Below are 288358 nucleotides of genomic sequence, written 5' to 3' on the forward strand. Positions count from 1 at the left end.
AATATCATATAATACTTCCCTCTTAACCGAGTCATATGCCTTTTTGAAATCTACAGATATATATATATATATATATATATATTTAGACCTCGAAATATATGAAGCATTATTTATATGTTCCAAGTGAATTTTACACGAAATTATGTTTGCGGTAGAAATGTAAGTATACGAAAATTGAATAGGTGTTGATTGTTAAGATACAGCACACTTTACAATTGTAAGTTGTCTATGGTCGTCCTGCGACGTGCTAGCTTTAGTAAACCAGTTATGTGAGATTGGGAAAATCCATTAAGAGAAAGGGAGAGAAGTACGTGAGCAAACACGACCTCACGACTTGTATACTGGGAAGAAACGAAATATGTTAAAGAATGAGCTAAGTGTAAAGCACTAGACATGGGAAGAGTTGTTATTTTCTCGTAACAGTTCCAACTGTTCCAGTTCCTTGAAAATACTAGATTCCAAATAACAGTTCCGTAATAACAGTACCATATATAACCACTCAGGTGCACTGTGGTATCTCGGAACATGCACGTATGACTAGTATGTCCAATGTAACAGTTGTATTTAGGATGCTAAATGGCCACATACTTGCCTGTATATCATGTGATGCAGTATGTCATAATGAGCTGAGATGTGAATTCGTGAAAAAGAAATGTTTTCTAATGCCAAACTGAATTCGTTGATCAAGTTTGTTCGAAGCAAGAAATTTAATGTAACTTTAAATTATTGTAAATTGGCCAAGAATGGAAGTGGATCCCAATAAAATCAATGATAAATAAAATCTAACCTGTTTTTTCCTCTTCTGCTCAGCTCAAGTTCAGAATGGTGTTCAATTTCTCCAAAAAATAGTAAATCAAATGCTATAATCATTTCGTCTGTGCTAAAATTCATAATATCGTCATGAAGAATAATAATCTCATTGTAATGAAATAGGAAAATTTACAAGTTTTGTATTTTGTAAATAAAAATATCTTCAACAATAGTCATGTTTGAACAGAATTTAGTTTAATTTCAAGAATTGGTAATGGAACTGAAAATGGAAAATATTTGTTATTTCGTTTAAAAATGCATAGCTAAAATTTTGATTGTATTTGGTACATTTCACTATTTTAATATTTTAAATTTTGATATTCATTGACTACACTCTGATATGTATCCTTTTCACTATTTTATTGCAATGTCTTGTTTTCATAAGATATCTTTAATCAATGACTGAAGATGCCACTCCACACCTGTGGAGTAACGGTCAGCACATCTGGCCGCGAAACCATGTGGCCCGGGTTCGAATCCCGGTCGGGGCAAGTTACCTGGTTGAGGTTTCTTCCGGGGTTTTCCCTCAACCCAATACGAGCAAATGCTGGGTAACTTTCGGTGCTGGACCCCGGACTCATTTCAGTGGCATTATCACCTTCATATCATTCAGATGCTAAATAACCTAGATGTTGATGCAGCGTCTTAAAATAACCCAATAAAATAGAATAAAAAAAAATGAAGATGCCTGCCATATTGCATGGCGAAAACGTTAACAGTTTTAATAAATAAAATGTAAATTTATAACTGAATAATTTACATTAAATTAAGTCATATGATGGAATAACTTTTTTTTTATTCACACAGTAAGGAAGCCGTTCAAATGTTCTATCTGTGGCATCTCTTTCTCACAGAAGTGAAATACGTGGTATGTGAAAAAGTGAAATCCCAGAACACATGAAGACATTCATATGTGCGATATTTGGAATGTCTGTGTTACAATGGGCAAATAACCTATTGAGGGAAATGCACTCTTACATTCAGGAAGCAAGTTATTCAAATTCGAAGTTTGTGGAAAGTGCCTCAGAGAATTGAGATTTGTACGTAATAAGTTGCTACACGTAATGACGCAAGAGAGAACACATTCAAATGCGATTTACTACTGTACGTTAGATGGCAGTAGTTGTGGCTTGTATTGCTGAATTGGCAGATTCTTATGCAATACCACGAAAGGTTAGATAAGCATTACAATTTTACATAGATATTGTCTTATAATATATGGTTTCTAGGAATTTTATCAACAAGTATAAATATTTCAAATAAGGGTTTGTGAATTTTATTATTCTTCTGTGGTTTTCTAATGTTAACTTTGTATGCAAAGAATTACCAATGCTTATATTAGGTATTTTACGTCAATTCGCTTGTGATAGTTGAAAATTGGTGAGTGTAGCCCTATTCATAATCGAACATTTCAAGATGTTAAAGGGATAGTGGAGTATCGCCATCTTGATATTCAGAATGTTATATCCAAACACTACTGCCATAAGCAACGTTTGAAAACCTGCAGAGAAGATACGCAGGTGATGATATGGTTTCTTGTTATAATAAATGTTGACAGTAGTATTTGGAATCTTGAAAAACGTATGAATTTTATGTTACTGTTGTTGTATTCTGCTTCATTTTTTTTATCTGCACATGAGAATAAAGAAACATAATATGCTTTTTTGAAAAGATTTTATTGTTTCTTAATGATCCATTAATGAAAAGACATATTTTCCATTTCATTTTTTTGCATCCATTCCTTCCTAAATTGTAATTTTGAATACAGATGTGTTGGTTCATATTAACGGAATGTGTTGTATTATTGCCATAATTGAGATTTTATTTCTGAAACCCTTCTCCTATTCAATTTTTTTTCTATATAGCCTGTCTAATTTTTTTTTTATTTACATGATGTTTTCTTTTAAAGATAGAAAATTCATATGAGTATTAATTAGAAATTGAATAAAATAATAATACACACAAGAAAAATACCGCGTTAAATTTATTTTACATACTATTATTTTTTTTATTAAATTCGAGGACCGATTGAGCAATATTAGTGTTCTGAACTATCCTTTAATGCCATAAGAATGAAGAAATTAGCTAGAAACTAAATGGAGATAGGAGAATGAAATATCAGATATGATATAATATTAACAAACAAAAGAATTTACTTAGTTTTGTATGTCAAACTGAAACAATAATATATTAGAAATAAACTAAAAAGTCCACACCTGTGGAGTAACGGTTAGTGCGTCTAGCCGCAAAACCAAGTGGCCCAGGTTCGATTTCCGGGTGGGGCAAGTTACCTGGTTGAAGTTTTATCCGGAGTTTTCCCTCAACCCGATATGAGCAAATGCTGGGTAACTTTCCGTGTTCGACCCCTGACTCATTTCACCGGCATTATCACCTTCATCTCATTCAGACGCTAAATAACCTAAGCTGTTGATAAAGCGCCGTAAAATAACCTAAAATAAATAAAAATAACTAAATAAATAATGGAGATAATACGGATAAAGAAATCCTAAGTTAGAGAATACAAATGTAATATGCGCTAATTTATACTGTACATATATAAATCCTCTCAAAAAAACTGAAAGTTACAATTTATAAAACAGTTCGGTTGTTCTGTATGGTTGCGAAACTTGGACTATCACTTTGAGAGAGGAACAGAGGCTAAGGGTGTTCGGGAATAAGGTACTTGGGGAAATATATGGGGCTAAGAGGGATGAAGTTACAGGAGAATGGAGAAAGTTACACAACACAGAAGTGCACGCATTGTATTCTTCACCTGACATAGTTAGGAACATTAAATCCAGGCATTTGAGATGGGCAGGGCATGTAGCACGTATGGACGAATCCAGAAATGCATATAGTGTGTTAGTTGGAAGACCGGAGGGAAAAAGACATTAGGAGAGGCCGAGACGTATATGAGAGGATAATAATAAGATGGATTTGAGAAAAGTGGGATATGATTGTAGAGATTGGACTATCTTGCTTAGGAGAGGAACAGACGACAGGGTTATGTGAGGGCGGCAATGAACCTCCGGGTTCCTTAAAAGTCATATATTTAATTAATCAATTGAAGTCACTATGAATAATGTTCGGAAATGTAGGCACTGAAAACCTTTAAATGTTATTTTAACTCTGTCTGAATAATGTTGAGAACTACTCTTTAATCAACTATACGAAGACAGATCTGAATCTCACAAGTGATGTATGTATGTATTTATTTACACTGCAAGTGGGCAAGCACCTGGTGGCAGTGGTATATACAATATTAACAATACACAATAAAATGATAACCAATACACAATAAAATTTACAATACACAATACAATTTTACAACACATATACAATTTTACACACAATACAATAATAATACACAATACAATTTAACACAATAATAATAAAACATAAAATAAAATACCTAATTTTACAATACAACCTACATAATTATCTATAGGTCCTACATAAGTTTCAATAGTCTTTCACTTTACTCTCATCTCATTCCCTGTAGTGGCACTATGACGCATTTCACTGAGACTTTAGCACACATTTCACTGACGCTCTGTAACTCATTTCACTGACACTATAGGACACATTTCACTGACACTATAAATTATCACTGATCGGAACTGTTCACTGCACTGTAAAACCATAACTTCACTGACTCACCTCGCTTCACTGATACAACAGTTCAAATAAGTCAAATAATTACATCCTTATGCATACTTATAAACAGAACTACATTTAAACTAAACATTTCTAGTCTAAGGCCCTCTTACACGCTAGTTTTAAATAATTTATAATTCAAACCAAGGAAGTAAACTCGTCAGCCTAGATAAATACATGTCACTTTAAAAAGGCACACGACACCACTTATGAGGCAACTCAGCCACGAGATAATGGGACAGGATAGTCAGTTCCTTTCCCCCTCCATTGCATTCATCGCTGACTTCATACTACAGTAATCTCACTTCAGATGTATACAAACACGGAAATCTTTAAATCGTAATTTTAACTCTGTCTCTTTTGCATTAAGGGGACACTCAACTGTATTTTGGAACATTTTTCCTATTTGACCAATCTTTTTCAAATTTGGAGAAAAAGTTTAATATACACATGGAAAGTTAACATGCAAAATCTCAGCTCATTAGATCCAATACTTTTCAAAATAAAAAATATTTCAATTTTTAATCAGTCATTAATTGAAATATCACTTTTAATTATCATTTTTTATTTTTTGGCTTTGTGCATTTGACTGTGACTTCTCAATGAATAGGGGAAGAATTCTGCGTATTGATTTAGTTCTGTCAGGTAAATTAGTGTAGAAATTTAATATTTAATTTCTATGACACTTTTTCTCCAATTTTTAAGTTGAGTGGCCCCTTAAGATCGTTATCCTCCATTGCTAATAATAACTCCCTTCAAAGGGCCTACTTTCGTGCTATAATAATACGAAATAATAATCTGAATTAACACGATTGTAGATAACGATACAATCGTGTTAATTCAGATTCATACATTGTCAAATTCTATAGAATTCATAAATACCGACTCTAAACCGTGAGTATAATCCATCTCTGAAATGCTGGCATCCACTCAGAAACCTATTTTCGTCTTCCTCGAGGGTGATCCTACTTTCTGTGGTATATTGGGGTTAATATGAAGTTTGTTCTCGAGCTGTGAGGTTGCCTCCCGAGCTGTGTTACTACCCGACAGGCAGTAAACTTCCCAGTATTAATTATCTTAATATAATTTTGTAATTTTCAGTTATTGATCTTTTATTATTTATTTAATTTCGTTAATGCTACATGAATTAAACAAAGTAAATTTTATAATTTGAACTTATGTGTCAGGTTTAGGGAACTATGTTTTGTGTCATAAATTAACAAAGCTTCCAACCCACCTCACTTCCTCCTGACCGTCGCCTCTAGGAAAAGAGGAATACCCCAACCCCTAACCATCCCTTCCTGCCCGTTTACTACCTGTTCTATACATGCTTTCCCCAATGAATTTTTGTGTTAGAATTTGGAATGCTCTTACTTAGTGCGAGCATTTAAAGAAAAGCGTCATGTATTAGTGTTCAATACACTGCCTTAGTGTGACTAAATGAAAAATATAGAATCTATTTTCTTAACTTCTAATAAATTGATGAACCGTTAATTGTTGTAAGAGCCACCAGCGTTAGCTCAGTCGGATAAGGCGCTTGCCTGCCAATCCGAAGTTGCGCTCGGGCGCGGGTTCGATTCCCGCTTGGGCTGATTGCCTGGTTGGGTTTTTTCCGAGGTTTTTCCCAACCATAAGGCAAATGTCAGGTAATCTATGGCGAATCCTCACCAAATATTATATCACTATCACCTATTTCATCGACGCTAAATAACCTCGTAGTTGTTACAGCGTCGTTAAATAAGTAAAAAAATTGTAAGTTACATGAATATAATTAGGTTCTATGTACTGATGATGGGTAACTAACCCCAGGCCACAGTTATCCGACTGTGTAGTATCTGGACGAAGGGCCCCTTGCGCAGAGAGACGTGTGAAGTTCTCAACTGTTAGACAGCCTTAAATAGTGGAGTGAATGGAAAAGCAAACTATCGCCCAGGGAAGAATTGAAGCCCATGCCTGAAGAAACAAGGGCAACATCCTCAACAGTGAAATGAGTAGAAAAGGGAACGCAGCCCTATTAAGATCAATAACCCTGAGAATCGGAAGTAATGAATCCAGGGGAAATATTAGTAAAACTTCTCATGAAGGCAAAAACCTGCTGGAACAAAAACTTGAAGAGGGATATCGAATTAGGTATGGCGAGAAAATGGAAAATTGGGTTGTGGAGTGCAAAATTATTTATGCTTAATGGAGATTTGCTCGAGAATTAAATGAAATGAAAGTGTAATTTGTATAGCAATCGTTCCATAAATTAAAAAAAAAATTAAATTCTAAAGAACTAAGAAGTTACAGGTGTACCAGTGAAAATTAGAGCAGCTGCAGGAATGCCAGTATTGATTGAGAATTAATAAAAATAAAATTCATGTTTTTTATTTATTTAATTGGGTTATTTTACGACGCTGTATTAACATCTAGGTTATTTAGCGTCTGAATGAAATGAAGGTGATAATGCCGGTGAAATGAGTCCGGGGTCCAGCACCGAAAGTTACCCAGCATTTGCTCATATTCGGTTGAGGGAAAACACCGAAAAACCCTCAACCAGGTAACTTGCCCCACCGGGATTGGAACCCAGGTCACTTGGTTTCGCGATCAGACGCGCTAACCGTCATTCTACAGGTGTGGACAACATTATTTCTTTTTTGGTCCTTCAGTGGGGCGAGGTCACAATTTTTTTTTCTACATCTTTCTCTTACCATTTCTCTATTTCATAGCATTCCCTTATCGACAGCTGGCAACGCACGGAGGGGGTTGACTTACTCAAAACCTGGGTACGCAGCGAACTAGCTAGTATGGGTCTTGGCAATAAATCGTAAAAAGTCGCAGTGCTAGGTCATAAAGCCCCCTCCCGAAAATTTGATTCCATTCCAAGTTGAATCTTTCTTCATCCTGCTTTTAACAAATTATTATTTTATTGATTTAAACCTAAATAGTTGTCCATTTTAATTATGACACCAATACGGGTAGCCTATCCTACACCATCGCAATTATTATTCTAAAGATATCATTTGCTTCTATATACTACATAATTTTTTTTTTTTATAAAAATGAATTTCGTAATACGCATAGTTACAAAATTATAGCAGTTTATAATCACAGAATATTTCTGTGAACACACTGTATAATTTGCTGATGTGAAAATGACCTCTAATTTTATGCTGACCAAGAATTTAAATCTTCTATAGCTTTTTTTTTTTTTTTTTTTTGATAGATAGATAGATAGAAAGTAAGTAGTAATAAAATATCCTAAAATTATAGAATTTTCTATATTTTACCGTCTTGCCTCATATCTCTTACCTTATTGAATTATGGTAATAACTAATATTTTACTAGTACAATAATGTAAAATATAAATAAAATAAATATAAATATAAAATTGTATATCAAAATGTGTATCAGTAGCACGTACGGGTACTTGATCGTAATAACATTTCACTGTGAATTGATACACATTTTGACCATACAATGAACGTAGAAATAATGAGTTCTACGGATACCCGCTGGAAAGAATTATCTCAAATACTAAAAAGAGCACATTTGTCTGTGTTTGTCGAATGCGCATCATCATGCTTACGAGTGCCAATAATATTTTTTTGTGTGTACAAGGAATTTTGGAGTAAGACTGAAAGGAAGGTATCCGTGTTCTGAAATATATCCTTTCAATGTATCTTTCAGAAATACAAATTAAATAAAGGTTGATATAAATGGATTCAGTTTGGGTTAACTATCAAATTCAGATGGAGGTTACTTATGTCCCTGGCACTAGATAAAATTGTTAAAATAGTTTGCCAATGCCTAGGATTTATGGTATGGAGTAATGGAAATTGGATGTGATCACTGGGAGAACTGTATGCCCACTCAACCCGCTCCAAATACGTACTTTACTTATACACCAAATTCGTCGTGTGTGAATGAAGAGAATGGCCACATTCTCCTGAATGTGACGGTGTGAAGGCAGTGTCACCAATACTGCTCACATAATATTACACACCTAATCTAACCTAACATAACCTCTCACATAATACTACACACCTAACCTGTCGCATATTACACACTTTATCTAACCTAACCTAACCTGTCAAATAATACTACATGCCTATAGTAACAGTCCTCACGTTAAGTATCATTTCGTTTACAAATGTTGCCCTCCTTTATTTACGTCGTGTCAAGTGCCATCTGGTGGAAGATGTGGAACGTGATGGCGGGCGACTTTTGTCTTCATTCGTCATAATTACGTTTAGTTCGTTAAGGATGTGTTTTGAGCATTAATCAATGTATTAGTTCCATAGTGGAGTAAAAATTGCAATGTGTTGTGGCTGTGATAAAAGTGTTGAAATTGGTCATGTTAAAACATAATTTCTGCAGTGCTTGGGAAAAGTGACATAAGTCAGTTTCCACAAAATTTTTTTGATAATTTATTGACAATTTACACTCGTTCATGTCGATTTGATTTTTTTCTGTATGAATTATTGTAATGGCAGAAATATTTATGTCTCTTTTTCCAAGCGAGCAGATGTTCCGTAAGTTGTCAATAAATTATCAAAAAGGTTTGCGGAAACTGACTTGTGTCACTTTTCCCAGGCACTGCAGATTTATTAACCCTTATTATTTTCACATTTTAATACATCTTTCAGAAGGAATACAAATTAAATCGAGATTATTATAAATGGACTCAGTTTTGGTTAACAAACTAATAAATTGGTTTGCAACATTGCGTTTACCAAACATATTCCTATTCAAAATGTTAGAAGATTTTCCATAGCGTAATCATTTTGAATATTCTTATCTTCCTGTTACGGTCTTTCTTTCTGGTATGTGATGCAGCATGACGGCCATTTAGCCACCTATATTAAGATAACTTACTTACTTATGGCTTTTAAGGAACCAGGAGGTTCATCGCTGCTCTCACATAAGCCTGCCATTGGTCCCTATCACGAGCAAGATTAATCCATTCTCTACCATCATATTCCACCTCCCTCAAATCCATTATTATTCCCCCATCTATATCTCAGCCTCACCATAGGTCTTATTCCCTCCCACCTCCCAGCTAACACACTATATGCATCCCTGGATTCGTCTGTACGTGCTATATGCCCTGCCCATCTCAAACGTCTGGATTTAATGTTCCTAATTATATCAGCTGAAGAATACAATGCGTGCAGCTCTGCGTTGTGTAACTTTCTCCATTCTCCTGTAACTTCATCCCTCTTAGCCCTAAATATTTTCCTAAGCACCTTATTCTGAAATACCTTTAACCTCTGCTCCTCTCTCAAAGTGAGAGTTCAAGTTTCACAACCATACAGAACAACCAGTAATATAGGCCTAACTGTTTTATAAATTCTAATTTTAAGATTTTTTGACAGCAGAGTAGATGACAAAACCTTCTCAACCGAATAGTAACAGGCATTTCCCATATTTATTCTGCATATAATTTCCTGCCGAGTGTCATTTATATTTGTTACCGTTGCTGTAAGATATTTGAATTTTTCCACCTCTTCGAAGGTTAAATCTCGAATTTTTTGCATTTCCATTTCGTACAATATTCTGGTCACCAGACATAATCATATACTTTGTCTTTTCGGGATTTTCTTCCAAACCTATCACTTTACTTGCTTCAAGGAAAATTTCCGTTTATCCCTAATCGTTTGTGGATTTTCTCCTGTCATATTCACGACATCCGCATAGACAAGAAGCTGATGTAACCCATTCAATTCCAAACCCTCTCTGTTATGAACTTTCCTAATGGCCGTTGTGAGTCACATATGAAAGAAAATTGAGTAATAAGAGTAAGGATTAACATTAGTGGTAAAGTCGTTGAGAATAATGGTGCACTCTGTGTATAGTTTATAATTGTTTAATTGTGTAGCAGTAATCGATTTAGCATTTGTGAACTGAAGTTTTTCGTTTCTCCATTAATTCCGCCTGTACCTCTCTGCAAATTTGATTATGAAATCGTGTATTAGATTTTAATAGTTTGCTTTCGTAATGTACGAAGTGAAGTTTAGAGGGGAGAAATCTTGAATAATTGGAAACTGTTTCCAGTTATTATTGTGGAGTTACATTGGTCCGTAAAACTTGCAGGTAAATATTTTTGTTTATTATTTTGAAAGTATTTGTGTTTACCATTGCCTACACCTCACAGAACGCAGTTATTAAATAAAAACAAATTGCTTCCGTTTGATTCACTTCTAGAAATCTAGATAATTATTTATATGAAGGCGTTCGAATTTAGGTACTATTTAGATATAATAAATAATGTTAAAATGTTCAATTGTATGACTTATTAATATAATATTGACATTTGTTAATACATGTTAAGTATAAATAAAATGTGAACGTTTTTGCCTTTTACGGCATCATCAAATACAACTTGCTTCTGTGATATCTCAATTACATCTTAGTGGAATTTTTGTTTTCTCTTAAATTAAACCCTCAAATTGGTGTTGTAATAATAAGTCATAATATGTATGCTGTAATAATGACTCGCGAGTTTTATCTATTTTACTTGTTAACTTATACAATAATAATATCACTACAGATTAATATGAAAGTACATTGAAAATTCTTCTTCAAAAACTGAATTATAATAACAGCGTCAACTTCACGCAGTACTTCCGCATGATGCTGGTACACCAGTGGCAGTTCAAATTCACGCCCATGGACCTAACACCTTGGGCTGAGCAAATGTTCGTGTTGATCGCACCCCATCTGCTCCAATCTGATGTGAATAACCCACTCACACAGAGCGTGGACTGGTGTGTCATGCCGTATAACCACCTCGACCCTGCGATCTTCAAGACGAGAGCGAAGAGCTCCAAGAAGAAGGCAGACCCAGCCAAGATCAAGCCATCCTGAGCAACTCTGCGGGTGTACGAGTCATAACAGAGCGGCGATTCGTTTATGTTTATTTTATTAGATTTGAATGATCTACGTAGGAAAGTTCCTTAGATATTAATGTTAATTTATTTTAATGATTATTAAATTACGCGTAAATTCAGTAAAATAAAATTATGTCCCTGTACATGACACTAGAATGATAATGATAATGAATGCAGAAATAATGGAATGCAAAAAATATCTCACCTACAATCATTTTCTATATGCTATTTATTAATACTGATGTATGAGTGTGTCACCTATCTACTTCTTTGAAGACAAAATTGAACTGTCTATAATTTATTTTATTACAGTATTTTCTTAAACAGCGTCAACTTAATAATGGAAACGTATACATGTAATTTTATTAATATTTATATTAACATTTGAATTTCAATCCAAATAACCAAAATATTATTAAAATAAATATATATATTTTGCAGATGTTCAAGAATGACTTAATAGCACACGAATTTCATCAAACACAAAATATGCTTAAAAGCAACTAAAAGAAGAAGCAAATTTAATTTTATATTACGTATATAAATTAGATCAACAAAACTTTACATAATTTGAGCTATATATTACAAATACAATATCATATATTTAAACACAACGTTTGAAAAACGTATTTGAATTTAAAATTGTGACAATTTAAAATACACATGTGGCTGAAACCATTGTACCGTCAGTTTTATGTATTTCAATACTAAGTAGAATATAATTAGTTAGCCTATACATTGTAGACATATTTATAACCTAAAAAGAGTAACGTAAAACACTTTTTTCCAACAAGTAAAATACATAAAACTCGGGAGTTATTATTACTGTACATATTACTACTTATTAGGTGAAAAGGTGAAAACGTTTATACATTATTTATTTTTAACATGTATTAACAAATGTTAATATTAAATTGATAATCATAAGATTGAACATTTTAACATTATTTATTGTATTTAATGACTGACTTAGCAGAAAATAAAAACGCAAATTGTAAATTACTATTTTCTTAGATACTTTTACTGTGCACAGAGTTGTAATTCTGAGCATTTCACATTCATTGAGAAAATGTACATTTCTGTCTCAACCTTAGGAAGCGATGGATGTCATTAAATCAGAACCAGGGATCGATCCATTGAAAGAAGAAATAAATGGTGATGGAGATACAAACAGATGTCAGGTTATGTTCTGGCCATGCTATAAGATGGAACGAGAGGACGAACCATTTGCTGAAGAAAGAAATATTGACATTGTTGCAGAAAGATACAAGTTCGTGTCTCTGACTTCTGAAAGGATAGTACCAAAGGCTGATCCACTTACAGAAAAAACAAGTAATGGCGTAGATTCAAGCAAGTGTCAGTCCTCTATAAAGATGGAACTAGAGGATGGTCGATTTGGAGAAGGAATAACTGGTGACACAAATATAAAAAGACGTCAACTTATGTCTCATCCCAATCATGAAATGAGTCAGAAGACAGATACAGAGCAAGACCCATTGACAGTAGGAAGAAATAATAACACATACGTGGAAGACATGAATCTGTTTACACAGGTAAATTTACAAACTTTATTAATATTTATGTTTTTATATGCGAATAATGGCTGTCCGGTACCTCAGGTTTTGAAGGAACTATCTACAGACTGGAAGGTTCTGAGTGGTGTAGGGATTCCTCTTGTTAGTAAAATACACAGAATGTCTCCAATCAAATGGAATACCGAGTTTTTCCCGGGAGCAAAAGACACTTGCGGTATGTTGCCACCACTGCAACTTATTTGTGTCAAGGTCAAGAAAACGTGGAGTTCTACCTCCATTCAGGCTAACTGCGTTCATGGCTTATGCAGGCATACCAATACCTGTAAATTAAAAAATTCGCGGTTTTTTGTGACAAAGAACTCGATGCGTCCAAAATTCTTTATGTTTTCATTACGTCATAATTTTCCTCTTTTATACCTATAATAAGCTCGTCTATTCTTATTTTATATGAATGAATTCATTGATTGAAAGTTCAGAGAAATGAATCTTTACTCCTACAAATATACGAATATTAATTTTCACAGAAATATAATATAAATTTTACATTTTACATAATATCCATTAATGGTAATCCTGTTACATTTCTGTTTTCTAAGTACTTGTGTTAAGAAAATGCGTTCTATTCAAACATCTATTATATTTATCTTACCTAGTCCCTATGTTTCAAGTTAAACAATTTTATTACACCTTTTACCTTACATAGCTAGTCATTATTATTATCATTATTTTTATTATGAATTTGTTTATAATTTAGTTTTTTCCTCCCAGTTCTCCTTTGTCGAGATATCAAAATGTTCCTTATTTCTAAAAATTTCTTTAATTTATCTATCTATTGAAGTGTTGTATCAGTGAAGTGTGAAGTGTGCTGTGTAAGTGAAGTATGTTTCTGTCAGTGAAGCTTTTGAAGTGTTAGTGAAATCAGGATAGAATCAGTGAAATGTGTCGTAGTTCCAGTGCAGTGAGTGAATTGTCAGCGAAATGAGTGTACTGTGGAAAGGTACTTGTGCAGATATGAACATATCATACTCGTGGGTTTTAGTTCGAACTTAGGGTTAAGATACAAATTAGATTTACTTTAAATGTTATTTTAAGTGATCGTGCTTAATTTAATTTAGGATGCTCCCTCTTATTATTATTATTATTATTATTATTATTATTATTATTATTATTATTATTATTATTATTATAATTATTATTATTATTACTATTATCATCATCATTATAATTGTTATTAATTATTACTATTATTAGTATTATTATTAATTGTGTTTTTATTGTCATTATTGAGTGTAATTAGTTACCACAGCCACCGGGTATATACTCATTTGCAGTGTGAATAAATACATACATAATTTTCTATAAGCTACTGGCCTAGAGTCAAAGAGGAGGTTCCCTGATCGAAACCCAAGTACGCAACAAACCTTAGTACAGTCAGCCAGTGTGAATTTGGGAAGTGTCTTGTTTGAGGGTTATCATAATATTTCGTAAAATGTCGCAGTGCTGAGTCATAGTATTCCCCTCCAGAAAATTCCATTCCAGTTGCATATTTTCAAACTTAGTTTTAGAATTGATTCTTCAATGTATATTTTCCTTATCCTATCCTATTCATTTTCTGGGCAAGATAGTAGATTATGCATAGCTTCCTCTTTGCGTCTGCGCAGCAAACGCACATATTTTTTAATCCTCACTCCGCTAGATCGATCACTTACTGCCTGAAGTTAATTTGTATGTATTCTTCTTTTCGCCATGTGACTTTTATTGTTCTATAATCACTTGAATACAGTAATCTTTTTAAATTACAGATGACTTTTGCCTCCTGTCTCTAACTTTACCTATTAAAACAGCATTTGATAGCATAATATTAAATTTTCTTTGTCTTTTCAAATTAAACTGCCATTTTACATACCACCTTTTACCAGTCCATTCTTCTGACGTCATATTTTTCTGCAAGTTGCATTTCGCAGGGAACTGGCATATTGACTGAAATTGCTTGTTATACGACTTGGAATCATAACATGACTAACAAGAATAAATTCTTATTTTATATTGTTTATTCTGGAAGAAAACGCATTGCATTTAATTTTGTTTCAGATAAAGAAAGAGCGTTTGGAATCTATCTATGATATCGTATCAGAGGTTAAAATTGAGGAAAATCCAGTGCCAAATACAGACCCTGTAATGAAGCGTGAATCTGAGGTGAGTGGAGTGTGGTTTTTATGATATTGCGTTTGTAATTCATGTTTTAGAACAATGTAGTATATTAACATTGTGGATACTTTTCACTCACAATTTATTGAAAGATCATACCACGTCATTATGAAGTTTTCTTACTTTGAATAGTTCAATTGACATTGATTACTGAATTTTATCACTTTGTTATAGTAAAGAGCCTTTATATTCATATAGAGAGATTGGGGCTCGTAATGCAATACACCGAGAACTATGAACTATGTAATATGTGTGTGGAGACAGCTAACAGTGCGTATGTCTTCACACTACAGCGAGAAATATGTTGCCACACACGAATTTTATTACGCCATATTGAAGGCAGTTTGATCACAGACATTGTATATAATACTATACAAGGTCTTTGGATTTGATATGCATTGATAGAAATAAAGTTACATAAATTTGAACAACTGACTTTCTGTTAATTGTTCATTTTCATTCATGTAATATAAATTTTATAGGTTCAGTTAGGTTAGGTTACATATGGGAGTTGGAAATACAGGTAGTGGGGTAGCCATGTAATTTATTAAAGTTACACTCAATGTCATATTATGAATAAAAATACAATATTGATCAAATAACAGCAGTGATACTAGAAAATAACTGCAGTATTGAGCTGTAGGGACACCATTAAATTAATGAAAGTTGTAACAATACAAACGAATAAGAAAAATTAAATATTACAGTGGAGAAATTGTTTCGGGGATGGAATTTGAACCCCTGTCTAGAATATTCAGTATCCATCCTAACAGATGGCTTATCTGTTAAGCACAAATTTTATTAATAATGTAAACAATAACAATCACAGTTTTTAAATGGTGACTGTAAGAGAGTAATACATTTTAAACAGCTGCTTTCTAACATCAAGAACAAGCTGTTAGCACATCTCCTTACAAGAATTTCCACAAGTCTGTTCCTGAAACGAAATACCTTGATAAAATTCTAAGGTAAAATATATTGTGGCAAAACACAACAGGTGGAGTAACGGTTAGCGCGTCTGGCTGCGAAACCAGGTTGCCCGGGTTCGATTCCATGTCGGGGCAAGTTACCTGGTTGAGGTCTTTTCCGGGGTTTTCCCTCAACCCAATATGAGCAAATGCTGGGTAATTTTCGGTGCTGGACCCCGTACTCATTTCACCAGCATTATCACCATCTCATTCAGACGCTAAATAACCTAGATGTTGATAAAGCGTCGTTAAATAACCTACTAAAAAAGAATAAAAAAAAAATATATATATATATCGATATTTTTGCTTTAATACCTTCGAGTGAAAACCTGTTACTAGTCATTAAATAATCATTCAAAATTTGATGTCGATTTAATAAAGTCAAAATTATGTGTTAATGAATGTTACATGTCATGAATTTTTTGTTTGATTGATATCTCATATTTTGGAAGGATATTAAATATCAAGTTTCTGATATCCTGTTTCTTAATTTATTATTTTTATACGTCTTGATTACACAATTTTAACACTATATCACTTCGGAATGTATATATTATATTTATTTCACGTGTTAAAATTGTTGTTATCGTTGACTAGTTTCAACCTGTTGTAGGTTATCTTCGGAACTGGTTATTACTGGTTTTCGCGCCTTCTTATTGTGCTTCCTGTGGGGGTGTGTTTGTGTAGTGTAATGTGGAGTCGAATAGTGTGTGTGTCTTCTGAAATTGAGTCGTGTGTTGAGAATATCATGAGGGTGTATTTTTGTGTGTCTGTATATTTCGTATTGTTCTAGTGTGTTTCTTGGTTTTTGGTTGGATGTGTAGAATTTCCGTGTCTGTATTTATGTTGCTGTGGGTGTGGTTTGCGTTTCTGATGCGTTCTGCATATGTGGAAGCTGTGATGTGACCTTTCTAACGTGTTTGAAATGATCTGCCTGTCTGTCTTATGTAGAAATTGTTGCAGGTGATGCATTTGAGTTTGTATACTCCTGTGTGGTTGCATTTCTTTGTGTGTTGAGGTGCTTTTGTAGAGTGTTATTTGTTCTGTATGCGATGTTGTCATTCAATTTCTTGAATGAAGTTGCAATTTTGTGTGTGTTTTTGTTTTCGTGTGTTAGTGTGACGTATTTCTTGTGTTCTTGTGTTTGTGTTGTATTCTTCTGTTTTTTGTGGTTTTGTTTTGTGTTACGTATTATGTTGTCTATTAAGTTAGGGTTGTATCCGTTTTCTTGTGCTATGTATTTGATTGTGTTTAGCTCTTCGTTGTAATCCTGTTGGTTCATTGGTATGTTGAGTAGTCTGTGTACCATTGTTCGGAATGCAGCTTGTTTGTGTTGTGTTGGGTGATGGAATGTGTTGTGTATGTGTGTTGTTGTTGTGGTAATTTTAACACGTGAAAGTAAATACGAAAGTAGATAAGAAAAGAAATTTACATTCACTTCTCTTTCTCTTCGAAATCTTGAACTCTTCTATTCCTTCGTACCTGTCGTCTCGCTTCACTTACCTTTCTTCCCACCACAATCTGAACACACGCTCTCGCCATGAAACAATACTAACAATACCATCCCATCGCACCTCCTCATACTCATCCTCTTTCACAATAGCCCTGCCAAGACTCTGGAATTCGTTACCTGCTAGCATCAGGGACTGTCGAAATAAAATTCAATTCAAACGCAAACTTACTAGGCACTTGGTCAGTAATTGAGACTCGTTCAGACATGGTTTCTTGTAAATAGTTCTTTTAATCTACCACAAAATATCTCAATATCCGGTAATTTCATCACTATAGAATTTTGTTATTGTAAGTTTAATTTGTAATTTTGTAAATACAAAAATATTCTTTGTTCTTAACTTCTATGATAAAATGTCTAGCTTTCATTAATCAGGTATTCTTGTCGTACTTTAATTTTATTATTGTAATTGTAATTGTAATTGTAAATTTAATATTAATTGTAATCTTATTGTTCATGTTATAGTTGTAATCCCCTGGTAGAGGGGCAGAGAAGGCCTGACGGCCTTATCTCTACCAGGTTAAATAAATAAATAAATCTAAATCTAATCTAAATACAGTATATATTCGGAAGTATTATTTTTAAAACATCTTTCAGCAGGAGTCGCATTTCTCGCACATTGTGAAAGAGGAACTGAATCTGTCGGAAGTGGCTGAGGAAGAAGAAGCCACGAATAGAAGGTGAGTGTGGTTTGCATGTGTTCAATTTCCTTGGAAACACTGGTGAAGGACACTAATACGTGAAACTGAGGATTATTTTGTCCTTCAGATGAAGATATGATATGTTTATGTATGAGTGGGCTACATTTTGTGATTAATATTTCGTGACTTACATTTTAAGTTGTAGTTATAAAGTGTACAGAAGAGAAGAAGAGAAACCATTTAGGCCAGTGTCTGACCCTTGCACATTTCACCATTGTATTGTATTGTATTGTATTGTATTGTAAATTTTATTGGTAACAACAATGTAATTTATTCGTCACAACAATAATTTCTTTCTACAATTCACCTTAAACGCTCTCGTCAACAATTGGATTTTCACTCAACACAGTATTCGTTATAGCACTCCACCGACGACAATGACAATTTACTTGGACTATTACGAACAACAATGAACTGTTAATCTTAACTAATATTTACAAAGTACTATTTACAAATCAGAACTGTTAGTTCTCAGTTCTTCTAGCTCAGTCACTCGAGTATCTCACAGTATCTCGAACCACAGATCTTCAGAGACAGTTCACTGTACTCGAACTCAGGTCCCTCCAACTGCGGTCCACTGCACTCGAACTCAGGCCTTCGGATGCTGATACAGTTGCGGACGCACACTCGAGTCGAACTCCGGTACACAAGGCTTGCTTGCTCTGGCTTACTCACTGACTGAATAACTGAAAAACTGCTCGAGTTCGCTGGCGTTTCTACTTTCATAGCGAAATCATAGTTGCGAGAAATTTCTACAGGTGTGCAGAGAATTATCTGGATATCTCCACTTCGACGCACTTCTCGAAGAGTCGGGAGGGTCCGACCCCCCCCTTTTCCGTACGCAGCAGTTGCGCGCGCACTCTCCCTCGTCGGGTAGGGCCTTTCCCCTCTCGCCGCGCGCCGTCACCCAGTGCTCCGTGAAGCCCGCGCGATCTGCTTTCTTGCGGGACGCTGGTCGTGAGTTCGAATCTCACGTCGCTGTCACAGTATTTATTAACATTCCATGGTATTCATACATTGCTTACAGCTAGAATATGGAACAAGTCAAAAAACTTAATACTATTATAAAATCTTAATTTATAGTTACAGTCTGGATGAAATATATACAGACGAGATTTATAATATAGTCTACTAGCACAACACAAAGTTTTAGTATCAATTTCGTGAAGCTTTGTTGAATGTCATGAATTCACCTACAGAATAGAAGGCGTGAAAAATTAGGTACTTCTTTAATTTGGCCCCAAATAATCTTTTGTTTTGAGTTTCATTTTTTATATCGATAGGGAGGCTGTTGAAAATTTTTGCTGCCGTATAACGCACTCCTCTTTGGTAGCATGATAGACTTTCCGATGGAGTATGAAAGTCATTTTTTTGACTTATTTATTTATTAATTTAATTTGATTTATTTGATTGATTGATGATTTGATTGATTTGATTGATTGATTGATTGATTTGTTTGATTTACTTATTTATTTACTTACTTACTTATTTACTTACTTACTTATTTACTTACTTAGTTACTTATTTACTTACTTAGTTACTTATTTACTTAGTTACTTATTTACTTATTTACTTATTTACTTATTTACTCATTTACTCATTTACTCATTTATTCATTTATTCATTTATTCATTCATTCATTTTAGAAAATAAAATTACAATTACATTGTATTAACATTGTGCCAGATTTTCTTTTCATAGTGAATTAACAACTCTTAAATATCTATTCCCATAGGATCTATTTTTTTATCGTCCATTATATTCCTACACTTTCAAGCTCTACCTCAGTGGTATTCAATCTTTTTTGCTAGCGTACCCCCAGACAGCTTTCCAATGTTATAAGAATTAACAAGGGACTATGTATGTATGTATGTATGTATGTATGTATGTATGTATGTATGTATGTATTCACACTGCAAATGGGTATATATCAGGTGGCAGTGGTAAGTAATTACACTCAATAATGACAATTAATAATAAACACAACTAACAAAAAACAATAATTAATAATAATAACAATAAAAATAATAATAATAATAACATCAACGAGTATCCTAAATTAAATGAAGCACGATCACTTAAAAAAAAATTAAAATAAATTTAATTTGTATCTTAACTCTAAGTTGATACCTGCACAAGTACCTTTCGGCACTACACTTATTTCGCTATTAACTCCCTCACTGTACTTATTCTATTATTGATGTATTAGAAATAAAATATTATTATAGAATCTTCACCTATAATCACTGGGCTGCATATCCCATGAAACAACCCCACATATTCTGGATGTACGCATACCATAGATTGAATACCACTGTTCTACCTAAGCATTATGCTTCTCAATTCCAGGGACTTACTCAGCGTGTTATATCTAAGTATTTACACATAGGCTTTCTATATATCCACAGAGCAATGTATGTAAGAAGAGCCAGAATAGAGGACACTTCCATATCTTGACAGATGTAGACCTACTATGGATCAAATTTTCACATTAATGTACATAATTGGAGTGTGATTGCTACGGCTCGGAAGTTAATGACCTAAAAATCACAGAAAAATGACCAATAAAATACCTTACATTTCTGAAAATATGACACTAAAATTTAAAAAATGACCAAGATTATATTAATAATAATGGTATTATTATTATTTATTCAATGTCTTCGAATTCACGTCAGTGCATATTTAAATATTGGGAGACCTGAAATTCCCAGACATACCTCTTATTCAGCATTCCAGTAAAGAATCATCAACATTCGTAGGGTCTCCAGTTTGAAGAATCGCCCCTTAATTTACTTCGGCATTTTTACGTATTCATTTGTGACATACATTCTGCTCACTGCGAGCACTGCGGCTGCAGTATTTGTTCTGTTGCGTTAAATTGCTAGAAGCACGTAACACACGTGATCATAAGTTAAGGATAGTGCAACCATAAGGCAAATTCCTGTATGACGCAATCGAATTGAGTAAGTATTGTGCAGTAGGATCTCGAAATAGACTACGATACATCGTAAAGAAAGTCCGTTCAACAAGCAGAAATTGGGGGAAAAATGCAACAAAAGTAGAACATTTTCTAAAAATGACCAATAGATAATAAAAGACCGAAAAAAGCAAAAAAAAAATAAAATAAAATAAAAGTAGGCTATAATATGGGTTCGTGTTGAAATGAAACGAGTTAACATTGCATCCTGCATTGTCTGTTATGTCAAAATAAAAGATGATATTTAATCAACTTTCAAGTCCTAGTGATTACGATAATGTATTATCCAGTCAATATAACCTTTATTCAGGAATGCGGTCTTTGTTGATTCCAGCGATGCAGTTAACCATAACAACGAAGCAAATAAAAATCAGTTACAAATTAATCATCTCCAAAAAGAAGATTATGCTAATGTCCGACAAAGCAACGAAAACTCTGTGTTACAAATTCGTAAGCGACAGGGAAGTGATAAACTTTTCAAATGTGAAGTGTGTGGTAAGGGTTTTACAAAGTCGGGAAACCTTAATACCCATGCTCGACAACATACAGGAGATATGCCCTTCAAATGCGATGTTTGTGGGAAACCTTACTCTCACAAGGGGCACTTAGAAATACATGTACGTTCGCACACAGGGGAAAAACCGCACAGATGCGTTATTTGTGCGAAAAGTTTCACACAAATAGGAAATTTAAAAAGACATGCAGAACAACATAGTAATAGTGGTGACAAGCTGTTCAAATGCATCGTTTGTGGAAAATGTTTCTCGCAATTGAGATATCTTATAAAACACGAACGCCTTCACTCCCAACTCAAACATTTCAAATGTAATGTTTGTGGAAAAGATTTCACAGAATTGAAGAATTTGAAAAGGCACGGACGTGTTCACACCGGAGAAAAACCTTTCAAGTGTACTACATGTGACAAATTATTCCCGCATTTGGCAAATCTGAAAGCACACGAACGCCTTCACACTGGAGAGAGACCTTTCAACTGCAACATGTGTGGAAAAACTTTCCCGCACTTCGGAAGTTTGAAATCGCATTCACGTCTACATAGTGGCGAGACTCCTTTTAAGTGCGGCGTGTGTGGCAGAGGTTTCTCGCATCCGGGAAATTTGAAGTCTCACGCTCGATTACATACTGGCGAGAAGCCGTTCAAATGCGACTTTTGTGAAAAATGTTTTTCTTATTCAGGAAGTTTGAAGACCCATGTACGGTTACATACTGGGGAGAAGCCATTCAAGTGCAACTCGTGTGGAAAATGTTTCACGCATTCGAATAGTCTTAAAGTACATGAACGACGACATAAATGAAGCGTATCGCGAGTCAAGAATGTGGACTATTTAGAGCTCTCTAGAACTTGTAAACAAGTGGAGGTGAACTTAATTTACCTCTGTATACTGCGTTTGAGTTCATGTTAGCAATTATAAGTTATTCGTCAACATTATGCATTCAGTTTCATTTAAAATAAAATTATTGTACATTCTTCTTTATTGTGATGTACTATTTTCTTTCAGCATTATTTAACCTCATGAATAATTACAAAGGAAGGACTCTCGGTCAATACATGTGCTGTCTTACTATTATTATTATTATTATTATTATTATTATTATTATTATTATTACTACTATTATTATCTCTGTTCCAGAAGGTTTTTTTCTTTCTACATACAGATAATTTTGTTTTGTATAATTTTGCTCTGTAAACTTTTTATTCAATTGAGAATGGTACCAGAAAGAGAATGATGTGAACACATCCCTTGAAATTATGTCTAAATTGTTTTTAAAAATTATTTTGTTTATAATTTTGACATGCAACTTGAAACATTATACTTCATGAAATTTTTAAGATAGAGCCACAGTTTTTTCACTGTTTTATAGCTAAAACTATTCTTCAGTGCCTGACATAGAGCTATTTTTTATTTTTATTTGCATTAATTAAATATTACCATATATATATAACTTACAATAATATTTTATTTTGCATAAATCATGTAAAAAAATCCATAGATAATTATTAATTATATTAATGTTATTTTACTCATTATCAGGCACTGGAGGACATTTCAAGCTTCAAAATGACACCAATATCTTCTTGGTATCACCATATTTGACTGAGATATCATGTTTTAAAGAATTAAATATTCTAAAATTACTATTTACAGGAAATGAGCCACAAAATTTCAGAGTCTAGAAGACTCCATCATCATATGTGACCCCTTAAGCAGCTTCATGTTGGTCCAGTTTCAGCTTCTTTGTGCCTCTCAAATACCTCCGCCTTGTTTTAACTTCAGGTGTTAAATGCTTTTTTTTTTTTTTTTTTTTTTGGTATTTTTGTCCAAATTTCCATTGTTGCAACAAATCCTGCGATGGTGTTTGTCCCAGGGTTTATGCCCATCCTCCTCAGAATTGTAATTTCTACTTTTGGACTCTTATTAAAATGACGTACAACATCACTGACACACAAATTTACAGTTTTATGACTAACAGTAAAAGATTATAAATTACTTCTTTATGTAAAAAAGTTTTTTCAATCTAATGATCATGCCCAGATATCTATGCATCTATTTCGGGACTAGAAAGAAGTTTATTTTACAAGCAATGCTGGACGAGGAGATTGACTGCTACGAAGATCACTCCAAAAGTAGCCTAAGTGACCGTGGCAGATGACGCAGCATTTTGGAAAATGGGACTTATCTGAAAAACCATAAGGCAAAAATCGAAAATTCTTATATCAAATTAAAGGGGAGAAAATTCTCTATTAAAATAGTTATATTTTGAAAATTCTAATTTTTCATCATTTTTTTGCGTTTTGTATTATTAGCTGTTACACATTGAAATTTGTCTAGGTGAGTTGATTTAAATATGTGTTGGTATTATAATTTATTCATATATACCAATGTGAAAATCTGCAACAGTAATAATGACTGCTATTTAGTAGGCCAAATAATTGAATATATAATATGTTTACGGGTGTTTTCACAATCATCTGTCCTGATGACAAACGGCTAAAAATGCAATTTTTCTGCTTTACATTGTATAAGAATCGTTTTTTTTTTCCTATCACGTTACGATCTCACTCCATCGTTTCAGCGGACGACCCAAAGATCTTGTTCCTTAAGGGCGGTAATTTAGTGCTTCGCGTGGTATCCTTCTTCTAGGCATCCTGAGTATATGCAATTTCCATTTCTGTCTATAAGTTTGAATTTTCTCTAAAATGGGGTCAATATTTAATTCTTTCAAAATATCCTAATTTTTCTTCTTGCCTAGTGTAGATTAGCCACCAGTTCTTCTTAAAAAATTTCTTTTCATTAGCAGTGATTCGCTGTTCAAATTTACGTATGGTCCAAGCTTCACTTCCTTACATGAGAACAGGTCTCGCCAATGATTTATAGACTTTAATTCTAGTATATTTTTATACAAAACAAGGTTTGAAAATGTTATTAATGTTATTCATTGCATAGTTAAAGTAATTCAGTTTTATAGAAATATCATTCTCTTGTTCATAGATCAAATGATAACCCAAATATTTAAAACATGAGACCTGTTCTCCAGATTTATTTTAAAGGCAAATTTTGCTGCGACGATTTTTTTCGATTAATCCCGTTACTTGAGTTTTATTAATTGAAATTTCCATTCCGTATTGCTAAAAAATGAGTTGTAATTGGAAAGCAGGCCATCTTCAGAATCTACTAATAATATTACATTTGTAAACAGTAATACAACTAACTTTAAATTTCTATTGATGTTCAAATTACCATGTTTTGTTCTTTTCCAGTTTCTAATCATATGATCCATGTTTATATAGTAAATAGTATTGGGGACAGGCTACAGCCTTGTCGAACACCTTGATTAACTTAATTGATTTCCACTCAGTTTGGTTGTTTCCAGTACATACTGAAATTTAATTTTCACAATATAAATTATAGGTTGCATTTATTAATTGGTTTGGAACATTATTTTTTTCAGAATTTCAAATAACTTTTTTCTATTAACTTTATCAAAAGCCTTTTTAAAATCGATAAAAGCCTAATATGTATCTTTATTAAACACTTTTTGTATTCCTATTATCATTTTAAAGTAAAGAATCCATCAGCTCATGATCTACCTTTCCGGAATCCACCTTGTTCTTCCAGTAATTTGGTTTCATAAAATGTATATAATTTTTTTTTTTAAGTTTTGTGTAAATTTTATATCCTGAATTTAGAACTCTAATACTGCTGTAATTTTCACAGTCATTCCTATCTCCTTTTTCCTTGATTTTCCATCCAGCTTTTACTGTACTGAGACTTGAAAGCAACTGCATAATAATTGTATTGTTATTTATTCTTGTTCATTAAAAATAACCTTTTGCACATTCAAATCTGTTACATAAACATCAAAGACATGTAATATTTAATAGAATTAATACATGATTGAATTCCGAAGTGATCTTACATCTGTCATTGTGATTGAATTTTCAGTTAGTTTTATTCCTGTGTATATTTGTAATCGTAATTACAGAATGGTATTACTACAATTGTTAACGGATAGATAAACAAGGTAGCACTTTTATCAGATGAATTGTGTAGAAAGTGCGTTGAAAGTGTGTCTTTACCTTAAAAGATATTTGAAACATTATAATTGCATGAGTCTAATGCTTGGCTACTTATAAATCTAGGTAAGTCACTATACCTGTAATCATTGTTCAATATTTACAAACATTTTCATGCACTAGAAAGAAATGCATGTTAAACTTATAGATATAAAACCTCCTAAAAACCTTTTCTTCACAATTGAGTCATGTGCAGAAGTAGATTGTCAATGATCAATGATGAGTTTTATTGATTAATATAGCTTTGAATTCCAAAAACCACTAAATTTCAAGTAAATTGCTTGTTAAAATTCAGTGTCAGGTTCAAGATCCCCTCTATCCACCATTAATGTCTTTCACAATCCTTCAGTTTGTGTTGAAGTGCTTATAGGAGATTTTTAATCTATAGCATTCGTATATCTGGACTTTTTCTGTAGTTAGATTATACAGGTAGAGTTACAGCAATGTAGAATCAGCTAAAAATGATGCTGTTTTATATTAAAACATTGAAACTGAAGCAGCTGGTTTATGACATGTGGTTTACAGTGAATATTTTTACATATTGCACATATGATGAACTTATTGCAATTTACAAATGATAAAGATATTCAGAAACCTACTCAATTGCAACATATTGCAACAGCTGTCACTGTGGTGAACTTACAACTTTTTTCCCCTACTTGCAACAATCCTAGAGTACAGCATAACGATTTTCTCTTGTAAATTTATTTGTATTATAGTTATTATAAATTATAATGCATTCAGCTTATTCATGAAATGGTGTATAAGGTTCTTTCTGCAGTGTCAATCTACGAGTCTCCTCTTAACCTGGTAGGAGATTCATACATATGACATGAGGAGGTGCATGCAGTCGAAATCACTGCACTGCCAGTACTGAAAATATATTAAACTGAACTTACTAATTTTTGCTTGAGCGTTTTGTCTCGTGATATATATATATATATATATATATATATATATATATATATATATATATTATTTTAAACAATGCAAGATTTTTTAAACGTTTTATTACATTTGCGCATTACATTTTCTTCTGTTTCAAAAGTTAATTCCTGTATTTATTTTTTCTTTACTGCAAAAATCTAAATTCCAGCTACACAATGGTTGAATTAAAAAAAATATAAGATCTACTCAAAAAAATATATATATATACAGGGTGTTTAAAAATACGGGGCATAATTTCAGGTATGTATTTCTCATATGTAGACAATCAAAATAGTTCATTACAACATGTGTCCGGAAATGTTTTATTTCAGAGTTATGGCCTTCACAACATTGAAATTCACCGGAATGTTTTTCTTTCCGCAGGTCGTTGCCGTCAAAAGAGACATTAAGAGGGCACTCTGACAGCTCATTCCGAGGCGAAGGTTACATTCAGTGTTGTGTAATTGTTAGACAGTGTGACATGTAATCAAATCAAGAGCTGGCAGAGATACAATTCATGTACGGTAAGGCGGATGGCAATGCTGCGCTGGCTCGTCGTTTGTACCAGGAGAGGTACCCACAGCGACAATGTCCAGATCGGAAGACATTTGTACGTCTCCATTACCGTCTGTGCGAGTATGGAAAATTTAACTCTCCTGGTTTGGGAAGGGGACGACCAAGATCTACAACTCCAGAAGTACAGGGGCAGATTCTGGAGGCTGTGAACATGACTCCTTCTATCAGCACACGAAGGGTAGCTTTGCAAGTCAATGTTCCTCATACGACTGTCTGGAGACTGTTGAAAGAGTATCAATTGTATCCTTATCATTTGCAACTTGTACAGGCCCTGTCACCAGCAGATTACCATGCACAAGTTAGGTTCTGTCAGTGGTTCTTGCAGCAGTGTGGTGTAAATCCGAACTTTCCTGCCTTAGTATTATTTACAGATGAAGCACAGTTCATACGAGGTGGCATAACAAATTTCCACAATCAGCATGTATGGGCGTATGAAAACCCACTTGCAACTGTTCCATCTCATCACCAGGTGCGGTTCTCCCTCAACATGTGGGCCGGTATCATTGGTGATCGATTAGTTGGACCCCATGTACTTGTAAACAGACTTACACAAACTTCCTGGAAAACACCATACCTCATGCTTTAGAAGACGCTCCACTGATCAATCGTCAACACATTCACTTCTTGCATGATGGCGCTCCTGCACACTTCAGTCGTACGGCTCGCCGGTACTTGGATCGAAGGTTTCCTGATCGATGGATAGGTAGAGGTGGCCCAATTGCTTGGCCTCCACGCTCACCTGATCTGAACCCTCTCGATTTCTATTTGTGGGGCCATTGAAAATCATTGGTTTATTCGTCTCCGGTGCCTGATTTGGAATCCCTTCGGAATCGAATTGTGGCATGTTCTGAGGACATACGCAATACTCCTGGAGTTTGGGATCATGTTCGCAGGTCAATGAGACATCGATGTGAGGTCTGTATTCAAGCAGGAGGTGGACATTTTGAACATCTTCTGCAATGACAACGAGCGGCGGAAAGAAAAACGTTCCGGTGATTTTCAATGTTGTGAAGCCCATAACTCGGAAATGAAGCATTTCCGGACACATGTTGTAATGAACTATTTTGATTGTCTACATGTGGGAAATACATACCTGAAATTATGCCCCGTATTTTTGAAACACCCTGTATATATAAAGCAAATTTTAACATAACTTACTTAGCAATCCTGATTAAAATAATAATTCGGTAAGGGCAGAGGGTTGTATTTTTTTTTTTAACTTTTTTCCTATTTGGTGTAAAATATTATTTTTTTGTATGTAGAGAGCTCATAGCTGTAGCAACTCAACCAAAAATAAATATTTTGAAAAAAAAATTATTTGGGGGCCCAGATTGGAAAAAAATATACCCAATGCAGGATTCTACTAAAACCGATATATCTAAACCATTTTTAAAGGTAGATTCATCCAGTTTTTGCAATGTACTTGCAAAAGCATGTTCTACAAACTGTCTGTAACAGAATTTTGATATTTGTTCCTACGTTTGTAAAATAAACAATTAAAATTTAATAACACTTTTCTGATTTCCTTTCCTGCAAACAAGCGGACGTTGTTTTAAAATGAAATCAACTAATAAAATTCTGTTACAGAGAAAAGTTTCCTAATAGTCTAAAGAGTGTGTGTTCTAAATTTCATGCATATATCTTTAATAGTTCAGAAGTTATATCCATTTTTGTCTGACAATGTAGCAAAAAAATGAAGTTACCGTAAACGATAAAAGGGACCGTATGATTTAAAAATCCATAGCGCAGGAAGTTTAAAAATGGCGTCTCAACATCCGATAAGGGCACAAATACACACGTAATGTTAAGCAATGCATTCCACACATATCAAAGAGTATTTTAAAGAAAAAAAATTTTGTTTGTTTTTTTTTTTTTTTTTTTTATTCAATTTACCGGAAACAACAATAAAAAGGGCGAGTGATTTAAAAATGCATGACGCAGAAAGTTTAAAAATGGCGTCTCAACATCTGATAAAGGCATAAATACCCACAAAATATTATGCTATGCTTTCCACACATATCACAGAGTATTTTAAAGAATTTTTTTCTAATTTGCTCATTTTTCACCAAAAAATAGCATCCTCTTCCCTTAATCTCTGACTTGATTACGAGGAAATCTGAAATAGGGGATTCTTAAACATTGTACGGAACAGGCAGAGCTGTTCAAATAAACGGTAAAATCTCCCAAAAATTAAACAATAAAAAAATGACAGCAGCTAAAAATGTCAAAAGGCAATATAGATGGTAATTTCCGTCAGAAAACCCGTCAAAGCCATCCTTTCCCCGTCCGCTACGTTACATTCCGTCAGTTTTGACGGCATTTCCGTCCAGTTGGCGACAATGTATACTAGACAGTAACATCCAGTGTCGCCAACTGGACGGAAATGCCTTCAAAACTGAGGAATTTCAACGTAGCGGACCGGAAAAGAATGGCTTTGACGGGTGACGGATTTTCTGGCGGAAATTACGATTTGCATCACCTTTTGACTTTTTTAGCTGGTGTCATTTTAATTGTTTAATTTTTAGGGGATTTTACTATTTCTTTGAACAGCCCTGCCGGTGCCGTACCATGTTATTTTTATTTTAATCAAGATTAATAAGTAAGCTGTGTTAAAATTTGCTTTTTATTTGTATATAGGTGTAGTGAATGGGTCTTATTATTTTTATTTAATTTTGACGGATTCTGACGGGTTTCTAGGTGTTAAAGTGACGGGGATATAAATTAAGTGTTGGCCACACTGGTGATATCACGGCATACTTGATATAGCGAATATGGATTATTGAAGTTGCAATATTAGGCCTCTTACTTTGTGTTAATATTGGACGTGGAAAATTGTTAAGTGACATTTAACAAGACGTATATAATTACATTAGTTTCCTCCACAAAGGGCAATTATTTATTGCTACATTGTATTCTATATAGGCCATGATATCTTCAAAAACTGACTTTATATCATACTGCGACCGTCGGGCCTAAACTTGGGTATAAATAAAGAATGATGTCACATTCCGAGGTAGCTATACTACGCTGGTTTATTGTGAATGGAACCAATGTGTGGTTTAGTGTTATTTTTTAGTATTCATTTGTCTACAGTTCTTGCGAAAATTTAGTATTTGAACAACACTTATTTTCGTTAAGTTATTACCATGCCTACGAAGTGTTGTGTTCCTCGATGTAGGTCAAACTATAACACTACGACCGACGGTTACGTAACTGTGTATTCTTTTCCAAGAGACCCGGACAGAAGAGAACAATGGCTGCGTGCCATTCACAGGGACAATTTTCAGCCTGGCGCTACTTCCGCCGTGTGCATCAAACACTTTTCGGAAGAACATATTGTGCGAGAAGATAGGGCAGTTCGAAGCGACGGTAGCGTCCTTATACTGCGAAGGGAAATACCTAAACTCACAGATGATGCAGTCCCTTCAAAATTCCCGAATCAGCCATCGTATATGTCCTCAATATATAAACAAAAATGCGAAGGACTACAAGAAAGACGAAAAGAAGAAGAGACGGAAGATGAAGACGCGTTTAGGAAGTGGGTGACAGATGATGTGATTTCAGATTTTAACATGTTCAAAAGTAGAATCCAAAATATGAAAATTGATGGGTTTACGGTAATAATAAATGACATGGAAGTTGTATTTTTAAAAATTGACTGTACTTCTGAAGTGCCAAAAATTATTGTGAGTTTAAAAATAAATAACGAACTCAGAATTATTAACATTAGTCACAACGATATTCCCATTTCTAGTTCTAAATTGGACTGGCTGCTTGGCAGTGATAAGGTAATGGATAAGTGGTCTAAATTCGATACTCTTCTGAATCATTTGAAGTCCTACAACATTCGGAGTATGTCACCAAACGAAAAACTTGAACTAGCTTCGAACCTGTTGGGCAGCTGTTGCAATGAAATTGACGAAAGTTTTGGAATATATAGTAAGGTTAAGTTTTTGAAGGAGCAAGTGTCACTGTTAAGAACAAAAGCGCCGAAATATTCAACTGACACTTTAGACTGGGCATCATTGAATTATTTTTCAAATCCATCAGCCTACAGACGATTATGGAGTTCCAAGGTGCTCACTATTCCTCATCCTGAATATCTAAGACAACTATCCCACTCCCTGAGTCCAGAAAGCATACATTGCGATTATTTGAAACATCTGTCAGAAAAAGCTAAGACATTAGAAGACCACGAGAAAGTTGTTAACTTAATATTGGAGGAAACTGATGTAAAATCTGCAGATAAACTACAACCTGCTAGTACAGTGCAAGCATTTGTTATTACGTCACTTCTGTCGAACAATAAAGACATAGTACGTCTTTTTCCCGGAAGTAATTTGACTTCAGAAAAGCTTTACGAGTTCACGTTATCAATTCTAGACTTTCTGAATCAGTGCGGATTTCGAATTATCACTCTGATTTTGCACAACTATGGAGTCAACAGGAATATGGTAGAGAAATTATGTAATGGACAATTAACTTCCACTTTCAAAAATCCCTTCAATATAAATGAAGATATTTTCATTCTCTTTGACAAGTTTCATTTACTCAAATCTATTCGAAATAACAGGTTGAATGGAAAGGACAATTATAAATCACTTCTGATACCTGCGGGAAGAATGTCTATATTTTCATCAGAAAGAATAGCGGTAGAGGCAGCAACCATGTCGTCAACAGCAGTAGTAGCGTCAGCAGCGGCACCTCTACCAGTATCACCACCAATGGTAATAACAACAGAAGGAGCAGCAACACCAACCATGTCAGAAACAGCAGTGAGAGGAACACCATCCACAACAGGAATAGGTAGGTCCAAGAAAGCAAGGCTTGTTGGTTTGGGGAACTTCATCAAAATGATCAAAATATTGTCGGACTATTGTATCTGTGCCCTCGTAAGATATGCGAACTGAACCCTAATTCCTTCTCAGCTTCGGTAATTCATTTCTCTCCCTGCATTTCTATCCATGTCTCTTTCTCTCCCCCACTACTCACAATTTTGAGCCTTCTTGCAGGACAGTTTATTTGCACGTGCAGTCCAGTGTTGTCAATTCAGCATAACACTGTAGCAAGGAGTAACGAAAGAAATATTATTAAGCACGTACGTAATAGCATTTTGTGATGAAGAGAAACAAACAGGTCAATAGTTTCCCATAAATCAGGGAACTAAAAGAGTAGCTGCTATCACAGGTGAGGCTTATTTTATTTCAAATAATTACGTATTAAAATTGCTTACTTAACTAATACTAATAATACAACTTGTTTATTTAATTTATATAGGCAGGTCAGAGCACCTAATAAAGAAAATCAGAAGAGAGGAAGTCTGTGCAGGAGATGAAAAGCTAGAATCATCAGGGAAGAACAGACGAAGGGAACCTTTAATTCTTGTAGATGATATGAACCGATGTATTTTAAGGAGAAAGATACAAGAATTTTATATCGTGTAGAATAAAGTTCCGACATTAAAGAAATTACTGAAGCTTGCGAGAGAAGCAATAATTTCCAAGGTTGGAGAGAAACGCTAGAGAAAGTGATTCGAGACGTGTGATTTAGGTTTAAAAATTTAGAAATACAAGATGTATTTTGATTGAAAGAAATGATATTGTAGCATGGAGGACCAGTTATTTATGACACCGTTTGACGGAAGTATGGCGACGTCCCTATTAGGCAAGGTTCATTTCCTGCTGTTTGACGTGGTGGGAGAAAAGCGGGTGGAATGGAGTGTGTACAGGCGTTAACTTTTCCAAGAACGACGACAGCGCTGAAGGGGCACAGATCCGATGGTCCGACAATAAATATAAAACTTTCTCAATCATTATCAAGTAATGTAGGCCTATTATATCCAGCTTCAATAGCCAGGCAAAATGGTGCATATGCACGAAGACTGACAAAAAAAAAATCTAACAGCAATTGGCTATAACTTTTTTGAACACTTACTGTATAATAAAATGAAACAAGATATAATTGCCAGTGTTTCAGAAGCAACGAAAAAACTGTAGATTTGAACGTAAAATAGGTAACCGTGTTTTTAAATGATATTCCATGAATAAATTTCCTGCATCTGGTTCTTTGGAGAACGACGCGTTAGTCACCTGCGTATATCAGTCTGTTGAACTGTTTGCCTGCTGATCTGAATTTGCTCTGGAGCTTGGTTTCGAGTCCCTCTTGGGCTGATTACTGGGTTGTTTTTTTCCAACCCTAAGGCGAATATCAATCTACTGCGAATCCTTGGCCTTATCTCGCCAAATAACATCTCGCTATCACCAATTTCATCGACGCTAAATAACTTCGTAGTTCATACAGCGTCGTTAAGGGTGCTATTCATAGACATTTCTCTAATCCACGATACGAGCGTGCTAAACTAGCCCCGGCTATCGAGTGATTACTTGTACAGGATTCATATCATATCATACCGCTAACACTGGTTTATGAATACGAAAAACGTTAGTTCGCTAAAAATGTCTATGAATATGGCCCTAAGTAACTTAATAATAAAAAAAAAGAATGACGCATTTTTTTGTTTTCTTAACTCTTGTTTTTCTGTACTAACAGTAGCAATAATATTGTAATATATAGCTAATCGGCGATGTATGCAATGGAGGGGGAAAGAAACTGGCTACCTTACCCCATTATTTCATGGCCTAGTTGTCTCATAAGTGATGCAATGCTAGTATCATTTTTGAGGTTTAAACCTGTTTTCGGACAGCTGACTAAACAACAACCACCTCCATTAAATTGAAGAGAAATGCCTTGCTCTCATGGCTTTCGCATTTGACGCTACGATTCACTCAAATCAAGATACAACTTTTGTAGTAAAGAACATCCAGAAACTTCCTGCGTGAATTTCATTGCTACTTTGCGTTGTATTACACGTCGTCTCATAGTAGGGAAATTTATTTAATTCTTTGCACACAAATACAAATTGGATTCTTGAAGATGTATTTACATAATATAGAAGTTTGTATGCTGTGGTAAGTAAACTCTGTTACCTTATAGTTGTACTGCTAGTATAACATATCTTTGTGATTACCACAGTCTAATATATACAGTCACGAAGCTCAATATGTAGTAAATATGCATCCATAGTTAGTTGCTAACGATTAGGATCGCTAATATCGCCTCATTACAGACAATGCGAAATAGTACTTGCACAGTCTTTTGTTCCTAGCACCCTCACAACTCAAGCTTCTTGACTGTATATAGACTGTGGTGATTACTGTCTTTGAGACAATGTCAGTCTTCAATTCTTCATCTTTGTTAGTAACGTAAATACTGTAAAATTTCCCTAGAATCTAATGATCATAACATCTTCTCAGGTACATATTCGTTTGTGTTTGGTGTGTGTACGTGCTCACCCACTCCGGGAATGTTGAATATTTAACAAATAGGCCTAAGCTAATAAATTTGTTAAAATAGCTCACGTATTGTGTGTAGGTTAACCCTGAACTGCATACCCTTTTTGACAGCTTTGGTTCTGTACTTTGAGTTACTAGTCACCCCACATTTTTTGGGCCTGTTGTGTACAATGGCTGTCTTATATTCTTTAGGGATAAGTTATGCAAGGATTGTTGGATCATGAAAAAATAAATTTGAATTTGGAAAGACAAATTAACTACATAAAATTACAACATTGCAGAATTTCTGAACTTAATAACTATAGTGGAAATGTCAATACTTGAAAATTGCTGATAACTGATCAACTATAAAATTATGATGTAACTTTTTTGATATTTAAAATATAGTGATTGGTCCACACCTGTGGAGTAACGGTCAGCGCGTCTGGGCGCGAAACCAGGTGGCCCGGGTTCGGTTCCCAGTTGGGGCGTGTTATCTAGTTGAGGTTTTTTCCGGGATTTTCCCTCAACCCAATACGAGCAAATGCTGGGTAACTTTCGGTGCTGGACCCCGGACTCATTTCACCGGCATTATCACCTTCATCTCATTCAGACGCTAAATAACCTAAGCTGTTGATAAAGCGTCGTAAAATAACCTACTAAAATAAAAAAATATAGTGATTGCTGGGAACACAATTATTTCTCACAAACGATTTTTAAAATTTATAACAAATAGTTGGGATAAATACTAATATATTACAGTTAGCTTACAAATTGGAGACGCCATTTTTAGAAGAGACATGTTTCTAATAATATTCCATAATTTGAAAGTAATCTTATAGTATTATTTTGAGGCTTGCAGGATAAGAACACCGTCATTTTGCATATCTACCACAGATATCTCCCCTGTGTTCTGAGCATGCCAGTTTGTTGCACATGTCGCCTGGGTGGCGCAGTTGGTATAGCGCTAGGCTAATATGCCCAAGGTTGCTGGTTCGATCCCGGCGCAGGTCTATGGCATAAAAGTGTGCTTAGATGCGACAGTCTCATGTCAGTAAATTTACTGGCATGTTAACTCTGCAGGACAAAATTCTGGCACACCAGCGACGCTGATTTAACCTTGGCAGTAGCGAGCGTCGTTAAATAAGATATAATTTTAAACTTTTTGTTGCACTTGGCAAAGATATTTTTATTGTCGATTTATTAATTTGTCCTACAGAATAATATCTGTGATATTGACAATTAACCCTTCTCCGGGCAACCAGGGTCCGTCGGACCCTGGCACTACTATTTTTGTGAACAAAATTAAAACTATAATTTCTACCTACTTGAAATTTCATGACTTTGTTAATTTCTGTGTTTTTTATAGTTAGGGAGAAGGAAAATATTGTAGTATTTTTCACAAATGTTCTAGAACACTTTTACTTCTTTACAGTCTTAACCGGGCATGCAGGGTCTATTGGTTTTTCTCACTTCGCAACGAGGTTTCACTATTTGAAACCATTCAGTGATGATCTGACGGCAATGGAAGGTTGGCAAAATTATTTCCGAAGCTCAACAACAATGACATTTAAAAAAATGGACCAAATATCCATTATAATAAATATAAATAAGTCTTTGTGAAGTTATGCTAGCCATAATACGGTGTAGTTTATAATAGAAAGAGTGACAATCTTTCACCTTTACTTTATTTTTATATGGGAGTAATTGTTATGGAAAAGCCGAAGAAAGTCAAAGAAACAAAGATACGGTCGTTAGATGTTACAGTATATTTGAATGCATCTTAGTTATGCTGTTATACTGAAGAGTTGTAATTAGGTCAAATATTCTGACAGACTCAGCGTTAAGTACTTGTGTGAAGAATCCATTCAGGATTTGCTTAGAGAACCTGACCTAAGAAAAGACATTCTAGCTACGAGCCAGGCGATAACGCCGATAATAGCAAATCTGATCATCAGAGTGAAAGATCAGAAGTTAGTAATCATCATTTAGAGCCACCATATGACCCTGAAACCCTCATGGTGAGGATCTATCTATCAATGAGAAAAGCAGTTATCACCAATGTGATCCACAAGAGGTTAGTGTCGACCGTCTAGAACTAGGATATGGCGGGAAGCATTTGTTCAAACTGCTAATTTCTTTGGTAAAGATGGCACCACGTGGAACTCTCAGCCTAGGGCTCACAATATTATCAAAAGGTCAATAAATAAAGTCACTCTTTCACCTGGGAAATCTATTGATGCCTTCAGTCTTTATACTGATTCAGTTATAAGTGACATAGATAAATAATCAAAAGGCTAAGCGGCTGTATTTAGAAAGAAATGTTGCACACCCATGGAAGTGTTGTAACGACACTGAATTGCGACCATTTTTCGGTCTACTAGTAACTGCAGGACACCTCAAGGCAAATTACACTAATTATGACATTCCATGGAGCAGCTTGTATGGTATTCCAGTATGGAGACCATGGGTCTCAAGAGATTCAAATCTTTGCTAGCGTTTACTTGCTTTGATGACAAAACAGGATCCATTTGCCGTGGGAAGGATAAGTTTGCCCTGGTTATAGATGTCTGGGAAAATGTGAATTCGAATTTTAAAAAAATATTAGGCCTATATTCCTTGTACTGATCTAACGGTTGATGAGCAACTTATTCCATTCCGTGGTAGATGTCCTTTCAAGGAATACATGCCATCAAAACCTGACAAATATGGCATGAAAGTATGGTGGGCTTGTGACTCCAAAACCTTCTATCCCCTAAATTGTCTGCCATACACCGGAAAAGAAAACTGTGTAAGGGTACACTCTGGAGCAGGTCGAAGGGTTGTAGAAACACTGTCTTATCAAAGAACAAACAGAAATGTAACTTGCGATAACTACTTTACTGACAAAGAACTCGTCATTAATAAGTACTTACACGCATCAGTTAATATGTGTATCTATTTCAGTCAGGCACTTCTACTGCGTCCATGTCCATATTTATTTTATATTTATTTATTTATTAATATATTAATTAATTTCTTAATTTAATAATTTATTAATTTATATACTTCTTAATTAATTAATTAAATTATTTATTTACTTCTTTATGTATTTATTTATTTACTAATTAATTACTTAATTTATTTAATTCTTTATTTATTTATTTATTCATTCATTTATGTATATATTTATTTCATTATTTATTTACATATATATATATATATATATATATATATATATATATATATATATATATTTCTTCATGTATTTAATTAACTGATTAATTTTTTAACTATTTATTTACTGACTTATTTATTTCCTTCTTTATTAAGTTATTCATTTATTTATTTATGAATGAATTATGTAATTAATTTATTTACATATTTATTTATTTATTCACTTAATAATTTATTAAATAATTTATTTACTAATTTATTTAGTTATCTACCTATTTATTAAGTTATTAATTAATTAATTAAATTTATGTATTTAATACTTATTTATTTACTTATTTATTCATATTTATTAATTCTTTATTTTAATTATTGATTTCGTAATTAATCAATAAATTTATTTATTTATGTATTTATTCATGTTACTTTATTTACTTCCTTATTTATTTAATTCTTAATATATCAATTAATTAATTAAATTATCTATTTATTAATTTATTAATGTATTTATTAGTTTATTACTTTATTAATTTCTTAATGAATTAAATTATTTGTTTATTTATATATTTAAATATACATATATTTAATTAATTACTTATTTATTTATTTACTTCATTATTTATTTATTTACCAACTTATTTATTTATTCATTTATGTATATATTTATTTTCAGTTTCGTGCGGGTTCAATCCCCAGCGCCGGAGCAAATTTTTCTCCTCATATATTAATTGTCAATATCACAGATATTATTCTGTAGAACAAATTAATAAATCGACAATATTCTCATAGCTGCAGTGCACGAAACTACGGAATCCCGGCCAAACAAGTCACTCAGCTGAGTGCGCTCCTAGTATAATGGCAGTTGACACTGGACATATGCGTCAACATGTATGCTTAACTTGGAGTCAGGCCACAAAGGGAAACAACGAAGGAGAGAGGTTCGGTCTCGTGCTGCGGATTGAATTCGGCGTAGCTCAGTGGTTAGAGCGCTTGGTACGTAGAACCAAGGACCCGGGTTCGATCCCCGGCGCCGGAGCGAATTTTTCTCCTCAAATATTAAAAGATATTTTTGTTTTCTTGTCTTTAGCGCGAGGACATAAAGCAAATCTAGCTTGTTGCATTCGTTTCAGTCATTCGCGCCAGCCCGGTATAAATTCTGGGGTTAAGAGTGTTATTAATTTATTTTCCAGAAGTGATTGACATGATCAAGACAGAACCTGAAATCGACGCACTCTCTGTACAAACAAGTGACAACAGAGATACAGAAGAGAAGCAGCCTTTATCTGAGGTAGCGTATTTTGAGAGTATAATTACTATTTAGATACGACAACAGAAGAACTAGACTAAAGAACGCACGGTGTTTTTTTTTTAACATTTGCATATTGAGAATAGTATACAATACTAAGCACGTTGTTTTACTTTCTGGCACCCAGTACCTTCCACAGAATAACCTAGAATATTCCACGTATTGTACGCAATAATGAATGAATATATCACCGTCATAATGGCGCTTGCTGATGAGACGTATGCTGGTAATTGAAGAACCTACTGTACGTAACATTGCACGAGAGGTCCAAGTGCAAATTTTTGGAAAGTGAGTGCTTGGGGGGATGAACCGTACAAGCAAAAAGGCAATTTAGTGGCATTGGAGACAGAGTTTATTGTCGAAGGAGGTTCTATTTCGACATAATCAACTATCGTGTTTTACACTTAAATTGTGATCCATTCGCTCGAGATGTAAGATGTGGACAACATGGCGACGATACATCTATTCATTATTGTTTGCAACAGGTTAATAGTTCTAGGTTATTTTATGGAAAGTATTTAGTGCCAGAAAGTAAAACCAAGTGCTTAATACTCCGTCCTAATCTCAGTACACAATTGTTAAAGAAAAATGGAGCCTTCTTTGGTCTATTTTTTTGTTGAAATGCCACATTTATAACAATAGGCTATAGCATGTGACGGAAAACATAACCTAGGATAGCTCTGGACGCAAGAGTCCGTACAGGACACTACGGCCGACAGTTGTTCTCATGTCCACATGCCTTAAAAGAGGTGCACGATCATGCAACCGGTATGGGGGTACCATTTGGTTATCATGTTTTTCCCATCTTCATACCTAACTTCACAACAGTATTTCAAATTTGTAACAATAGTACATTATGTAGTCAATGGCAGGTCTTTCACTGCAGACCCAGCATTCTCTAATCTTTCCTATATTCTGCCTTCCTCTTAGTCTCCGCATTTGATACATATATCTCAACATCGTCTATCATATGACATCTTCTTCTGTCCCGAACTTTTCTCTCGTTCATCATTCCTTCCAGCCATCCTTCAGTAGGCAATTTCTTCTTAATCAGTGACTCAACCAATTCCTTTTTCTCTTCCTGAACAATTGCAGCTTCATTTTTTCTTCACCCACTCTTTCCAACACAGCTTCATTTCTTATTCTGTCTGTCCATTTCACACGCTTCATTCTTCTCCATATCTACATTTCAAATGCTTCTAGCCGCTTCTTCGTCGTAATGTACATATTTCTGCCCCAGACAATGCCACACTCCACACAAAGCACTTCACTAGTCTCTTCCTTAGTTCTTTTTCTAGAGGTCCGCAGAAGATGCTCCTTGTTATATTAAAAGCTTCTTTTGCCATTGCTATCCTCATTCTAACATAGTGGTAACAGCTCATGTTACTGCTTATAGTACACTCCAAGTATTTTAAGCTGTCCACTTGCTCTACTGCCTCATTTAGAATTCGCAGGTTTACCTCTTTCATGTCTTTGGATAACGATAGTCTTTGTATTGTTTGCATTTATCTTCATCCCATACTGCTCACAGCTGTCATTTAGCTCCAGCAGATGTCCCTTAGTAGCATCTCCTCTTCTGCTAACAACGACATTTCGTCAGCAAATCTAATGCACTTTTTTCTTCTTCCTCCTACTATCCAAGTTCTGAAAATATATCTTCACTATGTCCTCCAATTAGATGTTGAACTGGGTAAATGACATGGTATCCTTGTTGTAGGTACTTTTTTCCCCTACATCACTTCCTTCTGACATTTCTATAGTTATTATTATTATATCATTATTATTAAGAAATTATCATGATTATCATTATTATTATTATTAAATTATTATTATTATTATTACATTATTATAATTGTCATTATTAAATTATTATTATTGTCATTATTCTTTTCATTAAAAAAATATTATTATTATTATTATTAATTACTGAATTATTGTTATCATTAATAAATTATTATTCTTATTATTAATTATTTTTATTATTTTCATTATTGTTATCATTAATAAATTATTATTATTATTATTATTATTAGTTTTTTATTATCATTATATTATTATTATTATTATTATTATTATCATTATTGTCATTGTTATCATTAATAAATTAATATTATTATTATGATCATGATTAAATTATTATTATTGTTATCATTAATAAATTATGATTATTATTAATTACTAAATTATTGTTATCATTAATAAATTATTCTTATTACTATTAATTATTTTTATTATTTTCATTATTGTTATCATTAATAAATTATTATTATTATTAGTTTTATTATTAATATCATTATTAAATTATTATTATTATTATCATTATTGTCATTGTTATCATTAATAAATTAATATTATTATTATGATCATGATTATTATTATTATTAATTATTATTAATTATTAAGTTATTATTATCATTATTGTTATCATTAATAAATTATGATGGTTATTATTATTATTAATTATTGTTATTAATTATTATAATTTATTATCATTATTAAATTATTGTTATTGTCATTATTGTTATCATTAATAAATTATTATTATTATTATTATTATTATTATTATTATTATTGTTATTGAATTGCATAATAATATGAATATGCATCTGTTGTATGGAACTCCATTACTTCCACTGACTCGGCGAAATTGGAGAATATTCAAAGAAAATTTATTTCCTTGTGTTCTTATAGATTTTTACCAAATTCCGATTATAACTATGAGATTGATTGCAAATTGTTTACCAGACGTCAGGATCTTGATTATTTATTTTTTTGTAAAGTCATTAAGGGTGATATTGATTGTGAATCTTTCATAAGCAATATCAGTCTTCATATTCCTGCTAAGGGTTTAAGATTTCATAAAATGTTTTATAATAGGAATTCTAAATCTCTGTCTCCGGTCTGCAGATGTATTAAATATGCTGATTTGCATGGATTGAACTTAAATCCATTTAATGTGTAGTATATCTTTTGAGTTTTTATGTCAGTTTTATTAATTTATGCCATTGTCAAGATATTTATTATACTATTCTTGCCAATTCATATCTTTACAATATTACGTATACTACTAGGTTCAAAAAGTTCCCGGAATTTTACTACCATTTTTCGTATTAATATATAACAAGGGATATTATACATTTGTTTTGTTGGTAAAATTCATGATGTCATTTCCTTAAAGTTTGCTGATAATGGCAATTATTGGTTTTGAGTTGTAGGCAATTGTTTATCATAGTGTTTTGTTTGTTCGTCGCATTTTGTAATTATGTCCACAGAGCAAAGTACAAACATCAAGTTCTGTGTTTTGCTGGGGACATGATCAGTATGGCTGATGAAGATGGTGATTTCTTAAACAAAATGAAACTGGTGCTACTTGTACGACCCAGTCCCTAAACGACAGTCATCTGAGTGGAAATCGAAAACATCTCCTCGGAAGCAAAAATTTCCTAGGGACACTTCCAAAGGCAAAGTTATTTTAAATGTTATGTTTTATTTAACGACGCTCGCAACTGCAGAGGTTATATCAGCATCGCCGGATGTGCCGGAATTTTGTCCCGCAGGAGTTCTTTCACATGCCAGTAAATCTACTGACATGAGCCTGTCGCATTTAAGCACACTTAAAGCAAAGTTATGTTGGAAGTTTTCTTCGACTCTCAGGGTCTCATGCACCATGAGTTCATTCCAGAAGGTCGTACTGTAACGAAAGAATTGTACGTAGAAACCCTCCGTCGCCTCTGGGACGCAGTGAGAAGGAAACGTCCAGAAAAGTGGGTAGAAAACAACTGGTTCCTTATGCATGACAATGCACCTGCTCATCGCGCAATTATTGTAAAGAATTTTCTTGCCAGGCACAACATAACTGCTTTGGATCACCCACCATACTCTCCTGATCTCTCACCACCTGATTACTTTCTGTTTCCCCGTCTGAAAAGTCATCTGAAAGGACGGAGATTCAATGCTGAAGAGGTTATCGCAAACGCGACGAGAGCACTAAGACGGGTTTCACAAAATGGCTTCCAGGCCTGCTTCCAGGAACTCTACACGCGTTGGCAAAAGTGTGTTGTTGCGGAAGGCAACTATTTTGAAGGGAATGCTGTAGAATAGTGTTTAAGGTACGTTGTTTCTATGGTGCTAGCAAATTCCGGGAACTTTTTGAAGCTAGTATGTATTATTCCAGTCTTCATTTATTTGATTTCATTAATACATTTGTAATTCACTCTATTCAATTGCCATTATTTTTAATTATCTCACTGAACTAATTTGAATGATTATTATTTGTGCTATTTATTTTGTTGCATTTGGTCAATTCATTAATGTAGACTATTATATTGATTGTATTTCATCTCACCGCCATTTCTATCATTCATTCCCATCATCATTTGTTGTTTTGTTTGTATCTTGTGCTAAACTGTAATTGGCCTTGTGCTGTTGTTTCGCACATTAATATTATAAATAAATTATTATTATTATTAATTATTATTATCAATTATTAAATTATTACTATTGTCATTATTATCATTAATAAATTATTATTATTATTATTATTATTATTAGCATATTATTATTATTATTAAATTATTATTATTGTCATTATTGTTATCATTAATAAATTATTATTACTATTATGATTATTATTATTAATTATTATCATCATTAAATTATTATTATTGTCATTATTATCATTGTTAAATTATTATTATTATTATTATTATTATCAATTATTAAATTATTATTGTCATTATCATTAATAAATAATAATAATAATAATTATTATTATAATTATTATTATTATTATTATTATTATTATTATTATTATTATTATTATTATTCTCTGTGTTTTGCAGTATGGAAATTCATTAGATTTGCACCTAAGTGAAATAAATGAAGAATCCTTGGATCACAGCTATGAATTGAAATCAGAGATAACAGTTGAGGAAGGACCAGCGCCAGTTGACTTTCCCGTCGTGAAGAGTGAAGCTGAGGTGAGTGCAGTCTATGAAGTGTGTTGGTCGGTAGTTCTCTCTCTGTTACTTTCTGGCTGATGTAGCTGCTACAGGCAGGTGGCCAGAAGAAGTGACAGTTGCTATCATGCTTTATTCCTTCGTGAATATTTCAACCCTATTTGTCTTGTAGATGATGGACATTCACTAAATCTTATCAGTATCCATTTGCATGTTTCTGATAAATATTATCACTGTTGCGTTTAATTTAATCAAATCCTGCTTAATAATTATTCTGTAAAGCTTCCCTGATTTGCATTGTAAGCAGTTGCAAAAGGTTGGAGTGCTACCACAGTCTAAAGTATATACAGTCACGAAGCTAGAGTTGTTGAGTTCACTAGGAACAATAGACTGTGCAGGTTCTGTTTCGCATTGTCTGTGATGAGGCGATAGTAGCGGTCCTAGTGGTTAGCAACTATCTACAGATGCATATTTACTATGTATTGAGCTTCGTGACTGTATATACTAGACTGTGGTGCTACTATTTAGAGGTCTGAAATGTTCATAGACTCCTTGCAGCGTGCTGGGTTACGCGAGGAAAAGTGGAGTCGTGTGTATTTGATGCTGTTAAGAAAATTAAAACAGAAGACAGTAGTATAATTTGAAGTCACTTTGTTTACAATATGAAAGTAATTGAAATTCATAAATCAATGATGTATTTGAAGTAGTACCTAATTTGCCAACAGAAGTGTTTTTTTTTTTAATTTTACACACCTGCGTCACGTTTTTCACATTATTAGTGTAATCTTTATGCAATGTTATAACAACGCAACTTTTATAAGACATTTTCCCCAACGAATTTCTCCTGTCCTGCCCGGAACGAACGTTTCATTTATATTTTGGCGAAGTTTTGGTATGAAGTTCCGAAAAGCGAAGTTTCATTTCGAGATATTGATTCTCTTTACAGACGACTACTGAGGATAGGATGGCAGTTGTCCAGAAACATGTCTAGTCAAAACATGATTTTTAACAATAAGTGTTTTAATACTGTTGTAATTATTTTATATACGTATTTTAAATTTTTAAACTCAGAAGAACAGTGCACCTGTGTTTTTGTGGGAATAAATGGGACCGCTACCACGTTTTAAACTAAAAACAAAGGAAACAATCTCTGACAAGCTTCTGCGGAATTTGGTGACTGCGGAAGGTATTGATTTATCTCAAACTCTGCACACTGTGCGCTCTTCTCTTTACAATTATTAAATTTTAAAATTATTGTGACATTATTAAAGATTTAGGTAAACGAAATTCATGTTGAATCTTTCGTACACTACTTTTAACACTTGAATATAAATAATTGATTAAATGGCGATCTTACTCGTGTTAATTGTGTAAGCATGTGCGGCTTACAGCTGTTTCGGTGCTTCTTCACACCATCCTCAGAGCCTACTAGATCTCGGCGTCATCTCGAACTTCGCCGCCTGTTGTGTGGGTGCTTTCGATTATTGAAAAGTGTTGAAATGTGGTGTCAAATAGTGTGTGTGTTCTGAAATTGATCTGTGTATTGAGAATTTGATCAGGGTGTGTTTTAGTGTGTCTGTGTATTTCATATTATTCTAGTGTGTTGAGGTTTTGGTTTTTGGGTTGTACACAACACAAACATGCTGCATTGAGGACAATTATACACAGATTACTCAACATAACCATTAGCCAACAACACTACAATGAAGAAGTGAACACAATCAAATACATAGCACAAGAAAACGGTTACAATCCAAACATAACAGACAACATCATAAGGAAGACAAAACAAAAACTCAACAAACACACAAAACACAACACAAACACAAGAACACAAGAAATAAATCACACTAACATACGAAAACAAAAACACGCACAAGATCGCATCCTCAGTCAGAAAACATAAATACAACATAGCATATAGAACAGAAAACACACTACAAAGACATCTCAACACACAAACAACACAAACAAATAAATACAACCACACAGGCGTATACAAACTCACATGTAATAGTTGTGACAGTTTCTACATTGGACAGACAGGCAGATCATTCCAAACACGCTACAAAGAACACATTAAAGCAATAACCAGAGGACACAATACATCTACATATGCCGAACACATAACTAATGCTAACCACACATACAATAACATAAATACAGACATGGAAATCCTACACATACAACCTAAAAACCAAAAACTGAACACACTAGAACAATATGAAATATACAGACACACTAAAACACACCCTGATCAAATTCTCAATACACAGATCAAATTCAGAACACACACACTATTTGACACCACATTTCAACACTTTTAAACAATCGAACGCACCTTCACAACAGGCAGCGAAGTTCGAGATGACGCCGAGATCTAGTAGGCTCTGAGGATGGTGTGAAGAAGCACCGAAACAGCTGTAAGCCGCACAATCTTACACAATTAACACAAGTAAGATCGCCATTTAATCAATTATTTATAAACGAAATTGTTTCCTAAATGTGTTAAAGAATTTTGAAGTAACACCACGGGCCCCAATAAAAAGGGCAATCATGTCTAAGTGTTTAAGATAACATTTTTCTTTAAAGTACTCAATAGTTTGTTCATAAATGTCTTTCTTTTCTTGGTAAACTTCTTCGTGCTGGTCAGGGTAGCTCTTACAAAACGCCTTAATGTTTTGATTTATATTTTAAAAATTGATTTCTGTATAATATTTTCCACCAACACTGTTTGTATTGTTTACTGGCTTAAGTAGAATTAAAAATGAAATCAGCAGCATATAACTCAGATTTCCATAACCTTCTTTTACAGAAAGAATTTTGTGATTTGGATCAAGTGAAAGAGGAGACCACACTGAAAGTAACAGCAAAAGATAATGAAGTCTCAACTGAGAGGTAAGTGACGTGGTTTAGGATCTATATGTATATTTTATTGTTATCAAAAGTATGTACAATTTGTGCATCATTCGTTAATGTTGGTCCTGTTACATTTTGTTTTCCAGGAACACACTCTTAACTACATTTTACTATTAATAACTATTACTATAAACTTCGTACTACATGTTATTTCTTAAAAAAAAACTCTTTCCCTTTGATTAATATTTCTTACATACATACCTTTATACCTTAGTTTTTCCCTCCCATTTTTTCTTTATTATTTACAAAAATTTTCCTAGGTCGCTTAATTTTCTTCCGATTGCAATTTCCTATATGCTGTTTCTACATTTAGTTTTAGTAGTGGTTCCTGAGTGAAAAATTCTCTTGTTCCTTCATTTTTTTTTAGCAAGATAATAGAATGTGTAAGGCATCTTCTTTTTGATTACATAGAGGACATATATCTTTTGCTACGTCTCCTCTTCTAGTTCTTAACTTCCAAATTTCCAATCTCCACCACACTTGTCCCATACTTTCTTCCTTGTCGTTAACTTTTGTATATTCTTCCTGTCCCCATATGACTTCCATTTCTTTGTAATTTATTAATGATTGTAAAACATTTAACTTTCTAAATATTTCCTGCCTCACTATCTCGTTACTTCTCTCCGCTACAATTTTGCGTATCAAATTTATATCAATTTCATCAATTTCTTTCCATAACAAATTTAGTCCTAAACTGCTTACATCATTTTCTAATTCTTTTATCCAATTAGATTTATGATGAAAGAGTGATGGAACGGAGAAAAATTCTCTCCGGCGCCGGGATTTGAACCCGCGTTTTCAGCTCTACTTGCTGATGCTTTATCCACTAAGCCACGCCGGATACAACCCCGACGCCGTTTAGAATCGTCTCAGATTAAGCTCCATCTCTTGGGTTCCCTCTAGTGGCCGCCCTCTGCACTACGTCATAGATGTCTATAAACGCAGGACCGAAGTCCATACATGTGTTGAGGTGCACTCGAATGAGTGACTGGTTGGCCGGGATCCGACGGTATAGGCGCCGTCTTAAATCACAATGTGATTTATTACGCATATCATATATATGTTGATGTACCGAAGTACATATGATATTTCCATGCAGATATTCTGCGTCATCATATGATGAAAGAGTGATGGAACGGAGATTTGCGTAATAAATCACTTTGTGATTTAATACGGCGCCTATACCGTCGGATCCCGGCCAACCAGTCACTCATTCGAGTGCACCTCAACACATGAATGGACTTCAGTCCTGCGTTCATAGACATCTATGACGTAGTGCAGAGGGCGGCCACTAGAGGGAACCCAAGAGATGGAGCTTAATCTGAGACGATTCTAAACGGCGTCGGGGTTGTATCCGGCGTGGCTTAGTGGATAAAGCTTGAGCACGTAGAGCTGAAAACCCGGGTTCAAATCCCGGCGCCGGAGAGAATTTTTCTCCGTTCCATCACTCTTTCATCATATGATGACGCAGAATATCTGCATGGAAATATCATATGTACTTCGGTACATCAATATTTATACAATTAGATTTAGTTTTTATCGTTTGTAGGAATGTTGTTGTTGTTTTCTAATGCCAGGCGTTTGACAATAAAGTCATTTGACCTCTTGCACTCCAATATTTTTCAAAGATATTATCATGACCAGCCACTGAAGCACAGATTTTGAGGTGTTCCGAATCCATTTCTTGGTTTGAGTTGCACAATGGGCAGTTAGGGGACTGATATATTCCAATTCTATGCAGGTGTTTGGCTGAACAATCATGGCCTGTTTCCAATTTAAATGCAGCTACAGACGATTTTCGTGGTAAATCGGGAATTAACTGTGGATTATGATGCAGAGAGTTGTTTGTAGGAATGTTAAACATCTTTTCAAGACATAATTTTTCTTCTTTCTCCACAATATAACCCAAAAATTTAATTTTCCTAACTAATATTGTTCCCGTAATACCCTCCATCCCCATTTCTTATCTGGCTTCTATATTTGACTGCTTCAGTGCTAGAGTTGCCTAAACCACAGTTACACTCAAAAAGTTATTGGAGTTTAAACTTAGGTATCGTTTATTAAAATAATATGCCCTCAATTGGAAATTATTTCTCATTGACCATCATCTAATATTTATCTAGTACATGTACTTCGGCACACATATAAATGATAAACAGCAGTCATTTTATGCACAAATTAGAGGCAAAAAATTTGTGGGTTAGGTAACTCTGGCACTGAGCCACTCATTTAAGACATTCCATGGGTTCCCAAAATATTTCTTAAAACATTTAAATCTTATTTTATCTATATTTACTTGTGATAAGTAATTTCCCCATATCTCAACATTATATATCATCTTTGCTTCAATCATGGCTCTTTAAATATTATTTAATCTTTTGCTATCTATGTCGGGCCATTTATTTAAACATTTGTCTATTGCTGTTAGTGCTACTTTTCCTTTATTTATGGTATTTTCATTTTGTTCTTCCCCAGCTCCCTTAGTATCTAATATTACACCTAAAGTCACAATCTCAATATGAATATTATTTAACTACCACTTTTCTTTTTTTCTCCGCATTCCATTTATTGTATATTAGTGCTTTCGTTTTCTTCTCGTTAATTTTTAAGTCCCAATTGGAACTAAACTTCGTAATTTCGTCTATAGCCTTCTGTAAACCTGCTATGGTAAATAACCCTATCACGCAATCATCAGCAAAAAGTGATTCCGGAATCGACACTTTTAAGATGGATGGGCAATGACAGTTAGCTTCACTAATATTGTCTAATATATAGTTAATATACAGTAGTGGCAAAAAAAAGAAACCAGACCGACCCTTGCAGCTGATTTCAGAGCCTTGTTCACTCCAGAGCACGATAGACACTTTTGTTTGTTCCGTATTCAAATTTATTCCCAATACTTTTCGATTGCAGCGATATTTTACTACTTAATTAACTTATTATTCCCAGAACATGAATTTTACGAGCAATCGAAAAGTATTGGGAATAAATTTGAATAAGGAACAAAAAAATGTTTCCTTCCCAGGCAGGATTCGAACCACGAAAGTCTTAATTACCAGTCTATCGTGCTCTGGAGTGAACAGAGCTCTGAAATCAGCTACAAGGGTCGGTCCGGTTTTTTTTGCCAGAGCAGCTGGCTACAGACTGGAAGGTCTGGGGTTCGATCCCAGGTGGTTACAGGATTTTTTCTCGTTGCCAAACTTTCAGAACGGCTCCGAGGTTCACTCAATATCCTATAAAATTGAGTACCGGGTCTTTCCCGGGGGTAAAAGGCGATCAGAGCATGGTGCCGACCACACCACCTCATTCTAGTGCCGAGGTCATGGAAAGCATGGGGCTCTACCTCCATGCCCCCCAAGTGCCTTCATGGCATGTTACGGGGATACCTTTACCTTTTTTACCTTTTACTACATATTAAATAGATAAGGGCTCTGGTTACAACCTTGTCTTACCCCTCTAACTTGATTATCCGTTTTGAGACATTTCCATCTGTTAATTTTATTCTGAAACCAATTTCATTATACAATGCTTTCGTATTCTCTACAAATGTTTTGATCACCTCCATCTTTTCTAATTTCAATCAAAGCAAGCCTCTCTCTATTGATAGAATCGAAGGCTTTTTCTAGATCAATAAAACACCAGTACATAAATCTCTTTTCACACATATGTATTTATCGTTCATGGTCCTAATGATAAAAGTATTGTCACGTGTTCTTTTTTTTTTCTTGGGAATTACTTCGAAATTGTGATATTATTGTATAGGTACTTGGCTAAGCAGTTTCTTATTCTATTCCATAATAGATCGGAATAAATTTTTCCTAGACATGGCATTAGTGAAATTCCTCTATAGTTACTGTGGACTGTGAGGAAATACAGTTTTGTTGGCTTCACTGCTTTATTTAAAATAATGACGAAGGAAAGAGTTTTATAACTAGTTTCAACATGTTCAAATGTACGCGTCAGTATACTTCGGGGACTTAATTGGCATCAGTTATCTGCAATTCTCTATATCTCTGGATGAATATCCGTCTCTTATTTTTAAACTGCGATGAAAATCCGAATCCTTGTGCGATACCTAAATGGATGTCAAGGCGTGGCTTGCAAAGAAACTGCAGTTTATGGTTTTTTATTTGGAAATGCAGCAAAGAATCGATGATTTTTTATTGGGTTATTTTACGGCGCTGTATCAACATCTCAGGTTTATTAGCGTCTGAATCAAATGAAGGTGATAATGCCGGTGAAATGAGTCCGGGGTCCAGCATTTGCACGTATTGGGTTGAGGGAAAACCCCGGAAAAAAACGTAAATCAGGTAACTTGCCCCGACTGGGTTTCGAACCTTGGCCACCTGGTTTCGCGGCGAGACGCGCTGACCTTGTCGACCCTTGTAGCTGATTTCAGAGCCTTGTTCACTCCAGAGCAAAATAGACTGGTAACTAGGACTTTCGTGATTCGAATTCTGCCTGCGAAAGACACTTTTTTTTGTTCCTTATTCAAATTTATTCCCAGTACTTTTCGATTGCGCGGATATTTTACTACTACTAATTAACTTATTATTCCCAGAACATGCAGCAATCCCACACCTCACCTTTATGTGAATTTCCAATCTGGCATTCGCCATTTTGTGATTTTAAGGGAAAAACCAACGAGTTAGAAAGAGAAAGATATAGAGTGATCATTGCGCCGCCATGTTTGAAGAAAATTGAACGACCGTCGGTAATGAACTTATGCGCCCAAAACAAAGTGGGCGTGGTGATAACTGACATTAGAATCGTCAGCTGTCTTAATTTCGTTTGCATAAATCAGTTAAACTGAAGTGGAAAAATCTAGTATTTCGTCAAATACGTGCTAGGAACTTAATCTAAACTTATGTACGCTAAATTTAAAACACTTGAGCTATTCTAGAAGGAATGCTTAAAAGAATAACGTAAGCAAAATTGTCATGTAGTATGACAAGAAATCCTAGCAAATATACTGAAGAAAATGTTAATATTCCTAGGTTCTTTTAAATGCGACCTGCAAGATTGCCTATAAAATGAACGAGTATGATTCGGACGATTTTATTAAATTGTTTTCCCAGTCTCTACACGTTGCAAAACTATTTACTATGCCATAAGATATAGAAAGAAAGTGGGCCCTAACTGTAGTAAACAACCTTTACCTCCAAGCTTGTAACGTGGGTGAAACATGACAAAACACGCTTTCAGTTTTTTTTTGTTACAGTAAAATATAATTATTATCGAAATGTGAACGTGAGGCCAACAGCCGGTTGGTCTGTCTGAGCCTTTCAAGGGCTGTGGCACCACAGATAATTATTAGTGTATAATTCAGCACAATAATGGGGTAAATAGTTACGAAATATGTTCATACTTACCCCATTATTGCACGTGGGTGCTCAGTTATGTTCTTTCATGTCCTTCCAGTCAAAATACTAACAACAATACGACCTACCCGAGAGTTTTGCGTTATTGTGGATGCGAGTGTCGAAATACAATTTTAATATTTGATTGCTATTACTAGGTTTCAAACGGAATTGTAGCGGTTTTATCCGTATTTAGTTTAACTTTATTATTAGTGAACCATTTATTTGATTAATCGTTTGTCTTCGAAATAGGCCTACTTCTTATAAGCTACAGCTCATCGTCTTCTTGTATAAGCAGTAAGGACAGAAGGAGCAGAAATAAAGGATGCCGGTGTCGAAATACAGTATTAATATTGTATTGCTATTTGTTTTTCATTGGGTCTGAAACGGAATTGTATTGGTTTTATCCGTATTTAGTTTAAGCACATTACCAGTGAACCATTTATTTTGTTTATGCCGGCCGTTGTTACACATTTATGCATGAAAAAAAAATGCTGCTAATTAACAAAACTATGGACTTAACTTCATAAAATTTACATGAAATATGATATATCAGTTGTCTTTTTTCCTTTTGACATTGCAGTTATATGCAGCACACACAACAGGCATGTTTTTTCTTCGTTTTTTTGTACTTCTTACCTCCGTTATACACATTGTAAGCAGACGAATTTTTACAAAGGTGGGCGCTTAGCTCAGATCTGCCGTGTTTCGCGGTGGCACCGCAAAGAGCGCTGTACAGGACAACATGGCCACTCTATAGTCTTCTCTTTCTAACTCGTTGGGAAAAACCCCAGTCACATTGAGTTTGAACTTGGGACCTCCCAAATGCCAATTTCAAATGCTACGCATGATCCAACTTGCTCGGTTGAGATTAGTAATTGTTTTATGTCCTTTACCCATTTACAGAAAATATAATCGCGCTCAAAATACTGCTATTATTTAGTATTTTATAGGGAACGGTTTATTAGGTGTCAACATGACATGTCCTTTCCACCTTGCATAATAGATAAATCTGTGTTCGTGTTTTTGTGAGTGTGTGTATTATTAGATATAGTGTTGGTATTGATTTATTATGTGTTATTCGTTATTGTTCGTACTAAAAGTAGATTTTTTCGCAGCATTTCAGTCATCCAAAACTACGCAGCACCAATTTACGTTTTGAATAATGCACAAGACAGCAACGTGCATGCCGGCGACAAAATCCCTAAGTGTCACATTTGTGGAAAGCAAGTGACAAATGTCAAACTTCACTTACGCGTACACACTGGCGAGAAGCCATACCGTTGTGGTGATTGTGGAAAGTGTTTTTCTCTAATGGGAAATCTCAAAAAACATACATTGATACATACTGGCGAGAAGCCATTCAGTTGTGATGTGTGTGGAAAAAGTTTTTCGCAAGCAATACAAGTCAAACTGCATAAGACAGTACACACAGGCGAGAAGAGATTCACATGTGATATTTGTGGAAAGAAATTTTCTCATTCTTTTAGTCTCAAAGGGCACGTACGCTTGCACACACGCGAGAAGTCTTTCAAATGCGACGTTTGTGGGCAACAATTCTTGTTTTCCCATCACTTGAAACGACATAAACGCTCACACACTGGTGAGAAGGTATTCCAGTGCGGTATCTGTGGAAAAGTGTACGTCCGTTCGATTGATCTAAGAAGGCATTCAGTGCAACACGACGCAGAAATGAAATGACTCAACATGTAAGTTCTTCGGAAAATTCTTCCTAGGCTGCGACTTCTAAATTGCAAAGTTCTGCATGTTTTTTCGCTGAACGTTGTGGACTCCTTAAGAATGCTTGACGAACAATTGCAATATTTCGTGGAGATCGCACTGATCTTGGTCGCCCTGGTGGTTTCTCTTTTAGTGCTGAACTCGTATTTCGAAATTATGTAATCCACAATTGAATGGGATCTTATGGCTAGCAACCAGAGCTGTCTTTAGTTACAAGCCGGAGCATGGGTAGGTTTGGCAACACTGAGTGGCGGAGGGCGGAGGCGAAATAAAGGCATGACGTTTGGCGTTTTAGTGCTTTAATTTCGTTGTCACATGTACATTTTCGACATTAGTTGATACAAAACTAAGTGCATATGATTAAGATTCAGTGTATTCATGTACGTAATTTATTCCGGAATCCGAAATGGTATTTTATTTGAGTTTCAGAATACCACGTAAGTACTTACATACAGCCACTTACGAGTATAACTTTAGAAAAAATTAAAAGCATACGTGTATTTTATTGATGGTACAAGGGAAAATAAATAAATACTTAAAGAAATGTTACTTGTGCCAAAAATAAAACAAATAACGACGTACTTTCGGAATACCCTATTCCAATCAATTAACCATTATATGGCAAGTAAATTGACAATGTTTTGCCGCTTTATGTTGTTTCACCTCTGACGCGAAAAGTCTAGGATATCATATACATTTTAATTCCATGTCATTATCTGTCGTTCTTTTGTATAAGTATTTCATATGCCCAGGAAGCCAATTTTAGTTTGAACCTCGCCAGTCACCATAACAATACTGTTATCCTAAATTATTTGTTACAAATTTTCTAAAATATAATTTTAAATAGGCCAAGCCCAAGTATAAAGATATATGAAAAAATCAAGAAACATACCTTCAACATAATACGTAACAAAACACATCACTGTCTATTAAGTATGTGCCAATTAGCGTAAACTCAGTGAACTTTAAATCCTGTAAATACGAAGTGAAAAGAAACATGTTTATAAGTATAACTAATTTATTACAAAAGAAATAATATTAATAAACAAACCTTGAAAACCAACAAAGTGAGTGTATGCATCTACAAATATAGAGGGTTCTGACGTATAGCAGGCATTCCGAATCTTCAACAAAACTGAAACATTTATGGGATTACAAAACAGCTGTTTACAATGAACTTGGAAATCAACGGCGTAACTTTATTGATATAGCAGGCGAGACGCAACAATTTAGCTACAATTCAGATACTCCACAAACCACAAGTAAGACTATAAAATGTAGTTTATAGAATATTTAATATTTAGAAGAATTGTCAATCATTTTGTCATTAATAATAACCGTAAAAATTGCCAAAAACTGCAGTCATATATTCATTTATTGTCTTGTTTTTATCACCAACACGCACTTAGTTTATAACACATCAACAATTAATGTTTGGTATGACCGCGAACATAATTCCATCGACACACACTTACATTGTAACATTAATTTACACTGAAAATCGACATTGGCACAAACACGTGTTCTGGATAGTAGGCCTCCGGGTGACAGTTAATTACAGTGTTGCCGACGTATGGCTCTGGCTTGTAATTGAAGAAGGCTCTGGTAGGAACACGTCCTTGACGTGGAATCTGAAGGTGTGTTCGGAAAGCAAGCTGTGTTATTACAACAGACTCTGCAGTCTTAAAATAATATTCCACAATGTATGCACGATGTTGTGCAGTCCACTGCTCCATGCATACTAAGCTGTGCGGAAAGCACAATTACTGGATTTGTTTGTCTGAACGCTAAAGATAGCACAAATATTGCTTCAGTCATGTGCGCACGATAACAATAAATTAATATGCATGCACGAAACAATTGAATTGCGAAACTGAACAAAAGGCTAAAATGGCATACCATAAGGAATTCATTTATATTACTGTTTGATATTTGACTGCAGTATTTTATATTTTATATACCGTTGAAAATGGGGAGATGATTCTGCCCCACTTTGTGTATTTACAAATTTAAGTGGAGAAAGACAATCTATTGATATAAATAGCAGATACATAAAAATATAAAGATATACACCAACAGAGGTTGAAACAACAAAGTCAAAATAAAGTAAATGTAAATCTTAAAACAAAAGTTAATATGATTGAAATGATAATCTTAATATTAAGGGACAGAATGCCTAATATAAGCTATAGCAATTTCAGAAAATTACTACAAGTGTATTTGAATTGTTTAAGACTCATAAAAATATGTCTACTTTTTCTAAGCTATGCAATATATAATATGTGCGAAGAACTCTATAAATAAGATAATAATAGTATGAATTTGTATTTACTTTTATGATAAAAAAATATTATGCTATTTGTAAGAAGCATTGTATGGGACATAACAAAAAAATATCATGTATATTAATATCATCTATTTTATTATTTATTAATTTATATAAAAACAGTAAAGCATTGCAATCTCTTCTATATGATAAGGTTGAAACGTAAAAAAAATGAATAATAAAATTACATCTTGCATATTGTGGATAATAATTAGAACTTTTAAAGTACGAGTATAGATATTTTAGAAATTTATTTTGAACCTTTCAAGAAAATTTATATGTTTAATTGTCACTGAATTCCAAATTATAAACAGTATTCTAATTTTCACCGAATTAATGCATAGAAAAGTTTTTGTAAGATAAGTATATATTCAGATATTTAGAGTTACTTTTTATATGCATTACAAACAATACTTGTAATGTGCTTGGCGAAGTTCATGTCCTTTGCCAATAATACACCTAAATCTTTAATTTCTGAAAATGATTGAATTTAATACCCTTGATACAATTGTGTTACGAAAAATCTTTTGAACTTCTGTAGAATGTAATTACATTACATTTATTTATATTACATTGCAATTTATTAAGTTTGTTCCAGGTATTTAATTTATTTAAATCCCTTTGCAATTCAATACAATTATCTAAACTATGAATCAATTTACATTTTTTAAATCATTGCAAATAAAAGAATATTTGATGAATAAATGAAAAATTAAAGGCCCTAGTTTCGAACCCTAAGGAACACCAGAATTTGCTCTTGTACTTTTGAATATTTAAATTTACAAAAGAACAATCTGTGATTTGTTAGTAAAATATGAAGTGATTAATTTTAGCAAGGGTGGGAAAAATTATAATCACATAATGTTTTACTTAATATGTGCATGATCTATTTTATCAAAAGCTTTCTGAAAATCAGTACATATCACGTTAACCTATGTTCTTTTATTCAGATTAGAAAGTATATAAGTTTACTACAGAAGACTTTACTAATTAACTAGGGTAAGTAAACAGATAGTAAACAAAATTGTTATGGAGCATATTTGCATTAAGTTTTAGCTTCTTTATGTAAGTTGCCTTCAAATTGCTTTTACTAAGTTATTATAAAAATAGCTAGAAAATACACTTCTCACGTGACAATATTCTTATAAATCAATCTGCCTTGACCTTGCAATTTAAGTTGACTATTACACTTATACTATCCCATACTACTTTTAACCAATAACACGGTACGAAAGGACGTGTTTCAACCAATCATGGCTGTTTATCTTACAATTTTATCACTTCCCTAGCATTTCATTTTTATCACTTTCCTAGCATTTGTTTCTTTGTTTGCCAACGGTTCAAACTGCAAATTCTTTACAGTACATCGATCTTCATTTGTTTATCACATAGATAATTTACTCGAAATGGCGGCTCCGTTAAATCGTTTTGCTGAAGCTAAAATTAGTGAAATAGAATTTTATTAAGTCAATATTTTAGTGTATTAGAGTACTTTATTTCTTCTAAGCTTTATATACTTTCTTCTAATCGTGTAATAGAAAATGAAAACCCACAAGAGTTTTGATTTTCTCTAGATAAATCAAAACCTCTAGTGAGATTTCTGTTGATAAAGGATATAAAAGTAATAATTTTTATCAATATAATGAGATGCATAAAGTCACGGATAGTGTCAGAAAAAACCTTCACAATAAAAAATAAATTGGCTAGAAATAATTTGTACAAATTAAGTGGACATCTCTGTCTGTTGCAGTGATAGCAAAAAATTATTTTCCCGTTATAAGACATCCTTCTATTTGATGATTTTTCCCAGGCATCTCTAGTTCAACTCATGTTAAGGCGATGCGCTACTGAAATTTGTAAAATGTACAGTATCTTTAGCTAGAGAATTGAAATTTTTACTTAATATAGATATCAATATCATAATAATTTATTGTAAATTTCAGTATTTTCACATAAACGAAATTAACTTGGTTTGTTTTCTTGAATTTTCTTAGTGAAAATTCTATTTCTAACAAAATTATATATATATTTTTTAAATCTAACTTTTTTTAAGGTAACACTGCATATTATGCAATGGAGCTTTAGCAATGCCCTACTCTAATTTGTTCATTTGTAAAAAATATATATGGGTGCCTGGGTAGCTTAGTTGGTAGAGCAGCTGGCTACGGACTGCAAGGTCCAGGTTCGATCCCAGGTCGTTGCCAAACTTTCAGAACGGCCCCGAGGTTCACTCAACCTCCTATAAAATTGAGTGTTTGGTCTTTCCCAGGGGTAAAAGGCATTCAGAGAGCGTGGTGCCGACCACACCACCTCATTCTAGTGCCGAGGTCATGGAAAGCATGGGGCTCTTGGAGCAACAGTAACAAATATAAATGGTACTTGGGAGGAAATTAAACACAGAATAAACATGGGAAATGCCTGTTATTATTCGGTTGAGAAGCTTTTATCATAGATTCTACTGTTAAAAAATTTGAAAGTTAGAATTTATAAAACAGTTATATTACCGGTTGTTCTGTATGGTTGTGAAACTTGGACTCTCACTTTCAGAGAGGAACATAGGTTAAGGGTGTTTGAGAATAAGGTTCTTAGGAAAATATTTGGGGCTAAAAGGGATGAAGTAACAGGAGAATGGAGAAAGTTACACAACACAGAACTGCACGCATTGTATTCTTCGCCTGACATAATTAGGAACATTAAATCCAGACGTTTGAGATGGGCAGGGCATGTAGCACGTATTGGCGAATCCAGAAATGCATATAGATTATTAGTTGGGAGCTGGAGGAAAAAGATCTTTAGGGAGGCCGAGACGTAGATGGGAAGATAATATTAAAATGAAATTGAGGGAGGTGGAATGTGATAGAGAATGGATTAATCTTGTTCAGGATAGGGACGAATGGTGGGCTTATGTGAGGGCGGCAATGAACCTCCGGGTTCCTTAAAAGCCAATAAGTAAGAGATATAAATAGAAACTCAACAATAATCAATGTTCTACTGATATCCCCAAAGTTCTTAACACGCGCTATACCAATAGAAATTAGAAGGGGTATAATTGAAGAAGAAAAAAAATAAATTTGAAATGTTATGCTGTGTTATCACGGCATACTTGAACACAAAAATTTTTTTTGTGCTTGTAAACGAAGTTTCAGGTTTAAGTATATTACTTTCTTTAGTACTGGGCGTCGTTAATGGTAAAGGCTAACAGCTGACATCAGGTATATTTTCTTCCACAAAGAACAACATAATTATTGCTACGTTGTATTCCATATAAGCCATGATCTCACCGTCGCCATCTTTTTCGATCTGTAGCCTAGACGTATAAGGAAAGAATAACTTCACGTTCCTATCAGTTAAGCTGCACTACTTGAGTTTGAATAGAAACAATGTGTGGTATAGTGTTAATTTATAGTGTTAATTTGTGTATAGTTTTTAAGAAAATTTGGTATATGGACTATAGTTGTTTTGGTAATTTGCTAGGAGACATCGTTGCATATAGACCACTTTTACACTAAACATAACTATAGTGTATACAACGTATACTAAAACACTCACCTAACCTAACCTTTTCCTTAATCTGTGACAGGTTAGGTTAGGTTAGTGTTTTAGTATACGTTGTATACACTGGTTATGTTTAGTGTAAAAGTGGTCTATATGCAACGACGTCTCCTAACAAATTAACGTTGTTTTCATTAAGTTATTACCGTGCATAGAAATTGATTTGTGTCTTGGTATAAATCGAACTATCACATTGCGACCGTTGGATATATAACGATGTTTTCTTTTCCAGAAGACCCCGACAGATGGCGATAATGGTGGGTGACGTGGCTTACCGGTGGGTGACAGATGACGTGAGTTCAGATTTTAACCTGTTCAGAGGTAGGATACAAAATACAATGTCAACATTTGCATCAGGAAGAAAAACACTATAGGGAGCAAAGATGATGTCAACGTCCATAGGAGCGCCATCAGTGTCACCACTATCACTATCACCAGGAACAGCAGGAACGAATGTAGCAACAGTAGCACCGAATACATTAGCAACAGCAAACGCCACCACAACAACAATGGGTAAGTCCATGAAAGAAAGCCTAACTGTTTAGTAAAAGTTCTGTTTCGAAATGAAATAAGCCAAATAAAACTTGCCCCATCATTATCAAATAAAATAAACCTAATATCCAACTTAAATGGAAAGACAAAATGTTGCCCTTGCACCAAGATTGTTTGATGAAAAATGTAGCAGCTCTCAACATATAAAAAAATACACATATAAAAGGAACAGTTCCTTTTATCGAAATTATTGGTGTGTGGCGGTTTTGTATAAATATGAAAAATTCCCTAAAGGAAGAATATTTGAGAAAGAGTCTTGCAAAGCCTGCTAGAACTGCGTAGTGCGAAAGTTTAACATTTTTGGAAAATGTTCTTTCTGGATTAGAGGAGTGGAGCAATTTTGACAATAGCATGTTACATTGGCTACGCAATGCGAAAGTGATCGATTAACAAAGAACTCTTAGGTCTACAAGAGAATACGATACGGAACTCCATGTTTTTTGGTAGATTGATAGTTTTCGTAAGCCCGATGTTGGCTTAGGTTTGTCGTCGCCATCTTTGTTTCGTCAGTGGGGTGTAATATGGCTGCATCGCATTTTTCAATAATCCCGAGCTCTTTACCATACAACAATAACATAAGAATTCTTGCAAAACTTTTGTTAAGTGAAATGGGTTTTAAATATGTTCTTTCAGGAAAATTTAATACGTACGATGTAGAAACACGTTTCGAATGATAGAGAGAGATGAATGGGGGAATTTACAATGTCTCTTGTTACAAAAATACTACAATCTGAAAAGAAAGTAGGCATAGTTTTTTTCTATTAATTTGAAGTCATCAATGTGTGTCGATTTTAAAATACAAAACTTTCGTTTCACAAGGAATGGTTAAAAAATCTGCTTTCGAATATGGTTTTCAACATGTTATTTTTTATTGTGATGATAGTAAGTTGTAGTAAAATAGGGTATTATCAGTCACGAAGCTCAATACGTAGTAAATATGTAGCCATAGATAGTTGCTAACTACTAGGATCGCTACTATCGCCTCATTACAGACGATGCGAAATAGTACCTCCACAGTCTATTGTTACTAGTATCATCATAAACTCAAGCTTCGTGACTGTAGGCCTATATACTAGACTTTGGTATAATGATATCTTTGATATACATTGCAGGTATCCCTGTAATGCTACGCTTTCGATCCCGACAAAAAAATGGCGCCTCTCTTACCAAATGGTAAATGTTATGTTTTGTTTAACGACGCTCGCAACTAGAGAGGTTATATCTGCGTCGCCGGATGTGCCAGAATTTTGTTCCGCGGGAGTTCTTTTACATGCCATTAAATCTACTGACATGAGCCAGTCGCATTTAAGCACACTTAAATGTCATCGACCTGGCCTGACCTGCTTTCATGTTGGCTGGATTGTACTCATGAAAGAACGCCATTTGTCAATTATACACTAATAACATCAGAATGCGTAATATCGATTTTACATATTGATACACATATACACATATCGATATGCATGATCGTATCCATTCTCGCTTTATTGTCAATAAAAAATCTTCACGTTGACGTCCTCCGCTTCCCGTTCACGTTCTGGTTCTCGTTCCCTGTTTACTGTAAACCAGTCTTTAATATTACTGTGGCATCATCAATTTTCAATTCTCCATCTTGGTTAGATGAATTCTGTATTATTTAATAAGGTAGTAAATCTGCCAAACTAGCTCACATACTGCATGTAAATTTCAGATTCTTATTAATTTCTTTTCTAGTCGTGATGGACATGGTCAAGACTGAACGTGAGGTTGATCCACTCACTATACAAAAAGATGATACAGAAGAGGACAAGTCTTTGCTTGAGGTAGCTTACATTGAGAGTATAATTACTATGAGGGTGCTTCAAAAAGTAAGGTAGCAAGAGCTCTAATGGACAAACTTTGTTTCACAGACAGATATACTGAAACACAGTAGTAGGCACTCGTACGCATTACTTTTAAACATAATCACCATGATTGGCCAAACATTTGTTACAACATTAGACCAAGGCATCGACATAGAAGGAAACTGTCAAGTCCTGGAAGCCATATTATGATGGCTTGTTTAATGCCAGTATCGGTGTTCAATTATCTACCACCAGATGCTTCTGCAACTGTCAGAAGAGGTGGTAATCACTGGGATACCAGATCGGGACTGTAAGGGGGATGGTCCATTATCTTCCACTCGAAGCGCCATTTCCATGGCATGACATGCGCACCACATATCTTTACAAGTTGATGAATTTCCGCTGGTGAGGTGCACTTCATACGCAAAAGCCGGATCACGCTATACACTTGCATGTTCGACCATGTTTCTGTGTGCGCAGCCATCTTACAACTGATATTGCGAGAGTCTGTCGCAACATATGCGCCATCTAATGGCTGCATGATGAAGCTGTGATCTGCTGCTGAAACCCTGGAGGAAAATTCGATGAAGATGGGGAATATGTCACTTGTGAGGCTCTTCTTACGTTTCTTTTTGAATCACCCTTGTGTTTAAGTAATCCAACAAAAGAACTAGAAAAAAGGAGGCACAGTTTCATCTTTAACAATTCCATAAAAGCACGTGGTTTTACTTTTCGCCTCCATACATTCCACAGAATAACCTACAGGTATTCTACTATTATAGGTAGGCTAGTAATGAATGGATGTAACGCCACCATATTCACATTTTCTGATGAGACGTAATCTGTCATTGAAGTAGGCCTACTGCAGAAGGGCGCCCGCAAGGGGTAGCCAGTGGTAGGAATTACTGCCATTGAGAGTTTTATTTTTTACGCATTTTTTTATTTTTATTTACGTGTTCCATACATGTTTTCTCAAATCTTCGGTAAACAATTCAACAAAAGCGAGTGCTGTGAAATATAAATGCGTGCTCAGGGTAATTTAGATTTCAGAACTGGGTATTTTTCATGTTCAATTTTCTCACGCCTCGTCCATCCATTTCCTCTAATTTTCTAACCATCTTGCTACCACTGAAATTTTATCCTGAGGACGCCCTTGCTACTGCACGTAAGCTTGCTCAAGAGGTCCAGTACAAATTTCTAGAGAGCAAAAAAGCATTTTTAATGCAAGTGGTGACACAGATTATTGTCGAATGGGGCTGTATTTCAACGAAATTAACTGTCCTGTTTTACATTCAAATTGTAATCTGTTTGCCCGTTATGTCAGATGTTGACAATGTTTGTTTGTTTATTTATTTATTGTATTTTAATTTATTTTAATTTAATTTAATTTATGTAAATTTATTTAATTTATTTTATCTTATTTAACTTATTTAATTAATTTAATTTAATTTATTTTAATTTATTTTAATTTAATTTATTTTATTTTAACGAATTTATTTTATTTTAATTTATTTATTTTATTTTAATTTATGTATTTTATTTTAATATATTTATTTATTTTATTTTAATTAATTAATTTATTTTAATTGTTTGTTTGTTTATTTATTTAACACCAAGAGAAGCAAGCTTCCAATTATGGTTGGCTTACATTAATACAATTTATGTACAAAATACATAATATTAAAAAAACAAAACAACACAAACGAAAGAAAAACTGATGGATAATAAATGCTGGAATGTAATATTGGAGTTAATATTAGTGCCAAATGTAAATAGAATACAATGTTGCTGCGTTATATCCATTCAATTTAGTAGGAAACGCATTTCTAATTCCGTACCTGTTTTGTTTGCTACTTACTAGACATACGAGTATGTTATTAAGATATCTCCGTGTTTCATGTACACAGGATCCCCCTGTTAAAATTCTAAGCGAAATAAAATGCCTAAATGGACCACATACTCGTATAAATAGCTACAAATTTGTTTGTGCCTGAAAAGCGTCTTTTTAGTATTTTGGGTATATTTAAAATAAAGATACAGACAGTAAAAATTTTAAAATGCCCAAAGAACTAAAATTTCAAAGAGAAGTTACATTCCTTAATTTTCTAAAATGGCCACAAATTGAAGACTTGAAGAATCCAGACAAGCTGGGACTTTCAGGAACAAGAAACTTCTACATTACGACTGATGATCAAATTACCGGTACCTTTGGATTGTGGCATGTATTACAATATTCGCAATCGCCAAGAATCACATTGTGATAAAGTCGCTATTATCTATATAACGATTTTTCCGTAGGTGTCTCAGTCCCAACTCATTCCTCACCACTGACACCACAGAAACAACGGTAGCAACTTCTTGAGTAGCATCTTGTACTATAAATGTACGAGTATACATTTACATAATACTTTACCAGATTTTTCGTAGAATTATTTTAGTGTTAACTTTGAAAACAATATCTACATGTGTCTTCTTTGACGTCAGGATTAATGACAGTGGACAGACTTCAAATTGATCATTGATTTCTCGTATACACTTACATTATTTATTTATTTATTTATTTAATCCACTCAACAATGTAATTACAGAGTAATGAAAAGTGAAAATAACAGTAGTAATACATATAATAATGGTAGTTTAAACTTAAATTTAAACAGTTACAATCCAATACTACTCAACAAAAGGTATCAAGCAAATATTACATGTAAATCTAGGTAAACAGAAACAAAAGTATTTTACAGAATAAAGAAAACTTAGATTATATTAAAGTAACAGAGCAAGTGATGAAATGCAAATAACTAGTCACAGATTAATAACAATAATACAATAACTGATGAGGGACTAGACCTACGTTAAGTCAGAATTAGGAGTCAGTTAAGTAATGATAATTGATATGAAATAATTTAAGAAAGAAGACCAGAAATACAATACGCAAACCAGTTAAGACCTATTTATTAGCAAAATACTTATGGACTGTTTTGAATGCTACCGGTTTTTATTTCTCTCAAGAGTGTGGCTCTATCCTGAAAGATGTCAATATTGCTCAGTTTATTATAGAAGGAACAGATTCTAAGAAGTGCAGAGTACTTGTAATAACATGTCCTAGCATAGTTTATATTAAATGTTTTACTGGTCCTTCAGTTCTCTCTTGGTACATGTATTGCTATCCTGGACAGTGGATGACTATTTACAGAACTTGTTAATAAATTATGGAGGGATTTTATATCAATATTATTTCTTCTGTGGTGCAAACTTTCAAAATTAAAGAGAGACAAAAGAGATGAGTACAAAATACTATTTTCATTATTCCAGGAGGGATAGTAACCAAATGATTTAAGTAACAAAAATCTATGTATTTATTATATTGTATAATAATTATTACATTCTGTGTTTTGTAGTTTGGAAATTCAGTAGACCTGCAACTCACCAAAGCAAACAGAGAAACCATGGAGCAGAGCTGTGATCTGAAATCGGAGATGATATTTGAGGAAAAGTCAGAGCCAATTGAATGCGCTATCGTGAAGAATGAACCTGAAGTGAGTACAGTTTATAAAGTTAACTTCATGCCTTTTATTCCTGCATCCGTACAGTCTTTCGAGGATTAAGTGGGTTTTAAAATGAAGTCGGCAGCATATAACCTATCATGCATTGACTGCTCATCTGCTGTTACCCTATATCTCTGTTCTGCATAACTTTCTTTTACAGATAGAGTCATGTGAGTGGGGTCACGTAGATGAGGAGGTCAAACACCAAGTGACGGCAGACGACGATGACGTCTCAACTGAGAGGTGAGTGCAGTGTGTGAGAGAGACTTTACTACGTTCTAGGTTTCATTGCCTTAATTTTGTTTATTTGATAATAATGAAGGAAAGAATTTTGTAACCTGTTTCAACATGTTGAAATGTACGATTCATACACCGGCGTGGCTCAGTTGGTTAAAGTGCTTGCCTGCCGGTCTGAAGTTGCGCTCGGGCGCGGGTTCGATCCCCACTTGGGCTGATTACCTGGTTGGGTTTTTTCTGAGGTTTTCTCCGACTGTAAGGTGAATATCAGGTAATCTATGGCGAATCCTTGGTCTCATCTTGACAGATACCATCTCGCTATCATCGACGCTAAATAACTCCGTAGTCGATACAGCGTCGTTAAATAACCAACTTAAAGAAAAAAAAATTCACTGGAGGGACTTAATTGGCATTACTTAATTGCATATCTTGCCAGAATGTCTGTAGGTCTGAATGTCGATAAGTGTGTTTGTATTTCTCTGTTAGTATGTCTGGTCTGTCTGTCGTCCTGTATATGTCTACAAATATCGGAAAAATAAAGATTGTAAGAAAATTATGTATTACCTAACTAAAGTACAGAAAAGTATCAGTTTACAGTAGGTTCCTACAAATTTTGATATAAAGAAAAATGAAACATGACTTTTTCGGTAGAAAAGTCACTTAAATCTTACTAACATATAATCACTACTTCCAATTTGCTCTTTTAAAATCTAGAGAGAAGTAAATTCAGATCTTCCCATAGACAACAAATTCTGGATGGATCAAAAGATAAAACGTAGGGAATTTTTTTGACTAACTAAATCAAAAATAAATTGACTAAATTTGCATTCTTTCCCCTAAAATTTTTACCTCTATGGCTTTGTTTTTTCCATATTATTAAATTATGTTTTATTTCAAATCAACGATGAGATGCCTGTGAGCCAAGAAATCGAACTCCCTGATTTCAGGCTTTTGTTTTTTTTATTGTTGCATTGTCATAATGCAATAATATGAATATAATTAACATTATATAATTTGTAATATATTAAATAAAATATTGATCTTAAATACAAAATAAAATAACATAAATGATTTATTAATAACAATGGACAATTATTCTGATTGGTTTAAATTCAGAAAATGAAAGTTTTGTGAACGATCGGTAGAATGGATAAAAATTGTCTGCAGTATTGGGACTCAAACCCGGGGTTTCCAGCTTTACATGCTGGTGCTTTATCCACTAAGTCAAGTTCCAATGCCTGGATTGAGTGTCTCGCCTACCCTCTTGTACCATGTCATAGTATGTGTGACATTAGATATACTGTCCAACCACAAGTACAGAGGTGCACTCATTACGAGTGACTAAGTGGCCGGGGTCCGATGGAACATGGCGCCGTCTTGAATCACAAAATGATTACTTACGCTTTATCATATTACTATGAAGTACCGAAGTACATATGGAGTTTCAGTGCAGTAGTTCTGCATTTAGTCCACACCTGTTGAGTAATGGTCAGCACGTCTGGCCGTGAAACCAGGTGGCCCGGGTTCGAATCCCGGTTGGGGAAAGTTACCTGGGGCCTGTTTCTCAAAACTCGTGGACTAGTATTACTACTTTGTAAAGTAGTAATATTAGTTTATTTTACAAGTCTGTGTTTCTAGAAACTACAAGGTTAAAGTACTAGTTACCAGTTTACAGACTAGTAATAGTCGATTTCGCCAATTCATAAGTGATTCTGTTTCTCAAAATGCTGAACTAATTGATTATACTAGTATTCAACGGAAATATTCCTACAAGACTCTACAGACTGGGACCTGTTTCTCAAAATTCACGGACTAGTAATACTAGTCTGTACATTAGTAATATTAGTTTATTTTACATGTCTGTGTTTCTAGAAACTACAAGGGTAAAGTAGTAGTTACCAGTTCACAGACTAGTAATATTGGTCGATTTCACCAGTTTCTAAGAGATTCTGTTTCTCAAAACGCTAATCTAGTTGATTATACTAGTATTCAACAGGAATATTCCTACAAGACTCTAGAGACTGGTAATTTCTATATTATCAGTTACCAGTGGTAATCTTTCTCAGATAATCAAAACAAAATATTGTAGTTATTTTTTAATATATGTGGTTTAGTGATTCCGATTGAAGTAGTGAAGAAGTTGTTGTGAGAAGAGCTAAAACTATATCGAGAAGGATCAATTATTATTCCTTTACGGGAGCATTGTTTAAATATAATGAATGGTTTAAATAAAGTGCTGAAAAGTTTGAAGAGTTGTTAAATATAGTGGAACCTGCCATAACAAGAAAAACAAATAGAAGTCATGCATTACCAGCAAAGCTTCAAATACAAATTGCTCTACAAATCGGGATGTTGATTATTTTCCAATGCCATCTGGTTTTTCTGCCCTAGACCAGCAACACATGCAGATTTTTTTTCCTAATAATCTAATACCAATCCATCAACTGCAGTAATTTTTGCTGGCTTTCCTCCTCCACTGCCAGTTCTTCTGACATTGTCAACTTTAGCCTACAAATTAAATACAAAACTACACTAATTTATGAATAGATCAAACGTAAAACTGAAAAAAAAAAAATAGCGAATTTTTCAAGTCATAAGTGGCATCCATGTCGCCAGTAGACTCACTTGCTACATAATGTGTTCATATTATGATACTGAGAACTTGAATTGGTACTCGTCAAAGTTGCTTTCTTAATGTTGGGCCAGTAAGTGTCCCTAACGTATGCATAATCTTTGTTCTGAGGTATCAGTTCCATACCCTCACATATTACAAATTTTTTGTCCATTCGTTTATTTTATCATTTTTGTTATTATGCTTGAAAACGCACCGAATTATATATCCTTTGAGTCATTAATCATATTGAGTATAGTTAATTTGCTTTCAATTGATGGAATTTCAAGAGAAGAGAGAAGTAAGAACCAAAACACAAACAACTTAGCCTCCTAACCTCAAATAACAATACCTACCAATGGGTATAAACAAATGAACTCAATCAGCTGACTAGTGAAACGGATCATGTGACTAGTGAAAAATTGTCACAAGTTACTAGACTGGTGAAATAGTTTGAGAAACAGAATCTACTAGAGCTGGTGAAATATACTCTGGTAACTAGTAACTGGTGAACTACTAAACTAGTATTTTTGAGAAACATGCCCCTGGTTGAGGTTTTTTCCGGGTTTTTCCCTCAACGCAATACGAGCAAATGTTGAGTAAATTTCGGTGCTGGATCCCGGACTCATTTCACTGGCATTATCACTTTCATTTCATTCAGACACTGAGATGTTGATACAGCGTCGTAAAATAACCCAATAAAATAAATTCTGCATTTCCATAGGTGAAGAATCGGTACTGTGACACGGTAACACGAGGATAGGTCAACAAATGGGAACACAGTAAGTAGATCTTAAAATGAGAGGGATTCAATCCAGAATCCGGTGTGGCTTAGTGCATTAAGTGCCAGCACATAAAGCTGGAAACCCGGGATGGAATCGCGGTGTCGGAGTAAAATTTTTCTCTGTTCTACCGATCCTTCACATCATAGTGATGTTAAACAGTACTTTAAACCAATCTGACTTCAAAATACTGTTGAAAACATGGACCATGATTCAAGCCACTGATTAAATTGCAAGCGGTTTAAATTAAACGCAGTTTAAACTACTATTGAGATTATTTCCCTTAAACAAGGGTTTTGTTTGTATAATACATCAAAACATTTCCCATATATAGCTAGACACTGGTTATTCATTCATCGCTCATGCATGGTTTATTAGAATAACCGTAAATGGCATGTATATGGTGGAAGTAGAAAGGGCATTAGCCATGAATTGCAAGTTTTCAGTAGAACAAAAGCAAAGTTTGAAATGAGAACCAATAGCATTACGATGGGATGGAAATCTCATGCTCTACATTATTATGAAAGAAGATAGACCTATGGAATTTTATAGGCTACCATTTGGAGAAGTACATTTTTGTATTGAAATTGAGGTTATAAGTAGGAACCAGATTTTTATGTAACAACAAGATGTGAAATAGTTATGTAAGAAAAATTAGCTGAATATATACCGAAATATGTAAAATCATGCAAATATGTAATATCAATATCTGCAGGTATAGGTTAGGTAAGACTCTCTAGTTGTGATTTCATAGAACACCCGACTTTTTTACCGCACACTTGTCACGTTACTATTCTTCTATGTGTAGTGAAAGCTTCGTCCATCACAGTCCATGATTTTATTTTTGTCGTTAGGGTTCAAGATACAGAGGCCATTTTGTTAGTTAAAAGCAGTAGATAAACTCACTTGCCCTTTATACTGTAAGTACCAAAACTAGGGAACCGAGTCAAATCAATGACACATCAGAACTGTTTCACTTTACTAGATTAAGAGAAAATAAGAGGAGATGTGGGACACATGCATTTTAGCTGCTCCCTGTAAGAAACGAAGTACCTACTAAAACCTCAAACTATAGGCATTTACAAACTTTTGTTTGAAAAGTGACATTCCTGTCCCATTCAGAAGGGCAGGAATATTCCAGCCGAGAACCATACTTTCTAATTGCTCGGAAAATCCCATTTCCGTACAGATCTACTAAATTTAAAGTAAAGAGGTCAAGCAATAACCTGAAAAGCTATTTATTTAAATCTTTCAACATCTTTCTGGTTTTTTCCTTTACTCTAACCTCTTTTCAAAATTCGGCTACTTTATTGCGGCTCATGTCAGACTTGGCACAGGTTTTCCCTGGAAGGATCAGGAAGAGGGTGGGTAATGTTGCAAATTGCATGGGAACGGCTTGGTAAGACGTGTGTAGAACAATTACAGTTGGAGACAAATCATGTCGTCGTCATTCCACTCCACTGCATGAAGGCAACGCTACTTTCTGATCGATATATCCTTTCTTGGATAGGTAACAAGGCTTTTTAAATCTGTGTATTTGAAATTGTAAACTTCCCCAGCAGAACTTTTTTTTTTTTCTTTTAGAGAAGTAAAAATTAATAAAACCTCAAAATATGTAGATTTATGTAATAGCAAACCATAATATGTAATGTGGGGTAAATATGTAAAAATATGTAGTATCAAATTGTAATATATTAATGGTAATTACAAGATTTGCAAAGATTTGTTATTTACATACGGTTAGATTGAAAGGAATATAATACGTAATTACATAAAAATCCGGTCCCTAGTTATATGTCAAAGCCCTTTTCGCAGATTATCTTGAATATAGGTTTGTTTTTATGTCTATGACTTTGTGTATTATTAGATACTGTATATTGTTAATGTTGATTGTGTTTTATTCTTTCTTGTTCGTACTATAAATACATTTTGTTCACAGTATTGCAGTTATCCATAACAATGGAATGCCAAGTTACTTTTTCAATATTGCACAAGATGACGACGCACATGGTGGCAGAAAGATATTCAAATGTGACGTTTGTGGAAAGCAAGTGACAAATCTGACACTTCACGCACGCGTACATACTGGCGAGAAGCCATACCGTTGTGATACGTGTGGGAAATATTTCTCGCTGCTGGGAAATCTCAGAAAACATTTATTGGTACATACTGGCGAGAAACCATTCAGTTGTGACTTGTGTGGGAAGAGTTTTTCACAATCGGTGCAAGTGAAACAGCATGCTACCGTACACACAGGCGAGAAAGCGTTCACTTGTGTTGTGTGCGGGAAGAATTTTGCGCAATCGGGATATCTGAGAAAGCATATACGCTTACATACTGGTCAGAAGCCGTTCAAATGCGACATTTGTGGGAAGGTTTTCTCGTTTTCCGAACATTTGACAAGACATAAACGCTCACACACGGGTGAGAAGCAATTTCAGTGCGACATTTGTGGGAATGTCTACGCCCATTTGATTGATCTGAAAAGGCATGTAGTGCGTCACGACGGAGAAATGCAATGAGAATTAAGATCTAAGCTCTTTTTAATTTTTATGGAAAAGCATGCACTTCTATACAGCAGACAGCAAGCATTCAGTTGTGATGGGTATGGAAAATCTGTTTATGCTCGACCATGCCGAAATGTAGTAATTATACACCTGGTAGTCGACCTGGTTGGCGAGTTTGTATAGCGCTGGCCTTCTTTGCCCAAGGTTCCGGGTTCGATCCCGGACCAGGTCGATGGCATTTAAGTGTTCTTAAATGCGACAGGCTCATGTCAGTACATTTACTGGCATGTAAAAGAACTCCTGCGGGACAAAATTCCGGCACACCAGCGACGCTGATATAACCTCTGCAGTTGCGAGCGTCGTTAAATAAAACATAACATTTTTTTTTAACATTTACACCTGGTAGCAGTACTTTAATGCATGTCATTAAAGTACACCTATTCATTAAAGTTAGGTTTTCGATTATTCTCGGATATACAATCGAAAGATAACGAGGGAAACGTCACGGAGGCTGGAAATCCAATGCAGTTGCAGAAGATTATGTTCTGTTACTACAATAATTGGCGTTAATTGTAAATAATAATACAAATAAATTCAATTTTTCATCTCGGTTTTTCAATTCTAAATCAATTTCCAGGTTATACCAAAATTAGTTCATGTTATTCTCTACATCAAGGTCAATGACATTATTGTTCCTCGGAAAAAATCAATACTTTCGCGTCTGCGCACATCTCACACGAGCTATGCACAAGGTCACTTCCGATCTTGAGTCAGATACAAATAAAATGACACTTCTGAATAATTTCAAGTTAGAAATATGGACGAGCATAAAAAGTCGTATGAAACTTGCCTATAATGGTAATTAAGACGCTCGTATGAAAATTATGAAACTCGCTTGCGCTCGTTTCATAAACAAACATACTTGCGTCTTAATTAATATCATTATAGGATCGTTGCATAATGTACGATTAAGAAATATATCGGCTGTCCACATGAAGTCTTTACAATTTCTGATGTAAATAAATTATTGATACACGATATCTGGACGAGGGCTTGTGAATATTAACCAGACAGTGGAAGAGATTGTGGACAGTTAAGGAGATGGCACTGTGTATCCTGGTGATCGAGACACGACAGAAACATAGATTCAACATCACGTCTGGACCCAATATGGAATAGAACCGCAATCACGCCAACAATCCAGGAGTGGCACCGAAAATTTATAGAGACTGGGATTATGCTGCGTCAAAAGGGCACTGGGTGCATTTGTCATTGAAGAAATCCTTCCTTGGCGTCAGTTTTAGCCAGCATGTCGACAGCAAATGCTGTGCGGCGTGGACGATTATCTAGCTGAATTTATACGCATACAGCCCAAGATTCTTGTAATGGACTTTGTGAATAGTCGACTGTGGGAATTTCAATTTCCTGGTAGCACTGAAAGTGCACTTACTACAGCTTACTGATCGTGTCTCGATAAACCAGGATACACATTGTGCCATCTCCTGAGGTATCAACATCTCCTTCACTGTCAGATTTCACCAAAATTCACATCTGCAGCTAAAAAACGCATTTCAACAATCCAACAAAATTCCCATAAAAACTTAGTTTCTGATTAACGTGCAAAAAACGGCATTCAGATATCAATAATTTGTTATTTATACCTGAAATTGTAATGGTTTCATGTGGACACCCTGAATATCATAAACCATACAACGCTGTTTAACGAAAAATCATTCAGTTATGATCTATGTTGAAAGAATTCGGAAATGAAAAGTCTCAGAATGTATGCCCGCTTACACACTTTTTGCTCTTTTCAGGAATTTGAGAGGTAGTGTAATCACTAAACCTGGAATTTTAGAGCATTAAAATGTATGTATATATACCTAAAATAAGTTTATAAAAATATATAAGAGCCATTTACAATTCTACAGCCCACTGCTATGGAATAACAGTTCATTGGTACCTATCCTGGGTATGATTAATCCACTCCATAGCATCATATCCCACCTCCCTCAAATCCATTTTAATATTATCCTCCCATGTATGTCTCGGCCTGCCCAAAGATCATTTTCTCTCATGGCTTCCAACTAACACTTTGTATGGATTCCTGGATTCAGCCATATGTATGGTGACCAGACGTCCTCTTTTGTTTCTTGTTTAGTGTAATCTCTCTTGATTTTGACATAAAAATTCTTCAAATTTGAGGGTCAGAATTAATTAGTCTTCGCATACAGTAACCCTACAAAGTCGGAATCCATGGTCCAATGTAGTGACTATTGTAACAGGAGACAGTGAAGTCTATTTTTCCTCAAATCTTAGGAATACTTTCAAGAAACCTTCAGGTACATCTCGACATAGGTTTAGAGATTGTAATGGGTCAGGTCATGAACTGTGAGAATATACTGAGCATCCACCATATAATTAATTGATATGCGCTTTATAGTTTGGAAAAACCGAAAAAAAAAAAACTAACCAAAATATCCGCAGAAGCATGACCTGTACTTCTAAAATAATCATATTTAAAACTAGTCGTACCCGTGCGATCCGCTGCACCTGTTAGAAATAAATATAAAGTAATTACATAATTAAAATAGAGCATTTGATCCAGGGAACATTCGTGTTTGATATAAGGATTAATCGTTTATTATGTTACTTAATTTAAATTGTATTTGCATAATTAAAATGCGATCATTTTGATCCAGAGACCACTCATTTGGTCATAAAAATTATTTTAGGAAATACAGGAAACGAATGTACAGAATAGCCTATCAAGTTTCCTGTGCATAAGAAGCTATTTTAATCTTACCTGTCCTCGATTCACTCAGAAGTTACTGTAATAACATTATAGCATTATGTCCATGTAGAGAAACTACACTTTCCAATGGTGAATTAATAATTAATTATACAAATCGGTTAATTTAGCTTAAGATATTACTTCATACAAAGACAGACACATTATCTGTAGGCTATCTTTCATAGCTTTCGATTGTTGCTGTCCAAGGCTCCTTATAGACGAAGTCATTTGTTTTTTAATTCATTACACGGCCTTAGATGGCAATTATTTTAATTTTAAAACTCATTTATCTCATTAAATATCAGTCGTATCAAAATTTTTCAAGGAATAAAACTTATCGGAAATTATTTTTAAAGAAACTTTTGTTATGTAACATTTTTCACAAAAATCAATAGTAAGCGAGATATTTCGATTTATTTAATTCAGGCCCTCTTATAACCCCCCCTTTCAAATAATGTATTTTGAATTCCATACAGGTTTCAGGGTGGTTAATTATATATGTTAGGACCAATTATTTTTGGAAAATCGAAAATTACCAGAAAAATTTCGGCTACAGATTTATTATTAGTAGTATTATTTATTATTATTGTACCTACAAAGCTTAACACAACACAATGTTTGAGATATTTCTTTATTATTTGGTTATTTTACGACGGTTTTTCTATTGGTATGGTTATATAGCGTCTAAATGAGATGGCAATAATGGAGCGAAATGAGTCCAGGGTCCAACAGCGAAAGTTATCCAGCATTTATTCTTAATGTGTTGAAGGAAAGCCCCGGAAAAAATCTCAACCAGGATTCGAACGCGAGTTACCTCATTTCACAGTCAGGAATCCTAACCAACGACATTCTCCTGCTGATCGCTATTTAGAGGACATAGGGGTATTCCTGAAAGAACTTCATTAATATGTAAAGATCTACTCAGTGTTCGATTTTATTTAGTAGGTTATTTTACGACGCTTTATCAACATCTAATGTTATTTAGCGTCTGAATGTGATGAAAGTGATAATGCCGGTGAAATGAGTCTGGGGTCTAGCACCGAAAGTTATCCAGCATTTGCTCATAGTGGGTTGAGGGAAAACCCCGGAAAAAATCTCAACGAGGCCAGCTGGTTTCGCGGCCAGAAGTGCTCACCGTTACACCACAGGTGTGGACTGTCTATTAATTCATGCCAGATTGTTTCTAGATTTTGTAAGAATTGAAGTTTATATAAGAAGGGGATTAAATTCAATAAATTTCAACACCAAAGTTTATTAGAACAAATGTATGATTTGTATTGTGTTATTTCATAAAGAAAAGAACATATATATTTGACACTAATCTAGGGTGACCATACGTCCTCCTTTTTAGGCGTTTGTCTGGGGTCCGGGCGGATTTTTAAAAAATCAAGAAATGCCCTCCTTTCCGTAATTTTTATGCATGATATTTTTAAGTTATCCGATTTGACGCCTTTTTCATGTAATTTGCCTGTAGATGGCAGCAGCATCGACGGAATATACTCTTTCTCTTTAATAATTGTAGTTCCCCTGACTTTCATTTGTACTTTATCTAACAGTAAAATTATTATTAAGTTTTATTATAATTATTTTGTAATAAAATAGATATTAACGTACTTTTAAGTGTGCTATAAGCCTAAATCTGTACTGTAAATATTTTGTAATAATATAGATATTGACGTAAATTAAATTATAATACAGATCTAAACCTAAATCTAAGTAGCCGCTGGCGTAGTTCAGTCGGCTAGTGCTCCGAAACGGCACTGCGCTCGGGCGCGTGTTCGATCCCCGCTTGGGTTGACTACTTGGTTCGGTTTTTTCCGATGTTGTCTTCATCCGTAAGGCAAATGTCAGGTTTCTATGGAAAATCTTCGGCCTCATCTCGCCAAATATCATCTCGCTATCACCAATCCCATCGACGCTAATTACCTGGTAGTTCATACAACGTCGTTATATAAACAAGTAAAAATAATAAATAAATAAATAAATAAATCAAACTACAAAACATTTTGTTCTCTTTTTTTCGGACAGTGTCCTCCTTTTTGAAGTTTTGTGGCCTCATTTTTATCGATATGAATCTGGTCACCCTGCACAAATCTCCATAATTTCAGATACTTTTATGAGACAACAAATACAGTTATGAAGTACAGTACGTATATTGCTTATTGCAGTGCTGCAATATCTAAAAACTGTACCCTCCCGTTATTGTTTGTGACTTTCAGGATCAGTAACAGTTTAAGTTCGGATTGTACCGTCATTTTAGTAGCCTATGTCTTACTGTATAGGCCTATAAATGAACATGATTTTCGGCAATAGGCTGTGAACATAAATAGAGAGTTTTCGCAAGGAGGAGGATCAGAGAGGGGTTGGGGTTAATTTATTTAGGCTTTTAGTATACCATGCATATGTTTTTATATAGAAAGTGAGATTCCTCAAGGCCTAGGATCAGGGACAGTTTGAGTTCGTCGTCTTCAGGCTTTTCGTAAGCCTTGCATATAGGCTAATTCTTTTGTTAGATAAGTTCACATATCATTATTTATCTCGGGCCCAAATTCTGAGTGTTTTCGCTGTTTTGTATAGTATAATGGATATATATAAATAAACTAAAAAAAAAAAAGCAGACTTGAAGTCGTCATATTTTAAACAATGTGTTATCACGGCATACTTGAACACGCTAAACTTGCTGATAATATAATTGTAATATTAGACGTACTTATTTCGTATTGGAAGACGTGGATAACGGTTGAGGGTATATACTGACATCAGGCATATTTTCTTCCACAAAGAGAAACGTACTTATTGTTATAAGGTATTCCACATAAGCCATACTGACTTCTTCAAAAAGTGACTTTGTTTCAAAGCGTGCCCTTCGCCATCTTTTCGAGTCTGTAGCCTATAAAAAAAAAGAATGGCGTCACGTTCCGAGGAGTTACGTTGCTCTACTGTAGTTTGAATGGAACCAGTGTGCGGTTTAATGCTGGGCCTACAGTTAATTGCTGTAATTAAGAAAATCTGGTATATGAACAATAGTTATCATTAAGTAATCATCATGCCTAGAAAGTGTTGTGTTCCTTTCTGTAAGTCAAACTGTCACATTGCTACCGAAGGTTATATAACGATGTTTTCTTTCCCAAAAGATCCCGATAGAAAGCAACAATGGTTAAATTCCATTCCTAGGGACAATTTTCAACCCAGTACTACCGCCGCCGTATGCATTAAACACTTTTCCGAACAAGCTATTGTGCGGGAAGATAGAGCAATTCGAAGTGATGGTAGCGTCCTTGTTGTGCCTAGGAAAATACCTAAACTCACAGATGATGCAGTTCCTTCAAAATTCCCAAATCAACCATCATCTATAACTTCAGAATGTAATTTGAAAAGTAAAGAACCAGAAAAAACAGAAAAGCAACAAGAGGCGATAGCATCACCAACAACTGTAGAAACAGCAACCATTACAGAAACACCGACTACAATAGCAACAGCAGGAGAAATTGCAGCAACACCAGAAACAACCACAGCAACAATAGGTAGGTCCATGAAATCAAGTGTTGGTGTTTTGGAATTTTTTTTTCTTTCGATTTATTGTGATCCGTAGATTTTATATCAGCAAATAAGCTTCAAGATGTGTAACAGGATAAGAGTTACACACTTTCTTGGTGAGATGAAGTGAGGCTGAGGATTCGCCTTAGATTACTTGACATTTGTCTTATAGTTGGGAAAAACCTCGGTAAAAATCCAACCAGGTAATCACCATGTTGGAACCTAATCCAAGCCTCAGCACAGCCCCAGATCAGCTGGCAAGCGAGTCTGCGGAGAATATAACCCGAGCAATACAAAATTATGCAATATATAGCAAGCGGATTAATTCAATTTATAAGCATATCAATTAGCTATAGCTATAGAAATAGACAATACATATCAAGTAGACCAATTCAAGTTACAAGCATAAACAATTTAGGATAAACTCGAGAACACGGACTGCACCCTTTCCCTCTTACTTCAAAATTCCAACCTTGTGCACACAAAATAAATTATTGGCACTGAAGAGTGCCTTTTCGTAAATATAATGATGCGCATTCGACAAACGCAGACAAATCTGCTCTTTTTAGTATTTTAAGACTTAATTTGGTAGGTGCAGTCCGTGTTCTAAAATTTTCCCACAATTTATTAGTTAAACTGTACAAAGATATGTAATACATAGCAAGCTGATTGATTCAATTTACACCATTTAGTTTTCATCAGCCAAGCTACACAAAAATCTACAATACGTAGTAAATAGATTCATTAAATTTACAAGCATATTTTAGTTAACCTATACAAAATTGTAAATTTCATATCAAAATTAGGTTAATTTAATTTACAAGCATAAATAATTCATCAGTTGAACTGTAAAATATAGAATACAGTACATAGTAAACAGGTTAATTCTAATTTCAAGGATATTTTAGTTGAGCTACACAAAATTGTGCCATTCATATCAAGTAGATTAGGCTAATTGAATTTACAAGGCATAAACAATTCATCAGTTGTGAAGAAGGTATGAGTAGGCCTATGTAGACATTTGATTAATTCTGTTCTGAATTTCCTCTCGTGGTCCTTCAAAGCTTTAAGATAATTAGGCAGAGCATTGAAGACTGGAATACAAGATAATTGAACTCCTTTTTTATATAAGTTATATAATATAAAACAGCTTACACTGACGGAGGATAAATGGATGTCTGATTTGTGTCTTCTATTACAAATTATGAAGATTTTTATTTGTACTAAATGTATCTTGGTTTTTAATATAAAACTTCATTAGGGAAAGAAACTGCTCATAATGTGAAGTCAAGATTTCTCAATTTTGGAAAAATCTTTTTTCATCATGTCCTTCTATGCCATTATCCTAATAGTTATACGTGAGGTGAATGTCTCTGATTATTGGCTCCCTTCATCAATGATATCAACATAGCGTTAAGAGTTTAGTAGGAGACAGGAATGCGAAAACTTCCTTATGTCTTTGTGACTTCATAATATGTCTTCAATTCTTCATCTTTCTTAGTAGGTTAAATACTATACCCACGCGCACAAAGTAATACAGAGATGTGGAATTAGATATTATTTAGTAAGGTAGTAAATCTGCCTAAATAGCTTACATGATGCGTGTAAATTAAAATTTATTTTAATTTCTTTTCAGTAGTGATGGATGTAATCAAGAAAGAACCTGGGGTCGACGCTATCTCTATACAAACAAGTGATAACAGAAATGTAGAAGAGAAGAAACCTATGCTTGAGGTAGCGTATATTAAGAGTATATTACTATTTAGATTATTTCGTTTATATGACGTCATTCCATTTTCGGCCAATGAAGTGTAATGAAATTTTGAATTCCAACCAATCACAGTCATACATCGCGATAATTTCTGCAGCTCGATTTATCATCAATTTATCGCATGGTCGTTCTTTTGTTTAGTCAGTGTCGCCAACTGTTTCCACGCATATCGATGAGCATGAATCCATTGTATACTAAGTAAAATATGAAATCCAACTTCCACATTTACATCATCATCATCATTATCTAATTACATGTCCATTGCATCTAAAGAAAATTACACTCCTGCATAACAATTTTTCATTTAATTAATGCATTAATCAGGTTATTTGTAATTGTACTATAAAATGGTTAAATTATATTATGATGTTAGAAGATAATGAAAAGGTATTTCTGTTATTATAACAAGAGAAAAACGCAGTACATGTACTTAACATTTTAAAATCTGTATTTCCCTTTTCTCAATAGGCATTACTGAATAACATTCAATTTCTTTATTGCAGTAATCGTTATTCGTTTGTTTTGATTTCACATTTCTGAATAGGTTAAGTATTTATAAATACACAATTATTAACATTTTGTGAGCGAATTTTACGAATATATTATTTACATTTTTATTTTAGTCACGAAATAGTAGTAATAAATGTCACTCGAGGTTTCCCAAATAAATCTCAGACCTCTTGTGACATTATTATAGATAATTCCATGGAAGAACTGGGCCACAGGAGGCACGGTGATTTTTTTTTTTTAACAATTGAAGAGGTGGATTCTAAACTGGTTTAAGTTCAAATGACAAATTATGAGAAAATTGACAAAAACTGAAAAAATAAATTTGGCAGTCTTAGATCCGTTTAGAGAAACATATGCAGACACAAATTCAAGACTTAAGAGAGGTTTTTTTTTAGTTAGCTATTTAACGACGCTGTATCAACAATGTAGCATTGATGAGATTGATGATAGCGATATGGTATTTGGCGAGATGAGGCCGAGGATTCGCCATATATTACGTGGCATTCTCCGTACTGTTGTGGAAAACCTCGGAAAAAACCCAACCAGGTAATCAGCCCAACTGGGGATCGAACCCGCGCCCTAGCTCAACTTCAGGCCGGCAGACAAGCACCTTAACCGACTGAGCCACACTGATGCCTAGGAGAGGTTAAATATTTTTACACAGTTATATATAGGTTTGGAAAGATTAAATTAAAACGGAAATAAAGCAAATTGAAATAAAAAAAGGGTTTTGGACACTTTCGAATACATCTCTTCAATTTCATATTGCTTTTGCTATGGTGTTCAGTGAAACACTCACAATGTATTTACGTTGTTCTCCTGACAAATTAATTCCTTAAAGTAACAGATTATGGATGTTTGAAATGGCTTGCTACTAGTTTAGTGAGGAATGTTGCTCGTTAGAACATGTCAGAAAACGATGGCCTCATTTATTTCTTACTTTAGTTACAGTTTTCAGTCGCAGACTAAGTAGCGTGTATTCCTACTTATTTCGCTGTGGTAATAAAAGGAAAAATGTGACGAGTGCACTTATAGTTTCAGATTTATTGAACACTAAACAGAAAATAGTACTGTTGGAGTAGTTGGTAATCCTCGTAAGTGCCGACTAAAATTATATCTCATTTTGAAATTTGATTTACATTTCCTGCCATATAGTTTGCTAATGATTTGACATAACCTGTATTTAGAAGTAAATTCTTTTTCTATATAGAATTGGAAATTGGATTGAGCAAGTACAATATTATACAGCATTTGACCGAAATAACTCCGTTTAGATGTTGTATACAGAGAAAAAAAAATGGCCGTATCTTTAACTTTTAATTATATCGATTGTGATTTTATGATGTTTTTTTTTTTTTCTTGTAATCTCGGAACAACAAATCAAAGAACACAGAATAATTTGAATAATATTAGCTGTACTCTTTGATCAAAATAAAGCGTGATAATCGATCAGACTCAGTTATACCACAGTCTAGTATATACAGTCACGAAATTTGAGTTTATGGGGGTACCACGAACAATAGACTGTGCAGGTACTATTTCGCATTGTCTGTAATGACGGGATAGTAGCGATCCTAGTAGTTAGCAACTATCTATGGATGCATATTTACTACGTATTGAGCTTCGTGACTGTATATACTAGACTGTGGTTAAACTATCCATACATAGCGTGACACACGGGATGCAATAAGGAATCTTAGTTATTGATTAACTTTTAGCTGTATTATTATAAGACAGGTAAACGTTTTTATATTCAATTCAGTTTATTAAGCCATTAAACATACAGTGATAGACTTCGTCACAATAAAGAAGGGAGGAAAAAAAACATACATTTGAAAATACACATATAATTGAAAACAGTAAAGTTTAATTAGAATGAAAACACAAAACATTTTGGAACTCTAAAATTATTGAAAACACTTCACTCTTAATGTAATATTTGTAAATATATGTAAATAACTTTATTTATTAAAAAACAATTTCGTATGAATTTATGTTAAGGAACTCATCTACAGAGTGGAAAGGATTAATTAAAAGCCAATTATAAAATCTAGCTTTGAAACTATTGGTTGGGAACTTATTATATTGACTGGGAAGCTTATTATATAATTTCATTCCCATGACAGAAAAATTTGTACTAGTTTTATGTAATCTACAGTATGTGATATGAATTTGTTCACTACTTTAATTTCATGATAATGTATATTGGCTATTAATGAGTAATTGTCTATATTTTGTGGAGTGTAAAGGACTAGGTCGTATATATATATATATATATATATATATATGTATATATATAAATTTGTGACAGTTAATATCTGTGATCTGTGGTAAGAGTGTTTATTAGTGAGACCGTTATTTTATTTTGTAATACTATATTCTTGTATTTTGCAGTATGGAAATTCAGTAGACCTGCCCATGACTGAAATAAGCAGAGAAACTGTGGACCATTGCTCTGATCTGAAATCAGAGATGACATTTGCGGAAACTCCAGAGATGATTGAATTTCCCATAGTGAAGACTGAAGTTGAGGTGAGTGCAGTTTATGAAGTGTGTCGGTCGGTAGTTCTCTCTCTGTTAATTTTACTGACTGAATTGGCTGCTACAATCAGGTGACCGATATTATCACTGTTGCCGTGATGTTTTGTATTCCTTCATCCAACAGTCTTTCATGGATTGAATAGGTTTAAAATGAAATCTGTAGCATATAACTAGAGCCCAGATATTTAGGCATTTCTAAGAGTTGAAATAGGCAGGCAAAATAGGCAATAAAGACGTAAAAAAAGGACAGAATAATCTTTGAAAAAGGCATTATAAATTTTAAAAAGCGTAATATATTTTAGTAATAAATTTAAATTATATTAACATAACTCTCATATTTACTTCTTAGGTGACACATCTTGATTTATAACATACTTTTTTTCGTGATTAATTGTCTTTTCACAAGCCTTACATTCATAACAAAACTGTTCCATCAGTTGAAAACACATGGGCACCAAATTCAGTAACGTAACCATGAAGTTTACTTTTCAATGGTTTACTGAATTTAGGCATTCTAGCTAACCGATCTTATACCTTCTGTCACCCGACAATAACTGACTGTTCCTCACTCAAATTTCTTTCTCCTACAATAATAAACATGTGTAGGACAAAATTGTAACAGTAAGATTTGAAAATACGAAAGCAAACATTTTCAAATGCTACGTGACAATTTCTATGAGAACGAGCTTAATATTTAAAATTATAAAGCTGATTGTTGGAACTGTGAAGACATGACAATATTATATTTGTAACTGTGGATTCTCGATCATTATTCATATTACACCAATAGTAATAAAGCACGATTATTAGGAGATTAAGCACCGAAATAAATTACTTTTATGCTCGACCATGCCGAAATGTAGTAATTATACACCTGGTAGCAGCCCTTAAATGGACCTCATTAAAGTACACCTATTCATTAAATTTGAGGAGTTCCACCAATCAGAAAACACCATTGTAGCAATATGAAAGCGCAAGTATCGATTATTCTCGGATGTGCAATTGAAAGACAACTAGCGAAACGTCACGGAGGCTGGAAATCTAATACTGTCGCAGAAGGTTATGTTCTGTTACTATAATAATTAGCGTTAATTGTAAATAATATTCAAATAAATTCAATTTGTCATCTCGTTTTTCAGTGTCTAAATCAATTTCAAGGTTATATCAAGATTAATGTTTACTTTACTCTCTAGATTATATCAAGGTCAATGACATTTCTTTCTCGGAAAAAATCAATACTTTCGCGTCTGCACACATCTCACAATTTACGAGATATTGCACAAGGTCAGTTCCGCTCACCAGTCAGATAAGAATAACATGAATACTTATGAATAATTTCAAGTTAGAAATATGGTCGAGCGTAAAAGTCGTATGAAACTTCATAAACATACTCGCGTCTTAATTACTGTAATACCATTATAGGCTCGTTGCATAATGTATTATTATTGACTATTGTTAGTAAAATGGATCATTGTTTCAGATATTTAAATTACATACACTTTACATTACAATGAATTAGAAAATTTCAGATAAACAAGAAATATAGCTTTAAAATGACAAAAAAGGCATTATTAGTAAGAAACACCTTAAAAAGGGAAAATAAAATTTGGCCCTATCACTTTGATTTACTCCAAATCACATTTATGTCTATGCAAATAATGATTTACTTCCACCCAGTAAAAAAGGCATTTTGCCGAACATGGCTGTACATATAACCTAGCCTGCATTCGCTGCTCATCTATTATTGTCCCATATCTCGGTTTTGCATAATTTTATTTTACAGAAAGAATCATGTGAGTGGGGACACTTGGAGGAGGAGGCGAAGGTCGAACTCCAGGTAACTGCTGAAGACGAAGTCTCAAGTGAGAGGTAAATGAATTGTGTTAGGCTTTACTTCTTTCTTGATTTCACTCCCTGAATTTGTTTAAATATGAGGACCGCTCAGAAAGTAATGCTTAAGTAGTAATGTGAAAAATTTGAATTTGGCACGATTCCTCAAACATTCTTCTACATTCTACTGCAGTAACTGCGCCATAAGTCAACAGATGGCAGTACTGTATCTGTTTAGAAAATGGCTGACATCGACGTATGTATGAGACAGTGGCCAGGAGGTGAAACTTCCATTTGCATTCATGAAAGGCTGAAGAAGGTTTATAGAGATGCTACAGTGGATGTCAGCACTGTTAGACCAAGGGTTCGTCGTTGTACAGAAGCTGAAAGGGAAATTGTTGGCTGATGAAAAGCGAAGCGGTCAGCCAGTTGGTGACTTCACACAACATCCAGCGATATGACGAAATCTTAGATGATGACGGCTTGGTAACAACAGATGAATTGTGTCGCATGCTTTCCATCGGTAAAGGCTGTTTGTTCAAGCTGGGTACAAAAAATGTTAACCAACTAGAATGAAGAGGCAAGGAAAACAATAGGCCCCGATCTGTTGCAGCACTTCATTGTGGAGTGAGAGGAGTTCTTGGCGAAAATTGTGACTGGAGATGAGACTTGGGTTCATTTTTTTGAACCTGAGTTCGAAAGGTAGTCTTGGCGAAGAGAAAATATTCGAAACTATTCGATCTGCATGTAAATTTATAGCAGCAGTCTTGGGATGCGGAGGATGTGATTTTGGTTGACGTTTTGGAGCAGGGGCGCACAATAAATTCTGTCCAATACGTCAAAATCATCAAGAAGCTTATAACCCGTCTTCAGTGTGTTTGTACATCGAAAAACTATGGCGAATATTCTTTTGCACGACAATACAAAATCCCACTCCAGTCAATACACCACTGGCGAACATTGGTTGGAAAGTCTTGCCTCACCCACCATACAGCCCTGACCTAGCACCATCAGACTTCCATCTGTTCGGTCCACTAAATGAAGGTCATCATGGGCATCAGTTTGAAGAGGAGGAGACCCTGAAAAATTCCGTGTGCTAGTTGCTGAGGAAGAAGGACCTTGATTTTTACCTCTCAGGAATACATGCTCTTGTTTCAAGGTGGACAAAAGCTGTGGAGAAAGACGGAGATTCTATTGAAGAGTGATTAAATTAATCGTTATTGTTGTGGCTGTTATGCTGTGTAAATTGGAAGATAAAAAAATGCATTACTTTCTGACCGTCCATCTGCATGTCTGTCTGAATGTCCGCTATTTTATTACCAAGGGTAACTATATAACTATAGTTTTCACTATTGTGCTGCTCTGTGTATCGAAAGTATTACTTGGCTTTATTTATTACCGCGCTATATTTTGTTCAAAGAGTACAGCTACAGTAATGTTATTCTAATTATTCTCTATTCTTTGATTACACGGCAACCATCGTGATATAATGAGAATTTGTACGAACAGCTGTTAGAGAAGCGACTATTTTTTTCTATATACACAACACTCGAACAGGAAGTTTGGTGTGTATAATTATAATTCCCATGCATAGGTACCAACTAGTTAGATACTATAGAGAGGCTGAAGACCTCTGATAAGCGCTCCCTGCGGAGGCCAACAGTACTATGGATCGTTCCCTACAAAACATGGCGGTCTATAGTACCGCCAGCCTCCACAAGAAGTGCAAAGGTACATTGCAACGAGTTGGTATATGTATTATATTTTTAAGATACATCAATATTTAATTTAAACATTTCGCTGTAGGTTTTGTAAAAAGCTGATTTATAAATGAAAAAGTAATAATTAAGACTTTAAAATTTCCAAAAATGTCTCATTCCCTCGGATTTAAATGAAATGTACCGTAAATCATAATAATCGTTGCTGGATAATTAATCCCTCTCATTACAAGGTACCATTGCCACAGAGAATTATAAGATAAGACGGACTGAGCATAAGCGAAATATCTGTATTAATAAGTTTGTACCATCAAGAGTTTAGTATTTACTGTTTATAGGGCCTACTCCAATTTTCTTTTTATTAATGCGTAGGGCTCTTTTTGTTAACAAAGAGGAAAGTTAGCACTTGCATCACACACAATTTGTCATTATTGTTCAAAATAACGTAAGAACGGTTTTATTCAGCAAAAGCCTCTGCCTAGTTGCGAGACACGTGTGAGATCAATGTTTGTTTCAAATTATATTAGACTACACGATGTCTCCATCACGCGAAAAGAAGTGTAGCTAGCTGTGGCTCCTGTTGTTTCTGATAACAATGTTAATCGTAAGTATCTTATCGTTTCAATAAATGTGGTGAGTTATGATCATGAGTAAGTTTCTATTAGTGTCATTCTTTAATTATTATGTTGCATGCTAAGAGGTTATTTGTAGTTTTAATAATTGCAGTTTTCAAAAGATCTCTGTGTTAATTCCAATTTCAAATGAATTTTTCTCAATAACTTAATTACTGGATATTTTTTTTTTAATTTTCGCCACTACCTTTCCTATATTTTACTCCTATTAGTTACATACGTCATCTCTCTTGAAATCACCTGGTGAGCACTGAATTACATAATTTCATATTAGGTTAGATTAGCTGTAAGGTAATTAAATTTGTGACGAAGTCGAAAAATTATTTATTTTTCTTCTGTCGATTAAATTCATCCGTCTTTAGGTGCTTTGCTTTGGTTGTATCGAGTATAGCTTGTCATTTAATTGCTGGGCTATATTTAGTGAAACTAATAAAACATAGGTCTACAGCTGTTATAAAACGTAAAGTTTTGTGTGTATTTTACTTTTTACTTATTAACATAGTCTTAATATGTAACTCAATTCGCAATAATACTGACTTCATCACAGTCATTTCCTACAACATCCGAGCCACGCCCCTTTGTTTTGACTAACCGAAACATGGCGGACCAATGTTTAATTGTCTTCAACTTTCTGAGGTCTTTGACCTCTCTGTAGTATCTAACTCGTTGATAGGTATACAATGCTATATACTTTCATATTAGTAACGTTTTTATGTCTCAGTGCTGCATAATATGTCTGGTATATGAATTATACACAGTTTATTAATAACACTATAAGTGTAATGTAATATATCGAGAGTTTCAGACAACCTGTATCATCCCTTTTTCTCAAAAACTCTATGATATTGGTTGTTGATAAAGGAATTTTGATAACCAAAACCTATGTAAAGAATCGATTGGCTATAGCGTCATTTCCTGTAATAAACCGGAAGTAGCGCTACCTGTCGTCAACAACATACAGCGTTTCTCAGTAGATACCATTTTTGTTGCTTTGTGACTAAACAATAAAAGTTATAAAAAAAAGGTTTCAGTAAAAGTTGTTCTTTTTAAAAGTAGTTTCCAATGGTACCTCCAATGACCCATGTTCGCATTTGAAATTTCGAAGTTGACCACAGGTTGCTCTACTTCCGGTTTGTTACGGAAAATGGTACTACCACCAATCGATTCTTTACATAAGTTTAGGTTATCAAATTTTTTATGAACAACCAGTATCGTATAGTTTTCGAGAGAAAAGGGTGATATGTGTGGCCTGAAACACCTGGTATATCTATGGTGCGCGGTAAAAAATATCATTAGTCTTAAGTTGCAAATTTTGAGTAGAACAAAAAGAAAGTTTGTAATGAGGACCAAAAGCATTGTGATGGGTTGGAAATATGACGCTCATTACGGGACAAGATAAAACTATGTCCGTTTGTAGCATGTAAAGAAGTACTTATTTTGTCTTGATAATCCATTTTGAATCTTGCGTACACTTCTTTTAACGCTTGAATATAAGTAATTGATTAACTAGCGGACTTACTCGTGTTAATTATGTAAGTCTGTGTGGCTTACAGCTCTTTCGGTGCTTCATCACACTATCGTCAGAGTCTACTAGATCTCGGCGTCATCTCGAACTTCTCTGCCTGTTCTGATTTGAACAATATGAAATATACAGACACACTAAAACACACCCTGATCAAATTCTCAACACACAGATCAATTTCAGTACACACACACTATTTGACTCCACTTTTCAACTCCTTTCAACAATCAAACGCACCCACACAACAGGCAGAGAAGTTCGAGATGACGCCGAGATCTAGCAGGCTCTGAGGATGGAGCGTGAAGCACCGAAACAGCTGTAAGCCGGACAAATCTTACATAATTAACACGAGTAAGTCCGCTAGTTAATTAATTACTTACTTATTTTGTGTTTAGATGGAAATCATCAATTTATGACTTTTCACTTCGCATCATAGATATATCTGTGTTAGTATATGTATGTTAGTATGTGACTGTATTTTAGATATTGTGTTTATGTTGACAGTTTATTTTTTTAGTCTTAATTGATCCTACTAAAATCAGATTTTGTTCACAGCAGTAATGGAGTCTCATCTAACAGTGGCAATATTGCACCTGATGGCTACGCGCTTTGTGGCAAGAAGATATACAAATGCGAGATTTGTGGAAAGCAAGTGACAAATCTCACACTTCACGCACGCGTGCACACAGGCGAGAAGCCATACCGTTGTGATGTATGCGGAAGGTTCTTTGCATTACAGGGGAATCTCAGAAAGCATTCAATAGTTCACACGGGCGAGAAGGCATTCAGCTGTGATGTGTGTGGAAGGAACTTTGCGCAATCGATACAGCTGAAAAACCACGTTACGTTGCACACAGGCGAGAAGGCATTCAAATGTGTTGTGTGCGGGAAGAGTTTTGCTCTGGCGGGATATCTAAAAGAGCATGCTCGCTTACACACTAGTGACAAGCCGTTCAAATGCGACGTCTGTGGGAAATGTTTTACGTTTTCAAAATATCTGAGGAGACATGAAAGCTCACACACACGTAAGAAGCCATTCCGGTGCGAAATCTGTGGGAAAAACTACGCCAAATTGATTAATCTAAAAAATCACGCTGCCCTGCACGCCGGACAACAGCCATGACTTAAGATGTAAGCGTATTCGACTTTTCTGATCAAACATGTAGCGAGAAATCATGTTTGTGGAAATTATGTTTAAAAATTGATGTTACCGTTAAAACCAGAATTCCGTCATAACCAGTTTCAATTACTAAAAACTATTTTATGCTCGACGATGCCGAAATTTAATTATACACCTGGTAGCAGCCCTTCAATGCACCTCATTAAAGTACACCTATTCATTATAATTCAGTTGTTCAGCCAATCAGAAATCACCATTGTAGCATTATAAAAGCGCAAGTATCGATTATTCTCGGATATGCAATCGAAAGACAACTAGCGAAACGTCACGGAGGCTGGAAATCCAATACTGTCGTAGAAGGTTATGTTCTGTTACTGTAATAATTAGCGTTAATTGTAAATAATATTCAAATACAATTTGTCATCTCGTTTTTCAATGTCTAATTTAATTTCAATGTTATATCAAGATTAATATTTAGTTTACTCTCTAGATTATATCAAGGTCAATGACATTCGTTCCTCGGAAAAAATCAATATTTTCGCTTCTGCGCACATGTCACAATTTAGAAGATGAGTTCCGCTCCTCACTTAGGTAATCATAACATGAATACTTATGAATAATTTCAAGTTAGAAATATGGTCGAGCATAAAAAGTCGTATGAAACTTGCCTATAATGGTTATTAATACGATCGTATGAAAATTATGAAACTCGCTTGCGCTCGTTTCATAAACAAACATACTCGTATCTTAATTACTACCTTTATAGTCTCGTTGCATAATGTACTATTAAGGAAGAGTAGGTAGATAGCAAGTTTTCGTAAGATATAGAATCATTGACAGGTTAAGTTTGATTTGTTTTCGGTTTTGTTTTTTAAAAGCCTAAATAAAACCAAACATAATCTATTAGCCATTCTGTTGTTGTTGATCAATGCTAAGGATCATGGATTTCTTCGATTCTCCTGCAGGCGTCCCAATGGTATTTGATGTGCTGCTATGGTAAATCTGGATCTGTTTTCTTAATTGCTGGGCATTGTAGCAAATATTTTTCATCCATGATGGAGTTCTGATTTCTACAGACAGTGTACTATGGATGTTGTTAGATATTAATATGATGCAGACGAGAAGCGAGAGAATCATGTTCAGTGGTTAAGCGAAAGCCTCTTTTCGTGATAAATCTGGGATGTTATTACTGTCTAGCAGAATGTTCGCTTTTCTTCAGGAATTCCGAGATTTAAACAATGAAAGGAGATTGTATTATTTTTAGTTTTTCTGATGTTTGTTCATTTTTTGGCCAGGAAGTCGGACTTCTCATTACCTACTGTTCCACAGTGTGAGGGTATCCATTGAAAAACTACCTCTTTACGAAGCCCTTGTTGCATTAGAAGCAGAAAAAATTTCGTTTACTGGTCTATTTACTGGAGGCTTGATGTTAATGCTTGGAGTCCAGATTTGCAGTCACTAAGTATACCGCTTTGTTAAATTTATGTACGTGATGGAAAAGCTGTTTCAGGGCTGTATTGATTGTTACTAATTCACCATCATAATGTTGCAAGGAATATGCAAAAGCTGAGAAGTCACTCTAGATTCCTGCTTCAGCAGTACTGTGTTTATCAAGAACACATCCATCTGTATAAATATGAACCCATTCAGAAGTTGGAATATCTTGTACATATTGTTTCAATAGCTAATGATTTTAATACTGATTGGTTAATGTTTTTTTTTCCTTGGTTATTTAACGACGCTGTATCAACTACGAGATTATTTAGCGTCGATGGAATTGGTGATAGCGAGATGATATCTGGCGAGATGAGGCCGAGGATTCGCTATAGATTAACTGACATTTGCCTTATGATTGGGGAAAACCTCGGAAAAACCAACCAAGTAATCAGCCCAAGCGGGAAGCGAACGTGTGCAGCACTGGGTTATCATGACGACAACGAAATTGATTAGAATAATGAATACATTTCAGAATACTTCACTAAAAAACGAGAGATGTACCAGAAACCAAGTCTCGCAACAAATATTCAGCTAATATGTCATAATTTAAATATAAGACAGACAGGTTAGCTACAATTTTATTTATATATTAAATTTTATACCTGTATTTTATATTTTACATCGTTAATCATCACAAGTTTATCTGAAATAGTTGGTTCAACATTATATTATAGGTTGTGTTTTAATCAGTTTGTACAGATTCCACAACAAGACATGAAATGTACAAGATATTGTATAAAAAAATGCCTGACGATGCCCGAAGGGCGAAAACGTTTTCTTAACTTTCATAATACCAATGATCATTTACATATGTAAATGTCATTAATTTTTTTAAATTGTGATATGTCAATTAGACTGAACATGAAATAAAACAATATTATATTATATCATATTGTATTGACTATCTGAATATCTTTCATCATGCTTTCTAAGAAGAGATCCATCTGTATAAATATGAAGCCATTCAGATGTTGAATATCTTGTACGTATGGCTTGAATAGCTAATGATTTTAATACTGATTGGTCGATGTCACATTTTGCAGTGATGTATTGTATCAGATCATTTTCTCAGTAGATTCTAGATCTTATAGAAACTCGCTTTCTATGCATGTACATTTTGAAACTAGTTTTTACTAGATGGAATTGGTTTTGACGGATTTCGAGTTTTAACGGAAATAGATACACTTCAAATATTTTGGATTGCTACAAACAGGCGAGAAGGCATCTGGCTTTGATGTCGAAAGAATTTTTCGCATAAACACGTTTACATAAGTTTTGAGCTGCAGTGTCTGTTAATATGTTTCTCGCTTTCGAGATAAATGAAATAACATGTAATCATTGGTTCAGGGATTTTAGAGCATTAAAGTAAGCATCTCAAATAAGCTTACTATGATAATATAGGCGTTTTAAAATGCTATAACAGACTATCAGAATTATATTTTTTTTATATTATAGATATATTAATTTGTCCTACAGAATTTATCTGTAATATTGACACTTAATATTTTTAGGAGAAAAATTCGCTCCGGCACCGGGGATCGAACCCGGGTCCTTGGTACTTCATACCAAGCGCTCTGACCACTGAGCTACGCCGAATTCAATCACCACAGCACCGGACCGAACTCTCCTTCGATGTTTCCCTTTCTGGCCTGATTCCAAGTTAGGCATATACAGGGTGGACCATTTAAGTTGATACTGTACAATATCTCCAAAACTAAGCATTGTAGAAAGAAATGTCTTGAATAAAAGTTGCTTGATATTATGGGGAAAAGTAAATGCCATTTGTTGTGTTTTATTTTGAGGACGTTGTGATGGTTATTTTAGGATCAATTTAATTTTTTTAAATAGGAACCTACATTTTTTATGTTGTTTTCTCATTCTTCATAAAAAAAACTAAACTTTTGTATGAAGCACTTTGCAATTGTTCTTACACCAACGTAAATAACAACAAAATTATGAATGGCTGTGTACGAAGAGCGCAATGATTGGACCCATTCGAAACAGTCCAGCATCACAGTAGGCGAGGAGGCAATGAGACATTGTGTCCGTTCTTTTATAACCATTTGTGGACCATTTAAGTTGATACTGTCCAATATCTCCAAAACGAAGCATTGTAGAAAGAAATGTCTTGAATAAAAGTTGCTTGATAATATGGGGGAAAGTAAATGCCATTTGTCGTGATTTATTTGGAGATCGTTTGGATGGTCATTTGAGGGTCAAGGTACGTTTTTTAAATGGGAACCAATATTTTTTTATTTTGTTTTCTTATTCCTCATCACAAAATAAACAGATTTTGTAAAACCATTTTGTAGTACATGGTTCTTTCACTGGTGCAGTGGATCCACCTGGACTCGAAGGCAGCTGCAAGTACACTAACGACAGATACAAGGAAACCGTCCTACCGTGGAAAGTAAACTAAACAAAGTGCTTCATACAAAAGTTGTTCAGTTTTTTATGAGGAATGAGGAAACAACATAAAAAATGTAGGTTCCCATTTAAAAAAAATTAAATTGACCCCAAAATAACCATCACAAAGTCCTCCAAATAAAACACGACAAATGGCATTTACTACCCCCATAATATCAAGCAACTTTTATTCAAGACATTTATTTCTACAACGCTTAGTTTTGGAGATATTGTACAGTATCAACTTAAATTGTCCACTCTGTATATGTTGACGTGTATATGTATGACTGCCATTATACTAGGAGTGCACTCAATTGAGTGACTCTTTGGTCGGTGCTGTGGATTAAATTAGGCGTAGCTCAGTGGTCAGAGCGCTTGGTACGTAGTACTAAGGACCCGGGTTCGATCCCCGGCGCCCGAATGAACTTTTCTCCTAAAAATATTAAGTTATATTTTTTTGTAACAAACAAGTTTATAGCATAAAAATTCCAACCCTTTCACTTAAAATTAGCTGGAAACTGTCCACACAAAAGCTGTGCCTTTTATCAGTATTAACTCATGTTCTATATCTTAATAAATATCTCTGGTTGAGGTTCTAGCTGATAAGTACATCTCACTTGACTGTGTGTGTCAGAGGAAGTCTGATTAACAGTTTTAAAGGCATGTCGGTCCGTTAAGTACAATACCAATTAATGGGCGAGTTTTATACAGTCAATACTTAACAATATTACATACATTAACCAACATGCCTTTAAAATTGCTAAATGCCAATCAGGCAAAAATCATGAACATGTTTAACGACTGTTTTTAACTATAATATCTTATCTGTTCATTTTATGCCAATATGTTTTACTTTGACCTGAAGACATAAAGATTTAATGTATGTAATATTGTTAAGTATTGACTGTATAAAACTCACCCATTAATTGAAGTCTGATTAGGTTAATATGTTACTTCTCAGCGATGTATGGACTGGAGGGGGAAAGGAACTGACCACTCTACCCCATTATCTTCTGGATTACTTGCCTCATAAGTGAAGCCATTTTAGTATCACGTGCGTTTTAAACCTGTCATCGGATAATTTGCTGGACAACAAAAATATTTATAAAAGTGGAAGTATAGCTCTACAATTATTCGCCCATTAATGCGAGATATACAACCACTTAGAATTAGAATGATTGGCAAATATTGATTATTTAGAATTAGTTTAAATTGATAATGTTTGTAATAGTAGTCATCTTAATAAATAAAAGTAAATGCATTAACTGATATATAGTGTTCTCTAACAGTTTACTGTTAGAATAAGACCACGTGAAATAATCAGGTTAGAGATAATTTGTACAATTTAGTGTGGAGGTCTCAACTTAAGACAATTAAGGCATTGAAAAAAAAAAAATTAATATGTCTGAATCCTAATAGTTTTAACTTACGTGCATTGTAGCAATATCAGTACTGCTCGTTAATTCATATGTTCAGAAGTATGAAAACATGTGCTTATAATTTAAAATATGGTTTGCTGTTAATTTGATACCATATAAACAGTGTAGACAACACATAAGGAAGGCGTATGCATTGTTTAGTTTGTATCTATTATTATACTACTAAACAAATTTAAACTGAAATTTAAAAAATCATGTGGAAATAAGCATTTCAGGCTGTTAAACCAATAAATAAATAAGCATTGATCCAAATACTCCTCATTTCTCATGAAAAACAAGAAAAAAAGACTATGCTGCAATGGACTATAGTGAACGTTATGTTGTCAGCAAACAGCTGGATACATTAAGAAGATTGATTGAAGAAACTACCCAATGTTGAACAATTTCATTAATCCAGTGATTGATAATTAAATTATCTGTCAACAAGCCACAATATTTTCACAGTGAACTAATACTCTTTTAAGTCTTAAGATGACGCAATACTTAGGCTGTGTCTCAAAGATCAAGTCCATACTACACACTAGTGACTAGCAACTAGGTGACTTGTAAACTACACACTTAGGGAGCTTTGAACATGTATGCTTGAAACACGGCCTTCTTCATAGATTATTTTTCTAAAAACCATGACATCACGGTGCAGCGCTAAATTAAGAAGGCAGTGTCCTAGTGCAGTTTCATTACGAACTATGTGGATATATTACAATAATGTTTAAAACATTGTACAGAAGGTACCGGTACTAACAATGCCAGTGTTCAAAGTTAACGTGTTATTCTACATTGTATTAACATTATTTCATTTCCAAAGCATTTTCAGATTTAATAACCCTAATTGCTGATGAGGTATCCATGTTTGTTTAGTGAACAAGTCAGCAATCAAGCAAGCATTTTCGTTTACTAGCTACTACGGACTTGATTGCTATGGACTATGTAGCTTTGGATCATGACTTCTGACGTCACATCCGGCTATTTAGTCAGCAATCTAGTTCACTTCAGCTGAAAATGTAGCTTTGAGACACGGCCTTAATTAATAATATTTTGTTAGTTACAAATATAACCTTTAAAAGAATTGGAAAGGTATTTGCGAGTAAATTTGTTGTAACCCGGCTCTCGTTTTATGGAAAATGAATCTATTATGATATTGCTTATATTCTAAAATAATTGTCCTATGTGGATTACAACTTTCATCCTTCAAGTTTTAAGAAAATAATTCTTTTTTACAAAAGAAGTTGATACTTGACTCACTACTGCACTGATTATATGAAGAAATTATTTCACAGTAAACTAGGATAGTAAAGGTAAAAGGTATCACCGTAAAATAGGGTGAATAGGGACAAATAATTACTATTTCATATTCCTTTGTGTTAAAGATTGAATGTAATATTAATAGTGTTTATGTTTTTATTTATAACGAGTGAACAAATAAAAACTCTTATTATTATATTTAGCCTACTCTTTGACACGAAGAAATAAAGATTAGTGAAATTCATCTCTATTTACCCCATTTTACAATACTTACGCAAATTTCATGTTCGTTTACGAATAAAATAGTCCTATGATGTTTTAAATGGCAAATGAATACAAAGAAATTAATAATTACACTTTTGCAAATGAGGACAGTTTTTGCAAAACTTGCTAACTGCAAAATTTGCAAAATTGAGATTTTGGTGGATTTATTAACATAAACGATGCTAAAGTTATCTTAGTAAAATTATATAATTTCTCTTCATTATATTGTGTCAAATTGTGATGGTTGCACTAATAACCTATTTGTCTTCATTCAGTTTTTTTGTCTCTCCTGTAAAATTTACTTTTTCAGTTAGCAAGTTTTGCAAAAACGGTCCTCAAATATTTTGTCTCATATAAAAGAAATAAAATGAAACTTTTCTCAACTTCTGTGTTTCGTACTACCTGACATTGTCCAATAAGGTAAACAAAACAGAAGACTATGAATTAGCTTCAATTCAGTCACTTTTATCATTTTCATTATCATTTCCTCTCACAGTTCTTGCACAGTTGCTTTCTTCAGCTTGTATTCTCTGCAAAAATGGTAGTTTCTTCAAAAAAATATTTTGTAGTTGTGGTACTGGTATGTACTTTAACATCGTCCTCAGATCAATCATTTTCTCATTCCATACTGCATAATATAATGTCTCATGTTTTGCAATAAACTTGGTCAGGGCTAGCAAACGTGTTCCTCCATTTTTTCTGTTGTTCAATTATTTCACTACATTGTAAGTATTCATGTCACAAGTCTCTCCATATTCTATTAGCTAGAGTAGAGCTCTTTTTCGAATGTTGCTTAACGCATATTTGAAATTATCATTTTTCACCAGCTGTATTTTTCTTTTAATCCAGTCTCTACCATCATATACCACCTCCCTCAAATTCTTTTTTATATTATCTTCCCATCTACATCTCGGCCTCCTCAAATGTCTTTAATGTTGCTCAGGATAGGGACCAATGGCTAGCTTTTGTAATGGTGAAAATAGACCTCCGGGTTCCTTAAAAGCCGTAAGTAAGTATTTTTCTTTTGCTTCATTGGTATCTTTGACAATAAAGTCGAAAAGCTAGTTTTTTTTTTTCCATTTGGTTTACTTCAATTTTTTTCTGCAACTTTTTATCAATTCTTTCCACATCTCTCGAGTGTACTAGGGCTACTTTAGCATGGAAAGTAACACTTGGATCATTAATACACTGACAAGTCAAGAAAACGTTGGAATGAAAGGGATTTTGTAGGTTTTGGGTGGCAAATGATGCATTTAGCACCTCGATCACTCTAGCATTAAAAGATAATCATTTTTCGAATTCGATAGTGTTCTTAATGTAAATCTTCAAAATTTGCACTTGGATCCCTAACGTTTAGAGGTATTTCAGTTCTGCTGGTACCATCTTGTAAAGAAAGTGTTATCACGGCATACTTGATCACACTTTAAACAGTTCTTATCTATTCACATTGTGAGCAATCCCAAACTATTTAATAGTTGTGGTTTTTAATAAGGTGCAAATTTTGGCGTATTGAATTTCGTATTGGAAGTGGCTGCTCAGTTGACGTCAGGTATATTTCCCTACCACAAAGAGTAACATAATTATTGCTGTATGAAATTCCATATAAACCATGATGTCTTCTTAAAAAAGAGGCTTTCGCTCAAAGTAGGACTTCCGCCATGTTTTCGGGTCTGTAGTCAAGGCCTATAATGAAAGAATGACGTCACGTTCCGAGCAATAACGCTCTGCGGTGGAACAAGTGTTGAGGGGATTCCGCCGATTTTGGAATAGACACCGACGTACTTGAACTGCCAACACAGAAAACAAAAAATCACACTCAATCGCTTTTACCTTCATCTTGACGGGATAATAAAAGCCTAAACTAACCTAATCTAACCTAACTGCGTCGGTGTCTATTCCAAAATAGGCGGAATCCGCTCAACGCTCGTTTAACCAAATTTGGTAAGTTATATGAACAGTAGTTATTTTAATTAAGTTATTACCACAGTCTACTATATACAGTCGCGAAGCTCAATATGTAGTAAAAATGCAAACATGGGTAGTTGCCCACCACTAGGATCGCTACTATCGACTCATCATCGCAGATCTCTCTCCTAGCACACGAGAAAATATGTTACAATTTCGCTGTCGTGTTCTTTTGGAAAAATTAACACCTTGCTTCCATTATTGAAATATTAAATGCATAAAGTTAATTTATTATTTTAATGAAGTATATTAAATTCCACCATAAACTCGAAGATACCTGCAAGAAATAGGTTAATATTATTATTGTTTGTGCAAAACGAACTGAAATTTACTATAATCGCTTCACTCATTCAAGATTATAGCGATAATTAACTATTAAACCAAGAAATATTAATTTGCATTTCCCTTTACAACAATAATAATAATGTAAATATGAATTAATGGGAGTAACTTACGTGTACCGGTACTTGTAGTGTAGGCTTACGTAGTTAACAAAATGGGATGAGGTTAAGCAATAATGATCACACCAGGATTGGAAATAAAACGTGATCAATAAATTTTATTGTAACAGACTTTTTCTACGTCTCTAGTAAAGTAACAAATAAAAATAACAACAAAATTAACAGCTATAATTAAAAACATATACTTTGAAAAAAAAAAAGTAGGCCTAAGCAATAATAATCCCACCAGAATTGAAAATAAAACGTGATCAATAAATTTCATTAAAACAAACTTAATTTTTCTACGTCTCTAGTAAAATATTATTATTCCAATTATTGTATTTTAGCCATTAACATTTTCATTATAACCAATAACGAACATTTCACAAGCATCAATGTGAAATACGCAACGAGCTAGCACTCGATGGAAATACGACACAGTCCAAAGTCAACCGTGGACAGTCTATTGTTTCTAGTTGCTAACCGCTTGGAGCGCTTTACCACGAGATTTGCAAAAAATCACCTCAAGCTTCGCGACTGTATATAGTAGACTGTGTTATTACCATGTCTAGAAAGTGTTGTGTTCCTTCATGTAAGTTAAACTCTCGCATTGCGGCCGATGGTTATATAACTATGTTTTCTTTTCCAAAAGATCCCGACAGAAGGCAACATGGCAAATTCTATTCAAGGGGACAATTTTCAGTCCGGTACTACCGACGTTGTTTCCATGACAGCAAGCCTTGCTGATTTGAATTGTCCTTCCCCCTATTTCATTTATAATATTCCATAGACCTTATGTCCACAATGAATATTTAAGATGTGGAAGAAGTCAAAGTTACACAGTTTCTTAGATAGATGAAGTGAATCCGGAGATTCCCCTTAGATTACCTAATTTTTGTCTTACGGAAGGGGAAAACCTCGGTAATAATCAAACCAAGTAATCAACCAATTTGTATTCTAACCTAAGCCCATATGCAGGTCCGAATCAACACGCAAGCGAGTCTGCCGACTCAGCTACGCTGATTGCTATATAAGAATGTATTATACCAGTATATAATAAGTAGTTTAACTATACAAAAGAATATATAATACATAGCGAGCAGTGGAACTAGGTCTATACGAAAACACGGAATACACAGCAAAATTAATTCAGTTTACAAACCTAAAGTATTCATCTGCCGAGCAAAACAAAAATATGCAATAGATAGCAAGTTGATCAATTAATTTTACAAGCCTGTAAAAAGTTGAGCTATACAAAAATATATAATACATAGCTAGCAGATTATTTCTCAGCTATTGTAAATCATATTTATAAGTTGAGCTATAGGTACATTGATTGTAATATAAACTTCTAGGTTAAATTGTCCTCCTCAAAATGACCAGACGAAAAATGTCCACAAACAAAAACGTCCAGAGCAAAATGTCCAAGGGAAAAAATTCCACATACAAAATTGTTCACAACAAAATGTCCAGTATAAAAAATGTCCACAACAAAATGTCTAGTATGAAAAAGAAACCAACAACGGATAGACGCAATCGTCAGGAGATATCATGAATACAAAGACAGGAATGATATAAAACGCTACCTTTGTGCAATATCTTATCACTTAAAAATGCATGGAGAGCCAGAAGAGAAAAGTCAAGATCAAGAAATGAAATAAAAAAATCATTGTAAATTGAAGATTTCTGTGTGTTTATATATTAAAAATTATGATCTCATGTACAGGACATTTTACATTAAAAAATTCATTGTAAATAGGAGATTCGTGTGTGTTTAGACATTAAGAAATTAAGATCTCATGTATAGGACATTTTACATTAAAAATTCATTGTAAATTGGAGATTTCTGAGCGTTTATATATTAAAAATTATGATCTCATGTGTGGACGTTTTACATTTGTGGACATTTGTATAAGTGGACATTGTATTTGTGGACATTTCTGTTTGCGGACGTTTTGAAATGGACATTTTAACTTCAAACCTAATATAAGATTATAGCAAGCAAATATTCAATTTACGTCATACACAATTCATCAGTTGAGCTATATAAAATTGTACAATGATTGAATGATAGGTAGATTAATTCAATTTACAAGCAGAAATAATTCAATAGCTGTGTAGAAGGTATGAGTATGTAGAAATTTGATTAATTGTGTTCTGAACTCTTCAAAGCTTACGATAATGAGGTAGTGCATTGAGGACCGTATCTAAGGATAACTTAACACTGAGTGTGTTCCGATAAATTCGGAAGGGAAAATCTGCCATTACACTACTATATTTCTGACATCATAAAACAAAGAGTCACCTGCCTTTCCCCAGCTTATATGGAAAGCATAATAAAAGCCTAAACTAACCTAACCTGTCGCAGATTCCTACATGTAACTCATAACAAAAGCCTAAACTAACCTAACCTGTCACAGATTCTTATATGCAAGACATGGTGTTAGTGTACACTAGCGGGAATCTTTCCTAATGTGACCAAAGTTATGTTTGTATTACAGAGGAGATTGTTGAAGTTTTAGAAGATTAGTATTAGGATCAAACTTAGCTCTAGTTTAGTCCTTTCTTGCTAATAGAATTTTATTGACTATTATGTGGGGCAATTAGAGTCAAATAGCTCTACTAAATTGAGTGAAAATGGTAAGCAGATCAAGGACTTCGCGTATGACATCACGATCCAGTCAAAGTAACTTTTGGAGTAAACAATATCCACAAAATTTCAGCGTACCTTTCAGTACATCTCTGGGCTGAGCTGTATGTTATAGGCCTTTCTTATTGGAGAAATTTCTTTCTCCCCTTGTACATTCTTATAAAGAAATTGTGTAGAGATGGGAACGATATATCGGTTTTTACGAAATACCGATATTTTCGTTTCGATATAGCAATATATCGATATTGAAAATTTGATTGAATATATCGTATAATATATCGATTTTCTCATAAATTATCTTTTTTTTTTTGTGGAATTTTTATCATTATCAATAACAACAAAATTCACTCTAGACAACTGTGATAATTCCCGGGAGATGGTGCTACTGAAGGTGGACAGTTACATAATTGTGCAACTTCACTGAATATCTTCTTCTAATTGGCTGGACTGGAATTCGAATTCAAACTGTTCATATCCAGCACCAAATTCAAAATTCACCCTGTGCGGACGTGAGACAGACGGGAAGTTCATCTAGTACTGTTTTAATATTGTTATTAATGTTCTCCAAGGCAGGGGCAACTGTCACTCGGAAAGGGAACCGTCTGACCTCAAAACGGGTATCAAAACTTTTATTTCTATATTCTGAAATGGAAAGAGAAGCAAGGATTTAATACCGATGTGGCATTTGTTTACATCTATGATTTCTGTGCACAACCTAGTGCTGACATTCTGTTTTCTTATTATATCTTTTAGTACATAAAAATTCTATCCCTATAATCATCACCATTGTTGTTTGGAATGTTGGAGTGTAACAATAACTTGCAGTGGAAACTTACTATAGAATGATTGTATCTAATCAAATGTGAAGTTTGTTAAAACTGTTAACATTCTAAGTATGGTTTACTTACATTTAAAAATAATTACAATGCGTTCTGTTTACTTACATTTAAAAATGATTACGTTGTTAGGTAGAAGAGAGCATTATATTTCTGTCCTGGATTGAATCCTATATAACATTAGAATAATTGAATCGTGTTCCAATATCAAATACTCAACCATGTAGAGTTCACTTAACTCTTTCCCACTGTATCATTTAAACTCCCTTGCCTCCACCATAACTTTTATTTAGGTTAGGACCTACAGTACATCATAGTGTATTGAACATGTATTGTTTATTGTTACAATTTTACATTTATGCTTTTGACTGTTATGATGTTAGGCTAATTTCAATGGTAAAAAGGAATATTAAAATTTAAGTATTTTTATTATAATACAGTAAATGTACGCCAGAAAATGCATTTTGCTTAGGGAATAGCGGTGTATCAATAATTGTTCGATATATCGATATATTTTCTGCGATATATATAGTTTATCGAAATTAGGTTTGCAATATATTGCAATATCAATATATCGGTATTTAATTTATTTCCTCCATCACTAAAATTGGTCACTTGAAAATGTATTTCCATATACTTAGAAACTTTTATGGTGTGCTATGCAAACTGTTGTATTATCTCATCATGGAATTGCTAGTATAACATTGGTCGGAGGTTAATGTCTTTGTGATTACGTTTGTCTTGAATTCTCCATCTTTCTTAGTAAAATAAATAGTGTATATTTTCTCTAAAATCTACCCACATGGTAATCTGTGCCTATGTACACATTCGGTTTATGCTTTGTGTGTATAGCACGCCCAGAATACAGAGATCTGGTATTAGATATTATTTAGTAAGCTAGCTCACATAGGTTACTGCGTGTAAATTTAAGATCCTTATTAATTTATTTTTCAGTCGTGATGGACATGATCAAGACGGAACCTGGAGTCGATCCACTCTCTATACGAACACGTGATTGCGTAGATGTAGAAGAGAAGAAACCTTTGTTGCAGGTGGGCTACATTGAGTGTATATTGCTATTTATATAATTCCATGAAAGAACTAGATCATAGGAGGCACAGTGTTTTCTTTAATGATTGTGTACTGCTTTTGCCATTGTGTTCAATGAAATACTCTGAGAATGCACTTTGGCTGTTGTGACAAAGTAAATCCTTAAAATGACATCATTGGTGTTTGAAATGGCTTGCTACTAGTTGATGTAGTGAGGAATGTTGCTCGCTAGAACACGAGAGGAAACAATGTCGTAATTTATTTCTTGCCTCGATCATAGTTTTCAGTTGCAGACTGGCGTGTATTTGTACTTGTCTCGCTGTGGTAATGATGCGAGAGATATCGAGAATGCACTTATAGTTTCTGATTTAATCGACAGTGAACCGAAAATAGCAAATAGTGTCAATTAAAATTATATGTAATTTTAAAATGTGATTATATTTCCTGCCATATATTTTTCTACTGATTTGACATACATTTTGAAGTGAAATGTTTTTCTGAGACTATTACACTCTTACTACGTCATACTACTTTTGACCAATAAAACGGTACGAAAGGACGTATTTCAACCAATCATGGCTGCTTATTGCACAATTTTATCGCGTCCCTAGCATTTGTTTAATTTTATCGCGTCCCTAGCATTTGTTTCTTTGTTTGCCAACATTTGAAACTGCGCTGGTCTGGACGTCAAAAAAAAAATATATATATATAATTACAAACCACTCCAGTCGATGCACAGCAGTTTCAAATATGACTCTCATTGGCATTCAAGAACAAGAATTAATAAAAATCACTGATCATACCTATGCATCTTCTGAAATCCGATTTACAAATAAATGAAGAGCACCATTCGGAAATCCTGAATAAGTTGAATACACCATGTAGGCCTAAATCAACGAGCTCCACTTCTATTACGCACACGTCCAATATAAGAGCAATTGAACCACCAACCACATTCAAATTTGAAAATTGTACATTCAATAATTATTCCTTTTAAAATTATTCATTCGGAAATCCTGAATAAGTTGAATACACCATGTAGGCCTAAATCAACGAGTTCCACTTCTATTACGCACACGTCCAATATAACATCAATTGAACCACCAACCACATTCAAATTTGAAAATTGTACATTCAATAATTATTCCTTTTAAAATTATTCATGTTTATTTTTTATGTCATCGTCGTTAATTAAAACTTTTCTAACACTTGTGTATATTAGTTAGGTTATGTTACAGCTTCTGCTATATGATATTATGGATAGTCACGTATCAGAGATTGTTTAATATTAAGATTTATTGAAAATCATCTGTCAAGTGACGTTGATTACTGGGATTCGGATAATTGAAGTGGAATGTTGCATTTTAATAAAAGTGAAACTGAATCAACAAAGCCTTCTTGACTAATAACATTGCCATCGTTATAATAGATCAAGAACTTCTCGACGAGAAGACATTGCTCACTACTGCCATCTAGCATGCATCTAGCGTAATATTTGTAATGTTGAGATGGTACAATAATATATTTGAAGACAGTTGTATTTTCGCAAGTCAGTTAATATTTTATTGTATTGGAGTACTTCGTTACTTCTAATCTTTATATACTTTCTTCTAATCGTGTAATAGTCAATTAAATCCCACTCGAGTTTTGATTTTCTCTAGATAAATCAAAACGTCTAGTGAGATTACTGTTGATAAAAAAACTGGTCTCATTCTTGACCCTACTGTAAGGTTCGAAATTAATGAAGATCAACCAAAGCAGGTACTTGAAGAGAAACACGCTATTTACCTTCCATACTGTGATGATCTCAGCCATAAATATAATATTCAAGATTGGAATGTCATTTGACTTATGTTTGGTGCGCAAGGAACAATTCCCAAATTTACATTGGAGGTACTCAGAAAATTAAAGGTTGCTGATAAGTCTCTTCAGACAATTGCATCAACCATTTTAAAATCTTCATTGAACATCATCAATCACCATGTCTATTCATCTTTATAATATTAAATTTATATTATTTATTTTCAGTAAATTTTTATCGTTTTGATAGCTACCACAACTTGTTGCAGAATGTTATTTTTTTAAATTTCATTATGTATTTTTTTAACATTAATTTACATTTTCTTTTTTGTTCATTTGAATTGATTAGGATGCCGATATTTTAAATCTAAGATTTGGACGGCTATCATTTCGATGATATTCTCTCTTTAGAAATTGGAGTGAGCAATATTATACAGAATTTGGCAGAAATGACTCTCGAATTTCAAATAATAAGAGTCCAGGGGAAAAAAGGGGGATGTCCACTTTTAAATAATTCTCAGGAAATCAATTTTAAAATTACAAACTCTTATCATTCCAAATATAATACTGATAATTTAACCAGCAGTTATTCGGTAACTGAGAACTTTCTTCCCCTTTTCTAAGTGTAGAATGAATACACTTCATATGAAGTATATAAGCGAATGGAAATCTGAATTTTCCCTGAAAGTGGACATGCCACCTTTTTCCCCTGCACTCTAATAAATAACAAAGCTATGATAGAAGCTATTCAGAATTTTATTTCACAGTTTGAAAGAACATATCCTGCCACTTAATTTTGAAAATAATCCTGTCCAAGTGCCGATCTTTATACCCCGTACTTTTGTGAAGTCTCGCCTTCAAGTTGTACGTTATCCATCTCTTCAGTCGACCTGGTTGGCGAGTTGGTATAGCGCTGGCCTTCTATGCCCAAGGTTGCGGGTTCGATCCCGGGGCAGGTCGATGGCATTTAAGTGTGCTTAAATGCGACAGGCTTATGTCAGTAGATTTACTGGCATGTAAAAGAACTCCTGCGGGACAAAATTCTGGCACATCTGGCGACACTGATATAACCTCTGCAGTTGCGAGCGTCGTTAAATAAAACATAACATTTTTTTTTTCCATCTCTTCATTTCTAGTGATATTACCACAATTTCTTGACGGATGGTAGCTTTCAGTTCTTCTGTGTTCTCGACTTACGTTTGTAGACTTGTGCCTTCACGTATTTCCAGAGAAAGAAATCGCAAGTTGCGACTCACATATTTACTTCGTAGGTGACACATGTATACTTATAAAAGACTTCTTTTCGTGATTAACTGTCTTTTCACAAACCTTACATAACAAAACTGTTCCATCGGTTGAAATCACATGGGCACCAAATTGACTTACGTAAGCGTGAATTTTACTTTACAATGGTTTACTGAATTCAGGAATTCTAGCTAACCAATCTTACACCTTCTGACACCTGACAACAACTAAATGTTTCTCACTCAAATTTCTTTCTCCTACAATAATAAACACGTGTAGCACAGAGTTGTAACAATAAGATTTGAAAATATGAAAGTAAACAATTGGAAATGCTACGTGACAACGAGCTTCATCATCATCATCATCCTTCACGAATTAGGCCTCTGTAGACCTGTTTCGGCCCCATCTAGCAGTCTTCTTAAAGGTCTTCCTGGTCGACGATGTCCTCTAGGTTTATATTGCATCATAATTTTTGGGATTCTTGAATTTTCCATTCTTCTTACATGATCTAGCCAATTGAATTTGTGTCTGCTGATTTTTTCTTCTACTGACTCTACTTCTAATTGTTCTAAAATTTCTTCATTCCTTTTTCGGTCTAAAAGAGTATATCCTGCTGTCCTCCTCAAAAATTTCATTTCCGTTGCTTTGATTCTGTTCATGTCTTTTTTCTTTAATGACCAAATCTCGCTTCCGTATAAAAGGGTGGGTAGTGCTAGTGTATTATATATTTTTATTCTTGTAGATTTTTGTACTAATTTAGCTTTTAATGCATTGTTTATTATTCCAAGAATTTGTGTAAATTTGGTAATTTTCTTGTTCACATCTTTTTCATTTTGATAAGATATTTCACAACCCAGATAATTGAAATTTTGCACTTGTTCGAGGCATTCGTTATTGTGTATTATCTTACTTCTGACTGGGTCTTGTCCTAAAAATACCATTACTTTTGATTTTTGTGCTGAAATTTCCATCCCAAAATCTTTGAATATTTTATTTAATGTATACAATCCTCTTTGTAAATTATCCTCTGAATTGGAAATTATGACTTGATCATCGGCATAGAGTAAGGTATTTAATGTTAGAGCACTGGTTATTTTGATGCCTGATGTGTAGATTTGGTTCCATTTTAAAATAATTTCATTTATATAAATATTAAATAAACAACGAGGTTAATATTTGAAATTATAAAGCTGATTGTTGATACAGTGAAGACATGACAATATTATATTTGTAACTGTGGATTTTCGACCATTATTCATATTACACCAATAGTATTAAAGCATAGTCATTGTTTCAAATATTTAAATTTTATAGAAATTATATTACAATTAATTATAAAATTGCAAATAAAAAAGAAATAGCGCTTTAAAATGACAAAATGAGGCATTTATTAGTAAGAAACACCTTAAAAAGGCAAAATAGACAAAATAAAATTTGTCCTTATCACTTTGATTTACTCGAAATCACATTTGTGTAATTTGCTAATAATGATTTACTTCCACCCAGTAAAAAAGGCAATTTCGAAACATCCGGGCTCTAATAACAAAATAATGACGAAACTATGACGTAGTTCTCTAACAATTGAATCGGTCGGAGCTAAAAGGAACAAAGTCAGAATATGCAGTTTTGGGTTATGCAACAATTTTAACAACAGATATCATTCGTATCGAACGGTGGAACAAGGAACTAAGACTTTTAAATATTCTTTTGTCTTCTATAACATAAAAAAAATATATATACATTTGTGTTATTATTGGAATGTTTTTTGCTTCTCTTGAAAAGTTGTGAAAAGTGACTTAGTTCCTTTTAGCTCCGACTGATTGAATTTCATTTTATACACGATGTATATAGTGATTATTAGTCAGAAATTTACATACGTACTATTGACTTTATAATTTTAAGGAAGTTAAACGTTTTTGTGAGAGTGTTTATTAATAAGACCTTTATTATATTCTGTATTTTGCAGTATGGAAATTCAGTAGACCTGCACATGACCGAAATAAAAACCGAAACTATGGATCAGAACTGCGATCTGAAATCGGAGATGATATTTCCGGGAAAGTCAGAACCATTTGCCATGAAGTGTGAACCTGAAGTGAGTACAGTTTATAAAGTTGGTACTTCTCACAATGTGATTTACTCTGATGTGGCTGCTACAGCCAGGTGATCAGAGGTTCTCAGTGTTAACGTCATGCTTTTTGTTCCTTCATGCTGCAGTTTTTCCTCGATTAAATAGGTTTTAAAATGAAGTCGGCAGCACATAACCTACCCTGCATTCAGTGCTCATCTAATATTGACCTGTGTCTCGGTTTTGCATAATTTTCTTTTACAGAAAGAGTCATGCGAGTGGAGCCCCTTGCAGGAAGAGAAGGATGTCGGACAGCAAGTATCTTCTGAAGACGATGTCTCAGCTGAGAGGTAAGTGAAGTGTGTGAGGCTTAACTTCTTTCATCTTTTCACTGCCTTCTTTTTTTTTTTACGAGTATTGCATCTCCAAAAGGAGCTGCTTCACTTATTCTAAAAATATAATATATAATATTGAATGGGATTATTGTTAAATACAGTGAAACAGTTAAAAATCTTGGCATTTTTATGGATAGCGATCACTCAAGTAACACACACTTGCAAAAGAATATTTTCTCAACTTCACTCCTTGTTTCATATGAAAGAATTTCTACCACTTAGTCTAAAAAACAATCTTATTCAGACGCTTGTAATGCCCCATTTTGATTATTGCGATTCCTTGCTAACTAATGTAAGTTCACTCTTAGCTGAGAGACTACAACGTGTTCATAATGTGTGCATACGATTCATCTGCAATACTCGTAAATTTGACCATATAACGCCTTCCCTCCAGTTACTTTCATGGGTGCGTCTGAAGGAACGAAGAACAATACATTCACTGTCTCTTCTGTTTAGAATCGTGCATACTTTTACTCCGAATTATCTGTTACCACGCTTTCAATTTCTTACAACTCTCGAAACCGACATCAAGCACTTCTTTCTATCCCTCATCATAGAACGTCTTTATACTCATCTTCCTATACTGTAGAATTACCTCGCCTCTGGAATTCTTTACCTAATGACGTCAGGGACTGCCGGACTTTATCACAATTCAAGATTAAATTGGAAAATTTTGTATTAGTTAATGTTTTTAAGTATGCCTAGAAGTATTTATTTGTGTGTTGTGTTCTTTTTCTGTTTCAATCTAGATTAAAATTGCAAGTTTCTTGTTTATGTTAGTTAATTTATTTAGGATGCAATTAATTATGATACTTAATCACTCATTTAGTCCACACCTGTGGAGTAACGATCAGCGCGTCTGGCCGCGAAACCAGGTGGCCCGGGTTCGAATCCCGGGCGGGGCAAGTTATCTGGTTGAGAATTTTTCCGGGGTTTTCCCTCAACCCAATACGAGCAAATGCTGGGTAACTTTCGGTGTAGGGCCCCAGACTCATTTCACCAGCATTATCACCTTCATATCATTCAGACGCTAAATAACCTAGATGTTGATACAGCGTCGTAAAATAACCCAATAAATAACTCACTCATTTAAAGTTTGTGTGGCTGCAGCCTGTGTATATTTTTGTGTAGCTTTACTTTGTTTATAGTGTTTTTTTTCTCTCTCTCTTTATTTCTTGTGTAGCTTTACTTTGTATATAGTCTATTTTTTTTAGATTTATTTCTATTATTGTACTTGTATTCCTGGTGTTGTGGAAGAGAAGGCCTGATGGCCTTAACTACACCAGAATAAATAAAAAATTAAATAAATAATATATAAGTTGGCGTATTAACATGTTGAAATTTACGATTCGATACACTGTGCGGACTTATTGCATCTCTCTCTGTATGTCTCCCTGTATGTTTGTACGAATATCTGTCCTGGATGTCCATGAGTCTGTATGTTTATTTGTACTCTGTCGTTATGTATCTGTCTGTTAACCAGAATGTTTGCTTGTATATCAGTCTACAAATATTGCAAAAATAAATATTGTAAGGAAAAAATATTATACCTAACCAAACTATACAAAAATATGAGTTTACAGTGTATTCCTACCTATTTTGATATATAGAAAAACGACAGCGGACTTTTCCGTAAAAAAAAAAATTCGCTTAAAACTTACAAACATAATTATTACTTCCATTTCATTCTGTAAAATTCTAATGAGAAATAAATTCAGATTCATACCAAAGACAACAAATTCCGGATGGAGCAAAAGTTGAAACCTCGGAAATTCTATTCACTAATCCCGAGATAACATTCCAAGGCCACCTGAATCTGCTGTTATGATGTTCAGATTGATAACAAGTCATGATTGATTGGCTATACAATGATCAAGATAGGACTTTTCCAGAACATGTGTATAGTGTGATGTTAGCGAATTTAAGCTGGACTATTTCGTTTATATGATGTCATTCTATTTTCGGTCAGTGAAGTGTAATGAAATTTTGAATTCCAACCACTCATAGTCATACATTGTGATGATTTCTGCAGCTCGATTTATCACTATCAATTTATGGTATGGTCGTTCTTTTGTTTAGTCAGTGTCGCCAACTCTTTCCACGTGAATTGATGAGCATGACTCCATTGTACTAAATAAAGTGCGAAATCCTACTTCCATATGTACATATTCATCATCTAATTGCATATCCATTGTATCTAAAGAAAATGACACTATAACAATTGTTCATTTCATAAATGTATTAATCAGGTTATTTGTAAATATACTATAAAATGTTTAAATTAAATTAATATCTCAGCACTATGGAACAAGATAGAACCACAGTCTGATATATATAGTCACGAAGTTCAAAACGTAATAAATATGCATCCATAGATAGTTGCTAACCACTAGGATGGATACTATCACCTCATTACAGACATTGCGAAATACTACCTGCGCAGTCAATTGTTCCTAGCACCTTCAAAACTCAACATTCGTGACTGACTGTGATAGAACTATGACGTTCTTTTGCATGTGAGGTAGTTTCTTTTCTTTGTATCTAGATGGAAGTTACAACACCAAGTGATCAATTTGTCATTTATGCTTTTTTTCATGACGCATCATAGATATACGTGTTAGTGTTTTTTTGTTTGTGAGTGTGTATAATATTAGATATAGCATTAGTGTTAGTGATTTATTGCGTTTTAGTCGTAATTGCACCTACTAAAAGCAGATTTTGTTCACAGCCTTGCAGTTATCCGTAGTAAAGGATTATCCTACTTCAGAAATATTGCTCGCGATGGCGACACGCGTGCTGGGAAGAAGATATACAAATGTGATATTTGTGGAAAACAAGTGACACATCTCACACTTCACAGACGCGTACACTCAGGCGAGAAGCCATACCGTTGTGGTGTTTGTGGGAAATGTTTTGCGCTGCAGGGAAATCTCAGAAAGCATTCAGTTGTTCACACGAACAAAAGGCCATTCAGATGTGATGTCTGTGGAAAGAATTTTGCGCAATCCATACAACTGAAACACCACGCAACGTTACACACAGGCGATAAGGCGTTCACTTGTGGTGTGTGCGGAAAGAATTTTGCGCTATTGGCATACCTGAAACAACATGCTCGCTTACACACTGGCGACAAGCCATTCAAATGCGACGTTTGTGGGAAACGTTTCAATTCTACGCATTATGTGAAGAGACACGAACGGTCACACGAACGTACGAAGCTATTCCGGTGCCATATTTGTGGGAAAATCTATGACAAATTGATTGATCTAAAAAATCATAGAGTTCTGCACGCCATACAACAACCGTGACTTACGATGTAATCATACTCTACTTATTTGAAATAGCATTCGCTCGTAAATACGGGCGAGAGTTATGTCTGTTGTGGGCCATCTGTTTAAAAAGAGAGGAACGTCAAAAAGTTTCGAAAGCTGTATTAAGGCGGTAAGGCATTCAGCTGTGACGTGTGTCGATAGAATTTTCCGCATTTTAGGTAATGTCGAAATATAAGCAATTTTACATAAGTATTAAATTGTGGTGTCTGAGGATTATATTTCTCGCTTTCGGGGAAAATGAAAAAAAAATGTGTAATAATTGGTTCAGGGATTTTAGAGCTTTAAAAATAGTAATTTACGTGACAAGAGATTTATATGAGAGTTTATTCATGATTGGAAATTTTATCTCTACAGTTCGCCTCAGTAGATAATTTTCACGTGTGAATAAAATCTATTAAATGTCGTGTTGCATGCAATATTTTTTCACTACTAATATATAAAGTGATATTTTTGGTGAAAATAATATTTTATTGATATTAAATAGCAGTCATTCGTGTGAAAATAATTTTTAATTGAATTTTAATATTAGGTTCTTTTGTTATTGTTTGATTCAAGGCCAACTGTTTACATGGTTGGTTTAACTAAATATTATGTACATTTGGCTATGATTTAAAGAACAGTAATGAAAACCACAATGTCATTCACGTTTGATACAGGAAAAGAAATACATTTTAAATTTTCGTTCTTTGGAAGGAAAGTATCGCGTAACAAAGAACGTTTCTTACCAGATGTAGTCCTTATGGTTTTTTCTCTAGCCATCTCCGTCTCAACTTAAAACAAGTAGTGTATTGAAGAAAAATGAATGTAACTGAATTCTGACAGTTTTATGTTCATTGCAGCAATCCCAGATTGTTGGTTAATTCGTAAATTGAAAACTTTCGAAGCAGATGCACATAATTTCAGATATTATTGTTAATTTGATATCACATGAACAGTGTAGACAGCACAGACAAGGAAAAGTGTGGGTTGTTGAGATTGTGTGTTTATTGTTATACTTTTAAACAATTTGAAACTGAAATAGAAGGCTTTTATATAATCGATGAAGACTATGTGGAATTTCTGCTTTGGGATTGGACTGACGTGGATATCATATAGCAGGTTCTGTGCTTGCAGTCAGGAGAGGCCTGTTACAGGTTATTTTACGAAGCTTCATCAACTGTTTTGGTTATGTAGCCTCCCAATGAGATGAAGTTGATAATGCCAGCAAAATGAGTTCGGGGTCCAGTGCCGAAAATTACCCAGGATTTGCTCTTAATGGGTTGAGGCAAAACCACGGAAAAATCTCTACCAGAATTTGAACCTGGTCGTGCTCGTTCCACGGTAAGGAATGCTGTTACTCCACACGTGTGTCCTGAAATAATGCCATTCCTGGAATTGTAGATTTTGCTACCTCCATGAGCTGTCTGGCGAGGATGGCTGTCTGTATTTTGAAGGAACTACTTTCAAATTTAGTCCCTCTATAACATTTTGATGGACACTCACCAGGGTCTGACAGGTCTCAACGTTGCAGGCATTTATTAAAGAACTGTACCCATACTTCGAATACCAAGGTACCTAAAGACCTACATCCTTGCTTCTTGAGATTGCAGAAATCTCAGTGATACTAGCGCTGATTTCGTTGCTTTTAGGTGTGAAAATTGTTTGGATATGTTGTAAGGGATTTTTTTTTTCTTGTGGAGATTGTTTTCAAAACTTTAGAGTTTTATATGGATATATTTGAAGAAAAAGTAATTGTTAGGAAATTACATCTGATATAAGAGGTGCATAGTAATGAAAGTGCAAACATTGTGATATCTAGTGAAGGAAAGGAACATAGGCACGATACTACAGTGCGTTCGTAGCTCGACCGGACCACAAAACATTCAAATTTAAAAATTGTACTTACAATAATTGTTCCTTTTAAAATTGATGTTTATTTTTTATTTCATTATCCTTAATTAAAGTCCCGCGCCGTGACGTCGCGGTCTAAGGCATCCTGCCTCGGACTCGCGTTACAGAATGCGCGCTGTTTCGAGTCCTCATGGGGGAAGAAATTTTCTCATGAAATTTCGGCCAGTGTATGGGACCACTGCCCACCCAGCATCGTGATGCACTTGGGGAGCTACGATAGGTAGCGAAATCCGGTTGCGAATACCAGCTATAACGGCTGGGGTGATCATCGTGCTAACCACACGATACCTCCATTCTGGTTGGATGATCGTCCACCTCTGCTTCGGCATGTGGGCGTGAGGCCAGCAGCCGGGTGGTCGGTCTAGGCCCTCCCCGGGCTGTAGCGCCACGGATTATTATTATTATCCTTAATTAAAAGTTTTCTTGTTTATTTCATCGTCCCTAATTAAAACTTTTTTACCACTTGTTTATATTATTTAGGTTATGTTATAATGGTCCGGCCATGCTACGAACGCACTGTCTGTAATGTGAAGAACACAGAACTTGTATTAATTCACTGGATTGTAACGAAGCACAACAAATAATAATGAAATAAACACACAAATTCTATATTGTAACTTCGTTTCTATGTCCACTATTACCCCAGCCAATAATGACATCACTAAACCATCATCACCAGGCTCTGAAAATCCTGCACAGATTAGTATATGCAGGAGATAACAAAAACCTAACCTAACCTATCATGAATTCGTAATGTATATATCCATTCATTGATTCATAGTATTCTGTCCGAGGGTATATCTTTCACTGCAAACCCAGCAATCTCCTATCTATCCTATTTTCCTTCCTAATCTCTGCATATGACCCATATATCTTAATGTCTATCATTTAATATTTTCTTGTGCCCCGAACTCTTCTCCCGTTCACCATTCCTCCAGTGGATCCTTCAGCAGTCAGTTTCTTCTCAGCCAGTGACCCAGCGAATTCCTTTTTCTCTTCCTGATCAGTTTCAGCATCATTCTTTCTTCACCCACTCTTTCCAACACAGCTTCATTTGTTACTCTGTCTGTCCATTTCACGCGCTTCCATTCTCCTCCATATCCACATTTCAAATGTTTTTAGTAGCTTCTCTTCACTTCGTCGCAATGTCCATGTTTCTGACCCAAACTAAGCACTTGACTAGTCTTTTCCTTAGTTATTTCTCAGAGGTCCGCAGAAGATGCTCCTTTTTCTATTAAAAGCTTCCTTTCCCAATACTGTCGTCCTTTTGACTTCCTGTCAGCAGCTCATGTTAGTGCATTTAGTACAGCCCAAGTATTTGAAGCTGTGCACTTGTTCTATTGCTTCATTTATAATTCGCATATTTACCTTCTTTATTTTTCTTTTTATGATCATGGTCTTTGTCTTGTTTTAATTTATCTTCGTCCCATATTGCTCACAGCTGTCATTTGACTCCAGTGTCATCTCTCTTAGTATAATCTCCTCTTCTATTAACAACGCCATATCATCAGCAAATCTCATGGACTTTATTCTACTTCCTCCTACTATCACTCATTCCATGTTCGAAAAACTGTTCTTCACTAAATCCTCTGTGTTTCCTACTACCTAACATTGTCCACTATGGTAAACAAAACAGAAAACATTGAATTAGCTTCATTTCAGTGACTTCTATCATTATTATATCCTTTCACAGTTCTTGCACAGTTGCTTTCTTCAGCTTGTCTTCTCTGCAAAAATGGTAGTTTCTTCAAAAAAATGTTTTGTATTTGTGGTACTGGTGTGTGCTTTGACATCTTCCTCAGATCAATCATTTTCTCATACCTTACTGCATATGACGTATCTTGTTTTGGAATAAACTTGGTCAGGGCTAGCAAACGTGTTCCTCCATTTTTCTGTTGTTCAATTATTTCACTACATGGTAAGCATTCATGTCACAAGTCTCTCCATACTGTATTAGATACAGTAGAGCCCTTTTTCGAATGTTGTTTAACGGGTCTTTGAAATTATCATTTTTCTCCAGCATTACTTTTGTTTTAATCCAGGCTTTACCATCATATCCCACCTCCCTCAAATCCTTTTTTATATTATCTTCCCATCTACGTCTCGGCCTCCTCAAAGGTCTTTAATTTTGCTCAGGATAAAGACAAATGGCTGGCTTGCGTAAGGGTGGAAATAGACTTCCGGGTTCCTTAAAAGCCATAAGTACGTATTTTTCTTTTCCCTCATTGGTATCTTTGATAATAAAGTCGGAGCTAATTCCCCCCCCCCCCTCATTTGGTTTACTTCAATTTTTTTTTCCTGCAACTTTCTATCAATTCTTTCCACATCTCTCGAGTGTATTTGGGCTACTTTAGCATGGAAAGTAACACTTGGAACAATAATGCAGTGACAAATATCAAGAAATCGTTGCAACAAAAGGGATTTTGTAGGTCTTGGGGGGCAAATGACGCATTTAGCACCTAGATCACTATAGCATTGAAAGGTAATCATATTTCGAATTCGATAGTGAACTCAATGTAAATCTTTAAAATTTGCGCTTGGATCGCTAAGGTTTAGAGGTATCCAATTCTGCATGTACCATCTTGTAAAGAATGTGTTATCACGGCATATTTGATCACACTTTAAACAGTTCTTATCGATTCACAGTGTGAGCAATCCCAAACTAATTAACAGTTTTTGTTTTTAATAAGGTGCAAATTTTGGCGTATTGAATTTCGTATTGGAAGTGGCTGCTCAGTTCATGTCAGGTATATTTCCCTACCACAAAGAGTAACATAATTATTGCTGTATGAAATTCCATATAAACCATGATGTCTTCTTGAAAAAGAGGGTTTCGCTCAAAGTAGGACTTGCCACGTTTTCGGGTCAGTAGCCTAGGCCTATAATGAAAGAATGACGTCACGTTCCGAGCAATAACGCTCTGTGGTGAAACAAGTGTTGAGGGGATTCCGCCGATTTTGGAATAGACACCGACGTACTTGAACTGCCAACATAGAAAACAAATAATCATACTCAATCGCTTTTACCTTCATCTTGACGGGATAATAAAAGCCTAACCTAACCTAACCTAACCTAAGTGCGTCGGTGTCTATTCCAAAATAGACGGAATCCGCTCAACGCTCGTTTATCCAAATTTGGTAAGTTATATGAACAGTACTTATTTTAATTAAGTTATTACCATGTCTAGAAAGTGCTGCGTTCCTTCATGTAAGTTAAACTCTCGCATTGCGACCGCTGGTTATATAACTATGTTTTCTTTTCCAAAAGATCCCGACAGAAGGCAACAATGGCAAATTCTATTCAAGGGGACAATTTTCAGCCCAGTAGTACCGACGCCGTTTGCATCGAACACTTTTCAGAACGAGATATTGTGCGGGAAGATAAAGCAATTCCAAGTGACGGTAGCGTTCTTGTAGTGCCTAGGAAAATACCTAAACTCACAGATGATGCAGTTACTTCAATATTCCCAAATCAGCTATTATATATGTCCTCAGAATGTAAATTAAAAAGTAAAGGGCCTGAGAAAAGACAAAAAGATCAAGAGGCGATAGCCCCAGCAACAACTGTAGAAACAGTAGCAACAGCAAAATCGACTACAATAGCAACAAGGACAGAGACAGCCACAGCAACAAAAGGTAGGTCCATGACAGCAAGCTTTGCTGATTTGAATTCTCCTTCCCCTCCATTTCATTTATAGTTTTCCATAGATTGTATTGTATTGTATTTATTAATATTCCATGGTATTCATACACTGCTTTACAGCTAGAATATGGAACAAGTCAAAAAACTTAATACTATTATAAAGTCTTAATTTATAGTTACAGTCTAGATGAAATATATACAGACGAGATTTACAATATAGTCTACTAGTACAACACAAAGTTCTAGTATCAATTTCATGAAGTGTTATTGAATGTCATGAATTCACCTACAGAATAGAAGGCGTGAGAAATTAGGTACTTGTTTAATTAGGCCCTAAATAATCTTATGTTTTGAGTTTCATTTTTTATATCGATAGGGAGGCTATTAAAAATTTTTACTGCCATATAACGTACTCCTTTTTTGATAGCACGATAGACTTGCCGATTGAGTATGAAAGTCATTTCTTTGACGTGTATTTATGCTATGAACTGTTGAATTAGTTACAAAGTTTTCACGATTACATACGAGGAAGACTATTAATGAAAAGATATACTGACAAGCCATGGGCATTATTTGTAGTTTTTTTTAATTAGTCCTACAAGATTCACTAGATTTGGCACCTACTATTATTCTAATTACTCTTTTTGTAATAGAAATATACTGTTACTATCTGTGGAATTTCCCCAGAATATTATTCCAAAACTCATTACCGAATGGAAGTATGCAAAGTATATTGTTTTTAAGGTATTGATATTTATACTATCTTTTGCATAGATCTAATAGCAAAACAAGCTGAATTTAGTTTGGGGGTAATTTCTTTAATATGATTTTTCCAATTTAACACATTATTGATTTTTAAGCCAAGAAATTTGGTTGTCGTTGTTTCTAATAGGGATCTGTTGTTAATTATTGCGCTAGAAATTTGCGAGGTTGAATTTGCAATGAATATTTAAGATGTGGAAGAAGTCAAAGTTACACAGTTTCTTAGATAGATGAAGTGAATCCGGGGATTCGCCTTAGATTACCTAATTTTTGTCTTACAGTTGGGGAAAGCCTCGGTAATAATGTAACCAGGCAATCAACCAAGCGGTATTCTAACCCAAGCCCATATGCAGGTCCGAATCAACACGCAAACGAGTCTGCCTACTCAGCTACGCTGATTGGTCAATATAGCAATACATCATAAGTAGTTTAACTAAACAAAAGAGTACGGTATATAATACATGGCAAGCAGTGGAACTAGGCCTATACCAAAACACGCAATACACAGCAAAATTAATTCAGTTTACAAACGTAAAGTATTCATCTGTCGAACAATACAAAAATATGCAATAGATAGCAAGTTGATTAATTCATTTTACAAGCCTGTAGAAAGTTGAGCAAGCAGATTATTTCTCAATTACAAGTATAATCCATTTATAAGTTGAGCTATATAAGCTTCTAGGTTAAATTGTACTCTTCAAAATGACCAGACGAAAAATGTCCACAAACAAACATGTGCAGAGCAAAATGTCCAAGGGAAAAAGTCCAGTAAGAAATGTCCACATACAAAAATGTTCACAGCAAAATGTCCAGTATAAAAAAGAAACTAACAACGGATAGACGCAATCGTCAGGAGATATTATGAATTCAAAGACAGGAATGATGTAAAACGCTACCTTTATCTTATCACTTAAAATGCATGGACAACCAGAGGAGAAGGGTCAAGATCAAGAGATGAAATAAAAAAATCATTGTAAATTGGAGATTTCTGTGTGTTTATACATTAAAAATTATGATATGTACAGGACATTTTACATTAAAAAATTCATTGTAAATAGGAGACGTGTGTGTTTATACATTAAAAAGTAAGATCTCATGTATAGGTCATTTTACATTAAAAATTCATTGTAAATTGGAGGAGGATGCTAGGAACAATAAGTAGACTGTGCCATTACTATTTCGTATTGTCTGTAATGAGGCGATAGTAGCGATCATAGTGGCTAGCAACTATCTATGGATGCATTTTTGCTATGTATTGAGCTTCGTGACTGTATATACTAGACTGTGATATTATTTAGTAAATCTGCCCAAATAGTTGCCATAGGCACTGCGTGTAAATTTAAGATCCTTATTAATTTCTTTTGCAGTCGTGATGGACATGATCAAGATGGAACCTGGAGTCGATCCACTTTCTATACGAACAAGTGATTGCGTAGATGTAGAAGAGAAGAAGCCTTTGTTGCAGGTGGGCTACATTGAGAATATATTGCTATTTAGATAATTCCATGGAAGAACTAGATGATAGGAGGCTCAGTGTTTTTTTTAATGATTGTGTACCGCTTCTGCCATTGTGTTCAATGAAACACTCTGAGAGTGCACTTAGGCTGTTTTGACAAAGTAAATCCTTAAAATGACATCATGGGTGTTTGAAATGGCTTGCTACTAGTTGGTTTAGTGAGAGATGTTACTTGCTAGAACATGACAGGAAACAATGTCATTTAATTCTTGCGTCGGTCATAGTTTACAGTCACAGACTAAATGGCATAGGGATATTTTTCTAATGATTTGACATACATTTAGAAGTGAAATGTTTCTCTGAGATAAAAAAAATCTGGTCTCATTCTTGACCCCACTGTAAGGTTCGAAATTAATGAAGATCAACGAAAGCAGGTACATGAAGAGAAACGCGCTATTTACCTTCCATGCTGTGATGATCTCAGTCATAAATATAATATTCAAGATTGGAATGTCATAGGAGTTATGTTTGGTACGCGAGGAACAATTCCCAAATTTACATTGGAGGTACGTTTTTTTTTTTTTTTTAGTAGGTTATTTTACGACGCTTTATCAACATCTAGGTTATTTAGCGTCTGAATGAGATGAAGGTGATAATGCCGGTGAAATGAGTCTGGGGTCCAGCACCGAAAGTTACCCAGCATTTGCTCATATTGGATTGAGGGAAAACCCCGGAAAAAACCTCAACCAGGTAACTTGCCCCGACCGGGAATCGAACCCGGGCCACCTGGTTTCGCGGCTAGACGTGCTAACCGTTACTCCACAGGTGTGGACTTTTTTTCAGAAAATTAAAAATTGCTGATTAATCTCTTCAGACAATTGCATCAACCATCTTAAAATCTACATTGAACATCATCAATCACCATCTCTATTCATATTTATAATATTCAATTCATATTATTTATTTTCAATAAATTTTTATCGTTTTGATAGGTACCACATCTTGTTGCAGAATATTATTTTTTAAAATTTCATGCTGTATTTTTTAAACATTAATTTACATTTTCTATTTTGTTTATTTGAATCCAAGATTTGGACGGCTATCATTTCGATGTTATTCTCTGTCTAGAAATTGGAGTGAGCAATATTATACAGAATTTGGCAGAAATGACTCTCGAATATCAAATAGTAAGAGTCCAGGGGAAAAAAAGGGGGATGTCCACTTTTAAACAATTCTCAGGTAATCAATTTTAAAATTTGAAACTCTTATCATTTCAAATATAATACTGATAATTTAACCAGCAGTTCTTCGGTAACTGAGAACTTTCTTCCCCTTTTCTAAGTGTAGAATGAATACACTTCATATGAAGTATATAAGCGAATGGAAATCTGAATTTTGCCTGGAAGTGGACATCCCCCCTTTTTCCCCTGACCTCTAATAAATAACAAAGCAATGATGGAAGCTATTCAGAATTTTATTTCACAGTTTGAAAGAACATATCCTGCCACATAATTTTGAAAATAATCCTGTCCAAGTGCCGATCTTTATACGCCATACATTTGTGAAGTCTCTCCTTGAAGTTGTACATTATCCATCTGTTCATTTCTAGCGATATTACCGCAATTTCTTGACGGATGGTAGCTTTCAGTTCTTCTATGTTCTCGACTTACGTTTGTAGACTTGTGCCTTCACATATTTCCATAGAAAGAAATCGCAAGTTGCGACTCACATATTTACTTCGTAGGTGAACATGTTGACTTATAAAAGACTTTTTTTCGGGATTAACTGTCTTTTCACAAGCCTTACATGACAAAACTGTTCCATCAGTTGAAAACACATGGGCACCCAATTGACTTACGTAAGCGTGAATTTTGCTTTACAATGGTTTACTGAATTTAGACATTCTAGCTAACCGATCTTATACCTTCTGTCACCCGACAATAACTGACTGTTCCTCATTCAAATTTTTTTCTTCTACAATGATAAACAAGACTAGCACAAAATTGTAACAGTAAGATTTTTAAAATACGAAAGCAAACAATTGGAAATGCTACGTGACAACTTCTATGAGAACGAGCTTAATATTTAAAATTATAAAGCTGATGTTGATATCGTGAGGATATGAAAATATTATATTTGTAACTGTAGATTGTCGACCATTATTCATATTACACCAATAGTATTAAAGCACGATCATTAGCAGATTAAGCACGGAAATAAATTACTTTTATTTACTATTGTTAATAAAGTTAGTCATTGTTTCAAAAATTTAAATTATATAGAAATTACATTACAATTAATTAGAAAATTGCAAATAAAAAAGAAATAGCGCTTAAAAATGACGACGAGAGGTATTTATTACTAAGAAACACCTTAAAAATGCAAAATACGCAAAATAAAATTTAGCCCTATCACTTTGATTTACTCCAAATCACATTTATGTAATATACAAATAATGATTTACTTCCACCCAGTAAAAAAGGCAATTTCGAAACATCCGGGCTCTAATAACAAAATAATGACGAAACTATGACGTAGTTCTCTAACAATTGAATCTGTCGGAGCTAAAAGGAACAAAGTCAGAATATACATTTTTGGGTTATGCAGCAATTTTAACAACAGATATCATGCGTATCGAACGGTGGAACAAGGAACTAAGACTTTTAAATATTCTTTTGTCTTCTATAACATAAAAATATATACATTTGTGTTATTATTGGAATGTTTTTTGCTTCTCCTGAAAAGTTGTGAAAAGTGACTTAGTTCCTTTTAGCTCCGACTGATTGAATTTCATTTTTATACACGATGTATATAGTGATTATTAGTCAGAAATTTACATACGTACTATTGACTTTATAATTTTAAGGAAGTTAAACGTTTTTGTGAGAGTGTTTATTAATAAGACCGTTATTATATTCTGTATTTTGCAGTATGGAAATTCAGTAGACCTGCCCATGACCGAAATAAAAACCGAAACTATGGATCAGAACTGCGATCTGAAATCGGAGATGATATTTCCGGGAAAGTCAGAACCATTTGCCATGAAGTGTGAACCTGAAGTGAGTACAGTTTATAAAGTTGGTACTTCTCACAATGTGATTTACTCTGATGTGGCTGGTACAGCCAGGTGATCAGAGGTTGTCAGTGTTAACGTCATGCTTTTTGTTCCTTCATGCTGCAGTTTTTCCTCGATTAAATAGATTTTAAAATGAAGTCGGCAGCACATAACCTACCCTGCATTCACTGTTCATCTATATTGTCCTATATCTCGGTTTTGCATAATTTTCTTTTACAGAAAGAGTCATGTGATTGGAGCCCCTTGGAGGAAGAAGAGAAGGTCGGACAGCAAGTATCTTCTGAAGACGAAGTTTCAGCTGAGAGGTAAGTGAAGTGTGTGAGGCTTAACTTCTTTCTTGTTTTCACTGCCTTCTTTTTTTTACGAGTATGCTGTTGATGTATTGCATCTCCAAAAAGGAGACAGACTTGCAAAAGAATATTTTCTCAACTTCACTCCTTGTTTCATATGAAAGAATTTCTACCACTTAGTCTAAAAAAGAATCTTCTTCAGATGCTTGTAATGCCCCATTTTGATTATTGCGATTCCTTGCTAACTAATGTAAGTTCACTCTTAGCTGAGAGACTACAACGTGTCCATAATGTGTGCGTACGATTCATCTGCAATACTCGTAAATTTGACCATATAACGCCTTCCCTTCAGTTACTTTCATGGGTGCGTCTGAAGAAACGAAGAACAATACATTCACTGTCTCTTCTGTTTAGAATCATGCATACTTCTACTCCGAATTATTATCTGTTATCGCGCTTTCAGTTTCTTACAACTCTTCGAAACCGACATCAAGCACTTCTTTCTATCCCTCATCATAGAACGTCTTTATACTCAACTTCCTATACTGTAGAAATACCTCGCCTCTGGAATTCGTTACCTAATGACGTCAGGGACTGCCGGACTTTATCAAAATTCAAAAGTAAATTAGAAAATTTTATCTTAGTTAATGTTTTTTAGGTATTGCTAGAAGTATTGATTTGTGTTTTTTTTCTCTTTTTCTATTTTAATCTAGATTAAAATTGCAAGTTTCTTGTTTATGTCAGTTAATTAGTTGGGATAGAATTAATTATGATACTTAATCACTCTTTTAAAGTTTGTGTGACTGCAACCTGTGTATATTTTTGTGTGACTTTCTTTTGATTATAGTGTTTTTTTCTCTCTCTCTTTATTTCTTGTGTAGCTTTACTTTGTATATAGTATATTTGTTATGTTTGTTTCTTTTATTGTACTTGTATTCCTGGTGTTGTGGAAGAGGAGGCCTGGTGGCCTTAACTACACTAGAATAAATAAATAAATAAGTAAGTAAATAAATAAATAAATTGGCGTATTAACATGTTGAAATTTACGATTCGATACACTGTGCGGACTTATTGCATCTCTCTCTGTATGTCTCCCTGAATGTTTGTACGAATATCTGTCCTTCTGGATGTCCATGAGTTTGTCTGCATGTTTATTTCTACTCTGTCATTATGTATCTGTATGTCATCCAGAATGTTTGCTTGTATATCAGTCTACAAATATTGAAAAAATAAATATTGTAAGAAAATAATATATTACCTAACCAAACTAAACAAAAATATGAGTTTACAATGGAATCTTACCTATTTTGATATAAAGAAAAGCGACAGGAGACTATTTCGGTAAAAAAAAATTCACTTAAAACTTACAGACATAATTATTACTTCCATTTCATTTTGTAAAATTCTAATGAGAAAACAATTCAGATTTATACCAAAGACAACAAATTTCGGATGGAGCAAAATTTGAAACCTCGGAAATTCTATTCACTACTCCCGAGATAACATTCCAAAGCCACCTAAATCTGCTGTTATGATGATCAGATTGATAACAAGTCATGATTATTTGGCTAGACAATGAACAAGATAGGACTTTTCCATATGTGTATTGTGTGATGATAGTGAAGAATTTATATGACGTCATTCTATTTTCGGTCAGTAAAGTGTAATGATATTTTTAATTCCAACCAATCATAGTCATACATCGCGATAATTTCTGCTGCAGCTCGATTTATAACTATCAATTTATGGTATGGTCGTTCCTTTGTTTAGTCAGTGTCGCCAACTCTTTCCACGTGAATTGATGAGCATGACTCCATTGTACTAAATAAAGTGCGAAATCCTACTTCCATATGTACATATTCATCATCTAATTCCATGTCCATTGTATCTAAAGAAAATGACACTATAACATTTGTTCATTTCAATAATGTATTAATCAGGTTATTTGTAAATATACTATAAAATGTTTAAATTAAATTATTATCTCAGCACTATGGAGCAAGATAGAACCACAGTCTGGTATATATAGTCACGAAGTTCAAAACGTAATAAATATGCATCCATAGATAGTTGCTAACCACTAGGATGGCTACTATCTCCTCATTACAGACATTGCGAAATACTACCTGCGCAGTCTATTGTTCCTAGCACCTTCAAAACTCAACATTCGTGACTGACTGTGATAGAACTATGACTTTCTTTTGCATGTGAGGTAGTTTCTTTTCTTTGTATCTAGATGGAAGTTACAACACCAAGTGATCAATTTGTCATTTATGCTTTTTTTCATGACGCATCATAGATATACGTGTTAGTGTGTTTTTGTTTGTGAGTGTGTATAATATTAGATATAGCATTAGTGTTAGTGATTTATTGCGTTTTAGTCGTAATTGCACCTACTAAAAGCAGATTTTGTTCACAGCCTTGCAGTTATCCGTAGTAAAGGATTATCCTACTTCAGAAATATTACTCGCGATGGCGACATGCGTGCTGGGAAGAAGATATACAAATGTGATATTTGTGGAAAACAAGTGACACATCTCACACTTCACAGACGCGTACACTCAGGCGAGAAGCCATACCGTTGTGTTGTTTGTGGGAAATGTTTTGCGCTGCAGGGAAATCTCAGAAAGCATTCAGTTGTTCACACGAACAAAAGGCCATTCAGATGTGATAAGTGTGGAAAGAATTTTGCGCAATCCATACAACTGAAACACCACGCAACGTTACACACAGGCGATAAGGCGTTCACTTGTGGTGTGTGCGGAAAGAATTTTGCGCTATTGGCATACCTGAAACAACATGCTCGCTTACACACTGGCGACAAGCCATTCAAATGCGACGTTTGTGGGAAACGTTTCAATTCTACGCATTATGTGAAGAGACACGAACGGTCACACGAACGTACGAAGCTATTCCGGTGCCATATTTGTGGGAAAATCTATGACAAATTGATTGATCTAAAAAATCATAGAGTTCTGCACGCCATACAACAACCGTGACTTACGATGTAATCATACTCTACTTATTTGAAATAGCATTCGCTCGTAAATACGGGCGAGAGTTATGTCTGTTGTGGGCCATCTGTTTAAAAATAGAGGAACGTCAAAAAGTTTCGAAAGCTGTATTAAGGCGGTAAGGCATTCAGCTGTGACGTGTGTCGATAGAATTTTCCGCATTTTAGGTAATGTCGAAATATAAGCAATTTTACATAAGTATTAAGTTGTGGTGTCTGAGGATTATATTTCTCGCTTTCGGGGAAAATGAAAAAAAAATGTGTAATAATTGGTTCAGGGATTTTAGAGCTTTAAAAATAGTAATTTACGTGACAAGAGATTTATATGAGAGTTTATTCATGATTGGAAATTTTATCTCTTCAGTTCGCCTCATTAGATTATTTTCACGTGTGAATAAAATCTATTAAATGTCGTGTTGCATGCAATATTTTTTCACTACTAATATATAATGTGATATTTTAGGTGAAAATAATATTTTATTGAAATTAAATAGCAGTCATTTGTGTGAAAATAATTTTTAATTGAATTTTAATATTAGGTTCTTTTGTTATTGTTTGATTCAAGGCCAACTGTTTACATGGTTGGTTTAACTAAATATTATGTACATTTGGCTATGATTTAAAGAACAGTAATGAAGACGACAATGTCATTCACGTTTGATACAAAAAAAGAAATACATTTTAAATTTTCGTTCTTTGGAAGTGTCGCGGGACAAAGAACGTTTCTTACCAGATGTAGTCCTTATGGTTTTTTCTCTAGCCATCTGCGTCTCAACTTAAAACAAGTAGGGACTTGAAGAAAAATGAGTGTATCTGAATTCTGACAGTTTAATGTTCATTGCAGCAATCCCAGATTGTTGGTTAATTCGTAAATTGAAAACTTTCGAAGCAGATGCACATAATTTCAGATATTATTGTTAATTTGATATCACATTAACAGTGTAGACAGCACAGACAAGGAAAAATGTGGATTGTTGAGATTGTGTGTTTATTGTTATACTTTTAAACAATTTGAAACTGAAATCGAAGGCTTTTATATAATCGATGAAGACTATGTGGAATTTCTGCTTTGGGATTGGACTGACGTGGATATCATACAGCAGGTTCTGTGCTTGCAGTCAGGAGAGGCCTGTTATAGGTTATTTTACGAAGCTTCATCAACTGTTTTGGTTATATAGCCTCCAAATGAGATGGTGATAATGCCAGCAAAATGAGTTCGGGGTCCAGTGTCGAAAATTACCCAGCATTTGCTCTTAATGGGTTGAGGCAAAACCACGGAAAAATCTCTACCAGAATTTGAACCTGGTCGTGCTCGTTCCACGGTAAGGAATGCTGTTACTCCACACGTGTGTCCTGAAATAATGCCATTCCTGGAATTGTAGATTTTGCTACTTCCATGAGCTGTCTGGCGAGGATGGCTGTCAGAATTGTGAAGGAACTACTTTCAAATTTAGTCCCTCTATAACATTTTGATGGACACTCACCAGGGTCTGACAGGTCTCAACGTTGCAGGCATTTATTAAAGAACTGTACACATACTTCGAATACCAAGGGACCTAAACACCTACATCCTTGCTTCTTGAGATTGCAGAAATCTCAGTGATACTAGCGCTGATTTCGTTGCTTTTAGGTGTGAAAATTGTTTGGATTTGTTGTAAGGGATTTTTTTTTTTCTTGTAGAGATTGATTTGAAAACTTCCGAGTTTTATATGTATATATTTGAAGAAAAAGAAATTGTTAGGAAATTACATCTGATATAAGAGGTGCATAGTAATGAAAGTGCAAACATTGTGATATCTAGTGGAGGAAAGGAACATAGGCACGATACTACAGTGCGTTCGTAGCTCGACTGGACACACAAAACATTCAAATTTAAAAATTGTACTTTCAATAATTGTTCCTTTTAAAATTGATGTTTATTTTTTATTTCTTTATCCTTAATTAAAGTCCCGCGCCGTGACGTCGCGGTCTAAGGCATCCTGGCTCTGACTCGCGTTATGGAATGCGCGCTGGTTCGAGTCCTCATGGGGGAAGAAATTTTCTCATGAAATTTCGGCCAGTGTATGGAACCAGTGCCCACCCAGCATCGTGATGCACTTTTGGAGCTACGATAGGTAGCGAAATCCGGTTGCGAATACCAGCTATAACGGCTGGGGGGATCATCGTGCGAACCACACGATACCTCCATTCTGGTTGGATGATCGTCCACCTCTGCTTCGGCATGTGGGCGTGAGGCCAGCAGCCGGCTGGTCGGTCTAGGCCCTTCACGGGCTGTAGCGCCACGGATTATTATTATTATCCTTAATTAAAAGTTTTCTTGATTATTTCATCATCCCTAATTAAAACTTTTTTACCACTTGTTTATTTTATTTAGGTTATGTTATAATGGTCCGGCCAAGCTACGAACGCACTGTCTGTAATGTGAAGAACACAAAACTTGTATTAATTCACTGGATTGTAACGAAGCACAACAAATAATAATGAAATAAACACAGAAATGCTATATTGTAACTTCGTTTCTATGTCCACTATTACCCCAGCCAATAATGACATCACTAAACCAACATCACCAGGCCCTGAAAATCCTGCACAGATTAGTATATGCAAGAGATAACAAAAACCTAACCTAACCTATCATGAATTCGTAATGTATATATCCATTCATTGATTCATAGTATTCTGTCCGGGGGTATATCTTTCACTGCAAACCCAGCAATCCCCTATCCTATTTTCCTTCCTAATATCTGCATATGATCCATATATGTTAATGTCTATCATTTAATATTTTCTTGTGCCCCGAACTCTTCTCCCGTTCACCATTCCTCCAGTGGATCCTTCAGCAGTCAGTATCTTCTCAGTCAGTGACCCAGCGAATTCCTTTTTCTCTTCCTGATCAGTTTCAGCATCATTCTTTCTTCACCCACTCTTTCCAACACAGCTTCATTTGTTACTCTGTCTGTCATTTCACGCGCTTCCATTCTCCTCCATATCCACATTTCAAATGTTTTTAGTAGCTTCTCTTCACTTCGTCGCAATGTCCATGTTTCTGACCCAAAGTAAGCACTTGACTAGTCTTTTCCTTAGTTCTTTCTCAGAGGTCCGCAGAAGATTCTCCTTTTTCTATTAAAAGCTTCCTTTCCCATTACTATCGTCCTTTTGACTTCCTGTCAGCAGCTCATGTTAGTGCATTTAGTACAGCCCAAGTATTTGAAGTTGTGCACTTGTTCTATTGCTTCATTTATAATTCGCATATTTACCTTCTTTATTTTTCTTTTTATGATCATGGTCTTTGTCTTGTTTTAATTTATCTTCGTCCCATATTGCTCACAGCTGTCATTTGACTCCAGTATCATCTCTCTTAGTATAATCTCCTCTTCTATTAACAACGCCATATCATCAGCAAATCTCATGGACTTTATTCTACTTCCTCCTACTATCACTCATCCCATGTTCGGAAAACTATTCTTCACTAAATCCTCTGTGTTTCCTACTACCTAACATTGTCCACAATGGTAAACAAAACAGATGACATTGAATTAGCTCCATTTCAGTGACTTCTATCATTATTATATCCTTTCACAGTTCTTGCACAGTTGCTTTCTTCAGCTTGTCTCTCTGCAAAAATGGTAGTTTCTTCAAAAAAATGTTTTGTATTTGTGGTACTGGTATGTGCTTTGACATCTTCCTCAGATCTATCATTTTCTCATACCTTACTGCATATGACGTACCGTATCTTGTTTTGGAATAAACTTGGTCAGGGCTAGCAAACGTGTTCCTCCATTTTTCTGTTGTTCAATTATTTCACTACATGGTAAGCATTCATATCACAAGTCTCTCCATACTGTATTACAGTAGAGCCCTTTTTCGAATGTTGCTTAACGGATCTTTGAAATTATCATTTTTCTCCAGCATTACTTTTGTTTTAATCCAGGCTCTACCATCATATCCCACCTCCCTCAAATCCTTTTTTATATTATCTTCCCATCTAGATCTCGGCCTCCTCAAAGGTCTTTAATTTTGCTCAGGATAAGGACAAATGGCTGGCTTGCGTAAGGGTGGAAATAGACTTCCGGGTTCCTTAAAAGCCAAGAGTACGTATTTTTCTTTTCCTTCATTGGTATCTTTGATAATAAAGTCGGAAAGCTAGTTCCCCCCCCCCCTCATTTGGTTTACTTCAATTTTTTTTTCCTGCAACTTTCTATCAATTCTTTCCACATCTCTCGAGTGTATTTGGGCTACTTTAGCATGGAAAGTAACACTTGGAACATTAATGCAGTGACAAATGTCAAGAAATCGTTGCAACAAAAGGGATTTTGTAGGTCTTGGGTGGCAAATGACGCATTTAGCACCTAGATCACTCTAGCATTAAAAGGTAATCATTTTTCGAATTCGATAGTGAACTCAATGTAAATCTTTAAAATTTGCGCATGGATCGCTAAGGTTTAGAGGTATCCAATTCTGCATGTATCATCTTGTAAAGAAATTGTTATCACGGCATATTTGATCACACTTTAAACTGTTCTTATCTATTCACACTGTGTGCAATCCCAAACTAATTAACAGTTCTTGTTTTTAATAAGGTGCAAATTTAGGCGTATTGAATTTCGTATTGGAAGTGACTGCTCAGTTTACGTCAGGTATATTTCCCTACCACAAAGAGTAACATACTTATTGCTGTATGAAATTCCATATAAACCATGATGTCTTCTTCAAAAAGAGGCTTTCGCTCAAAGTAGGACATGTTTTCGGGTCTGTAGCCTAGACCTATAATGATAGAATGACGTCACGTTCCGAGCAACAATTGTTGAGGGGATTCCGCCGATTTTGGAATAGACACCGACGTACTTGAACTGCCAGCATGGAAAACAAAAAATCATACTCAATCGCTTTTACCTTCATCTTGACGGGATAATAAAAGCCTGAACTAACCTAATCTAACCTAAGTGCGTCGGTGTCTATTCCAAAATAGGCGGACTCCGCTCAACGCTCGTTTAACCAAATTTGGTAAGTTATATGAACAGTAGTTATTTTAAATAAGTTATAACCATGTCTAGAAAGTGCTGTGTTCCTTCATGTAAGTTAAACTCTCGCATTGCGACCGATGGTTATATAACTATGTTTTCTTTTCCAAAAGATCCCGACAGAAGGCAACAATGGCAAATTCTATTCAAGGGGACAATTTTCAGCCCAGTACTACCGACGCCGTTTGCATCGAACACTTTTCAGAACGAGATATTGTGCGGGAAGATAAAGCAATTCCAAGTGACGGTAGCGTTCTTGTAGTGCCTAGGAAAATACCTAAACTCACAGATGATGCAGTTACTTCAAAATTCCCAAATCAGCTATTATATATGTCCTCAGAATGTAAATTAAAAAGTAAAGGGCCTGAGAAAAGACAAAAAGAACAAGAGGCGATAGCACCAGCAACAACTGTAGAAACAGTAGCAACAGCAAAATCGACTACAATAGCAACAAGGACAGAGACTGCCACAGCAACAAAAGGTAGGTCCATGACAGCAAGCTTTGCTGATTTGAATTCTCCTTCCCCTCCATTTCATTTATAGTTTTCCATAGATTGTATTGTATTGTATTTATTAATACTCCATGGTATTCATACACTGCTTTACAGCTAGAATATGGAACAAGTCAAAAAACTTAATACTATTATAAAGTCTTAATTTATAGTCACAGTCTAGATGAAATATATGCAGAATAAATTTACAATAAAGTCTACTAGTACAACACATAGTTTTAGTATCAATTTCATAAAATGTTACTGAATGTCATGAATAGAAGGCGTGAGAAATTGGGTACTTCTTTAATTTGGCCCTAAATAATTTTATGTTTAGAGTTTCATTTTTTATATCGATAGGGAGGCTATTAAAAATTTTTACTGCCATATGACGTACTCCTTTTTGATAGCACGATAGACTTGCCGATGGAGTATGAAAGTCATTTCTTTGACGTGTATTTATGCTATGAACTGTTGAATTAGTTACAAAGTTTTCACGATTACATACGAGGAAGACTATTAATGAAAAGATATACTGACAAGCCATGGGCATTATTTGTAGTTTTTTTTAATTAGTCCTACAAGATTCACTATATTTGGTACCTACTATTATTCTAATTACTCTTTTTTGTAATAGAAATATACTGTTACTATCTGTGGAATTTCCCCAGAATATTATTCCAAAACTCATTACCGAATGGAAGTATGCAAAGTATATTGTTTTTAAGGTATTGATATTTATACTATCTTTTGCATAGATCTAATAGCAAAACAAGCTGAATTTAGTTTGGCTGTAATTTCTTTAATATGATTTTTCCAATTTAACACATTGTCGATTTTTAAGCCAAGAAATTTGGTTGTCGTTGTTTCTAATAGGGATCTGTTGTTAATTATTGCGCTAGAAGTTTGCGAGGTTGAATTTGCAATGAATATTTAAGATGAGGAAGAAGTCAAAGTTACACAATTTGTTAGATAGATGAAGTGAATCCGGGGATTCGCCTTAGATTACCTAATTTTTGTCTTACAGTAGGGGAACACCTCGGTAATAATGTAACCAGGCAATCAACCAAGCGGTATTCTAACCCAAGCCCATATGCAGGTCCGAATCAACACGCAAGCGAGTCTGCCGACTCAGCTACGCTGATAGGTCAATATAGCAATACATCATAAGTAGTTTAACTAAACAAAAGAGTACGGTATATAATACATGGCAAGCAGTGGAACTAGGCCTATACCAAAACACGCAATACACAGCAAAATTAATTCAGTTTACAAACCTAAAGTATTCATCTGTCGAACAATACAAAAATATGCAATAGATAGCAAGTTGATTAATTCATTTTACAAGCCTGTAGAAAGTTGAGCTATACGAAAATATATAATACATATCAAGCAGATTATTTCTCAATTTACAAGTATAAACCATTTATAAGTAGAGCTATATAAGCTTCTAGGTTAAATTGTCCTCTTCAAAATAACCAGACGAGAAATGTCCACAAACAGTACATTAAAAATTAAGATCTCATGTATAGGTCATTTTACATAAAAAATTCATTGTAAATTGGAGGAGGATGCTAGGAACAATAAGTAGACTGTGCCAGTACTATTTCGCATTGTCTGTAATTAGGCGATAGTAGCGATCATAGTGGTTAGCAACTATCTATGGATGCATTTTTACTACGTATTGAGCTTCGTGACTGTATATACTAGACTGTGATATTATTTAGTAAATCTCCCCAAATAGTTGACATAGGCACTGCGTGTAAATTTAAGATCCTTATTAATTTCTTTTGCAGTCGTGATGGACGTGATCAAGACGGAACCTGGAGTCGATCCACTCTCTATACGAACAAGTGATTGCGTAGATCTAGAAGAGAAGAAGCCTTTGTTGCAGGTGGGCTACATTGAGAATATATTGCTATTTAGATAATTCCATGGAAGAACTAGATGATAGTAGGCTCAGTGTTTTTTTTAATGATTGCGTACTGCTTCTGCCATTGTGTTCAATGAAACACTCTGAGAGTGCACTTAGGCTGTTTTGACAAAGTAAATCCTTAAAATGACATCATGGGTGTTTGAAATGGCTTTGCTTCTAGTTGGTTTAGTGAGGAATGTTGCTTGCTAGAACATGACAGGAAACAATGTCATTTAATTCTTGCGTCGGTCATAGTTTACAGTCGCAGACTAAATGGCGTAGGGATATTTTTCTAATGATTTGACATACATTTAGAAGTGAAATGTTTCTCCGAGATAAAAAAAATCTGGTCTCATTCTTGACCCCATTGTAAGGTTCGAAATTAATGAAGATCAACGAAAGCAGGTACATGAAGAGAAACGCGCTATTTACCTTCCATGCTGTGATGATCTTAGTCATAAATATATAATATTCAAGATTGCAATGTCATTGGACTTATGTTTGGTACGCGAGGAACAATTCTCAAATTTACATTGGAGGTACTCAGAAAATTAAAAATTGCTGATTAATCTCTTCAGACAATTGCATCAACCATCTTAAAATCTTCATTGAACATCATCAATCACCATCTCTATTCATTTTTATAATATTCAATTCATATTATTTATTTTCAATAAATTTTTATCGTTTTGATAGGTACCACATCTTGTCGCAGAATTTTATTTTTATTAAATTTCATGATGTATTTTTTAAACATTAATTTACATTTTCTTTTTTGTTTATTTGAATTGATTAGAATGCCGACATTTTAAATCCAAGATTTGGACGGCTATCATTTCGATGATATTCTCTGTCTAGAAATTGGAATGAGCAATATTATACAGAATTTGGCAGAAATGACTCTCGAATATCAAATAGTAAGAGTCCAGGGGAAAAAAAGGGGGATGTCCACTTTTAAACAATTCTCAGGTAATCAGTTTTAAAATTTGAAACTCTTATGATTTCAAATATAATACTGATAATTTAACCAGCAGTTCTTCGGTAACTGAGAACTTTCTTCCCCTTTTCTAAGTGTAGAATGAATACACTTCATATGAAGTATATAAGCGAATGGAAATCTGAATTTTGCCTGGAAGTGGACATCCCCCCTTTTTCCCCTGAACTCTAATAAATAACAAAGCAATGATGGAAGCTATTCAGAATTTTATTTCACAGTTTGAAAGAACATATCCTGCCACATAATTTTGAAAATAATCCTGTCCAAGTGCCGATCTTTATACGCCATACATTTGTGAAGTCTCTCCTTGAAGTTGTACATTATCCATCTGTTCATTTCTAGTGATATTACCACAATTTCTTGACGGATGGTAGCTTTCAGTTCTTCTATGTTCTCGACTTACGTTTGTAGACTTGTGCCTTCACGTATTTCCATAGAAAGAAATCGCAAGTTGCGACTCACATATTTACTTCGTAGGTGACACATGTTGACTTATAAAAGACTTTTTTCGGGATTAACTGTCTTTTCACAAGCCTTACATGACAAAACTGTTCCATCGATTGAAAACACATGGGCACCCAATTGACTTACGTAAGCGTGAATTTTGCTTTACAATGGTTTACTGAATTCATGAATTCTAGCTAACCAATCTTACACCTTCTGTCACCTGACAACAACTAACTGTTTCTCACTCAAATTTCTTTCTCCTACAATAATAAATACGTGTAGCACAGAGTTGTAACAATAAGATTTGAAAATATGAAAGTAAACAATTGGAAATGCTACGTGACAACGAGCTTAATATTTGAAATTATAAAGCTGATTGTTGATACAGTGAAGACATGACAATATTATATTTGTAACTGTGGATTGTCGGTCATTATTCATATTACACCAATAGTATTAAAGCGCGATCATTAGCAGATTAAGCACGGAAATAAATTACTTTTATTTTCTATTGTTAATAAAGTTAGTCATTGTTTCAAAAATTTAAATTATATAGAAATTACATTACAATTAATTAGAAAATTGCAAATAAAAAATAAATAGCGCTTAAAAATGACGAAGAGAGGTATTTATTAGTAAGAAACACCTTAAAAATGCAAAATAGGCAAAATAAAATTTAGCCCTATCACTTTGATTTACTCCAAATCACATTTATGTAATATACAAATAATGATTTACTTCCACCCAGTAAAAAAGGCAATTTCGAAACATCCGGGCTCTAATAACAAAATAATGACGAAACTATGACGTAGTTCTCTAACAATTGAATCGGTCGGAGCTAAAAGAAACAAAGTCAGATCATGCAGTTTTGGGTTATGCAACAATTTTAACAAGAGATATCATGCGTATCGAACGGCGGAACAAGGAACTAAGACTTTTAAAAATTCTTTTGTCTTCTATAACATAAAAATATATACATTTGTGTTATTATTGGAATGTTTTTTGCTCCTCCTGAAAAGTTGTGAAAAGTGACTTAGTTCCTTTTAGCTCCGACTGATTGAATTTCATTTTTATACACGATGTATATAGTGATTATTAGTCAGAAATTTACATACGTACTATTGACTTTATAACTTTAAGGAAGTTAAACGTTTTTGTGAGAGTGTTTATTAATAAGACCGTTATTATATTCTGTATTTTGCAGTATGGAAATTCAGTAGACCTGCACATGACCGAAATAAAAACCGAAACTATGGATCAGAACTGCGATCTGAAATCGGAGATGATATTTCCGGGAAAGTCAGAACCATTTGTCATGAAGTGTGAACCTGAAGTGAGTACAGTTTATAAAGTTGGTACTGTTCCCAATGTGATTTACTCTGATGTGGCTGCTACAGCCAGGTGATCAGAGGTTATCACTGCTAACGTCATGCTTTTTGTTCCTTCATGCTGCAGTTTTTCCTCGATTAAATAGGTTTTAAAATGAAGTCGGCAGCACATAACGTACCCTGCATTCACTGTTCATCTATATTGTCCTATATCTCGGTTTTGCATAATTTTCTTTTACAGAAAGAGTCATGTGATTGGAGCCCCTTGGAGGAAGAAGAGAAGGTCGGACAGCAAGTATCTTCTGAAGACGAAGTTTCAGCTGAGAGGTAAGTGAAGTGCGTGAGGCTTAACTTCTTTCTTGTTTTCACTGCCTTCTTTTTTTTACGAGTATGCTGTTGATGTATTGCATCTCCAAAAAGGAGACAGACTTGCAAAAGAATATTTTCTCAACTTCACTCCTTGTTTCATATGAAAGAATTTCTACCACTTAGTCTACAAAAGAATCTTCTTCAGATGCTTGTAATGCCCCATTTTGATTATTGCGATTCCTTGCTAACTAATATAAGTTCACTCTTAGCTGAGAGACTACAACGTGTTCATAATGTGTGCATACGATTCATCTGCAATACTCGTAAATTTGACCATATAACGCCTTCCCTCCAGTTACTTTCATGGGTGCGTCTGAAGGAACGAAGAACAATACATTCACTGTCTCTTCTGTTTAGAATCATGCATACTTCTATTCCGAATTATTATCTGTTATCGTGCTTTCAGTTTCTTACAACTCTTCGAAACCGACATCAAGCACTTCTTTCTATCCCTTATCATAGAACGTCTTTATACTCAACTTCCTACACTGTAGAAATACCTCGCCTCTGGAATTCGTTACCTAATGACGTCAGGGACTGCCGGACTTTATCAAAATTCAAAATTAAATTAGAAAATTTTATCTTAGTTAATGTTTTTTAGGTATTGCTAGAAGTATTGATTTGTGTTTTTTTTTTCTCTTTTTCTTTTTTAATCTAGATTAAAATTGCAAGTTTCTTGTTTATGTTAGGTAATTAGTTAGGATAGAATTAATTATGATACTTAATCACTCTTTTAAAGTTTGTGTGACTGCAACCTGTGTATATTTTTGTGTGAATTTATTTGATTATAGTGTTTTTTTCTCTCTCTCTCTTTATTTCTTGTGTAGCTTTACTTTGTATATAGTATATTTTTTATGTTTATTTCTTTCATTGTACTTGTATTCCTGGTGTTGTGGAACAGGAGGCCTGATGGCCTTAACTACAATAGAATAAATAAATAAATAAGTAAGTAAATAAATAAATAAATTGGCCTATTAACATGTTGAAATTTACGATTCGATACACTGTGCGGACTTATTGCATCTCTCTCTGTATGTCTCCCTGAATGTTTGTACGAATATCTGTCCTTCTGGATGTCCATGAGTTTGTCTGCATGTTTATTTCTACTCTGTCATTATGTATCTGTATGTCATCCAGAATGTTTGCTTGTATATCAGTCTACAAATATTGAAAAAATAAATATTGTAAGAAAATAATATATTACCTAACCAAACTAAACAAAAATATGAGTTTACAATGGATTCCTACCTATTTTGATATAAAGAAAAACGACAGGAGACTTTTTCGGTAAAAAAAAAATTCACTTAAAACTTACAGACATAATTATTACTTCCATTTCATTTTGTAAATTTCTAATGAGAAAACAATTCAGATTTATACCAAAGAGAACAAATTTCGGATGGAGCAAAATTTGAAACCTCGGAAATTCTATTCACTACTCCCGAGATAACATTCGAAAGCCACCTAAATCTGCTGTTATGATGATCAGATTGATAACAAGTCATGATTATTTGCCTAGACAATGAACAAGATAGGACTTTTCCATATGTGTATTGTGTGATAATAGTGAAGAATTTATATGACGTCATTCTATTTTCGGTCAGTAAAGTGTAATGAAATTTTGAATTCCAACCAATCATAGTCATACATCGCGATAATTTCTGCTGCAGCTCGATTTATAACTATCAATTTATGGTATGGTCGTTCTTTTGTTTAGTCAGTGTCGCCAACTCTTTCCACGTGAATTGATGAGCATGACTCCATTGTACTAAATAAAGTGCGAAATCCTACTTCCATATGTACATATTCATCGTCTAATTCCATGTCCATTGTATCTAAAGAAAATGACACTATAACAATTGTTCATTTCAGTAATGTATTAATCAGGTTATTTGTAAATATACTATAAAATGTTTAAATTAAATTATTATCTCAGCGCTATGGAACTAGATAGAACCACAGTCTGGTATATATAGTCACGAAGTTCAATACGTAGTAAATATGCATCCATAGATAGTTTCTAACCACTAGGATGGCTACTATCTCCTCATTACAGACATTGCGAAATACTACCTGCGCAGTCTATTGTTCCTAGCACCTTCAAAACTCAACATTCGTGACTGACTGTGATAGAACTATGACTTTCTTTTGCATGTGAGGTAGTGTCTTTTCTTTGTATCTAGATGGAAGTTACAACACCAAGTGATCAAATTGTCATTTATGCTTTTTTTCATGACGCATCATAGATATAGTGTTAGTGTGTTTTTGTTTGTGAGTGTGTATGATATTAGATATAGCATTAGAGTTAGTGATTTATTGCGTTTTAGTCGTAATTACACCTACTAAAAGTAGATTTTGTTCACAGTCTTGCAGTTATCCGTAGTAAAGGATTATCCTCCCTCAGAAATATTGCACACGATGGCGACACGCGTGCTGGCAGGAAGATATACAAATGTGATATTTGTGGAAAACAAGTGACACATCTCGCACTTCACAGACGCGTACACTCAGGCGAGAAGCCATACCGTTGTGATGTTTGTGGGAAATGTTTTGCGCTGCAGGGAAATCTCAGAAAGCATTCAGTTGTTCACACGAACAAAAGGCCTTTCAGATGTGATGTCTGTGGAAAGAATTTTGCGCAATCCATACAACTGAAACACCACGCAACGTTACACACAGGCGATAAGGCGTTCACTTGTGGTGTGTGCGGAAAGAATTTTGCGCGATTGGCATACCTGAAACAACATGCTCGCCTACACACTGGCGACAAGCCGTTCAAATGCGACGTTTGTGGCAAACGTTTCAATTCTACGCATTTTGTGAAGAGACACGAACGGTCACACGAACGTACGAAGCTATTCCGGTGCCATATTTGTGGGAAAATCTATGACAAATTGATTGATCTAAAAAATCATAGAGTTCTGCACGCCGTACAACAGCCGTGACTTACGATGTAATCATACTCAACTTATTTGAAATAGCATTCGCTCGTAAATTCGGGCGAGATGTCGTTCAGATGAAAATTGATTACCGTCAAAAAGTTTCGAAAACTATATTAAGGTGGTAAGGCATTCAGCTGTGACGTGTTTCGATAGAATTTTCCACATTTTAGGCAATCTCGATATATAAGCAGTTTTACATAAGTTTTAAGTTGTGGTATCTGTGGAATATATTTCTCGCTTTCGGGGAAAATGGAAAAAAATGTGTAATAATTGGTCCAGGGATTTTAGAGCTTTAAAATTAGTAATTTACGTGACGAGATTTATATGAGAGTTTATTCATGATTGGAAATTTTATCTCTTCAGTTCGCCTCAGTAGATAATTTTCACGTGTGAATAAAAGCTATTAAATGTCGTGTTGCATGCAATATTTTTTCACTGCTAATATATAAAGTGATATTTTGGTGAAAGTAATATTTTATTGAAATTAAATAGCAGTCATTTGTGTGAAAATAATTTTTAATTGAATTTGAATATTAGGTTCTTTTGTTATTGTTTGATTCAAGGCCAACTGTTTACATGGTTGGTTTAACTAAATATTATGTACATTTGGCTATGATTTAAAGAACAGTAATGAAGACGACAATGTCATTCACGTTTGATACAAAAAAAGAAATACATTTTAAATTTTCGTTCTTTGGAAGGAAAGTGTGGCGTAACAAAGAACGTTTCTTACCAGATGTAGTCCTTATGGTTTTTTCTCTAGCCATCTGCGTCTCAACTTAAAACAAGTAGGGACTTGAAGAAAAATGAATGTATCTGAATTCTGACAGTTTTATGTTAATTGCAGAAAGACCAGTATTGTTGCTTAATTCGTAAATTGAAAACTGTCGAAGCAAATGCTCATTACTTTAGATATTGATTGTTGTTAATTTGATATCACTTGAACAGTGTAGACAGCACAGACAAGGAAAAGTGTGGATTGTTGAGATTGTGTGTTTATTGTTATACTTTTAAACAATTTGAAACTGAAATCGAAGGCTTTTATATAATCGATGAAGACTATGTGGAATTTCTGCTTTGGGATTGGACTGACGTGGGTATCATATAGCAGGTTCTGTGCTTACAGTCAGGAGAGGCCTGTTATTGGTTATTTTACGAAGCTTCATCAACTGTTTTGGTTATGTAACCTCCCAATGAGAAGAAGGTGATAATGCCAGCAAAATGAGTTCGGGGTCCAGTGCCGAAAATTACCCAGCATTTGCTCTTAATGGGTTGAGGCAAAACCACGGAAAAATCTCTACCAGAATTTGAACCTGTTCGTGCTCGTTCCATGGTAAGGAATGCTGTTACTCCACACGTGTGTCCTGAAATAATGCCATTCCTGGAATTGTAGATTTTGCTACTTCCATGAGCTGTTTGGCGAGGATGGCTGTCAGAATTGTGAAGGAACTACTTTCAAATTTAGTCCCTCTATAACATTTTGATGGACACTCACCAGGGTCTGACAGGTCTCAACGTTGCAGGCATTTATTAAAGAACTGTACCCATATTTCGAATACCAAGGGACCTAAAGACCTACATCCTTGCTTCTTGAGATTGCAGAAATCTCAGTGATACTAGCGCTGATTTCGTTGCTTTTAGGTGTGAAAATTGTTTGGATATGTTGTAAGGGATTTTTTTTTTTCTTGTAGAGATTGATTTGAAAACTTCAGAATTTTATATGTATATATTTGAAGAAAAAGAAATTGTTACGAAATTACATCTGATATAAGAGGTGCATAGTAATGAAAGTGCAAACATTGTGATTTCTAGTGAAGGAAAGGAACATTGGCACCTAAAACACACGATACTAGAGTGCGTTCGTAGCTCGACTGGACCACAAAACATTCAAATTTAAAAATTGTACTTTCAATAATTGTTCCTTTTAAAATTATTCAGGTATATTTTTTATTTCATCATCCTTAATTAAACGGTTTCTTGTTTATTTTATCATCCCTAATTAAAACTTTTCTAACACTTGTTTATTTTATTTAGGTTATGTTATAATGGTCCGGCCAAGCTACAAACCCACTGTATGTAATGTGAAGAACACAAAACTTGTATTAATTCAATAATCACTTGATTGTAGCGAAGCACAACAATTAATAATGAAATAAACACACAAATTCTATAATGTAACTTCGTTTCTATGTCCATCATTACCCTAACCATTAATGACATCACTAAAGAAGCATCACCAGGTTCTGAAAATCCTGCACAGATTCGTAGTGTACATGCAAGAGATAACAAAAGCCTAACCTAATCTAACCTAACCTGTCATGGATTCGTATATTATATATGCATTCATTCATAGTCTTCTGTCCGAAGGTATGTCTTTCACTGCAAACCCAGCAACCTCCAATCTGTCCTATTTTCCGTCCTAGTGTCCACCTATGATTCATATATCTTAATGTGCATCTTTCAGCAGTCAGATTTTTCTCAGTCACTGACCCAGCCAATTCCGTTTTCTCTTCCGGATCAGTTTCACCATCATTCTTTCTTCACCCACTCTTTCCAACACAGCTTCATTTCTTATTCTGTCTGTCCATATCACGGGCTTTCATTCTTGTCCATATCCACATTTCAAATGCTTCTAGTTTCTTCTCTTCACTTTGTCGCAATGTCCATGTTTCTGGCCCATACAAAGCATTTCACTAGTCTTTTCTTTAGTTCTTTCTCAGTGGTCCGCAGAAGATGCTCCTTTTTCTATTAAAAGCTTCCTTTCCCATTACTATCGTCCTTTTGACTTCCTGTCAGCAGCTCATGTTACTGCATTTAGTACAACCCAAGTATTTGAAATTGTGCACTTGTTCTATTGCTTCATTTATAATTAGCAAATTTACCTTCTTTATATTTCTTTTTATGATCATAGTTTTATTTTGTTTTATTTTATCTTCATCCCATATTGCTCACAGCTGACATTTGGCTCCAGTATCATATCTCTTAGTATAATCTCCTCTTATATTAACAACGCCATATTATCAGAAAATCTCATGCAATTTATTCCCCTTCCTCTTACTATCACTCATCCCATATTCGGAAAACCGTTCTTGACTAAATCCTCCAAGTAGATGTTGAACAGTGTGGGTGATAAAGGGCATCCTAGGCGTAGTCCTCTTCCTGTTTCACCTCCTTCTCACATCTTCTCTTATGCTGATTTAGACCCGTATGTATGTATGAGCACTGTAATTTGATATAATCTCGGTGGCAGTGACATACATAAACAATATTACTAGTATAGCTGTTTTTATGTAAGAACGTCGCTGAGGAAAAGTTCTTCCAAGACTTACGCTGCTAAAGATTTCTAAAATTTCTTACAAAATAAGCTTAAACTCTGTTTCTTGAGGATTGTATCACGACCTTCTTGATTACACCTCATACTTTACAATGGCGTTAAATCCAAGTTGCATTTATATGTACTATGCCATTTATTCTGTTATGAAGATTAGACGTAGATAATATTTAGCAGTTCCATCTGGAAGTACGTACATAAATGCAATATATTTTCTTTCGCAAAGAATAGCTTATCGTTACATTATATTCCATGTCATTTCAAGTTACATGACTCCTTTGCAAAGGTTACAAACTCTTGAATGTCTGTCCATCAACAGGGTTTAATTCTCTATTCAACTTTACCCATTGAAGTAGTGCATACAAGATTGATATTTAATATTAATTCATATATGTAGGCCTACGTAGTGAAGATGTCGATCGAAACGGCATACCACGAAGACACAAAATCTTCACGCATATTAATTGAATGCGTGTTTTTAACTTTATTTTTTCATTACTTTTCCCAAATTGCATGCGTACGCTCATAGAAAATTGAACAATGTAGATGCAGCTTTACTGCAGGGACTTGATTTATTACATATATTTCCCAAGGTAAATTGACCCAACTTCCGTTTACATAATAGAAACAGCAGAAAATCATTAGACATGTCGAAAGATCTAAAGGATCGATATTGAAGAATTCATAGTTATATGGGAATGCACGATGATAAACGTAATTTACGAGGTAGGTGTACTGTAATTTTAAGCAAATAAAACATTTTCGTAATTAATACAACTTACAAAGCATGCCAGAAAGAATAATCTGCATCTACACGGTTCAATTTTCCATGCGCGTACGCATGCAATTTGGGAAGAATATTGAAAGAACCAAGTTTAAAACGCGCGTTGAATTAGGATACATGAAGATTTTGATATATGAAGATTTCGTGTGTACATGGTGCGCCGGTTTGAATGTCATCTTCACTATATATATATATATATTCACTATATATATATATATATATATATATATATATATATATATATATATATATATATATATTATATACACACCTTTAGTCTACTTTCACATTAGAAATTCACACGCATTTGAGTAGCTTAATATCAAAGACGGACATCTGTCGTCTCCATAGTTTTGATCTAGAGGCATTTTTTTTAATTCACAGTGTTCTTTGTAATATTTAACACAATTTATTTTATAAATGTAGTGTTAGAGTTTGCATATGGTTTCACTATAAATGGAAAGAGCATGAAAAATTGTATAAAAAACCACAGCTACCTAAATTTCGATTGAGGTCAGATGTCCGTCTTTGATATTAAGCTACTCATTTACTTAGAAGTAGCAGAGAGAAATACAGTATGGAAGTGTGGAACTGTTGGTTAGCAAGCTACTAAACAGCTGACAACCTGTATGTAAATTTTAGTATCACAATTCCTTTTTCAGTTGTGATGGACGTCATCAAGATGGAACCTGAATTCGACCCACTGGCTATACAAAAATTTGATAACACAGAAATAGAGAAGAAAAAGCCTTTTTCTGAGGTAGGCCTATATTGAGAGTAATGTATATGCATATTTTGCAATATTACACAATGAGTATGTAGTTTTACATGCTACACTACGAGAATTTTCGAAGAAATTATTTTACTATTGAATTAGGAATGTATCCACGCGCTTTGAGACGTGAATAGTATTAATAGAGTGGACAGAATTTATAAACAGTGACTGGTTTTTCGTGAACATTGTATATATATATATATAAAACATACTGTAGTATTTGTGTTCTGTGTGTGCAGGAAGGAAATTTGTTGCATCAGCACGTTACTGAAATAAAGACAGAATCCAAGGTACATAATATCACTGATCCCAAATCAGAGATGACATTTGGGGAAACACCTGTGCCAATTGAAATTTCTATCGTCAAGAGTGAAGTTACGGTGAGTGCAGTTTATGAAGTGTGTTGGTCGCTAGTTCTGCCTCAGTTATTTACTGACTTTTGTGATTGCTACAGGCAGGTGAACAAGGAATCCGATTGCTCCTCTCAACCATGTCTTTAATCAGTAGTATTTCGTGAACCTTTCCCATCTTACGCAATGCAGAACGTTTACTAAATTATATCCATTTTGATGTTTTCGTTTAATTGACAGTCCAGTATAGATTAGGGTCACCTTACATTATTGCCGTGGTAGCTGAGTAGAGTTACGTGTTGCATCTGGTTAAGGAAATACATTTAATTAGGTTTCTTGTAATTTTTCCATTTACATTAGTTTTATAGCCAAACTCCACATGATCGGTTTCTATTTCTTGGGATCACCTGACACTGATTGAGGACAGTATAATCATGTCCTTGCGTCCATACTCCTGCTATCATACAAGATTGTGAAAAAATTACCGTAAGGAAAATAACTGAACATAATACCACAGTCTACTATATACAGTCGCGAAGCTCAATATGTAGTAAAAATGCAAACATGGGTAGTTGTCCACCACTAGGATCGCTACTATCGCTACTATCGCCTAATCATCGCAGATCTCTCCTAGCAGACGACAATATATGTTACACTTTCGTTGTCGTGTTCTTTTGGAAAAATTAACACCTTCTTTCCATCATTGAAATATTAAATGCATAAAGTTGATTTATTATTTTAATGAAGTATATTAAATTCCACCATAAACCTGAAGATACCTGCAAGAAATAAGTAATATAATTTTTGTTTGTGCAAAACGAACTGAAATTTACTATAATAGCTTCACTCATTCAAGATTATAGCTATAATTAACTATGAAACCAATAAATATTAATTTGCATTTCCCTTTACAACAAAAATAATGGAAATATGAATTAATGGAGTAACTTACGCGTACTGGTACTTGTAGTGTACTTTTACTGTAACAGACTTTTTCTACGTCTCTAGTAAAGCAACAAATAAAAATAACAACAAAATTAACAGCTATAATTAAAAACATATCCTTTGAAAAAAATAGGCCTAAGCAATAATAATGCCACCAGAATTGAAAATAAAACGTGATCAATAAATTTCATTAAAACAAACTTAATTTTTCTACGTCTTTAGTAAAATAACACATAAAAATAATAACAAAATTAATAGCAACAATTAAAAATATATCCTCTGAAAAAAAAAGTAGACCTAACCTTTATTTCTCTGGAAATTTAGCAGCCTGTGACAGAATTTTAACCGGTATCTAATGTCCTTTCGGTTAGAATGAAACATTTCATTGTGAATTTAAGTATATAATGTATTCTAACAGTCACAAAGAACTTCAAAATTAAGAGTTTTGTTTCTGCACAGCATTCTTGTGGAAACCCAGGAACCTTTCTGAATCTTTCGGAAATCGAACAAAGGATAACTCTGGCCTCTTTCTCTTACTGTTCCTACAATTTATAGCACTACAAACGTCTCCTCCTTGTCCCATATTATTATATTTTAGCCATTAACATTTTCATTACAACCAATAACGAACATTTCACAAGCATCAATGTGAAATACGCAACGAGCTAGCACTCGATAGAAATACGACACAGTCCAAAGTCGACCATGGACAGTCTATTGTTTCTAGTTGCTAACCACTTGGAGCGCTTTATCACGGATTTGCAAAAAAACACCTCAAGCTTCGCGACTGTATATAGTAGACTGTGATAATACAGTAGTAGATGGAACACGCCACCTGGATATCCACACATGACTTAATTTGTGCGATTGTTGTTTAGGTTAACCAAATTATTTCGCTAGGAATCTCCTTTTTTTACTAAAATTGTTTCGCTTAATGGAATTCTATTTTTAAATGCCTGAAATACGTCTGTTTTCTAAAAAACTTTCTGAAACCTGCCTGTAAGTCACCTAACTTATGACCGTCTTAGGTTAGGGTTGCAGTGCCATTCCCATTTACTCTTTCATTCGTTGTCAACTGATCTGGTATCTAAAAATATATATATATTTTTTCTTAAATAGTCTATTTCTGTATGTTAAATTATACGCAACATAGTCCAAGAGACATGTATATATAGCATTTTAAAATAAACATCTACATGTTACCGTAAACAGCACATTTAACATTTGTTAATTGATTGATAATTCCAATTGTGGTTTGTTCAATATGTTGGCTGTAATGGAATTTCATGGTTCTGGCCAAAGAAGGAAGCTGTATATATGGAGAAAGCTTCTGTCGTAGGCTAGTTAAAGAATTGAAACATCCAAGAGTTATAAATAAACGTGGATAGTTTGTTTTTGTTTGAAAATTATCAAATCAGACAGTAAAACTTTGTGATTACATTATTGTTTCTTTTCATATATGTTTAACTTGTTCTATTTTCAAACGTTTGGAGAAAACGCAATAAAATAATTGAAGTTACATGTTTCAGCTATCCTGTCATACCCGTAACATGTTATTAATATTCTGTTTCTCCTAGTTAAACGTATATCCAAGTTTAAGAAACGATAATCTTGTTCTAAAAATGTTACAGATAAAAAAAATGTCCTACTCTTTGAGAACTTACCAATTAGCGGAATTACTGAATGAACTACATGAATGCGCAATGTCAATGGAAAATTTTGTCACACCAGTAACATTTAATCTTCCCTTCCCCTCCCCCTTTTCTTAGACAGAAGATATGAAACTCATGTTATAACTTCGGATCAACAACTAGGTAACTAGAGGTATATACCATAGTTTTCTCAACTGCCTAAGAAATAGATATAATTTTAAGTCTTTTAAGCCCAGTTGTATGAACATGGAATAAAGTTCTGTTAAAATTAATTCCATGGTTTTGCGAGAAATGTGTTGTACGAACTTGGACTAGTGTTTTATTCGGAGGATAACTTACGAATAAGCTATTCCATGCTTTCAGTAGCTCTTAAATTTCTATCTTACTTACTTACTTACAAATGGCTTTTATGGAACCCGAAGGTTCATTGCCGCCCTCACATAAGCCCGCCAGCGGTCCCTATCCTGTGCAAGATTAATCCAGTCTCTATCATCATACCCCACCTCCCTCAAATCCATTTTAATATTATCCTCCCATCTACGTCTCGGCCTCCCTAAAGGTCTTTTTCCCTCCGGTCTCCCAACTAACACTCTATATGCAATTCTGGATTCGCCCATACGTGCTACATGCCCTGCCCATCTCAAACGTGTGGATTTAATGTTCCTAATTATGTCAGGTGAAGAATACAATGCGTGCAGTTCTGTGTTGTGTAACTTTTTCCATTCTCCTGTAACTTCATCCCGCTTAGCCCCAAATATTTTCCTAAGCACCTTATTCTCAAATACCCTGAACCTTTGTTCCTCTCTCAGAGTGAGAGTCCAATTTTCACAACCATACAGAAGAACCGGGAATATAACTGTTTTATAAATTCTAACTTTCAGATTTTTGGACAGCAGACTGGATGATAAGAGCTTCTCAACCGAATAATAACACGCATTTCCCATATTTATTCTGCGTTCAATTTCCTCCCGAGTGTCATTTATATTTGTTACTGTTGCTCCAAGATATTTGAATTTTTCCACCTCTTCGAAGGATAAATCTCCAATTTTTATATTTCCATTTCGTACAATATTCTGGTCACTAGACATAATCATATACTTTGTCTTTTCGGGATTTACTTCCAAACCGATCGCTCTATTTGCTTCAAGTAAAATTTCCGTGTTTTCCCTAATCGTTTGTGTATTTTCTCCTAACATATTCACGTCATCCGCATAGACAAGAAGCTGATGTAACCCGTTCAATTCCAAACCCTGCCTGTTATCCTGAACTTTCCTAATGGCATATTCTAGCGCGAAGTTAAAAAGTAAAGGTGATAGTGCATCTCCCTGCTTTAGCCCGCAATGAATTGGAAAAGCATCAGATAGAAACTGACCTATACGGACTCTGCTGTATGTTTCACTGAGACACATTTTAATTAATCGAACTAGTTTCTTGGGAATACCAAATTCAATAAGAATATCATATAATACTTCCCTCTTAACCGAGTCATATGCCTTTTTGAAATCTATGAATAACTGATGTAGAGAATTAAATAAAAAATGGCAGAAGGATTAGACATGAATCTCTGATAGTGATGATGAATTACATGTAATGCATTTTTGAAATGGCGGAAAAAAAGAAAATAAGGCACATTCTTTATCTATTAAACGAGTGTAACAATGAAGAATTTCTGGCAAGATTCAGTCTAAAAATAGACACTGCTTAAAGCATGCTGGGATTGATTAATGATTATTGGAACATATAACACACAGGTAAAAATAGTTCACAATTTCATCATTATAAAGAAATTGTAATTTTTTAAATAATTAATATTAAATTTAAGCAAATCCATAGCAGAGTATTATATCAGTATTAGTTTTTGCATCATTATAACCTAGCTATAGACTCCCATGCTCATGTCTTTTATTTAAAAGCTATGGCATCAGTTTTTGGTTTCTAGCACGTTCTGATAGTCATTCACTATCACAACTAGCTTAAGTGTAATCTTCTATCTAATAATTTTGACTTCTAATTTATTTTGATTTACTCATTTCTTTATAATAAAATCTGTACACAAAATAATGATATGTTCAGAAAACAAATTTCAACAATTACTGGTATTCTGAATGTACTTTATAAACAAAACACCATCTAAAATATTGCCAACCTTTGTTTCAATTCGGTTAACTATGGAATAGATAACCTTGGAATAAACGAACGTCATACAACACAATACTCCATTTATTCTATAGTTAGGCTATTCCATGAATAACTATTCCAAGATTTATTCTGCGATCATGCAACTGGGCCTTAGTCTATATAACTCAATATTTGTTACACCTGTAACAATGGAATGACTATGTTCCATATAACTAATTATATACGGAAATGTTACTTAAGACAGGATATTTATTACAAAATGCTATAATGTCTTGTGTATGTTTGTTTGATACGTCTGCATACCATATTCTACAACAGCAATCTCTCAATTGTTTACTGGATTAGAATCAAGACTGTAGCATGCAAAGTACCATCTATTGATTGTTAATCTGTTATTGCATTTTGTACTTTATCTTTGTTTTACCTAGTCATTGTGCAAACGAGAAAGTCGATAATATTGCAAAACAGGCAACATATTTGCAACCAAGACCTCTTGAAGTGATATCTCTATCCAGTGCCTTTGCTTCAGTAAGATCTCATTTTATAAACCTATGGCTCAACAAGTGGCTCGTTTCTGAGAAGGGAAAAATTTCACAGTCCATTCAAAAGAAACCAAATGACTTGGAAATGTACAAAACCTTACCCAGACATGTTCAGACATTTTTAACAAGAGCCAGAACAGGTCACATTGTCACTCAATTGTACCTACACCGATTTCACATTTCTGATAATCCTACTTGTCTGTGGTGTAATAATCATGATGAAGATCTGGAACACATTCTTCTATACTGTCCATCCATAAACCACAAAAGAAGTAAATTAAAATCATCAGTACCAGTTGCAGAAGACACAGCCCTGCAGTATATATTGACTACACCCCAACTCTGGCTACTAGCAACAGGCATCTATAATGAACACCAATCAAAATACCCCTCATTTCTCGTTAAAAACAACAACTGAATAGACTACAGTGGACTATAGTGGACTTTATGTTGTCAGCAAACAGCTCGATACATTAAGAAGATTTATTAATTGATTTCTTTTACAGGAAGAGGCATCTGGGGCAGATCAGGTGGATGAGGAGTTCAAATGGGAAGTAACGGCAGAAGAGAATGAAGTCTTAACTGAGAGGTGAGTGAAGTGCTTTTTTTTTCTCATTCATTTCATTTCATAAATCTTAATCTACATTAGCATTGAAGGTTTAAGAAGTTGGTTGGTTGGTAGCCAATGCTTATCCATGATTACTTCCTTTCCACATAACTTTCCATAGATGCCAATTCTATATAAATGAGCTGCCAAGCAATCATGCCCGGTAAGAAAGGGGAAGGCTGCCACTGCTGAATTTCTTGGTTCTCAGGGATGACGTTTAAATTTTGGAGGAGGAACGCAGAATAAATATGGGAAATGCTTGTTATTATTCGGTTGAGAAGCTTTTGTCATCTAGTCTGCTGTCAAAATATCTTTAAGTTAGAATTTATAAATCAGTTATATTACCGGTTGTTCTCTATGGTTGTGAATCTTGGACTCTCACTTTGAGAGAGGAACAGAGCTTAAGGGTGTTTGAGAATAGGAAAATATTTGGGGCTAAGAGGGATGACGTTACACAATGCAGAAGTGCAGGCTTTTTATTCTTTACGTACTTACTTACTGGCTTCTAAGCAACCCGGAGGTTCATTGCCGCCCTCACATAATCCCGCCATTGGTCCCTATTCTGAGCAAGATTAATCCATTCCCTATCATATCCCACCTCCCTCAAATCCATTTTAATATTATCTTCCCTCTAAGTCTCGGCCTCCCTAAAGGTCTTTTTCCCCTCCGGCCTCCCAACTAACACTCTATATGCATTTCTGGATTCGCCCATACGTGCTACATGCCCTGCCCATCTCAAACGTCTGGATTTAATGTTCCTAATTATGTCAGTTGAAGAATACAATGCATGCAGTTCTGTGTTGTGTAAATTTCTCCATTCTCCTGTAACTTCATCCCTCTTAGCCCCAAATATTTTCCTAAGCACCTTATTCTGAAACACCCTTAACCTCTGCTCATCTCTCAAAGTGGGAGTCCAAGTTTCACAACCATAAAGAACGACCGGTAATATAACTGTTTTATAAATTGTAACTTTCAGATTTTTTGACAGCAGACTGGATGATAAAAGCCTCTAAACAGAATAATAACAGGCATTTCCCATATTTATTCCGTGTTTAATTTCCTCCCGAGTATCATTTATATGTGTTACTGTTGCTCCCAGATATTTGAACTTCCCCACCTCTTCAAAAGATAAATTGCCAATTTTTATATTTCCATTTCGTAAAATATTCTCGTCACGAGACATAATTATATACTTTGTCTTTTCGGGATTTACTTCCAAACCTATCTCTTTACTTGCTTCCAGTAAAATTCCCGTGCTTTCCCTAATCGTTTGTGGATTTTCTCGTAATATATTCACGTCATTCTCATAGACAAGTAGCTGATGTTACCTGTTCAATTCCAAACCCTGTCTGTTATCCTGGACTTTCCTAATGGCATACTCTAGAGCAAAGTTAAAAAGTAAAGGTGATAGTGCATCTCCTTGCTTTAGCCCAAAGTGAATTGGAAACGCATCTGACAGAAACTGGCCTATACAATCTCTGATGTATGTTTCACTGAGACGCATTTTAATTAATCGAGCTAGTTTAAAATTTAAAATGAAGAATTATATAAACAGGTTTGAAACAAAATAAATTAAGATATAACAAAAAAATAAACCTAGTAAAATTTAAATTGTGTGTAAACCATTGACATAGTGGCGAAATAACTCTACAGAAAATGTTGTTAAGGTGATGACAATGAACTCTTTAGCACCTATTTTCCCCCTTCGCTTTACATACTTTTTGGAATTGTGCCTCTTGCTCCAATAAAGAGACCGGTGTATTTGACTGATTGATGTTTAAGTGGCTGAGTTTGCATATCTGATCGTGGGATCAGTAATTTCGGCTGTTTATTTCTATGATTGCTTCCACACTCAGCCGATTGAAAGTATTTATAACTTAGTAACTAATTACTAAATGTAACACAACATAATATACATACATATGTGTCAGGTTTTACGTGTTAGTGTTGATATTGCGGATTTATTTTGTTCTCGTCACTATTGCGCGGACTAAATCATATTTTCTTCACAGCATTGCAGCTACCGAAAATAACGGAATGCCATCTTATTGTGACAATATTGCACAAGATGGAGACCGCCTTGCTGGAAAGAAGAGACACAAGTGCAATGTTTGTGGGAAATGTTTTTTGCAATTGTCAAATCTGAAAACTCACTCAGGCATACACACAGGCCGAAAGCCCTACCGGTGTGACGTGTGTGGAAAAGATTTTTCGCTGCTGGGATATCTGAGAAAGCATGCAAAGGTACACACGGGCGAGAAGCCTTTCAGCTGTAATGTGTGTGGGAAGAATTTTTCTCTGTCGGGAAATCTGAGAAAGCACGGACGAATACATACGGGTGAAAAACCGTTCACTTGTGATGTGTGTGGAAAGAATTTTTCCCAGTGGGCACTAGTGAAAAAGCATGCATCAGTACACACTGGCGAGAAGCCATTCAGTTGCATTTGGTGTGGAAAAAACTTTTCGCAATCAGGAAATCTCAAAGTGCATTCACGTTTACATACTGGCGAGAAACCGTTCAAGTGCGATGTTTGTGACAAATCGTTCACGTTCTTGGGAAGTCTGAATATTCATCTGCACACACACAAATAAGTCAAATCATCGATCTGTAATGTGTGTGGAAGGTCATTTTTCGTAATTGGTACCCCTGAGGGAGAATTTAACTTTACACACTGACGATAAATGTATCAGTTGTGGTATCTGTGGATCGAATTTTTAGGAAAAAAAACTCATACACGTCTGCACACCAGTGTATAGGTAACTTTGTATGGACAGTTCGCGTCGGTACCTTTGATGTAGCCGGACTGATTTCAATGCCCTTCAAGCCAGCTAGAGCGTGAGATTCTGCTTTCTCCCTAGAGTTGGCGCTGACATCACACCAGCTAGCAGTCGACACAGCGGAAATATAACACATACAATTAATACATCTAGGTACATTATGTACTCAAAATAAATAAATTGGATCCTTAAAATAATAAATCCGTCATTAACTGTAATGTCTAGACTCTAGAGTTCCTTTATAATGAGAGTTCAGACGTTGACCCCAACAACAATTAAAATATGTAATGTTTTGATAGCAGTGAAAATGGAAAAACAAAACTCTTATGAGAAGTAAAACCATATACCTATATTATATTATATACAAATATTAAACGAATATGATACATAATTGTATAATGTATTAAATTATTTATAATATAATTTATTATATGTGAAGTATAAAAAAATAATTATTAAAACAGTTCTCAGGTTGCGGATAGAGGAGACGACCTCCAGATATGTAGGGTAGCTGCGAATATATTGAATAAGCAGTCGTGGACAGCCGTTAGGTGCTGATCCTCCAGCTTGGGGGTTGGGCGAAGGGCTAACAAGCCATCACCGTAAAAAACATTTTGTTACGAAATCAAACAATAAGCCTCGGAATGGGACTGATTCTTCAGCACGACCACAGCAAAGAGTGTTAGTTGGGTGGCCAGAGGGGAAAAGACCTATGGGGAGGCCGAGACGTAGATGGGAAGATAATATTAAAATGGATTTGAGGGAAGTGGGATATGATCGTAGGGACTAGATTAATCTTGCTCAGGATAGGGACCAGTGGCGGGCTTATATGAAGGCGGCAATAAACCTCCGGGTTCGTTAAAAGCCATAAGTATTATTACAACTTGTTTGTCACTGAGAAATAAGGAAAAGCTGTTAACTTGAATTTATTTGAAGCAAAGCATTACTGGATTATGCAATAAAGTAGGCGATGTTTGGATCCTGTGTCTCATCTCTATACTCAATTATTGTCTTAGCGTGTGCTTGATAACACTAACCTCTAGCGCTTGAAATTGGAACTAAACGCTGGCGCACAGAGGAACAAAACACAGGAAAATTCGCTCAGTGTCCATTCTTTATAATCCCTATTCGCTGTGCACACTGCCAAGGAGCCATTCAGTTATATTTTGTGTGGAAAAAACATTTTGTGCTTGGTGCAATTCAAGAAGCATGTAAATGAACATACTGCCAAGAGTTATCTGAAAAGCTATGAACACGTAGGTACATTCGAGCAATCAAATAATTGCTTCTTCTTCCAATCATTGCATTATGCTTAAAAGTGACAGCTGAAAACAGTACATTGTTGTATTTTTCATTTCTAAAAATAGGAGTATATCGTTGCAGTATATTCTATGTAAGTGTAAAATTTAATACGGATCTCTTATTATAGACTTTCGAATTATATATTATTGGTACAAATTTTCAGTAATACCATTTGCCAATTTGTGTTGAAAGTTAATCTCGTACGTTTGTGAGGTAGACAGTAGCATCTTTCCCTTCGATGATAGTAGAATGCAACTAGAGGGGAATCACCTGACAACCAAACTGAAATGGTGAGTATGCATTTCTCTATAAAAATTTTACAAATGCACCCGGACTTTCAGTGCTCTAAATGTGCTCAGAATTCGTATATTACTCTTCATTGTAAATATAAACACAAAATTCTGAAAAGTCAGTGTCATATATTTATTTGACCAGCGTCATGGTTTAGTGGTCAGAACTTCTGGCTATAGTTCATGAGGTCCCGGGTTCGATACCCGGTTAGAGCACAGGAATTTTTCTTAAAGGGGATTGGGGATTATTCCTGTGTTCGTCCATGGTCTTGGAATTTAGGTTAAGTTTAGATTTAAGACCTCTCCTGGCACCACATTATCATAATCATCCTATCACATCATCGGGGTAATGCAACTCTGCCTTCTAGGCGCCCCAACCTCAGAAGTGGGTTACAACTAAGCCATGGCCAGGAGAGAATACCAGAAATGTCGAAAAGACAACCTGGTGGCATTGGATAATATATATATATATATATATATATATATATATATTTTGTATGTCTAAATGGTCAGCAGAATGTGATTTGATGGCATTAGCTGGCAAAAAGGTGCGATTTTAATGCGTATGAAATGAAGTAGTTAATTATGTGTATGTATATAATATCTCGATAATTAAATTCAGTAATTGAAACTGTGATCCCAAAACTCGCAAAATTTTGTGCTCTAATTTTTCTTTAATTTTTTTTTCAGATAATATTGAGGTTGATTACTGATCATGTCTTCACTAAATTCGCTTGCTTACTTACGACTTTTAAGGAACCCTGAGGTTCATTGCTGCCTTCACATAAGTTCGCCGTTGATCCCTATTCTGACAAAGATTAATCCATGTTACTATGATGTGCCGAAGTATATATAATTCCGTGCAGGAATTGTGTGTTACCATATGGTGAAGAATGGGTAGACTGGAGAAAAATTCTCTCCAGCACTGGGATTCGAACCCGGGTTTCCAGCTGTACGTGCTGGCGCTTTAGCCACTAAGCCACACCTGATTCTAGTTCCGATGCCAGATTGAATCCTTCTCAGTTTAAGTTGTACCTCTCTGTTCCCCTTTGGTGGCATATCCTCAAGGCAGAGACCAAGCTAAGAGTCGAATTGTAACTCAGTGTTTGACATAATAAATGCTCAGGGCTTTACAGCTAAGCAGTAGATAATCAAAATATTTTTGTAGCCACCTCAGTCTTCAATTCTCCAAGTTCTGTTTCTGAGATAAATAATATAAAAATCGACATAATCATCTGGGCAACGCTTTTTTGACCCACTAGGATTGGGTTAGCGGGGAGTATTTACGCTGTAGGATTGGCATAGCGGCGCGTTTTTGACGCTCTGCATTTGGATTAGCGGCTCATTCCTGACGATGTAGCGGTGCAGTTTGAGGCTCCAGGGTTGGGTTAATGGAGCGTTATTGACACTATAGCCTGGGGTTTGCGGCGCGGTTTTGACGCTGCAGGTTCGGTTTAGCGGAGAGTTTTTTACGCTCCAGATTTGGTTACAGGCGCGGTTTTGATGCTGTAGGTTTGGTTTAGCGGCGTGTTTTTGATGATCTAGTGTTGGCTTAGCATCTCGTTTTTGTGCTCTAGTGTTGGGTTAGCGGCGCGGATTTGACGCTCTAGGTTTGGCTTAACGGCGCGTTTTTTACTCTTTACTTTTGGTTTAGCGGCTCATTCCTGACTCTATAGGGGTGAGTAAGCGGTTCGGTTTGAGGCTCTAGGTTTGTGATAGCGGCGCGTCTTTGACGCTCTAGAGTTGGGTTAGCATTACATTTTTGACGCTCTAGTGTTGGGTTATCTGCGCGGTTTTGACGCTCTAGATATCAGTTAGCTACACATTTTTGAAGCTGCAGGGTTGGGTCAGTGACTCGGTTTTGACGCTCTGGTGTTGGGTTAGCGATGCGTTTTTGACGCTCTAAATTTGGATTAGCGACTCGTCTTTGACGCTCTTGTATTCTAAAAGCGAATCGTTTTTTACTCTGTAAGTTTGTGTTGTAGTGTTTTGAACGCTCTAGGAATGGAATAGTGGCGTGTTTATGACGATCTAGGTTTGGGAACGGCGCGGTTTTGACTCTGCTGTTGTAGGTTAGCGACGAGTTTTTGACGCTCCAGGATTTGGTTATCGGCGTGGTATTGACGCTTTAGTCGTTGGTTAGCGGTTAAAGTTGGGTTCGCATAACGTTTTTGACGCCCTAATGTAGGTTAGCGGCGCGGATTTCCCTGTCTATGTTTGGGAATCGTTTTCGACTCTCTAGTGTTGGGTTAGCGGCGAGTTTTTGACGCTCCAGATTTGGGTTAGCGTAGTGACTCTGACGCTATAGGGTTGCGTTGTAGTTTTGATGGTCTAGGTATGGGATAGCTGTACGTTATTGACGCTTTAGAGTTGGGTTAGTGTAGCCGTTTTGACTCTGTGGTGTTGGTTTAGCAGCGCGGTTTTGACGCTCTATTGTTGATTTAGCTTCGCGTTTTTGACGCTCTGGAGTAGGGTTAACTTCTCGTTTCTGATTCTCTTGATTTGCATTAGCGGCGCGTTTTTGAAGCTGTAAGTTTAGGTTGTAGCGTTTTTGATTCTCTAGGGGTGGCTTAGCAGCGTGTTTTTCACGATCTAGGATGTGGAGAGCGGCGCTTTTTTGACGCTCTCGTGTTGGGTTAGTGGCGAGTTTTTGACGCTCTAACGTTGGGTTCGCATCACGTTTTTGACGCTCTAGTGTTGGGTTAGCGGCGCGGTTTTGACGCTCTATGTTTTGCTTAGCGCTACGTTTATGACGCTCTAGTGTTGAGTTTGTGACGCGGTTTTGACGCTCTGGTGTTTGTATAGCGTCGCGTTTTTGACGCTGTAGTTTCGTGCTAGCGGCGCGTTTTTGGCGCTCCAGGTCTGGTTAGCGGCGCGGTTTTGACGCTGTAGGTTTGGATTAGCGGCGTTTTTTTTACGCTCTAGAGTTGGGTTAGCATAATATTTTTCTGCTCGTGTTGGGTTAGCGGCGTGTTTTTTTATGCTCTAGGTTTGGGTTAGGGTACGTTTTATGACGCACTTGGGTTCGGTTAGTCACACTGTTTTGACGGTCTGATGTTGGTTTAGCGGCGCACCACAATCAACTATTCATATGCTAAGCGGGCGCTAATGTTTTGGTAGCATCACATTCTAGTATATACAGTCACGAAGTACAATACGTAGTAAATATGCATCCATAGATAGTTGCTAACTACTAGGATCGCTAATATCGCCTCATTACAGAAATGCGAAATAGTACCGGCACATTCTATTGTTCCTAGCACCCGCACAATTCAAGCTTCGTGCCTGTATATACTAGTACTAGACTGTGGTAGCATCGTGCTGGCGGCTGTCCGGAAGTTCGGTTTCATTTCCAAATTGTTTTTGTCTACTCTATTGTATTCTGTGCTCGTTGATGCAAACCAAGCTTGAATCACGGCTTTCTTGATTACGTTTCAGTGCCGTTAAATCAAGTTCCATTTGTACGCCAACAATTACTACTGATCAAAATTGGACGTTGATAGTTTTTACTTGTTAGATATGGAAATAGGTACGTACGTAAATATATTTCGTTTCCTTGCACAACGATAAGCTTAATACTTTTGTTTATTTCATAGGTATTAGCTAGACATGTGTATTAATGTCGGAATGCTCAGCTACACAACATTGTGTCTTCTGCTCTTGTCAGTTTTACTACTGTCATACGTCAACAACAGAACCAAAGAGTTTTAATGTTAATATCAGACGAAAACAGGTAAAAAGTTGATCATACGTCGTGCTAGAAGCCGATATAATACATTACGGGTTACAAATAGGCTAAATAATATATGTGTTCGCGTAGGATTCCGCGGCTGGTGTACATGGTGTGTGGATAAGCTTCAAGGCTTCTACCGCGTTGTCTTGGTGTCTCCAACCCGATTGGACCACGTAGGACCAAGCAGATGCCAGAAGAAGAACCTACGACCTATCACAGCAAGTACTCCCCCCCCCCATCGAGACTACTATATATATAAGTGCTCGCAGACTATTTCCTTATCCAACAACTGCTCTGAAGATGGCCACAACACAGCGGTCGAAACGTCAGCCAATAACACCAAAACAACGCGGTAGAAGCCCTGAAGCTTATCCACACACCATAAATAATATATACATTTGCAATAAAGTAAAGTAATCCTTCCAGACATTTTAAAAATCTTGAATAATGTGGTCTCGTAAAAAAAAATTCTGTAATTTAATGCAAGGATTGCTAAGGGGTATATCGTGTCTTCATTACTTTTCTCGTAATTTCCCATATGCTACAGTTTTATATTATTTATAAAATATATTCCATTGCATTATGTACAAAACCCAAACACTTACAATTCATAGGCGTAAATATTTTTGTTACATTGTTCTTTATTTAGTTCATAGACCTGCGTTGATTTTCAGCCAGAACTAATGGATTTATCCAGTTAAGATGGCCACCTTTTTCAGACTTCAGTAATGTTACTTCATGAAAAGGCTCTGTAGATATCTTGAACGGAGTCATGTATTTATTAATTGATATTTTATCTTATTTTCAACATCTATACGACAGTTCTATTCCATTACATTACAAGCAATGCTCAAAGACATTCTGTCCAATTGCTAGGCCTAATTGTCTAGTCTAGGCAATACACTATATTAAATACGTTTTATCGTATTTAAGCCTACATTTTGCACATCTTTTCTAAAATATCTGAAATTTTCTCCTACCATACACTGATTTACTGGCAGCTATGATATCATTTCTTGTCAACAGTTTCGTTTGATTTGCATATTTTACAAAGTTTCCTTCATTAACATTATTTGAAATCAATGCATTTATAATGCAGTAGGCAATTGTTGCACGTAATCAACACAAAGTGAGCAATGTATCTTTGAGGATACCTTGAAACAGACATAAACCGATACGTTCAGAAGGCTGAATATCTCAGCATCATAGCTGAAAGTATCATGGTCTTAGATAACTCTAAAAAATGGAGCTACTGGTACATCTACCATATTTTTTTCTGTTTGTATATCGTCTGTTGTTTCAAAGGTTCCTGAGGACCATTTTAGCTGATTTTATGCTTAAACTTAAAAAGGAAAACTCAGCATAAATTGTAAATACTCTTCAATACGCGAAAGCAAGGCTTAAATAGCATACACCACGTGTTTCCTTCCAACACGCTCGTAAGAAGATCGATGCCTGACTCACATGTTGCCAGGTTTCCACATTCCGACGTTCTACTAGAGTCGACCGTGACCTATAAGATGTGAAACCCGTCAATACATTAGGCCTATACATATATAAGACATATTTAACAATAATTGTTTACACTTTATGTAATTGGTGTGTGAACTTCTTAATTTACATCTAAACTGGTTTCTGTTATTGGATGCGTGTTTAATCTAGGGTACCAAAGAGTTGAACATTTTGGTACCTCCATATACAGCACGTTTTAAAAAACTGACCAGTTTAGCATTTGGTCTATGTAAATCATTTCTGTGCCTTGTATTTCAGAACTTTTCATGAAATAATTCTGGTTACATATTGGGAACATCAAACCGATTACCGTGTTATTCCTAAAATACAGTATATTTCCCTAGACAAATTGACGCATCTTGTCTCTACAAAACTGAAACCCATTAGATTGAAGGTTCAATTTTTTCACGCGAATATAAACCAATTTTTCACAGTTTTCTCACTGCCACAACACATTTCACGTCTTATTGCACTAAAGGCTATATGGGATGTTCACAAATGTTGATTATTGCACAAGACGCACTTCAGGAGCAAAATGTTAAAATAATCATTAGTTCGAATGAGTCCGACATTTGTTCTCATTTGATATGGTTCCTGCTTCATCATCTAGATGACTCCCGACTCGGCGTAAAAGGGACGGCAACATTGCAAACAAAATTTTAGTATTTGAGACAGATTCATATCACATTCCGGGGATGCTATTGTCCACAGTTGGTAACAGTGAAAGTCACATTATACCCTCTCTCATATTACGTCACATTAAGGGGAGACGTAGTTTCAAATACACTGTTGTATGTAATTAATCATTGATCCCGCAAATTCTTAGCTATCTGTCTAAAATTTGGTACAATTATGTACAATGACTGACTTTATTACGATACGCTACTTAATTACAATACCTTACCATGTCAGGAAGCCTAATTACGTACCCACCTAATCTAACCTAACCTAACCTGATATCACAAAATAAAATAAACCTCGGTTTTGAAATATTGTACACATTTGCTCTACATTATATGTAACAAATCCCTGCAGACAAAATTGTAAAACTTAATTTTTTTTTCAAGATAAATTATACAAATTTAGTAGTCTAGTATTAAAAAAAAAAATATACCAATGCTTTACCAAAGTAAAGTTCGTTAAATGTTCACCTGAAAACAAATTTTCTACGGAGAAATTTGCTTCATGCAATAATAAAGGTGTGTGCAAAATTTCATTAGTTTATCTTAAATAGTTTCTGAGAAAATGTTGCTTCTCTTTTGAAAATTGAATACTGTGGATAACAAGTCGTAAAGTTTGAATATCCATGCTACATGATTAATTATTTATTTATTCATTAAAGACATACAATAAACATGTACAGTATAATGTGATTTGAAATATTAAAGAAAAAAGAAAGTTAATTGTTGAAGGCAAATAATATTAGTGGATTAATTGAAATAGAGATGATGATGTAATATTTGAAGAGAATCCTTGATAATATTTATAAGGACAGACATTACATAATCAAAAGAATGTGAAGTTCCTTAAGATAATTCCATGTGAATTTTGTGATTGAACCTCTACTGCCAAACAGCAAACCAATGACGGACCATTGTTTAAGAGGGACGTTGTACTTTTGAGAAAGATACGGCAGACAAGAATCATTGGCAACATTATGACTACAAGAACAACAGGCCCTGTTTATAGAACATGAAAGAATTTGTAGATCAATTATTCTAAATTCTGAAGAAGAATCGTTTTTACGATTATTAGTCCAAGTCCTTATCCAATCCTTTTTCTAGAACTACTCTGTGGCTTTTCTTGATTGAAACCCATTTAGATTAACATTTGGACCATAAAATTTTGTGGAGCGATCCCCAACACTATGTAATATTTTTAGCCTAGCTTTTAGAAAGTATGATTTTTAGTTGGTTTTGACCTACATTTCCCCTAACGAAATATGGCTGTCATCTTCATTTACACACGAGGAATTTCGTATGCAAGTAAATTATGTTTGCGGTGATATTGTGATTTAAAGGTAGGACTACTGTAATCTTAAGAAACTAACACACATTTGCAGAATTATTACTAATTTATTTGTCTAATTAGATTTTAGATTCAGGATAACAGGCAGGGTTTGGAATTGAACGGGTTACATCAGCTTCTTGTCTATGCGGATGACGTGAATATGTTAGGAGAACATACACAAACGGTTAGGGAAAATATGGAAATTTTACTTGAAGCAAGTAAAGCGATCGGTTTGGAAGTAAATCCCGAAAAGACAAAGTATATGATTATGTCTCGTGACCAGAATATTGTACGAAATGGAAATATAAATATTGGAGATTTATCCTTCGAAGGGGTAGAAAAATTCAAATATCTTGGAGCAACAGTAACAAATATAAATGACACTCGGGAGGAAATTAAACGCAGAATAAATATGGGAAATGCGTGTTATTATTCGGTTGAGAAGCTTTTATCATCTAGTCTGCTGTCAAAAAAATCTGAAAGTTAGAATTTATAAAACAGTTATATTACCGGTTGTTCTGTAGGGTTGTGAAACTTGGACTCTCACTTTGAGAGAGGAACATAGGTTAAGGGTGTTTGAGAGTAAGGTGCTTATGAAAATATTTGGGGCTAAGCGTGATGAAGTTACAGGAGAATAGAGAAAGTTACACAACGCAGAACTGCACGCATTGTATTCTTCACCTGACATAATTAGGAACATTAAATCCAGACGTTTGAGATGGGCACGTAGCACGTATGGGCGAATCCAGAAATGCATATAGAGTGTTAGTTGGGAGACCGGAGGGAAAAATACCTTTGGGGAGGCCGAGATGTAGATGGGAGGATAATATTAAAATGGATTTGACGAAGGTGGTATATGATGATAGAGACTGGATTAATCTTGCTCAGGATAGGGGCTGATGGCGGGCTTATGTGAGGGCGGCAATGAACCTTCGGGTTCTTTAAAGCCATTTGTAAGCAAGTAAGTAAGTAATTAGATTTTAGAGAAGCACACGCATTTGCTTCTGCTCAGCAGACAGACATGGGTTATGGAACTGTGGAACTATTATTTACCAAGCTATGTCTAGGCTGTCTAAACAGCTAACATCCTGCATGTAACTTTTTGTTTGACGTTTCTCTTTTCAGTCATGATGGACGTGATCAAGATGGAACCTGGTGACCCACTGGCTATTAAAAAATGTGATAACACAGAAATGGAAGAAAAGAAGCCTTTATCTCAGGTATATGGAAGGTCATTTATATTTATTTCCTGCAGTAGTATACCATAAGTCAATACTTTTCCATGCTGCATTACGAGGAAACGTCACAGAAATAATTTTATTATATAGTTCGAAATATTTAATATTTATTGTCATCATACGTCTTTCAGGTAGTGGCTTCCCTCACATTTCTGCATACGGTCCACCACTTCCTTGCTTACATTCCATCACATATCTTTTATATTTCTCTTATCATCTGTGTCTCCCCAAATCTTCCAATTAACTAAAGTTTAACCCTGCTTCTGTCTATTTCTTCCTCCATCCTTTGTGATGTACAGTATTTACAACTCTTAACCTTCTTTATCTTCCCTCAATATAATTCCCGAATGCTATGCAATATTGCCACCTTACTCTTATATAGAAACATTCTCGTCTACATCTACTTCTCCATCTCTACTACTATCATTGTCATCTTTCATTATTGTTATCCCTACTTTTATGTGTATCGTTAAATCCTTTTAATCTCTGACTAGTATTCACTAATATTTCTACTATCTTATCTACTTTATCTTATTATATTATTTGTCTCAATTATTATTGCAATGTTCAAATGTTAGTGATACCTCCTTGCTATTTCTTATTCGATTCACTTATCACTTTTTCACTTTATTGGGTAACTTTTAAGGTTACACACTATCTCCTCCTCTTATTAGTCTCACTACCATATTGCTTTTCTTCTCTTTAATTTAGTCTATTTATCTTCTATTAACACTTTATTACTTGTTCCTCTATATTATTCATAGTTCCACTTCAGCTACACTAATTGATCTAATCCTCACATTTTCACCGCATCTGATGCCTCAGACTAAGTCAGATCTGTCCTCTAATTCACTTGTTACACTTCACACGTCTTAGTTTGCACTTCCTTGTCTCTTTAACTGTCACGTAACTCGCTGAATTTATATACAAGTTTCATCTAGTTTTTCGCACATCTTTTTTAGTTCCCTATCAATATCACCCACGGTTGCTGGCCTTTGACCATCTGCGCTCTCGTTGTCAGTTGTATTCTCGACTTCTTTCTTCTCTTCCCCGCAGTCCCTTTCGTGACTTGCACTCGCAAAGACTCCTTTCCTTACACTCTCCAAATTCCCCTTAGATGATTCTCCTATTGTTCCGAACCCTGGACTCCTCTCCTTCTCTTTCCTTCTTACCTCTATTAGCCGCTCACTTGATTCAGAGTCATCAGTAGCTCCCCCTTCTTCACTAGGCTTTTAGTTCGAAATGTATAACGTCCATTGTTGACATCAATATTAGTAAAAGAGTGGACAGACTTTATAAATAGTCACTGGTTTTTTGTGAAAAATCTCTCTCTCTCGCTCTCTCTCTCTCTCCCTCTCGCACCCCCTCTCTCCCCCTCACTCCCCCTCGCTCCCCTCTCACCCTCTCTCCCCTCTCCCCCTGTCCCCCTGTCCCCTACCCCCTCTCCCCTCTCCCCTACCCCCTCTCCCCCTATCCTCCTCTCCACCCCCTCTACTCCATCCCCCTTTCCTCCCCCCTCTCCTCCCCTCCCCCTCTCTCCCTCTCTTCCTCTCTCCCTCTCTCTCTGTTTTATTTGAATGGTAATTGTGTTCTTTGCAGGAGGGAAATGTATTACATCTGCAAGTGACTGAAATAAAGACAGAATGTAAGGAACATTGCACGGATCCCAAATCAGAGATGACCTTTGAGGAAAATCCTGCCCCATTAGGCATTGGTATCGTCAAAAGTGAAGCTGAGGTGAGTGCAGTTTATGTATTAAGTGAGTCGCTATTTCTCCCTCTGTTATATACTGACTGATGTGATTACTACAGCCAGGTTGCTCTCATGTTGACCATTTCTTTCTTCTGTATCCTTTCGTGAAACTTCCCACCTGATTTTTGGCATAGAGATAGCGATGCTGAACGTTCACTAAATCATATCCAATTATTTTGGTTTTGTACCCTGTTATTAATTTAAGGGAAGTTCCTTATTATCGCATAGAAAATAATGGTTTAATTAATCAATCTTTTTTTTTGACGGTGAAGATTTTTATTTTAAAGTTTCGTAACAAGCTCAAAATAATATGATATATAAAAATTGGAAATTTATCCTTCGAAGAGATGGAAATATTCAAATATCTTGAAGGAACATAGCAAATATCAGTGACACCCAGGAGGAAATTAAACGCAGAATAAATATTGTAAATGCCTGTTATTATTCGGCTGAGAAGCTTTTATCATCCAGTCTGCTGTCCACACCTGCGGAGTAATGGTTAGCGCGTCTGGCCGCGAAACCACGTGGCCCGGGTTCGATAAGCGGTCTGGGAAAGTTACCTTGTTACTGGTGTTTTTCCTCAACACAATATGAGCAAATGCTGGGTAATTTTCGGTGCTGGACCCCGGACTCATTTCACCGGCATTATCGCCTTCATCTCATTCGAACACTAAACAACCTAAGATGTTGATAAAGCGTCGTAAAATAACCTATTAATATTAAAAAAAGAATCCAGTCTGTTCTCAAAAAAGCTGGAACTTCGAATTTATAAAATAGTTATATTACTGATTGTTCTTTATGGTTATGAAACTTGCACTCTCACTTAGAGGAACAGAGATTAAGGGTATTTGAGAATAAGATGTCCACGAGAAGAAGTACCATAGTACCAACTTAGGAGAATGTGTTGTATCTAGGGTATACATTTCAAAATGGAATTATGTTTTCGGAATTCGAATTAACCATATCACGTGTTTTACAAAATACATTTTTAGGTTAGGTCTCGTCAACCGTCTGTTGTTTAGGCAAAGCAATGTTGTCGGTCGAAATACAGATTAATATTAGATTATACTAATCTACTAATTAGCAGGAGCAAAATATATTCTTTCACAAATTATTGAACCATTAAAAACAACACCTACCAACATAAAGTAGAGATATGTTGAATTAGTAAATAAGCAAGATATTGTTATTGCTAATACTATAATATTAATAAGAATAATAATATTAATAGTAATAGTATTATTATTATTATTGTAATTATTATTATTATTATTATTATTATTATTATTATTATTATTATTTTAGTACATGTCATTGTGACTTACCCTCTATGGTGTTATCTAGTATAGGTTGGCAACAATGAAGTAACTGCCAAAGTAGCCTTTTAGGAACTACTCTTACGTGGCCCTCACTAAATCATCAATTTATTGTTCATCTATTACAGTTCCTTACTTTTGTTTACAGGAAGAGACTTGTGCATTAGATCAAGTGAAAGAGGAGGTGAAACTGGAAGTGACGACAGAAGAGAATGATATCATAACTGAGAGGTAGGTTAAGTTTTTTTTTTTCAATCTAAATATTATATTCTGCAGCCCTAAATTAGCATTGAAGCTTCAGGATTTAGAACAAATCCAGCGTTATATAATTTATGTGTTTACATGGCAAATGGAATTAAACTTTATGAGACATGCCAAAATGAAGTATGGCAAAAGAAATTAGAGAATTTTGTAGGATGGCTGTTCCATGTAATCACTAAAAATGATACAACATAATGTAAATATGAGTAATTACATATCTGTATATGTGTTTGCTTATTAGATGCACTGTGAATGTGGCGCATTTATTTTGTTTTATTCATCACTGCCGGAATAATGCATAATTTCTTCACAGCATTGCAGTTTCTGAACAGAATGGAGAGACAACTGACTGCGACAATATTTCACGTGATGAGGACTTGCATGGTATAAAGAAGATATGCAAATGTGATATTTGTGGAAAGCGTTTTTCCCGTTCGGAAAACCTCAAAACGCACGTACGAGTACACACGGGCGAAAAGCCATACCCTTGTGACGTTTGTGGGAAGTTTTTTTCGCATTTGGTAAACCTCAAAACTCACATACGCGTACACACAGGCGAAAAACCATACCGTTGTGATGTTTGTGGTAAGTTTTTTTCGCTTTCTGGTAATTTGAAAATTCATGCTAAGGTACACACGGGCGAGAAGCCATTCAGTTGTGATGTATGTGGAAAGTATTTTTCGCTATTGGGTAATCTGAAAAAGCATGCACAGGCACACAGGGGTGAGAAGCCATTTAATTGTCAAGTGTGTGGAAAGAATTTTTCGGATTCTGCACAAGTCAAAAAGCATGTAGCCGTTCACAGTGGCCAGAAGCCATTCAGTTGTGATGTATGTGGAAAGAATTTTACGCAATCGAGATATCTCAAAGTGCATGCAGTTTTGCATACTTGTGAGAAGGTGTTCAAGTGCGAGGTTTGTGGGAAAGCTTTCCCGTTATTGAATTGTCTGAAAAGCCATATGCGCTCACACACAGGCAACAAGGCTTCTGTCGAAAAGCCATTCAAGTGCAATAGTTGTGGGAAATTGTTTTCTGCTTCCGCAAGTTTGAAAGTTCATATACGTACGCACACAGGTGAGAAGCCATTCAACTGTGGTGACTGTGGAAAGTCTTTTTCGCAATTCGTTCATCTTAGGTTGCATTTGAAAAAACATAGAGGTTAAAAACCACTCTTTTTGTGGTATCTGTGGAATTTTTTTCTAAGTACTCAAAAATCATGCACGTCTACATAAGGATCGTAAGCCATTTTGTTGTAATTTGTGTTGAAAGCAGTTTTCGGACATGTTGCAACTAAAAATGCAAGTAAGCGTACACACTTCACAGAATAGATTGACATGTGATGTTTGTAGTAAGTGTTACTCTGAATTGATGCACTTACAAAGACATACAACTGTACACACATTCGAGGAGTCAATCAATTGCAGGGTGTGTGGAAAGAATTGTTCGAAATACGGATATTAAAAACGTATGTATGCAGAGGTGAGAAAACGTTCATGTCCCAGTTTTGTAAGTAACGTTTTTTTTTTCTCGACAAATATTAAAATCCTTGTACACATATACATCAAGCTATTCAGGCCCGAAGTCTATGGCAAAACGTACACATCCACTCTTTGAGGTATTTAAATGTAATGACTACGGAAATTTCTACGCGTAACCGAGTCATCTGATATGACATCCACGTGCACACACATTCCAGAAGACAAATAATTGTGTTTGAGAAGTTTACATTATGCTTAAAAGTGACAGCTGAAAACAAATATATTGGCATATTTTTCTCTTCTACAGAGAACGCCATATTCTTACACAATATTCCATATTTTCTCATAAGTTTTTCAATTCAACGAGAGCAGAGTTAACTTTCCTTTCCACTTCGCTTATGCACCTACAAGTGTCACACCAACATAACTTTGGACACTTTAGGGAAGTTTCACGGTAATGTACACTCACATTATGCCTTCATATACGAAACTTCCACATTTGATGTTAGTTTTATGCCTTGTATATTCGAATCTCTGACATGATTTTCAAAGCCTTGTGGATTTCGTTTAGTGATGTCAGTTCTGGCTATTGTAATGGTCGACGTGTAAAAGAAGTTTCAATATAGGAATTTTGTGTTTATTTCATTATTATTTATTGTGCTTCACTTTATTCCAGTTATTAAATTAATACAAGTTTTGCGTTCTTCTTGTGTTTTATGTCCATATGTTCCTTTCCCACATTTACGAACAATTTCCTTCTATGGAAACCTTTTCCTATAAAATTCCTAAATTTTGAAATCCATCTCCACAAGATATCTCTTACAAATACGACCATACTCACTACCAAAAGTTACCCTCATTTTTCCATTTTTTCTTCACAAAGTGACTGGCTGAAACCAACATTAAAGAATTAAAGTAAAACATCCACCCAACTTGCGGGCCTTCTGTACCCGACGTTGTGAGTTCGATCCCGGACCAGGTTGATGCTCAAAATTTGGAGATTGTATATAACTTTTTTTAAATATTTGCATCCGTCATCTGTACTATTATAGTTCTTTCCCATTTAAGTGTGTTTAAATGCAACAAGCTCATGTCAGTAGATTTACTGGCATGTAAAAGAATTCCTGTGAGACAAAATTCCGGCACACCAACGACACTGATATAACCTCGACAGTTGCGAGCGTCGTTAAATAAAACATATTTTCGTCTCCACCCGCTTTCTTTGCATGGTTCAGTCTACAATTGATCTCTCTGTTTTGGTCTAAATTTGTTCATTGTAAGAAATTTATTTCATTCTTTACACACTATACTCTAAACTGGCTACGGCTTAACGAACGTAGAAATTTTCATTCCCTTGTTCTCCTTTTCCAAGTCCTTCACACGTCTACACCTACCTACCTTGCCTCCCGTTTCAGTTACCTGTCATCATATCATAATCTCTTCACACACACGCAAAATAGCCGCATACTAGCCATACCAACACATAAGACATCATCGTATTCATCATCATACACAATTTCGCTCTCGCGCTTGTGGAATACCCTACCCATTGACATTAGAGACTGTAGGAATTTAGTAGCGTTCAAAAGCAAGCTTATTAAGTATTTTCTTACTGCGTAGAGTAGGTTTAATTTTTACTTAATCAATAAAAGAAATGCTTCTCTCTTCTTAACTTTTACGATAAACTGTCTAGCTTTTATTAATCAGTTAATCATTCAATACTTTCATTTTTATTGTATTTGTAAATTTAATATTGATTGTAATTATAATTGTAATTATATTCTTAATATTGTAGTTGTAATCCCCTGGTAGAGGGGAAGAGAAGGCCTAATGGCCTTATCTCTACCAGGTTAAATAAATAAATAAATAAATAAATAAATAAATACAGTATTAGAGTAGAGCACAGCAATATGTATTTGCAAATAAAACGTATATACACACTGTTGTTTCGCTCATAGTTCACTTTAAGTATAACATAAGTTGCAGGATGATAATTTCTCAGTAAAAAATTAATGGACCCAGATTCAAATGTTCCTCTTAGTTAAAGCATGAAAGTCTGTGTAAGAACAATTCACATAAGTACTAGGAAATGATTTACGGAAATACTGAAGATATCTTTTGAAAAATAGAATGAAAGTTAAATACAGTAATGTCAGATTATAGTCTCAGAGACTAGTGTGTGAAAAATGTAACGAGAGTAACTGTTAGCATACCTGACCGTGGAATGGGTGGGCCCGGGTTTAAATCCTGGTTGTTACAAGTTATTGGTTTGGCTTTTTCCTCATCTCATTAAAAGCAAATGCTGGGTAAATTCTAGAAGTTGATAAGACATCGTAAAATAACCCCATAAAAATATTGTGCTCTGAGATTGTATTGGAACATTGAATGTGGTTGGGTTATGGAACTGAATTGCACGTTGTTGTTCATTATAAATGAATAGAAATTATTAAACATCCTCACATGGGACGCTGCAGTTTTCGGGATATGGGAACAAATTTGCAAGGAACTTTCACAAAATGTGAGGTTAACTATTTATAAAAGATTTGTGTTAAGAGTGGAGGATGTAATTAGACCTACACAATTACACATTCCTCTAATAAAATATTATAATTCTTTCCAGATCATCAATATCCTGTATATAGTCTTACATTTGTTATAACAGTCTTCAATAAGAACACAAAATTCACAAAATAAAAGCAGATATATATTCAGTTTCGAAGTTTAATTGAAGGGAAAAAATTTATTTCTGGTCGTAGTTGGGCACAGATAGTAGAAATTGTAATGTGTGTCTCAATAACTAAATTCATTAATTAATTCAGGCGCAGGTTGTGTAAGAATATTGGCGTTTAAAAATCAAATAATTTGATTACAGAGAAAAATTTAAACATATAAGCTAAGTTAGGATTTAATGCAATGTCTTTCCCTTTAATCTTTCTTAAAATTTGCTAACAAATTTTCTGGTTCACAATTTGAGATCTCTCCGACGAAAGGATGTAACATCAGATTCCTGAAATAAGTGATGTAGATGGAAAAAGTAAGTTTATAACAAATTTTTGCGGCTAATGTCTTAATAAACTTGTATGCTTGCTTAGTCATATGTTTGTGATAGTAAATACAGCCCTAATGAAATACGCCCCTGAAATTATCTTTTCTCTTGAAACATGAGTTACAGTTTCGTTGAATACATCCTTATGCCCCGGAAGTCTTCAATTGACCATGTTTATTCTAGCCCTGTTGTGATAACTTTGACAAACAGTAGGCGTAGATTGTCGTTTACTGTACTGTTTATCATACTTTTTTATGTATAAGTTATAGAATTGCTTATTTTGCGCCATTTAAATGTCACATTTCCTTATTTTCAATACTTCCCTCTACACAGAGAATTTGAAATAGTACCTGGTTGTTGGAAGAGTATATTTTATTCCGATGACGCAGCTTAAAACAGAAAGAAGTCTCTAGACAGCTTTAGTGGTGAAGTCCAAAAAGCAACATTCAGTCTAATGGTCATAAGCTCATGAATGTATTGTATTATTCGATATTTCTACGTTAATTTCCCGAGATGATCCAAATACAAACATGGTTAGACGAAAAAAAAAAAAAAATGAAATTCACTGTTGATTGTACTGTGGGTATGCAAGAAATGGAAGATGATAGATACAGCGGTTTTAAGAAATACTGCAACATGAAGAATGTGAAAAGTTCTTGAGAATTATTACCAATTCAGAGGTCAGGCTGATATTTTAGATTTGGCAACTTTATTGCTTTTTCTCGGTTTATACGACTTTTAATGCCAAAAGAGCCCAGTTTTTTTTTGTTTTTTTCTTTGGCAACCTAAGGGGAAGTAAGAATTACGAATTCTGAAGTTTATTCAACACCAATGAAATATTATGTAATACTATTAAAGGATTTGGACCTTGTTCAGCTAAATCGTTAGTGACGCATCAGAAATTTAAAAAAAGAGGTAAATAACATTTTATTAACACATATGCCATTTTGCACAAATGAATATCTAAATTTAAAATTTTAGTATTTAACGTTTCTTGATACTGCCCTTGACCATTTATGTTTCAGGTAACTCATAGTTGAAGAAAAATCAGGGAAAAGCAAAAAGAGAAGATACTAGATAGAACAGTGGAGACTGCAGATCAAGCTTGTCATATATATATATACCGGTATATTTTTTTTTTTTCTTTTTTTTTTTTTTGCATGTCACGTAATATTAAACTGTTAAATTTATTTAGAATTAAGTATATTTTTGTATTATATTGTATGTTATGTCATTTTTCTTGTGTACTGAGGACGCCATGAATGCTTGTAATTCTGTCGGCTAATAAAGATCTAATCTAATCTAATCTAAAACATGGAATAGCCAGATATTTACTGACACATTTCTAGAATATGTAAAATGAAAATTTGACGCTCTTTACTACAAATGCATGGCATGTAAATACGTCTTAGTGAATATAGATGTTAAAATTTAGTGAAGACAAATCTGGATAGGCCATCTCTATATACATTAAATACGGTTATTACTTAGGGAACACGTTTCACGGCTGCTTTGATTATACCTTATGGTGAACAATGAACTTGCAGTTAAATCAAATTTCATTTTTAGACGTTTTACTTTGTGTTAATATTGGACGTGTGTAGTGACGCTGAAAGATATTTATACGCTAAATATATCTTTTTCTGGTAATAATTTAGTGTACAATTTCCTCACTGCCAATAATTGCTCTATGTTTGATGAGTGTGGATCATCATCACGCTTACGAAAAGACACGTTAATTTATTTTGTGCGTATATAGATGGTATATTATGGTTAGAAGGGAAGGAAGGAAAGTGTAGACTGAAGTTTGTTCGAATAGCTCACATTTTGGTTGTCATTTTACGTTTCTTGTTTTCTTTTTTCAGTCGTGATGGACATGATCAAGAATGAACCTGAGGTCGACCCACTTAATATGGAAAGGTGTTATGACGCAGATATGGAAGAGAAGAAGCCTGTGTCTGAGGTATACTGGTGTAATTACTATTTATTTTTAACGCATTATAACGATATGGTGTGTATGGGAAAAGTGTTATAGAATAACAGTTAGCACTACGGCCTTCACAGGACCTAGTCCGACAAATCGACTCCTGTCGTCACATGCCTGAACGGAGGTACACGATCATCGAACATTTTCTGTGGTATATATGATTGTGATTATCAATTCCAAACCCATTAGATGTGCACTCAACTAGACATCGCCATTTATTATAGCTCCTGATATTCTTTCACAATAGTTATTGACCACGGGTCCTATACACTGGGTGGAATTTCATGAAAAATGTCCTCCCCCTCACGAAGAATCAGAGAATATTTTACTCCGCCGTAATTGATCCAGTGTTTTCCACAGCTTTATTGCTCACAATTATAATGATGGACAATCAGGCGTTATGTTCAAGAGTCTAAATGTCTTAGCATTGGAATACTAGGCCTATATGTGGCAATGTTAGGAATTATAAAAACTCTCCTAGGTCTCCAGTGCTGGCTAGAAAGGCAACAATAGTAGTGGCGTACAAAGTCACATCCGGCTATTTAGTCAACAGTCTAGTTCACTTCAGCTGAAAATGTAGCTTTGAGACACGGCCTAACTAGCAACTAGCTGACTTTTAAACTACACACTAGAGAGCAGTTTAATTACAAGTTATCAGCTGTTATATTTTGGACATTAGAATTTTTTGTTTATAAAGAGTTTTCCAGTAAACAGTTCAAGAAACTTAATTCTCAGGTTTATGAACTGAATGGTAATTTCCTGAGACACTAGAAAAGAAACGTAGAAAGATGTAGAATTGTAAAAGATGTTCAAAAGATATCTATGAAAATTAGGTTTGGCTATCAAAAATCGAAATAGATGTGGAAAAGGTAAGGGCCTGAAATATTACGATATTAAAAAAATGTAACGCAGGTATCAACAGTATCAATTTTCCAAGTTAACATTGAACTCACATTTTATTTTCAAAGCATCATCACATTTCATAACCCCCAATTGTTAACGTTACTTCTAATTGTTAATTGTTAATTGTTTGTTTAGTGAAAAAGTCATCAATCAAGCAAGCATTTTCGTTTACTAGCTACTACGGACTTGATTGCTATGCACTATGTAGCTTTGGATCGTAACATCCGTCTATTTAGTCAACAATCTAGTTCACTTCAGCTGAAAACTTACATTATTACAACATTATAAATATTAATTACAACATCAGCAATACTTGCATAAAATTCACGTAAACTGTATCATATATATATAAGTTATGCAGACCATATTATCAACAATTTAAATGTAATAGAATATCTGAGGTTCTCTATAATAAAATACAAATAAATCGAATAATTAAAGGAAGATAATCTCATATAATAAGAGGACTCGGGAAAGAACGCCAGAATACTTGTAGCATTACCGCGCTGAATGGCGATATCAATACGCTGACATAGATATTGTCTGCTTCGAGGGTCCCCAGAAAGCTGCACTAAACTTCTGCCTAAGGTGGAGATGAGAGCTTTGGCTTCACTACACCATGATCCAAACGTTTCAACCGCAAAAGGGACAAAAATATAAAAATTTGCAAGATGTTTATATTTATGGTGTTTACTGACAGTGGCACTTTCTGCTGCAGATCCTGGTGTCTTAGAGGTTGAAGGGGCCAGTGTATCCACACATGTGGAATCCCAAATTGAGGATTTGCCTACACGCCATGGGACTAGAGTCAGACCATCGGGTCTCTTGCCGTCTGAACGGCTGATCCCGGAAGGTTCTAAGATGGATGAACCCCTGAGGATGTTAATGCTCTTTTAATGATTTCATTGAGCGATGAATGACCAGAGAGACGCCCCTTACTCATGTCACAACATAAGGCATGGTGGCCATAAGAATCTACAATATTGCCACAGATACATTTATGAATGTGACAGATTTTGCAACGGAGGCGTAAAGCCACGGAAACTTTAAAGGATCTGGGATCCATAAGAGTGCCGATGTTAGGGGAAGGAATTGCATGAAGCCAAGATCCTGAAACATAAGAAGCTGAAAATGTAGCTTCGATACACGGCCTCAGATACTGCTTGAATCAACATTAAACACAACAGAATAGTACTCTGTTGTGCATTTGATTCCTCTCACAAGTACCATTAATTGAGTAACTGATTTTAAAACAAGTTTTACATTTCCTGGTAGACGCTTTGGTAATAATTCAACAAGCATTTAGAAGTGAAATGTATTTGTACGTGAAAGCAGAATATGCTCGAATAAGTTGTATACTCGAATGTAATAATATCACATCGATGGTGTTCTGGTAAAAGGTGAAAGATTTTTAAGTAAAAGGTATCCTCGTAACATGCCATGAAGGCACTTCAGGGGCATGGAGGAGAGAGCCCCATGCTTTCCATGACCTCGGCACTAGAACGAGTTGGTGTGGTCGGAACCACTCTCTGGCCGCCTTTTACCCCCGGCAAAGACCCGGTACTCAATTTTATAGGAGGCTGAGTGAACCTCGGGGCTGTTCTGAAAGTTTGGCAACGAGAAAAAATCCTGTCACCATCTGGGATCGAACCCCGGACCTTTCAGTCCGTAGCCAGCTGCTCTACCAACTGAGCTACCCGGCCGCCGAAAGATTTTTAAGTGGCAAGAAAAATTAAATTTAAACACATTATTCTTATTAATTGCCTAACATGAACGAATATATACATAATTGTCAAAACCATATCTTCACTTTTTGTAATTAAATTTTAACTAATTATAGCAAAAAAGTGAAATTTAAAATAATGAATATTTTGACCTTTCTGCCTAAATGCTATCAGTACTATTTTTCTCTTTTTCATAGTGCATAACGAAATATTCACGGAATAGTAATATACGTTACAAGAGTGGTATGTTGACGTTTTCATGTTCGAGGAAAAGATTGTAAAAGCGAAACGTACTTGAGCTTTTTTAATTTCCGAGAACATGAAAACAAACATTCGGCTCGTGTATCGTACATTATTTTGTGCGAAGATCGTTTATTACATAACTGAAAGACGAATTTCTAATTAGTTGCAATGACATCTCCATGTTGGTTTCTGTTTAATGACGGCAACTTCGGAAAACCAAAATATCTTTCTTCAACGTTGTTGCTATAAAATGTTTTCTGTGTTTACTATACTCCAGCAGGCCGTGATATACGTCTGTCTTTTTTTTCCCCCAGTCTATAAATGCGAACTTAAAACAAACGGTAAGGTTATGTAATGATTTATTTTTCATTTTAATATTTTAACAGTATTATTTATATAACATATTGCAGTAATAACATCGGCATCTGGAATCTTGTTGATTTTTTCACGGCTTCCTTAATGTTACTTGTATCAAGAATGCAATAAATTTCGTGGATTAGTAGACTTTATTTAATTTTTGCAAATATTTAAAAACAATAATTAACAATGCAATTTAGGTGAAATTGCAGTGGTAAGTTTCCAATTTATAATTATTACTATGTTAAACGTCTCTAAAAATAATATGTTAAAAGCCTAAAGCAGTAAAATGAATGTGACGCTTAAGCGGTAAGAAGAGGGAAATTGTTATGTGTGTTACGTTGGGTATACTGAATGTGGTATTTCACACTTACCGCGTATTGGTGCTGTGCGGAAAACAAGCAAATGCGCACGATCTCGCACAAAATATTTTACTATTTACTTTAGCTTGGGCACACGTGCATTCGTTGACATCAGTATTATTAAAAGAATGGGTAGACTGTGGTGGAGGCGAAGAACTATGTTTCCTGTATATTACGTAATTATTATTGTCTCTGTTTTTCAGAAATGCGCTTTATTAGATCTGCATGTGACTGGAATAAACTCGAAATGTACTGACGACTATGACCTCAAATCAGAGATGACAACTGAGAAAACTCCAGAGTCCATTGACTTTCCAATCGTGAAGAGTGAGGCTGATGTAAGTGCAGTTTATAAAGTGTGTTGGTTGGCATTTCTGTTTTTGTTATTTACTGGATGTTGTGGCTCGTACAGGCAAGTGACCAGGGAATACTATTGTTGCTTTCATGCTGGCCATTACTTTATCTTGTAGTCTTTCGTGAATCTTCCACACATTTTTTATCATTGAGCCTTCAATTCTGAACGTTCACTAAATCTTATTCAGTTTGATGTCTTCATCAGCACTCGTAATTGTTATCACTTTCACTTTTAATTCCACAGTCCTGTATACTATGGGGGTTACTTTCATTCATTCAACGTGGTTGGTGAGTAAAATTTTGTTTAGCATTTGATGCGGGAAATAGAAAAATAATTGGAAATAATAAAATAAAAAAATTCCAGGAAAAATAAATTCTAAAATGCCGGAAATGACGTAACTCAAGATGATGATGATGATTATGATAATAATAATAATAATAATAATATCACCAATAATAATAATAATAATAATAACAAAAATAATAATGGTACTAACATTAATAATAATAATAATAATAATAATAATAATAATAATAATAATAATACCAAGAATAGTAATAATAATAGCAATAATGATGATCATAATAATAATAGTAATAATAATGTAATAATTATAATATTAACAATAACAATTAAAATAACAATATGATATGATATAATATATAATATATGATATGATATATGATATGATGTCAACATTTACATCCATGTAACGTGGACTTCACAATTTTTGTACCCGGTGCCACAGTTACATTTGTTACAGGTATACCTTTTGTAGACGCTCTTATAATTTACCTTTCGACTCCATTTAAATTGCTCAGTATTCCCACCATTAAAACCTAATAACTTAATTTAGATCATTCAAACTTAACACTGTTACGACTCTGTTCTTGATTTTGAGTTCATTTCTTTCGAACACACACTGTTTCTAATAATACTTGTTACTAAAACATACTGTACCATTGTCCAATATCTTCGTTCTTATGTAAGTTATGTTTCTTGTGTACATTTCATTTTCAGATCCCACTAATTTTCTACATATTATACTTCGCTATCCTAGCTATCTTCCTCCATCATACCCCTTATCTATTTTCATTACCTCTACCGTCTTGTTTATTTTCCTAAATAACAATAACCGTAATGATAACAATAATAATAATATTAATAATAATAGTAATAATAATTATAATAGTAATAATAATGATGATGATGATGATGTTCGTGGTAACTTTTTATCAACTTACGGTGTAAGCCATGTATCTCAAAATGGGTTATTACATGTCTTTGAGTCTGATTTAGTGCTGCTTATGACTAGGTATTCTCCGGAGCGGTTGTTTGCGCGCTTTCAATCGGGGGACCTCCGGTTACCTCCAATTGGTGCCGCGCAGGTTGTAGATGTGCTGTGCCGCAAACATACACTTTCCGCTTAGCATTCCTTTAATCGGATCAGGCAGTGATTCGAGTCCGCTGACACCAGTGTATCTTTTAAAATAAGTTGTAATTTGTTGTTGTTTTTTCTCTCTTTTATGTTAATCTCTCTCTCTTTCTTCAGCTCTTTTTTTTTCTTGTTTTGCTTCAAGTGCTGCGTTAGCTGACAGACTTTTTTCTAGGTTTAAAATTCATAGTATATGTGGAAAGGCGTATTAGTTTTATGTCATTGATCAAATTAATAACATTCAATCTAACTGCAAAACTAATGCAGAAGTGAAGCTTTTCAGTAGCTAATGTAAACGTGTATACTGTAGTGTTTGTCAATTGTTATTCTAATCGGTTTAGTTTAACGTAAAATATATTGAGGGAGCTTCAGAATGGAACAAAAGAAACGTGGGCTATCAATGGGTTAAAGTTTACTGTCCAACATAATTTATTCAGATTCTTCACCGGACAGGATTGTGATTATTGTGTTAAAGGATGTCAGTATTTGAACTGCCTCTTCTAAAACGCGCCACTCCTGCTCTGTAATAAAAATATAAGTGGATATCAACTTAAGGATAATTGTAATTATATTATTACCACATGTTTCTTTAGTTTCATTCAGAAATATTTTAATCTAAACAGTAAAATGTAACTCAAGTTGTCTAAACAGTAAAATATAACTCAAGTCGTCTTGTAAATATTTCATTTGTTTTTTATTGCCTCGAAAGTTACGTTTTAGAGAAATTTCAAGACTTTTTCCTATACTGTGGGCCTTTGGGAATAATAGCACTAAAACAATTTAAAAAGAAATTGTATCAAATGTTTTGCGTAATTGTTTTTATCAAGTTCGCATTTGTGCGGTCGGTTCAAATGGTCCAACAAATTCGAAGTTCCACCTCCCTTAGAGTAAATTCGCCCACAAAGTTTACAGTGTGCAACTTTATTACTACATTCAGCTAAATTAAAGAATTTCCATGCGACGGATATCTGATTTGGTGCCATTTTATTCCACTCACAACTACCGTCCGTCCGTATGCGACAGTCGTCCTTGAGCTGTCGCTTCACTCCGAACCCCCGCATCCCTCCGCATGTCCCCTGTTCCACCTACGGTAGTACCGGAGATCACGGTGGAGAGCTTTATTCGTAATCTCCGATTCCTCTGCGGTAGTAGTCACTCCGATGAGCAGCACTGGTCTGATTCTCTTTTGTCCACTTCCTATCTACCATGACACCCACGGCATAGAACTCGGGATATATCATACGGCGGCTCTCTTTTCTTCTTTCTAGAAGGACTTTGTATGGCTGTGTAGTAGTAGTACTTGCGTGAGACCCCATGAAAATTCACAGCAGATTGCACTTTTACTGCAAGGACGTGATCTTTAACCAGATCTTCCTGGTTTCTTGTCACTTACGACAATTTAGTATATGATTCGATTGCCATTCTCATTTTCTCTTTCATTTAACTTATTGTTTATGGGAATGATTCTCAGATCAGGATATTTCTTACAAAATGCCAGGTTATTTTGTTTTTCTATTCCTTAAGTATATTTACTTACATTTCACCTGCCATATTTGAATGGTTCAAAGTAGTGCTTTAAGCAGGGTTTAAAATCAAGTCTGAAGCAAATGAAGTACTGTTGTTGAACTATAATTTTCCTACAGTTTTGTTTACATCATTTACAGGAAGAGTCATGTGAGTTAGATGAACTGAAGGAGGAGGTCAAAGTGGAAGTAACGGCAGAAGAGGATGAAATATTAACAGAGAGGTGAGTGAATTGTGTGAGGCTTTACTTCGTTGTTGGTTTCACTGCTTTATTAAAGTAGTGATAACAATGGAAAAAATCTTGTAATTAGTTTCAACATGTTCCTGTAATGAACATGCTTTGGGGACGTACAGTAATTGGCACAAGTTTTCTGTCTGTCTCTGTCTATCGCCCTGTAATTCTGTCTGAAAATCTGCTTGTGTGTCTTTCTTTATGCCTCTTTGCCCATTTTCTTTGCATTTATAATAGTAATATTACTATTAATAATAATAATAATAATAATAATAATAATAATATTAATAATTGCATCTTGATTGACATCAAAGTTATGTACAAATTGAATATAATTCGTTATAATAATAATAATAATAATAATAATAATAATAATAATAATAATAATAATATTTGCATGTTGACATCAAAGTTATGTACAAATTGTATATAATTCGTTATAATAATAATAGTAATAATAATAATAATAATAATAATAATAATAATAATAATAATACCACCTACAAAAGAATAACATTCATAATGAATGGAAATGGCCATGGTACGTAATGTTAAACCTTTTGATACATATGTCATAAACCAGGGAGATTCAGATATTAACACTTTTTTTCTGGATAATAATGTTTTGTGACAGTCTCTTGTTTTCTCCCAACATTCTTGCTATACGGCATGTATTTCTATAATGATTTCTCATTTCATATATCTGTAATCTGTTGATTTAACCGAAACAATGTAAAACATTCAGGCCAAGACAACTGTAGTTTCAATTCCTCAGATCTTAATCTAATTAGAAAGAGACAACCATTATGCTATCGAATTATAATTTACGTAATTTTTTAAAGAAATTAAGAGTGTAATTATACAACAATTATACAGTGAAATTTCTTTTACCCTTACTAACGAGTAGAACTTAAATTTGTATGTGTTTCAATGTAATGTGTAGTGGTGATGTGTTTTATTCTTTATTGGTCGTACTGAAATATAATTTTCTTCATAGCATTCCAGTTACCCATAAAAATGGAGTACAAACTTGCTTCGAGAATATTGTACAAAACGAGGATCATCATGCTGGCAAGAAGATCCACAAATGTGATGTTTGTGGAAAATGCTTTTCGCATTTGTCAAACCTGAAAATCCACGAACGCATACACACGGGCGAAAAACCATTCAGTTGTGACGTGTGTGGAAAAAAATTTAGCAGGTCCTATTATGTGAAAAATCACGCACGAATACACACCGGTGAGAAGCCGTTGTCTTGCGATATATGTGGGCAGCGTTTTTCTTTTTATGCAAATCTGAAAATGCACGAACGCAGACATACGGATGACAAGCCGTACAGTTGTGATGTGTGTGGGGAGTATTTCTCACATTCTAAAAGTCATCTCAGAAGGCATGCACTCGTACACAAACGCGGGAAGCCTTTTACTTGTGATCTGTGTGGGAAGAATTTTTCACAGTTGATATATCTGAATAAACATGCAATCAGACACAAACGTGAAAAACCATTCAGTTGTGATTTGTGTGGAAAAAAATTTTCTAGGTCTGGTTATCTGAAAGTACATGCACGCCTTCACACTGACGAGAAAGAATTCAATTGCGATGTTTGTGGCAAACGTTACTTTCTATTGGAAAGCCTGAAGAGCCATATAATACACTCGCACATGTGAGAACTGATATGTGTGCGACATCTGTGGTCCCGTCGAATAATCACGAAATGCAAGCCCCATGCCCGGAGTGACGCATCGAATTGCTGTGTCTAGGAGAAAGACTGTGTTCGCTCGTGTGAAATCAAAATACATACACGTGTAACACAAAAGCGTGAAGCCACTTTGTCGTAATGTGTAATCTTATTTTCAACTTCTATTTGTCACTGCAGTTTTACGTGACATAGAAATTCCGAAGTTAATACTTAGGCAGGTTTACAGTAATCGAAATCGACAACAATTTTTTTTAAATCAATTTAAATGTGAGCATTCACAGTAACGAGAAGTTTTCCTGAGGGTGGGAACGTGAACGTGAAACTACCAATTTTCATTTACTGTCATTCTCGTTTCGTATCACAGCCTACTAGATACATTCTGTTATCGAAATGTTATTTGGCCATCGTATATTATCTAGGACGGAGGCTGTAACATAATTTCTTGTCTATTAGACTAGACGGCAGTTCGGAAGGCGGTCGGCTGCTATATACGCCGTAGCATTTCTAGTATGTGACGTCACAAGGTTGTACAGTAGAACCAATCGGAATCAGTCTGTAACAAGTACTTCCCGAGTTCGTTTGTTTACGTGAAACTAAAATTTACTAGTCGCCCTCGGTATCGCAGTTGGTATAGCGCTGGCTTTCTATGCTCGAGGCTGCGGGTTCGATCCCGGCCGATGTCGATGGCATTTAAGTGTGCTACAGGCTCATGTCAGTAGATTTACTGGCATGTAAAAGAACTCCTGCGCGAAAAAAATTCCGGCACATCCGGCGACGCTGATATAACCTTTGCAGTTGCGAGCGTCGTTAAAAATCCATAATTTAGCAATAATAATATTTAATGTGTGCGTGTAAGGTAAATAAATGGAAGAAGAGATTGTAAAACGACAAGTATTTCACAAATATTGTTCTAGGTGTATAATTATTTTAAAAACGTTGACGAGCAGAACGGTGCTGGCCAACGACTGCAGAAGCATGTGGTGTGGGATTGAGAACCGTGCAAAGAATATTGTTAGTGAAGGAAAGAGTTTATATTTGGTGTCATGCTTACAGTAATCAACGGCTAAGGTTATTATTCCTTTGATAATTTAAATTCTCTCCTGCGCTATTTGTATTACACGTGAAGTACGATGTGGCAATGTTGTACGCTGCCTTGCTCTCTCTATCTATAACTCTCGACGCAAACGCTAGCAGACTACCGCCTTCCGAATTGCCGTCGACTCTAATTTCTTGTAACAAATGCAGAAATTCAGTGAATCAAATCCCATATATGCTACGTGTATATGTGATCATACTACCACGTGAATTGAATTCTTAAATATTCCGCATCTTAAATTTTAATAATGGGGAAAATCGCACAATGTTGAAGACTGCGTTCATAACTCTGTGCTCAGCGTGGTCAACGATATGTTTCAATTACTACACTGTAAAACATGTACACACAGTTTTCGCATACCAGAGCCTTGTTCAGTTACAAGCCGGAGCATGGGTAGGTTCGGCAACTTTGAGTGGAGATGGAAGGTTCTAAAGTGACATTGATGTAATTGTGCTTACTTTCGTTGTATGTAACGTGTGTTTTTTCAATATTCCTTCATGCACAAAGGTAAGATCAAGATTCAGAGTAGTGATGTAAATTATTACGGGTTCGAAAATAGTGTTTTATTGCAATCAGTTAGCTATACTTTAGAATACGGCGTAAGTAGGCTACTTACATACAAAGGCTGCCACTTAAAATAATTACAAGAAAACATGTTTTTTATTCATAGTACAAAGGTAAATAAATAAATAAGTTATTCCTTGCACCGAAAATAATAACATCAATAATGCAATAAAGATGTAAGTTCGTACGCAGTATTCATAAGTTCCATTCAGTTACCAAGTTTGTGGCTAGCAAAGTGACAATGTTTTGCGACTTTATGGCGTTTCGCCTGTAACTTCAAAGGTGTAGGATACATTTTAATATTATCTCATGCGATTATCTATCGTGCTTTTCTATAAATACCGTATTTCAGATGCCCAGGAACGCAGTTTTAGTTTGAAGCTGGCCAGTCACTATAACAATACTGTTATCCTAAATTATTTGTTATAAACTTTTTAAGATATAATTTTAAATAAATATAACTACAGAAAACAAGCTAAGAATGTAAATTATGCAAATAAAATAAAAATGTAAATAGAAGAAGCTTTTGACGTATTATAATAAAATATGAGGATGTAAATACAGTTAGGCCAAATATAAAGATCTATGAAAAAATGAAGAAACATACCTTCAACACAATGCGTAACAAAACACATCGTTATCTATTAAGTATGTGCCAATTAGCGTAAACTCAGTGAACTTTAAATCCTGAAAATACGAAATTAAAAGGAACATGTTTATAACTAATTTATTAGAAAAGAAATAATATGAACCAACAAACCTCGAAAACCAAGGAATTGAGTGTATGCATCTACAAATGATAGGTAGTTCTGACGTATAGCAGGCATTCCGAATCTTCAACAAAATTGCAACATTTATGGGATCACAAAACAGCTGTTTACAATGAACTTGAAAACCAACGGCGTAACTTTGATATAGCAGGCGAGACCCAACAATTTGGCTAGAATTCTGATTTACCACAAACCACAAATAAAACTATAAAAATGTAGTTTATACAATATTTAATATTTAGAAGAATTGTCGATCATTTTGTCATTAATAATAACCGTAAAAATTGCCAAAGACTGCAGCCATATTTTCATTTGCTGTCTTGTTTTTATCGCCAACACGCACTTAGTTTATAATACATCAACAATTAACGTTTGGTACGACCGCGAACATAATTCCATCGACACACACTTATATTGTAACATTAATTTACATTGAAAATCGGCATTAGCACAAACACGTGTCCTGTATGGTCGGCCTCCAGTTGACAGTTACAGTGTTGCTGAGATATGGCTCCGGCTTGTAACTGAAGATGGCTCTGTCATATACACATTCTGAGTTCTGTTCGTCATATCTCTGAACTGAGCATACTTTATAGTGGAGTCCATGCACTGCGATACGAGTCACCGAGTGTCTTAGTTCATATCCACTTTTTGTCCAGTCTATATAAGTCATAGCGTCCATGGTGTAGAAGTCACTCCAAATTTCTTGCGTCTTCTCCTTCACCTCGTGCAGTAGTTCGTCGTAACCTGCAGTAGATGGCAGCATCTTCTTGGCTCTCTTGCCAATTCATATCCCAAGCGTGATAGTGTATACTTGGATATACTCATAACTCTTTTCAGAAACACTTCTTTTACTCTGTCTAGTTCCCTCAGGTGATCCCAGATGAGTTCCAGTCTATATGTTGCTACGGGAGATATTTTTAGCTTGAACACTGTAATTGCTGCTGTGAGTGAGAGTTGATCTATGTTTCTAATATCGTTAATTGGTGTTATTGCCGCAGAAGCTCTCTCTCTGATGTGTGCTCCGAACTCCATTCCACGAGTTTGCAAGGTCACTCCCAGATATTTGAACTTGTTGACAGTATCTAATTTTGAATCGTCGCATATAATGTCTTCGTGGGTTGACAGTCTACCTCCTCTTCGGAATACCATCGCAACAGTCTTATTCTTGTTTATAGTCAGGTTGTTCTTGGACCATTCTGTTAGTCGATTGAAGGCTTCCTGTAGTTTGTCTCGGTGTTGTGATACTATTGGCATGTCATCTGCATATACTCATATATAGTCCTGGTCAACTTACTTCATACCCTAAGGGTGAAACCTAACCATTTTCCCCCCCTTACTACATGTGCTAGTGCATTATAGTGATTTTCTTGTTTGCAGGTTTAATTTTCTTTTGCCAACTTCGTTTAGAATTTCGGCACTGACAAATCTTACAAAATGGTAGTGATTTTGTAACTGGTATGTTGGTAGCTGGGACAAACATCGATAATATTTGTTGGTACTGGAGTTCCATGAAATTAAAATTGTACTAGATATCTGACCTGGTTACTGGAAGCTAGAGAAATTTGAACATACTAATAACTAATATCAGTATTAATATTAATACATAATAGTTATTTTATGTATTGCGTTGTGGTTATAATTCAAGACTATAGTCATATGTTTTCGGAGTTAGTACTAATAATTTCATGTGGTCAAACAAAACATATTTTTAAGTTAGGTCTCGTGAGTCATTTGTTTAGCCAAACCAATGAATTTCGTATTGCTAGATAAAATACTTGACATGTTGGTCCCTTTCTCGCATAATTTACCTGCGAAAATATGTCACAAATTATTGAATTATTTAGAATAACCTTCCAACTTAGAGTGCGGTAAGTAAATAAGTCATTTAGTATTTAGGGTTTGTGATATCTGGTAACAGTTGGCAACACTGACAACACGGAAATATTTGCTGTTTAGGAACTGTTCTTATGTGACCCTGACTATAAATATCTCCGCACTTGGTCAGTAGCGATGGCCTGGATAATGTCGTGTGTTGCTACGTTAGATAATAGTGGGCTGATGGAATCTCCTTGCAGGACTCCTACAGTTTGTAATATGGGTCTTGATGTGGTGATGTTGTCTTACATAGTTTTTTGCTAGTATGTCCCTTATTATATTCACTACGTGGTCATTCCCGGTAGTGTTCTCTAGCTTGGCCAGAAGTATGCTGTTTACCGAATCAAATGCTGTTGTGAAATCTATGAATACTGCATAGAGTTTCCCTCTTTTTCATTCGAGGGCTTCTTCAGTGTCCTCCATGAGGCATTTGACAGCTTCAATAGTAGACCTTCCAGCTCTAAATCCAAACTGCTCTTCTGGGATGCTATGTTCCACTACTTCTTGAAGGCGGTTTGATAAAAGTTTTGTTAGAGTCTTTAACGATATGCTTCCTAGTGAGACGCCTCGGTAAGAGTTGGGATTGTTTGCGTCTCCTTTCCCTTTATAGAGCACTTTCAGAGTAGATTCTCTCCACTTACCTGGTATGCGCTCTTCTATTAAGCATCTGTTGAAAAATTCTGTTAATGGATATTTTAGTACCTTCGAGCTGTCATTTATATGTTTATAATTAAGCTGCGGATTTATAGCTATATGCCTGTTTTAATCTTTAACCTGAAGGCGGAAGATTTTAGGTAACATATCCATTTTAAGACATTGTGAGTATTATATGCTAATTCTATAGTGCCTATAATTGCCTATTTCACTAGTAAATGCCTATTTGCTTATCAATGCCTAAAAGTTGCCTAAATATCCTTATTATATATTATACTTGAATTTACTGACCATTCTATCGATATTTATTGAATCTGTAATTTGTTTCTTTTTTATCTAGCAGAGGGACGTGATTAAGAACTATCGATAATTCTGTGTGTTCAATTCAATTCAGTTTATTTGGCCATTAGACATATAGTTTTAGGCTTCGTCAGAATACATTGAAAAAACATATAAATACATTTTAAAAAACACTAATAATAGAAATAGTAAAATTTAAGTAATACAATGAAAACATGAAATAATTTGGAACTTTTAAATTATAGAAAACTAACTAAATTGCAATTAAACTTACTTATTAAAATACAATTTCATACAAATTTGTGTTGAAAAACTCAGCAACAGAATAATAATTGTAACTAATCTAAATAACTTTATTTATTCAAAAACAATTTCGTGTGAATTTATGTGAAGAAACTCATCTATAGAGTAGAAAAGATTAATTAAAAGCCAATTATAAAATCTGACTTTGAAACTATTGGTTGGTAACTTATAATACTGACTGAGAAGCTTGTACTGTTACGTTTTACTGTCATCAGAGCGCGGAGAAGTCGAATAATTTAAAATCAACCAGTAAGAAAAAATGTATTTCGAAAGCCGCATGAATCATTGTGGTAGTTGACTAGGGTAGTTATTTTAAACTGTATCCATTTTGTCAGTTTGTGTGTTGAGTATGGAGGTGAGTTTTCTGCTGTAATACGTGAAGTATACCATGGAGATATGTCAAAGCAAAAGTCATCAGAAGCACTGATTGGAAAATACATTGACATTACTGCATTCCCACTGGTTTGGTCCCGAGCTGAGATTGGATCCCTGAAGTATTGCCCCATCACTTCATGTGATGTGGAAGGGAGTTTCTCCCAATTTAAGAACATTCTTACAGACAATAGACATGAGTTCTCATTACAACATTTGAACGAATATTTAATTATTCACTGCCATAACGACATTACTATAGAAAGTAGTGTATAATGCTACGCTATGGTCGTGTTAGGCGTTGAGAATTAGAAATTTGTTAATGCCTTTTTTAAATGCCTTCCGGTATTTTAGAATTTTGAATGCCTATTTTGCTTGCCTATTTCAACTGTTTTTAGTGCCTAAAAATCCGCAGCTTGTTCGTAATATATTTGGTCCGGTCCTTTCTTTTCCTTCCTGCACTACTGCCTGTACTTCCTCTGTAATGAAGAGTTCTATGTCTCTTGGGGCATCGTCAATGTTATATGCCTGTTGTCTATTCTCTGCAGATTGCAAAATCTCTGTAAAATGTGACTCCCAGATCACTATTGGCAGATGTTGTGGGAACGTCGGCTTTTATGTTTGAGAATGCTGAAGGGCTCTTTTTCTGCCTGTTCTATCAGATTTTCTTCTGTTCGTTGATTATAGCGATCTTTGGCTCCCTTGACTGCTGTCTTGTCTTTCCTCTTTGGTCAGCTTATCTTTCGTTGGGGCTTTCTTGGTTTTGTGCATGGCTTCGAGGGCATCCCTTCTCTTTGCATGGCAAACGTTGTCAAACCAAGGCTTTGGCCTTTTCTGAAGAGGGGCTTGGATTACTGTGGCGCTCCGAATTGTGTCTTATATTATTCGCAGTGCTGCATTAGTGTTGTCCTGCTTGATCATCTGTGATATCGTTGGTACCATTGGGATGTTGTCCTCCAACTTTTGTGAGTCTTAACTTTCTGGAGACCCTTGGTTGTCGAAGCGTCTTCTTTTGAAATATGAAATGCGCACAAACTGTGCAAAAGTGTGTTAGTGGAGTCCACTTTACTTCTTGCTGTATTCGATTATTGGCTTGTCTCGCTTCTTGCACAGGGTAATGTGATATCGATCGCAGGTTAGGTCGCACAGTTTATGTATTTATACTGTAAATTTTTTTACTGAACAACAATGTAACTTTATTATCTCAACAATAGGATTTGCTCTCCACTCAGTAACAGTATTTTCGTTAGTGCACTCCACAGACGACAATGACAATTTACTTGGACTATTACGAACAACAATGAACTGTTAATCTTAACTAATATTCACAAAGCGCTATTTACAATACAGAACTGTGAGTTCTCTGTTCACAGCTCGTTTGCCTTGGCTAGTTCTTCTAGCTCAGTCACTCGCGTTCACAGAATCTCGAAACACAGACCGTCAGAGACGATCCGCTGCACTCGAACTCAGGTCCCTCCAACTGCGGTCCACTGCACTCGAACTCATGCCTTCGGATGCTCACACAGTTGCGGACGCACACTCAAGTCGAACTCCGGTACACAAGACTGGCTGGCTTCCTCTGTTCACTGACTGTAACAACGTTGGCTTACTGACTGGCTGAATAAACTGCTCAAGTTCACTCGCGTTTCTTCTTTTATAACTAAACCATAGTTACGAGAAATTTCGACGGGTGTCCAGAGATAGCTCTCTCGAATTCTCTGGTTATCTCCACTTTGACGGACTCCTGGACGATTCGGGAGGGTCCGTCCCCCCTTCACTCCGCACGTAGCAGTTGCGCGCACAACCTCCCCTCTCCTCTCCAAGCCGCGCGCCGTCCCCCAGTGCTCCGTGGAGCCCGTGTCGACTCACGCGCGACCTGCTCTCTTGCGGGAAGCGTGTTCGAGTCTCGAGGTGGCTGTCACAATATTTATACACTCTGGATTGGGGTCGTGGTAAATGTTTGATTTGCAGAGCTTGTGGTGGTTGCCATGTACTACCATGGAGGTTACTAAGTGGCGAAGTTCTTGATCCGTGTCCGTCCATGATCGGTTTACTGTTGCTTCCGTTGAGTAAAACTCCAGCCATATCTCATTTCGTTTCTCTTCCCTTTCTTCCAATAGTTTCGTCCAACAGTTTGTGGCAGGCAGGGGGAACTTTAGACACAGGTCTTCTATCAGAAACGTCTCTTTTGCAGCTCGTAGACTAGTCTGCAGCGTGTGTATTTAGACACGCTCCGGCTTTCAAGAATCGTGCTTTCACTGCTTCTAAGGTACGAAGGTCGGTCTTATTCAGTTTTTCCCATATTATCTCGATCCCGTAGGTGAGGATGGGGACTATTTTCGTTCTGAAGAGCGCCATAGCTGAACTTAGGGAGAGTCTACTCAGTGATCTGATATCGTATATAGCCTTTGTAGCTGCTGCTGCTCTGGATTTGACGTGGATTCTTAAACACGTCATTGTTGTCTGTAGGGTCATGCCGAGGTTTTTAAATGAATTTGCCATGTGTATTGGTTCGTTCTTCAGCAGTATTCTGTCATTAGTTGACATTCGTCCGCCTTTTCGTCTGCACGGTTTTCTCTAGATTGATCTGTAGTTCGTTTTCCTCAGCCCATTTCTCCAGTGCCTTAGATGCTTTTGCAGCTCGTTAGCGTCACGTGATCCGATGACCATGTCGTCGGCATAGATGTATATTTTCACTTCCTCCGCTTCCTGTCATATTCTGCTGACTGAATCATAAAGAGCTAAGAGATATGAGTCCAGTAACTCCACTGTTCAGAGACTTCTGGGAAAGGCCAGAGGATGCTGTATAGACTCACATTAGTTAAAGCTTGGAATGTGGAAGAAATGGCCGATTACGCAAAATTAGTTGATATCAGCAACCCAGATTTTATTGAAGTGAAAGGTGTGACATACTGTGGAGCATCAAAAGCTAGTACTTTATCAACAGTAATCTCATTAGACGTTTTGATTTATCTAGAGAAAATGAAAACTCGAGTGGGATTTAATTGACTATTACACGATTAGAAGAAAGTATATAAAGATTAGAAGTAACGAAGTACTCCAATACAATAAAATATTAATTGACTTACGAAAATACAACTGTCTTCAAATGTATTATTGTACCATCTCAACATTACAAATATTACGCTAGATACATGCTAGATGGCAGTAATGAGCAATGCCTTCTCGTCGATGGCAATGTTACTAGTCAAGAAGGCTTTGTTGATTCAGTTTCATTTTTATTATTAAAACGGTTGCATTCCACTTCAATTATCCGAATCCCAGTAATCAACGTCACTTGACAGATGATTTTCAATAAATCTTAATATTAAACAATATCTGATACGTGACTATCCATAATATCATATAGCAGAAGCTATAATTTAACCTAACTAATATACTGTACACAAGAGTTAGAACAGTTTTAATTAACGAGGATGACATAAAAATAAGCATGAATAATTTTAAAAGGAATAATTATTGAATGTACAATTTTCAAATTTGAATGTGGTTGGTGGTTCAATTGATGTTAATTGAATTAAATAAATTGACGTGTGTGTAATAGAAGTGGAACTCGTTGATTTAGGCCTACATGGTGTATTCAACTTATTCAGGATTTCCGAATGAATAATTTTAAAAGGAATAATTATTGAATGTACAATTTTCAAATTTGAATGTGGTTGGTGGTTCAATTGATGTTATATTGGACGTGTGCGTAATAGAAGTGGAACTCGTTGATTTAGGCCTGCATGGTGTATTCAACTTATTCAGGATTTCCGAATGGTGCTCTTCATTTATTTGTAAATCGGATTTCAGAAGATGCATAGGTATGATCAGTGATTTTTATTAATTCTTGTTCTTGAATGCCAATGCGAGTCATATTTGTAACTGCTATGCATCGACTGGAGTGGTTTGTAATTTTATATATATTTTTGACGTCCAGACCAGCGCAGTTTCAAATGTTGGCAAACAAAGAAACAAATGCTAGGGACGCGATAAAATTAAACAAATGCTAGGGACGCGATAAAATTGTGCGATAAGCAGCCATGATTGGTTGAAATACGTCCTTTCGTACCGTTTTATTGGTCAAAAGTAGTATGACGTAGTAAGAGTGTAATAGTCAATGGAAAACGTTCCATGGCATGAAGAAGTGATGTCTTTTGAGATCTGGTTTCCATCGTGAGAGTCGATTCTACTGGCATGTGTTTTCGAATGACTACGTTGCTAAGTACTTCCGTGGACGTTCTTTCTATTCTTTTCGTGTTTCTGAAGTAAAGGTCAATGGTTCTGCATTCATTTGGTCCAATGTATGTTTTCTCGCTTCCTTTACTTAGAAGGGAAGGGTTTCAGCTCGAACAGGAATTTCGTATCCAAAATTTGTTTACAGGCCCATCTTTACATCTCTGTAAAGCTTCGTTTGTGTAATGTCTGTTAGAGCACTGAGAGGTGGGAAGAGCACTGCACAAGTTAAGGGGAAGGGACACCTTACCCGTAAGCCTAGCCTAGCCAAGAAGCTAGTGCGAGTGGTTAAATATCTAAAGCCCTTTTAAGAACATTTTTCTCCAACGTTCTGTCTGAAAATATTGCAGCTAATCAAAAGTGTACACTGTTGTGTCACTCATTGAATGTGCACAAGGACACAATCTTAATAAATGAATCATTCCAAGGCTAGGACATGGAATGTATGAGCATTCCACCTAAAAAAACTAAATATATCCAGCCTTTGAATATCTATTTCCTTAGACAATACAAAATATATGCTCGGAGGATAACAGATTACATAAGGACTCTTGCTGAGAATCCAGAACTTAACTTGGAAAATCGAGTGTTTATAATGAAAATGCACTCTGTTATTCATAACCAGTTGTCTTCTCCAGTATACCACCCTATGCTTCAGTATTCCTGACAGTCAGCTGGTTACATGAATCCTGAACAAGTCTCGGACTTCAAAAATGTAATTGATTTGATTTTTCAGAAATGGAGTGTAGTTTAGAAGGTTTTCAAGTGTTGTTTTTGCGTGTTCTGCTTATTTCTCTGCTCCATGCTGTTTCATGCATTTTATAGAGAATCCTCACGTACATTTTCAAAGAAGTGTATTGACCAATACCAACCAAACGGAGCGTTACACAATTGAATGCTTTTACGGTCTTCATCACCATTGTGAGGTAAGCTTCTGTACGAATTTTTAACCAAAAATTCCTGTTCGAGCCGAAACCCTTCCCTTGTTAGTAAGGAGGTCCCTTCCACTTCTGTGTGATTAATTATTATGGACGTCTTGTCACTGATAATGCTTATTCTGCTGTCAAAGTCTCCTGCTAGAATTAGTGGCTTGTTCTTGTCTATTTGTGTAAGTGCTAAGTTGATTTCTTCTATGATGTCATATAGTTTTCACTCTGGTTGAAAATATGCACAAACTATCGAGCATAGGGAAGTCTGGATTGCTAGGATACTCTCTCTTTTATGTATGACTTGAAATGGTGACAGCCTGGGTTTCAAGAGGCAAGTGCTGCCGCCTTTCGGCCTTCCAGCGTGTCCTTGTGTTTGTCTCATGGCTTAATAAATTTAATTCAATTCAATCACCATCACCACCACAATTTTCAGTTAATGAAGCGCTTGTAAGCCATAAGCCAAACTAAATCTAAATACAGCAATAGCCACGTTTTGTGTCTCTAAGACGTTGCAGCCTTTATAATATCTGTTTCGTTTCATTTTCGACATTGGCCCGCAGATTACATTGATCCGAAATCAGAGGCAAGAATCTGCTGGGCAATGATTTTTCCTGGTTCGGGCTTCGTTTGTGCCATAAGTCTAAACAAGTAATGCCTATATGAATTTTTAGACTTTGACGATGATTGTGATCAAAATTAGACTCTAGGGTATTCCACCCCGTCCTGAAACTTGGCGTTTCCAACTTGTTGGAACTAAATACCTACAGATTCCATTATCAGATCATTTGTAGTCCAGTCCTTTGTCAGCATGGTTTCTGTGAGGCATAGCCTACGATGTCGTACATCTGGAAGAAGTTGTCTGGTAATATATTTGTTGCGTTTCTTAGTCCTTCTATATTCCATAGTAGAGTCTTGATCTAGATCCGGTGAGTGCAAGTTGTATTGTCTATGCTGTGTTTCTTGTTATTCACACATCGCTCCTTTTGTCCTCCCGTTCCGAAATCGGTATTGTCTGACCAAGACTCCTTGTGACCAAAATTCTGGAGTGGTTTCTTGAGATCTTCTCTCGAAAGGAACGGTTATTCTAAGAGCTTTCAGGGTACCCTGTGTAGTTAGTTCGTCACATTCTGTTTCTGTTTCAATTCCTTCTTTCTACACGTGATTTTTGATCTTAAATTTTGAAGTTGGTCAACCTGTGTTTATCTTGGTTGGTTTGTACTCATGGGAAAATGTCTTTGGTCAAATAGGCACAAATACCGGAATGCTAATATCGACTTTACATGTATGTATGTGTTTATTGACACTGCAAGTGGGCAAGCACTCGGTGGCAGTGGTATACACAATATAAACAATACACAATACTATTTAACACAATAATTACAATTAATAATAATACATACAGTAACCTAATTAATAAGTGAACCTGATTTTACAATACAACCTACATATGTATAGGCCCTACATAAGTTTCACATTGGTACTGATAATAATCTTTCACTTTACTCTCATCTCACTCGCTGTAGTGACACTATGACGCATTTCACTGACACTTTAGGACACATTACACTGACAATCTGTAACATATTTCAAGGACTCTATAGTACACATTTCATTGGCTCTGTAAATTATCACTGATCGGGACTATTCACTGCACTGTAAAACCATAACTTCACTGATGCAGCAGTTCAAATAAGACACATAATTACACCCTTATGCATACTTATAAACAGAACTACATTTAAACTAAACATTTCTAGTCTAAAACCCTCTTACACGCTCTTTTTAAATGCCAGTAATTTACAATTCAAACTCAAGGGAGTAACTCGGCAGGTCTAATAAATACATCGACCCTCACAAGCACTAACATTGTAACTCACTTTCTTACATTTTTCAGGAGATGAAAATGAAGTTTTAAAATGATCGTGTAAATTAGTGTATACAGATATGTAGAGTAGCAATAAGATTTTACATACAATTGGGGAGGTTTAGAGTTACAATGATAGTACTGGGAGAAAAAGAACCAATTTAAGACCATATTAACTAGGACAACTCAAAACCATAAAAAATTGAGTTACAATGTTAGTATTTGGGAGGGTCGACATGTCACCTTAAAAAATTAAATGTTAAATGTAACCTTAATTTTCATTTATGCTTTATACACAACTTTTAAAGTTATTCTTGAATCTCCTTAAGAAAGGACAGCCCTCAAAGACTGCTGCACGTAGGTAATCCCAATCATTTATAGTTCTATTTAAAAATGAGAATTTACCTACATCCGTTTTCTGTTTCCTACATTTGATTTTAAAATCATGATCGTTCCTACCATAGTACGTTGGCTTCTCTAAGCGAACCGTTATGTCTGCCCATGCTTTCTGACCTAGATGTGCTCTATACAATGATGTTATTCTAGTTTTCCTACATCTTTTTTCCAAACTTTCCCATTTAAGTTCTTTTATCGTATCGTTTCCATCCTCTCTTTTATCTTTAACAAATTTAAAACATATTGATATGCTTACCCGTTTCCGTTCTCAGTTTATTGTGAATTTAAAATCTTCACGTTCACGTTCTTCGCTTCCCGTTCTCGTTCTCGATTTATTGTGGGCCAGCCTTATATTTTAGAAGTCCGTGTGCACAAGATTTGTTACGATTGCAAGAATAGACATAAACAATGGCGGAAACAGTCGATTTTTTTAGTATAAGATATGCGGTATTCCTTACACGTTAATTATGTGTGGATATATCTTTGTATGTGCGATTTTTGTATGTAATTTATATTACCTGACTACATTCGACAGCAGCTGGGAAGGCAGCCTCAGTTATGTGTGCCATAGCATTTCTGCCATGTTACGTCACAAACTTGTACTGTACAACAAATTGAATCAGTCGGAGCTAAAAGGAACTAGGTCAAGATATGCAGTTTTCGGTTTGCAACAATTTGAACAACGGATGTCATGCTCGTCGAACAGTCGAAGAAGGAACTAAGACTTCTAAATATTATTTTGTCTCCTATAGCATAAAAATATAATATTTGTGTTATTAGTGGAATGTTTTTTGCTTCTCCTGAAAAGTTGTGAAAAGTGACTTAGTTCCTTTTAGCTCCGACTGATTCAATTGTAATCAGCCAATAACAAGTGCTTCCCGAGTTCGTTTGTTCACGAGTCGGTGTTTCAATGCATTGAATAAGTAAACCTAAGACATACTGGTAAACGGGAGGAGAAACTAAAAAGACAAGTACTGCACAAAGTGGATGCTGGAAATAGTGTTTAAAGTGTATAATTATTTTAAAATCGTTGACCAACAGAAAGCTGCTGGCCATCATGATGCTCGCTACAACGTTGCCAACGCGAAAGAAACGACTCCTTTAACTATCTTGAGAAGAGAATTTTGTCGTATGTCTGAAGATAAATCCTAGCGGTCTTACTAATAAAAACTCTATATACAGACGTTTAACTGTCTTATACTTATACAATGAGTAGCTCGTTTATAAGTCGTGTGTAAATTCCTTACTAATAATCACTACATACGTCGTGTATAACAGTATAACTGTTGCACAGCTACGTCATAGTTTCGTCATTACTTCGTTATGGAAGGTAATAGAATATCTGAGGTTCTCAATTGCATCCAGCTGAGCGCGCTAGTGTGGCGCGTTAAATATCGATAGTACAACTGGCTCTAATCGATTACCACACTACATTTTGGTCAAAGAGTACAGGCTACAGCATTATTATTCTAATAATTCTATGATCTTTGGTTTGTTCTTCTGTGGTTACAAGGTAACCATCATCATAAAATGACAGTCGATACGAACAGCTGTTAGAGGGACGGCCATTTTTTCGCTATATACAACGCTTAAACAAGGGGTTTCGTGTATATAACTACTGCAAAGCAATTCCCATTCTATATAGTTACAGCCTGTTTATACATCCATCGCTTATTCACGGTTTATTAGTAACGTTTTCTGTCTCAATTCTGCATAAGCCTCGTATAAAAACTATACACTGTTTATTAGTAAGACTGTAGTAGTTTAAGAGAATTGAGACACAATTTCAAGTATATGTCTGGAGAAATCCATATTATAAGTGAATCATATACATAGGTTGGATAAAAAGTTATGGCAACACTGCTGTCACGTGACGATTGTGCGTTCGAGAGCTGCCAGCTCTGTGGACATGAACAAGGACTGTTAGATGAGTTAGTGCAGCCAGCAGCGACAGTACTCTGTCAATCTACTGCAGTATGTAGAACGTTGACTTTCATAGGGATAGTGCGAGCGCCCTAAGACCACGTTTACAAAACTAGAGCAACGTTCTTGGATCCAAATTGAAATGACACGAGGTCGTAGTGCACAGAATGTTTTCAGGGACTGTGTGAAGCATGTGCCGATGCAGCGTCCAGCATGCAGGAGAAAATGACACTTGGGGGGTACAGAACCCCATCATTCTTCATGACAATGCAAGGAGTCACACCGCTGCTGCTGTCAAGGACCTCTTGCGCCGCAGGCAATGGGAGATTCTGGAACATCTACCGTACTCACCTGATATGAGTCCATGCGATTACGATCTTTTTACCAAATTGAAAGAACCACTGCAAGGGACCCGGTACAGAGACCAGAAATGAACTTATCCGTGCTATAGGGTGGTCAATACGGAACATCAACAAAGATGGACGCGCTGATGGTGTACGACGCCTTCCAAACATTTGGCAAAAGGTGATAAATAAGGAGGGCGACTATATAGAAGGCACGTAAATGTTGTAGCCCTGTGAATAAAGCCATGTCAGAAATATCGAACTGTTGCCATTACTTTTTATCCAGGCGTAGTCTCAGTCCTTACCAGTAATTCCCCATCCATTGAGTATCTATAAATTAAATAAGTTTCTTTTTTGTGTATATCATATAATGACATTTATTTATGTAGAAATACAGTTTGTTCTCCAGTGACCGCTTGTATAACTCGTTTAGATCTCTCTGAAACAAGTGACAGTCATTAGGCATAGCACAAAATTTAATAATTTTTACATCATCGGCATACATTAAACATAGTCAGTTTGATACTGAGTTTGGTAGGTTATTTATAAATAATATAAATAAAAGTGGACCCAAATTTGGTCCTTGGGGGACCCTCATTGTTACTGTAAATTCTTCAGATCCCCATTAGTTGAAGATATCAAACTGTTTGCGGTTCTAAATAGATTTATAAGAGAACAACAAATCCCATATTTGGCATGCTTCTTTAACAATACACATTGATCAACAATATCAAATTTTTTTTTTAAAGAATGTCCATGTTTTCATTGACATAATCACACAAGCACACTAAATTGAATAAAGTTAATCTACCTGTAACGAAACCATGTTCTTTGTCATCAATAATATTTTTAACCGTGAAATAGTAAATGTATTTACTGTGTATAACAGGTTGAAAAGTTTTGAGAAGATGGACAGTACCGATATAGGCCTATAATAATTATCAACCTATTGTTTTATCTCCACTCTTGTGAATTGTACAAACTTTGGCTATTTTCCATCTATCAGGAAAAATCCCGATCTTGAGACATAAGTTGTAGATATGCATTAAGAGTTTTGTGAAACTTTCTTCACATCCCTTTACAACATACAGTAAGGTAGGATTTCGTTTGACCTCACTGATTTCTTAGAAATTAGTATTTTAATTGAACCAATAATACCATTATCAGTGGCGCCAACTTTTGGATAACATTTGGTGGGCTCAAACACGAGTTATATGTTGAAATACGAGTAAATAAATCTCAATAATAATAATAATAATAATAATAATAATAATAATAATAATAATAGTAATAATAATAATAATACAAATTATTGGGTGGGCTTGGACCCTACAGGCCTATATAAGTTGGCGCCACTGATCATCATGTCGTTCACGAATTAGACCCTAGTGCACCCGTTACGGTCTCATGCCAGTGTTTTCGTGGTGTTCCCAAATTTCTTCTTCGTCCTGGTACATAGGCAAGAATTTGTCTATGGCATCTAGTGCGATCCATCCTTTCGACATGATTCTTCCAGTGAAATCTAGACTGTTCAACAAAACAAACTGTAGGATCTTTTTTTACTTCTTTGTGTATGCCTTCATTTTTACCGTGTTCGAGCAATGACCATCCACTGTCCGTCTCATAAATATCATTTACGCTCGACCATGCCGAAATGTAGTAGTTATACACCTCGTAGTATCCCTTTAATGCACCTCATTAAAGTACACCTATTCATTACAGTTCAGTTGTTCAGCCAATGAGAAATCACCATTGTACCATTATAAAACCGCAAGTATCAATTATTCTCGGATATGCAATCGAAAGACAATTAGCGAAAAGTCACGGAGGCTGGAAATCCAATACTGTCGCAGAAGGTTATGCTCTGTTACTATAATAATTAGCGTTAATTGTAAATAATATTAAAATAAATTCAATTTCTCATTTCGTTTTTCAATTCTAAATCAATTTCCAGGTTATATCAATATTAATGTTCATGTTATTCTCTAGATTATATCAAGGTCAATGACATTCGTGTTTCGGAAAAAAATCAATACTTTCGCGTCTGCGCACATCTCACAATTTAGAAGGTCAGCTCCGCTCTTCACTTACTTAACCATAACATCAATACTTATGAGTAATTTCAAGTTAGAAATATGGTCGAGCATAAAAAGTCGTATGAAACTTGACTATAATGGTAATTAAGACGCTCGTATGAAAATTATGAAACTCACTTGCGCACGTTTCATAAACAAGGATACTCGCGTCTTAATTACTACCATTATAGGCTCGTTGCGTAATGTACTATTCAGTTACTGTTAGCTTTTCCTCATCAGCTTTTCTGATTGTCCATATCTCACTGCTGTAAGTCGGAACTGGTCGAGCTAGTGTTTTATAGACTATTGGCCTCGTATGTTTTTGAACTTGGAAGGGTTTGAAGACTGTATTACTCCAGTAATTCTTATAAATTTAGATATTTTGATTGCCATATCTTCATCAGTAATTTAAGATAAATTATAGCCTAAATAGTTACATGAATTGTTATGTTCAATTAGTTTATTAATTGTCATGAATTTACTTGGAATTGGATCTAGTCCTAAAAATGCCATGATTTTTGTTTTCTCTGTTGAAATTTCCTTATTGAAATCAAAAGCGATTATTTGTAGATTATAAACACCATTTTGTAGATCATCATCTGTTTTAGCGATGAGAACCTGATCGTAGCAAACAGTAATGTATCGAGACGTGTGTTTCAGTTAATTTCAATTCTGGCATGATGATTTTGCCTCCAAATGTACACACTATGGTTCATATTATATGATAAATAAATAGAAGAGGGGAAAGACAGCAACCTCGTCTAACACCATAGTTTATTCAAATCCAGTTTGTAGATCCCGTTCTGTTCTTATGGCAATTTAATTTTGTTGATATAGCTTAAATTATAAATGGCAAAAATGATTTGATTTTGTACGTTATCATGGCCTAAAATCTCCAAAAGTTTATTTCTGTTAATTTTATCGAATGTTTTTACGAAATCGCTAATAATATATGGCCTTAATGTTAATACTATCAAATTGTTCACTTTACTCATGTTCAATGGTAAATTCAGAAGTGATACTACAAGGCATACACGCACTTTGAAAGTAGTCCTTAAAAATATTTACAGTTTTTTCGGAAATTTCAAAATTGCAATCTCAGTCATTGTCTGATATTACAAGGAAAGCTACTCTTAGATTTACGTATCTGTTATATCTGTTTCCAAAAGGTCTCGTAGTTTCCATCAAGCATAGAATGTTTAGTATGTAAAGTATATTCCTCAAATTCATTACGTATATAATTTATTTACCTCAGCTCTCAGCGTATCAAACTTGTATAAATAAATAATTTCGACGGATAAATTGTTCCGGGGCCGGTTACCGATCCCTGGACCATTCATTTAGCACACGAATGCGCTACCGACTGAGCTACCCACGAACTACAACCGAGGTCGTGCCAATTTTTCCCTTTATATATGTACACAACTCAAGTGGGCTGACAAGGCGCCAGAAGCCCAACTTTGAGTGGACACAAATTCTGTGTGACTTGAATTGTGGTTCCCTGTTATCTTACCTAAAGTGACGTATATATTAGGCAAATCTGGCTTTGGGCAAAGTTCCCTGTGAAGCCGACTTGAATAATTTCAAGGGAAAAATTGTTCCGGGACCGGGTATCGATCCCGGAACTCTTCGTTTAGCACACGAATGCTCTATCAATTGAGCTACCCTGCAACAATAATTCTATGACTTATTGTAGTTTTGTTTCTTATTGTTCTGTATTTTACGCTACCTAATAATTTATTACCGCTACACGATTATGAGCAGTACCCAATTACTGGCCGTGAATCACGGCTCTCTTGATGACACCCAAGCTTATTAATGCAGTTACATAAAATTCAACTTGTAAGTCTGTGTCGTCGTCTGTTGTTACTCCGTGGAAAGTTTAAAAGTTACATCTGGTAATAGGTACGCAATTACATTTTATTTTATTCACAAATATTAGCATATCGATACATTTTATTCCTTGTAATCATAAGTTACATAATCCCTTCTTTGCAAAGGGAATTTGGCTAAGTTTACCAGGTGTTCTTTGCAGACAGAATGTCCCAAAATGTAGGACATTTTAGAAAACAGTAGGACATCTAAAAAAGTATATCGAGATCCAAATAAAAGCCAAGATATTGTATTTAAAATGCTTAGTTTTTCTTTTCGCTTAAATAAGATATATATTATACAGACGTTTTTCGTTCAGTAAATTGAGATCAATCATATTTTTGTGAGGAACTGATTTTCTGCATAACATCTGGCGTAAGATGTAATCATAGAATTCAGAGCAACTCAAATTCTTGAAATTAAAGTTCACAATAGTTACACAACTTATACCTTTCACAACAACCGGTTCCTTTCATTTGTCTATTGAGCTGAAATAACTGATAACAGAAACCCTTTCGATATTTGCATTATGTGTGGAGGAACAGTAAGAAAATATTCTGTGAAGGTTACATATGTACTTGACATTATAGAAAATTGTTAAAATACCTTGAAAATACCTTGGATTTATAATATGGAGTACTGAAAATTGGATGTAATTGCTGGGGAACTGTAGGAAATTAATATCTTATTTATATATAAAAATAGTCGTGCGTGAATAAACAACAGGACCATATTTCGTGATTGTGACGTAATTTGAAGGAGAGAATGGAGTGGGTTTCAGTTTCGCGAACATAGTAATAATATTACACGCCTAATCTAATCTTCTCTCATATAATACTATACAGCTAACCTATCCTAAGCTGTTACATAATTGTATCTGAAGAATTAATTAAAAATATTTCATTAATTTGTAAATTACCTACCTTTAAGGTTCAAAATCACGTTTTTAGATAAAATCTCTCCATATTGCTTCAGCAAAAAGGAAATCATTCAAAGATCAGCTTAATGATGAAATTAGAGTGGGCAATTGCGAAAATAAAAATTCAACCACATAACCTTGAAAATAAACTAAGTGTCCCCAGGTGCAACTTGTCCCTAGGTAGAATGTCTTTCCTTCGTTTGTCTTTCATATATGTAGTCGTCCTACACAAGAATACACACATACTGATATGAAATTATTATTTAGCAAGCATGTAAAATTTAATTTCTACATTCCATTTTCAGTTGTGATGGACGTGATCAAGATGGAACCTGACATCGATCCACTGGCTACAGAAAAAAGCGATGACACAGATATAGAATCGGAGAAGCCTTTATCTGAGGTACATTGGGAGTAATATCTATTTATTTTCTGCAATATGATAGAATAAATCTACCCTGCATGCTTCGCTATGGGGCTGTTTACACATATCAGCCTATTTCACTATTAATTTTAGAATTGATATACGTACATTCTTTGACGTCAAGATTAATAAGAGAGGGGACAGATAGACATTGATTTTTCGCGAAGAACTTTATATGTTGCATTACATATAATAATTATGTTCTTTGCTTCCAGGAAGTAAATTTATTACACCCGAAATTGATCAGAATAAAGACAGAATTTAAGGACAACAGCTACGACACCAAATCAGAGATGACATTTGACGAAACTCCTGTGCGTGCTGACTTTTCCATCGTGAAAACTGAAGCTGATGTGAGTAGATTGTATGAATTGAATTGATATTTAGTGCTCCCTCTGTTATTTTTCTGGTTGATGTGGCTGCTATAGGCACGGAATAACATTGTTGACTCCCATGCTCTCCATTTCTTCGTGTTATCTTTCGTGAATATTTCCACCCAGTTTTTGTCGTTAAGACTGCGATGCTGAACGTTTTGTAAATCTTATATACATTTTGACGATTTCATCTCCAGTGATTTTCCAATGTCCATTTTTAATTTAATTTACTATCCATTATTGAGACGGGTTCTGCCTCAGTAAATCCCTTAGTAACTCAGTAAAGTTGTGGGAGTCTTAGCCCGTCTCGTACCAGAATCGACCGACTCGTTCTGACGTAATTTTCGATGCGTTAATTCAACAGTCGATCTTGCCGCCACCTAATTCTCGGCGCGTTAATCCTATAACCCAACTCGTCTCGGGTGTGTAAGAAGAGATGAAACCAGGTGAACACAAAATATTCCCTCCCACTTTGTGCATATTTGGAACTGGGCAACCATTTTGCAGTATGGTGTGGTTAAAAATTCTGTCTTTTGTGAGTAAAATAGGTCCATTTTATAAAGAATGCCATGAAATAGCAAAATTACTTAAAAATAAATCAAAATGACATGCTTCAAATTAAAGAAGGTCTCATTTTGTATGTATGTATGTATGTATGTATTTATTTACACTGCAAGTGGGCAAGCACCCAGTGGCAGTGGTATACACAATATAAACAATACACAATAAAATGATAAGCAATAAACAATAAATTTACAATACACAATACAATTTTATACACAATACAATAAGAATACACAATACAATAAGAATTCAAATATAATTTAACACAATAATAATAAAACATAAATATAATACCTAATTTTACATTACAACCTACATAATTATGAATAGGCACTACATAACTTTCAATAGTCTTTCACTTTACTCTCATCTCACTCGTTGTAGTGGCACTATGACGCATTTCACTGACACTTTAGGACACATTTCACTCACACTATAGAACACATTTCATTGACGCTATAAATTATCACAGATCTTAACTATTCACTGCACTGTAAAACCATAACTTCACTGACTCACCTCGCTTCACTGATACAACAGTTCAAATAAGTCAAATAATTACACCCTTATGCATACTGTACTTATAAGCAGAACTACATTTAAGCTAAACATTTCTAGTTTAAGGCCCTCTTACACGCTATTTTTAAATAATTTCCAATTCAAACCAAGGAAGTAACTCGTCAGGCCAAATAAATACATGTCACCTTAAAAAATTAAATGTTAAATGTCACCTTAATTTTAATTTGCACTTGATACACAACTTTTTAAATTATTCTTGAATCTCCTTAAGGAAGGACAGCCCTCAAAGACCGCTGCAGGTAGGTCATTCCAATCATTTATAGTTCTATTTAAAAATGAGAATTTACCTACATCCGTTTTCTGTCTCCTACATTTGATTTTAAAATCATGATCGTTCCTACCATAGTACGTTGGCTTTTCTAACCGAGCCGTTATGTCTACCCATGCTTTCTGACCTAGATGTGCTATATACAGTGATGTTATTCTAGTTTTCCTATGTCTGTTTTCCAAAGTTTCCCATTTAAGTTCTTTTATCGTATCGTTTCCATCTTCTCTTTTACCTTTAACAAATTTAGCTGTCCTATACTGGATTCTTTCTAAGGAATTTATCTGAAAAATTCTATAGTGATCCCAACATGTAGTTCCGTATTCCATTAACTGTCACACTAACGTTAGATATGCTATTTCCCTCGATATGGGGCTAGCCTTTTTCAAGATTCTCATAATAAAGTGAAGTGCCCTCCATGCTTTACCCGTAACATTATCAACATCCTCTCCCCAAGAAAGTATGGAGTTTAAATACACTTCCAGGTATTTACAACATTGTACTTGCGGAATTACAACACCACTGAATTCGTAATTAAGACTAGTTTCCTCTCGGGTTTTACAAAATGATACAGATTTACTTTTAAAACCTTTTATTTTCATCCTATGCATTAACGGCCAGGTATAAATTCTATTTTAACTGTAATTATACGACATTATCCATACAAATTGCAGGCGAGGGCATTCCCCATTCTTATAATTAACCGGGTACTTTCCTGATAAATACAACTTTTTATGGATATGAAGTGGATGTTTAAAAGGATCGTTTATGCTCTTACACTTAACATAACTATACTAAAGTATAGTAATTCACATAACTATACTCTCGTAGCAGCACTGTACACACACCCACACAAAGTAAACGCTCCGACAGTGAGAAATGCTGACACCTACAGGCTGAAATACAGATTATTAAATTGTACAACCTCAACAAGGACGAGGGGTTACAACTCAGCAACTCATGGGAAAGTCTATTCAAAGATCATACTTAGGAACGAGAAATCAGGTCTTCACATGTACGCGGCCCCCCCTTCATCCGGACATCGGGCACGGTATCAAGGTCACTCTTTCGGACCTTATGAGGGCCAGTATTTAATATGAATACTTTCCTCCATACAGACCTCAACTGGATTGGACAACGAAGGACCAATCAGATGCCAGAAGGAGAACTTACGACCTCTCACCGAAAGTATTCCTCCCCATCGAGATTACTATATATATATATATATATATATATATATATATATATATATATATATATATATATATATATATATATACAAGCTCGCAGACTATTTCCTTATGGAACTGGTCTGAAGATGACCACAACACAGCGGTAGAAATGTCAGCCACCAACACCAAGACAACGCGGTAGAAGCCCTGAAGCTTATCCACAGATATCAGAAATAGATTCAGACGTCCCAGCCTTCATAAAGATTTGATAAAATGTCAACTTGATCTTTCTGAAACGTACCCACCTACTACCATCTTCGAGTGTCATTTTCCTTTCTTCTCTCATTTTCCTATTCTTCTATGCAAATTTTACTTGAAACAGAATATTTCTTACGTAATGTCATAATACTTTGTGTTTGTACTTATTTCTCTATCACATTATATGATATGACATCCCATCTGTAGCATACAACGACCATGCATTGATTGTTCATTTACTATTGTCCTTTATCTGTTGTTGTTGTTTTCTAATGCCTGGCGCTTGACAATAAAGTCATTTGACCTCTTGCACTCCAATATTTTTCAAAGATATTATCATGACCAGCCACTGAAGCACAGATTTTGAGGTGTTCCGAATCCATTTCTTGGTTTGAGTTGCACAATGGGCAGTTAGGGGACTGATATATTCCAATTCCTTGCAGTTGTTTGGCCAAACAGTCATGGCCTTTTGCCAATTTAATGCAGCTACAGACGATTTTCGTGGTAAATCGGGAATCAACTGTGGATTTTGATGCAGAGAGTCCCATTTTTTCCCTTGGGATTGTGTTATCAAATTTTGTTTGTTGAAGTCTAAGTAGCCTATGTAGATTTAATAAATCTTTTCACAGAGTAATACGTAGATTTAGTAACAGGTCTGTAAGTAGCAGTGCTGCCCTTCTTTGCTAAAGCATGCGCATTCTCGTTTCCCAGGATTCCACAATGGGATGGTATCCATTGGAATACAATCCTTTTATTGAGTGATATTAATTGAGAGAGCATTTTAGTTATTTCTGCTGTTTGAGATGAAGGTGTGTGTTTAGGGACGATTGATAGAATAGCTGCTTAGGAATCTGACAATATAACTGCATTCTTAAATTTATTGATGTGGCATAGAAGATTCCTGAGACATTCACTTAGTGCAATGATTTCTCCTTTATCTTTGCTTTACTTAATATTTCTTTATTAATTTTTTTTTTTCAGCAAAATTCATGTGAGTTGGATCAAGTGAAGGAGGAGATCAAACTGGAAGTAACAGGAGAAGAGAATGAAGTCTTAACTGAGAGGTGAGTGAAGTGTTCATTTATATTTCGATTTTGGTTTGACTGCTTTATTGAAATAATAATGACGAAGGAAAGTCATTAGTCATTAATTTCACCATGATTGTTATACAAGAAAAATAAATAAATTTGGGGCAATTTTCACGAGTTCTGTTGTCCTGCTCTATCAATGTCACTAACACATTGATTTCTACCATTAGCAATGCTATTAGCTCATATTACTACCACTACAGCTACTACTGTTACTGCTTCTACTGTTACTTCTACTATACTACTACTACCACTTGTACTACTACTATTACTAATACTGCATCCTCTACTACTGCTACTATTACTTTAATATTTACGGTTGTGGAAAAATTAACTGGAGTAATATTGGAAGAAATTTCAGTTCCGTGTACTATACTTGACCTGTTGCGCCAGATATTTTTCCTGTGTGTATTTCGTATTTAATGTTACAAAGTTTTTGTTTTTAGTTCGTGTTAGCATTCAGCTTATTGTATTGTTTGTATTGTTTCGCTGGGATCATAAAAAAAATGAGGACATAATGCAAGAACTTAAAATAGAATCCATTATACAGTTCATCAGCAAATATCAACTTCAGTGGAAGGATCATCCCGAACGAATGAATCGATGCAGAATTCCAAAAGCACTGTTTCATTACCATCCATATGGCAAATGATCTCTAGGCCGTCCAAAGAAGAGATGGACTGAAAATTCTAGTTTGAGACCGTAACAGGCCACTTGGCCTAATACTTGTTAGGCAGATGATGATGATGATGTTGCAGTGTTAATGCATACACTTCTGTTGAGGGAATAGTGACAACGTTTTTGATATCGAAAGGTTCCATCTAGCTGTGCATTTTATCATATTTTCCGGACGTTATCTAGATTGGCAAGCGACCAGGTGTTTCATTGGGGTTAGAAAGAGTACCGGAACCTGATACGAATTTATAAGCAATGAAATCCATATGAAGGGCAAAACTTAGTAATTGTCTTGTGGAATTATTTTATTTTCTTACCGATTTTGTACTTAAGGGGAGAGGATGGTCTTTTATTAAAACTTTTTTCCTATTTGATGTAAAATATTAATTTTTAGTATGTAGAGAGCTCAACCAATATAAATATTGAAAAAAAAAAAGAAATTATTGGGGGGCCCAAGTTTAAAAAAAAAAATATACCCAATGTAGGATTGTACTAAAACCAATATATCTAAACCGTTTTTAAAGATAGATTCAAACATTTTTTGCAATGTATTTGCAAAAGCATGTTCTACAAACTGTCAGTAACGGAATTTTAATATTAGTCCCTACGTTTGCAAAATAAACAATTAAAATTTAATAACAATTTTCTGATTTCCTTTCTTGCAAACAAACGGACGTATTTTAAAAATGAAATCCATTAACAAAATTCTGTTACTGAGAAACGTTTCCTAATAATCTCAAGAATGTGTGTTCTAAATTTCATGCATGTATCTTTAATAGTTCAGAAATTATATTCCTTGTTGTCTGGCAATGTAGCAAAAAAAAGTGAAGTTACTGGAAACCGATAAAAGCGGGCGTGTGATTTAAAAATCCATAGCGCAGGATGTTTAAAAATGACGTCTCAACATCCGATAAGGGCACAGATACCCTACAAAATGTTATGCAATGCATTCCACACATATCAAAGAGTATTTTAAAGAAAAAGAATTTTTTTTTTTTTGAAAATTTAATTTATCGGAAACAGCAATAAAAGTGGGGGAGTGATTTAAAAATCCATAATTCAGAAAGTTTAAAAATGGAGACTCAACACCCGATAAGGGCACAAATACCCACAAAATGTCATGCTATGCCTTGCACACATATCACAGAGTATTTTAATGATTTTTTTTTTGATTTACTCATTTTTCACCAAACAATACCATTCTCTCCCCTTAATTATGAAATAAACTTATTGGAACAACACAAGATGTCGTAATTTGAATAAAGTATCATATAATAATGTTCTTAGACAAGCAAATACGTCTATAATACCCGTCTCTATTTAATCTTCAATAACTTCTTAATCATTACATTTCGAACATATGTGTATCAGGTTAAATCAATGTAGATCAACCCAAACTACATTATTCTGCATATTTTTTACATTCCTCCTGAGACACTCTACGTGCGTGCCCCAAAATACTGTTAAGAGTGGTGATTTATTTCATTTATTCTATTTTAGCCATCTGTGCTCGTACTAAAAGCATATTCTCTTGACAGCAATACTTTTACGTATAATAATGGAGTGGCGTCTAATTGCGACAACATCGCACAAGTTGAAGGCAAGAAGATGCACAAATGTGATGTTTGTGGAAAGTGTTTTCTCTCATTGATCCATCTCAAACGACATTTAACCGTACACACCGGCGAGAAACTATTCAGTTGTGAAGTGTGTGGAAAACTGTTTTCGATAATGGGAAATCTAAGAAAACATTCGACTATACACTCAGGCGAAAAACCATACATGTGTGACGTTTGTGGGAAGAAGTTTTTCGATCCTAGTTATTTAAAATCGCATACGCGTTCTCACTCAGGCGAAAACCCGTATATTTGCCATATTTGCTCAAAAAGTTTCTCTTTCACACGAAGTTTGAAAACGCATTTGCTCACACATACTGATAAGAAGCCGTTCAGTTGTAATGCGTGTGGGAAACGCTTTTCAAATTTGGGCTATCTGAAAAGACATGCCACACGTTTACATACCGGCGTCAAGCCGTTCAATTGCTATTTCTGTGGTAAGAGTTGTTCGACTTTAGGTAGTTAAAAACTCATTTACGGGCACACACCGGAGAAAAGCCATTCAATTGCTCTGTTTGTGGTAAGACTTTCGCAGTGTTGAATACCTTGAAAATACATGTCCGCATACATACAGGCGAGAAACCGTACAAGTGCGATGTTTGTGGTAAAAGTTTCGCAGATTCTAGTAACCATAAAGGTCATGCGTGCACGCACACAGGCGAGAAGGGTTTAAGTGCAGTGTGTGTGGAAAGTGCTATGCTCACGCGTCAAGTTTAAGGCACCATGCTCGCCGCCATACTGCCGAGAATAGTGTAATGTGACGTGTGAAAAGAATGTTAATAGCCACCATGCACGCCGCCATTCTGCCGGGAATAGTGTAATGTGATGTGTGAAGTAGTAATTATGCAACGAGCCTATAATGATAGTAATTAAGACGCTAGTATGTTTGTTTATGAAACGAGCGCAGGCGAGTTTCATAATTGCCATACGATCATCTTAATTACCATTATAGGCAAATTTCATACAGCTTTTTATGCTCGACCCTATTTCTAACTTGAAATTATTCAGAAGTATTCATTTTATTTGTATCTGACTGAAGATCGGAAGTGATCTTGTGCATAGTTCGTGTGAGATGTGCGCAGACGCAAAAGTATTTATTTTTTCCGAGGAAGAATAATGTCCTTGACTTAGATATAATCTAGAGAATAACATGGACTAATTTTGATATAACCTGGAATTTGATTTAGAATTGAAAAACGAGATGACAAATTGAATTTATTTGAATGTTATTTACAATTAACGCTAATTATTATAGTAACAGAACATAACCTTTTGCGACAGTATTGGATTTCCATCCTCCGTGACGTTTCCCTCGTCTTTCGATTGCATATCCGAGAATAATCGAAAACCTGAACTTTAATGAATAGGTGTACTATAATGACATGCATTAAAGGAATGCTACCAGGTGTATAATTACTACATTTCGGCATGGTCGAGCATAAAAAATATTAATCGCCACCATTTACGCCGCTATTCTTCCGGGAATAATGTAATGTGACGTGTGAAAAAAAAATGTCAATCGTCTTCAGGGCGTGTCAAAATCCTAGTAGAGAACAGAGATGTTTTGAGAGTTGTTGGGTTCTTTAGTTCAAAATATTTATTTTAAAATACATAGATTACGCATGATTTTGCCGAGATTTTGTTTCGCAGGAGGGGAAGTAACAATTCAGGCCGTTAACAGTATGGAAAAAAAATTTCTAACATGTAATTTTATGAAATGCAATAATCCCACAAATAAAAAAAAATCGCATATCAAGTGTTTTGTTACATAATTGGAATATGTTTTAAATGCAGCATATCTGTTCGTGTTAGTTAATTTCTGTATTATGGACTCGAAGTTCAAATAAAATATTTTTATTATTTTTTTCAGTATATCTGATCATCACATCGTACACAGTACTTCAATGCGTCTAATATTGCAGGCGTCTCTTCTTTAGATAACTGTCAATGTAGTGACGTTACCTTACAATTGTGATGTAACGTGATCGTGAAACGAGCGCATGCGGGTTCAAATCCTGGTAGGGACTAGATACCTGTTGAAGTTTTGTCTAGGGTTTTTCCTCAGTCCATTAAGTGAAAGTTACTGGTGTATAAATAGATGTGAGCTACCGATTTCACTCTACAACTAACTTGGACCACTTATTTTCAATTTAAATATTTGTCCGGAGAAAAATCATTACTATAAAAATAATTATTACCTATTAGAGCTATTGCCTGAGTCTGACACAAAGGCAAATTACATTGTTAATATTCTGTTTTGAAGCAAACGCTACCAAGAAGGAAATAATACATGTGTTTTGTTTTGGCCACGTCCTGGCATTCAGTGGGGTTTAAATGCAAGACCGGAAGTTTAGAATATGCCGATGATGTATGCTTATTAGCCAACAGATTTTGAGATATAAGTGCCAAATTTCTTGACTTCCATAAGTTGGCAGCTAATGCTGGTCTGGAAATAAGTAAACACAAAACAAAAGAAATGAGAATTTATAATAGAGTATATTCTGCTCTTATATTAGAAGGAGATGTAATTGAAGCTACAAATGAATTTACATATCAGGGAAGTATAATTTCTGTGAATGGTGGTTCAGATGAAGATGTAAATGCTAGAATGAAGAAAGCAACACAAGCCTTTATTCAGTTGAAATCGATTTGGAGATCGAAGCAAATCTTCTTAAAACTTAAATTAAGATTATTTAACTCAAATGTAAAGTCGATTTTACTCTACGGGTGCGAAACTTGGAGGCAACGAAACAAATTGGAAATAAATTGCAAGTCTTCATAAATCGTTGCCTGAGGAACATCATGGGTATTTGGTGGCCAGAGATTATAACTAATAAGAAACTGTGGAGAAGAGCAGCTCAGCACGAAATCAGCAAAGAAATCAAATTCAGAAAATGGAAGTGGATTGGGCACGTACTAAGGAGAGAAAATGATAACATCACTACAATGGCTCTGGATTGGAACCCCCAAGGATTGAACAGACGAAGAGGAAGACCTCAAATAACATAGAGCAACACAATTAGAGATGAAGCTAAACAGGCAGGGAAAAGCTGGAAATAAATTAAAGCGTTGACGAACAATAGAGTACGAAGGCATGCTTTCATCAAGCCCCTATGCTTCCCTTAGGAGTGACCAAGACTACTGATACTACTACTACTGATCCTTTGTTTTGAATCGAATTACTTCATTTAAAAAAACCTAGCGAGCAATATAACCTTTCAATGTGGAACAGATGAATTTCTGACCTCACTCTAAATTTTATGAATATACAGTATATAAAGAAATTTCTAACTTTCAGAGGAACGGCAGTAACGGAACTTTCTATTAAATGTATCAGTACTGTCATTAGGGTTACCAACCCTCCCGTATTTGCTCCTAATTCTTAACAGTCTCCCGGCTCCCATATTTTTATTACCTTATATCGTTTTCTCTTTTATTTTCGCATGATGTAAAAATGATTATTCTAAACTTTTGATTTTGCCTTGAATGATAATAGTTTATATGTAAGGCAGGAAGCGAAGAGGGACCCCTTGTCGAAAATTTAAGATTGAGAGTTCAGGTTATTTTCAAATTCAGCATTGAATTTTGAAAAATGTAGTCAAATTTTTACATTTCCGACAAGAGGTCCCTTTTCACTTTTTGCCTCACATATGATGCATTAAAATGTGCTGTCTTTTTAGGAAGTAATCCTTGCCAGAAATGGGCTTCAGTGCTGACTCGTTTAGAATCAAACTATGTTAATATTATAAATTTAGAAAAACTGGCTAGTTTTGTTCTAAGCATATCAGATAGTAACGCCCATTCAAAAAGGATCTTCTATCTCATGTACAATAATTGGAAACAGGAGCACGGCACATCTAATTAATTCAGAATTGAAAACTGTAGCCGACTTCAACTATTACGCAGGAGAAAATCTTTCTCAAAATGCTCAAAATTTAAGCGTAGCACGAGCAAATGCTGACTAACTTTCGGTGCTGGACCCTGGACTCATATCACCGGCATTATCACCTTCATATCATTCAGACGCTAAATAACCTAGATGTTGATACAGTGTCGTAAAATAACCAATAAAATAAATAAATAAATTTAAGCCTAGCTGGCGAATTGTAGTATAAAGTTGTTTCTTTTTTTGTAACTGAACGGAATAATTTCTCAATTTGCCATATGAAATTTTGTAGATTCTTTAATCTCTTATATTTTCTTCAAAAAAAACTTGGCAAGCGTAACTGTCATAGTTAAATCAACAAGGATTTTACCATCGATAGTTCTGTTTGTCTGTTGTGTTGTAATCTCCGAAAAGATCTGAGACATTGACTTACACTGCACACAAATAAATGCAAACCCTTACTGAACTCTGAAACAAACACCGACACACTTCAATTTTAGTTCTTGGCGGCAAAGATGTATAAAGAAAATCGTCAGAGTACTCCCTATTAGTTAGAAGGAACCTTGCTTGAGGCAGTCGATGGACTACAGTGAACTTCAGATTATGGTACGAGTATTTAGTAGGATACATAAGATAGACTTAAATAACAGGAAGGTACTTAAATTCAATTTGAGGAATAATCAGTGTATATATGTGTATATATGTGTGTGTATATATATATATATATATATATATATATATATATATATATATATATATTCCTCCCCAAGAGAATGGTGTTATCTTTCAGTGTAGGAGTGTAAGATAGCGGAACAAAATAATATAGTTTGCCTTAAAGACAGTTATGAGTTCAACATAGGTGACAGTGTAGTAGATTATTCAATTGGTCTGTAATTTTTATTTTTCAACTCATTCAGGATTATTCCAGCCGAGAACCATACTTCCTAATTCCTCTGAAAATTCCATTTCCGTATAGGTCTACTAAATTTAAAGTAAAGATGTCAAGCAATAGCCTGAAAAGCTATGTATTTAAAGCTTTCAACATCTTTCCACTTTGCTCCTTTACTCCAACTTCTTTTCAAAAGTCGGCTACTTTATTGTGGCTTATGTCAAACCTGACACGGGTTTTCCCTGGAAGGATTAGGAAGAGGGTGGATAAGGTTGCAAATTGCATGGGAACGGCTTGTTAAGACGTGTGCAGAACAATTATAGTTTGAGACAAATCATGTCATCTTTGTCCCACTCCACCGCAAGAAGGCAACGCTACTTCCCCAGCAGGAATTTTTTCCCCCCTTTCAGAGAAGTAAAAATGAATAAAACCCCTAAATATGTAGATTTATGTAATATCAAGCCATAAAATGTAATGTGGGGTAAATATGAAAAATATGTAGTATCAAATTGTAATATATTAATGGTAATTACAAGTTCGCAAAGATTAGTTATTTATATACGGTTAGGTTGAAAGGAATATAATATGTAATTACATAAAAATCCGGCCCCTAGGTATCACCATAGCCAACTGATGTGTAGTAGTAGTGGTGGTGGTGGTGGTAGTAGTGGTAGTGGTAGTTTATCGTAAAAGATATTACAAATCATGGCTTCGTCATGGAAAGTCGATGGTGGTGTCGAGAAACAGTAGTATAAAAGTCACTAGATCATAAAGTTTTATTATTATCGGTAGAAGTTGCTGAAAATCCCTACTTTAGCGACAGAAAAGTTTAAGGAAATTGCCACGTAAAATCTGTTAGAAGCTGCAAATTCCCAACGTTAACGATATGGAACGGTATAAAATTGTAAAATGTGTGTATCCAATGCCCACCCACTTCACTTGCGTGATTCGGGTTCCGCATATTGCGGATAGATGGCAGAATTGTGACCCATTTTCTAGTTGTACACGCTGTACATGATGAGTATCTTTGGAGAGTTACATATGTCGTGTATTAGGGTGAGTGTATGTGGAAATCTGGAGATGAGTGATGATGATGGTGAGGAAGGGAGAAAGGGAAACCCATGCCGGCACGTAGCCTACTCCTGTCCAATAGCACCAAGGGGGCCGCCAGGCTTAACGTCCCCATCCGACGGACGAATTGCTATCAACATATGCCTTCCCTTCATATGCACTGCGGAGATTGGGATTTTGATCCCGCCGGGATTCGAATCCGGGCCGGCTAGTCTGGAGGCAGGCACGCTACCACAGAACAAAACTCTAAATTCTAAAATGGTTTGGAAGATTAGAAATGCATCGTTCTTACGTAATATATGTGCATCAAGATGTACGCAGTTGGCAGCAGTATTGCCAACACATAAATTGTATCCCCGTCGGTATAAAACCTGGAAATCCGTCAAAATAAAAAAAAAAATAAGACCATATATATATATATATATATATATATATATATATATATATATATATTTTAACTCGACTTACCAATTCTGATTAAAATAATAATAATTCGTCAACATCTAACTTGATTACGAAGAAATTTGAAAAAGGGGATTCTTAAACATAGTTCCGAACAGGCTGGACTGTTCAAATAAAAAGTAAAATCTCCCAACCATTAAACAATTAAATGACAGTAGCTAAAAATGACAAAAGACGATGTAAATCGTAATTTCCGCTAGAAAATCCGTCACCCGTCAAAGCCATTTTTTTTTTCCCGTCCGCAACGTTGAAAATCCGTCGGTTTTGACGGAATTTCCGTCCATTTGGCAACACAGGTTGGCAGCAGAATCCAGGAAGCTGTGTGTCAATCTGTCACGGTCTTCTACGTGAACTGATCAGTGATCACGACACTACGGCAATCCTCATTACTGCTGAAATTTACATAAATTGCTGGATTAAGCCTAGTTTTTCTGTGCTAATAGTGGACACGAGTAAAGTTTAGGACCGGCAGCAGGAAACAGGTATATAAATATTATTTTTTCATTCACATATAGCAGCATATTCTAACTTTGCATTCCACACAAATTTACGAGTAACGAACCGGCATGCACACATCTACGTGGCTTTCAATCTAACTCGCCGTTGTGTTTTACATTGGCCTATACTGTAGTAAAGGTTTTGATTTCACCCTTTGCACATTTTTATATAAAAGCTTGGTACATGATATATTTATAGGCCTACATTGAAGACTTCAGTTATTGCATAAGGTAAATGATTTTTATGACTTGCACTTATTAATTTGTGTTTATTGCATGCTCAGCGGTTTCTAATTTATTTTTTTTTATGGAAGTTTTAATATTTTCTGTCAGAAAATCATTAAGAACGATGAACCTTCGTGTTTTTCTTGAAATGTTTATGAGCCATGTTGTTTTTATTCTTTTTCTTATTTACGTAAGGAAGACGCCCAGTGGGGGCAAAAGAAATCTATAGTCTATATTCGTATAAAATTTACTCGCTATTTACATTGGTTTTTAATGATTTATTGAATAATTCAGAAACATCTTAAATGCATATCCTTTGATAAAATTATCGTATTTTAGTTATTTACATATACGAGCAATTGAACAAGTTAAGAGAATTATATTTGCACCAAAGTGTATGCTCCCTGGACCAAAATTACAGCTTTTCCGTGATTTGAATGCAGTTGCTATGAAGAAACATATTAAACGAATTATGCTTGCGCCAAAAATAGATGCTCCTGGACCAAATAATTTTATTTCAATTTCTTAAATATTCTACTTAACTTAGTAGTTTCAACTGGTATTTTATGAGGTTATCATGACTAAGATATTGGGTGAATGTAGAGTATCCAACGCCCACTGAACGAAATTTCACTTTTATCACTGCCAATGTTGCGCTATAATCGTATATGCAAGGTAGGCTATAACAAAAACCTAAACTAACCAAACCTAACCTGTCAAAGAAGCAACAAGTTATATTAAATATGTGTAAAATTGGCCTATGTCTCTATAGTGGGCGGGACATAAGTAACATTGACCAGATATTGCTACCTATTGTTAGGTGTTTTTATTTATATTATTGGGATATAAATGACGAAGTATAAATGACTAGCGCTCTAGCGTCAGAGGATATCTTGGAACGCCCTACAAGTTGTTCTGATGATATTACTTTGAAAAGTAATCAGTATGGATGGAGTGTTGTGTAGTAGGCTATACGAAACTGTTAGCTAACTCTCTGCACAAAATGTTTGAACTTATACTATCCTATATTGTAGGTTGGGAGGTAATGTCTAGACGACACATTTCTCGACTAATGCCTACTTCACAGACACCATTTTCAAATGATCGCCTGATATGATCCATGAAACTCCAGGGAACAATTCCCAGAATGCAGTAATTGACGTAATAATGAATATATATTGGCAAAGATGCGATGAATTAAGCTGTCTTTGGAACTATATAAAAACAGTGTATAGTATATAACCACAGTCTACTATATACAGTCGCGAAGCTTGAGGTGTTTTTTTGCAAATCCCGTGATAAAGTGCTCCAAGCGGTTAGCTACTAGAAACAATAGACTGTCCATGGTCGACTTTGGACTGTGTCGTATTTCTGTCGAGTGCTAGCTCGTTGCGTATTTCACATTGATGCTTGTGAAATATTCGTTATTGGTTATAATGAAAATGTTAATGGCTAAAATATAATAATTGCAATAATAATATGGGACAAGGAGGAGACGTTTGTAGTGCTATAAATTGTAGCAACAGTAAGAGAAAGAGGCCAGAGTTATCCTTTGTCCGATTTCCGAAAGATTCAGAAAGGTTCCTGGGTTTCCACAAGAATGCTATGCAGAAACAAAACTGTTAATTTGAAGTTCTTTGTGACCGTTAGAATACATTATATCCTTAAATTTCGCAATGAAATGTTTCAGTCTAACCGAAAGGACATTAGATACCGGTTAAAGTTCTGTCACTTAGGCTGCTAAATTTCCAGAGGAATAAAGGTTAGGTCTACTTTTTTTTTTTTTTTCAGAGGATATATTTTTAATTGTAGCTATTTATTTTGTTATTATTTTTATGTGTTATTTTACTAAAGACGTAGAAAAATTAAGCTTGTTTTAATGAACTTTACTGATCACGTTTTATTTTCAATTCTGGTGGGATTATTATTGCTTAGGCCTAATTTTTTCTTCAAAGGATATGTTTTTAATTATAGCTGTTAATTTTGTTGTTATTTTTATTTGTTGCTTTAACTAGAGACGTAGAAAAAGTCTGTTACAATAAAATGTATTGATCACGTTTTATTTACAATTCTGGTGTGATTATTATTGCTTAACCTCATCCCATTTTGTTAACTACGTAAGCCTACACTACAAGTACCGGTACACGTAAGTTACTCCATTAATTCATATTTCCATTATTATTGTTGTAAAGAGAAATGCAAATTAATATTTATTGGTTTCATAGTTAATTATCGCTATAATCTTGTATGAGTGAAGCTATTATAGTAAATTTCATTTCGTTTTGCACAAACAAAAATTATATTAACTTATTTATTGCAGGTATCTTCGAGTTTATGGTGGAATTTAATATACTTCATTAAAATAATAAATTAACTTCATGCATTTAATATTTCAATAATGGAAGGAAGGTGTTAATTTTTCCAAAAGAACACTACAACGAAAGTGTAACATATTTTGTCGGCTGCTAGGAGAGAGATGTGCGATGATGAGGCGATAGTAGCGATCCTAGTGGTGTGTAACTCCCCTTGTTTGCATTTTTACTACATATTGAGCTTCGCGACTGTATATAGTGGACTGTGATATAATCATAAGAAAGCCATTTTTCTCAGAGATCTGCTGCGTCTTCATGAAGTATTTAAATCGATTTCGATACATTTACCGTACCGGTATTGAATACGATTCTGCCAACCCAGTTTTCATGCTATTATCGATACTTATTGAAAACGAATTGACTACGGAAGCTGAATTTCGATAATAGTTATGCTATTTAATGACATATTAGCATTCTCTAGCTATAAAGAATGTTGCATTTTCTTAATGAGGCGCGTGAAAACTTAATATTCTGGCGTTAATGAAGAATGGGAATATTGGTTTTCAGGAAAAATCACAATATTATGTATCACAACATACCTTTTCAAGATACATAATTTCTCTCTCTGTTTGTAAAAGAGCTGACAGATCAAACAAATGACAAACGTTCACGAATTTAGCGTATTGAGATCGTATTGAATACGATACCCGTTTTCATGCAACTCAATACGTATTGAATATCTACCGATCCCACGTTTTAGACGCATCGACTTTGAGATTCAGATCGTTTCATGGATGTTCAATATGGTAACAAATATACGATTTGAATACTCCATGAAAACGTAGTATATCGCATTGCAACATTGCCTGTGATATTCTTATGGACCTGAGCAACTTGAAATGTCTGCCCAAAAGGAACTACATGTTTCCGCAAAAAACTGCAAAGAGACCTCCATAAACTGTAATAGTGTAAGAATATAATAGAAAATTTCTGTTATTAGTAGTATACGTAAAGTAGACAATTACGCATTTTTTTATTTAAATATTACATATTTTTTCCGGATTTTCAAATATTGTATAGTATTACCAATTATATTCTCTTCAATATAAACAGAACTTAGAGAAAAGAGATCAACACTTTTTAAAGTAAACTTAAAGGTTTATTTCTTGGCATAAATTATATTGGGGCATAGAATGGAAGAGATTATGAAGTTTCCTGTGGAATTGAAATGGGTAATTATGTGTAGAGTATCGCAAAAACTAGGTAGAATAATTTCATCTGAGTAAGGTTATTGACGTTTACAAATTAAAAATTAAGGTAATTATGGAGTTCGATTATTTTTGACAATTTTTTCCAAACTTCCATTTTTGCCGTATTTTAGCGTCGTAAAAACGATAGAAATATTTTCATTTGTCGGAAATGAAATACAATCCAAACTACCTAACCTAAGAACACATTATTATAGGTGCTTACGACGGTAAAATAAGGCGAAAATGAAAGTTTAAAAAAACAGTCCAAAATCCATAATTACCAGCGAATGTAATAAGCTCTGCAACTTACCAATTAGAAGTGAAGTGGTGAATATAGAGTCTCCAAATCTGCTTTGAAAATGTCCACACTATTTTCACATGCACAACTATCACATGATTAATTAAGAACTCACGCATTTCTTAGTAGAACTTGGTTAATAAAAAACCTACTCGAACCAAATCGAACGTTCGTATCTGCGAGATGTACAACCACCACATCAGACGTCTATCCACTGCCATCCTAGATCAAAATAAAAAAAAGCAAATGACAGAGCCTCGAATATTGCAATCGATCGATCAATCGAACTCTACCATCCAGGAACCAATCACCCCCATTGAAACCATTAATCAATGTTTGACACCTAAAACACTTTCTCTTCCAATCTGCTTTCAAAATATCCCCAACTGCCAGATAAGACAGCATAATTAATTAAGTACTCGCACACAAGACACGATCCAGTTCGACTGAAGTCGAGACAAAAGACAGAACCTTCAATACTGCTGTCGATCGATCAATCGAACTCCTCCAACCACCAACCAATCACAACAACCCCCACTGAAACTGAGCCTCCAATCTTCACAACGCCCGCCGAATTCAAACCCATAAATTATAATAAATTATCTAATTTTAATAAAAAAGGCCCCTAAATAAGGGTTCGAATAGATCGGCCTACTAATAAATTCATAAAGAATAATCATGAAAACCATTGTGTGACAATTTGAAAGGAAAAAAGAAAACATTAAGATAAATGATACGAAAACATAGGAAATCATTTACAATAAAAGTTTGTTGGGCACAAATGATTATTAATTATAGGTAACGATGAGATCCTATGGCATCAATCGTTGCATCAGAAATTTGGAATTGTTTAAGTTGATTTAAAGTTTCTCGTGGGATCGTGCCACGGGCACCGAACATGAGCCCAGAAACTGCCCAATGTGTGATGTGGTACTGTGCTCCAAGATGCTGACAACAAGGCTCATAGATGACTTGTTTTTCACGACACACCTCTTGTGGCTGTTGCTCGTGCATCTCGAAACGGATTGTGGGATCAAGAATGACACCCTTATTCTTATGTCGATCAATTATGATGATATCAGCACGTCTAGTAGAGCCATCAGAAGAGACGCAACCAACCTCCTCATAAACCTCATAGGAAGCATTCTGACGGATTGAAGCTGCGATGAGAGAACGAACCGTATTATGTCTGTTGATTTGGAGCAATTCTCCATGTTTCCTTCACTTCCTACAAATAAAAAGCGAAACACTGTGTTCTTATAAAACTGTCCTATAACCAAGAGCCCTTATTTAAAAAACCGCGCAGTAGTCAAACTCCATAATTACTTACTTACGGCTTTTAAGGGACCCGGAGGTTCATTCCCGCCCTCACATAAGCCTACCATTGGTCCCAATCCTGAGCAAGATTAATCCAGTCTCTACCATCTTATCCCACCTCCCTCAAATCCATTTTAATATTATCCTCCCTTCTACGTCTCGGCATTCCCAAAGATTTTTTTCCTGCTGGTCTCCCAACTAACACTCTATATGCATTTCTGGATTCGCTCATACGTGCTACAGCCCCTGCCCATCTCAAACATCTGGATTTAATATTCCTAATTATGTTTTGTGAAGAATAAAATTAATAATAATAATAATAATAATAATAATAATAATAATGGCTTTATTTAACCTGGCAGAGTTAAGGCCGTAAGGTGTTCTCTTACACTCATTCAGGTTTAAAACCTGCTTACATAGTAGAAAATAAAACTGGATCAGAATTAAGTAATTACATACTGATACAATTTAGGTACATAATGAGATCAAAAGAGGTAGTTATATAAAAATTTACCTCATAAAATAAAAATAAATACAGTGTGAAGTACGTATTAATGTTGTTGGAATCAAATACGAATGACATAAAAACAGAAGCCGATAATTCAATAAAAATAATGTACACAGTAAAAATAACAATAAACACATTAGTATACATATTAGTATTAGATTACAATTAAGTAGGATTTACATAATTAAACCAGAAACCGACAATTGAATAAAATCTACACAAAAATAGATTAATAATAAAAAACAACACAATGGGATACATATTGTCGTTAAGTGTGATAAATAAACACGATTTACATGATTACACAATAAAAATAAAAAAAAAAATTAAATAAAAAATAAAAATAAATGCAGTTGAACACATTCCATTAAATATTTGCAACGTGTTAGGTCTGGCAACTCATCATAAGATATTTTTCTAATTTACATTTAACGGAAATTAAAGTTCACTTCAGGCGGCAGAGAATTCCAGTGACGAGAAGTAGCAACAGTGAAAGATGAAGAATAAAGAGATGATGTGTGGAGTGGTATTTCTAGCGTGTTATCGTATTGTGACCGAGTAATGCAGTTCTGCATTGTGTAACTTTCTCCATTCTCCTGTAACTTCATCCCTCTTAGCCCCAAATATTTTCCTAAGCACCTTATTCTCAAACATCCTTAACCCTTGTGTTAATTTTTGTGTGTGTTCGCACGCGCTTACAGAAATGCACATACAAAGCAGATGCCGAATTATTTACCAAGCCAGTAAGTCTATCCAGATAGCTGACATTCTGGATGTAAATTTAAGTTTCTTAATTTTCTTTTTCAGTCGTAATGGACGTGATCAAGATGGAACCTGAGTGCGACCCACTGGCTATACAGGCAAGTGGTATCGCAGATATTGAAGATAAGAAGCCTTCATCTGAGGTATATTGAGAGCAATTATTATGTATTTTCTTAATGGTTCGTTTTTAACAAAATCGCTTATGGTACAAAAAGTATCCTATAACAATTCTAGATGCGACTGTTCGTACAGAGCCAAAACCGACTAGACGATTGCTGTCCTCGCGTCACATGCGTCAACAGAGGTACACGATCATCCTACTTGTACAGGGGTTTAGTATGGTTATCATTATCTCCATAGCCTTGATAGCTGATCCGTGGAAGCAGTTTTCGCTACATATTGTATCTCCTCTAATTCCTCAGAATGTTGTGTATCATACACTGGCCGATATGTTTTGAAATAATTTCTTTTCCCGTCAAGACTCAAACCAGCTGTTATTAGACAAGACTAGTCGAGACGTAATGGGTAGTGAGAGTAAAACTCAGGTACTTTCTCAAGGTTTGTACTTTGGAGTATGAGCGCTTTCTGTGACTATATACTCCTACCCGCTAGAACATAGTCATTTTTGTAAGAATAAAAGCATTCTACCTAACGCGAATATATACTCATTTCAACTGCCTTCTTAATCATTTAAACGTTAGTATATACTCGTGTTATATATCCCCTTTGACCACATTGCAATTTTAAAGCTGCAAGTAATTGCATTTTGCAATTCATATTTTGCAAAATAAACTGTATTTGTTAATTATAATTAACAATGCAATCTAACCTTATCATTTCATAGGCATTCATATTTTTATAGATCTTTTTTTACGAAGAACATTTTCGTGTTTAACCAATTTACATTTCCTTTTGTGAAAAGTTAAAGGTTTATGAAGTTCTTTGGATCCACATGGTCACGTATTTTTCTATATTTTTCCATGAGGCACTACAACGTTAAAAAATTCTGAAATTTCTTCAGACTTAACTTTAAACTGAATACAAATCAACAGATACTCAGAACTGAGCCTGCTACACACCATACTCATTATAGCATGAGAAAGAATTTATAAAATGTGAATATACTAGCTTTTATTCTTAACAAATATGAGTATGTATTCTGTACAAGATGGACACTTGAGTATATTCTACGTATTCAAATGTTTTTATTCTTACAAACAACAGTATTTACTAAAAAAAGTCTAATAGCCTATATACTATATACTCATTTTTTTTATCACCCACTGGGTAGTAAGAATAAAACTTAAGTACTTTGTCAAAGGTTTGTACTTATCAGTAAAAGTTCTTCCTGTGACTATATAGTCATAACCACCAGAACATACTCATTTTCATAAGAATAGAAACATTCTACTTAATTCTCATCTCTATAGCCTTCTTGATCCTTTAAAAGTCAGTATATCCTTAGTTATAGCTTTTAAGGAACCTGGAGGTTCATTGCTGCCTTCACATAAGCCTGCCATCGGTTCATGTCCTTAGCACGATCATTCTAATCTCTAGTATTATATCCCATCTCCCTCAAATCCATTTAATATTATCCTCCCATCTACGTCTCGGCCTCCCCAAAGGCCTTTTTCCATCCCGTCTCCCAACAAACACTGTATATTTAAATTCAGTGTCGGAATGTTGGTAAGAAACGATGTTAGAGTTTTGAGTGGAGGCTGCTTAGAGTTGAAAGCGATTAACAGGAAAAAGATTGGATTGGATCGCTCTCGCCTGTTATAGCCCTCTGGACTGCATTCTGTGTTCTCAAAGTCTGCAGCGAAAGACTCAATAGTCTGCTCAGAGGAAATTTATACTCTCAAATCTGCCGTAGAAATTCTCGAGTGTTTTCCTTTTCATTGGTTGAGTACTTCTTTGGAAAAGGGTTGGATGTAACATGTTGTGCAAGTGTTACATCCAACCTCATTGAACAGAGGTATTCAGTTGATTTATTTATATTTGAGTCCAGTTGTTCCCACGAATATGGAGGGTTGAAACCTTCCACACTGACTGGATACTGTGAGAGGTCGTCCTATTTCTTGGAGTGCCTGTGAACATCTTTATATGATACATTCCCTAATTATTTTGCTCTCTATTTTGCAGGAAGGAAATTCATTACATTTGCACGTTAGTGAAATAAAGACAGAATGCATGGACGACAGGTACGAAGTGAAATCAGAGATGCCATTAGCGGAAACTGCCATAGCATTTGACTTGCCTATCGTGAAGAGTGAAGCTAAGGTGAGTGCAGTTGATAAAGTGTGTTGGTCGGTAGTTCTCTCTCTGTTATTTACTGACTGATATGGCTGCTACATTCGGGGACCAGGGAATAGAATTGTTGCTCTCATTCTTTCAATTTCTTCATCCTGTAGGCACTCGTAAATCATTTCCACTTTGTTTATTGTCGTTGAGACTGCAATGCTGAATGTTAACTACATTATATTAACTTTAGTTTTTACATCACCACTGATAATTTTTGCCTTATCTGCTTTTAGTTCATTTTCTGCCCAACATAAATTGTTGTTATTATTTACTGCGTAATAAGTGCTTATACTTGTTAGATACGTTGGCATAGAATTTACAAGCAAACAGTTATTTTAACTTAAATTATTTCTTTCTTTATTTACTTAAAGATTTATTTATTTAAATGTGTACTTATTTAAATATTTATGTAATTACTTACTTATATTTTACTTATTCATATGATATTTAAATATATATTTATTTAAATGTTTCTTTATTTAAATACTTACCTCTTTAAATATTTACCTATTTACTTTCTTACTTAATCCTAGTTTATACTACGACACACTTGGCCAGTTTGTCCAAGTAATGTTTAATTTTGCTTAACGAATGTTAAATTAACAGTCTGTTCATTTTTAACGCTTTGTTAATCTATTTTCCATTTGTTCAACATAATTTTGTTTAAGATAACCAACACTTAACTATAACGTCTGTTAGCACTATTTTAACTACTCAACAGCAGTTGGTAATGATTCGACACGTGTAAGACAATTTTTGATTGGCTAAAATTAATCTTTAAATTCTGTATTATAGAGTGAGTCATGAAACTTGCATAAAATGACAACCTGTTATAGTAGGCCACGCTCCATAAAGAAACAGTTGACAAATGAAAGTTGTAGGTGACGTGCTGAATAATAATTGACGGCTTTGCCAGAAGAAAGGCGGATAGACCTATATGCCCTTCTTCGGGAAAACGGTTTAAAATGTAGTGAATAATTCGTAGCGAAATTTTGTTTTGATTGTACTGTACATACCTGCAGGACAGGGCTGCGTGCGTGCGTGTATAACATTTTATTCTGGTGCGTTTTAAAGTCTTAGATTGCATGTATCTCAATTCGTCATATTGACGTATACTGATGTATTTAAACAGTCCAAAGTGTTTTTTAAATGTTATATTACCAGTCATATGCTAAACATTCCCTACAGAAAGACACAAAATATTAATTTCGCAACTTCTGTTCGAACAGCTGTGGAGACATCGGCCATATTTAACTAACTGTTCAACGAGTTAATTGCCCGAAATCCTATATTTAAAATTAACAAACTGTTATCAATCTGTTAAACCAAACTGTTGTTGAAAACATACAATTTTATTAACTGTTTAGAGTTTAACAGTCGTTAAATTTTCTAACAAAACTTGGAAAACCGGCCATAGGTTTTGTAACTTGTTCTTATTTGAATGCGGATGCGTGAATGTAATGGCGACACTGAGTTACAATACTGTAAGGTTTCAGCTGCTTCCAACTTTTCGTGAAATGAAACTGTAGTTTCGAGGTTAAACATGTCCTGATCTGTGGATTGATTTACGAAATGAAGTGAGCTATATATACGTAAACGTGTTTGTGGCATTTAAATGACACAGACTTTAAAAATAAGCAAAAATAGAACTGTTCCAAAGTCATTATTAAATGATTGTGATCACTTTTGGGATCTTCTGCAGCTATCTCTTTCAGTAAGTTTGCAGAACATCCTAATTAATGCGATCTTCTCTTTAGCCATGCTGTAGTTTAGACTCCATATTTTCTATTTTCCTTCCTTTTTAAGGTCAGTAGTATGTATCTCTGCTACTGCTCTCGCATTTAGACAAATATCACTGAAGCAAAATACAAATGTTGTCATAAAACTACAGTACACACAAGTGTCTCCATATAAACAACTTTCCACTTCCGTGCTTTCATGAAATTAGTTGTGAGACTCAGTGTCGTCGTGTAAATTAGCCTTTACATACTTACTTAATTTCTAACTTATATAGTTACTATTTATTTATTTATTTATATCTTTGTTTGTTTGTTTATTTATTTATTCATTTATTTATTTATTCATTCATTTATTCATTCATTTATTTATCTATTCATTTATTTATGTATTTATTTATTCATTTATTTATTCATTTATTTATGTATTTATTTACTCATTTATTTATTCATTTATTTATTCATTCATTCATTTATTCATTTATTTATTTATTCATTTATTCATTTATTCATTTATTTATTTATTTATTAATTTATTCATTCATTTATTCATTTATTCACTTATTTATTTATTCATTTATTTATTTATTTATTCGTTTATTTATTTATTCATTTATTTATTTATTGATTTATTTATTCATTTATTTATTCGTTTATTTATTTATTCATTTATTTATTTATTCATTTATTTACCTATTGATTTATTTATTTATTTATTCATTTATTTATTTATTTATTTATTCATTTACTTAATAATTTATTGGTTCATTTATTTATTTATTCATTCATTCATTTATTCATTCATTTATTCATTCATTTATTCATTCAATTATTTATTTATTCATTCATTTATTTATTTATTCATTTATTTATGTATGTATGTATTTATTTATTCATTTATTTATTCACTTATTCATTTATTTATTTATTCAGTTATTTATTTATTCATTCATTTATTCATTCAATTATTTATTTATTTATTCATTTATTTATTTATTTATTCATTTATTCATTCATTTATTTATTCATTTATTTATTTATTCATTTATCTATTTATTTATTTATTTATTTATTCATTTATTTATTCATTCATTTCTTCATTTATTTATACATTTATTTATTCATTAATTTATTTATTCATTTATTTATTTATTTATTCATTTATTTATCTATTGATTTATTGATTTATTTATTTATTTATTGATTCATTTATTAATTAATTTATTTATTCATTAATTTATTCATTTATTTATTTATTCATTCATTTATTCATTCAATTATTTATTCATTTATTTATTTATCATGCCAGAGAATCAGTCCCATTCCAAGGCTTATTGTATAGTTTCGTAACAAGCTGTTTTTTTACGGTGATGGGTTGTTAGCCCTTATCTTAATAGATGTAATGATAAATATGTCTAAAAATGGCCACCCACCCCATCCTAAATGAGAGTTGAATGTTTTTATTTCTTTAGACACATAGAATTTGATGAATGGCATAGTGCAAGTTATACATAACTACATTATTCATGTTGTTAAACAATTTTAGTGACATAAGAATAACATTCAGCTTGCATCTCGACTGGCATTCTCGTAGGAGATAATTATAAAAAAAAGAACAAAGAAAGAAAAGCAAAACCGTTGTCATTGGGTCACACATATTTCCTGGAGGTCATCAATTTAACTGAAGTGTAATGGAAAAGTTATGAATTTGAAACATTGGAAATCAGTAGACATTCTGAATAAGAAACAATCAATAAGATATGGGACCTGCAAACACAGAGTGGCCGATATCCATTTAAGGGGTTAGGTATAGCTTACAGCAGTAAAATTCTGAAAATATTGAACATTTTTTTGCTCCGTTGCTGTAACTTGTACCATAATGAATATTAGTAGGTGTAAGACATTCTCGTTCTGCTATATGAAAAAAATGTATTATACAATTTTTTTCAAAAACAAAAATGATGACAATTCATTGTGCAGTGGTGAAGCATTTCCCTCATATCTCAGACACTGTTAAACTCTTTAATGCTCTCTCTCTTTTTAAATTTATTTCTGAAATGTTTGCAGATAATGCTCTTTTAACTACGTTCCTTAATAAACAATATTTTTTATTTTATGTAAAGCAATATACTGATATTTGACCATTTTTTGTAGTTTATTTTTTATCAGAGAATCTATGCAAATAGAGAAGTGATTTTGCATCATTTAATACTATGACATGCATATATACACAAATAATATCATCACAGAGTGTTGGATAGTTTTTGAGTTATTAGGGAAACGTTTTTTGAAAAAGTAAATTACGGGAATTTAGAGTTAAAAGACCTTTATGTATTTTGTACATTTCTTGAAACCAAAAATCACGTTCTTGTGTTTACAAACAAGCAACCATTACCACGATTGCTACTAGTATGAGAAATTTGATCTACGAACTCGTGCTTATCAGCTGGTATGAGAAATAATGCTTCCAAACAAAAAATAATTTTTTTTTCCAGTGAAATATACTGGTATAATTTGTGCATTAAATAAAAAATATTTTGAACAATCAATTTTTTTTAAGTCTAGTTCTAATCAGTACTGAAGACAAGAATCGTTTTACTTTATTTAAAGACACTCGTATGAAGTTTAATATGGAACAGATTTCAACGTTAATCTCCTTTGATTTGTTTTGTCAGTCTGTGACAATTAAATTAAACGTATTGAAGTTTGTTCAGCATCCATGCTATTGGTAGGTGGCCAGATGGACAGAATAGCTGCATAGGCAAAGGTTGGATAAGTTAATTTCTGTTATTAATAAGACTTGCAGGCAGTCAACCACTGATTTGTCACAAATGTAGGTTATTAAATATTTATAAAAATAATCATAGCCACATAAAAGTCTGAGTAATAGGGATATCTTATGCAAAGTTTTACCGTCAGTTGGCAGGAGTGTTCCACGCGGCGCAACATGTTGTAGGGCTATGCTTTGTCATATGCTACAGTTGATTATGTTTTTCCACTTGTTGGTTTTCTGTGCGTGTCAAAATTATATTTACAATTATTTTGCATAACCTAGTATAATTTAATATAAATCAGTATTTTCTTACGTCATAATTTAATTTAATTTACAATAAATAATAACGTAAATCTGTATAATATTGAGCGATTTCCCGAGATGGGTGGGGAAATTGCAGTATGCAGAATATAGATACGAGTAAATTGAATGTTCATGAACCTAAACGAGAACTTTGAGAACGAGGTGCACGAATAAAGGAATAGGAACTATGTCGAAGGTGAATGTCATCTTTAATCATTAGTATTTAAGAACAGTAAGCTAAAAACAGGATATGCAGCCACCAGTGTGTTTTTTGTATAGGGAAGAGACTATCGATATTGAATTCCTTGTATTTTTTCTGTAGTTCCAGAGAGATCAAATGCTTTTTTTAATAGGATCATATAATATGATCACAATAGTATCACGATTAGTAGTGTATTTTGTAGGTTAAGGACATGCAGTTTTGAATACTGTGTGGGATGATTTGAAAATTTGAACTTAAAACATGGCTTTAATAATTAGGGTGCAGTACATTAAAAACATTATTCACGAAATGGATTTCACTAGGGATCGTCCTGGATAATAAACATCCCAGTTTATGGAGAGTTTACTGCAGGCGTAAACATCGGAGACTCCTACAACTACTGCATATAATCTAAGCTAACATAGCTCGCTGTCGAGGTTGCGTATGTTTTTATTAATTTTCCTTTCTCCTCTTCCAAACTGAAACTATGGTCAACATTTCCTTACTTGAAGTAGTTACTTTTATTTAATAGCTAGCACTTTCGAGGCCCAATTTTATTACTTATATTTTTTAAGGTTTAAAGCATATATTCAGAATATTTCGGGACCTGGCTGAAGACAAAAAGCTTTCCCTGGTTTTTACATGTAGGAACATAGCAAAAATTTGTCATTTTTAGTTGTTTTAAGAGTGTTTAATATACTAATACATTACGTATATCCTCAATGTTCACTTACCGAAAAACAAATGCACACGCAAAGTGCATCCCTCATAGTACACGTGCGCAATCTGTTGGTGCTAGTTCAGGATGTCCCTACTAGTATCCTACATATGTAGAAATTCGAAGCTCTCGTCACAGAATTGACTAATCTTTCCAACACTTTAAAGATTCCCAGGAATTTGAAATTCTTTTATTGTTTTATTAATGCTAATGTGTTTAATTGAATCATATAAAGTACTTCCTGGTGATTCACAAATGCCTAAAGTAGGTCCTCACATCCTTCATCAAATTTATCCATTAGTGACTTTACCGTAAGGATTGGATCAGTTGCAAATTTTTACTCTCTGACTTTTATCTGGTTCTCACCTCTGATCATCTTAGAAAATGGTGCGAGAATCTTTGTTATTTTGTTTGAATTAACTCAGTGTGGTACAAAATGTACTTAATGCACGATATTTGCTACAAAATGCCAGTATTTTTTAATTTCCTTTTTGTATTTAATTCCATATCATATTTTTGCCAACAATGCTTATATTTTCTACTGCTTTCGGTAAGATTTACATTCAAATCTGAGGTATATAAACTACAATCGATTGATTGTTCCTGTATTATTGTCCTGTGTGTCTATTTTACATAATCTTCTCCCACAGGAAGTGTTTTGTGGTTTGGATCAAGTGAAGGAGGAGGTCAAACTGGAAGTAACGGCAGAAGAGAATGAAATTTTAGCTGAGAGGTGAGTGAAATGTATGAGTCTTTACTTTGTCGTTGGTTTCACTGCTTTATTTAAACCATAAATATATTTGTACTTTCAGCGTGATTATTGTTCATATGAAAACTTCAGTATACCTTGCGGACATAAATGCCATGAATTATAAGATATCCTATCACTATCACGAAACCTGACCTACCATTACTAAAACTACTGGAGCTGATGTTGCTGGTGTCAAAGAAAATACCTATGCATAGACCTGCTTCACCTTATCATGTTAATGCAGGACAATTGACTGATCTCTTTCATAGACCAATGGCATGTTCTCAGGAAATTTGGTTTCCATTTTTTCTGACATTTGATCATGCATTTCTAATATACTTTTGTTTATAACGTTGAAGGAAATGAGTTTTACTTCCTTCAGTCATTCTTCTCTGCTACAGAACCCGCACTGATCCGAAGTTCAAACAAGGAAATTAATAAATCCGAAAGGATTTGAATTTTTGGATTTATTAAATGCATAATTTTCTTCTCTGTCTCCCCTTCCCATTAAACGTGCAGTTTGTGTGCAAACTGAATTTGGTTTCCAATCTCTCTTCACCAATCAGTTTTCCTCCATGTAATCGATATGTTAATGCAATTTAATTTTTTCTATGCATTATCCAGCTATTCAGAGGTTTCATTTTGCATTCATCCGTAATTATTTGACTTTTGATTATATGCCTTTGTGATTTTTGTGTGCTTCTTAAAATCTTCATTTCTGTTCCTTCATTTAACTCTTTAGGTTTTTGTGTTATATCTCCGGTTTTACATCAATAACTATGTACAAGTTTAACAAGTTTTGGTGTCCTTAAAATTTTTATTACCTAATGTCGCAGTACTGGGGCAATTTCCAATTTTTGTTAGTATTTTCTTGCTGTGACGGATGTATGGATGGAAAGATAGAGGCAGGCAGGCAAACAGGCAAAAGCAGACAATGCTGGAAACATTAAAAGAGAGTATAACAACGTCAAAACAAAATATACTACTAATTATTAATAATATATTCCTCAAGATCATAAAGATGATTTGCCTTCAATTTAGTTCTCAGCTACCTTTTAGAAGATTCCTTTATACAGGGTGATTCAGACCACCCGTAACAGTAATTTATTTCGGAAACTAGTGCATTAAAATTTTCGAGACTAAAATATTTATGACTAAAGCACATGTGAACTTTCACTTGAGCTTGATTTCATCAATCAGTCTTAACAGGAAGTAGGGTCAGTGGCGTATCACTTTAAAATTTCAAATGGGAGTCGGGGTCAAATAGGGTACCATTTGATAGAGCTCTTCAAAACAAACAACTTTCATAGGAAACGTTTTTATTATTTCCTATACTTTCAATGAGAAAACGTACGAAAGGATAATGCTATTAATACTGAGAAATGTTACGAGAAAAAAATGTATTTTAGTCACTGACAGTGTTAGAAGAAGAGTACGGGTGTGTGCTGCTCAGAATGGCAGACAGTTTGAACATTTGTAAACATTAATGACATTGTCCAGTTTCCAGTGACATCTGTCAACATTGTCTTGTTTACATTTTCGTATTGTAACATTTCTCAATATTGATGGCATTATCTTTTCGTACCTTTTCTCATTGAAAGATTAGGAATTAATAAAAACGTTTCCTGTGAAAGTTGTTTGTTTTGAAGAGCTCTATCAAATGGTATCATATTTGATCACTACTCCGATTTGAAATTTTAAAGTGATACGCCACTGACCCTACTTCCTGTTAAGATTGATTGATGAAATCAAGCTCAAGTGAAAGTTCACATGTGCCTTAGTTAAAAATATTTTTGTCTCGAAAATTTTAATGCATTAGTGTCCGAAATAAACGACTTAACAGTGGTCCGAATCACCCATTGCTTTTTTGTACGTTTTCTCATTGAAAGATTAGGAATTAATAAAAACGTTTCCTGTGAAAGTTGTTTGTTTTGAAGAGCTCTATCAAATGGTATCATATTTGATCACTACTCTGATTTGAATTTTTAAAGTGATACGCCACTGACCCTACTTCCTGTTAAGATTGATTGATGAAATCAAGCTCAAGTGAAAGATCACATGTGCTTTAGTCATCAATATTTTTGTCTCGAAAATTTTAATGCACTAGTTTCCGGAATAAATGACTGTTACGTGTGGTCTGAAACACTCTGTATAAGAAGGTAATCTACTTTAAAGTCTTATGGCACCCGTATCAAAGCTGTTTTGAGTGATACTATATTTATTCTTATTAGGATAGCTATTATTTCTGTAATGGTTGGAACAATCATGAAGGTAACAATTTGCGGTTGAATTTAGAACTTTTTTCGTCATATAAAGGAGACAGGTCAACACATATCAATGGCAAAGTAAATATTATACGCAACTTGATAAAAAGTGGTTTACAATGCGATCTTAATGATGTTACTTCATCATTTATTGTGTTCATGTAAAGTCAATGCCTAGATATTTAAATTAGTTGCTCTGTTATGTTAACATATTTCTAATTTTCGTGTTGTAGGTTCTTTTCACGGTACTAATGCCTTAGTTCTATTTCCTGAAATTTCCATCGTATATTCGCTTGCTCTTTGTCAAAAATTGCAGGAGTAGTATTCGTAAATTATCTTCAGAATGTGCTAAAAGTGCTATGTCGTCTGCACACTTGAATTAAAATTGTTATTACTTATCTCAATTCCATTTTTTACTAATTTATTTAACTTTACTGTATTGAGAAATGCTGTGGTCAGTAATTGTACAGTGATAATTAATTTAATTTTATAATAATGCATAAAATCAATAATGCACTTGTATGATCACGATATATTAAAATTTATTAAGAGATTAAAAAGCAACAGATATGTTTCGGGGCTACTGCCACCCCATCTTCGGTGTTGAAAATAATTGTTTAATTTTCTTGTAATTTCAACTGTACCGAGATTGAACAAGGTACGTGTTATGGAATATCCATGTCTGATTCCATTCTTGACTAAAATTTCTTTAGATAAATTGTTTATTGCCTTAATTACTGTCATATTTGTATATATTTCTTTCATTACCTTTTTTTTTTCATTTCATTTATTCTATTTCATACATCTTGAAGCTGTAAGATGTTGGAACAAGTTAATATTTATACAATTTTTAGCGAGTTGAAGTAATTTATTATTATTATTATTATTTTTATTTTTATTTTCCTCGCTGTTATTTATACTCGCTTTACCATCTTTGGTCATATCGCGACTTAATCTTTGTTTCAAATCCGAAGGCCTGTATACTATTGTTGAGATTAGTTCTATTGTTGTGATCTAGATGGCGACTGTATATATGTTACTGATTTATTATGAATATGATTTCGTCGGTAATGAATGTGGCCGGTGATTCCAGAGATGTGGCCCGAATTTCCTGGCATTTGCCTAACGGTTGATGAAAAACCCTGAAAAACCTCAACCAGGTAATTCAACCCGACCGGGAATCGAACCCGGGCCCTCTGCGTAAGAGACCAGAATGCTGGTTGTTATTATTACTGCATTATTTTTATTTTTTGTTATAATCATTGCTATTATTACTCTCTTTTTGTTATTATTATAATGATTAATATTGTTATTACAATCATAATTATTAATAATTTTATTATTATTATTATTATTATTATTATTATTATTATTATTATTATTGTTATTATACCTCAGTAATGAGGTTATTGACAGTCCTGTTGAACCCTATCTCCAAACAAGAGTGTCTAGAGTACTTTACAGACCTCGGGACTCGTGGCATTTTGTTTCCACAACACATAAATTAGAACTGAGAAGAGAACTTGATTAAATTACATTGGTGGAATTCGAAATGGTATTGACAAAAATTACGTACAAATAAATCACAAGAAGTTATACTAAATTTAGAACTTTGAAGTACAGAAGACAAAAATTCTCTCATAGATTTCTTTCATTACTCAACGAAATATGTTAATACAAAAAATGATTAATAAAGTCCTTCAATAACTGTCATAGTTTATTAGACTAATGAATTATACAAATAAAAACATTAGTTCGTAGTTATAATTGAAATTTGACTAGTGCTTTCGCCGGGTATGGCATCATCACGTGTAAAGGAATAACATATCAATATTATGAACATATAGTACATTATGCAACGAGCCTATAATGATGGTAATTAAGATGCGAGGATGTTTATGAAACGAGCACAAGCGTGTTTCATAATTTTCACACGAGCGTCTTAATTACCATTATAGGCAAGTTTCATACGCCTTTTTATGCTCGACTATATTTCTAACTTGAAATTATTCATAAGTATTCATGTTATTCTTATGTGAATGGGAAGGGAACTGACCTTGTGCAATCTCGTAAATTGTGAGATGTGCGCAGACGCGACAGTATTGATTTTTTCCCTGAAACGAATGTCGGCGACCTTGATATAATGTCGTTAAACTTGATATAACCTTGAAATTGAATTCGACATTGAAAAACGAGATGACAAATTGAATTTATTTGAATATTATTGACAATTAACGCTAATTATTATAGTAACAGAACATAACCTTCTGCGACAGTATTGGATTTCCAGCCTGCGTGACGTTTTGCTCGTTGTCTTTCGATTGCATATCCGAGAATAATCGAAAACCTGAACTTTAATGAATAGGTGTACTTTAATGACATGCATTAAAGGACTGCTACCAGGTGTATAATTACTACATTTCGGCATGGTCGAGCATAAAAACATTAACAGTGTGAAAATATATTATAGCCTTGTAAAATACATGAAGATTTATAAAATGATTGGTTAAAACAATGTCATATGGCTAACAGCGAAACACATAATTGCGAGCAAAACCAAATATTTGCATGTGTAATTATTTACAAAATTAGTTTTCAATATTTTGAATGTAAGTAATGAATATTCTTAGAAAGTCAATATATTAAAACTCAAATTAAAATATATAGCGTATCATAATGTCCGTGTAGTATTCCTTGTGATTTAGACATTCCTTCCGCTAATGGCACATATAATTGTCAGCGTTGCAGCTACCCATACTAGTGGAGTTACAGCAATCTGCGAAAATATTCCACAAGAGGATCTGCATACTGACGACAAGAAATACGATTGTGGCATTTGCGGAAAGTGTTTTCCAGACTCTGCAAGTCTCAAAAGCCATGGCCTATTACACGCAGGGAACAAGCGATTCAGTTGCGATGTGTGTGGAAAGTGTTTTTCGCGCTCGGCAAATCTCAATATGCATTCACGCGTGCACACAGTGAAGAAAAGTTTTAATTGTGACATGTGTGGAAAGTGTTTTTCTCACTCGGGAGATTTCAAGAAGCATTTAAGCGTACACACAGGCGAGAAGCCATTCAGTTGTGATTTGTGTGGAAAGTTTTTTTCGCGCCTGACAAATCTGAATACGCATTCACGCGTACACACAGGCCTCAAGCCGTTCAGTTGTGATGTGTGCGGCAAATGTTTTTCGCACTCTGGTTGCCTCAAAAGGCATTCACGCTTACACACAGGTGAAAAACCCTTTAATTGTTTCGTTTGTGGCAGAAGTTTTTCGTATCCGGGAAGTCTGAAACTACATTTACGCATACACACGGGTGAGAGACCGTACAAGTGCGATGTTTGTGGGAAGTGCTACGCCGAATCGAGTCATTTAAAGACTCACGCACGTGTGCACACTGGTGAAAAACCGTACAAGTGCAATGACTGTGGGAAGAACTTCTCGGAGTGCGGTCATCTGAAAAGACATGCACGCTTGCACAAGCGACAAACCTTGCAAGAGCCATATCTTTGGCAACATTTACGTGGAATAGAGTCATGTCAAAGCGCATGTGTGGAATATAGGAGCTGTGACTTTGGAACTGTAGTCTCAGTCGGAACTAGTGACAAACCTGTCTCAGGGCTTCAAATCACGCCCCATCTGTAATGTGTGTGGATCAGTGATACTGTGTGGAAATCTTTTGCCGTCAGAGCGTCCCAGAAATTGCTGACATATAATAGATGGTTTTGGAGTTCTTCTGGTACATTAAACTGTTAATGTTATGTTGACGTCAGTTCTGACCAACGAGCTAGATACTATAGAGAGGCTTAAGACTTCTGGAAGTTGAAGACAATTGAACATTTGTCCGCCATATTTTGGTTAGTCAAAACAAAGGGGCGTGGCTTGGATGTTGTAGGAAATGACTGTGATGAAGTTAGTATTATTGTGAACTGAGTTACATATTAAAACTATGTTAATAAGTAAAAAGTAAAATACACACAAAACTTTACGTTTTATAACGGCTGTAGGCTTATATTTTTATTACTTTCACTAAATATGGCCCAGATATTAAATGACAAGCTATACTCGATGCAACCAAAGCAAAGCACCTAAAGACGGATGAATGTATTCGGCAGAAGAAAAATAAATAATTTTTTGACTTCGTCACAAATTTAATTACCTTACAGCTAATCTAACCTAATAAATGAAATCATGTAATTCAGTGCTCACCAGGTGAGGGACGACGTATGTAACTAATAGGAGTAAAATATAGGAAAGGTAGTGGCAAAAATTTAAAAAACAAATATCCAATAATTAAGTTATTGAGAAAAATTAATTTGAAATTGGAATTAACACAGAGAACTTTTGAAAACTGCAATTATTAAAACTGCAAATAACTCTTAGCATGCAACATAATAATTAAAGAATGACACTAATAGAAAGTTACTCATGATCATAACTCACCACATTTATTGAAACGATAAGATACTTACGATTAACATTGTTATCAGAAACAACAGGAGCCACAGCTAGCTACACTTCTTTTCGCGTGATGGAGACATCGTGTAGTCTAATATAAATTGAAACAAACATTGATCTCACACGTGTCTCGCAACTAAGCAGAGGCTTTTGCAGAATAAAACTGTTCTTACATTATTTTGAACAATAATGACAAATTGTGTGCGATGCAAGTGCCAAACTTTCCTCTTTGTTAACAAAAAGAGCCCTACGCATTAATAAAAAGAAAATTGGAGTAGGCCCTATAAACACAATAAATACTAAACTCTTGATGGTACAAACTTATTAATACAGATATTTCGCTTATGCTCAGTCCGTCTTATCTTATAATTCTCTGGGGCAATGGTACCTGTATTGAGAGGGTTTAATTATCCAGCAACGAATATTATGATTTACAGTACATTTCATTTAAATCCGAGGGAATGAGACATTTTTGGAAATTTTAAAGTCTTAATTATTACTCTTTCATTTATAAATCAGCTTTTTACAAAACCTATAGCGAAATGTTTAAATTAAATATTGATGTATCCGAAAAATATAATTTATTTTATTTTACCTGTGCAGAGTTCAAGCCTGCTCTTCCACTGACCCAAGTCTACAATTAATACAAATAAATAATAATAATAATAATAATAATAATAATAATAATAGATATGTCGTGAAATATTATTACTGAGAGTATCGTATAAGAATATGAAATAAAGTATTCATTGGAAACTACGGGACACATTTTTCAAAGAGGCAGTGTACCTTTGATAAGCACTCCTTGCGGAGGCTGGTGGTACTATAGACCGCCATGTTTTGTAGGGAACGAGCCTTAGTACTGTTGGCCTCCGCAGGGAGCGATTATCAGAGGTCTTCAGCCTCTCTATAGTATCTAACTCGTTGGTTCTGACATGTTAATGGTTGAAGAAGTTCGAAAACAATTGAAAGTTATCGGAGTAAGTATTCCTTTTAAGCAGTGATCGCCAAAACCTGTGTCACGACAAATGTTTTTCTCCTTCAAACCAGAAATACACTAAAACATTAATTTTAATAAGAATGGGAGGAACAATTTTTCTTTCGTGTTGAAGGCGAAAATATGAAATCCTTAATTTGTTGTAAAATGTTCAATTGAGCATAAAAGAATGACGTACGATGTCATTATTCTTGTTATAAAGATTACCACCTGTAAGTTTAATATTTCTTATAAACAAACAATAAAAAGCATCAGTTTAAATGTTTGCGACATTTTTTACATCTATTACAATATTATTTTTAACTTCATGATTACTCTGGTACATTTTTCTAATTCAAAATTCTGCTGTGTAAAGTACGTATCTTCTGTCTTGGTGAATAAGAACGTAGATATATTTTTTGTTAATAATATAATGATGGTAAATAGTAGGGGAAAACTTAAAAGGAATAAACTGTATCTGGCCAATAATTAGAAGAATATTTTTTTTCGGTTACAGCCTTCTCTGAACTGTAATTCACGTCACTACCTGAGGAAATACCCACTCCACCTTGCGATAGTGGTGTTGTGCGGGTTGCATTTCTATTACGTCACAATTTTGTGGCGTTTGGCAACGATTGCCTTTAAGTTTAACATGAGGCTGTTGTGAGTTGTTTCTGTTATAGTCTACGATATTTCCCGCTTATTTAACAGTTATCATGTCGTAGCTTGGCCTGTTTGTTTAGTCAGCTGTCCGAAAACAGATCTGAACTTCACAAGTAAAGGCTCATTCACAATGAAAATTAAACATAACGTAAGCGTTAACTTAACGTTACGGTAAAATCAAGAAGTCGTACCATCATTCACAATTGGAACATAAACATAACAGCAAACATACTTGGTAACCATGGAAACATAACAACGACGCCATTTCCTCATATTCTGTCGTATACTTCCACGATTGTGTTCTGTTTGCAAATCACGTAAGCATAAGCATGAAAGTTTGGAGTTTGCAAACTTTCATGTTAACGTCTAACGGTAATGTTTATGTCAATGCTTATGTGAATCATAGTGAATGATCCCATTTAGTAGCCTGCACACAAACTTCTGTGTTTTTGTTGCGGTTATGTTTAATTTTCATTGTGAATGAGCCTTAATACCAAAAAGCACCACTTGTAATGTAACTAGACCAGGAGATAATGGGGTAGGGTGGCCAGTTCCTTTCCCTCCCCATTGCATACTTCGCCGATTAGCTACATATTACACTAATCAGACTTCAGATGCATATCGTCACGTGATGTACTGCCTGATAATAGATGTACATATCAGCCAGATCCTCATTCAGAGGTAACGTGCTTGAATTCAGAGCTTAATAACCAAAGAAGGCATAGACAAAAATTCTAAATTAAAATAATTTTGAAAAGTAATCAAAAACATACTATCTTCGATGTATTCAGAATAGACATCTAAACTTTCATAAGTTTATGAATGGTAAATGTTTTCTATTTCAGGTTAGATGAGGGTCCAAAAATATTAAGAAACAATGGAAATTAGTTTTCAAAGTGGTCGCTGTTCAAAATCTTTTTGTCCACACCTGTGGAGTAACTGTGAGCGCGTCTGGCCGCGAAACCAGGCGGCCCGGGTTCGATTTTCGATCGGGGCAAGTTAGCTGGTTGAGGTTTTTCCGCGGTTTTCCCTCAACCCAGTATGAGCAAATGGTGGGTAACTTTCCGTGCCGGACTCATTTCACTGGCATTATCACCTTCGTCTCATTCAGAAGCTAAATAACCTACGATGTTGAAAAGCGTCGTAAAATAACCTACTAAATTAAGAAATCAGAACGTTTACTGATTTTCGAGTTATGGCTAGTTAAACAAAGGAACACAATACTCACGAATCATAATTTGTCTCTGTTGGAATCTCAACGAAAAATAATCTTCTGAGCTCTTCTGTACTTCCACGTAATAATTTATCCATCTCGAGCTGTTGTAAGTAGAGGAATATCGTCCATAGTGGCAAATCTCAAACGAGATATCATGTTTTTACACGAAATTAGGCCTATGGTAAATTTAATTCGCGTCCACGTTATTCGACTAGATGCTATTGAAATAAATAAGGTGAATGGCTGTGATTGGTTCTTTCATCAATGACTTCAACATACCGATGACATACGAGGAGGGTGAGAAAACTAATAGGGAGTTTGTCACAGTGTGATTTTTGTATTTGGATGACTCTTGGCGCTTTCAAATGTCTCTCGTCACTAGTCGGAAGATGTTTCTGTTTATCGCTTGTTCTGAATTCAATTGTTACATCAATGCTGTAACTTGTATCAATAATAGTGATTGTCCTGGCGACTATACTGAAAACACAAGACGCCCTTGGCCGTTTTATCGCGTTGTGTGGGTCCTATATTTGCGCAAAAAGTTAATTAATGATTATGTTAATTATTCATGGAAGAATGTCGTAAGTGCATTTTAACTTTAGTATCAAGGAGTTGTCGACGTTAACATGTTGACAGGGAAGAAAATTAGTTAAATCTCAGTTATGTTGTCTTCAAGTCAATCTTCCGACTTGCAGTTGCTGGACTCTGGAGTCCTCTTATACCAGGTATTGCAGACCACCCTTATCAGCCTTTTTTTCTCGAAAACTATATGATACTAGTTGTTCATAATAGTACATTATGCAACGAGCCTATAATGATAGTAATTAAGAAGCGAGTATGGATGTTTATGAAACGAGCACAAGCGAGTTTCATAATTTTCATACGAGCTTCTTAATTACCGTTATAGGTGAGTTTCATACGACTTTTTATGCTCGTCCATATTTCTAACTTGAAATTATTCAGATGTATACATTTTATTTGTATCTGACAAGATCGGAAGTGACCTTGTTGACAGAGACGACAATTACTTGCAGTTGCCTGGCCTCCGGTGTTGCAGATCACCCGTATCAGCCTTTTTTCTCGAAAACTATATGATACTGGCTGTTCATAATAAATTTTGATAACTCAAACCTATGTGAAGAGTCGATTGGTGGTACAGATAGTACCATTTCCCATAATAAGCCGGAGTTAGGGGTACCTGGGCTCAACTTCGAAATTTCAAGTGAGACCAAGGGTCATTGAAGGTACCATTGGAAACTGCTTTCAAAAAGAAACAACTTTAACTCAAACTTTTTTTTCTAACTTTTATTGCTTACCCGCAAAGCAACAAGAATGGTATCTTTTGAGAAATACTGTGTGTTGTTTTTTTATTTTTTATTTTATTGGGTTATTTTACGACGCTGTATCAACATCTCTGGTTATTTAGCGTCTGAATAAGATGAAAGTGATAATGCCGGTGAAATGAGTCCGGGGTCCAGCACCGAAAGTTATCCAGCATTTGCTCATATTGGGTTGAGGAAAAACCCCGGAAAAAACCTCAACCAAGTAACATTCCCCGACCGGGAATCGAACCCGGGCCACCTGGTTTCGCGGCCAGACGCGCTGACCGTTACTCCACAGGTGCGGACTATGTTGTTTATGTACGTACACTTTTCATAGTAAGTGTTCAAAATGTACGCCAATCTGTGCTAAGCAATGTTCTGATCACCTCCTAACATTCGTGATTCCACTTCAGTACAGCTGAGAGACCCACAGGCTTATCTAATTCTTTGTTTTCCCTGGTCTCTAGTTGTTGAACGCACCTGGTAGACCATGTCTTTAATTCTCCCCCACAAGAAGACTTGCAATTTGACTCAAGGTAGCACCATAATACGTACAGTGTTTACAATTCCGATAGACAAAACCTTATTCATACCATATTCATCTCAATCAGGAACTTGGGGGACAAGACTTCCAGACTCGTGTTGATTTCTGCAACTGGTTTCTAAACACTGATTGTGATTTCGAGCTCAGAATTCTGTGGACTGATGAGGTAACTTTCAAAAGTAATGGTCAGGTGAATCTCTACAAGGCCCATTACTAATCTCCGGTTAATCCACACTGGCTACGCGAAGTGGATTACCAGCACGTGTGGAGCCTCAACACATGGTGTGGTCTCCTCCAATAACGAGTCATAGGACCATACTTTTTTGAGGAGAACGCACACTTCCTCCGAAACATGCACCAGTTGCTTCCTGACGTTCCTCTCGCGCTTCAGTTGAGGATGTGGCTTCAGCAGGACGGCTGTATAGCTCACTTTTCACGTAGTCATTTCCCTTACGATGGATTGGACGAGGAGGACCAGTAGCTTGGCCAGCCCGATCTCCTGACTTCGTACTTCTTACGGGAGAGAATTAAAGACATGTGCTACCAGGTGCGTCAAACAACTAGAGAAGACATAAAACAAAGAATTAAAGAAGCTTGTGGGTCTCCCAGCTTCGCTGAAGTGGAATCACGGAAGTTAGGAAGTGATCAGAACATTGATTAGCACAGGGTGGCGTTCATTTTGAACATTTACTGTGAAGAGTGTACATGCCGTAAAAGTGGGTAAAGTCATTCAGTGAGTGTAAAATCGATCATTTGCGATTTTTATTGAAAATTATATATTTTCTCATTTACTTGTTAAAATGTTGTTATGCTGACTTCATTGCCTGACATTGCAAATGTAAGCGAGAGGGACAACAAAAAGCCTGCGAATGCCAACAATGGGAACACTGTGTAATTACCGTTGAAGTGAAAATTGTTATTCTCAACTTTTTCTCTTAAATGAAAACAAAGTCTTACAAACTCTAAATTATAGTCAGCAGTGAAAGGAGACAGGAAGTATACGTAAGTACTTTCCGTTGAGATTGCATCCTGAAATAATAGTTTTGCAGTTCGAAATGTTAGTATTGAAACTTATTATTTTAAGAAAACTTGTACCTTTGTAGGGTTAAGTCGATCATGCCATCGACCTACTCGAAGCAGATAGGACCAGCAGGAATAATAAGTTGTTCACCGAAATACCTCCAACTAACACTTATAAACAGAGTCTTAATATAGCTTATATTGATGGAATAGCGGGGAAAGAGGAAGACGAAATTATGGTGAATTTCTTGCGTAAGAGAAGCACTGCCAAAGGAACATATTTTGTACACCCCTCTGTACCTGACTATGGGACAACGTAGTTTCTAAAGTGACATGTGGAGGGGAAGATTTCAGGTAACACCTGATATAAACCTAAGCAATGTTGAATTGCATTTTAGGTTAAAATTGAAGGGTGGTATTTCAATGTAAACTTTGAATTCTTAAATCTTTGTTTGTTGGTATGTGAAGTATTAAAATGTGTTATGTTTTATAAGTTGGCAATCATTGTCATGATTGTACAGTGGAGACCTATAGGCCTATTTGTATCGAATAGTATGATCACAGTAACAAAAGATACACTATATAGTCAACTCCAGTGGAGTAACGGTCAGCGCGTCTGGCCGCGAAACCAGGTGGCCCGGGTTCGATTCCCGGTCGGGGTAAGTTACCTGGTTCAGGTTTTTTCCGGGGTTTTCCCTCAACCCAAATAAGCAAATACTGGGTAACTTTCGGTGCTGGACCCCGGATTCATTTCACCAGGATTATCACTTTCATCTCATTCAGACGCTAAATAACCGAAGATGTTGATAAAGCGTCGTAAAATAACCTACAAAAAAACGCAATATAATGCTATAGGCATAACTTATATTGAAGTTTATTATTGTTTTTTACACCCTTTATAACAAATAAAATATATGTAATACATTTAATTTGTTTTTTAAAAACATAAACAGTGATCGACTTTACTCCGCAATATTTTAAAATCGAACTTAAATTAGAAATTCAATGGTGATCGACTTTACCCTATTTAAGCAGGTAACTTCGATCACAAGTCAAATTAAAAAAAAACAGTCTTTTATAGATTGTAGTTCAGTTATAGTAACGTGTCTTCATAAGTGAAAGATATGACGACAAAATGGTATTTTCTGAGGAACTTCGCTCCATTGCATAACCCCAATATCAATAAAAAATTGCAAAATTTTGATCGACTTCACCCTTTTCTACGGTACATAAACAACATACTGCGTTTCTCAGAAGAAATCACTTTTGTTGCTTTGCGAGTAAACTATAAAAGTTAGAAAAGAAAGTTGTTTCTTTTTAAAAGTAGTTGTCAATGATACCTTCAGTGACCCATGTTCTTATTTGAAATTTCAAAGTTGACCACAGGTACCCCTACTTTCTGTCTGTTACGGTAAATGGTACTACCACAATCGATTCTTCACATAAGTTTCGGTTATCAAATTTTTTATGAACACAGTTTTCGAGAAAAAAGGCTGATAAGAGTGGTCTGAAACACCTGTTTTTTATTTTATTTTAGTAGGTTATTTTACGACGCTTTATCAACAGCTTAGGTTATTTAGCGTCTAAATGAGATGAAGGTGATAATGCCGGTGAAATGAGTCCGGGGTCCAGCACCGAAAGTTACCCAGCATTTGCTCATATTGGGTTGAGGGAAAACCCCGGAAAGAACCTGAACCAGGTAACTTGCCCCTACCAGGAATCGAACCCGGGCCACTTGATTTCGCGGCTAGACGCGCTGACCGTTACTCCACAGATGTAGACCGAAACACCTCGTATACGCACATAAACAACCATCGTTTTCAATCACATATCGATCATAGAGCTGTGATTTTAGAACTATATATATATATATATATATATATATATATATATATATTGTTTCTGCATAATACCACACAGCCTATGCACGGAAGTTTAGAATCTCCTTTGTAGAAAAAGTCTAGTTTTGCAGCGCCACTATGGCTATTGCGCGCACTACAACTTTACCACATCAAGTTCTGTTTCTCGTCTTTGCGGGATCATAGCTATACAATTTGAAATTTAAAAGTTACAGGCTTTCAGGCCGTTGTATTCTCATTGTGCACAGGTTGTAGTTTAAATATCCCTGATTTTATCTTTTATTACTTACTAGCCATACCCGTGCGCTCCGCTGCACCCGTTAGAAATAAATATAAAGTAATTACATAATTAAAATAGGACGATTGATCCAGGGAACATTAGTGTTTGATAGAAGGATAAATCGTTTAATATGTTACTTAATTTAAATTGTATTTTTAAAAATTAAAATGCGATCATTTTGGACCTGAGAGGAATCATTGGTGCCATGACAATTCTCTAACATGTTTCTTAATTGTTATTACATGCAACCATAGTTTAATGAAGATTGACATATAATTTAGTTTTAATGTGTAAACATTATATTACTTGCTAGATGTTTCCATTGAATTATGGTAATAACTTAACTTTAATCCTTCTTTTTTTCGTCTTCAGTAAAGGCGCTTGGCCCATTATAGTTCTGAACCCTTCAAATGACTTAAATAGTGTTACAGCATATGTAATGATATGTAATTATATTTGTTTCTTTCGAAAATGTAGGAATTCACGATCTCCTATGTACCATTGCCGTGGAATGAATAAATGTGTTTTTTTCTTCCTACTCAGAAATTTTATATTTTGCACGTAGGAGTTACTGCAGGAACAACAACGCTATGATCTGAGGCGGTGGTGAAAATGTATTGTATTCTTGTAAATTTAGTCTTTTAGGTAAGGCTCCCTGTAAAGCAGATTTGAATAATTTCAAGGGAAAAATTGTTCCGGGGCCGGGTATCGATCCCGGGACCTCTGGTTGAACGTACCAGCGCTCTGCCAACTGAGCTACCCGGGAACTCCACCCGACACCGTCTCAACTTTTCCCTTTATAGCCACACAGCTCGCGTGGCCTGACGAAGCGCCAGAGACCCACATCGATATGTGCATAATATATACGTCACTGTGTACGTGAACAGAAAACCACAATTCCAAGTCACACAGAGTTGTGTGCATTCGATGTGGGTCTCTGGCGTCTCGTCAGCCCATTCGAGTTGTGTGGATATAAGTGGAAAAATTGAGACGGTGTCAGGTGGAGTTCCTGAGTAGCTCAGTCGGTAGAGCTCTGGTACGTTCAAACAGAGATCGCGGGATCGATACCCAGGCCCGGAACATTTTCCCCCTCGAAATTATTCAAGTAGTACGTTGTTGGTTAAAAAGAGATAGTTATTCTCCTTGGCTATTGTTCAACATTTATCAGAGCGGGCCCGATCTTCAATCCTAGTTGGGATAAGTTATCTGGTTGAGGTATTTTCCGGGGTTTTCCCTCAACTTGTGGAGGGAAAATGCTGGATAACCCTCAGCTTTGGACTCTGGACTCGTTTCGCTGGCATTATTACCTTCATCTCATTCGGACGCTAGATAACCATAGCAGTTGTTAAAGCGTCGTAAAATAACCAATTAAGAACCATTTTTATCATTCTTAAATTATTTTAACCAAGGCTGAATTCCACGTAATATGATAATGGCTATTTGCAATGTAAGTCCGCTTTCTGGCAGATCTTACATGACGTGTTGTCTTATGCTACGTACAGTTGGGCTGCTTCAGGACTGCTGGCCATCACGCACTGCTTTAAGAGGAAGGGTTTATGGGAGAATAATATTGATATTTAGTGCATTCTTTTACTTGTGAAAAGACTCATTTTTAGAAAGAGAAACTTGAATTTGCTTTTCGCTATTCCATTCACGTGTACACAATGTTGACCGACTGCAAGAATAAAAATATCACGTGTTCGCAATATGGCTGCTATACTCTTTTAAAAAACTTTTTCCTTACCTTAATGTGTGCAATAAGGTGCTATGTACAAGGTGCAACGAAGTATACAGACACGTGTGCTTACGGGAGAATATATAACAGACAGAGAACTTTTCAGAAAGAATATAAAGAATCTTAATAGAAGTTACTTTCAAAATTTGTACTGTTTTTGAAAATTATTGTGTACTATATCTGTTGTCTTTTAATCGAAGAAAACCGCAGCAGTGAGGAAACTACCAAATAAATAAAAACTGTCAAATAATGTCAATATCCACGTTGCCAGAGATTTGTGTTCATCTCCGCTCCTAGCGGCAGAGTTCAGCTTACACTGGCCGAAACTTGCAAGCTAACGAAAGCAGCGGTTCACACTATGTTCGCTTTCTAATTGCCTGTTGGCTGCATGTCAGTTTTAAAATTTTTTATCTTTGAAACTATAGCGACAATTTATTACGGATTCAGGAAGGGACTATAATCTACCACTTGCAAATTTATTTGTGAAGCCACAGGCGTGGCTCGGCCAGAAGCGCGTTTGGCTGCTGATCCGGAGTTGTGCTCGGGCGTGGATTCGAGTCCCTGTTGCGCTGATTACCTGGTTGTGTTTTTTCCGAGGTTTTCTCGAACCGTAAGGAGAATGGAAATTTTTAGCAGCAGGCTACAACGTGTGCATAATGCGTGGGGCCGTTATATTTGTAATATTCGTAAGTATGATCATGTTTCCCCGTCTTTCCAAACTCTGTCTTGGCTAAGGCTAAGCGATCGACGAGCCCTGCATTCTCTTGTTCTCTTATTTCAACTTCTGCGCACCGCTACCCCAATCTATTTGGCTTCTCGTCTTCAAAATTTATCCGCATATCATCAGCTAAGTACAAGATCTCATCGTAACTATTTACTCATTATACCCCACCACAAGACATCTTTATATTCTTCATCTTATACAGTTTCAGTTGCTAGAAATTGGAACTCGCTTCCGAGTGATGTAAGGGGTTGTTGGACAATAACTTCATTCAGGTCAAAATTACATAAATTCTTACTTAACAGATTAATTGCTGATTAATATTTGTTACCTATAATGAAACTAACATCTGTCCATTCTTATTATTACCATTAATTTCTCTAAATAGATTTACAAAACCTATGATGGCAATTACATTAATATTTTCATTATGGAAATATATTTTTCTCCCTGTAACATAGTTCTAGTAAGCTTATATTAAATTAATTTTCATCATTTTACTAGCTAACTCAAATCTTAAATTAATTATAATTGATTGGATTAAATTAGCTCATAAATTATGTTACTACTTTACCTTATACGTTTATCTAAATTTAAATAAATATCTAGTCTACTAGTCTTTAAAACTTTAAAACTTAACAGAAGAATATAGCTGGAGAACCTTTTGAGTGTAGTGTAAATATTTGTAATTTAAATATGTATTGTATTGATTAAGGCTGGTTGAGTGGAAGAGAAGGCCTTATGGCCTTAACTCTGCCGGCGAAAATAAAACATTATTATTATTATTATTACTATTAATATTATTATTATTATTATTATTATTATTATTATTATTATTATTAATGTCAGGTAATCATTTTCCAATCCTCGGTTTCATCATGCTTAATACCATCTATCACCAATCCCATCGACGCTAAATGACCTAGTAGTTGATACATTGTCGTTAAATAACGAAGTAAAAAGTAATTATGATAAATAATTTCATGTGAGCTACGCACTACAATCGACATTCAGTGCTGTGATGCAAGCTGGAAGACTGCAGGTTCGACTCCAGTTATGGAGTTTCAGCACTAATCTAATTCTAATCCATCTGGTGACACCAGAGTTATTTCCTTGAAGGTATATGAGACGAGCACATAGAACAGACATCCTACTGCTACTAATACTTTCGCATATACAAAGAAACACTGTTCACTTCTGTTTTTGCGTACCAATACTCTTGGAATTAGAAATTAACTCCAAAAACGCATTGAATCTAGATGTCATGGAAAAAATCACACCTTTTCTTGTTTGGAACAATTCTTTCCACATCTAGTTCAATATTTGCTAATTTTAGCCTTAAATCAGGTTCAACATCTAGCCAATTTCTATGTTTGTTTTTCAGGAAACGACATATTGAAAATGTTTGTTCACAGAGATATAGTATGTGCTACAAAATGGATCTGGGTGTTTCAATGTATTTTCACCTATTTTATTATACTCAGAAAATACATTGACCTAAAGTGATCAAATGTACATTCTATGAAAAATATTTTAACTGAACCATTACAAGCAATATCAACAAGTTCATCTTGCTCCTCCTTACACAAAATTTTTAATTTCATTACACCACACTCGAAAGGATTTCTTATCCACGAGTTTTCAGAATGGATGGAAGCTAGTTGCTAAATCATTCAGATGACATGTGTCCATGCTTCCACTAACAATGCAACTATTTTTTTTAACGTTACTACAATACTTACTTATTTACTTACTTACTTACAAATGGCTTTTAAGGAACCCGAAGGTTCATTGCCGCCCTCACATAAGCCCGCCATCGTTCCCTATTTGTGCAAGATTAATCCAGTCTCTATCATCATATCCCACCTCCCTCAAATCCATTTTAATATTATCCTCCCATCTACGTCTCGGCCTCCCTAAAGGTCTTTTTCCCTCCGGCCTCCCAACTAACACTCTATATGCATTTCTGGATTCGCCCATACCTGCTACATGCCCTGCCCATCTCAAACGTCTGGATTTAATGTTCCTAATTATGTCAGGTGAAGAATACAATGCGTGCAGTTCTGCGTTGTGTAACTTTCTCCATTGTCCTGTAACTTCATCCTGCTTAGCCCCAAATATTTTCCTAAGCACCTTATTCTCAAACACCCTTAATCTATGTTCCTCTCTCAAAGTGAGAGTCCAAGTTTCACAACCATACAGAAGAACCGGTAATATAACTGTTTTATAAATTCTAACTTTCAGATTTTTGACAGCAGACTAGATGATAAAAGTTTCTCAACCGAATAATAACACGCATTTCCCATATTTATTCTGCGTTTAATTTCCTCCCGAGTGTCATTTATATTAGTTACTGTTGCTCCAAGATATTTGAATTTTTCCACCTCTTCGAAGGATAAATCTCCAATTGTTATATTTCTATTTCGTACAATATTCTGATCACGAGACATAATCATATACATAGTCTTTTCTGGATTTACTTCCAAACCGATCGCTTTACTTGCTTCAAGTAAATTTTCCTTGTTTTCCCTAATCGTTTGTGTATTTTCTCCTAACATATTCACGTCATCCGCATAGACAAGCAGCTGATGTAACCCGTTCAATTCCAAACCCTGCCTGTAATCCTGAACTTTCCTAATGGCATATTCTAAAGCGAAGTTAAAAAGTAAAGGTGATAGTGCATCTCCCTGGTTTAGCCCACAGTGAATTGGAAAAGCATCAGATAGAAACTGACCTGTACGGATTCTGCTGTATGTTTCACTGAGACACATTTTAATTAATCGAACTAGTTTCTTGGGAATACCAAATTCAATAAGAATATCATATAATACTTCCCTCATAACCGAGTCATATGCCTTTTTGAAATCTATGAATAACTGATGTACTGTACCCTTATACTCCCATTTTTTCTCTATTATCTGTCGAATACAAAAAATCTGATCAATAGTCGATCTATTACGCCGAAAACCACACTGATGATCCCCAATAATTTCATCTACGTACGGAGTTAATCTTCTCAAAAGAATATTGCACAAAATTTTGTACGACGTCAACAAATGTGATATTCCTCGAAAGTTACCACTGTTGGTTTTGTTTTCCTTTTTAAAAATAGGTACAATAATGGACTCCTTCCATTGTGGTATAATTTCCTTTTCCCAAATAGCAAGTACAAAGTCTATAAATTTCGCTATATAATGCACTTCCACCCTCTTGTATTAATTCTACTGGAATTAAATCGATACCTGGAGACTTGTACTTTTTCAGATTTTCTATCGCAATTTCGACTTCTGAAAGCGTGGGTTCGGGTATAAATGGCTCAGCACTTTGTATTTCAATTTCGTCCCGATCATTTCTATTTGGCCTTTGTACATTTAGTAGTTGCGCAAAGTAGTTTTTCCATCTGTTTAGGATTGATGGAGAGTCTGCAAGCAAGTCACCATTCTCATCCTTGATCACGTTTACCCTTGGCTGATATCCGTTCTTAAATTCCTTTATACCCTTATATAAATCTCGAATGTTTTTATTCTTACTATTTGTTTCTACCTCATCCAGTTTTTCCTTCAAGTAACCTCTCTTTTTATACCTTAGTGTACGACTTGCTTACTATAGCTAAATAGACAACAAACTGAGCATTAACACTGCTTATCATTGTAACCTAAACGCATTGTTGTGATGTTACTATGGAAACAATTTTCGAAATGAAATAGAGCAACTACACATTTTCAATATTCGCTGCATAGATGTGTTCTTCATAGGATTATATTTATTTCGCTGTTGCAATTTAAGTATTAATAAATTAAGAAGACTAATAATTAAGTAAACATAAATAAAAGCAATATCAAATAGACAATCCAGCAAATTACCGACACGCTCTGAAAAATACAGACCGATGCTAGTTGTAGGCCTATTTCTCTTACAGCTATATTGCTATGTATAGGAGAGTGAGAGAATAATCTTTGTCATTACTTTACATTGTATTATTTTTCTACCTGATAGTTTCTTCTTAGTGCGAACAACAAATTCAACAGCAAATTTGTTTTTAGACTTCGCGTCCTGATTCCATTCACCTACCGGGAAATATGTGAATCGCTTATGTAGATGTTGGTTGGGCATAAATTTCATAAGTAGCGTAGGTGGAGAAGGGTTACGGTTTGATTCACAGCGATCTGCTCTCTAAAGAGAAATAGATTCTTAACACTCTGAATACAAGCCACTTTATTGCGCACAACGAACTCAGGAATAAGTTACGCGTGATCCTGATAAATTTTGTGATTCACTCAATTCGTTTCAACAAACTTGATCCATTCCGAATTTAATATTTTTAGTATTAACCAAATATATAAATATTCTTAAATGAAATGTCTGTGATGAAAACCTAATTAATTTTGTAGCTCAAACCCATGAAATAAAATTGTTACTTTAAATGAACCGTAAATCTACACATCGAATGGTTTACTACTGGGACATCATTTTATTTTTACTTCAATTTTTATTGCACCTGAGTTTTCGAATATACTTCACTCCCACCCCTTCCTTCTACTAATGAAGTTCAACCGTCCTCCACACAGATCCAAGACCGCCTTAAATAATTAATTATATATTATATAATATCTTACATTAATTAAACAAACCGATATTTACCACTTTTATTGTCATCGTTATTTAGTGATCCTGTATAAATAATATTGAAGTTATTAATATTCTGTTATCGTTGTTAGCGATAGTCATCATTCATATTCTGTTATCGTTCTTAAGCGTCATAAATAATATAAATATAATATTAGGTTTGGAACAATACAGTTGCATAATACTGGTGTTATTTTTTTTTCTTTTTATATCATTATATTATACTATCTTCAAACACAATAACATGAAAAGCAGTGACGAGGAATTGAAACTCAGACGTTTACATGTAAATGCCGACGTTTTTCCGCCTGAACTACGAGGGCACAAGTAAAGAAACATTTGCAGAAAAAGTGGCCCAATCCCCCTCCAAGATTTTCCGACGATTTGTACAAGTTCGTCCAGGATGCGGGGGGCAAAGGCTAATTGGGATTTCCCGGTTCTGATCAGGTCAAATTTCTTGATAGAACTAATATTTAACCCTTGCGGTAAATTTCGGTTAAGTCCGGAGGGCCCAATTAGTCAAATCCACTCTCTCACCGCCACTCTCTCACCGCCCTGGGATCTGTTAGGATTCGAAAGAGACAGTGGTGTGCGGAAAGCAATGGGAATTTAGCGCATTTATCTTTCCCAAGAAAAATCGCAAAGATGAGCAATGGATGCTTTTAACAGAAAAAGGAGGAACTTCCGGGGACCTCTGGAAAATGAACTAAGGAATAGACTAGTGAAGTGTTTTGTGTGGAGTGTGGCACTGTGTGAGGAAAAAACGTGGACATTACGATGAAATGAAGAGAAACGAATAGAAGCATTTGAAATGTGGATGTGGAGAAAAATGAAACGTGTGGTGAACAGACAGAATAAGAAATGCAGCTGTGTTGGAAAAAGTGGATGAAGAAAGAATGATGGTCAAACTGATTAGAAAGAGAAAAAGGAATTGGTTGGGTCACTGGTTGAGAAGAAACTGCCTACTGAGGGATGCACTGGAAGGAATGGTGAACGGGAGAAGAGTTCGGGGCAGAAGAAGATATCAAACAATAGAAGACATTAAGATATGTGGAATATGTGCGGAGACTAAGAGGAAGGCAGAAAATAGAAAAGATTGGAGAATGTTGGGTTTGCATTGAAAGACCTGCCCATGGGCAGAACACTTATGTATGTCCCAAGATGGAAGAATACTGGCGAGGCGGTGCGCAGCTATCGTCCCCTCTCACTTGCACAGATGACGTCACGCTGGGACCAATATCCAGCCTTGCCTTCAGTAAAGCATTACATTGAGGCGGTTCTGATCTTGATTATGTTACTGGAAGGCATCGTTGATGAAAATAAATATTTGTTACGGGACATTATAATTATGAACAATGATAATATGCTGACGATACAGCAATAACTGTGTGCACATACTTACGTACTTATTTACTTACTTACTTACTTACTTACTTACTTACTTACTTACTTACTTACTTACTTACTGGCTTTTAAGGAACCCGATGGTTCATTGTCGCCCTCACATAAGCCCGCCATCGGTCCCTATCCTGTGCAAGATTAAGCCAGTCTCTATCATCATATCCCACCTCCCTCAAATCCATTTTAATATTATCCTTCCATCTACGTCTCGGTCTCCCCAAAGGTCTTTTTCCCTCCGATCTCCCAACTTATACTCTATATTCATTTCTGGATTCGCCCATACGTGCTACATGTCCTGCCCATCTCAAAAGTCTGGATATATGTTCCTAATTATGTCAGGTGAAGAATACAATGCGTGCAGTTCTGCGATCTGTAACGTTCTTCATTCTCCTGTCACTTCATGCCGCTTAGCCCCAAATATTTTCCTAAGCACCTTATTCTCAAACACCCTTAACCTATGTTCCTCTGTCAGAGTGAGAGTCCAAGTTTCACAACCATACAGAACAACCGGTAATATAACTGTTTTATAAATTCTAACTTTCAGATTTTTTGACAGCAGACTAGATGATAAAAGCTTCTCAACCGAATAATAACACACATTTCCCATATTTATTCTGCGTTTAAAATCCTCCCGAGTGACATTTATATTTGTTACTGTTGCTCCAAGATATTTGAATTTTTCCACCCCTTCGAAGGATAAATCTCCAATTTGTATATTTCCATTTCGTACAATATTCTGGTCACGAGACATAATCATATACACTGTCTTTTCGGGATTTACTTCTAAACCGATCGCTTTACTTGCTTCAAGTAAAATTTCCGTGTTTTCCCTAATCGTTTGTGGATTTTCTCCTAACATATTCACGTCATCCCCATAGACAAGAAGCTGATGTAACCCGTTCAATTCCAAACCCTGACTGTAATCCTGAACTTTCCTAATGGCATATTCTAAAGCGAAGTTAAACAGTAAAGGTGATGGTGCATCTCCCTGTTTTAGCCCGCAGTGAATTGGAAAAGCATCAGATAGAAACTGACCTATACGGACTCTGTGCACTGAATGTGAAAATAAATTAATGGACAAGCACAAAAAAATAAAATAATAATAATAATAATAATTATAATAATAATAATAATAATAATAATAATAATAATAATAATTATTATTATTATTATTATTATTACTAATATTATTATTATTTCCACATCAATAATATTTAATATATTTGTAAATGCTTCGTAATTTAGCGTCTTATAAATTGAACTTGTCCGCCCTTGGACAGTGATCCACGAGCTCGCTAGTCGCTACGTCCTTGTCCTTCGGAAATCCGTAGTATCTTATGTTGGTTCATTTCGTTATCTTCGAGTGGCTGTTGTAGCCATACATAACACAGCCCGGCATTCTATTGCATATTTCTTTCGCGTAGATTAAAAAAATTCGCGCAATCTTTGTCACCATAACTAAGTTTAAAGCGACTGCTGTGCTCGATTGCCAGCTCAGACCTCCCTGTGTGACGTCACATTTGCAGCCATAATGTCATAATAAATAATGATAAACTCATGACATAACACATTCATGAACCTGATGTTAATTACTAAAATAATCATAAAAGAGAAAGGATCAATTAAGTATATTTTGTATCTCTGTCTTAAAAACAATACAAAAAAGAACACAAAAAGCACTTGGTTGTATTCGAACGCAGGACCTCACGGATAAGAGGCAGGAACGCTACCATTACGCTATTAAGTAGGCAACTCAAAGATTACATGAATTATAACTGTAGATATCAGGTAACGTGGTACAGCAACTTGTAACATCGCCTGTCTCCGAATTGTAGCGAAGATACCCGAAGGGAACTTTGCTTCTGGAGAGCGGCCACTTTTTCTTTTGACAACAGTACATACCTGTAGTGCAAATAATGCCCATGTCTATATAATTCGATAATAAAACTTCAGCTAGAATTGCGTTCTTGTATTAATCAAATTTCCGATTCCAGATTCACATAGTCATAGGACAGAGTTCCCTAGTTTATATTATGTATCATGTATTTTAAAACAATTTTATTTGTTCTCTAGTACATTATATCATTTCTGTCAATGTTACATTTTCGTTAATATATCTATATGATTTGCTGCTAATGAAAATAATAATAGTAGTAATAATAATAATAATAATAATAATAATAATGATAATAATAATAATAATAATAATAATAATAATAATAATAATAATAATAATAATAATAATAATAATAATAATAAAGGTAAAGGTATCCCCGTAACATGCCATGAAGGCAATTGGGGGGCATGGAGGTAGAGCCGCATGCTTTCCATGACCTCGGCACTAGAATGAGGTGGTGTGGTCGGCACCACGCTCTGACCGCCTTTTACCCCCGGGAAAGACCCGGTACTCAATTTTATAGGAGGCTGAGTGAACGTCGGGGCCGTTCTGAAAGTTTGGCAACGAAAGATATCCTGTCACCACCTGGGATCGAACCCCAGACCTTTCACTCCGTAGCCAGCTGCTCTACCAACTGAGCTAATAATAATAATAATAATAATAATAATAATAATAATAATAATAATAATCCAACTTCATTCTCAACATAATCTTTTCTTCATTCTGAAATTATTATATAAGTTATCTCAAATTATAACATATATTATTCTTATCAACTTTATAATAATCATCTTTATGTATCCTACTTGTTAAATATCTTATAATGGTGTTTAAATGTTAGTCTACAAAGTATGTATATTGTGACTTTTCTATGTTTTTGTATATCTATTCCTCGCTAGAATTTGATCCTGGTATTACAATTTTTAATTTCATTTTATAAACAACAGAGAGATTTGTGTATGCGAATTATGTAAAATTAGTTTTTAATACCGGTACAATTTGAAAATACATACATACATACAAAATTATTGACGTTGTAGCATGTCTTTGCTGTGAAAAATAACACCAGGTTTTTAGATTACCTACTTGAGCCGATACTTTGCAATGAATGGCTAAATTGTAGATACTCCAGTCGCAACATTGAATTCACCTTAAGTTTACTTATAGCCAAAATTTTGTTTAGCAATAAAAACAAAGTAGGAAATGTAGGGTAAATGTGCGTACTGTCTTTGTCAGATGCTTGTACTGCCTGCTCATTCAATGATCAAACATGTAACAACACCTATATACTTACTTACGGCTTCTAAGGAACCCGGAGGTTCATTGTCGCCCTCAAATAAGCCCGCTATCTGTCCCTCTCCTGTGCGAGATTAATCCAGTCTCTGTTATATTCCACCTCCCTCAAAACCATTTTAATATTATCCTTCCATCTACGTTTCGGCATTCCCGAATGTCTTTTTCTCTGCGCCCTCCCACTAACACTCTATATGCATTTCTGGATTCCCCATACGTGCTACATGCCCATTACTATGCCTAAAGCCGACATTAGAGACTATTTTCCAGTCTTTCTGCCCCCTACCTCGAATGGGGATCACTTCAAACTACAGATTTTAATTTCTCAACTAGGAGTTTTAAAGCAGAACAAGCTTACATTGAATGAGAGGACACTGGATAAAATCTACTGGTCGTTTCTCGTCACAATAGAAATGTGTATTAGAATAGTACCGACTAAATATAAATATCTCTAATATTTATATACGGAGAGCTATGAAAATGAGGACACACAAAGTAGAAGAGGGGATAAGCAAAGTGATGTTGTCGGTGTGGATGGCGCAGTCGGTCGAGTGCTGTTCTCTTTATGACTCTTAATACATATAAAAAAATGTTACACTTTGAAAAATTTAAATTGTTTAATTAAATTCAATTTTTCAGTCTCATTGTAACTGTATAATCATTACTACCGCTTGTTATATTGTAGCCTATGCAATGCAATTCCTCCCATGTGAAGTAGAGGAACATGTAATCTCCTATGTGAATATTAAGCATATATTTTTGTAGTTGTGAGACGCTGGCTTATTAAGCGTAGATTATTGTTATCAATTATGTAGTCTGACTGCACAGAGATGTTATTTAATTTGTAGAGTAAATAAATGAACACAATCCCACTAATAAATGTGTTTATTCTTCCTACTGAAAAAAATTATATTTTGCACATAGGATATATTGTAGGAACAACGACGATAATGTTTTTGTTACATTCATCTTAAGCCAGAGCACGGCGAGTACAGGGTGTGAGGGCGATCTCCTCGTGACTGTCATCTGTGCTGCAGGGAAGAGTGTTGCCGTCTGTTGGCAACTGCTACTGAATTCACTGCGATATAGCGACCTTTCCTAGAAACAAAATCGATTTCTTACTAAATAAAAATAAGCAAATGGAGAAGGAAGCTTCTGTTATTTAATCTTAAACATTTAGTGCGTGAACTTACTGTTATCGAACATCTTCCACCCTGTATGAATTTTTGTACCACCTTTCACAGTTGAGATGCAGCTCTTCGCTTGTTTCATTCCGTATGAACTGAAACAACCCAGAACTCACCACGTGGAGGTGGCTGCATGTCGAGTTCCGCCCTGCCCTTCCCAACCTCCCTACCATTGGGCAGTGCATTAAATTTTTGTGGTTTGCAATTTTTTAATTTTTTTTATATTTTTTATTTATTTATTATTTTTTTTTGTTTTAGAAAATTTGGTTTTATTTAACGACGCTCGCAAAAGCAGGGGTTATATCAGCGTCGCCGGTGTGCCGGAATTTTGTCCCGCAGGAGTTCTTTTACATGCCAGTAAATCTACTGACATGAGCCTGTCGCATTTAAGCACACTTAAATGCCATCGACCTGGCCGGGGATCGAACCCGCAACCTTGGGCGTAGAAGGCCAGCGCTATACCAACTCGCCACCAGGTCGACTATATATAGGCCTAAATGTTATGTTTTTTTATTTAACGACGCTCGCAAAAGCACGGGATATCAGCGTCGCCGGTGTGCCGGAATTTTGTCCCGCAGGAGTTCTTTTACATGCCAGTAAATCTACTGAAATGAGCCTGTCGCATTTAAGCACACTTAAATGCCATCGACCTGGCCCGGGATCTAATCCGCAACCTTGGGCAGAGAAGGCCAGCGCTATACCAACTCGCCAACCAGGTCGACTGTATAAAATGTTATGTTTTTTATTTAACGACGCTCGCAACTGCAGAGGTTATATCAGCGTCGCCGGTGTGCCGGAATTTTGTCCCGCAGGAGTTCTTTTACATGCCAGTAAATCTACTGACATGAGGCTGTCGCATTTAAGCACACTTAAATGCCATCGACCTGGCCCGGGATCGAACCCGCAAACTTGGGCAGAGAAGGCCAGCGCTATACCAACTCGCCAACCAGGTCGACCAGAATTTGGATCCAGGACCGCAGCCGCGGAAGTGTTCCCCTACTTCCGTCCAGATTGTTTTCTAACCGAGTCCAAAAATCTTTCCAAAGCTTCCTCAGCCGGGATAGGTTTCCAAAGTCGAAAGGGTTCAAAGGGTCTCTGTTCCTCCGACATCCTGCCTGAGTCAGAGTCCTCACTGTCCGTACTGGACTCATCCTGCCGACTTGACTGGGGAGGACTGTCGTCTGTATTGTGTGGGGGGGTAGTGTCAGTGCCTAGGCCGCCCGCTGTAGAAGGTCCCGCCATCGCTTCCCCCTGAGGTTCCTCAGGAGGAAGGTCAAACGTGACCCTCGGGCACGGACGGTCGGCCCCCTGGTCTTTCTCAGTACCCCTGAGAATACCATGGGGGGGAGGCGGGGGTAGTGGCGGTACTGGTGTAGGTGGCGAAGATGGCGGTGGGTGTGTGCGGCGTGAGCGGCGTGATCGTCGTCTCACTTGTTGTGGGTGTATTTCAGTGCAGGGGGGAGCATAAAAGTATTTGAATTTAGTACAGTACCGGGGGTGTGTTGGGGAAGGCTGAGGCGATGAAGGCGGAGGGACAGGCTCAGGGGGCGTGGAGGCACCCCTCGTGTCCCCTGGACTGCCACTACTCCAGAGGTAGTAGCCCCCCAACCCTATCGCCCCAACGATCCCCACAATTTTGACGAAATCGGGCTTACCGAACGAAAATCGGGGTCCGCCTTCCGCACCCGCAGGTCCTTCCTTCCGCGGTCCAACCGCATACGCAGGTCTTCCCGCCGTCTGGAAGGCTCCCGTACGAGAGCCCCCAGCAAATGCAGCTGCCCCCGAGAAGGGATAGCCTCCCTTCTTCAGCAAATGAAACGCAGTTCGCATTCCGAACATACCGAACTATTCTTCCGAGAAAAGCAAACCACAGTGTTTCCATGGAAACGATCCGTCTTGTCGTTTCTGTCGGCCATTGTTGATGACGTCGGCACGACAATACCCAGGCGCGTGAGTACGTTGAAATACCGATACAATAAAAGATGCGAACGTTTTCACATCTTCTATCTCTAAGATATTATTATTCCTTACATTTATATTAGAAAAGGAGATTAGGCCCATTATTTTGTATCTTGACGAGTATTAAATACTGACAAATAGAAATTGAATAATATTTATTAGAATTCAGTTTGCTTACTAATACATAAATAGTATACCAAGATGTGTTGCTGCTCGTTCTTTACTTCATGCAGTGATACATGTAACAGGACTTCTGTCTTGTTTAAGCATTTCATGTTCTAGCGCGTTATTTTGTTTATTTATTTACTTATTTATGTGTTTATTAATTATTTAACAACTAATTTTTGTTTACTTAGTTATTTCTTCGTTTTAATTATTTACTTATTTATTTATTCATTTATTCACTAATTTATCTATTTATTTATTCATTTATTCACTAATTTATCTATTTATTTATTCATTCCTTCATTTACTTTTTGATTTATTTAATCTGGCGGATTTGCCATCAGGCCTTCTCTACCACTACATCTCAAGAATACAAATAGAGATATACAAGAAACAAATGCAGAAAGAAGAGGCAAATAAAAAATTGAAGCAGTATATATTAGTGATTAAGAAAAATGATTAAATATCTAGAAGTAGTCGACGTAGCTGACTGTGCAAATGTAAAACGGAACAAAACGGTTACAATTTGCAGGAATTTAGAGTACTCAGTTCACTGCATTGCACTCTACACCGTGGGGTGATGGACAGCGCAATGAACGGATCCTGGTTCAAATCCTGGTTGGGCTTTTTCCGTGATATTCCCTCAGCCATAAGAAGCAGAATTCAGCATAGGATCTCGAACTCCTTTGGCCAAATTGTTGGTCTCGCCTGCTATATCAATAAAGATATGCCGTTGATTTTCAAGTTCATTGTAAACAGCTGTTTTGCGATCTCATAAATGTTGCAGTTTCGTTGAAGATTGGGAATGTCTGCTGTAGTATAATTTGTACGTGCATACACTCACCTTGTTGGTTTTCAAGGTTTATTTATTAATATTACTTATTTTGTAATAAATTAGTTATAAACAGGTTTATTTCACTTCGTATTTACAGGATTTGTAGTTTACTGAATTTAGGCTGATTGGCACATATTTAATGGGTAATGATGTGTTTTGTTACGTATTATGTTGAAGGTATGTTTCTGCTTTTTTGATAGAGTTACTGTATGAACAACAACGCTATAATCTGAGGCGTTGGTGAAAATGTGTTGCATTGTAATTTTAAAAGTCTTGTATATCCTTATATATCAGTCCTATCAAAATTTTGCATGGAATAAAACTTATCGGAAATCATTTTTAAAGAAACTTTTGTGATGTAACATTTTTCACAAAAATCAATAATAAGCGAGATATTTCGATTTATTTAATTCAGCCCCACTTATAACCCCCCTTTTAAATAAAGTTCTTTGATTGCCATATAGCCTAAAATCTAAGCTACAACGTACTTAATTTATATATGAATTTTCATCGAAATCCGTTCAGCCATTATCACGTGAAAAGGTAACAAACATCCAGACAGACAGATAGACAAACAAAAATTCCAAAAAAGCGATTTTCGGTTTCAGGATGGTTTATTACACGTGTTAGGTGCAATTATTTTTGGTAAAGCGTAAATTATCAGAAAAATTTCGGTTACAGATTTATTATTGGTATAGAATAGATAGCTTATATTAAAACCTCGTCTTATGCACAGCATTGCAGTTATTGGTGAGAATCTAGTGCCGGGTTGCTGCGACAATATCGCGCAAGATGAGCAGCAGCCTGCTGACAAGCAGCTGCACAGATGCGATGATTGTGGAAAGTGTTTCTCAGGACCAGTGCAGCTCAAAAGGCACACAAGTGTTCACACTGGCGAAAGGCCTTTCATTTGCGATGTCTGTGGAAAACACTTCTCGCTAGTGGAGAATCTGAGAAGACATACGAACGTGCACACGGGCCAGAGGCCAATCAGTTGCGTTCTATGTGGAAAAAAATTTTACGATTCGGGATATCTCAAAGAGCATACAAGGAGACATACCGGCGAGAAGCCATTCAATTGCAATATTTGTTTAAAAAGCTTATCTTTTTCGCAAAGTCTGAGAGGGCATAAATGCACGGAAGCCGTTGAAAAGCGATGCAGTTGTAATGTGTGTGGAAAATACTATTCGAATTCCGTCCTTCTCAAAAGGCATGTTCACGCACACACGCCGTCGATAAAACGTTCAGTTGTTATGTTTGTGGTAAACGTTATTCTTATTTGGAAAGTCTAAACGCCATGTTCTCTCACACACGGGGGAGAAGCCGTCCGTATGCCATGTTTGTGGAAAATCCTTCGTTGTATCAACGTCACTAAAAATACATTTGCGCGTACATGCAGGCGAGAAGCCATACAAGTGCAATCTCTGTGGTAAGAGTTCCGGAACTCTGTCTAATCTTAAAAGGCATTTATGTTTGTGCGAGATCGTGCGTATTTGCTTGTTTTCCGCACAGAACCAATACGCGATAAGTGTGAAATACCACATTCAGTATTCCCAACGTAACACACATAACAATTTCCCTCTTCTTACCGCTTTTGCGTCACATACATTTTACTGCTTTAGGCTTTGAACATATTATTTTTTAGAGACGTTTAACTTAGTAATAATTATAAATTGGAAACTTACCACTGCAATTTCACCTAAATTGCAATGTTAATTATTGTCTTTAAATATTTGCAAAAATTAAGTAAAGTCTACTATTCCACGAAAATTATTGCATTCCTGATACACATAACATTAAGGAAGGCGTGAAAAAATCAACAAGATTCCAGATGCCGATGTTATTACTGCAATATGTTGTATAAATAATATTGTTAAAATATTAAAATGAAAAATAAATCATTACATAACCTTACGTTTGTTTTAAGTTCGCATTTATAGACAGGGGGGAAAAAAAAGACACGTATATCACGGCCTGCTGGAGTATAGTAAACACAAACTATTTTATAGCAACAGTGTTGAAGGAAATTATTTTGGTGTTCCGAAGTTGCCGTCATTAAACAGAAACAATCATAGAGAGTACATTGCAACTTATTAGAAATTCGTCTTTCAGGTATGTAATAAACGATCTTCGCACAAATTAATGTATGATACACGAACGGTATGTTTGTTTTCATGTTCTCGGAAAGTAAAAAAGCTCAACTACGTTTCGCTTTTTCAATCTTTTCCTCGACCATGAAAACGTCAACATACCGTTCTTGTAACGTATATTACTATTACGTACAGGTGAGAAGGCGATGTCGATGGGAAGTGATAATGTTCCCGAATAGGTTTAAGGAACGATGCATACCACCATACATTTTTTTTTGTTTTATTGGGTTATTTTACGACGCTGTATCAACATCTAGGTTATTTAGCGTCTGAATGATATGAAGGTGATAAGCCGGTGAAATGAATCCGGGGTCCAGCACCGAAAGTTACCCAGCATTTGCTCGTATTTGGTTGAGGGAAAACCCCGGAAAAAGCCTCAACCAGGTAACTTGCGCCAACAGGGATTCGAACCCGGGCCACCTTGTTTCGCAGCCAGACGCGCTCACCGTTACTCCACAGGTGTGGACACCTCCATACAGAAAACAAGAAATTCAAATGCGGTATGTCGACGATAAAATGTATGTCAGATATTGGGTCCCTACTTCACTAATTTACAAATTAGGTCCATAAGATCCGTAACTCACTACAGCGAGAGCTATGAACTGCGTAATGTGTGCACACAGCTTAGCTTACAAGGAGAGGACACGCTCTGTATATCACCGAATGGAATAAGATTGTGTGAGATGAAAGTACAAGACGTACTGTTCAAAGTCATACCTGGTATGGGTGGGCAATGACCCCTCGTTTTGGAAATATTGGCTATTGTTTGTGACGTACTTCTGTTAGGTGCCTAATAGGGAAGCGTTAGACTCTGTGAAAGCGTACCTCATGTGGTTGGGTGATGAGTGGTTATCCAGGTAACCTAATTTTGAATCTTAACTGGACCTATATTTTTCTTCTTTTAATAACGATTAATAGTGTGATCACAATAATCTATTTACGTATATCATATTTCTCAATGTATTGAACGCTTCATCATGTTTTAAACAAATTACTAATTAACTAACATTGTGTTGTAAAGGATAAACAAGGAATTATTGCTCACGTAGGCAGATCACTGGTGTCTGCTCTGTTTCTATTCCACTTCATTTTGTACATGATTTGTTATTATAAATGTCATAAAAACACAAAACATACATATTTCCTGCACCATGCACAGCAAATGAAAGAAGGTTGTCCAGTCACACGAAACAGATATCCTTCACATTCACAAACACTTCTCGTTCGTTTATTAATTTTGATGCATACCACGCATATTTCAACATGGCTTTGAATATAGGAGCTGACACTGAAAGTGAATTAAGGAGTGAATTTTGAGGGCATCCTGCCTTGAAGCAATTTGTCGTCCAGTTTATAAAACGAAAGAGCTATTTCGCAAATATTTGATAAAAAATCTTCACCTGTCTAAAAGAATAAACATCGCAGGACTGGCATAATCCAGTATATTTGGGTGAAATCACTTTAAGATTGAACGTTACTCCATTTTCTTCATTTGTAAATATTTCATCATACAAAGAAGAAGTTACTTGCCCTTTCCACGAGTCCAGATTTAGAAGAAATGGCTGCTCTTTCACATATGTCTTTATTAGTTTCTCCAGGTATTGCTTATGGTGTTGAGATGTCAGCTTGCCTGATGAAGAACGTGTTAAAAATAAGTCTACATGAACTTAGGTATCTTAAATATATCAGAAAGATACCAAAATTATTTAAGTACTAGCTGTATCCGTGCGCTCCACTACACTTATTAGAAATAAATTAGAAGTAATTACATAATTAAAATTGAACATTGGGTCCAGGGAACATTCGTGTTTTCACAGAAGAATAAATCCTCTAATCTGCTACTTAATTTAAATTCTGTTTAAATAAATAAAATGCTATCATTTTGGTCCAGAGACCACTCATTTAGTGCAAATATAATTCGTTTAACATTTTTCTAAATTAGTCTTGAATGCATCCTTTAATAAATCACTCCAAAGTAATAGAGTTGATTGTGTACGAAGATAATTTTTATGTTAACCTTACTGTGCATCTTTTTTTCTTGTTGTTAAGATTATTTAATTCACGCCTTAACATCTGTGGTCATGTCGCGTGTTTAGAATGTGTGGGTATATCATCAGACCGTGTTTACTCTTGTTGAGTTCCTGTTTCTATTGTGTGTTGGGATGGCTTGTGTTCATGTAACTGATTATAGACTTTGATAAATGTTTTTGGTATTGGTAATTGAGGCGGTGATGAATAATGGCATGTATCTTTCCAGTCCGGCATTTGGCTTTATCTACTAAGGGAAATCATGAAAAACCCCAGTCAGATTGATCGGCCACGGGGTTTGAACTTGGGACTCCCGAATGTGTGTCTCAAATGCTACCATCTGAGCCAACTCGCTCTGTTGTATATCATTGTTTATGCAAATAAAAAAATTAGATACCCTACATAAATATTATTTTAAGAAACACAGGAAACGAATATGGGTAAATTATGAGCGCAGGAACGCCATTTCATGACATCTTTTAAAATAATTCAGCTCCAGTGATCTCTATGGTAAAATGAATATATAAAATTAGAGTATCTTATGTGGATAAAATTAGAGTATTTTATGAGGACCAAATACAGTTGCAATGATCAAGTTGTACAATATTTCGACAGAATATCAAGTTTTCTGTGCGTACAGATTTCTTTTCATCTTACCTCAGTCCTCATTTGTAGCATTACATCCATCTAGAGAAACTACAAATTTCAAATAGTGAATGTTAAATAGATTCCGAGTTTACTTCATACAAACACAAACTATTCTCTATATATTAATATTGATAAACGTCAAGGCCGCCTTAAATAGACGCAGTCATTTGTTTTGATTTCATTGTAGCCATTGTTGTCGTTCCTGCAATAACTCCTATGTCACATATCGATTTTCAATAACTTAAATAGTGATGCAGCAAATAATGCAATATATTATATATAACTTAATTATATTTCTTTCTTTCGAAAATGTAAGAATTCACGATCTCCTATGCACTACTGCCATAGAATGAATAAATTTGTATTTCTTCCTACTAAAAAATATAATATTTTGCACATAGAAGTTACGGAACAACGACACTATAATCTGAGGCGGCGGTGGAAATGTATTGTATTGTTATTGTATAACTCTTGTATATCCTTAAATATCAGTTCTATCAAAATTTTGCCTTGAATAACACTTATCGGAAATCATTTTTAAAGAAACTTTTGTTATGTAACATTTTTCACAAAAATCAATAATAGGCGAGATATTTCGGTTTATTTAATTCAGGCCCCCATATAATCCCCCTTTTAAATAAAGTATTTTGAATGCCATATAGCCTAAAATCTAAGTTGCGACGAACTTAATTTATGTTCTAATTTTCATCGAAATCCGTTCAGCCGTTATCACGTGAAAAGGTAACAAACAGACAGACAGAGAGACAAACAAAAATTAAAAAAAAAAAGAAGCGATTTTCGGTTTCAGGATGATTAATTATACATGTTAACACCAATTATTTTTAGAAAAGCGAAAATTACCAGAAATATTTCGCTTACGGATTTATTATTAGTATAGATAGTAGCGTGTACCTGTCTAAGACATTAACACATTATTATTAGGTACTGTAAACGCTAAGTTAAACTGGTTTGCCACACACCACTGCTTCGATCAGGTCAGGACTTGAGAGTCTATCTGGATTGTACGGAGAACGCCATGACGTCACAGAGCATTGAGTTGGAAGTGACTGCTGTAATAATTAAAGTACTGATATTGCTACTACTGTCCCTACCACTATTAAATTTGAACCGTATTCTATCAGGGAGTAAAAAGGGATATTTGTAAAAGCCTGGTGATCTTATAGAAACGTTGAGGATTTATATTGGTTGAAGATCTTATACCGATACTTTTACTTTGAAACAAAATATTATGCAATATTTACGTTGAGTGTTACAAATTAATGGAATCATATCAATGCATTACTTCAGATTTACGCAGAGCGTCTTGAGATAGTTTCTTAATTTTTGTTTCGGGCTGTAGTTGCCTTGTATAGATGTACTTGTCTGTGTGTCTGAAGTGCAAATACATCTCCGGCTTACTTTTTGTAGGCCTGTATGAATGTTGATTCTATTGCAAGTGACAAATTTATCAGAGTTCGGTAACTTAAAACCAATATTAATATTTTCGCAAATATTTGCCGGAATTCTCTTGTGGTTTCACTTTCCTTCACACCACTTACGACAGTGCCCCGGGAAGAGGGCCTTAATGGTAACATCACAGTCTAAATATAATGTATGTGCCTACTTTATTGGCTTTGATATTTATGATAGTTGATCTATCAAAGGTTCTGCAGATTCTGTTCAATATTTGTTGTATCTCTTGCCGCGTTGGTCACTACGCGAAGCTGTGCTGCCATCTTTAATCTGCTTCCGGATAGTCTACATTCCGTTACAGCTGGGATGTAGTCTTTGAAGAAGCGAACATGCGTTTTCATACGTTTGTTTGACTCCTTTTACTTTCACCGTATGCATAAAGAACACAATTCGTCGCGATTTCCTTTATTCCCCCTATAATGGGTAGTTCCCCTTATGCCAACGTAACGAGAGATTGTATACAAAACATAAATGTTACCCGTAACTACTTTGTAAAATTTCATAAAAATCTGTTAATAGGAGAAAAGTTACTAATTTTGTCTAATTGTGCCACCTAAAAGGGGTAGTTCCCCTTATACGAATGTAATGAGAGCTTGTATACAAAACATATATGCTACTTGTAACTGCTGTGTAAAATTTCATAAAAATCTGTTAAATATGAGAAAAGTTACTAATTTTGTCTAATTGCGCCCCCTATAAGGGGTAGTTCCCCTTATACGAACGTAATGAGAGCTTGTATAGAAAACATATATGCTACTTGTAACTTCTCTGTAAAATTTCATAAAAATCTGATAAATATGAGAAAAGTTACTAATTTTGTCTAATTGCGCCCCCTAAAATGGGTAGTTCCCCTTATACGAATGTAATCAGAGCTTGTGTACAAAACATATATGCTCCTTGTAACTGCTTTGTAAAATTTCATAAAAATATGTCAGATAGGAGAAAAGTTTCTAATTTTGTCTAAATGCGCCACCCTATAAGGGGTAGTTCCCCTTATACCAACGTAACGAGAGCTTGCATAGAAAACATATATTCTACCAGTAACTACTGTGTAAAATTTCATAAAAATCTGTGAGGTAGCTGAATAATTATTAACATGTCCCGCTAAATTTGCATTCTGGACCACTGTGGGGCCGTTGGAGAAGCTCCGCATTAACACTGCTTATCATTGTAACCTAAACGCATTGTTCTGATGTTACTATGGAAACAATTTTCGAAATGAAATAGACCAACTATACGTTTCCAATATTCGTTGCATAGATGTGTTCTTCATAGGAGTATATTTATTTCGCTGTTGCAATTTAAGTATTAATAAAGTAAGAAGACTAATAATTAAGTAAACATAAATAAAAGCAATATCAAATAGACGTATATAACCCAGCGCTTGCAAACACAATGCAGCAAATTACCAACACTCTCTTAAAAAGAAACAGACCGATGCTAGTTGTAGGCCTATTTCTCTTACAGCTATATTGCTATGTATAGAAGAGTGAGAAAATAATCTTTGTCATTACTTTACATTGCATTATTTTTCTACCTGATAGTTTGTTCTTAGTGCGAACAACAACTTCAACAGCAAATTTGTTTTTAGACTTCGCGCCCTGATTAGATTCACCTACCCGGAAATATGTGAATCGCTTGTGTAGATGTTGGTTGGGCATAAATTTCATAAGTAGCGTAGGTGGAGACGGGTTACGGTTTGATTCACAGTGATCTGCTCTCTAAAGAGAAATAGATTCTGAACACTCTGAATAAAAGCCACTTTCTTGCGCACAACGAACTCAGGAATAAGTTACGCGTGTTCCTGATAAATTTTGTGATTTACTCAATTCGTTTCAACAAACTTGATCTATTCCGAATTTAATGTTTTTAGTATTAACCAAATATATAAATATTCTTAAATGAAATGTCTTTGATGAAAACCTAATTAATTTTGTAGCTCAAACCCATGAAATAAAATTGTTACATTAATTGAACCTTAAATCTACACATCGAATGGTTTACTACAGGGACATCATTTTATTTTTACTTCAATTTTTATTGCACCTGAATTTTCGAATATACTTCACTCCCACCCCTTCTACTAATGAAGTTCAACCGTCCTACACACAGATCCAAGACCGCCTTAAATAATTAGTTATATATTGTATAATATCTTATATTAATTAAACAAACCGATATTTACCATTTGTATTGTTATCGTTCTTTAGTGATCCTGTATAAATAATATTGAAGTTATTTATATTCTGTTATCGTTGTTAGCGATATAAATAATATTCAAGTTATCATTTATATTCTGTTATCGTTCTTAAGCGACATAAATAAGATACATTCAATATTAGGTTTGGAACAATACAGTTGCATAATACTGGTGTTAGTTTTTTCTATTTATATTATTATATTATACTATCTTCAAAGACAATAACATGAAAAGCAGTGACGAGGAATTGAAACTCAGACGTTTACATGTAAATGCGGACGTTTTTTCCGCCTGAACTACGAGGGCACAAGTAAAGAAACATTTTCTGACGATTTGTACAAGTTCATCCAGGATGCAGGGGGCAAAGGCTAATTGGGATTTCCCTGTTCTGATCAGGGCAAAAATCCTGATAGAACTAATTTTTAACCCTTGCGGTGAATTTCGGTGAATTCCGGAGGGCCCAATTAGTCAAATCCACTCTCTCACCGCCACGCTTGGGCCCCTGGGCTCTATTAAGATTCGAAAGAGACAGTGGTGAGGGGAAAGCAACGGGAAGTTAGCGCATTTATCCTTCGCAAGAAAAATCGCAAAGATGAGCAAAGGAAGCTTTTAACAGAAAAAGGAGCAACTTCCGGGGACTTCTGGAAAAAGAACTAAGGAATAGACTAGTGAAGTGTTTTGTGTGGAGTGTGGCACTGTATGAGGAAAAAACGTGGACATTACGATGAAATGAAGAGAAACGAATAGAAGCATTTGAAATGTGGATGTGGAGATAAATGAAACGTGTGAAGTGAACAGACAGAATAAGAAATGCAGCTGTGTTGGAAAAAGTGGATGAAGAAAGAATGATGGTGAAACTGATTAGAAAGAGAAAAAGGAATTGGTTGGGTCACTGGTTAAGAAGAAAGTGCCTACTGAGGGATGCACTGGAATCAATGGTGAACGGTAGAAGAGTTGGGGCAGAAGAAATCAAATAATAGACGACATTAAGATATGTGGATTATGTGCGGAGACTAAGAGGAAGGCAGAAAATAGAAAAGATTGGAGAATGCTGGGTTTGCATTGAAAGACCTGCCCATGGGCAGAACACTTATGTATGTCCCATGGTGGAAGAATACTGGCGAGGCGGTGCGCAGCTGTCCCCCCCCCCCTCTCACCTAAACAGATGACGTCACGCTGGGACCAATATCCAGCCTTGCCTTCAATAAAGCATTACATTGACGCGGTTCTGATCTTGATTATGTTACTCGAAGGCATCGTTGATGAAAATAAATATCTGTTACAGGACATAATAATTATGAACAATGATAATATGCTGACGATACAGCAAGAACTCTGTGCACTTACTGACTTACAAATGGCTTTTAAGGTACCCGGAGGTTCATTGCAGCCCTCACACAAGCCTGCCATTGGTCCCTATCCTGAGCAAAATTAATCCAGTCTCTATCATCATATCCCACCTCCCTCAAATCCATTTTTAATATTATCCTCCCACATACGTCTTGGTCTCCCCAAAGGTCTTTTTCCTTCCGGTCTCCCAACTAACACTCTATATGCATTTCTGGATTTGCCCATACGTGCTACATGCCCTGCCCATCTCAAACGTCTGGATTTAATGTTCCTAATTATGTCAGGTGAAGAATACAATGCGTGCAGTTCTGCGTTGTGTAACTTTCTCCATTCTCCTGTAACTTCATCCCTCTTAGCCCCAAATATTTTCCTAAGCACCTTATTCTCAAACACCCTTAACCTATGGTTCTCTCTGTCAGAGTGAGAGTCCAATTTTCACAACCATACAGAACAACCGGTAATATAACTGTTTTATAAATTCTAACTTTCTGATTTTTTTACAGCAGACTAGATGATAAAAGCTTCTCAACCGAATAATAACACGCATTTCCCATATTTATTCTGCGTTTAATTTCCTCCCGAGTGTCATTTATATTTGTTACTGTTGCTCCAAGATATTTGAATTTTTCCACCCCTTCGAAGGATAAATCTCCAATTGTTATATTTCCATTTCGTACAATATTCTGGTCACGAGACATAATCATATACTTTGTCGTTTCGAGATTTACTTCCCAACCGATCGCTTTACTTGCTTCAAGTAAAATTTCCGTGTTTTCCCCAATCGTTTGTGTATTTTCTCCTATCATATTCACGTCATCCGCATAGACAAGAAGCTGATGTAACCCGTTCAATTCCAAACCCTGACTGTAATCCTGAACTTTCCTAATGGCATATTCTAAAGCGAAGTTAAACAGTAAAGGTGATGGTGCATCTCCCTGTTTTAGCCCGCAGTGAATTGGAAAAGCATCAGATAGAAACTGACCTATACGGACTCTGTGCACTGAATGTGAAAATAAATTAATGGACAAGCACAAAAAAAAATAAAATAATAATAATAATAATAATAATAATAATAATAATAATAATAATAATAATTATAATAATTATAATAATAATAATTATTATTATTATTATTATTACTATTATTATTATTATTTCCACATCAATAATATTTAATATATTTGTAAATGCATACATTCAAATGGTTCTACTGCCGTGAGAAAGACTTTAACAAGTGTATTACTTTTATGAAGTTATTGTAATGTCAGAACAAACATCCGTGTTTTAAAAATCGTAATTTAGCGTCTTATAAATTGAACTTGTCCGCCCTTTCGACAGTGATCCACGAGCTCGCTAGTCGCTACGTCCTTGTCCTTCGGAAATCCGTAGTATCTTATGTTGGTTCATTTCGTTTTCTTCGAGTGGCTGTTGTAGCCATACATAACACAGCCCGGCATTCTATTGCATATTTCTTTCCCGTAGATTTAAAAAATTCGCGCAATCTTTGTCACCATAACTAAGTTTAAAGCGACTGCTGTGCTCGATTGCCAGCTCAGACCTCCCTGTGTGACGTCACATTTGCAGCCATAATGTCATAATAAATAATGATAAAGTCATGACATAACACATTCATGAACCTGATGTTAATTACTAAAATAATCATAAAAGAAAAAGGAGCAATTAAGTATGTTTTGTATCTCTGTCTTAAAAACAATAGAAAAAAGAACATAAAAAGCACTTGGTTGTATTCGAACGCAGGACCTCACGGATAAGAGGCAGGAACGCTACCATTACGCTATTAAGTAACACAAATAATACTTGAATTATAACTGTAGATGTCAGGTAACGTGGTACAACAAAATGTAACATCGCCTGTCTCCGAATTGTAGCGAAGATACCCGAAGGGAACTTTGCTTCTGGAGAGCGGCCACTTTTTCTTTTGACAACAGTACATACCTGTAGTGCAAATAATGGCCCATGTCTATATTATTCGATAATAAAACTTCAGCTAGAATTGCCGTCTTGTAGTAATGAAATTTTCGATTCCAGATTCAAATAGTCATAGGACATAGTTCCCTAGTTTATATTATGTATCATGTATTTTAAAACAAGTTTATTTCTTCTCTAAATACATTATATCATTTCTGTCAATTTTATATTTTCGTTAAAATATCTATATGATTTGCTGCTAATGACGCTAATAATAAATAATAATAATAATAATAATAATAATAATAATAATAATAATAATAATAATAATAGTAATACAGGTAAAGGAATGCCCCTAACATGCCATGAAGGCAATTGGGGGGCATGGAGGTAGAGCCCCATGCTTTCCATGACCTCGACACTAGAATGAGGTGGTGTGGTCGGCACCACTCTCTGACCGCCTTTTACCCCCGGGAAAGACCCGGTACTCAATTTTATAGGAGGCAGAGTGAACCTCGGAGCCGTTCTGAAAGTTTGGCAACGAGAAAAACTCCTGTCACCACCTGGGATCCAACCACGGACCTTTCAGTCCGTAGCCTGCTGCTCTACCAACTGAGCTAATAATAATAATAATAATAATAATAATAATAATAATAATAATAATAATAATAATAATAATAATAATAATATAATATAATCCATCTTCATTCTCAACATAATCTTTTCTTCATTCTGAAATTATTATATAAGTTATATCAAATTATAACATATATTATTTTTTTCAACTTTATGTATCTTACTTGTTAAATATCTTATAATGGTGTTTAAATGTTAGTCTACAAAGGATGTATATTGTGACTTTTCTATGTTTTTGTCTATCTTTTCCTCGCTAGAATTTGATCCTGGTATTACAATTTTTAATTTCATTTTATAAACAACAGAGATATTTGTGTATGCGAATTATGTAAAATTAGTTTTTAATACCGGTATAATTTGAAAATACATACATACAAAATTATTGACCTTGTAGCATGTCTTTGCTGTGAAAAATAACACCAGGTTTTTAGATTACCTACTTGAGCCGATACTTTGCAATGAATGGCTAAATTGTAGATACTCCAGTCGCAACATTGAATTCACCTTAAGTTTACTTATAGCCAAAATTTTGTTTTGCAATGAAAAACAAAGTAGGAAATGTAGGGTAAATGTGCGTACTGTCTTTGTCAGATGCTTATACTGCCTGCTCATTCAATGATCAAACATGTAACATGACCTATATACTTACTTACGTCTTTTAAGGAACCCGGAGGTTCATTGTCGCACTGAAATAAGCCCGCTATCTGTCCCTCTCCTGTGCGAGATTAATCCAGTCTCTGTTATACTCCACCTCCCTCAAATCAATTTTAATATTATCCTTCCATCTACGTCTCGGCATTCCCGAATGTCTTTTTCTCTGCGCCCTCCCACTAACACTCTATATGCATTTCTCGATTCGCCCATACGTGCTACATGACCTTTACTATGCCTAAAGCCGACATTAGAAACTATTTTCCAGTCTTTCTGCATCCTATCTCGAATAGGGATCACTTCAAACAGATTTTTATTTCTCAACTTGGAGTTTTAAAGCAGAACAAGCTTGCATTGAATGAGAGGACACTGGATAAAATCTACTGGTCGTTTCTCGTCACAATAGAAATGTCTATTAGAATAGTACCAACTAAATATAAATATCTCTAATATTTATATACGGAGAGCTATGAAAATGAGGACACACAAAGTAGAAGAGGGGATAAGCAAAGTGAAGTAGTCGGTGTGGATGGCGCAGTCGGTCGAGTGCTGTTCTCTTTATGACTCTTAATACACATAAAAAAATGTTACACTTTGAAAAATTTAAATTGTTTAATTAAACTCAATTTTTCAGTCTCATTGTAACTGTATACTCGTTACTACCGCTTGTTATATTGTAGCCTATGCAATGCAATTCCTCCCATGTGAAGTAGAGGAACATGTAATCTCCTATGTGAATATTAAGCATATATTTTTGAAGTTGTGAGACGCTGGCTTATTAAGCGTAGATTATTGTTATCAATTATGTAGTCTGACTGCACATAGATGTTATTTAATTTGTAGAGTAAATAAATGAACACAATCCCACTAATAAATGTGTTTATTCTTCCTACTGAAAAAAATTATATTTTGCACATAGGATATATTGTAGGAACAACGACGATAATGTTTTTGTTACATTCATCTTAAGCCAGAGCACGGCGAGTACAGGGTGTGAGGGCGATCTCCTCGTGACTGTCATCTGTGCTGCAGGGAAGAGTGTTGCCGTCTGTTGGCAACTGCTACTGAATTCACTGCGATATAGCGACCTTTCCTAGAAACAAAATCGATTTCTTACTAAATAAAAATAAAGAAATGGAGAAGGAAGCTTCTGTTATTTAATCTTAAGCATTTAGTGCGTGAACTTACTGTTATCGAACATCTTCCACCCTGTATGAATTTTTGTACCACCTTTCACAGTTGAGATGCAGCTCTTCGCTTGTTTCATTCCGTATGAACTGAAACAACCCAGAACTCACCACGTGGAGGTGGCTGCATGTCGAGTTCCGCCCTGCCCTTCCCAACCTCCCTACCATTGGGCAGTGCATTAAGTTTTTGTGGTTTGCAATTTTTTAATTTTTTTTTATTTTTTATTTATTTATTATTTTTTTTTTGTTTTAGAAAATTTGGCTTTATTTAACGACGCTCGCAAAAGCAGGGGTTATATCAGCGTCGCCGGTGTGCCGGAATTTTGTCCCGCAGGAGTTCTTTTACATGCCAGTAAATCTACTGACATGAGCCTGTCGCATTTAAGCACACTTAAATGCCATCGACCTGGCCGGGGATCGAACCCGCAACCTTGGGCGTAGAAGGCCAGCGCTATACCAACTCGCCACCAGGTCGACTATATATAGGCCTAAATGTTATGTTTTTATTTAACGACGCTCGCAAAAGCAGGGGATATCAGCGTCGCCGGTGTGCCGGAATTTTGTCCCGCAGGAGTTCTTTTACATGCCAGTAAATCTACTGAAATGAGCCTGTCGCATTTAAGCACACTTAAATGCCATCGACCTGGCCCGGGATCTAATCCGCAACCTTGGGCAGAGAAGGCCAGCGCTATACCAACTCGCCAACCAGGTCGACTGTATAAAATGTTATGTTTTTTATTTAACGACGCTCGCAACTGCAGAGGTTATATCAGCGTCGCCGGTGTGCCGGAATTTTGTCCCGCAGGAGTTCTTTTACATGCCAGTAAATCTACTGACATGAGCCTGTCGCATTTAAGCACACTTAAATGCCATCGACCTGGCCCGGGATCGAACCCGCAAACTTGGGCAGAGAAGGCCAGCGCTATACCAACTCGCCAACCAGGTCGACCAGAATTTGGATCCAGGACCGCAGCGGCGGAAGTGTTCCCCTACTTCCGTCCAGATTGTTTTCTAACCGAGTCCAAAAATCTTTCCAAAGCTTCCTCAGCCGGGATAGGTTTCCAAAGTCGAAAGGGTTCAAAGGGTCTCTGTTCCTCCGACATCCTGCCTGAGTCAGAGTCCTCACTGTCCGTACTGGACTCATCCTGCCGACTTGACTGGGGAGGACTGTCGTCTGTATTGTGTGGGGGGGTAGTGTCAGTGCCTAGGCCGCCCGCTGTAGAAGGTCCCGCCATCGCTTCCCCCTGAGGTTCCTCAGGAGGAAGGTCAAACGTGACCCTCGGGCGCGGACGGTCGGCCCCCTGGTCTTTCTCAGTACCCCTGAGAATACCATGGGGGGGAGGCGGGGGTAGTGGCGGTACTGGTGTAGGTGGCGAAGATGGCGGTGGGTGTGTGCGGCGTGAGCGGCGTGATCGTCGTCTCACTTGTTGTGGGTGTATTTCAGTGCAGGGGGGAGCATAAAAGTATTTGAATTTTGTACAGTACCGGGGGTGTGTTGGGGAAGGCTGAGGCGATGAAGGCGGAGGGACAGGCTCAGGGGGCGTGGAGGCACCCCTCGTGTCCCCTGGACTGCCACTACTCCAGAGGTAGTAGCCCCCCAACCCTATCGCCCCAACGATCCCCACAATTTTGACGAAATCGGGCTTACCGAACGAAAATCGGGGTCCGCCTTCCGCACCCGCAGGTCCTTCCTTCCGCGGTCCAACCGCATACGCAGGTCTTCCCGCCGTCTGGAAGGCTCCCGTACGAGAGCCCCCAGCAAATGCAGCTGCCCCCGTGAAGGGATAGCCTCCCTTCTTCATCAAAAGAAACGCAGTTCGCATTCCCGACATACCGAACTATTCTTCCGAGAAAAGCAAACCACAGTGTTTCCATGGAAACGATCCGTCTTGTCGTTTCTGTCGGCCATTGTTGATGACGTCGGCACGACAATACCCAGGCGCGTGAGTACGTTAAAATACCGATACAATAAAAGATGCGAACGTTTTCACATCTTCTATCTTTAAGATATTATTATGCCTTACGTTTATATTAGAAAAGGAGATTAGGCCTATTATTTTATATTTTGACGAGTATTAAATACTGACAAATAGAAATTGAATAATATTTATTTATTCAGTTTGCTTACTAATACATCAATAGTATACCAAGATGTGTTGCTACTCTTTCTTCACTTCAGACATGTAACAGGACTTCTGTGTTGTTTAAGCATTTCATGTTCTAGCGCGTTATTTTGTTTATTTATTTACTTATTTATGTGTTTAACAACTTATATTTATTTACTTAGTTATTAATTCGTTTTAATTATTTACTTATTTATTTATTCATTTATTCGCTAATTTATCTATTTAATTATTCATTTATTCACTCCTTCATTTACTTTTTGATTTATTTAATCTGGCGGATTAGCCATCAGGCCTTCTCTACCACTACATCTCAAGAATACAAATAGACATATACAAAAAACAAATGCAGAAAGAAGAGGCAAATAAAAAATTGAAATAAAATTACAGATACTTATACAAAAAGCACAAGTGCAAGAAGAATGAGAGAAATATCACAATCTTCACAAAACGTACTAATGCAGTATATATTAGTGATTAAGAAAAATGATTAAATATCTAGAAGTAGTCTACGTAGCGGACTGTGCAAATGTAAAACGGAACAAAACGGTTACAATTTGCAGGAATTTAGAGTACTCAGTTCACTGCATTGCACTCTACACCGTGGGGTGATGGACAGCGTAATGAACGGATCCTGGTTCAAATCCTGGTTGGGCTTTTTCCGTGATTTTCCCTCAGCCATAAGAAGCAGAATTCAGCATAGGATCTCGAACTCCTTTGGCCAAATTGTTGGTCTCGCCTGCTATATCAATAAAGATATGCCGTTGATTTTCAAGTTCATTGTAAACAGCTGTTTTGCGATCTCATAAATGTTGCAGTTTCGTTGAAGATTGGGAATGTCTGCTACAGTATAATTTGTACGTGCATACACTCACCTTGTTGGTTTTCAATTTTTGTTTATTAATATTATTTCATTTGTAATAAATTAGTTATAAACATGTTTCTTTTCACTTCGTATGTACAGGATTTAAAGTTCACTGAGTTTAGGCTGATTGGCACATATTTAATGGGTAATGATGTGTTTTGTTACGTATTATGTTGATGGTATGTTTCTGCTTTTTTGATAGAGTTACTGTATGAACAACAACGCTATAATCTGAGGCGTTGGTGAAAATGTGTTGCATTGTAATTTTAAAAGTCTTGTATATCCTTATATATCAGTCCTATCAAAATTTTGTATGGAATAAAACTTATCGGAAATCATTTTTAAAGAAACTTTTGTGATGTAACATTTTTCACAAAAATCAATAATAAGCGAGATATTTCGATTTAATTCAGGCCCTCTTATAACCCCCCTTTTAAATAAAGTTCTTTGATTGCCATATAGCCTAAAATCTAAGCTACAACGTACTTAATTTATATATGAATTTTCATCGAAATCCGTTCAGCCATTATCACGTGAAAAGGTAACAAACATCCAGACAGACAGCTAGACAAACAAAAATGCCAAAAAAGCGATTTTCGGTTTCAGGATGGTTTATTACACGTGTTGGGTGCAATTAATTTTGGTAAAGCGTAAATTATCAGAAAAATTTCGGTTACAGATTTATTATTGGTATAGAATAGATAGCTTATATTAAAACCTCGTCTTATGCACAGCATTGCAGTTATTGGTGAGAATCTAGTGCCGGGTTGCTGCGACAATATCGCGCAAGATGAGCAGCAGCCTGCTGACAAGGAGCTGCACAGATGCGATGATTGTGGAAAGTGTTTCTCAGGACCAGTGCAGCTCAACAGGCACGCAAGTGTTCACACGGGCGAAAGGCCTTTCATTTGCGATGTCTGTGGAAAACACTTCTCGCTAGTGGAGAATCTGAGAAGACATACGAACGTGCACACGGGCCAGAGGCCAATCAGTTGCGTTCTATGTGGAAAAAAAATTTACGATTCGGGATATCTCAAAGAGCATAAAAGGAGACATACCGGCGAGAAGCCATTCAATTGCAATATTTGTTTAAAAAGCTTATCTTTTTCGCAAAGTCTGAGAGGGCATAAATGCACGGAAGCCGTTGAAAAGCGATGCAGTTGTAGTGTGTGTGGAAAATACTACTCGAATTCCGTCCTTCTCAAAAGGCATGTTTCACGCACACACGCCGTCGATAAAACGTTCAGTTGTTATGTTTGTGGTAAACGTTATTCTTATTTGGAAAGTCTAAACGCCATGTTCTCTCACACACGGGGGAGAAGCCGTCCGTATGCCATGTTTGTGGAAAATCCTTCGTTGTATCAACGTCACTAAAAATACATTTGCGCGTACATGCAGGCGAGAAGCCATACAAGTGCAATCTCTGTGGTAAGAGTTCCGGAACTCTGTCTAATCTTAAAAGGCATTTATGTTTGTGCGAGATCGTGCGTATTTGCTTGTTTTCCGCACAGAACCAATACGCGGTAAGTGTGAAATACCACATTCAGTATTCCCAACGTAACACACACAACAATTTCCCTCTTCTTACCGCTTAAGCGCGACATTCATTTTACTGCTTTAGGCTTTTAACATATTATTTTTAGAGACGTTTAACTTAGTAATAATTATAAATTGGAAACTTACCACTGCAATTTCACCTAAATTGTAATTTTAATTATTGTTTTTAAATATTTGCAAAAATTAAGTAAAATCTACAATTCCACGAAACTTATTGCATTCCTGATACACATAACATTAAGGAAGCCGTGAAAAAATCAACAAGATTCCAGATGCCGATGTTATTACTGCAATATGTTACATAAATAATTTTGTTAAAATGAAAAATAAATCATTACATAACCTTACCGTTTGTTTTAAGTTCGCATTTATACACTGGGGGGTCCACACCTCTGAAGTAACGGTTAGCACATCTAGCCGCGAAACCAGGTGGCCCGGTTTCGATTCCCGGTCGGGGCAAGTTACCTGGTTGAGGTTTTGTCCGGAACTTTCCCTCAACCCAATATCATCCAATGCTGGGTAACTTTCGGTGTTGGACCCCGGACTCATTTCACCGGCATTATCACCTTCATCTCATTCAGACGCTAAATAACCTAAGCTGTTGATAAAGCGTCGTAAAATAACCTACTAAAAAAAACACACTGGGGGAAAAAAGGACTGACGTAAATCACGGCCTGCTGGAGTATAGTAAATACAGAAAACATTTTATAGCAACAGTGTTGAAGATAGATATTTTGGTGTTCCGAAGTTACCGTCATTAAACAGAAACCATCATAGAGATTTCATTGCAACTAATTAGAAATTCGTCTTTCAGGTATGTAATAAACGATCTTCGCACAAATTAATGTATGATACACGAACGGTATGTTTGTTTTCATGTTCTCGGAAATTAAAAAAGCTCAACTACGTTTCGCTTTTTCAATCTTTCCCTCGACCATGAAAACATCAACATACCGTTCTTGTAACGTATATTACTATTACGTACAGGTGAGAAGGCGATGTCGATGGGAAGTGATAATGTTCCCGAATAGGTTTATGGAACGATGCATACCACCATACATTTTTTTTTTGTTTTATTGTGTTATTTTACGACGCTGTATCAACATCTAGGTTATTTAGCGTCTGAATGATATGAAGGTGATAATGCCGGTGAAAAGAGTACGGGGTCCAGCACCGAAAGTTGCCCAGCATTTGCTCGTATTGGGTTGAGGGAAAACCCCGGAAAAATCCTCAACCAGGTAACTTGCGCCAACAGGGATTCGAACCCGGGCCACCTTGTTTCGCAGCCAGACGCGCTCACCGTTACTCCACAGGTGTGGACACCTCCATACAGAAAACAAGAAATTCAAATGCGGTATGTCGACAATAAAATGTATGGCAGACATTGGGTCCCTATTTCACTAATTTACAAATTAGGTTCATAAGATCCGTAACTCACTACAGCGAGAGCTATGAACTGCGTAATGTGTGCACACAGCTTAGCTTACAAGGAGAGGACACGCTCTGTATATCACCGAATGGAATAAGATTGTGTGAGATGAAAGTACAAGACGTACTGTTCAAAGTCATACCTGGTATGGGTGGCCAATGACCCCTCGTTTTGGAAATATTGGCTATTGTTTGTGACGTACTTCTGTTAGGTGCCTAATAGGGAAGCGTTAGACTCTGTGAAAGCGTACCTCATGTGGTTGGGTGATGAGTGGTTATCCAGGTAACCTAATTTTGAATCTTAACTGGACCTATATTTTTCTTCTTTTAATAACGATTAATAGTGTGATCACTGATCACAATAATCTATTTACGTATATCATATTTCTCAATGTATTGAACGCTTCATCATGTTTTAAACAAATTACTAATTAACTAACATTGTGTTGTAAAGGATAAACAAGGAAATACTGCTCACGTAGGCAGGTCACTGGCGTCTCTTTTGGTTCTATTCGACTTCATTTTGTACATGATTTGTTATTATAAATGTCATAAAAACACAAAACATACATATTTCCTGCACCATGCACGGCAAATGAAAGAAGGTTGTCCAGTCACACGAAACAGATATCCTTCACATTCACAAACACTTCTCGTTCGTTTATTAATTTTGATGCATACCACGCATATTTCAACATGGCTTTGAATATAGGAGCTGACAACTGAAAGTGAATTAAGGAGTGAATTTTGAGGGCATCCTGCCTTGAAGCAATTTGTCGTCCAGTTTGTAAAACGAAAGAGCTATTCGCAAATATTTGATAAAAATCTTCACCTGTCTAAAAGAATAGACATCGCAGGACTGGCATAATGCAGTATATTTGGGTGAAATCACTTTAAGGTTGCACGTTACTCCATTTTCTTCATTTGTAAATATTTCATCATACAAAGAAGAAGTTACATGCCCTTTCCACGAGTCCAGATTTAGAAGAAATGGCTGCTCTTTCACATATGTCTTTATTAGTTTCTCCAGGTATTGCTTATGGTGTTGAGATGTCAGCTTGCCTGATGAAGAACGTGTTAAAAATAAGTCTACATGAACTTAGGTACCTTAAATATATCAGAAAGATACCAAAATTATTTAAGTACTAGCTGTATCCGTGCGCTCCACTGCACTTATTAGAAATAAATAGGAAGTAATTACGTAATTAAAATAGAACATTGGGTCCGGGGAACATTCGTGTTTTCATAGAAGAATAAATCGTCTAATGTGCTACTTAATTTAAATTCTGTTAAAATAATTAAAATGCTATCAATTTGGTCCAGAGACCTCTAATTTAGTGCAAATACAATTCGTTTAACATTTTTCTAATTTATTCTTGAATGCATCCTTTAATAAATCACTCCAAAGTAATAGAGTTGATTGTGTACGAATATAATTTTTATGTTAACCTTACTGTGCATCTTTTTTTCTTGTTAAATTTATTTAATTCACGCCTTAACATCTGTGGTCATGTCGCGTGTTTAGAATGTGTGGGTATATCAGCAGGCCGTTTTCACTCTTGTTGAGGTCCTGTTTCTATTGTGTGTAGGGATGGCTTGTGTTCATGTAACTGATTGTAGACTTTGTTTAATGTTTTTGGTATTGGTAATTGAGGCGGTGATGAATAATGGCATGTATGTTTCAAATCCGGCATTTGGCATTATCTACTAAGGGAAATCATGAAAAACCCCAGTCAGATTGATCGGCCACGGGGTTTGAACCTGGGACTCCCGAATGTGTGTCTCAAATGCTACCATCTGAGCCTACTCGCTCGGTTGTATATCATTGTTTATGCAAATAAAAAAAATTAGATACCCCACATGAATATTATTTTAAGAAACGCAGGAAACGAATATGGTTAAATTATGAGCGCAGGAACGCCATTTCATGACATCTTTTAAAATAATTCAGCTCCAGTGATCTCTATGGTAAAATGAATGTATAAAATTAAAATATTATAAGTGGATAAAATTAGAGTATTTTATGTGGACCAAATAAAGTTGCAATAATCAAGTTGCACAATATTTCGACAGAATATCAAGTTTTGTGTGCGTACAGATTTCTTTTCATCTTACCTCAGTCCTCATTTGTAGCATTAAATCCATCTAGAGAAACTACAAATTTCAGATAGTGAATGTTAAATAGATTCCGAGTTTACTTCATACAAACACAAAATATTCTCTATATATTAATATTGATAAACGTCAAGGCCGCCTTAAATAGACGCAGTCATTGGTTTTGATTTCATTGTAGCCATTGTCGTCGTTCCTGCAATAACTCCTATGTCACAAATCGATTTTCAATAACTTAAATAGTGATGCAGCAAATAATGTAATCTATTATATATAACTTAATTATATTTCTTTCTTTCGAAAATGTAAGAATTCACGATCTCCTATGCACTACTGCCATAGAATGAATAAATTTGTTTTTCTTCCTACTAAAAAATTTAATATTTTGCACATAGAAGTTACGGAACAACAACACTATAATCTGAGGCGGCGGTGTAAATGTATTGCATTGTTATATTAAAATTCTTGTATATCCTTAAATATCAGTACTATCAAAATTTTGCCTTGAATAACACTTATCGGAAATCATTTTTAAAGAAACTTTTGTTATGTAATATTTTTCACAAAAATCTATAATAAGGGAGATATTTCGGTTTATTTAATTCAGGCCCCCTTATAACCCCCCGTTTAAATAAAGTATTTTGAATGCCATATAGCCTAAAATCTAAGTTACGACGAACTTAATTTATGTTCTAATTTTCATCGAAATCCGTTCAGCCGTTATCACGTGAAAAGGTAACAAAATACAGACAGACAGACAGAAAAACAAAAATTAAAAAAGAAAGCGATTTTCTGTTTCAGGATGTTTAATTATACATGTTAACACCAATTATTTTTAGAAAAGCGAAAATTACCAGAAATATTTCGCTTACAGATTTATTATTAGTATAGATAGTAGCGTGTACCTGTCTAAGACATTAACACATTATTATTAGGTACTGTAAACGCTAAGTTAAACTGGTTTGCCACACACCACTGCTTCGATCAGGTCAGGACTTGAGAGTCTATCTGGATTGTACGGAGAACGCCATGACGTCACAGAGCATTGAGTTGGAAGTGACTGCTGTAATAATTAAAGTACTGATATTGCTACTACTGTCCCTACCACTATTAAATTTGAACCGTATTCTATCAGGGAGTAAAAAGGGATATTTGTAAAAGCCTGGTGATCTTATAGAAACGTTGAGGATTTATATTGGTTGAAGATCTTATACCGATACTTTTACTTTGAAACAAAATATTATGCAATATTTACGTTGAGTGTTACAAATTAATGGAATCATATCAATACATTACTTCAGATTTACGCAGAGCGTCTTGAGATAGTTTCTTAATTTTTGTTTCGGGCTGTAGTTGCCTTGTATAGATGTACTTGTCTGTGTGTCTGAAATGCAAATACATCTCCGGCTTACTTTTTGTAGGCCTGTATGAATGTTGATTCTATTGCAAGTGACAAATTTATCTGAGTTCGGTAACTTAAAACCAGTATTAAATTTTTCGCAAAAATTTGTCGGAATTCTCTTGTGGTTTCACTTTCCTTCACACCACTTACGACAGTGCGACGAGAAGATGGCCTTAATGGTAACATCACAATCTAAATATAACGTATGTGCCTACTTTATTGGCTTTGATATTTATGACAGTTGATCTATCAAAGTGTCTGCAGATTCCGTTCTATATTTGTTGTACCTCTTGCCGCATTGGTCACTACGCGAAGCTGTGCTGCCATCTATAATCTGCTTCTGGATAGTCTCTATTCCGCTACAGCTGGGATGCAGTCTTTGAAGAAGCGAACATGCGTTTTCATACGTTTGTTTGACTCCTTTTACTTTCACCGTATGCATAAAGAACACAATTCGTCGCGATTTCCTTTTCTTCACGTACTTGTATTGGAAGATACAATTGTAATATGCGTTACAACAGCGGTATGTTGACGTTTTCATGGTCGAGGAAAAGATTGAAAAAGCGAAACATACTTGAGCTTTTTTAATTTCCCAGAACATGAAAACAAACATACCGCTCGTGTATCGTACATTATTTTGTGCGAAGATCGTTTATTACATACCTGAAAGAGGAATTTCTAATTAGTTGCAATGAAATCTCCATGTTGGTTTCTGTTTAATGACGGCAACTTCGGAAAACCTAAATATCTATCTTCAACATTGTTGCTATAAAATGTTTTCTGTGTTTACTATACTCCAGCAGGCCGTGATATACGTCTGTCTTCCCCCCCCCCCCGCCTATAAATGCGAACTTAAAACAAACGGTAAGGTTATGTAATGATTTATTTTTCATTTTAATATTTTAACAATATTATTTATATAACATATTGCAGTAATAACATCCGCGTCAGGAATCTTGTTGATTTTTTCACGGCTTCCTTAATGTTACTTGTATCAGGAATGCAGTAAATTTCGTGGTGTAGTAGACTTTACATAATTTTTGCAAATATTTAAATACAATAATTAACATTGCAATTTAGGTGTAATTGCAGTGGGAAGTTTCCAATTTATAATTATTACTATGTTAAACGTCTCTAAAAATAATAAAAGCCTAAAGCAGTAAAATGAAAGACGCGCTTAAGCGGTAAGAAGAGGGAAATTGTTATGTGTGTTACGTTGGGGATACTGTATGTGGTATTTCACACTTACCGCGTATTGGTTCTGTGCGGAAAACAAGCAAATACGCACGATCTCGCACAAAAATAATAGAATAGTCATATAAATTTCTAAGACCACTGTATTAGAACTAACCCTACACGTAAGTCTCTACAATGTTTGCTTACGATTTCTTTATTGCTTACATTTTTATTGCCCGAAACAAGTACGTGTGGTGGACAAGATGGCTTCCCATATCCCAGAAAGAATTCAGCCTCTGATTTA

At 35.2% G+C, this 288358-nt stretch overlaps 7 protein-coding genes and 1 non-coding gene across 24 annotated transcripts; 7 read left to right on the plus strand and 1 right to left on the minus strand.

The window, feature by feature from the left end:
* Positions 1-7941: 7941 nt before the first annotated feature.
* On the plus strand, positions 7942-22791 carry LOC138692042 (zinc finger protein 436-like). Of its 2 annotated transcripts, none has more exons than XM_069814878.1 (5): positions 7942-8094; positions 12434-12892; positions 14966-15070; positions 18161-18240; positions 21576-22791. In XM_069814878.1, the coding sequence occupies exons 1-5, from the start codon at positions 7942-7944 to the stop codon at positions 22552-22554; spliced, it is 1776 nt and encodes a 591-aa protein (XP_069670979.1). In that variant the 3' UTR covers positions 22555-22791. The 2 variants fall into 2 exon arrangements, with proteins under 2 accessions (XP_069670979.1, XP_069670977.1); XM_069814876.1 differs by having other exon boundaries at positions 18158-18240; positions 21576-22790.
* A 7319-nt stretch (positions 22792-30110) lies between these two features.
* LOC138692040 (zinc finger protein 239-like) lies at positions 30111-74284 on the plus strand. 4 transcript variants are annotated; one of them, XM_069814873.1, is made up of 6 exons: positions 59527-59643; positions 60216-60496; positions 62249-62337; positions 65757-65894; positions 66064-66146; positions 71473-74284. In XM_069814873.1, exons 2-6 carry the CDS (start codon positions 60367-60369, stop codon positions 72053-72055), a joined length of 1023 nt encoding a protein of 340 aa, XP_069670974.1. In that variant the 5' UTR covers positions 59527-59643; positions 60216-60366; the 3' UTR covers positions 72056-74284. The 4 variants fall into 4 exon arrangements, with proteins under 4 accessions (XP_069670973.1, XP_069670972.1, XP_069670974.1 ...); XM_069814874.1 differs by lacking the exon at positions 59527-59643 and adding an exon at positions 59723-59818; XM_069814872.1 differs by lacking the exons at positions 59527-59643; positions 60216-60496; positions 62249-62337; positions 65757-65894; positions 66064-66146 and adding exons at positions 30111-32144; positions 39013-39110; positions 43970-44107; positions 46902-46984.
* Positions 74285-77430: 3146 nt separating this feature from the next.
* On the plus strand, positions 77431-97147 carry LOC138692043 (zinc finger protein 99-like). Of its 3 annotated transcripts, none has more exons than XM_069814879.1 (5): positions 77431-78358; positions 80008-80105; positions 83047-83184; positions 84977-85062; positions 89451-97147. In XM_069814879.1, exons 1-5 carry the CDS (start codon positions 77881-77883, stop codon positions 90016-90018), a joined length of 1368 nt encoding a protein of 455 aa, XP_069670980.1. In that variant the 5' UTR covers positions 77431-77880; the 3' UTR covers positions 90019-97147. The 3 variants fall into 3 exon arrangements, with proteins under 3 accessions (XP_069670980.1, XP_069670982.1, XP_069670981.1); XM_069814881.1 differs by having other exon boundaries at positions 77432-78358; positions 80011-80105; XM_069814880.1 differs by having other exon boundaries at positions 77434-78358; positions 89454-97147.
* On the minus strand, positions 93036-93108 carry TRNAF-GAA (transfer RNA phenylalanine (anticodon GAA)). The gene has a single exon. It is a non-coding gene; the product is annotated as a tRNA-Phe (tRNA).
* Positions 97148-98293: 1146 nt separating the features above from the next.
* On the plus strand, positions 98294-115151 carry LOC138692044 (zinc finger protein 235-like). The gene is made up of 5 exons (XM_069814882.1): positions 98294-98412; positions 103709-103806; positions 108816-108944; positions 109182-109267; positions 112041-115151. Exons 2-5 carry the CDS (start codon positions 103714-103716, stop codon positions 112618-112620), a joined length of 888 nt encoding a protein of 295 aa, XP_069670983.1. The 5' UTR covers positions 98294-98412; positions 103709-103713; the 3' UTR covers positions 112621-115151.
* A 2012-nt stretch (positions 115152-117163) lies between these two features.
* On the plus strand, positions 117164-129298 carry LOC138692045 (zinc finger protein 708-like). Its single transcript, XM_069814883.1, has 6 exons — positions 117164-117281; positions 117802-118169; positions 120306-120403; positions 123325-123453; positions 123690-123775; positions 126180-129298. Exons 2-6 carry the CDS (start codon positions 117821-117823, stop codon positions 126757-126759), a joined length of 1242 nt encoding a protein of 413 aa, XP_069670984.1. The 5' UTR covers positions 117164-117281; positions 117802-117820; the 3' UTR covers positions 126760-129298.
* Positions 129299-131296: 1998 nt separating this feature from the next.
* On the plus strand, positions 131297-154556 carry LOC138692061 (gastrula zinc finger protein XlCGF17.1-like). Of its 5 annotated transcripts, XM_069814943.1 has the most exons (7): positions 131297-131410; positions 131908-132275; positions 134082-134179; positions 136849-136977; positions 137214-137299; positions 145061-145158; positions 145413-145549. In XM_069814943.1, the coding sequence occupies exons 2-6, from the start codon at positions 131927-131929 to the stop codon at positions 145089-145091; spliced, it is 693 nt and encodes a 230-aa protein (XP_069671044.1). In that variant the 5' UTR covers positions 131297-131410; positions 131908-131926; the 3' UTR covers positions 145092-145158; positions 145413-145549. The 5 variants fall into 5 exon arrangements, with proteins under 5 accessions (XP_069671044.1, XP_069671040.1, XP_069671041.1 ...); XM_069814939.1 differs by lacking the exons at positions 145061-145158; positions 145413-145549 and adding an exon at positions 139707-142437; XM_069814940.1 differs by lacking the exons at positions 131297-131410; positions 145061-145158; positions 145413-145549 and adding exons at positions 131633-131777; positions 139707-142437.
* A 4653-nt stretch (positions 154557-159209) lies between these two features.
* LOC138692059 (zinc finger protein 664-like) lies at positions 159210-241134 on the plus strand. Of its 7 annotated transcripts, XM_069814931.1 has the most exons (13): positions 159210-159307; positions 164159-164253; positions 165871-166008; positions 167488-167570; positions 167914-168185; positions 173990-174087; positions 177904-178038; positions 181155-181237; positions 203749-203846; positions 204083-204220; positions 208061-208143; positions 223981-224078; positions 226078-226116. In XM_069814931.1, the coding sequence occupies exons 1-9, from the start codon at positions 159298-159300 to the stop codon at positions 203777-203779; spliced, it is 945 nt and encodes a 314-aa protein (XP_069671032.1). In that variant the 5' UTR covers positions 159210-159297; the 3' UTR covers positions 203780-203846; positions 204083-204220; positions 208061-208143; positions 223981-224078; positions 226078-226116. The 7 variants fall into 7 exon arrangements, with proteins under 7 accessions (XP_069671032.1, XP_069671026.1, XP_069671030.1 ...); XM_069814925.1 differs by lacking the exons at positions 203749-203846; positions 204083-204220; positions 208061-208143; positions 223981-224078; positions 226078-226116 and adding an exon at positions 182244-192372; XM_069814926.1 differs by lacking the exons at positions 159210-159307; positions 164159-164253; positions 165871-166008; ... (4 more) ...; positions 181155-181237; positions 203749-203846 and adding exons at positions 232619-232701; positions 237724-241134 and having other exon boundaries at positions 226078-226215.
* The last annotated feature ends 47224 nt before the right edge of the window (positions 241135-288358 follow it).

This window comes from Periplaneta americana, chromosome 16, assembly GCF_040183065.1.
Source record: "Periplaneta americana isolate PAMFEO1 chromosome 16, P.americana_PAMFEO1_priV1, whole genome shotgun sequence".
Lineage (NCBI taxonomy): Eukaryota > Metazoa > Arthropoda > Insecta > Blattodea > Blattidae > Periplaneta > Periplaneta americana.

Coding starts and splice junctions, on each gene's coding strand:
- LOC138692045 (XM_069814883.1), top strand. CDS start 117,821: ATGGCAAATTCTATTCAAGGGGACAATTTTCAGCCCAGTAGTACCGAC. Junction 120,404..123,324: donor AGAAGAAGCCTTTGTTGCAG/GTGGGCTACATT, acceptor TGTATTTTGCAG/TATGGAAATTCAGTAGACCT. Junction 123,454..123,689: donor CCATGAAGTGTGAACCTGAA/GTGAGTACAGTT, acceptor TTTCTTTTACAG/AAAGAGTCATGTGATTGGAG.
- LOC138692044 (XM_069814882.1), top strand. CDS start 103,714: ATGGACATGATCAAGACGGAACCTGGAGTCGATCCACTCTCTATACGA. Junction 103,807..108,815: donor AGAAGAAACCTTTGTTGCAG/GTGGGCTACATT, acceptor TGTATTTTGCAG/TATGGAAATTCAGTAGACCT. Junction 109,268..112,040: donor GACGATGTCTCAGCTGAGAG/GTAAGTGAAGTG, acceptor TTTTGTTCACAG/CCTTGCAGTTATCCGTAGTA.
- LOC138692042 (XM_069814876.1), top strand. CDS start 7,942: ATGAGTTCTACGGATACCCGCTGGAAAGAATTATCTCAAATACTAAAA. Junction 8,095..12,433: donor GGAGTAAGACTGAAAGGAAG/GTATCCGTGTTC, acceptor TCTCAACCTTAG/GAAGCGATGGATGTCATTAA. Junction 18,241..21,575: donor GAAGAAGCCACGAATAGAAG/GTGAGTGTGGTT, acceptor TGTTGATTCCAG/CGATGCAGTTAACCATAACA.
- LOC138692043 (XM_069814879.1), top strand. CDS start 77,881: ATGCCTAGAAAGTGTTGTGTTCCTTTCTGTAAGTCAAACTGTCACATT. Junction 78,359..80,007: donor AACAACCACAGCAACAATAG/GTAGGTCCATGA, acceptor ATTTCTTTTCAG/TAGTGATGGATGTAATCAAG. Junction 83,185..84,976: donor TAGTGAAGACTGAAGTTGAG/GTGAGTGCAGTT, acceptor TTTATTTTACAG/AAAGAATCATGTGAGTGGGG.
- LOC138692061 (XM_069814939.1), top strand. CDS start 131,927: ATGGCAAATTCTATTCAAGGGGACAATTTTCAGCCCAGTACTACCGAC. Junction 132,276..134,081: donor GACTGCCACAGCAACAAAAG/GTAGGTCCATGA, acceptor TTTCTTTTGCAG/TCGTGATGGACGTGATCAAG. Junction 137,300..139,706: donor GACGAAGTTTCAGCTGAGAG/GTAAGTGAAGTG, acceptor TTTTGTTCACAG/TCTTGCAGTTATCCGTAGTA.
- LOC138692059 (XM_069814925.1), top strand. Junction 167,571..167,913: donor AATGATATCATAACTGAGAG/GTAGGTTAAGTT, acceptor ATTTCTTCACAG/CATTGCAGTTTCTGAACAGA. Junction 178,039..181,154: donor TCGTGAAGAGTGAGGCTGAT/GTAAGTGCAGTT, acceptor CATCATTTACAG/GAAGAGTCATGTGAGTTAGA.
- LOC138692040 (XM_069814872.1), top strand. CDS start 30,485: ATGCCTACGAAGTGTTGTGTTCCTCGATGTAGGTCAAACTATAACACT. Junction 32,145..39,012: donor ACCATCCACAACAGGAATAG/GTAGGTCCAAGA, acceptor TTTATTTTCCAG/AAGTGATTGACATGATCAAG. Junction 39,111..43,969: donor AGAAGCAGCCTTTATCTGAG/GTAGCGTATTTT, acceptor TGTGTTTTGCAG/TATGGAAATTCATTAGATTT.